At 40.0% G+C, this 269,019-nt stretch overlaps 3 protein-coding genes and 1 non-coding gene across 10 annotated transcripts; 1 reads left to right on the forward strand and 3 right to left on the reverse strand.

The window, feature by feature from the left end:
* Nucleotides 1–21,598: 21,598 nt before the first annotated feature.
* On the reverse strand, nucleotides 21,599–23,651 carry LOC134217219 (cytochrome P450 4d8-like). Its single transcript, XM_062695994.1, has 5 exons — nucleotides 23,454–23,651; nucleotides 22,841–23,224; nucleotides 22,397–22,782; nucleotides 22,092–22,335; nucleotides 21,599–22,030 (listed from the first exon to the last, which is right to left on the reverse strand). Exons 1-5 carry the CDS (start codon nucleotides 23,611–23,613, stop codon nucleotides 21,690–21,692), a joined length of 1,515 nt encoding a protein of 504 aa, XP_062551978.1. The 5' UTR covers nucleotides 23,614–23,651; the 3' UTR covers nucleotides 21,599–21,689.
* A 57,030-nt stretch (nucleotides 23,652–80,681) lies between these two features.
* Nucleotides 80,682–96,955, forward strand: LOC134213060 (neuroendocrine protein 7B2). The gene is made up of 3 exons (XM_062691586.1): nucleotides 80,682–80,833; nucleotides 81,721–82,428; nucleotides 94,442–96,955. Exons 2-3 carry the CDS (start codon nucleotides 81,760–81,762, stop codon nucleotides 94,511–94,513), a joined length of 741 nt encoding a protein of 246 aa, XP_062547570.1. The 5' UTR covers nucleotides 80,682–80,833; nucleotides 81,721–81,759; the 3' UTR covers nucleotides 94,514–96,955.
* Nucleotides 96,956–110,909: 13,954 nt separating this feature from the next.
* On the reverse strand, nucleotides 110,910–237,358 carry LOC134213061 (uncharacterized). 7 transcript variants are annotated; one of them, XM_062691587.1, is made up of 6 exons: nucleotides 237,213–237,358; nucleotides 235,754–236,002; nucleotides 192,447–192,520; nucleotides 134,179–134,702; nucleotides 126,771–129,441; nucleotides 110,910–112,702 (listed from the first exon to the last, which is right to left on the reverse strand). In XM_062691587.1, exons 2-6 carry the CDS (start codon nucleotides 235,788–235,790, stop codon nucleotides 112,133–112,135), a joined length of 3,876 nt encoding a protein of 1,291 aa, XP_062547571.1. In that variant the 5' UTR covers nucleotides 235,791–236,002; nucleotides 237,213–237,358; the 3' UTR covers nucleotides 110,910–112,132. The 7 variants fall into 7 exon arrangements, with proteins under 7 accessions (XP_062547571.1, XP_062547577.1, XP_062547572.1 ...); XM_062691593.1 differs by having other exon boundaries at nucleotides 235,754–235,962; nucleotides 237,213–237,354; XM_062691588.1 differs by having other exon boundaries at nucleotides 235,754–236,069; nucleotides 237,213–237,345.
* On the reverse strand, nucleotides 177,274–177,345 carry Trnaw-cca (transfer RNA tryptophan (anticodon CCA)). Its single transcript has one exon. It is a non-coding gene; the product is annotated as a tRNA-Trp (tRNA).
* Nucleotides 237,359–269,019: the final 31,661 nt, after the last annotated feature.

The following is a 269,019-nucleotide window of genomic DNA, read 5'->3' on the forward strand; positions in this document are numbered from 1 at the left end:
TTGATTCAATTTTGTTGGTACTAACTACTGAACATATCAGATAGTAGACCAGAGTTAAATCATTTTTTTAACGTGACAATAATTACTTGCCTTTGAGAGGACACATTCAATATCGAATAAGACAAACGTAAATGGATCGGCAAAAGAGGGCCAGACCCTCTTTAGCACAACTGGATAAGCTGCAACATTTTCTTTAATCATTGTGAATTGAAGTCGTCCTTTATGGATCTTCCCTCGTGGACTTCAGGGGTACAAAGCGATTTTCAGTGGTCATTACTCTACAATGATCTTGAATGCTTTCCATTAAAATCTTGTTCAAAGAACATTCTTTCCTATATGATGATGTTCCAGAGAAGATGCTGAGATTAAACTGTAAGTCAGTAAGTCTGGTAGAGATTCATTCAAATCAAAATTAATATTCAATTCATTGATGTGCAATAGCTGTGTGACCTATAGACGAAATATCAAATTTCATAGTGTATGCAATGCATTCTGCTTGCCACACTCGATACATATTCCTACAATAGCAAGCATAGAAAAACTTCCAATTAATAAATGCTAATAAATCTAATAAAATATAATTGAAATGCAGGTCAAGTTCCAGTTGGTATGTAGAACCATGTAAGAAGAAGAACTCATACTTTATGGTCGTAGTGAGCATTTTCCTGCCAAGTCAAATCATATTTCACCTTGACTGCAGGTAAGCTGTTCTTCGAACCGCAACGCCATTCCCAATCCGCCTACACATTGCTAGTTTGCGTGGATCATTTATCCGTGCTTCCGCCACGGTAATGATAACGCTATTGGGTGGGAGCATTAATTAATTGTCAGCCACAAGCGCAGATAGGATTCATTGTTCATCGACTGTGCCGGGAAAACTGGATTCAAACAGTTCGCACAGTTATCACCGGTGCATTATGTCCCTGCCTAGACAGAAGTCAAGGAAAACCCAATAGCGAGGTTTTACAACAAAAGCAGTTGCCCTATTTCCATCATAGGGGTAGTGCCATCAAAGGGGTAGGTGGTTGTGGACATAGATGGTGTTACGCCGATATAAATATACTAATGGAAAGCTAGACGAACAATCTCACTACTAGCGAAGAAATGAGCTTTGTTTTGATAAATTTTAACAACTATTGTTTTTAGAAATTATATTGAAAATTTAGTGAATTTGAAATTTTTGGATATTTAAATTTTGTGGTTTGGTTGTGGACACTCTTGAACACCCGGCTAAAATGGAAAAAAATAAAAGAAAATCGCCCACTTTTGATTTATTTTAACAGTTACCTAATATTTGAAATTTTGCGTAGTACGAAAAACACAGTGGCACCACAAGTGCCCTAACGCTGAGCCACGAGACTATCAACAAGACGATGCCCAGGTACCCCAAGTTGGCACTGTTGGCAGCTCACAACACAGGTAATTCTGTTGTTACCTTCCGTTCTGTAAAATTAGTGAAACCAGTTGGCTGCCAAGCCGGAGGTAACAGAGAACGATGCAAAGGTAGAAGAGAAACGATTCCATCGCAGAAAGAAAATGCAGTACAAAGAGAGTGTGATAGCCGAAGCAGAAGAAAATAGATCAAAACGATATGCGGAGGTTTTACGTTACTGTCAATGGTGCGTGGCACAAGATAGTTCCAGTTCTCGCCAAGTAATTGCAATGATCAGAAGGGAAATCATCTAGCATAGGACGCAATGATTTTTTTTCCCAAGTTATTTGCGTTAGACGAAAGTTGAACATTGAACATGTTGCAATTGAGAAGCCGATTAACTGACTTTTGAACACTGAACTCCAAAACAAACTTGAATCAACATCGGCCAATTGCAGAAGCCGATTAACTGACTTTTGAACACTGAACTCCAAAACAAACTTGAATCAACATCGGTATTCATTCTCAGAACATCGATATAGAAGTCAATAGATTGTATCGTTCAAATGTTATACTATATTGGTGCCTAGTGTTATGATACTGATCTCTTATGATTGCAGCAATAATCTAATATCTTATTCCGTCATATTAATCCAACAAACAGCCTCCTGTATAATAACACCATGACCTTCAACATATCGATGTACAACTTTCGAACGAATCGCCTAGAAAATGGTATTTATGTGAAATGTCGCATAGATGTCGTATTTAAATGAGATATACCCAAATTTTAGACTCATGTTAACTAGTAGTATTAGCCAATAAATACAAAGGCTGTTTTTTTATTATTATTTATTTATTCAGACTAAGGCCGAAGTGGCCTGTGCGGTATATAAGAGTCTTCTCCATTCGGCTCGGTCTCGCCAACCACGCAGTCTACGGAGGGTCCGCAAGTCATCTTTCACCTGATCGATCCGCCTTGCCCGCTGCGCACCTCGCCTTCTTGTGCCCGTCGGATCGTTTTCGAGAACCATTTTAACCGGGTTACTGTCCGACATTCTGGCTACGTGCCTGGCCCACCGCAGTCGTCCGATTTTCGTGATGTGAACGATGGATGGTTCTCCCAACAGCTGATGCAACTCGTGGTTCATTCGCCTCCTCCACGTACCGTCCGCCATCTGCACCCCACCATAGATTGAACGCAGCACTCCCCTTTCTAAAACTCTAAGTGCGCGTTGGTCCTCCACGAGCATCGTCCAGGTCTCGTGTCCGTAGAGGACTACCGGTCTAATGAGCGTTTTGTAGATTGTCAGTTTGGTACGGCGGTGAACTCTATTCGATCGGAACGTCTTGCGGAGTCCAAAGTATGTACGATTTCCAGCCACTATGCGTCTCCGAATTTCTCTGCTGGTAACATTTTCAGCAGTCACCAGTGAGCCCAAGTACACAAATTCTTCTACCACCTCGATTTCGTCACCACCGGTACAAACTTCGCGGTGGGTGGCTCACATTGTCTTCTCTTGAACCTCTTCCTATCATGTACTTCGTCTTCGACGATCTGCTTGGCTTCCCTCTTCAGTCTGATGTAGGCTTCCTTCTTAAAGTTACGTGCCATAATATCTATGTCGTCGGCGAAGCCAAATAGCTGGACGGACTTATTGAAAATTGTACCACTCGTGTTAATCCCTGCTCTTCGTATTACCCCTTCCAAAGCGATGTTGAATAGCAGACACGAAAGACCATCACCTTGCCGTAACCCTCTGCGGGTTTCGAAGGGACTCGAGGTGAGGTGATCCAAAGGCCCCTGAAACTCGAACTACGCACATCACCCGATCCATCGTCGCCTTGATCAACCGTATCAGTTTATCCGGAAATCCGTATTCGTGCATTAGCTGCCATAGCTAATTCCGATCGATTGTATCATATGCGGCTTTAAAGTCAATGAATAGATGATGTGTGGGCACGTTGTATTCGCGGCATTACTATAGTACTTGGCGAATGGCGAACACCTGGTCCGTGGTGGAGCGTTCGCCATAAAACCCGCCTGGTACTGTCCCTTGCAATTGGTGCTGGTCGACGGCATTAAATTTGGGAGAGTACCTTGTAGGCGGCGTTCAGCAATGTGATTGGGCGGTAGTTGCCACAATCCAGCTTATCGCCCTTGTAGATGGGACGCACGACACCTTCCATCCACTCCTGCGGCAAAACTTCCTCCTCCCAAATCTTGGTAATGACCCAGTGCAGCGCTCTAGCCAGTGCCTCACCACCGTGTTTAAATAGCTCTTCTGGTAGTTGGTCAACCCTAGGGGCTTTGTTGTTCTTCAGCCGGCCAATCTCCTCCTGGATTTCCTGGAGATCCGGAGCCGGTAGAATTATGTCCTGCGCGCGTTCCCCCAGATCCATCACCATACCGCCATCTTCGTCTGCCACATCGCCATTCAGGTGCTCTTCGTAGTGCTGCCGCCACCTTTGGATCATCTCACGCTCGTTCGTTAAAAGGTTCCCGTTTATGTCCTTACCCATATCAGGCTGTGGCACGAGGCCCTTACGTGAACGGTTCAACTTCTCATAGAACTTTCGTGTGTTATTAGCGCGGTACAGTTGCTCCGTCTCTTCACGGTCTCGATCTTTTTGCTGACGCTTTTTCCTCTGGAAAATCGAGTTTTGTCTGTTCCGCGCCTGTTTATATCGTGCCTCGTTCGCCCTCGTGCAGTGTTGCAGAAATCTCGCCCATGCTGCATTCTTCTCTTCTACTAACTGCTCACATTCGCCGTCATACCAGTCGTTTTTCTGATCCGGGGGCACCGTGCCAAGTGCAGCGGTTCGGCGGATCGAATAACTCTCCAGCCATCTTCAAGAGACGCTGCGCCTAGCTGATCTTCCGTTGGGAATACCACTTCCAGCTGCTGCGCGTATTCTTGGGATAGTCTACCATCTTGTAGCCGCCCAATGTTAAGCCGCGGCGTCCGACTTCGACGCGTGTTGTACACCGTCGAGAGTTTTGAGCGCAGGCATACTGCAACGAGGTAGTGATCGGACTCAATATTCGCACTGCGGTAAGTGCGGATGTTCGTGATGCTGGAGAAGAAATTACCGTCGATTAGAATGTGGTCGATTTAGTTTTCCGTTTCTTGGTTAGGTGATCTACATGTGGCCTTGTGGATATTTTTGCGGGGAAAGAAGGTGCTTCGGACTACCATTCCGCGGGAGGCTGCGAAGTTTATGCATCGTTCGCCGTTGGCATTCGATACGGTGTGCAGACTGTCCGGTCCCATGACCGGTCTATACATTTGCTCCCTTCCTACCGCTACGCGTTCATGTCACCGATGACGATTTTGACGTCCTGCAGTGGGCATCCATCATATGTCTGCTCCAGCTGTGCGTAGAACGCTTCTTTCTCGTCGTCGGGTCACCCTTCGTGTGGGCAGTGCACGTTGATGATGCTATAGTTGAAGAAACGGCATTTAATCCTCAGCTTGCACATCCTTGCGTTGAATGACTGCCACCCAATCACGCATTGGCGCATCTTACCCAGCACAATGAATACGGTTCCCAGCTCGTTGGTGGTGCCACAGCTTTGTTAAAAGGTAGCCGCTCGATGCCCGCTTTTCCACACTTTCTGTCCTGTCCAGCAAATCTCCTGCAGCGCCACGACGTTGAAGTTGCTGGGATGTAATTCATCGTAGATCATCCTGCCGCAAACTGCGAAGCCTAGCGACTTGCAGTTTCATGTTCCAAGCTTCCAATCGTGATCCTTTATTCGTCACCTAGGTCTTTGCCGATTATATCGAGTCGAATTATCTCTTATATTGTTCGTAATTATTGGTGTTCCAGGTAGCTTATTGGGCCTGGGCAAACAAGGCTGTTTAGCGTCCCACCTAACGCTGCGTACGAACAATAATGTAATAAACACTGAGGTTATGGGTTTAAATCAAGATAGGGCCATCGTTCTCACGAACAGTCCTTGGTCGAATATCTAAATCGTTCAAAAGGTATATTGAATTATAATTTGTTTGTCCTTAGATACATCAGTTCCATTATAAAGTAATTCCAAGTTGTTGGAAACATGGCCCAAATCTTTTCGAATTTGACCTATTGACCATATTGGGAGTGACCATGACGGTTCCTAAATAATAGTTTGCATTGTATTGTTTTCAAGACTATGACTTTTCAATTTTAATCAATTTTGTAATTTCGACCTTTTGTTCCTTCTACCTTTTGTTCCTTCTACCTTTTGTTCCTTCTACCTTTTGTTTTTTCGACCTTTTGTCCATTCGACCTTTTGTTTATTCGACATTTTGCCCTTCCACCTTTCGTCCTTTCGACTTTTTGTCCTTCGACATTTCTGTCATAGATTCTAATTAGGTATAATACATTGAGACCATGATGTCAGATGGATACAACAATAAATAAATAAATAAAATATTGGGGGCAGTCGAATTTCCAATTAATGACCGACCAAATCCTCATAGTGCACCGGGTCGGTTACCCGATCTTCCCTAATGCTGCTCGTACCCCGGCCGGCACCGCGGGGACGTAGGAAGGAGTTTTAGGTAAGACGCAAAGAACCGTGAAATGGGGTCTATTTTATTCCTTCTGGTACGCGAAGTTCCAACATTTACTACACCCATGGTAAAGCAGACATAATATCTTTGGTTTTTGAGAATGTTAAAACGCATAACAGTAGATATGTTTTCATTGCATTGTATATTGCTTTGCACAGGCTCTTGGGAAAGTTTTCCTTCTTCATATAGATAAGTTGAAATAACTTATGTAATGACCAATTCAAGCCACATTTGAGTTGTGCTACTGGGGAAAGGGCCATATTGTTTAATTTGAATCTACCACCAAAACATCATTTCAAAATTCAATTTGAAAATCCATATCGTTTTTTTTGCGAATTTTCTCTGAAAGTATATCCTTCTAATAAAAGACCACTCGCCTAGCGGGGCCGGGTTACACTCGAGGGGTGTTATAATCCGTACCCTGTGATGAGGAAAAATCACTCGTCCTTTATTCGGCTTCGGGTTACCTGTTGATGTTTCGCCGCGTTGATGATGGTGCTGCCGGCAGGCGTGTGGAGGAAATAAGAGTGACCATAAAAGTTGAAGCTGATCCTGCCCGGTAGGATTCATGGTAGAAAATATCCCTGTTTGTTTTCCAAACATCCCCTCCCAGTTGTTGCCGAGAATGGCTGCTATATTATATAGGCGGAAGCGACGATGCCGACGTGTATCCGGCAACTAGCTTCACGTATAATACTTGGGGCGTTTTTTTTCCTGTCTTCTCGGGGATCGGTTCATGGTCATGGGAAAAGTCTAACCGGATGCTAAAATTAGAAAACGTGGCTAAAAATAGAAACTCCGTCATATTTCTTTCGTGATCCTTGGCGTGGTTTAGTAGCATGTTGATGATGGACCGGTATAAATCGTACGGTTTGTTGATGTTTGGCGAATGAGCTACATAATGTTCAGTGCTGGATTATTCATTGGATTGGCACATGCAACAGAATCAGGCGTGCACAGAGAACACGAAAAGGAAATAATGATGGGTCGTTAAATCTGTTTCGTTTTTTTAAGAACATAGGTTGCAGAATTTATTTTCAAAAAATAATATGATACTGTCAGAGCCGTAGCGTAGACTCCCAGCGCCCTTGGCGAAACATTGGGCGCCCCTTACTTTTTTGCATATTTAAAACAAATATTTTCATAAAAGCAGAGACATTTAAAACCAACTTTATTTGCATAATGGACCTAGTGAATTTTTGCTCTATGAATCCCTTAAGCCTCTAAAACTGACATATATATCAATAGGGAGGAAGTACGGATTATTAAAAGGCCAGATCATTTCTAGCAATAAAACTCTCAAGTGTGCTGGTCGATGGTTGGATCGTTATCGGACCTAGACGCATAAAAAAGAACCCTACTTTGAAGTGAACTGAATGACCTTCTGAATCGCCATTAGACCTATTGATAAAGAAAAATCCATCTCTAGAATGGCTTAATCGGTGGTTCTAAAGAACTACTGTAGAAGTCAATATTAACTGAATATTCAACTTTGGAGTGTATTTTGTAGAAGTTAGGAATAGAGATTGGACCAAGTCGTATAAAAAAAGCCAACTCCGGACCGATTCGGATCAAGATATATAAGTTTCTGGAGTGGGACTGTCGGTAGTTTAGTGACACTGGTTGATTTGGTTAGACCAATAAATTTCAACATTGAAGTATTTCAGTTTTCATCATTACTAACATTCCTCGATGCAGATTATCGAATTCAGCATGCCGTTAGATGAGTGTCGTTATTTTTAATACTCATCTTGCTTAAAGATCTACTAGATTATACAGACCCAGGAGGAAAAAAGTTTCAAACTTTCACTGCTATCATTATTATACTCCTTTCTATTCTTTCACTTCCTTTTCCGTCCGGAAAATGATGAAAAAGGCAGTGAACGCGATGGCACAAATCTCCCAAACTAAGGAAAACATGCTCCCTGAGCCGACGTTCTGACACCTATATCAGTTATTGACGGAAATGTGCCCTCCGGAATCGTCTGATAAAGGTTTGATACTGAATCACTTTCAATTTGTCATCATTTCTTACAGCACAATATCGGGACTGATTTGCGATTTGGGCGTAACTTATTTCGTAAACAAACATTGGAAGGCAAATTCCTGCTTAAGCTAGCATTTCATGAGAAAACCATAGTATGCATCTGACAGATTAGGCTTTCCTCTACCAGATAAGGGAATAAGTTTTGGATAAAATCGCTTGCATTCTACGGAATTGATGACGGAATTGATCTCTCCGGGGGAGAGACGTGGCAAGAACTGACTATTAGGGGTTTTCTTCCCTGCTATTATTACTTATATGCAAGCAGTAAATTAGATCAACGGGACTAAATCTATGAATCCCACAGAATTCTGTGGTTCGAGATTTATCTTTTTGCCCGTCTCGTACGGATGTTAATTCAATTTGGTATATCTAGCTAAGTATACTTACATCAATCGACAACGGTTCTGACGTCATTCAATCAATCCATAGCTCCTCTGACGAACGGCGAAAGAAACTTTTTCTTCTCTATGAGCACTCTCGTTCTAGCCATCGTCATAGTCAGTGATCCTTGCAATTTAAAATTCAAATACTGAACACTGAAATAACGTCACTAGCTGTTTGCTTCTTGAGTAAGATGCATTAATATCTACCCATATGAATAGGTGACCGGCTTGATTTGAAATTCTATGAATGAACAAGTCTGTCACATGTTATACGGCGCGGATATAGCGGAAAAGCAAAATGTAGTGAGGTTGGAATTTTCCACTGACGATATCGCTCTCCTCATCATCCTCATCCTCTCATGATGAAATCATTTTGACACATTTCTGGTTGTGGACTGTTCCTCTGCACGAAACCTTAACAAACATCTGCTCTTTTGTATGGTGTTTTTAAAAAAAAATCGTGTCTTCTCGAGCCCTACTCTATTTTTATCAATTAATCATACCAGGGCAACATTTTGGTACTATGAGGAATACAATTTGAGAAAGAGCTAGAAGTTCGAAACCTTGATTTTTATTTAGATTTGTTTTAATCAAATCAAATGACAAATAACTAAATCTTTCCGTTTGTTTATTTCACTTTTTAATCATTACATAACTGCATTCAATAGAATCAACTATTTAGTATACAATATATTGCTATTGTATTGACTTGTGTAAAAAATTGTCAGGGAACAGGAAAATCATATTATAACTTGATTTACAGTTATGAAGGTTTTAACATGAATTGCCTAAGCAAACTTTCAGTATTATTGTGCAACGCACATTGCTTATAAAGTCTAGTGTTCTATGAACTTTGAAGAACAACGCAAATAAGGAAACAAGCTACAATCCAACATCGATTTTCCATTAAAGTCATCCTGCCGCTGAGATCTTCCAACTATCCTCAATGAGTGTAATATACCCACACCCAACACATATACCGCATGTGTCCCGCTTCTGTTTCCGTTTCCAAACGAAGTTTTTCATAACCAACCTGTGCCAAATAAATCTTTGCCGGAATAAGTTCCTACTGGCAAGGATCAATGCGAGCTCGAGGAAAACACCCTCGAGTGCATTTATCTGTTCCTATCCCGAAGCGGGAAAAACAAAATGAAGAAAAGTGCTTTTCCTTGCGAAAACTCAACAAACGCAATAAACTTGGTGGTAGTGTGCAACTCTTCCCAGCTCCCAAACAATAAAAATACGACCAGTTCAAAGTGCAACCATTCCGGCAAGAGCGGCAACCGAAAACTGTCGCAACGCAACACCCAAAAGGACAGCTGGGGGAGGGTGGTGATAAAAGCGAACTTTATTATCCCTGTCTTCAAGAAACAACCATCCAACCCAGTCGGTGCAGTGATGGTAGCGCCTAACCAAAACCACCGATTGTGGCGATTGCGAGGAGGTTGAACGCAGTAGAAAGTTATTTTTAAAACGACTAGTCCGACTGTCGCCAGTCAATTTTTCCACGTCGGTTGGTCGGGCATAGTTTGGCAGGCAGGCAGCTATCGCGGGGTCCCATCAGTTGGTAACTGCATAAAATTAGCCACCATGAGAGAGCTTTTTCTAGAATGTTTTGTATTTTTATACGAACATCGATGGTATCGCTCGTGCATGTGTAGGACGGACGAGGGTAGGAATTTGATGATTTTTTATATGTAAGTTTCTTGGTCCCGTTGTAGAATTCAAATAAATGGAATTATTCGCAAACGGGCAGCCCACACAGTTGGGAAATTTTCAACTATGGATTTTGAAACTACGGACTTCTTTGCCCTGCGGCTACGATCTTATGACTGTGATAGAACCACACACCGCAGAATTTTCCACTTCATATATAACGAACCTATGGAGACCTGTTAGAAGACCCAATAATGGAAAAACTAAGCACGTTCGCCACAAATTACTCGATTACACCTTTTCTATACTGCATTTTCCTTACTTTGAAAGTGCATCCGGAAGCACATTTTATCTTTTCATCAATCCTGACGGAATGCAAATTTAAATCTACTCGCGTTTTCAAGAGCACACCACTAAATATAGAAGTAACGCGCAACTATCATCTACAGCCCAACATTTGAAAAGGGCGTAGCAGCCAAAATTTATTCCTTCTGATTCCTCGTCTTCATATATAGCTATATATGTAGGTAAAGAATCAGAAGGAATATATTCCATCGAAATTTTTATTTTGAAAAGTTAGTATTGTTCACCTCCGAAAACGCCAAGCATTCATTGGGAAATTCGAATCTCCGAGTTTTGTTCAGACCAATGGCATTTTAAGGGTTTTTATGTAACATGCTTTTTTAGTAAAATCATTGTAAGTTATAAATGTATCAATTAGTATCCAACATTTTTATTTCAAGAGGACATTTCATAAATGTTTAGCCTTTGCATACAATTCATCATTGTTTCAAGCTTAATTTATCAACATGTCACCTGCATACTTTAAGGGGATACTAATTACGTAAGCATTTTTTCTGGGGTTTTCAACTCCCCTTCCCCCCATGCAAGATTTTTCCCGTACAACACATTTTTCATTAATATGGAGCGTACGAAATAGGCAGACCCCCCTCCCACCATAAGTGCTTACGTAATTAGTGTACGGCCCCTAAAACCGAGATTTTTTCATCCTGATTTTCATTCTCATAAAAATCACAAAATCTGATTGTTTTCCACTAAATTGAGTTCAAACCATCGTGATGCTTCGATTTAAGGTTCAAGTAAGTGGTTTAGGTTCTCAATATTACAACGTTTTCCATGTGAAAATGGCGCGATTCCTTATGGTGTCCATATTACCCCAGCTCCCCCAGCTTGGGGCCCTCCTTAGCCGTGCGGTAAGACGCGCGGCTACAAAGCAAGACCATGCTGAGGGTGGCTGGGTTCGATTCCCGTTGCCGGTCTAGGCAATTTTCAGATTGGAAATTGTCTCGACTTCCCTGGGCATTAAAGTATCATCGTGCTAGCCTCATGATATACGAATGCAAAAATGGTAACCTGGCTTAGAAACGTCGCAGTTAATAACAGTTAATAACAGTTACTGTGGAAGTGCTTAGTGAACACTAAGCTGCGAGGCGGCTCTGTCCCAGTGTGGGGATGTAATGCCAAAAAAGACGAAGAAGAAGATGGTGTTGGTCAAAATAGTTTTGAAGCTCTGCGGAACTCCGTTTCATTTTGTTTTGTTACAAGCATTACAACAAGATTTCAGTTGGCATTTTTTTGGAATTACTTTTAATTACTTTTAATTACTTAGCATTAACATGGATTACTATAAAGGAGCTTTACTGCCCATGATCGCATATGCTGGATGTCCTATTTATATGGGACTGATATTTTCGTGAACCCACGCTCAACTAGATCTAATTTTGAAGTGGGCCAACAGACGGTCGGAATCGATGGATTAGGGACAAGAAGGCGAAGAGACAAAAGATTGAAAGAGAAAGGTCAAAGACACAAATGGTTGGAAAGGACAAAACTTCGAAAGAAATAAAAGGTCGAAAAGGGTTGAAAAGCAACCATTACGAACGACGTAGAAGATAACACGACTCGATACAATCGGCAAGGACCTAGGCGACGGAAGCTTAGAGCATGGAGCCGAAAGTCGCTAGGTTTTCCAGGTTGCGATAATCTACGATGAATTACATCCCCGCAACTTCGACGTCATAGCTCTGCAAGAAATCTGCTGGACAGAACAGAAAATGTGGAAAAGCGGGCATCAAGCGACTACCTTCTACCAACGCTGTGGAAGGAAGGGTCTTTTGACCGGAACCCATCCGAGCAAACCATCAGGCCGAAACCCATCTAACCGGAAGTCATTTGACCGAACGGGTCATCCGGCCAAATAAGTAATTTTTGGCCGCCGAATAGAACATTTGGCCGAATAGGACATTTGGCCGAATTGGACATTTGGACGACCTTTTGGTCGAACAGGACATTTGGCCGAATATGACATTTGGCCGAATCGAGTATTTTGTGCTCAAAAATGGCAGACAAGTAAGTGCCCATTTGACATGAGGTAGAAAATATTTACATATCCTAATCAACGTAGGCCATGATTTATCGATAAGCATTGGCATCGGTATCTACAAACAAATCTCGCGCTTAGTTCCATAGGGGCGTAACTGTATTGATCGATTTCTCTTAATCGATTTTATATTTTGTTAATAACTCAATTGTTTCAAAAGCTACAACCGTGATTATTGATTCTGGTGCAAGATACAATCATCCTTTTTCACACCAAACCATTAAGCCATCAACAAACTAGCGTAATTCGGTACAATAATAAAAGGAAAACATCGACGAAGAAATCGATCTGTACAGTTACGCCTCTATGAAACTAAGTGCGAGAAATGTCAAATATTCTCCATTGTGTTCTTTAAGGGGGCTACAAAGCAGGGTTTGTAGATGACAAAGAAAAGAACAAACAGAAATAAATATGAGAAACCACTAGGCCAAAAATTTACGTCGTTAAATTCAATTATACGAATAAGCAATTTTTTATTCATCCTCGCTTTCAAGAGAAAAGTTGAAATGCTTTTAAATATTTTTTTCTCATTGCGTCTTAAAACCTTTGGAGTATTTTATGAATAAGAAAACAACTCTTGAATCGGGAGGGATTACTTTGGGGAAAATTATGGAATTCTAGGAGTCGGGATCGGTTGTTGGAAAATAGTGGATGCGGTTTTTGTTAGAAGGTGGAAACACTGCTAGCTGGGCGATATTGGGCTTAGGGTTCTTGGCAGACGCCTTCGTCGTCTGGCGCTAAAGCTGAGAATTTTGAGGACTCCTAACAAGAGCCACCTTACAACTGGCGCCCAACTTTAAAAAAGCCCGTCCCACCGAATTTTAAGAAATTTTTGGAATTTTTTTCACCCACTTAGAGTTATAAGAATATTGACTTTTTTTTTATTAAGTTAGTTTTATTGATTCGAGCACTTTACAAGATACGTTCATTATTTTGATTAGGTTAAGGTTTATTTTGAATTCATTCCATATTTGTTTAAACACAACATATTTTCTTTATAATTGTTTACCTGAATTTTATTATTTCATTTCTACTTTACTTCACACTTATTAATGGTTTTACGTAATTTCGATTCCCAATAGAGTACCAATTTCCTGGAAAAGATTAAGAATACCTAATATTAGAATGGCAACATCAGAAGGGTCGGTATTGCAAATAAATTCGTATGATTTGAGTGAAAGTGAATTGGATTATGAGTTGTGGATAAGAAGTAAGCTTTACGAAGAGCCAGAGAAGAAGAAAAGAGATCGTCTGAGACAGGTCTTTCTAGAGGAAGGCAATGATACTATCAAATTACACGAAGACATTTTGCAATCAGGTTGATGAATCTGCAATCAGGTTGATGAATCTTTGCGAAGTGGATGATGAAATTGGTGAAGCAGTAGGCTTGGGATTAGACCCAATAAAGAAGGAAACTCAAAAAGAAAAAGAACCCAAAACAGGGAAGTCTCGCGCATCCGAGTATAAAGGGAATTATCAGGGACAGTCCTTCGATCAGAATAATTTGTCCAAGGCTATAAATTCTACTATTGGAGACTATTTTAAGCAGTTCCCTGATATTGCTGGAATGAAAATTAGTATCGATCACGAAAATAAATCAAAAAAGAAAGTAGTTCAGGAAAAGGAAGTGAATAGACATCTGGGAGCAGTGCCAAAAAAATGAGTTAACATGAGCGCGATGGGAAAGCAAGATAGGAAACTAAAAGAGCAAAATAAGGAAATGAAAAATAAAAAGGATAAGAAAAAGAAATTACCTAAAACTTGGTCATCAGATGACGAAAGCTCGTCGCTAGACTCGCTGAGCAGTCTTCTTTCATCGGAATCTAGTTCTGACTCCGAATCTATAGCCCATTCAGAACGGTTCGAGGATCTCAGTTGGCGAGAGAATCGTATTCAGCATTACTTACTTACTTGATGGGCTACAGCTCTTCGATGAACCTACGCCGAATGGAGTATCCTTCTCCACTGGACTCGATCCTGGGCCAATCGCTTCCAGTCAACTGCAAAAAGCCATCGTGTACGCGGCCTTCCACGAAGCCTGCGGCCTCTTACGGGTTCTCTACTAAATATTATCTTCGCTTGTCGTGATAATACCTGGTACAATTCGTGATTCATGCGACGCCGCCAGATACCGTTCTCCTGTTTACCGCCGAGTATTGTCCGCAGCACCTTACGCTCAAACACTCCGAGAGCTCTCCGATCAGCCTCCTTTAACGTCCATGTCTCATGGCCGTATAAAGCCACCGGAAGAATCAGAGTAGTATACAGCGCGAGTTTTGTTTTCGTTTGCAGACTACGGGACTTAAGCTGGTTACGAAGTCCGTAATAAGCCCTATTTGCAGCTGCAATACGCCTTTTCACGTCGCGGGTAACATCATTATCAGCATTACCGGTTGGATAAATGGGGCATCCAATTCAGTGGCGAGGTACACGGTATGGATGTTTCCAACTTCGTTTTCCAAGTGAGCGAGCTGATGGATGCAGAACGCATTCCAAACGATAGGTTCTTGGATCAAGCCTACATCCTTTTCACAGGAGAGGCACGTAGATGGTACTTTACCTACAAAAAGAAATTTAGAACATGGGATAAATTTTCGAAACAATTGAGGATTCGTTTTGGTGATCCTAATAAGGATAGGAAAATCTTGCAAGAATTTGCAATAGGACAAAAAATTACTTTCTTTCGGATAAAGCAAAGGGATTTAATGCAAAGCTTGCACCAAAATACTCCGAAGCTGTAATTAAAAGAAGAGTAGGCGATTATTGTTACATTCTGGAGGATTTAAATGGTAAAAATCTGGGAATGTATCATGTATCTCAACTTAAAAAAAATTTAAATGATTAAAAGCTATGTCCAGAAACAAACAAACTAGGAAAAAAACACACTTAGCCAGTAAAAAAATACAATAAAAGGATAGTAGGTACAAATCAGTAAAGAAGCTATGTACAGAAACAGAACAAAAAAAAAACAGATAAAAATTTGAAATTGGTATAAGAATAATAAAATTCAGAAATAACAGACCATTAAAGTAGAGGAAATTATAAAATAACCACACACGTCGTCAAAACTGTAAGTACCGGAACCGAAAACACAACAACACACGCATAGTACCACGGAGTAGTTGGGAGCCGCTGATTGTATTAGTAGGGGAAAAATCAGAGTAGAGGTTAGGAGGACTCACCTAAGGAATACATAGAGGGGAGTGGCGTCACGCGCAGGGACTGAGTGACCATCTGCCAGTTCGGTATTGTAGGCTAGCTATTTGCTCCGGGAGAACAACCGATGATCGTTGAGTAGTCAGCTAGCTCTTGCGGGAAGCAAAGCAGAGTTTATAGATGACAAAGAAAAGAACAAACAGAAATAATAATGAGAAACCACTAGGGCAAAAATTTACGTCGTTAAATTCAATTATACGAATAAGCAAATGCTTTTAAATATTTTTTTCTCATTGCATCTTAAAACCTTTGGACTAGTTTATGAATAAGAAAACAACTCTTGAATCGGGAGGGATTATTTTGGGGAAAATTGTGGAATTCTAGGAGTCGGGATCGGTTGTTGGGAAATAGTGGAGGCGGTTTTTGTTAGAAGGTGGAAACACTGCTAGCTGGGCGATATTGAACTTGGGTTCTTGGCAGACGACTCCGTCGTCTGGCGCTAAAGCTGAGAATTTTTAGGACCCCTAACAAGAGCCACCTTACAGATTAGATAACCGATGAGTGCCAATGTTTTTCATTTATCCAAGTCTCCGATGAATAAGAAGTATAAATATTTCTACCTCTTCAATGTCAAAAAGGTGCACTTGGCCGCCATTATCGAGTGCAAAACATTGGACAAATGGCCGAATAGGACATGTCGCCGAATTGGACATTTACCCGAAAATAATATTTGGCCGAATAGGCAATTTGGTTGAATAGGCCTGGCACGTAGCCTAAAGGTCGGACAGTAATCCGGTGAAAATGGTTCTCGACAACGTTCCGACGGACGGGAGCCAGAAGACGAGGTACGAAGCAAGCAAGGTGGATCGATCAAACGGAAGACTATTTGCGGACCCTCCGCTGGCTGCTTGGTTGGTGAGATGCATTTTGAAGTCTCGGAAGTATGGAAGTAGTCTCGTATAGAAATGAACTTGGTCATTTCAAATTTCGTTTCGTTTCGCCAGGATAATGAATGATATCGCATAATCTTACCCTCGAGTCCTTTTGAAACACGTCAAAAGTTATGGCAAGGTGATGGTCTTTCGTGTTTGCTGTTTAACATCGCTTTGGAGGTGGTAACATTACGGGTGGGGGTTTCAGACCGCATCGTGCTTTCGTGCTGTGCGGTTCTTTCTCTTTGCGGAAGGAAGTTTTTAATACTACCCGAAGCTATTTTAATTTCAACGGTGCTTCTTAGCGCTATTTGTACCCACTGATCCCGTTACGATCCTTGTTTGGACCCGTGCCTTCGTTTTACGTTGGACCTGTTAGCGGAAGTAAAATTACGGCAAGCGGCCTGCAGGGACACCGTTCTGGGAAAAACGCCTTATAGAAGGTCACGTCTCCACGCTCAGCAATGAGCAATAATAAAAACAAGAGGAAGGGGGAGTCTCTGAATTCTCCACTTCCTTCAAAGAAACAAGGTTTCAAGACCGTCTTGCCCAAGCGCGGAAAAAATAGAAGGAAGCTGGAGAATTCAGATATTCCTTCTAACTCTAATATCGGAAATAATTCTTCTCCAATCGAACTGAGCAACCAGTTCGATTTGATTAATGATGAAATTGAGCAAATCGAATCTACCTCTAGCCCAGGTGATTCGATTCATGCGAAAAAGCAAAGGATTCCGCCAATTGTGGTATCTATTGCCGAGTTTTCTGGCTTCCGGAATGAGATTTTGAGTAACCTTCAGGGGATCAAGGTTTCATTTCAGATTGCTAGGAAGGGTGACTGCCGCGTTTTGCCGGGATCCTTTGACGATCGCAAACGTCTTCTTCACTATTTAACTGAGAAGCGCCATAAATTCTTCACATACGACGACAAAACTGAGCGATTGTTCAAAGTCGTCTTAAAGGTCTCCCAGTGATGCCAAATCACTGGATGAGATTAAATTGAAATTTCTCAATTACTTGGTTTTCACCAGTCCAAGTAATTAAGATGAAAAGAAATCCCATTCTGGTACTTCCCAGAGGGGCATTTCTCAAGAATTTTATTTAGTTCATTTTAACAAAAGTGAACTAAATAATATGAAAAGTTTGGAAAAGGCCTGTATTATGTCTCATGTCCGTGTTACATGGGAACATTTCCGCAGGCCTGGGGAGATTTCAAAACCCTACCCAGTGCCGTAAGTGCCAAAAGTGGGGTCATGGAACCAAACATTGTCACATGGATGCTAAATGCATGATTTGTGGTGTAAGCTCTCACGCCAAGGATGCATGTCCTGTGAGAGAAGATTCCAATAAATTTAAGTGCGCAAACTGTGGGGGCAATCATAAATCAAATTTCTGGGAATGCCCTTCATACAAAAAAGTTTTGCAAGTGCAAAATTGATGACAGGAAATTCCAATCGGATCCCAGATTCGACGGGTAGAAATTTTCAAACGCTCAAATTTCGAAACCGGTTACCGGTCGAGCAATTCATACCCACCACAATTCACAAACAAATTTTGCCGCTCGTCAACGGGTAGCAAGCACTTCAGTAAATTCCAATTTTTCCAATGTACCTACGTATGCAAACATCGCTGCTGGTAGACCAAATTTCTCTTCTCAAAATGAGGTTTATACCCATGTCCCAACGGAAAATAACGGTCATGTTGTTGATTCAGGTAGCATGACTGCTTCCGATTTTGATTTTTAACTGAACAATTGCAGCACATGAATGATGCAATGTTCAAAGCAAATACCATTCCTGAAGCTGTTCAGGTTGGTATAAAGTACACACAAAAATATTATCGGACTCCGTTTCAATGGATCCAAATAATTGTGTGAAAGTTCTAAATTGGAATGCTCGCTCTCTAAAGGGTAAGGAAGATGAATTATTCAACTTCCTTTCAGTTCATAATGTGCATATTGCCATTATAACTGAAACGTATTTCAAACCAGGACTCTCCATTAAAAGAGATCCAAACTATTTTATCTACAGAAATGATCGTCTTGACAGCGCCTGTGGTGGGGTCGCCATTGTCATTAATAGACGTATCAAACATAAATTATTTTCTTCGTTTGAAACCAAAGTTTTTGAAACCTTGGGAGTTTCTGTTGAAACAAATTTTGGTCAATTTTCCTTCATTGCAGCCTACTTGCCTTTTCAATGCAATGGGCAGCAAAAGAATTTGTTGAAAGCTGATCTTCAAATTCTGACACGCAACAAATCAAAATTCTTCGTAATTGGTGACTTCAATGCCAAACACCGTTCATGGAATAATGCTCAAAGCAATTCCAATGGTAAAATTTTATTTGAAGATTGTTCTGCGGGATATTATACTATTCAATATCCCAATGGACCAACTTGTTTTTCTTCCAGTCGAAATCCTTCTACAATTGATTTAGTTTTAACGGATTCAAGTCAGCTGTGTGGCCAATTGGTAACTCATGCTGACTTTGACTCTGATCACCTTCCTGTGACATTTGAAATCTCACAAGAAGCCATTTATAATCCAATCAGCTCTACTTTTAATTATCATAGAGCTGATTGGGATTTATATAAAACGTATATCGATAGGAATTTTGATGTTGATATTCCTCTCGATATCAAAAGTGATATTGATAATGCTCTCGTATCTTTGACAAATTTAATTGTCGAAGCCAGAGGCATTGCAATTCCGAAATGTGAAGTTAAATTCAACTCCATTATTATTGACGACGATCTTCAGCTACTGATCCGTCTTAAAAATGTGAGAAGAAGGCAATACCAAAGAACTCGCGATCCCGCGTTGAAAGTTATTTGGCGAGATTTGCAAATGAAATTAAAAACGTTTCGCTATTCTGAGAAATACCAACTTCGAGAATAATGTCTCGAAGCTGGATCCCAGTTCGAAACCCTTTTAGAAATTGAAGAAAATTCTTAAAAAACCTCAAACGTCAATTCCAGCGCTTAAAGTGGAAAATAAAATTTTATTAACAAATAGCAAAAGGCTCAAAAACTTGCTCAGCAGTCCAAGAGTGCCCATAATTTTAGTCTAGGTCTTACTAGTCCAACTGAGGATCAGATTACACGAAGCTTCGAAGACATTCTCAATCAAGAGAATGTTTTTGACCCTTCGTTGGGAACCAATTTGGATGAAGTGAGATCTATTACTAGAAAATTTAAAAATATGAAAGCCCCGGGTTATGATGGTATTTTCTACATACTTATCAAAAAACTTCCTGAGAGCTCTTTATCCTTTTTGGTTAATTTATTTAACAAATGTTTTCAATTGGCATACTTTCCAGATAAATGGAAAAACGCCAAAGTTGTTCCAATTTTGAAGCCGGACAAAAATCCAGCTGAGGCTTCTAGTTATCGCCCAATCAGTTTGCTTTCTTCAATAAGCAAACTGTTTGAAAAGATTATTTTAAATAGAATGATGGTTCATATTAATGACAATTCTATTTTTGCTGATGAGCAATTTGGTTTTCGCCATGGGCATTCAACCACTCATCAGTTATTAAGAGTTACGAACTTAATTCGGCTCAACAAATCTGAAGGATATTCGACTGGAGTTGCTCTTCTTGATATAGAGAAAGCATTTGACAGTGTGTGGCATGAAGGTTTGATTGTAAAATTGATGAATTTTAATTTTCCTCTGTACATTATTAAACTGATCCAAAATTATTTATCAGATCGCTCACTGCAGGTTAACTATCAGAATTCTAAATCTGATAGATTACCTGTAAGGGCTGGTGTCCCCCAAGGCAGCATACTGGGGCCCATTTTGTATAACATTTTTACTTCTGACTTACCTGATTTACCACCAGGGTGTCAAAAATCTTTGTTTGCAGATGACACAGGTCTCTCAGCCGAAGGGCGTAGCCTTCGTGTCATTTGTAGTAGATTGCAAAAAGTTTGAATATTTTCTCCACTTACTTGCAAAAATGGAAAATTTCCCCGAATACTTCTAAAACTCAGCTTATAATTTTCCCACATAAGCCGAGAGCTTCTTATCTGAAACATCCTGGTAGACATATTGTCACTATGAATGGGGTTCCAATTAATTGGTCTAGCGAAGCTAAATATTTAGGACTTTGTGGGCTTCGTGGTCGTGCGGTTAGCGACGTCAATCGTCTAGACGCATGTGCTGTGGAGTGTGGGTTCGATTCCCGCCCCGGTAAGGAGAAAGGTTTTCGTAAAGCGAAAAGTTCTCCACTGGTCCACTGGGTGTTGTGTAAATGTCCTGTCCGTTGTCTAATGCTAGATGTTAAGTGTTCAGTCTGTGCGACCTCTGGTCGAAGACGGTGACCCTGTCTTATAAAATTAACTTTTCAAAATCACATTGAAAGCCTTCAAGCCAAATGTAACAAATATCTCTTCTATTGCAACGATTAACTCCTTGTACCCTTAGTATAAAATAGGTTAAGTTTAGTTTAAGTTGAAAACATTGTAATTCCTACATGGTTCAATTCAACCAGAGGAAAAATTCTAACTGCCAGAGGCAATTGAAATGTATTAATAATAACTAAAAGCGTAACATAGCAAATAAGGATGATAGTGTTAAGAAAACACGGAACACCTAGTCTAAGAGATGAATGCATGTATTAGATAATTAGCAAATAAAATTAAAAAAAAAAAAACGGGTGGGGGTTGGCATGAGTGGTAAAAATTTTCACAAGGCACATCTAGTCATGATTGCATCAGTTGTTGGGGAAACCATCCATCGATGGTTCCTTAAAAATCGGACGAGAACAATCGAGGAGGATAACGAGTTCTTCTTCTTATTGGCATTACATATCCCTCTGTGCCGACTCGCAGCTTCAGCACTTTCACAGAAATTAAATGGGAGGTTTCTAAGCCATGTTACCATTTTCGATTTTGTATACCATGATGCTGATACGAAATACTTTTATGCCCAGGACAGTCGAAAAAAATTCGGGGAATCGACCCCAGATATATTCAGTATGGTCTTGATTAGTTGCTGCACATCCCAACGCTCCACTAAGGAAGGCTCCTGAGCACCCCAGTACTCAGGAGTAAACACAAAATGTTTTAATAAAAAAGCACACTCATCAATTTGAAGTATGATTTGTATTATACGTGACTAAGGACTAAGTCATCGGATGAGGAAGACCCAAAAATAGAATCACACTGCAATTAGGCTCAATTCCTCGCCACCAACTTGACCGGGATTCCTCTATCCGGTCGCAGCACCAAATCAGACTTAACTCTCAACTGCTTCATCGATTCGCCCGGTAGTATTCTAAAGTTCTTGATCAGCTTAATCAGGGTAACTTTCATCTCCATCATAGCGTACCGCTGGCCGATGCAGTTTCTCGATCCAGCACTGAAAGGAATATAATCGTACGGTCCCCGCTTTGATTCTGCCGTATCGGAGAACCGTTCTGGGTCAAAGCGTTCTGGATCTGGGTAAATTTTTGCATTTCGATGGATAACGTAGATTGGGACCAGAAATTCCTGACCAGCTTTTACGATAGTTCCGTCTGAAATAACATACAAAGCTAATGGTTAATTAAAACTTATGATAACCTATTCATTTTTTACTCATTTCCAAGTCTTCAACTGAAGTTCTTCCAATGAAGGGCACCGGTGGGAAAAGACGCATCGATTCCTTTATTATCGATTCCAGGTAACGGAAGTCCTGCAGAGTCTGGAAGGTAAGCTCCACATCAGAGTTGGTGTTCCCCAGAATCGACAGTATTTCGTCATACAGTTTGTCCTGAATGGGTTGATTCAGTGCCAGCTGATAGATGGTGAAGGAAATTCCACTCGTAGTGGTGTCATGTCCCTAAAGAGGATAAATATATAAGTTGTGATATGAATTCGTTTCATTTACAGAGGATTTCTACCTCGAACATAAAAGTATCAACTTCCTCACGTATGTCCGAATTTGAAAGTGGTTTCCCTTCAACTGTAACATTCAACAACAAATCCAAGAAGGTCATCTTCGGCTTTGAATACAATTCTTCCTGCGTATTAGAATCCATTTGTTTTAATTTTCCTGATTCTAGCTGTTGCCGTCTGGACTCGATAACAGAAATGGTAAACTCGTGTAACTCCTTTATAATTTTGCGCTGCTCATAAGCATTTGGATGCAAGATGTTATAAAGCAGAGGCATTCCAGCCAACATACTTATCGAATGGTACAATACTAGAATTGACATTCTTTTAACATTTTGAACGTATCGATTTGTTGGATTCTTTTGAGCATGTACACTTGTTCCCATGGATGTTTCTGTAAAAAATATATATATGTCCACAAAAACATATTAAAAACTATTGATAATCCTTACCACAAATGCTGTCCAAGGCCATAAGCGTTACATAGTCGTATATATCGAACTCGCTACCACCAACATGTTTCTGCAAATTCTCCACCATCATGTCCGTCTCCTTGTTGAACACCGTTACAAACTGTTCCAGAACTTTGAAGTGGAACGTTGGAGTGATGATCCTTCTTCGGTGGAACCATTTCTCGCCACTGGAAATGAGCAATCCTTGACCAAGCCACGGCTCTATAAAGGTGTAGATGAAAGACTTTTTGGTTTGCTTGGCCATTATTACCTTCTCAACGTTTTGGGCACTGGTTACGCTAATCATGTTCAGGTTAAGCACATTCCATGTAACGATGTCCTGTCCGTGCTTCCAGTGGAAGCCCACCATGGTTTCGAATATGCCTGCGGGGAATGATAGTTGACTCAGAGGAAGGTTTTATCAAAATGTAATAAGATTTCTCCAAAAGACATATGCCGATAAAAGCAGTAATATTTAACATAAGCTTAGAGCTAAACAGTTAATGAATAAGTGTGAATACTGAAAAGAATTACTCAGTAGGAACCTTTCTGTATATGTAAAACAAAGCTCTCGGAGTATTCTGAAGTGTGGCAATCTGTTAGTTCGACAAACCTGGTAGATCCTTATTAAAAAATTCCAACACATTTCCCAGCAAATAGTTCGGCTTTGGCCCATCGAAATGGGTTGCCATTTGGTTCAAATATTTTCTTGTGACATAGAAGTTAAACACCAAATAGAGCAACGCTCCCGCAATGATAGCCAACAGCAACATTTCACCGACTACGAACACCGCTTCAAACCTCAAAACTGATTCCGACGATATGGTTTTACGAAAAAGTTGCCCATTTCGACCGTTGTTTCGTTTTATTCTTTATCGGTGAACAGGTGAAATGGTCTTGGATTAGCCACATGGCCAGTATTTTGGAACCAAACGAGATAAGACTCAGATAGCTCCGCACGATTCGTGCAACTTATCGTCGTAGGTCCAGCGTCTTATCAGATGATCGTCACAGTCCACGGTGGCTGAAATCGCCATTCCAGTGCATTTATATATAAGCAACTTAGTTTTACTATTTTGCTTAAAAAATGTGATTCCTAGAAACTTTCCCAGCGGGTTCCACTTCATTCAACATATTCAGCGAAGGGATAAATACCATTTCCAAGGGGAAAATTCTTTAAAGATTTTACATACATTGAAGACGTCTTTTCAAGAGCTTAAAGAGAACATCGCTAAACACAGTTCTTAGCTATTAATTGCAAAAAAACTTATAATTTTTTATGAGACTTATACTATTAGCATAAATAAGTTGGCAATACAAAATAAAATGCATGAGAATTTTGACTTCAGCCACCGTGCAGTCCAAAAAAAAAGTGCAAGTCATGATTAGTTTCAACTTTTTTATTATGATGCTAGTACTATTTTGTATGCTCGGCGACCAGATGCGCAACTACGATGCTTCCTATTCAAAGGCGACTGGGTTCGAATCAAGTTGAATATTTGGTTAATTACCCTGAACATATATTATGTATTGCTAGCCTCATGCAACATAAATGCAAAAAAGGTAAATATGGCGTTAGAAACGACGCTGTAAAATAGCTGTAAAATGTATAAGTGCTATGCGATAAATTCGGTATGCAGTATCTCAAAAAAGTAGGTAGACGATTCTGAATTCCAATTCTTGAAAGTCATGATTATAATTGGAAAAATGGTTCCAAAGAACACTGCGTAAATCGCAATGCGGTAAACGCATATTCAATACAACAGATCAATACAAATTCCGGTAAAACTATATAAATGAGAATATTATAGGTACATTAGACCAAAACCAAGATTCCGATTTTTTCTCATAATTTTGATGGTATGTAATTCATAATTTTTGTTTTTATCTTTATGATACTTTATTGATTCTTTCAATACCGCGCATTGACTTCATTACGGCTGGGGGATTCATATTTCTAATGCGGGCATTTCCTCCTAGCAGATTATCTTTTTAGCAATATTACAGTTTCAGCATGCACGAAAAAATGTTTTTCAGATAGGCTCATCACCTATAAATTGACATTTGTACCACCAAAATCGCGAGGTGAGAGCTGAAACAGTCATTGTGGCTGACATTGTTGGACTCTTTCGTGACTCTTCACGTGATGAACTTATGTATATCCAATAAAATATCGCGATAATAAAGCAAAAAAAAAAAAAGAAAAATTGTTGGTTCTCATTTATGATGTGGACTTGGTATTGATAAAAGCTTGAACAAAATTTCGTCAATTTCAGTAGTACAAACTATGAGCTGCTCAATCGCATGACGGAGATTCTTGAGTAGATTCAGATAATCGATATAAAGTTGCTTATGGTTGTTGCTGCTCGGGCAGCAGGGACTATGTCCAAGGGCTTGACGATCCCTCCCCAGGCCATCTGCAAGTTGTGGGGCTTGCCTAGGATGTGGTGGGGTTTGACAGTGGGCCCTGTTAAATTCCTATAAAAAGCTGCATGTATCCGCAAGTAGGCCCCACCAAAGCGACCGTGTGCCGCTCAAAGCGCACAAGCCCAAGTCCTGGTGTTAGGTGGGACGCTAAACAGCCCTGACACGACGGCCCTCCGACGAGACAGGAGGTTTGCGCAGGCCCAATAAGCCGCCTGGAAAACCAATCATTACGAACAATATAAGAGTGCGATTATAATGCGACTCGATATAATCGGCAACGACCTAGGCGACGAATACAGGATCACGATTGGAAGCTTGATACATGGAACTGCAAGTCGCTAGGTTTCGCAGGTTGCGACAGGATGATCTACGATGAATTACATCCCCGCAACTTGGACGTCGTGGCGCTGCAGGAGATTTGCTAAACAGGACAGAAAGTGTGGAAAAGCGGGCATCGAGCGGCTACCTTCTACCAAAGCTGTGGCACCACCAACGAGCTGGGAACCGGCTTCATAGTGCTGGGTAAGATGTGCCATCGTGTGATTGGGTGGCAGCCAATCAACGCAAAGATGTGCAAGCTGAGGATTAAAGGCCGTTTCTTCAACTTCAACGTGCACTGCCCACACGAAGGGAGACCCGACGACGAGAAAGAAGCGTTCTACGCACAGCTGGAGCAGACATATGATGGATGCCCACTGCGGGACATCAAAATCGTCATCGGTGACATGAACGCACAGGTAGGAAGGAAGGAAATGTATAGACCGGTTATCGGACCGGATAGTCTGCATACCGTATCGAACGACAACGGCCAACGATGCATAAACTTTGCAGCCTCCCGCGGAATGGTAGTCCGAAGCACCTTCGTTCCCCGCAAAAATATCCACAAGGCCACATGGAGATCACCTAACCAAGAAACGGAAAACCAAATCGACCACGTTTTAATCGACGACATCACTGGTACGACATCTCCGACATCACGAACGTTGAATATTGAATCCGACCACTACCTCGTTGCAGTATGCCTGCGCTCAAAACTCTCGACGGTGTACAACACGCGTCGAAGTCGGACGCCGCGGCCTAACATTGGGCGGCTACAAGACGGTAGACTAGCCCAAGAATACGCGCAGCAGCTGGAAGTGGCACTCCCAACGGAAGAGCAGCTAGGCGCAGCGTATCTTGAAGATGGCTGGAGAGATATTCGATCCGCCATTGGTAGCACCGCATCCGCAGCACTAGGCACGGTGGCTCCGGATCAGAGAAACGACTGATATGACGGCGAATGTGAGCAGTTAGTTGTGGAGAAGAATGCAGCATGGGCGAGATTGCTGCAACACCGCACGAGGGCGAACGAGGCACGATACAAACGGGCGCGGAACAGACAAAACTCGATATTTCGGAGGAAAAAGCGCCAGCAGGAAGATCGAGACCGTGAAGAGACGGAGGAACTGTATCGCGCTTATAGCGCTGAAAGTTCTAAGTGAAGTCGAACCGTTCACGTAAGGGCCACGTGCTGCAGCCCGATATGTGTAAGGACATAAAAGGGAACCTTCTTACAAACGAGCGTGAGGTGATCCAAAGGTGGTGGCAGCACTACGATATGGCAGACAACGGTGGCGGTATGGTAATGAACCTAGAAGCACGCGCGCAGGACATGCGACTTCCAGCTCCGAATCTCCAGGAAATCCAGGAGGAGATCGGCTGGCTGAAAAACAACAAAGCCCCTGGAGTTGACCAACTACCAGGAGAGCTATTTAAACACGGTGGTGAGGCATTGGCTAGAGTGCTGCACTGGGTGACTACCAAGGTTTGGGAGGATGAGGTTCTGCCACAGGAGTGGATGGAAGGTGTCGTGTGTCCCATCTGCAAAAAGGGAGATAAGCTGGATTGTAGCAACTACCGCACAATCACATTGCTGAACGTTGCCTACAAGGTACTCTCCCAAATTTTATGCCGCCGACTAACACAAATTGCAAGAGTGTTCGTGGGGCAGTACCAGGCGGGATTTATGGGAGAACGCTCCACCACGGACCAGGTGTTCGCCATTTGCCAAGTACTGCAGAAATGCTGCGAATACAACGTGCCCACACATCATCTATTTATCGACTTCAAAGCCGCATATGATACAATCGATCGGGACCAGCTATGGAAGCTAATGCACGAACACGGATTTCCGGATAAACTGACACGGTTGATCAAAGCGACGATGGATCGGGTGATGTGCGTAGTTCGAGTTTCAGGGGCATTCTCGAGTCCCTTCGAAACGCGCAGAGGGTTACGGCAAGGTGATGGTCTTTCGTGTCTGCTATTCAACATCGCTTTGAAGGAAGTAATACGAAGGGCAGAGATTGACACGAATGGTACGATTTTCACGAAGTCCGTCCAGTTATTTGGTTTCGCCGACGACTTCAATATCATGGCACGTTACTTTGAGAGGATGGAGGAAGCCTACATCAGACTGAAAAGCGAAGCTAAACGGATTGGACTAGTCATCAACACATCGAAGACGAAGTACATGATAGGAAGAGGCTCAAGAGAGGTCAATTTGAGCCTACCACCACGAGTTTCTATCGGTGGTGACGAAATCGAGATGGTTAACGAATTCGTGTACTTGGACTCACAAATGACCGCCGAAAACTAGAGGTGTGCGCCGCCACGCCACGCCGTCGCCGCCGACAGTTGGAACCCCAGATAATTTTTCGTGAAAATATAAATGATTTCCTTGACAATTACCGTTGAAATTCCGGAAACCTCCCCGTAAAAACTTGTCTTTTGGCAGAAAGTAATTCGGCCGAAAGCCACACGACCGAAAGTTGTTTGGCCAAATATGTTATTTGGTCGACGACCCTTTCCTGTTTTAAAGGTTTTCCAATGGAACTTTTGAAGCATTTGTTATGGACAATACCTCCAAAGAACCTCCCGTAAAAATCCAAAATCCTTCCGGAAAAATTTTCGTTGAAATACTGAACATTTTTCGTGAAAATTCTAAAATTTCACTTATAAATTCTGAATTTTAGTGGAACAAGGTGTCTACTCAACTAGAAAAACAAAATTCCCTAATTTTTCCAGTTTTTTCAGGTACTCTACATTAATTTTGAGGTAAAAACAAACGTGCCATATACAGATTTTTGCAGCAAGATAATCAATTCAAACAAGTCAAACGAAACACGTTTTTCAAAAGAAGTTATTGGTGGCCTCACAACATTTTTTCTCGTCATCTTTTTCTTCTTATTGGCAGAGGTTGCATATACCACTAGCACATTGCCGCCAAGCAGTTTAGTGTTAATTAAGCAATTCCACTGTTGTTAAATGCGCGGTTTATCTAAGCCGGGTTACCATTTTTCATTCATATATCGTGAGGCCAACACGATCATACATTTATATGCCCAGGGAAGTAAAAAAAAATCCATCCCGAAAATTTTCTAGACCTGCAGCCGAATTCCAAAGGTTCAAGAAAAAATTAAAATTTCTTTATAAAATGAGATTCATAAATTCTCTTTCTCTTTCCAAAAATGTCTTCTCATCATACCGCATTCCGATAGACTGAAGAGAAAGAAAAAATTAAAATTTCGTGCGAAGAAAAATATTAGTTCTCATATTTTCTACTAGATGTCTTTTGGCAACTATTTGCATACTGATTGTTAGCTTTAGCTTAGCTTTAGCTTAGCTTTAGCTTAGCTTTAGCTTAGCTTTAGCTTAGCTTTAGCTTAGCTTTAGCTTAGCTTTAGCTTAGCTTTAGCTTAGCTTTAGCTTAGCTTTAGCTTAGCTTTAGCTTAGCTTTAGCTTAGCTTTAGCTTAGCTTTTAGCTTAGCTTAGCTTAGCTTTAGCTTAGCTTTAGCTTAGCTTTAGCTTAGCTTTTAGCTTAGCTTTTAGCTTAGAAGCCCACCCCACTGTTAGCCCCAGCTTAGCCCCAGCCCCAGCCCAGCCCCAGCCCACCCCACCAGCTCCCAGCCCAGCCCTGTTCCACCCCACCAGCCACCCTGTTCCCACCCCAGCCCCAGCCCCACCCCTGTTCCCACCCCACCAGCCCTGTTCCACCCCACCTGTTCCACCACCTGTTCAGCTCCCCAGCCCCACCCCACCCCTGTTCTGTTCCCCAGCTCCCAGCCCCTCCCACCCCACCTGTTCCACCCCTGTTCCAGCCCCAGCCCACCTGTCCTGTTCCCACCTGTTCCTGTTCCCAGCCCCTGTTCAGCCCCACCACCCCACCCCAGCTGTTCCCCCAGCCCACTCTGTTCAGCCCCACCTCCCACCCCTGTGCCTGTTCCCAGCCCCACCCCTGTTCAGCCCCCAGCTCCACCCCAGCCTCAGCCCCCTGTTCCACCCCAGCCCAGCCCCCACCTCACTCCTGTTCCCAGCCTGCTCCAGCCCACTCACCTGGCTCCAGCCTCCACCAGCCTCAGCTCCTGCTCAGCCTCAGCCTTAGCTTGCTAGCTTTAGCTTAGCTTTAGCTTAGCTTTTAGCTTAGCTTTAGCTTAGCTTTAGCTTAGCTTTAGCTTAGCTTTAGCTTCGCTTTAGCTTAGCTTTACCTTAGCTTTAGCTTAGCTTTAGCTTAGTTTTAGCTTAGTTTTTGAAAAGTACATACTTTTTATTATGATAGTTGATTGTTACATATGTATCATGATATATAAATAATTCGGATGTTTTGGAATGTTTGCCTTGAAAAAATGTAATCAAATAATAAATCAGACACGATTCCTCCTTTTTCTCAATGGCTCTACATGCCATATGGAACTTGGCCTGATTTTTAACATAGCGTTCTATTAGCATTTCCACAGTTATTTATTGAAAGCTTTTCTATGCTTGCAAGCTTTTCTATTGCATGAGTATGTATCTTGAGTGGCAATTAAATACAATGGATGCATGGCCAGGGAACCGAGACCACATTATTTTACACTCATTGTGGGAAGTGAAGACTCAATTATACCGTCAAAATTCATCCCAAAAAAATCTCTTATCGAATTTCTCCCACAAAAATTTGGAAGAAATTTAAATTCTCGTTTTCTTTTTCATCTGTCAAAAAATTTCTTCCTCACTTTCGTCGGAATTCCAAAATAAGAAAATTTTGAAAATCTCTTCGAGAATTTCTTTTCTTAAGAGATTTTTGACCGGAATTCGGCTGCTGATCGGGAATCGAACCCAGCCATCTTCTGCTTGGTTTTGCTTCATGGCCCTGACTCGTAAATTACTTCATCCAGAAATTGCTTCAATCATTCAATCAAAAATTCCTTCAGATATTCCTTCGAAAATTCCTCCAGGAAATGAAATTGGAAATTCCTTCAAAGGGGCATTCTAAGAATTGCTTCGAAAAAATTTCCCTCAGAAATTCCATCGGAACTTCCTCCAGAATTCCATAAAAAATCCTTTAGGTATCTTTCGTAAAATACTTTGGAGATTTTTGCAGATATTCTTTTAAATTTTCTTCGAAAATTCGATCGATTTTAATTGGTAATTTCATTAAAAACTTCTTCAAGAATTGTTTCGGAAATTTGTTTGGGACTTTCTTCGGGAATTCCTTCAGAACTTCGTACGGATATTCCTTCAGAAAACCATTTGATGATTCCTTTGTAAATTCTTTTACGAGTTCCTTTAGCACATTCCTCGGAAATTTTAATGTCTTTATTAATGAGATTTTCAGCCCACGGCTGGCTCATATCAGATTCCTCGGAAATGTTTTAAGGAATTCCTTTAGAAATTCATTCGCTGGATTACCGTAAAGCGATTTAGTTTGATCGAAACATTGTTTAGTTTTGAGCAATTAGTTCATGTAAATTCTTTGTGGGTCTGTTATGCGGGTACTTTCAATATGGGACTATGTCTTGATATTTTTTTCACTCATGGGCATACAAAATCGCAGTTTTTATTATGATTTATGGAAGTACATAAGAAATGAACCCTATTCATTGGGTTAACTCAAAAGTGACGAAAATTCAAATAGGACTGTTATGCGAGTGGGAGCAGTAGGCTCGATGCCCACGTAGCGTCATTTCAACGCAGAGTGCACGTGGCGTCAAAAAAACGCAGGTGTGCACCGGGAAAAAGCGGTAACGCAGCGTCACCACGCCGATGCACACCAGCGTTATTTTAACGCTGCGTGCACGTGGCGTTGAAAAACCGCTACGTGGGCATCGGCCCGTATTGTGCTCAAACATAGCAGCCAAAAAACCGGTAGTAAACCGGTAGTAAAAACCGGTTATAAGTGTCAAACCGATGTTGTTGATGCAACCAATCATACACTACAACATGATAGACAGCATATACCAAGTTAAGCTTATTGAAGCCACATAATTTTAAATGGGAAAATACATTTATTCATCCACTTAGAATTCATTTGTTGATCAAAATCATTATCATATCAGGGAGGAAGGGGAATTTAATTTCTTTTTGCTCATTTTTCGTTTCAGAGAGCGAGCAAAGGCGCTTAAACCTAGGCTATTAGCCAGGGCAAGGCTAATACCTTCGCCCCATCCGAGGAAAATCATCGGCTAATGGATAATGGAACATAAATTTCTTAGCAAAGTCACTCCCAACGTATTTCCACAAATTTTCTATCATTTGCTTATGATGATACTCCTAAACCACATACCCTACCCACCATCCATCCAATTCCTTGACATCTAAGAGGGCGTCGGTGAGTCGCTGGCCTCTTGTTAAGTAGATGTCATATCATCATTTCCTTCCCTTTCCTAGTAACGGAGAAGATGGGCGTGGCCGGTAATGATAGCTTTCATGTTTTATCATTTTGGATTTCAATTGATTTCCATTGAATCCCAAATGGAAATCCATAAGCAATTGGGGTAAGAAAGGTAAAGAATATACACGACAACTATCAGTATGCAATCTACGAAATACTCCGTTACAACGCAACGCAACGCAATTAATTTTAAATGGGAAAATAATTTTAATGGTTACAGCGCCACTAGCGTTTTAGTACTGCTGGAAATACATTCGGAAAATGCTTCGGATTTTTTTTAAAATCCTTGGGGATTTTTTAGGAATTCATTCGAAAATTAATTTACGAAAACTTTAGAAAACATCTGTTCTGGATATTCTTAGAAAAATTCCTTTGGGGGTTCCTTCGGAAATTTCTTTACGAATTTCATTGGAAATTTTAATAAATTCCTTCAGGAATTTCTTTGGAAAATATTTCTAGAATTCCTAGAGGAGATTATTTTTGGTATTTGTTTTGAGGAATTCCTCGAGTTTTTTCGGTCATTTCTAGAGATTTTCTCTTCTACAAATTCCTTTGAACTTTCGCAAATTCTCTTAAAATTTCCATAGAAATTGATTTTGAAATTCTTTCGGGAATCTATTCATAAATTCATTTTGGAATCCTTCTGAGGAACTATTTTTTTGAGAATAAGTTCGAGAATACCTTTAAAAATTCTTTTAAAAATTCTTCTGGGAATTCCTTGGAAAATCCATTTAATATTCCATCGAAAATTCCTTTAACAGAAATGTTTCACATTTTTTTTAGATTTGTTTTCTTGAAAATCTCTTCATGTTAAAGAATGCTTTCGGAAATTCCTCCTGAATTTCCTTAGAAATTCCTCCAGGAATTCATTCGGGGACTCATCTTGGAAATTCCCCCAGAAATAATTTAGAAAATTACGCTTATAATTCCTAGGACACGTGATTCCTTTGTAAAACCATCCGAAAATTCTTTTAAATTGATCCAGAAATTTCTTCGAAAGTTCTTTCAGGAACTGCCTTTTTAGGTATTGCTTCGGGAATTATTCAGAAATTCCTTTGAAGCTGGATAAACGTTTTTTTGTCCATAGGTCGGAACAACTATCCATACGTGTTCAATTCTTAAATTTGTATTTTTTTTTTTCATATTTGAAAATTCCCTGATTGTGTCAGAAATTCTCTGATAATTCCAGCATTTTTCCAGGTTTTCCAGGTAGTAGTCACCCTGTGGAAATTCTGTTAAATTCCGAAAACTTTCCATGGCAATTTAAAAAAAAATCTCGTGCCAATTAGAATAAATTTCCTTCCCGAGCAGGAGAAATTGGCTCAATAATACTTAATTTTGTTATTGATACCATACTCTGTTATGAACTAGCCCTGCATAAGAGGTGAAATACCAAAGGAATAATACCAAAAACTAATATCCACATTACTTAAGCCATAACAAACTCAGTTATAAACCGTCTAAGACGAAGTCATTAAATTAAATTTAAATACCAAATGCATAATCAATTATTATTCGTATGGTATTAAAATACCTAAGCTTGGTATGCCTCAAGTACTCTACACATAAGTTTTTGGTATTTTACCTCTTATGCAAGGCTAAATCGGGTTTGAAAACTCCTAACAATTTCCATTGAAATCGATTTTTTTTTCTAATTTTGAAAAATTTCCCGCGGAAAATTTCTGGTGAAAACTCCAGCGAGTTTCCCGTAAAAACTCCTTACACTGTAGCAAGTACGCAATGTTTATTTATTTATTTATTTCAATGTTTAGTTTATCTTTGTAAATATATTTATTTTGTTATTTATTTAAATTATAAAACTTTGCATGTATAGTTGCGTCTTTTGAAATAAATCTTTGTCTTGGATCACCGCAAGAATAGTCTAGAAGAAGTACGCCATTGAGTTACCTACGCTAAGAATTGAGTCTTATGAGTGCCCTGCAGTCAACTACCAAAGAAACACATGGGGTTTAGCCAGCATATAGCGCATCATGACGCCAAAAGTAGCGCGTGGCTTGCGGCCAACGACCCGCACGCCGGTCTTTTGAAGTTGCGTTGACCTTTGGCTTGTCCGGCATTCCACGCTTGCCACGATTCTTAGCGAGCAAGCTTACTGGCTAATTTGAATCGTCTGTGGGAATGAGATGCACGATTTTGGGGGATTTCGTGGATAAATTCTTTTGATGCTCGGGTTCGCAAATTTCAACTTCGTTGAATTTCGCGAACTCTGGAGACAATGTCTAAAAATTTCGCGGTATCTGAGGATTTTCCCAACCCGGAATCGTTCACTTTGTTCCGTTCCGTGGAAGAGGCAAAAGCGGTCAATTTTGTTCCGTGCCGTAGTGTGTTTCAAAAGGTAAAAGTGACATAGTTTCTAAATAGGTGTTAGCTAATTTATATTCTTTGTTTCCCTGTAGTCGAGCATAAGTAACAGACGCTCAATTAGTAAGATTCCGTGTGAATTGTGTGTGCGTAGATCCGAGTTCAAAAAGGTAATTAGTTAATTTGTGAATTTGCAAGATAGCATCTTTAACCTCGTGCGTATGTGCTTTTGGGAATTGTTTTAAAAGGTCCGTGGCACCAAAGGACACACTACACCAATCCGATAAGACCGTCTTTTGACCCCACGCATCGGCTACAAAAGTTCCCGGGGTACACTTGGCCGGAGAAGGTGGCGAACCGTCAACATCGCACCTTTGGCAGGCGAAGCCAAACCACCGAAACCACTCCAATCAATTTCAACGTTTTCCAACCTCATAGCAGCAGATCACCGTTGTCGTCGTCGTCATCGTCAAGCAAGTGCCGACGGCGCCTCAACACTTTGCTTTGCGCGCCAGGACGGACGCTTGTACCGCGCCCATGCGTAAGCCCGCGCACCGAAGGAGGGAGTGAGTGACCACCACATCGACGCAATACGCCGTCCATCAGCGTGAGTTTCTGGACCGGGAAAAGTGCAATGCAGCTCCGGCCCCATTCGTAGGTCCACTCCAAACTCGCCAAGCAAAACCGTGAGTAATATGCATGCATAATTGTTTGTGTCGTCCATGGCCATGTGACCCAGTAGAGGCACAACAATTTTTGTTTCGTGAGTCCGTAATTAGCCAATTCGATACGGCTCCCGTGTGAAGCTCACCGTATGTGAGAAGCGAGAGTGAGTTCGCAGGAGAAGTTTGTCGGAGTCAGCTGAAGGAGAAGAGTCCCGTAGCCGGTGAAGAGAACGGCAAAGCAGAAGTTGGAAGAGAGTGTACGCACGTAGAGATTAGGGAATTGCACGCACACATAGTTAGCGCAGAGGGAAACAGTGGGAAATGCTAGGCCTAGGCGAATGCAGGGAAGGAAGATAAATGCAATAAAACCCATGTAAACCTTGATTGGAGCCTCATGTATGGGAGGGATCAGAGCCGAAAGAAATATCTCGATCGTAAGCGTTAGACCGGTTCAAATCTGCTATTTGAATGTATTTAGTTGATGTCCTGTAAAGAATTTATGTTGCTTCGCGGTCGTTTGTAGTTTGATTGTGAATATTTTGTTTGTTTACTGGGTAGTCAGCCCGATTCTGACTTTTGGACCGCTTTCTAGTCTTGACAGGGTGGAACGGGTAACAGTTTTGGGTTGGTCCGATGAGGAAAACCCCCGCCTGAATGACTTATTTCCAGGCCGGATTTTGGAAGAGTTTATTTGAGAAATCTCTTGGGATCAGTTGTCCGCTCGGAAACGAGAAGTACGACGGACGTATTCGGATTAGCCAGTCAGCTTTCTTTCTAAGAAAAGTGACCCTTCCCCTAAGGAGGTCTCAAGCCGGGCAACGAAAACTTGTTGGGCGGTCTCCTTCCAGGAGTGGCGCATAAGCCGCCCAATTATTAACCGGAAACGCGACTGGCCGTCCCGTTATATAGAGCCTCCCGTGGATGTTCCGAAAAATGTTCAGTGTATATTTGCCAAAATATTTTGTTGGGTATTCTGAATTATATTTGTGATCAGTTGAACTCTGCTACAAACACCGCATACTATGAATATAGTTCGAAAAGCAGAGCGCGAGAAAAACCAAATTAAAAACAAACACCAAAAAGATTATTTGAACACTAAATTGAAATCAATTAATTTTCCATCAAAACTTTATTTGGATGGAAGAATAGGTAACAATTCAGAAGAAATATGTAATTTGTTTTCTGATTTTTTTTCAGGAAGTAAATACCACACACTCAGAAGCTGATCGAGATCGTGATTTTTTTTTAAATTTTTACCCTGAGTTCTCAAATGACGTTGGCGTCAATTACATAGATGTGCATGCCATTTGTAATGCCTTGAAACATTTGGATGCATCCAAGGGCTCCGGGCCCGATGTAATACCTCCAGTGTTCATTAAAACTCTAGAAATATAACTCACAGCCCCATTATTCTGGATTTTCAACTCTTCGCTGGAATCTGGATGTTTCCCTAAAACATGGAGAAATTCAATTCTAGTTCCAATATTTAAATCGGGTACACAATCCAACTTCCGTAGCTACCGCGGTACTGCCCTTATATTTTGCATACATTAACTGTTCGGAAGCAATTGCTAAAAAAAAGTTTCGTTTTACAAACAACAGCCACAAATCTAACAGAATTCGTTAATTATTCATTGGAAGCAATGGTTGGTGTTCAGTGTACACAGATTTCAGCAAAGCATTTGATCGCGTTGATATACCCAACCCATGCTTCTGTTCAAATTGCAGAAGATGGGAATTCAACCAAAACTTCTACCATGGGTTCACTCGCATTTAATCAAACGTGTTTAAATAGGTTTAAATAGTAACGTTACGTTCAAAGCAAAAATATCAGATTCTATTCAAGCCTCTGGTGTTCCGCAAGGTTCTCATTTAGGACCATTACTTTTCATTCTGTGTGAAGGATCTCCCCTTTGTTCTTAATAAATGGAAGTCCTGACATGAAGCTGTTTCTGAAAATTAAGGTCACTCCTGACAGAATCCAAGTTTCAAAGTGCTCGCGTTTTCGGGGGCACACCACTCGATACGGAAGCAACGCGCAACTGTCATTTTTATTTTTTCACGCATGCTGCGACGCAGCAAAGCTGAATCAACAACAATGACAGTTGTCCGCCGCCTCCGTATCGAGTGGTGTGCCCCCGAAAATGCGAGCACTTTGAAACTTGGATTCTGTCAGGAGTGACCTTAAAACTGCCGAGAACAGTCAAAGCCGAAATACTGGTATTCCATACATGGTGTAACAAAAGCCTTCTACAATCAAATATTAAAAAGTGCAATTTAGTAACATTTAGCACAAAACGAAATGTACGTACATATAGTTAATATTAGTTTTGACAATAAAAGTGTGTGAGTTAGAGACCTGGGAGTAATATTGGATTCAATAACATGTTAAGTTTCAATAAACGATTTTGTTACAATTTCCAGGACCCATACACCATAAAAACATTATATACTGCTTGCGTAAGGCCAATTTTAGAATATTGTCGCATAGTTTGGTCCCCTTCTCAATTACAAATGCAGATAGAATAGAGTCAGGTTAAAAACAATTTTTATTATATGCACTTCGCAAGTTAGGTTGGGTCGTATTTCCATTGCCACCATGTGTAGCTTATTAATATTCAAACACTGAAAGTGCGTCGTGACTTTGCCACTTTCATTAACAATATTGTCTCCCATAGTATTGGCTCCTCACAGCTATTATCAAAACTGAACTTTTAAGTATCGTCACGGCAATTGCGACATCGAAAAATATTCTTCGTAAACTATTATCGAACAAACTATGCCAAATATGGACCTCTAAATCAGATGATGTTGACCTTTGATAAATATTGTGATAATATTGTGTTATTAAAGTTAATAGCACTCTATTACAATATTTCTAACCAATAATTTTACAAATAACTATTGTTAACTTTTATCAGCTAAGGCTACTGATGTAACAACTAGGTCTACAAAATTGATTCACGGCACACAATAAATTCATTATTTAGGAGATGCTCAGGAAGGTCTCATGAGCGATTCCAAGCAACAGCATCAAAATTTAAGAAAATTTTTAATTCATGATTTTCTATTGAGTTGAAACTTTGCACAGTTTTTCAATTTCATCTAAATCGTCATTTTTCGATATCAAATCTTCATATTGAGTCACGACTAACTTTTCAAAAGGGTGTATGTGAAAATGGTTCAAAAATATTTAAAAAGCTGCACAGCAAAAACGGAATGTTCGATTGTTATGATTTTTCAGCAAAGTTAGACAACTAAATGGTGATTCTTAAGAAAATGTGCACAGTAAAAAAAATTTTTTGCCTTTAAAAATATCATTTTGTCACAAAAACTCAAATATCTCAAAACCCTATCTTTTTTCGAACGTAATTTTTTTAGGGAAAACCATTATATTAGCTATCTACCATTATATTAGCTATCTACCATAAAAATTTGGTGATGGTAAACTAATAAACAAAAAAGTTATGACATTTCAAACATTTCACAATTTTCACATATAGTAAACAAAAAAAAATTTCCGTGTTTTTTTTTTCAAGAATCGCAGTTTGATGCTGATTTTATTGTTAAGGGCCTTGCGTGAGTTAAACAAGTTGTTTGTATGATATTCCATATTTATGTATTCATCGATATTATGTATATTATATGTATAAATATTATATGTATAAATAAATAAAAATGAATTAATATTATCCTAAGTATTAAATTAAATGTGGCAGTTACACAATGTTGTTATAGAAACTCTAAGAGTTTTGGGTTTGAATTTTGGTATGGGTTATGATATCATGAAAACAGTTTATTTCCGTACATTGATTTAAATTGACATAGGCTCGAAAAATTCTTACGATTTTTGTACTGCGACGCTGCTCCATCAGACATGAAATATATCTTTTTGACTTCTTTATGCTTATCAACGCGTAAAAAGTTAATCATTTTTCAATGAACAAGTTTACGGATACTGAATCGTGTCTTAAATCTTCGGAAATTATAATAAAACTTAAGTGTTCAATTTGCGTACTTCCATTAAAATAAATAACGAATGGATGAATTGTAGCTTGTTGTACGTTCCAGTGATGGGACTGCACTTCATCTTGCAATACAAAGCTGTAATTTTCAGAAAAATCACAAATGACTAAAATTCACCATTTTGTAATGTATTTTTCGTATTTTTTAAAAGCTGGATTTTTCTGTTTTTATGAAATCGGGAGGGGGTAAACATTCTAATTTCAAGCAAAATATGACACAAACTCATCTACAGGTTTTACAATAGTTTCTATGTCACACCTATCCGTGGTCACCCATTGCTCAAATGATAACTGATCAATATATTTTTCTTCAAACTCAGCGAATAAAGTATTTTCCAATGATGAAGAATCTGGACAATCCGAACAAGATCGTAGATAGCAATTTGATGTTGTATTTTCACACAAAAGACTACCAGTTAACATTTTAATATCCTTTGTTAAATTGATTCTTTTCAAACTATGTAAAATAAGATTAATATTCTCATGGGTTGTGCACACACACATTATGTGTTCCTGAATTGGAAAGAAGCTTACATTGCCTTGGCCGAAGGCTTGCAAATGAGGAAAAACCTATTTTAATATTATCGTGAATTTCCTTGAAGCGTGTGTACGCTTCTTTCAAAGTCGTCATCATTAATCGTTTTTGGATTGCTTGACGCTTTCCATCTTTTTACTGATACATAATCTTTTGACCAGGCATAGCTCGACTTACTTCATCATCTTCAAAATATTGAACTACTATTTCTTTTGTCTCATCTGTTAATGCAGTACTAGACCTAGTATTTTTGGTTGAAAGACAGTTATTCTTCAATTGTTTTGCCTCTTTTACTGTATTTCTATTGGTTTTGAACTCATCAATGGCATCCTGAATAGACCACGAACTTGGCAGCATCGACAAAATCAATAATTTTTCTTTCCTTGTCGTGGCTGCATTCGAGAACCTTTCCTTCATATTTATAATTACCTCATCGTAGTCTGTATTTTCCACATCATCAGGTCCTAATTTGAAGAGGTTTCTTCGTACAGCTTCGTTTATTTCACGGTATTTTTTCTCCGGGTAATAAACGTAGTCCATCTTACTCCATTTAATCGGAGTCACTTTTATCCCAGCTATGCCCTCGTTAAAGCGTTCGATGTTGACCTTTTGGATACACTCATCTTCCGATTGATTTGTTGAAACAGATTTCGCTGATGGTACGGTGGCAAGGCTCTCAGCACTTAATACTTCTGGTAATTCCTCAGTTGTTGTCGATACATCTGGCAATTCCTCAGTTGCTGTCGTTTTCGAACTTCCTGCGCTCTGCTCAACCGATGATATACAGATTGCTCTTTTGTCAACGTTTAGACGGCAGGACGTGCAAATGCGTAAATTTGTATTCAATGTGGACATTGGAGCATAACCAGTCGCTTTTAGTTTATCTATGGTGCTTTCGGTGAGATTTCGTAACTCTTTTGAACACTTTTTTCCATCAAACGGCCTACAACAGTTGAGAAAGCGGCTACTCATGTTGTTCGTAATATTTCAATAAACAAAATCACTTTTAAGTTTTTACTGACTAGTTTGGTGTCATTTGCTTGACTGAAGAAAAAAATTACTATAAGATCTTTAACAACCTTAGTAGTAGTAATTTTTGCTTTTTCGTGAGCATTGTCATGGTATGTACCTATCATGCATTTGTTGTTGTTGAAGATACCCGTTTCCTCCCGATCATAAAGTCTATTCTCTAAGAGGTATATTTTTGCAGGTAAACTATAGACGTACACGTGTATATAAATCTTTGATTTTGCAGCTTTTGTCTTAAAAATAACATTTCTGATATGTTTCTATCAACGTTATTATCAACAGGTTTCAACACTATTAAAAGAATTTTTCGCCAGTCACGTGCAATGAAAATTATGACACTATCAATACTTTTGATCACAACACTGGATCGTGTCTAAGTTTCTTATAGATGCTATGAATAATTAAATCAAAATATCATGAAAACAACTTGTTTAAATCACGTCCCTTAACAATAAAATCTGCATCAAACTGCAATTCTCGAAATAACTTACACAGAAAAATTTTTTTTTACTAAATGTGAAAATTGTGAAATGTTTGAAATGTCATAACTTTTTGTTTATTAGTTTACCATCACCAAATTTTTATGGTAGATAGCTAATATAATGGACCGTTTTCCTAAAAAATTACGTTCGAAAAAAGATAGGGTTTTGAGATATTTGAGTTTTTGTGACAAAAATGATATTTTTAAAGGCAAAAAATTTTTTTTACTGTGCACATTTTCTTAAGAATCACCATTTAGTTGTCTAACTTTGCTGAAAAATCATAACAATCGAACATTCCGTTTTTGCTGTGCAGCTTTTTAAATATTTTTGAACCATTTTCACATACACCCTTTTGAAAAGTTAGTCGTGACTCAATATGAAGATTTGATATCGAAAAATGACGATTTAGATGAAATTGAAAAACTGTGCAGAGTTTCAAATATTTTCGAAATGGTCGCTCAGGATCGACTGACATGCCCCCGTGGAATGCCTCTCATCTCTCATGCAGCTCTAGTTTGCAGATAACAATTTACAACACTGATTCAGTGCACCAGCCGTTCAATAATTGCAATCTTTTAACATTATGTTTTAGCTGCCAAATTTATGCTTATCCCTATCTCGTTAATTGTACTTGATTACCACCCTCCTTATTTTAGTGTGACCTTTATAAAATCACTCTCCTCGCAGTACACTCGATGCGCGCATAAAGTTACCCACACACTTTGAATCATGTCGACGATCTCCCACGCTACTGTCGTTTGCAGTAGGTAATTAGTTTGACCTTTTCCGTATCATTCCGCTTTGTTGCATATCAGCAACACTGCGGCCCAAAACCATTAATTGACAACTGTTGAAGTGAATGACTATTTTATAGATTGGAATTGCTCATAGTCATGGTATTTATTCCTGTTGACAGATATATCCTCCAATCAGTTTCACTCTTGTGTGCCCTTATCCCCTTTTTCCCTGGCATCGCCTAGCAACTGGAACCTTTACACCTCACAGCTTATAATTTATTCAAGTACAGCCTCAGTTATTAGAAGCGGAACTTCTATGTCGAAGGAAATTTTCAATCCGGAAATTGTCAAGAATGGATCGGAAGTCAAACCCAGTTACCATCAGAATTGCTTTTTTACGTGGTTGCGCATTCTACCGCTGAGTTACGGAGGCCCCCTGTAAGCTTATGCTGCTTAACATCATATTGTGAAGGGCTCTCTTCTGGCTTTTTACCTGTTAATAAGCCGCTTTATCGTTGAAGTTGGTTTAAATGTCACGTTGTTAAATGTCATGATTCGGGTTCATCGTGTATCCAATTTTGAATTATAAAAATCAGCAGACGACGTTTGGGTTTTGGATGGGCGTTTAACTTCGATTCAATTTCCAAACACTTGAATCCATTGCGGAAAAATATTGATCATAAATAATGTTGTACATAATTCCCCGATATACACATCTCTAACTGATTCTTTACGATTCCCATATAAATTCATTTGTATTAATTGTGTCTCTTTTCAAATATTAAATTCGGAACATCATCTATACATGACTCCCATGTGGCAATCTGAAATGTAATTGAATTTCAACTTTGACCTTATCCACAATTGTTATCTTGGTTTTTCTCTATCTTTATTATCTGTTTATCCACCGCTGATTCGGAGAAATAAAAACGAATCAATCGTATCAACAGCATCGTTTTATTGCTTGCTCATTGGAGGTACCTGTGAGCCAAAAAGCAATTTCATGTCAAATTCTATGTAACCCAAACTCGTACAAAGGAATGAAATGTCAAATTTTCCAACTCAGTCGGTTTTGAATTAAATCATAACCAGCACATGGGCAGATGAACGATTTTGTGGCATTTGTATTATAACTGTATTATATAAGTTGCTGACTTGATGTTTTGAGTGGGTTTTATTATTGAAATTCGATCTGATTTTTGTTGCATTTGATTTTTTTTCGTGCAGACTTCTTAAGGCCACTAAAAATATTTAAATAAAATTTTATCCTAACATTGTTGGAAAGGTCAAGGGAGTGAATATTGTGGGGGGGGGGGGGGTGTTGTTGGGGAGTAGGTGCGGAATATTAAAAAAAAATTAAAATTAAAAGAAAAACCCAGATTAATCCACCTAGCGGTGATGGTGCCTTTCTCGACCTTCGTAAAATGTGTGTGCTTGAAAATAGATGAGCTAGTAGCTAGGAGTAAAAAAGAAAAAAAAAATCTTTGTCCGTTCTATGAAAATCGGATTTTTTCAAGCAAAGATGTTGTAGTTCCAGTTGAAAACCGAAAATCATATTTTGTCCCATTCCCGAATGTCGCAACTGCATCGCGAGTGGTGCACGATTATGGCACAGATGCGCACTACTCGCGATGCAGTTGCAACATCCGGAAATGCGAGAAAATGCGATTGTCGCGAGACCTCGGTTCGGTTTTCAACTTGATCTTCAATATGCTAATAAGAATTTCGACAATTTTTCCTTTTGTAATCTTTTTGTCGTACATACCCATGTTTTATTGTACCCAGTCATATATTTTGTGGTTATTACTTTTGGATGTTTGTTAAACTGAAGCTCCGATTACACAAAAAGAAAACGAAAATGTCATTCCCATCGAGCGGAGAGCAATATTTGTTATGATATAAATCTCATGACCGTCCTTCTGCCAAACTCCCGTATGAAGAGGGAAGGAAGCGTATCAGTGTGGAAGCATCCGATAGATCGTTTTCGGAGAGAAATTATAGCCTTTCGGTACAACTTTGTTGCACAAGAAAGGCAAAAATTATGGCCAATTTCTAAGGTAATAGTCCAATCTGGCCAATTTTCAATAGAAAATAATAGAACAGGATTCCGCGTCCAATGCAATTTGTTGGGAGTAAATCGATCAAGGGTAAGTGCATTAAAAGTGAGCTAGGCTTTTCTACGCGCCTTTTTTAAAACACAAAGTATTTTGGCCATAATTTCTGTGCCCATAGTCCAATCTTCCAAATTTTCAATATAAAACAATACGGCAGGATTCCGCGTCGAGTGGAACTTGTTGTAAGTGAATTGGTTGAGGATAAGTACCAAAAAGCGAGCTAAACTGCTCGCACTTTTGATGCGCACACACACACACACATACACACACAGAGACACCATCTCAGTTCGTCGAGCTGAGTCGATTGGTGTATAACACTATGGAACTCTAGGCCTTCTGTAAAAGTTTGGTTTTTGAGCGAACATATAACCTTTTCGTATACTTTGTAGGCAAAAGGCGAAAATGGTGTTTCGGCCATAACTTCCGACCCCATATTTCGAAGTGGCCAATGTTCAATAGGACACATTGGGACAGGATTATGCGTCAAATGTAACTTGTTGCGAGCAAATCAGCTAGAGATAAATGCCTAAAACTGAGTGACATTCTTTACGGGATTTTTTCGTAAAGTTTGCGTTTTAGCCATAACTTCCGATCCCATGGTCCGATCTGGCCAATTTTCAATAGGAAATTATGAGACAGGATTTTGCGTCGAATGCAACTAGTTGCGTGTAAATCGATCAAGGTTAGATGTCCGAAAAATAAGTGACTTTTGTAATTCTTCTAATAAAAAGGTATTTTGGCCATAACTTCCGATCCCATAGTCCGATCTGGCCAATTTTCAATAGGAAATAATGGGACAGCATTCTGCGTCGAATGCAATTTGTTGCGAGCAATTCGATTGAGGATAAGTGCCTGAAAAATAAGTGACATTTTTTACGCGATTTTTACGTATAAATATGTATTTTGGCCATTACTTCCGATCCCATAGTCCGACCTGGCCAATTTCCAATAAGAAACAATGGGACAGGATTCTGTGTCGAATGTAATTTGTTGCGAGCAAATCGGTTGAGGGTAAGTGCCTGTAAAACGAGTGACATTTTTACGCGATTTTTACGTATAAATTTGTATTTTGGTCATAACTTTTGATCCCATAGTCCGACCTGGCCAATTTTCAATAGGAAACAATGGGACAGGATTTTGCGGCGAATGCAATCTGTTGCAAGCAAATCGGTTGAGGATAAGTGCCTGAAAATGAGTGACATTTTTTACATGATTTTTACGTATAAATTTGTATTTTGGTCATAACTTCCGATCCCATAGTCCGATATGGCCAATTTTCAATAGGAAACAACGGGACAGTATTCTACGTCGAATGCAACTTGTTGTGAGCAAATCGGTTAAGGATAAGTGCTCGAAAAATGAGTGACATTTTTTACGTGATTTTTCGTATGAATTTGTATTTTAGCCATAACTTTCGATCCCATAGTCCGATCTGGCCAATTTCAAATAGGAAATAATGGGACAGGATTTTGCGTCGAATGCAACTTGTTGCGAGCAAATCGGTTGAGGATAAGTGCCCGAAAAATGAGTGACATTTTTTACGTGATTTTTTCGTATGAATTTGTATTTTGGCCATAACATTCGATCCCATAGTCCGATCTGGACGATTTCAAATAGGAAACAAAGGGACAGGATTTTGCGTCGAATGCAACTTGTTGCGAGCAAATCAGTTGAGGATAAGTGCCCGAAAAATGAGTGACATTTTTTACGCGATTTTTTCGTATGAATTTGTATTTTGGCCATAACTTTCGATCCCATAGTCCGATCTTGCCAATTTCAAATAGGAAACAGTGAGACATGATTTTGCGTCGAATGCAACTTGTTGCGAGCAAATCGATTGAGGATAAGTGCCCGAAAAATGAGTGACATTTTTTACATGATCTTTTCGTATGAATTTGTATTTTGGCCATAACATTCGATCCCATAGTCCGATCTGGACACTTCCAAATAGGAAACAATGGGACAGGATTTTGCGTCGAATGCAACTTGTTGCGAGCAAATCAGTTGAGGATAAGTGCCCGAAAAATGAGTGACATTTTTTACGCGATTTTTTCGTATGAATTTGTATTTTGGCCATAACTTTCGATCCCATAGTCCGATCTGGCCAATTTCAAATAGGAAACAATGGGACAGGATTCTGCGTCGAATGCAACTTGATGCGAGCAAATCGGTTAAGGATAAGTGCCCGAAAAGTGAGTGACATTTTTTGAGTAGTTTTGCGCACACACACACACACACACATACACACACATACACACACATACACACACAGACATCACCTCAATTCGTCGAACTGAGTCGATTGGTATATAACACTATGGGTTTCCGGGCGTCCTCTAAAAATATGTTTTGGAGCGTACATATAGGCTTAGCGTATACTTAGTATACGAGAAAGGCAAAAACTCTTCGGATTTATCAAAGAATGATAATATTTGTATCTCAACTGCATTCCAAGAAGTCGCTCAAAACAAACTTTTTGCAGAAGGACCGGAGACCTATAGTGCTATAGGGTTATTGATACTTAATTATTTGATGAAAAAAGTGATTGGTTGAAGAATATCCAATGATCAAAGAAGGCAGAGTTTACTTTTGAATGCATTATTTCCGCCAAATAAATTCTTGTTATATTCTAGGAAATGATATTACCGGGGAGAAGATGCATTCCTGGAAATGTTACTTTAGAGCAAATGTAATTTTCAGGGAGAAGTAATTTTCGGTTGAATGTCATTTTCAAGTAAATGTAGTTTGTGAAAGAAATATCATATTCAGGGAAATATCATATTCGGTGAAATATCTTATTCGGAGAAATGTCGTTTCCAAGGAAATGTCATATTCGGGAAAATTTAGTTTTTTTTGTATAAATGTTATTTTCGGAAATCTTCGAGGAAATGATACTTTTGGAGAAATGTTATTTTTTGGGGAATTTTTCAAGTCGGGGAATTGATTTATCGTAGTATCTTGAAGAATCTTATATGAGCTGTTTAAATCAGCACATGCGTTGAAAAGATATGAAAAGTGATTTGTTTTGTAAACATGTAAACAAACAATCGACCGTTTCCCTGTGACTCTTCCACTTAATCTATAATCGTCTTCTTAGGACAGCGAACATGTGTTCCAAATTCCTAACCGGTAAATGGATTCAGCAGTGGCATAGAATTATTCGTTAGCCAGTCAATACCCCTCGCCACCCTCTTTCCAATGATCCTCGATTATTGTCCCTGAACGCATTCTTACTACACCGGAAAAGCCGGAAAAAGGAACCCCCTCACTTAGAAAAACAAATACTAGAGTTCCCTCTCACTCCACGGCAGGATACTGACTGATACTTCTGCCAGCAGCTGCAGCTCTCTATAGAGAGCTCTCTATATATTGTATATATACAATCGTCTATAACAAACATTTCCTTAATCTATACCTAAGAGCAACTACAACTAACCGGCGCCTGCTTCTTGCACATGGTAATCCAACACTCCACCTTAGGGTGCACGCCTTGGAACTCACCTGGCTCCTTCTAACACCGAGCCTCCCATCCAGAGCTCCATTGCCCGTACAAATGGCCTTCACTCCGATGTTTATACGACAACCTCTCCAGCACATGCGCCTGCACAAGTGGCCCGACTCCGAAGTTTGCACAGCGCTTCTCGATGCTCTGCCGACCAGCTCTTGAATGTTCCGATCCAAAGCTTCTCTTGGACTCCTGCTGACCAGCCAGCATCCTACCGAACGTTCCAACCTCCTGATGAATTCCGTCCGGCGCTATCCAAGACCATCTTCGCTATCCAATTGGGCTGCGAAATGGTGAGTTGACATCCGGGAAGGGGCGCCTAACATAGCTCTGGTCCTCACAAGTTCCAATACTCACGCTTCCACGGGTCTTCCGATGACAATTGACCGCCAGCTAAGGGTTGCGTACTTAGCTGGTAGTGCAGCCTGGGCACTGTTGTCCTTCTGACATCAGCTAGAGTGAGAGGGTGCGTACTGTGGGGTCTGCCTAGGATGTGGTGGGGTTCGACAGTGGGCTCTGTTGAACTTCTATAAAAAGCTGCATGTGTCCCCAAGCAGGCCCTATCAAAGCGACCGTGTGCCGCTCAAAGCGCACTAGCCTAGTCCTGGTGTTGGGTGGGACTTTAAACAAATTTGACCCGACTGATCGAGCGTCTGTCCACCAAGGAGGTGCGGCTCCAACAGCGTCTGTTCTGGCATCCAGCGGCTGAGTATGAAATGCTATTCCCCGGAAGCTATACCTAAGATGGCAGCCCCATCCCGGTGGATAGGGAACCTTGGGCCAACAACCTACTGTTCCCGAAACATCAATTTGTTCGAGAATCCGATAATGAAAGAATACGGACTGATTTTACGGCGACGACTCTTAGCGCGAAACAACGGACACGAATAGGAACATGGAACGTTTTAACCCTAGCCCAGCAGGGTAAATTGGCACAACTTGCCAATGAGGCACGCCGCATGAAGCTTGAGATCCTGGGACTGGAGTGAAGTCCGTTGGCCAAACTTTGGAGAACACAGAACGCCGTCGGGACAAGTTCTGCTATACTCTGGTTTACGAGGTGAACACGCTCCCCGGCATCGCGGAGTTGGCTTCCTACTAAGCGCTCAGGCACACTCTGCGCTTATGAAGTGGGAACCTATAAGTGAAAGGATAATCGTTGCCAGATTTAGAACACGGGTCCGAAACCTTACTATAATCCAATGTTATGCGCCAACCGATGCTGCCGATCTGCAAGACAAAGAGAACTTCTACAGTCAACTCAATGCCGTCGTAGATAGAATTCCGAAGGGTGATATCAAGATCTGTTTGGGCGACTTCAATGCGAAGATCGGATCCGACAACTCGAACCATGAGCGCATTATGGGACGCCATGGTCTCGGAGAAATGAGCGAAAACGGAGAGCTGTTCGCAGAATTTTGTGGTAATAACGACATGGTGATCGGGGGATCGCTCTTCCCTCATCGACCGGTTCACAAGGTCACGTGGATTTCCGTGACGGCTTTACAGAAAATCAAATCGACCACATCTGCATCAGCCGAAAATGGAAACGGAGCCTTCTTGATGTACGGAATAAACGTAGTGCCGATATCGCGTCTGATCATCACCTCCTCATCGGCGAAATACGCCTGCGCATTGCGCGGATTCGTCGGCAGGAGGAAAGAGTTGGACGACGATTCAACACACGCCGACTGGAAGATGCCACGGTGAAACGGTCCTTCGTTGAAGAACTGGAGACGCGTGCTGCAGATATTCCGGAAGGTGGCAGCGTGGAAGACCAATGGACCGCCATCAAGAATGCCTTCATCGCCACCAGCGAGAACAATCTGGGCGAACTACGCACCCAGAGAAAACAATGGATCACCGATGAGACCTGGAGGAAGATAGAGGAGCGAAGAGAAGCCAAAGCCGCGATAGAGCGATCGAAAACCAGAGGAGCCAAAGTCTTAGCCCGTCAACGATACACGGCTCTTGAGAAGGAAGTAAAACGCTCATGTCGACGGGACAAGCGAGCGTGGGCAGACTCTCTGGCCGACGAAGGAGAGAGAGCCGCCGCAACCGGGGACATTCGCCTCCTCTACGATATCTCACGACGCTTAAGCGGGGCGAAGATGAATGCAACGATGCCTGTGAAAGACGCGAATGATCAGCTATTGACCGACCCAACTGACCAGCTGAAACGCTGGTTCGAGCACTTCGAACAACTTTTCAAGTGCCAACCAGGCCATCACCACCTCGGCATGATCTGCCTAGGATCCGACGTATAACACGTGTCAATACCGAAGCTCCATCACTGCTAGAGATTCAAACAGCCATCCAAAGCATGAAATCGAATAAAGCCCCAGGGGTCGATCGCATATCAGCCGAGATGCTCAAAGCTGACCCCATGACATCCGCTCAACTACTGCATCGTTTATTTCGTAATATCTGGGACACCGCAACTTTCCCGGTCGACTGGATGCAAGGTATCTTAGTGAAGGTGCCCAAAAGGGTGACCTGACTGTATGCGATAACTGGCGAGGCATTATGTTGCTGTGTACCGTTCTCAAAGTTCTGTGCAAAGTTATCCTAGCCCGGATTCAGGAGAAGATCGATGCGACTCTCCGGCGGCAGCAAGCCGGATTCCGTGCCGGAAGATCCTGTGTGGACCATATTGTCACGCTCCGCATCATTTTGGAGCAGGTTAACGAATTCCAAGAGTCCCTTTACTTGGTATTCATTGACTACGAAAAGCTTTCGACCGTCTCAATCACGAGAATATGTGGGGCGCCCTGAGACGCAAGGGGTTCCTGAGAAAATCATCGGCCTCATCGAAGCACAGTACGAGGCCTTTTCGTGTAGAGTGCTGCACAATGGGGTCTTGTCCGACCCTATCCGGGTCGTAGCTGGTGTGAGGCAAGGATGTATTCTATCACCGTTACTGTTCCTCATCGTAATCGATGAGATTCTGGTAGATGCGATTGACCGTGAACCAAACCGCGGGCTGTTATGGCAGCCTATAACCATGGAGCACCTAAACGACTTCGAATTGGCGGATGACGTTGCACTCCTCGCGCAACGGCGCTCTGATATGCAGAGTAAGCTCAACGACCTTGCCGATCGCTCCTCCTCGGCAGGTTTAGTCATCAACGTCAACAAAACCAAATCGTTGGATGTAAACACGGTGACTCCTTCCAGTTTCACAGTAGCCGGGCAACCAGTGGAGAATGTTGAAAGCTTCCAATATCTTGGTAGCCAAATGGCGTCAGACGGCGGTACCAAGATCGACATAGGCGCACGGATCAAGAAAGCAAGGGCTGCCTTTGCGAGTTTAAGAAATATCTGGAAAAACAGGCAGATAAGTGAACGCACCAAAATACGAATTTTCAACTCTAACGTGAAATCTGTGCTGTTATACGCTAGCGAAACATGGTGTGTATCAGTGGAGAACACTCAACGGCTGCAGGTGTTCATTAACAGATGCCTGCGGTATATAATTCGGGCCTGGTGGCCTCACAACTGGATCTCAAACAACGAGCTCCATCGTCGTTGTCACCAGAGGCCGATAACAACAGAAATTCGGGATCGGAAGTGGGGCTGGGTCGGCCACACTCTACGTAGGGCGGAAACGAAATCTGTAAGCAAGCATTAGACTGGAACCCAGCGGGACATCGCAGCAGAGGCAGACCCAGAGGCTCATGGCGGCGAAGCCTCAATAAAGAAATAAAAGAAGTCGACCGAAATCTAACCTGGCAACAGGTTAAAGCGATAGCCGGGCATCGCTCAGGATGGAGATCTTTCAAGTCGGCCCTTTGCACCACCGGAGGTGTACAGGATCCATAAGTAAGTAAGTAAGCTATCCAAGACCTACCTGACTGATCCATGATCCTACTGCGCCTCGCGACTTATGCGGTCGATCCATGATTCCACTGCGATAACGTCTACGACCATAACATCCCATTAAGATGGAGAACGGGATTCGTTCCTGGGCTCATAACCTGTTAGCTGGAGAAAGGAACCCCCTCACCAAGAAAAACAAATACTAGAGTTCCCTCTCACTCCACGGCAGGCTACTGACTGATACTCTGCCAGCAGCTGCAGCTCTCTTTTATTCAAACACAACGGGTATATACAATCATCTATAACAAACATTTCCTTAATATAGTCCTAAGAGCACCTACAACTAACCGGCCCCTGCTTCAGGCACATCTTCATCAAGATTGTACGACAATTTCCCGAAAACCAATTCCCCGAATGCAATTTCCCCGAATGAAATTTCCCCGAATAACAATTCCCCGAACGTAACATTTCCCCGAATGTAACAATTCCCCGAATGCAACATTTCCCCGAATTGTTTCCATAGTGCATATAAAACTAAAACTGAAAAAGAAATCTGCGTCGTTTTACATAAAGTCGCATAATTGGCTTTTGACGTAATTTTGAGCTGCAACAAAAGTGAGGTTCGCGGGACAATTTGCTTAAAAACTGTAAAAAAAAATTAAAGATTGTTGGTCATTGGGCCGAAGACCATTATGCCGAACCGTCATTAGGCCGAATGAGGAGTAAGAAGTGAGAAATGAATAGTGAGTAGTGAAAAGTGAGAAGTGAGAAGAACGTAATGAAAAGTGAGAAATGACAGATGAGTAATGAGAAGTGAGAAATAAGAAATGAAAGGTGAGATGTGAGAAGCGAGAAGTGAGTAGTGAGTTGGGAGTAGTGAGTAGTGGGAAGTGAGAAGTGAGACATGAGAAGTGAGAAGTGAAAAGTAATAAATGAGAAGGAAGTACATAGTAAAAAGTGAAAAGTGTGGAGAAATAAGTGAGAAGTGAAAAATATGATGCGAGAAGTGTGAGTGAGGAGCGAGAGAGGGCGAAATACGAAGTTAGATGTAGGAAGAGAGAATGGAAAAATGATGAAGGAGGATAGAGATAAAGGAAGAAAATTAATCCGTTTTCCGGTATAAGGCGAAGGAAAGGGATAATGCTTTTTTATTGATAATCGCTTCGCCCGGTTTTAGGGGAAGACGAGTTGTAATGCCTTCTTAAAATGAACACGTTTGCCCGATACATATAAGACAATGAGGGTAGATGGACCCTTCTTCAATTAAACACGTTTGCCAGGATTATTATTTTTTAAGGATTCATATCCACCCCAGCAGCACACATGTTCCACGTAGGTAACTGCAACTCACATGTAACCAGACTTGGTTACAATCAAGTTGCTGCAACCATTTTTGCCTGACTTGTGCTGCTCGGGCAGTAACTTCTTAAGAAGGGATGGACCTTACATATGACAGGAGTTTGATTTCACAAATTTTGACCATGATGTTTTCAATCGGAATTTCTGTTCGCGATTCTACTCCATCAAAGAAATTCAGCCTTTGTTCGACTATTTTAGAAAGAAAAGAATAGGAAAACACTTTATTCTAATATCTTTATATTTTTTTTTATAATTTAACAATAAGGAAGATCAAGGGTATACAATACTATCGAAAGATTTGATCATGTGTTACATTCGGTGAATTGTTATATCCGGGGAAATTGCATTCGGGGAATTGTTACATTCGGGGAAATTGCATTCAGGAATTGGTTTTCGGGGAATTGTCGTACAATCCTTGTAAACGCAATTTTCGCAATCGACTATATGCGTCCGAAAAAAAGCAGCGTTCAAAGATACGTTCAAGAGTGTCATATTGGAGATTATCAGCTGAATAGCCTTTAGTAGTATTTGATGTTCTGTTGAATTACAAAGATAATGTGTTGTTGAATTACAAAGATATCAGAGTACAGTGCAGTGTTTTCTAAGGTAGTTGTTTTTCCTAAAATAGTATCAAACTGCTATTCCGATTGAAAGCCTTTTGGTAAATATTTTCCATGTCTTCGGAATCAAACATCTGTCCTGTATATACCTTCTCCTAAGATATAAGGCAATGGTAGATGTGAATCCTTGTAAACAAAAATAGTGCGTTTGCCCGGAATGAGGCATTGGTGAATGTGATTCCTTCTTTAAAAAGCATGCATCTGCTCGGAATAATGCAATGCAATATGTCTCTTCTTCAGAGGGTGTTTCACCAGATAATGAATGTTATTATTCGTTCTTAAATAACATGTATCTGCCCTGAATATGATATTGGGGGATGTGATCGAATTTTTACGAAGTAAGGAAATGGTAGATGTGGTCCTTCAAAAATAGGAGCTCGATATAATGCAAAGATGAATGAATTGAGAATGAGAATAAGGACAGATCCTGATCTGATCTTTTATTTTTATGCAGGCGAATTTGGCCAGAATAAGGAAAAAATATATAAGATCTTTTATTACGAAATATGTATTGAATGTGTTATATTTCACTGAAAATAATTTTGTCGAATTCATTTTCTCAATTTGTAATATTCGCGGTATGACTTTTGATGGATTATACCTTTTTCAGAATGACCTTTGGAAGAATGCTGTTTTTCAGAATGTAATATTAAACAAATTGGCATTTTCTTAGATAAGTGTGATGTAGTATAGCAGCAGTTTTGAAACATTTAATTGCTTCATATCAATAATTTATTATACCTGGCAAGCGTGCTACTTGCTTAGTAAACAAATTATCTCCTCTTCTTGCTTGATTGCTGACAGAATTTCTGTCTCGAGAGGCCTTATACCGGATAGAGGAGTTATTTAAAAAAAGGCATTATCTCCTCCTTTCTCATTACACCGGACAGACGCGATCATTTAAAGAAGCCGTTGTCTCATTATTTCACTTTATTCCAGACAAACGAGTTCATTTAAAGAATGAGCTATCTATCCTTTTTGCATTATACCGGGCAAATGTGTTTAATTGAGGAAGACGTTATCACTTCATTTCCCCTAATACCGGGCGATGCTGTCATCTAAAGAAGACATTATCTCCTACCGTTGTCTTATACCGGACAGACGCGTTTATTTTAAGAAGACATTCCCTTGGCTTTAAACTGGGCAGATGCGTTCATCATACCGAGCAAACTTATTAATTTAAAGAAAGCATTATCTCCTCACTTCGTCTTATACAGACCAAATGCGTTCATTCAAAGAAAGCATCGCCTTCTTTCAGCGCATTGTCTTTATCTTCAATGGCTCTACATATCTGAAACTTGGGTTGTTTTTCAACTTAGTGCTCTATTATTATTTACGCAGTTATTGAAAGCTTTCCCGTACCTGCCAGTTGCATGAACTTCTTGTGTAGCAAGTACAATGGATACACTGTGCACAAGGAGCCGAAAATGCTTCCCACCCTGAAGCATCTTAGGCCGAACCGAGAATCGAACTCGCAACCTCCGGATCGGCAACCATACGCCTTTGCTCACATAGCTTACTTAATACCCATCGCCTTGTGCCGCAATCAAAGAGAAGGGAGATGCATTCGGGGAATTGTTATTCGGGGAATTGTCGTACAATCTTTGAAATGTAAACATTACATTTATGTTATTTTATCCAACATGAAAAAATGGCTATTCAGGGTCTTCTTCTTAGCTGACAAACATCGCACAATTGAAACATCGATGTACCGCATCTTAGAACTAGTTTTTCATCAACTTTTAAGCTGTGCCAAGAATGTTTTCGATCATTTAGTAGTTTGTGCTATTGACAAACTTCCATGAATTTAAAAATGTGTCCTATGTTTGAATTTCACTAATAGCGGTGTTATAACGCAAGTTGCAGTAATCTAAACTAAATGATTCAAATTTTGTTAACATTTAGTATAACTTACTAGCGAAAAATGTAAAAGATTGAAATTGCGATGTGAAGAACATGAAGTGATACAATTTTGCCAGTTTTAGTTTAACACAGAGTTGAATGGAAAAGTCATACTCCTGATGCTCTGTTTCGACACCGTGAATTTCACACCAATTAGTGAGCTTTCTACTACACACAGAGATACCCAAAAAAAAAACAAACAGTAGGGAAGCTTTTTTCGTTACAATATGGAATCCTTCGCCGGTTGGTTTCGACTACATATCCGTACTGATTATCCCTGCGGTCAGCTACTATTTGGCTTCGAAATGTTTCTCTATGAAAAAAAAAATATTGAAATGATTTTTATCGTTACAAAAAAATGTACCTTTATAATAAAAAGTCTTCCATTCCATGTAGATGTCTCCGTAATCTGCATAGAGATCTCATTTATCAAACGCAAAAGCTTTCGATCGATGAAGAGCTTTCATTCATAAAACCCCAGCTGGAAACAGTTGGAAGTGGTAGGAGGCGGGCTCCGATTTTGCGCATTAACAACGCTCTTTTTCGCTACCAGATTCGCTCGCGCGAATATTCCCAGCGGGAAGCGAACTGTAAGTATATTCATCATGGTTCTTTGTGGCGGTGTTCAACGAGCTTTGAAATTGATTTTGAACCGGATAATGGAAATGCTTTCATGCGTCTGTATTGGCATGATTTTTTGTGCTGGTTGACTCGACTGGAGCTTCGGGCTTTGTGGGTGGAAGTGAATTGCACTAAATGGTCGTAAAAGAGAGTAGACAAAATTCCTGGTCTGAGTTTGATGCGGAACGGATGACGCTTGATCTAGATCCAGTTGTTGGCGTTTGAATGAATACTATTACATGTGGCGTTATTTCCTTGCTCATTTTTGCACGCTTTTTATTGATCCTTTCAAGGAAAAGGGCTCGCCGCCCACGCATTTTTTGCAATCATAATAGAGAGTAGGCGTAAGTTGTAATGTTAAGAGTGCTTCTAGATAGCCGCTGATCGTTACTCACAGAAAATTGGCATGCTGTAATGGGTATCAGCGTTTTTTGCATGATGTCTCATTACACATGAAATAAAAATGATCGATTTGCTCGCCATTTCCATGATTGGATTAACTCTTACGTAGATAGAAATATTTTGTAATGCACAAACTTGGAGCAAGAAAAAAGAAACTGAAAGGTCATTCAAATCTGGTCTGGTAAATTGATTTTAGTTGCACTATTTTGTAAAACTGGAAATGAAGAGGGCTCTGATCACTATAAGTAGTCACTTGTGAAAAAAGACAATGTGCCGCATTTATGAAGTTCGCGATAATAAATAGATCGAATAGGGTAAAGGATGTATTTTGGATCACCCTTACCGGGACTCTTATTTTGGACCACCAAGAGGAATTTGCACTCAGTGGTCCAAAATATGGGCCGTCGAACTGGTGGTGGTCCAAAATACCTCCCTTACCCTACAAGGGGTTCAAAAATACTGTCCCGTGAATATAATTGGGCTACGTCTTCAGCATATTCAAGTCACTGCTGTTCATTCTTCATGTTGTACTCACGCTAGCAAGACCGCCTTATTGATGTAGTCGATCGATGTTCACATACAGGGGTTAGACAAAAAGGTTGAGATAGGCAAAATTTTGTCAAAGTTCAAATCACCATAACATTGCGTAGAAAAATCCGATTTCGATAAAATTAGGGCCATCGGACGCGGAAACTCTTCTAGTATATTGTTCCTATGCAAAACCTGAGATTGGTCCTCAGCCACCAAAGATGTACCAGGTTTTCCGAGGGTACGTTTAAGAGGCATTTTTTCCACTGCTTATCATTTTATGTGATGTTTATTTTCATCATGTTTTATGCTTTGTCCAAAAACTAAAACTAATATGCCGACCAATGGTGGCTGTAGATCGAGAATCCACCAAAACTACGCAGAGATATGGCCATTTCCGTAAAAAAGGTTCCGGGAACATAAAGAAATGATAACAGTTCGGAATAATGCAAATATGAGTATCTAACTTCATGGCTTTGCGAGACGATGATATCAGAAACATTTCCAAAATAATAGTCACTGCCACCCTTATAGCAGGTCCCAAAAGCCTTCCAGGAGGAGCCGGTTTTGGCATCATCTGGAACCATGCATAATGGGTGTCAAAATTCATGTTTTCCCAAGACGATGAATATAGGATCTTACTTACTAAAGCTATATTTCAAAGACTGTTAGACTCTCTGGCCAGTTTGTAACAGGTTCCGGATGTTCTGCGAAAGTGACATTTATTCAGGGTGTATGGCCATTGGCCAATCCAGTACCGTTTTCACGAAAATGGTCATATCTCTGCGTATACCTAGTGGATTTTATATCTGCAGCCAGCATTGGTCAGCATATTAGTTCTAGTTTCTGGGGAAAGCATAAAACATGATGTCAGTAAACGTCCAATAAAATGACAAGCAGAAGAAAAAACGCATTTTAACATACCCTCGGAAAACCCGGAACATCTCCGGTCATCTCCGGCCAAGGACCTATCTCCGATTTTGGGGATAGTATACTAGAAGAGTTTCTGCGTCCGATGGTCCTAATTTTATCCAAATCAGATTTTTATACGCAAAGCTATGCTGATTTGAACTTTGACAAAATTTTGCTTATCTCAACCTTTTTGTCTAACCCCTGTAGGTGTCTGGAATTGTAATTGCAGTTGTTTCCACCTTTGTTGCGTTGACAAAAATGTATAAAAACACCGCGCAAAATTGATATCATTGCTGTTATTTCTCTAAACTTGCTGTGCCAAAAAGAAAACGGGAAACGTGATTTGAAGCAGTCAATATTTCTACACTTCGTCTAGGTTGCCCAAAACCATACCAGGTCTACCAGGTAAATAATGCTTGGTACAAAATCGATGGCAAACCAATATGTTTATTCAGAGAGACCATGCGTATGATTTACTATTTGAATATGCCCAAATCGGATGTTAGCAGAAGCATTCTGAAGCTAAGACCAATTGATCTACCAAGTCAACTAAGCTCGTAAGTCCGTGTAGGCTTTTAGAGCCCATGCGTATGATTGTCACGTTATAGAAGTAGAAGGAAGATTAAGGGTATGCGATAAAACACTTTTTCCTGGCGAAACGAAACGAAACGAAATCAGTCTTCACGAAAACATGAACCACGTTCAAACAAGGGCAGTTTTCTCGTGTACAAGTTCGCACTCAAACATGCATACTAGATACAAACCGAGTTCATCATAAACCGAAACGAAATCGCATCCAGTTTGAACAAGGGTGTGCGCACAAGTTCAAACACACGGGTTTGAACATGGAAGTTTAAATATCAGTTTACACACAGCATGCTGTTCATCTGTTCAGTTTCTAGTGGTAACTCGTTTGGCGTTCACTCAGGGTACTAGTGTTTGAATCCTTGCCTTTGGATTTTTTTTAGAAATGGCACATGAATAGTTTCAGTTTTATAAATGGCACTTTTCAGCCCGTGTCGGGTGATGGAATAGCTGAATAAGATACTTAACCACCTACCCACAGTTTGGGCTTGGTCCGATATCTCACAATACCACAACAATTTTTTTATTCAACACTTTGCATAAAATCTTCAGATATTATTCTTAATGTGCATTTGCCTGGTAAGACAACCGGTAGCCTCCAATGTAATGATTATTTAGAGTATCCTTGCGTTTATGTTCAAAACGAGGTAAAATACATATGTCTCTGTTTATCTATCTAAAATGTAGCCCTTAATTATTTTATATCTGTTGCATATGCTAGCATGCATTTTGTTTTGTTAGATACGATGAAATTTGCATATCGTGAATAAAATATAGATGTTGATTCCAAAAAGTTCAAAGACACTTTTAGTGGGGGAGGGTGAAGAACTGGTTGTTAACCAAAAAATCTAATTGATAAAAATTTAAAAAGATAGTAGGTAGGGGGCCTGTTCATAATGTATTCTATATTGCGATGTATAAATAAAACGCCGATTCAATTCCAATTTGTTCAAAAACAGTTTTTTGTTGTTTTCTCGGAATTTTGAAAAATGTATACATGCGGTTTCTCAAACGTTCTGATAAACGTGTCAGAACGTGCCTTATAAACGTGTCAGGAAAATCTTATCCTAAATGTTTTTGAAATATGAGCTAATCAGATTTTTGGTGGTTGCAGAATCCCAAAATCTTAAGACGAATTGCTTTCAGAACCTTGAAAATGGAACACAAAGTTCCGCTCAGACGGATTCGAATCTAAGACGTCGTGAATGAAAGGCCTGAATCAAGACATCACCTCTATAAACGCTTCGTTATGCAAGTGCAAAAAATGTGCACAACATGTTTCAATTTTTCAATCATACTTCATTAAAGTTTGGTTAAATTCTTTTATTCGAGATATGAATAACAAGACTGGGAAACGTGAAAAATCAACAATAGTTTGTTTCCCTAGCAACCCGTACATTTACTCAGGCGTAGCATTCTCGTGTGCAAGCGCACATGTTTGAACCCAAGTTTAAACCCGATGTTTGAACATTGTACATTGCGCCTGGGTGTATCGGAGTTCGGGCTCGTGTTCAGATTGCTATGTGCAAGTTCGAACATAGCAAGCAATGTTTGATTGGGTGCAAAAACACACGTGAACATCCCACACATGTTGCACCTTGAAGACTGAACGAAATATAAAATGTCTATGTTGATTCGAAACGAAACGAAATATAAATTTATTTTCTACCTCGAAACGATTCGAAATCAAGGTCCATTAAATTCGAAATTTTTCGAAACAAAATGAAATTTTAATTTTTTTTGTCTTCGAAAATATTTGTAATGGCCTAACTGTTATTGTTGCATAGGGTTTTAAGCAGTAACAGAAGAAGAAGTTATATTTTTCGAATATAATCAGTTTTATATCAGTTTGCAATTCCTATCAAAGGGTCGATAGCGAATCCGATCATCGACCGATACACTTCAGAGGTGACTAACCATCTAAAACCTCTCTCGCTTAGGATCGTCGAGGCGTAACAGCGTTGATTGATTTCTCTTCGTCGATGCTTTCTTCTTAACAATGCCGCAAATGTAGACTACAAACACTCATTAAAAAAATACGGATTTGTGTAGTGGTTTGATGCCAATCTTTGTTCTCCCTAAGGTGCAAGAAACAGCTGCTATGGGTAGTATGGGCTTGAAGCTGAAGGCAATCATGAGTCTTTACTTTCAGCAACTCTACTGATCTTTCCATCCGTTCTGGACTTTGGCAAATTCCATACAAATATCTAGAAATACCTACAACTCTGCAATGTCACACACATATTGCAAATGGTCAGACAATATGACAAAAATAACCCAAAAATTTAATAAAGATTATTTTCGTTTTCTGTTGAACATTTCCAACAAAACACAGGAGAAGTTTTCTAGAAGAAAATTAAATACGTATTTGTCGACTCGGAATGGGGTTACGTAAATAGTAGGCGTCAATATAAAAACCCAGATTAATCCACCTAGCGGTGATGGTGCCTTTCTCGTTCGTTCAAAAGGTTTGGAAAAATCTAAAATAACTCCAATATGTGGATTGGTCTTATTTTTCATAATTGTTTATATGCATAAAAAGAATTCTCGCCAAGCACAATTTGTTGCAAACAAATCGGATTAGCATAAGAGCAAAAAATGGCATTTTATTTTGTAGTTTTAAAATTAGTATTTTCGCCATAACTTTTGACCCAATTGTACGATCCGTCCAAGTTTCTACAGGAAACAATGGGACAAGATTCTGCGTCGAATGCAATCTGTTGCGAGCGACCTGAGAAGCACACAGATTGCACATCAATCACAGTAACTTATATATGACCGGATTCAGTCACTATATGGTTACTGCAACCAGATTTGTTGAACTTGTGTTGCTTGGGGAATAGATGAAGTCTAAGTGCTAAAAAATGAGCTAGACTTTTTTGAACTCTTTTTCACAATAAATAGTAATTTGACCAGAACATCTAAGCCCATAGTCCGATCTGGACAATTTTCAATAAGAAAATATGAGACATTCTGCGTCGAATGAAATTTAATGCGAGCAAATCAGTTGAGGAAGAGTGCCTGAAAAATAAGTGAAATTTTTTTTTAGCGATTTTTCCAAAAAAAAATGGTATATTTTTCGATCCCATAGTCCGATATGGCCAATTTTCAATAGGAAACAACGGGACAGGATTCTACGTCGAATGCAACTTGTTGCGAGCAAATCGGTTGAGGATAAGTGCCCGAAAAATGAGTGACATTTTTACACGATTTTTTCGTATGATTTTGTATTTTGGCCATAACTTTTGATCCCATAGTCCGATCTGGCCAATTTCAAATAGGAAACCATGGGACAGGATTCTACGTCAAATGCAACTTGTTGTGAGGAAATCGGTTAAGGATAAGTGTTCGAAAAATGAGTGACATTTTTGAGTAGTTTGCACACACACACACATACACACACACACACACACACACACACACACACACACACACACACACACACACACACACACACACACACACACACACACACACACACACACACACACACACACACACACACACACACACACACACACACACACACACACACACACACACACACACACACACACACACACACACACACACACACACACACACACACACACAGACATCACCTCAATTCGTCGAACTGAGTCGATTGGTATATAACACTATGGGTCTCCGGGCCTTCTATAAAAGTTTGTTTTTGGAGCGATCATTTGGAGCGAAATTTATGTAAATTAACGAAATGAAACGAAATCAAATCAGATTTCGCCACAGTCAAATTTCGCGAAATTCCGCGGAATTTCGTTTCGAGCCACCTGAAACGAAATTTTTCGAAATAACGCATATGCTTAGAAGATAGGTAGGAAGCATGCGCCACAAATCGGCCATTTTGGAAACCACCTGCTTTTTCTAGTGATTTTTCAAGAGCACGAATTGAGAGAACTACAACGTTTGCTTACTTATGCTAAACAATTGACTTGAATTTCAACAATGTACGAAAATTAAAACGCTAGATTTGAACTTTTGATAATAGGAGTAGATAACCGTGTGGTGAATTTAAAATTCTCCACGTGGCTTGATTGTATAATCACCTTAAAATGGCAAACTTAACAATGTGTATCAAAAGTAAACATCTTTTCAAAAAAAAGTAAAAATCTGACTACAAGTCATCAATCAAGAAAAAGTCGTATTTTACGCAAATTTCGGATTTTACGCGGGTTTCAAAAAATATTCTAAGTCTTTTTCAATGGAAAAGTCAAGGGAAAGACTTGGAATATTTTTTGGAGAATAATGGTTTCAAAGATCATTTGTATATCTCGATGCAATAGTAGTGTCTATCAATCGTAATCGATGAATAGAATTCAAAAATCGATTTTTGACGCCATTTTGGAATCCAAGATGGCGAACCAAAATTCAAGTTTGAAACAGTTTCGTAGTGATCTTAAAAATGAAAGACAAGCAATAAGGGAGTCTATCAATCGGGATTTTGTTCGAATTTTGAACAATGAAACTATGTAATATGGGTATCTATCAATCAAGATCGATAAACTGAAATCATAAATCGATTTTTGACGTCATTTTAAAATTCAATATGGCGGACTAAAATAAAGGCTCAGCAATAAAATCAGTCGAGATCGATGATTGAGTTCAAAAATCAATATATGACGCCATTTTGGAATCCAAGATGGTCGACCAAAATTCATGTTTGAAGCAGTTTCGTGGTGATCTCAACAATTAAAACCATGCAATATGGGTGTCTACCAATCGAGATCGATGAACAGAATTCGAAAATCGATATTTGACGCCATTTTAAAATTCAAGATGGCGGATTAAAATTAAGGCTATTTTTTAACTTTTTTAAAGTATTTTATTTAGCCATTAGCCAGGGTTAATTTTGGTCCGAAAAATTCGGAACAAACGCATCGAAATTTGCACCCGGAATTCGCCGGAATTGACGTCGCACAGTACGCTGGTTGCTAGCAATTCTGTCCTCTTAATAGAGCAATAAAGAGGTTTTTCTTTTTTTAGACCTTTTATTGCATCAAGTACTTCTCCTTCAGGCCGCTCATTTCAACTATCTGCTATCTAGTCCTTTGTGCTGACGATTAGTCTCATCATATCTTCGTTAGCTATTTCCATCTATTCTTATCTTCATCTAATATCTTCATTTCGCGGTTCAAAATTTCTCGTTTTTTTATTTGCTCTTTCCCGCTCAGTCATAATAGCAATTAAGTCTCCATGAGAAACCACGATTGGTGGCACATCCGGTGATGCACTGTTCGCGATAGATGGGGGGTTGATAGACGATGCAATCTCTACGACTGGCTGTTGCTCGTACGTGGTAGAATCGAGCATTTGCTGCATATCCATTGGTTTACCAAACCAGAGAATACAACATTTTATTGCATTCTTGCATTTGTTTCGCATACAGTTTGCCATAATTTACGACATATGCACAGATTGCATTAAGTAAACGTAAGGCCCTTGCATTAGGTCCCCAGTCATGAGAAAATAAGAACTGGTTATGTGTTTGTGTCTACATTGAATCTAATTTTACACTCTTATCAAGGAATGTATACTTCGACAACCTCTGTCACCTTACAAAAAAATCGGAGAAAGACGGGCGTTGAACCTAGACCCTCCACACGTAGCGCATCTCGACGGACGCACTAACTATCTGGACTATAAGAAGGAGCGACCAAAGGCTATCATGATCCACGTTTCCTGCCATGTGGATGTGAGAATCATGATTTGAAACAGGTCGGAAGACCTTTGGTTACGCATGTAGATCTAAAGGCCTTACTCCAGGAATTTCTTGGATAACCAAGAAGTTGTGCTGTGTACACGTTCTATTCTCTGTACCACAAGGAGCATACACCATATTTGAAACAGGTCGATAGGTTGCGTGAAAACCGCGAAAAAACGATTTTCGATTACAAGTCGTTTTTTACACGGTTTTGATTTACGCGGAACGTATCCCCCGCGTGTATACCTTTTGTTTGTATTAAGAGCTGCAGCTGCTGGCGGAGTTTAGTCTGTTGGCTGCCGTGGAATAGAGAGGGAAGTCAATTGTTTGTTGTTCTTAGTAAGGGGGTTCCCTTATCTACAATAGATTAAGAAATATCTAAAAAGGATGTTTTTGAATTTTCTAAGTAATTTTAGAGTTAAAACCATTTGGTTGTTACTGATGGTAGAACAAATATTGTTAAATTGATTCCTGGTAAATCCAACGGTAAATTTATATTTATGCGCAAGGGCACCTGGTAGTGAAGATAAGATTGTTATTCTTTGGACGGGAAAGTGCTGTTGAACGCATCGGGAGCCAGTTGATGTTAAAATATGAAGCGAATTGGCTAAATCCTGCGGATCTTGACCTCGCCCATCATCGTTGTTGAATGCATTCTTCACATTAAGTGTCACTAACGCACAGTATCGAATACCTCGCCTTTTCTGGTGGATCGCTATTTTAGCGATCTTTACCACCGAGTTGATAGCGTCCAACGCTTACCCTTACGAAAACCAAACTGATTACTTGACAGGCCGTTTGAGCCTTCTGAGTACAGGGTCAGCCTAAATGATCCTCTCCAGCAGCTTGCCCGTTGTGTCAATTATAAAGATTGCTCTGTACGCTGAGGAGTCGCCCGGCGCACAGTGTTTCTTAGCTCAAGAGTTCGTGATCGAAAATATTTTGGCCTTGAAAAGTTGATTTCAGAGGCTAACTGACTTCGGAAAAGTGTTTCAGTATGTTGAGCTCCATATTTTGGGATTTTTTTTGGTTAATCCCCCAAAAGTGAGATGGAAATTCTCTTATCTACAATTGTGAAGGTATATCAATGGTGTCTTTGAAATAGTTGCTACGCAAAATTTTGCTATATAAACTTTTGCTATATCTGCTATAGAATTCGAGATATGGGTCGTTCTTTATGAACGATCACCAAAAATCATGTTTTTCACGATACTTTCGTCAATATATTTTTAAGATTTTTCAAATGTTCTACAAAGATGTCCGTCGTAATAAAAAAACATGAACCTTTCAATGGCAGTTCCTTTTTATTTTCAATATTGACAAAGTTATTGACGATTTTCGGTTTAAAAATGAGTATTTTGACATGGCATTCATTTAGGGGCAAAGTGGGGCAGAATTTTATTTAGGTAATGGAAAGAATAACTCATGCAGTAATGATTGCATTGCAACATATATGTGACATAGCTTGAAGTAAGTGCCGTATGAACATTCTTCTCTTCTTTTTGTTGTTATATATAAAAATGATTTAGAATGTAATCCGCTTAACTAAGAAACGGCTGGATAGATTTTCTTCATTCGTTCCGCAAATTTGTTCATCAACATGTCCGACAGATTTATAGAACATTTTATCATGTAAAAATTCCGACTAAAATTGAAAAAAATATGAAAATTTAAAATTAGAATTAGTATGGGAATTTAAAAAAATGTAGATCACAACACACATTATCGTCAACAAAAAAATCTAGGATATGGATACTAACATACTGAAACACATACTGAAACGTTGTCAGGGAATTAGTCACCAAGAGTAACTCATCATTCGTCAACGGAGTCATCATTTTGGCCGCACGCGGCCCGGCCCACCGCAAGCGTTCAATTTTCGCGGTGTGAACTATGGATGGTTGCAACAGCTGATGCAACTCGTGGTTCATTCGCCTCCTCCACATACTGTCCACCATCCGCATCCCACCATAGATGATACGCAGCACTATCCTTTCGAAAAACCAAGTCCGCGTTGATCCTCCACAAGCATCGTACAGGTCTCGTGCCCATGGAGGACTACCGTTCTGATGATCGTTTTGTAGATAGTCAGCTTGGTACGGCAGCGAACTCTATTCGATCGGAGCGTTTTGCGGAGTCCAAAGTATGTACGGTTTCCAGGCACGATGCGTCTCATTTTTTTTTCTGCTGGTATCATTTTCGGCAGTCACCAGTGACCCCAATTACACGAGTTCTTGCTTGCACAAATTAGGCGCTTTGGTGCCTTGTCGCATTCCTGCGCCTTGTGCCCTTCCTCACCACAGCGATGACACAGGTTCCTATGGTCCGGGTCCTTACAGTCACAGGATATATGACCGAACTCTAAGCACCGATAGCACCTTTCCACTGAAGATGGCTTAAATATGCTTATTGGGCATACTGACCAACCGATCTGCAACGTCCCTTCCATTTTGGCTTCCACGACCGGTAACCTGAAGTAGGGTACCTCTTTGCCTAAGGGTCCAGTTCTCAGGTGTACAGAGGTCTTCTCAACTTCTGTACCGCGTTTCGTTTTAACGGCAGAGACGATGTCGTCTGCATACGTGACCTCGTCCAGTTATTTACACTCAAGGATCACTTCTTCACCCAACGACCTCACTTCGAAACCGTCCTCCTGGGCCAGCTTCTTGTAAGCCGTACCGCTCACGTTAGTTCTACGTTTCAGCACCAAGATCAGTTCCCCGGCTTTGATGCGTCAAACGCTACACCCGCATCGACTTAAGGACTTCGGTGTACTTTTCCTTGTCGGCTTTAACCAATAATGCCTCGCCTCTGTTCTTAATTTTTAGTTGGTCAGGATGCTTTCGACCTCCGCTAACCCTACTAACCAGCTGCGAGGAATTTTTGGTCCCTTGTGCCCATAATGGCCACGTGGTTTCTGGCTGTCACCTTACAATTTCCAGTAGGAGGTTGAGGGTTCGAGTCCCTCCAAGACACGTGGATTCTTTTTCGCAAATTTCATATCAATTTGTCCATTTCGAAACATGTGCTGTGCATATGCACAGCCAAGATATTTAACAAAAAAATGGTTTTCGTACGGCCGAGTTGCCAAATAATATGCAATTAATTGTTACAATTTCCTGTTTTGCTGCCATTTGCATTGTCAATTAACAATGACCATGTACATTGGAAACTTTCCATGTTATTCGCATAGGTAAATTTATATTGTGAGCTCAAGAGTCGGTAAACCATCAGCGTTCATATATGCATTAGAGTGGGGCGCAGTTGTATGGGAAAACGCAAACTTTGTCCGATCAAGTGAGATCAAGTTTTTTTCTGAATCGTTTTGGGACCCCAATCAACTGTGCAAAATATGGGCTCGATTGGTTGCGACCTCGCATGCCGCATCGCGTTTTAAGTTTACATGGAGATTTTTATGGTAAAACGTTCTTTTTTACATTTTTTCTCTTAGCGGCTTCAATTTATCATCAATCACGTGACTCAATACGTTAGCATATAGCCTGGAAGATGCCGAAAGACTTTGCCGAAGAAGGTACGCAGCTGGAAGGTCTACAAAAAATGTTATTACGTTTCGAAAATTGATTGTTCAAACCATATGCAAGAAATCAATGTTTCTGCCAGCACTACCGGACAACCTGTAATTGTCAGAGGGCAGAACCCATTTTCTTTCTAGTCGGATTTTTTACTTTGTGAAATCATTCCGAATATCTCCCATTAGCTCCAAAGTCCTATAAAATCAATAATTTTGAAATAACACTCAGTTAAATTATTGCTCCACGTAGTTCGGCAGTGCTGGCAGAATAAATGATTTTTTGCATATGGTTTGAACACTCAATGTTCAAAGGGTTATAACTTTTTTCATGGACGTTCCAGCAACGTGCCTTCTTCAGCAAAGTTTTTCGGCATCCTTTGGGTTATACTTTAACGTAATATGCCACTTGGTTTACGATGAACTGAAACCTCTAGTAGTAGAAATGCAAAAATATACGTTCTCCCATACTAATTTCCATCCAAACTTCAAACGCGATGCGGAAAGCGAGGAATCTACCAATCGGTCCCAAATTCTGCACAGTTGTTCAGGACCCAGAATGGCTTCGAAAAAACATTGATTTGAAAAAATATATGCACGGGAAAGGAAAACCTAAAACGTTGTGAATGAATAACTCGTAAAAAAGTTATTGAAATGTTTCAAATTGAATACTTTTATTTTTCACTAAAACGTCACCTCAAAATGTAATTTATATGCAGGCAATGTTTGTTGGTTCAGCTAGTCTTTTATATATAATAGTATTTTATTTATAATAACAAAAGTATTCAATTTGAAACATTTCAATTAATTTTTCGAAGTTTCTGGCATACAAATGTGTCTGGGATCCCCTTCAACTCATTGGCTTCTCATCCATTTAATTTTATTAGCGAAAAGAAACAGAACACTGCTTAACTTTAAAGTTTAAAGTAACCGAATCTGTTTGCTTAACAATTCGAAGTTGCGTTTATTCTTAATGAATCTATAATGCTTCTAGATTGGAACCGAAGCAAAGTTCATCCTCAAATGGCTTGGCTTATACATAATTAATAAAACAGCAAACGAAAAGCAAATACGTCACCATAACTCATTTCCTCCCACACCGAGAAAGAGAAACAAACAAAAACGCAATTCAGCAAGCAGGTCACATCGTTTCGTAACATAATAATAATGATCAGGGTTTAGCAGCAATATTGGATTACCGAACATAAGAACAATATATACGTTTCAAAATATTAATTGATGGGTTTAGGCACTTAAACTCAAATAAAAATCTAGGCTAACAAAGAGATTGGGTGAATCTTTAAAATTGATTTTGTCGACAATAAACATAAGTACAACAGTATTGATAAACAGATTACACTTCATCATCGATTAAGCTTCAAAAATTGAATCATCCTGAATGGACGAAGCAGTTCTTAGCCCTATCTCTTCCCAGTCTGGTATTCCATTTTTTCAATGGAAGTATCATACACACCGGCTGGCCTTTCCGCTTTTGTTTTCCCTCGAGGCAACCAGCCAACGCCATTGGTAGGTGACCTTTCTCCACTTGACTCATTTGCATTCTTTTCGGAAACAAATGTCGCCCTCGCCTGCTGTCGACGAGTTTTTTCCCATTCATCAGAAAGACCACATTGGATGCCCTTCATTGAGCAGAGCAGAGCCGTAAGAATGAAAATCCTGATTTATCCACTTGACGGCGATATTGCGTTTCTCGTAAATAACCTTTGTGGATCGAGACGCCATGTTCGTCATAACGTTTGGACACAATAAATTATCAATAGTAATCTTATTTTCCCCGTTTATTGAAAAGGTGAAGATCAATTAGGTTCATCACAGCAGGATTGCTAAATGCCCATAAATACACACATAAACATCATTACAATTTGTCGAGCTGAACTGAATGGGTAATGAAACCTGACTCTTGATTTTAGCTTTAAAGAGTTTATTACAAGGGAGAAAGTATAGCCTTTCAGCTCTACTTTGCTGAACGAAAAAGGCAAGATTTTAAATGGCAAAAATTTCACTCGGGTAGATTTGGACAATAGGCACTCCTGGAGCAAAATCAGTTGAGCGTCATTTCGAACTAGTTGTAAAAAATGTATAGCATTGTCATCATTGAAAATAAATCTGAAATACCAAAAAGCAGGTATTTTCGTATGTTTCAAATAGGCGTTAAACCTTTGAGATGCATATTATCCCAGCTTCTCGATGCATAGTTCTGGTCCCGAAGAGTCGGAAATCGGGTGTGCAACAGACAACGCCCAGCTAGTGGCCCGCTTGGTGAACGAATTTCCTACACACCCACGCAACCAGTGGGGATGGCTTTTGGTAGTCATTTATCAAGTTGGATAACCGAGCTGCTGCAGCATTGCAGAGGAAAGTTCCATTCTGAAGAGACACACCCGATCGGCAAACATGCGATGAGCGGGGTACAATGTGGGCCAAGAAGCCAGCCGAATTGGATGTTACTTCTATAGTGGAATTCGGTGACACCCACGCTTCGGATGTGAGAAATGGAAGTTTCAACTTCATTGATAAATTCATTGATGAGGATCAGTGACTTTGAGAAATGAATGGAGCGAAACATTGATGACTGTTGAAGTATCCCATTAACCGAATTTCTAGATAACCAAATTTCACTTGGCTGTAATTCAGAAATCATTCACCTTATTATATTATTAAAAAGTCAAAACCTATTTTCGAAACACGATTGAGCCCAGATTGACAGGATAAGTTTTCTTTGATATGTCAACTGCATTTCCTGTCAATCAGGGCTCAATCGGGCATTTCAAACCTATTTCCGAGACGAGGAAGTAATGGAGTTTTTAACACCATTCCTCAAGAAAATATAGTCTGATGGAATCTTCTGCCAGTCAGCCGTAACCTTTAACTCATAATAAATTCAATAGAATATTAGTTCTAACTACATAGGCAAATTTAATAACCTTCAAAATGGTTCAGCGAACCATCTATGGGTAAGTCACTTCGATACCTTCGAGTGATGGATATATTGAGATGAGGGATAATAAGTCCCCAGGATAAAATAGTTTCACACAGGAACCAGGGTCATTCGGCATAATGCTGAACTGCGGCAAAGATATGGTCCTGTAATACTTGGTAGATCCCTTTGACGTATCTACCAAACAGAGCCGTCGAGCTAGGGCAATAATTATTCGTATTTAGTCATCGCTACCAACAGCAGTCTCATAAATAAAATATGTATAATCAATTCTACCCTGTAGAAGGTAGAAAGACTCGAATTTCGAACTCCGTTAAAAAACTTCGATGTCCATCCTAGGTTGAACCGAAAGCTGGAAAAAAATGAGTTTGGGGTTTAAATACGTACTAACTCTCCATGAACTGTTAACAGTCAGCGGTAGTGAGAGGAAAACACGGAAAATCTTGTTACTAAACAAATTCTTTAACTAGAAACGGTTTTGTGGATAGAGTTAAATCCCGGGTTTGTAGCTTTACTGGTGATATTATAGAAGCACGACAAGGATGTGGCTAGGGACCCGATGTATAGCCAAATAACAGTAGTACCATAGTTATCACTGTTATGTTTTCTAAAGAAAGGATTAATTTTCTGTAGATAAGGGCCGCGCCTTTAATGATATTGTTCTCTGTGAATGATCCTAATAGCGGGACCTTATAATAATGCTCTTGAGAAAACAAAACAAGAACTGTATCGAAACCGATACTGCATTGCTTTCCAGTTGTAATAGAATAATTCAACCTGCATTTATACACTAAGGACACGAGTAACGCTACAATAGATCTAATAAACCCGGAACATCTCAGGTGTTGGTAGTCCAATCTCAAATTTAGGACCAAACAATTATTATTAAACGTATTCGAGCGTCCGGTGGACCCATTTTCATTAAAATCGAACTAATGTAAGCAAAGTTATGCTATTTTCAATTTCTAATAACTTCTGATCTTATAGTCCAATCTGGCCAATTTTCAATAGCAAACAATGGGACAGGATTTACCATCGAATGAAACTTGCTAATGCTAAGTTCCAAAAAGTGTGTCTACAAAATTTTGTACACATACACACATACATACACACACATACATACATACATACACACAAACACTATGGGTCTACGAGCCTTCTATCAAAAGGTTGGTTTTGAAGTGATCATTTAGCCTTTACGTATACACAGAAAAAAATAATGAAAAGTAATCAGCGCGTAAATAATAAAGCCTTGGAAAATTACACTATTCTGGGCGTACATGGATCTTTTCCAACAATTTTGCCCTAAATGCATTGGCGTAACTAACGAAAAATTCTAGGGGGGGCTAACTTTTCAAAATTTTATTTTTTAACGGTCAAAACACAGAAAGTTGTCGTTTTCGCCCGACGCTGAACCCAACTAATGTATATTGTTCAAAAGTTGGTCTACCAGTTTGATATTTTAACTCATCTTCCGACGGCTTGGATATAACAAACGATATTTATCATTAGCTACAAAGCAAGACCATGCTGAGGGTGGCTGGGTTCGATTCCCGGTGCCGGTCTAGGCAATTTTCGGATTGGAAATTGTCTCGACTTCTCTGGGCATAAAAGTATCATCGTGTTAGCCTCATGATATACGAATGCGAAAATGGTAACTTGGCTTAGAAACCTCGCAGTTAATAACTGTGGAAGTGCTTAATGAACACTAAGCTGCGAGGCGGCTCTGTCCCAGTGTGGGGATGTAATGCCAATAAGAAGAAGAAGAAGAATTTATCATTAGCTTTGACCTCATAAGAAGTCATAGGAGTTGTGTGAATTCGTTGAAGTTTCATTTACTTCCCTTGAAATCTCAAAGTTTTGACGAATTTTACCAGACAAATACAAAGAAAGAGATAGATACGATATGGCCATACTGAACTCTGTATTTGGTAATGGATCGAATGGATTCTAATCATAATCCTTTCAGGAATGCGACGCATCTTTTGTTAGAAAGATATTATTTGGTAAGTCATATCATAAGTCATCATATCAATCATAAGTTGAATCGCATCCAACTCAGCTCTTAAAACATTGAATGAATCATTTGTTGAATCTTTTAAAACATCTTAGGTTTTGTGTTTTCAATTGTTAAAAACAGTGAATTGCATTTCGTCGCAAAGAACAAAGGATACTCGTGTGTAAGCAATAAATCGTACTTAAATTGATTTTTAATGCTTCTGGCAAATGAATGAAACGATGCGATTTAAACGAGCTCGGTGGTCTAGTGGCTACCGTTTCTGCCTTTTAAGCAGGAGGTCGTGGGTTCAATTCCAAGTTCGTTCCTTTAATACTTTGTATTTCCATCTTAGTTCTTATTGTGCTTCACGTTCTACTAAAACGATTCCTCCTTCCAAACTAACATATTCGTGATAACATATTCGGCAGAACGACCGAACGGCAAAATTAGTAGTTTGGCCAAGCGATCTTTCGCTCTCTTGTCCTTTTTAGATAAATAACACTTACGGCCAAATGGATTTTCTGCCAAACGAGCATTTTGGCCAAACGGCATGTTTGGCCAAAGGACCTATTCGGCCTGACGACTTTTTATTTGGTCTGTAGACCAAAAGACATGTTCGGCTGTATGTCTATTTCAGACAAATTACTTTTTAGCCAAATTACTTTCGGCCAGATGGGTTTTGGCCAAGCAACTTTCGGTTTTTTGGCATTTGGCCAAATGAAATACGGCCAAACGGTCCTTCCCCGTTCAAAAAATTTACATCAACGAGACTTTTTTTTTGGATTTCAAAGGAAATCTCTTAGAAATCTCCTTGAAAATTCTTTAGAATTCATAAGAAAAAATCTTAAGAGTTATCACAAGCTCCCCTTCTTGGAATCGATTTATGAACCGTCTTCTAAATAAATTATGCTTGCAAAAAAACAGAGAAATAATCAATTCAGGTGAAACGAATAGCTTGTCTGATTCTGATCTGCTAGTATTTCATGGAACGGTGCTGTGTAGCAATGGTAGAAGAGAAACGCATTGAGAAAAGGCTCTTCCTATGATACTTTAAGATTAGCTTAGATTGACTGTACATATAAATGGTTACTACCCAAGTAACCATGAAGCTATATATGTTTGCAAATAATACAGCCATTAAAGTTTACTTAAAGTGGAAAAAGGCCCTTTTACGACCGAAATAATGCCTAATTACTTTGACATGTTGAAATAAAGCATAAGTAATGTATCGCTGCATTCGTAATGCTGAAGTAGTGTATCGTTGCCTGACAGCTGATGAATAAATGCATCTTTACATCGGTAAAACTGAACTAATGCCATTAGCATTTAGTATGTTGATTTGTGATTGATTAGATGCATTAATTAATGCTTGGTGGTTACTTGGGTACTCCGTGATTGATCAGAACTGGTGCAAATTGCACTTGGGATATACCATCTATTCTCGAAATGCACTTTTCAGTAACTAGCAAATGTTGATCAATAACGGCGCCAGCCAAGTTCTTACAGTCAGTTGAGGAAGGGAGAATGTTAGTGTGTGGTTATTGTTGTTACTAGAGACCGAGAATACCTCTGCATCTCCACAATAACCACGGGAAGGAAGTTGACCACCCAAGGTTGCTTTCACAGCAGAAAGAAAGAGATATCATATAAAAAGTACCCCAGGTAAATTAATTTCTCTGTGAAAATTGCTTTTTTATAGCTTCGAAATGTAAACATGCTGCGTTTCTATCGAATATTAGTTACCCACAATACAAATTCAAACAATGATCACTTTACGGCGTGTGTTTTATTTTCCAACAGTGATGACTATTTCCAGTAATTAACCGCTTGGGACAGTGCCCAATGATGCTGATTTAGTTAAAAAATTGTTGATCCCACTGCTCTAAAATGTGACATTACGAGTTTCTCGAGCTTGTACTACTGTTGGGGAGAAATCAGTGCTACTTAAGGATGATTTTAAATAATTAAATTTTATTGTCTAAACATCATCATTATAATGATATGGAAATGCTAATATCATCTTCTAAACTTAGACGTACATGTTCATGATAGAATTGGAGGCGAAAGTATAGATTTGATAGTTCTGTTAGGATACGGTAGGCATGAAACTAACGGAACTATCAAATCTATACTTTTGCCTCTAATTCTATTATGAACATGTACCGCCATCGGGGGTGACAATGGGCATCAATGGGTCGGGGGGTTGAGAATGGGTCATCGCTCTCACCGGCAGCCTGGAGGTCGGATAGCAAAATGCTTCAAAAAGGTCTCTTATATTTTAGTCTTCTTGCCCTCAGATACATTCAATCTATTCTTCATGCATTCTAAGTACTTGAAACAGTGACCCATTCTCACCCCCATTTGACCCATTGTCATCCCCGACGACGGTACGTCTAAGTTTGGAAGATGATATTAGCATTTCCATATAGTTGGAAATCGGGGTCTTCAGTAGCCTTGCGAGCAAAGGCGTAGGATTGCCAATCCGGAGATGGCGAGTTCGATTCTCGGTCCGGTCTAGGATGTTTTCGGGTTGGAAACATTCTCGATTCCCTGGGCATAGTGTATCCATTGTACTTGCCATTCAAGATACATACTCATGCAATGGCGGGCATAGAAAAGCTTTCAATTAATAACTGAGGAAATGCTAATAGAATACGAAGTTGAAAAGCAGGCCAAGTTCCAATTGGAATGTAGAGCCATTGAAGAAGAAGAAGATCATTGTAAATCGTTTAACTCCACGTAGAAGTAATACACTCATATAATTAATAATCATTATAAATGCAAAACTTGTATGTTGACGTAGGACTTACGTCTCTCTTTACTATACCGGGTGTCATTCCAAAATATTCAAATCGATCGCGTTACGCTGTGTTGAAAGATTTGAAACGATAATAGCGTTCGTCTCAATGGACGAATTTCTGCGGTAAGCCTCTCAATCGACAGATTTCAAGTATGCCTTTCATGTCCATGCTTGATAAGACACGAAAAACTTGTTTCAATAGGCATGAAACTGTTTTCAATGAAAAACATTGAGATCAAGGGAACCTATAAATATGGGTACCGCATAATTCTTGCATCATTCCATTACCACGTTCTCATTGGTGCAGACACCAGCGAATGAGCAGCCGCTGGGTCTGCTGAGAAGCCATAAAATAGCGTAACGCGATTTTTTCCTTTCATTCTGACCGGGACAAGCGAAGCAACCGCATCATCGATTGAACAGTACTCACACCTTTTAGCAGGGAATGAAGTCTGCACCGACCGCTGTTTTGGCTCAACACCATCGAAGCCACCATCATCAGCCGAAACCTAGCCAGTACAGCAGCAGTCCACCCTCCAAACCCGATAAATCAGCAATGCTGAGCAGATACCGGCAGCAGCAGCAGAGTCGAGCCGAGACCGGCCGGCATCGGTGATGAGCCGAGACAGGCTGAAGAAAAGCCACATGATGCAGCATGTATGTCCAAAAAACAAACGGTTCTTCAGAGAGCCAATAATAGAGATCAATATCAATGCTTTCAATACCCTTCGGGATAGAGAAATTGTACTTGGGTGCCAAATCCAATATTCTAGTGATAAAATTTTATGCGTGATTTTCATAAATAGCGTCAAAACTAACAGTGGATAATTTTTCTGATTTAACCGCGAAGTGGACGAAGGACTTTGCTTGACCATGCCTAAAAAAAACATAAGATGTCCAAATCTCTCACATAATATTTGGATATTTGGATTAAAAAAACACCGATAACAGCTCAAACATTAATAAACTATCAATCGATTTTTCATCAAATGTTGGATTTTTTGGCATTGATCAAGAAATATCTAGATAAACATTATTTGATACTGACCGCACACAAAGCGAACGTGACTGAATGATCGTCCCATGTTACCAATTCTAAATCTTATCACCCGAAATCCCATGTCCGGGTGTTTCCTTCCATCTACTACTAACAATGTTGTCTCAGAAAAGAACACGTACTTCTCACCTGAACTGCAATTCTAAGCTCGCTTGCCCGGCTTATTGGTCTGTATCAAGCGAAAAGTCCCGTTAGGAAATAGACGCCAGCAGCGAACAACAAGCGTAAAAAAGAAGAAGCCCTTCTCGAACGCGTTGATGATGATGTCGCTTTGGCTGACAAAGAAGCGGGATACAAGACACTGGCTGATTGGCCCACCAATTGGGAAGCAGAGAAGATTCAAAATATGGTATAAAAGAAAAGTGCATTCGCTCGCAGAGCATTCAGTCTTTTTATACCATCACTAGAAATTCGCGGTTATTTGAAAAGATCGTTTTCTTACTTTTTGCACTTAGCCGAAGCAAACAGCCTTTTTCAAGGCTCTAAGAGTTAAAAATAATCTTCTCCTTCAGTCGCTATGGCACGGATTAGAAGGCTCTTCAGTGGAAGGGCTGAGATACAGTCTACATCCCCTGCTGAGCCAACTTGTGGTTTATTTCAGGCAGTCCTTCAGTGGGAAGGTTGCCACTGTCAAGGCTAATATTTCGTGACCGGACAGATACTTCCTGATTTTTTTGATGATTGTTGTTCGAGGTAGATTTGATTTCTGTGTCGGTTTGATGAGAAGATTTTGCCAAGGAATGGTATGCAACGCCGATTATGTATCCAATATAGTTGATGTGAGAAATTTGGACATATTATGTATCTTAAAGGCATGGTCAAGTCCTCAAGTCAAGTCCTACGTCCACTTAGCGGTTATGTCACAGACATTACCCACTGTTCGTTTTTTCAGCTAGTCATTATAGCCTGTTACGCTATACGCTTTGATCATACTGCTATTTTATACGTTATTTATTATTTAATATTATGTATTCCAGTAACCTTGCGCCCAAGGCGTAGGATTGTCAATGCGGGGTTGGCGTGTTCGTTTCTCGGTCCAGCCTAGAATGTTTTCGGGTTAGAAACATTCTCGATTACCTGGACATAGTATATCCATTGTAATTGCCATACAAGAAACATACTCATGCAATGGCGGGCATAGAAAAGTTTTCAATTAATAACTGAGGAAATGCTAAGGTATTCTACTACCTGGTTGGCTACAGCGTCGATACACCTATGTCTGGCGTATTGTAGAGCTCCACAATCGTCGGTCTTGGGCGATGTTCCTCAGGGTCCTCAGGTCCGATTCAACCGCGTGCAGCCAGCGTGTTCGTGGCCTTCCACGAAGTCGCCGGCCCCTATCTGGTTCTCTGTTGAATATTGTTTTCGCTATTCTTTCTTCCGACATTCGAACTAAGTGACCAGCCCACTGAAGTCTGCCGTATTTTATACGATTCACAATATTTTCTTCTTTGTATACTTGATATAGCTCGTGATACATGCGTCTGCACCAAACACCATTTTCTAGTTACCCCGTGAGTATTGTACGCAGCATTTTCGCTCTAAAACCCGAAAGCTCTCCGGTCGGCCTTTTTTAACGTCCATGCCTCATGTCCATAAAGGGCCACTGGTAGAATCAAAGTTTTGTATAGAGCAAATTTCGTTGCCGTCTGCATGCTGCGGGACCTAAGCTGGTTACGTAATCCGTAAAAGGCCCTATTCGCAGCAGCAATACGTCTTTCACTTTACGGGAAACGTCATTGTCACATGTCACAAGCGCTCCAAGGTAAACAAATTCTTCAACTACTTCAAACACATCACCATCAAGCACCAACACCACTAAGTCTTCCTCTATTTCTACCAGCCACCATGTAGTTGTAGTTGTCTTTGTCTTGTCAAAAGCCTCCACTACTGCTATGCGATCGATTCCAATAAGGTCGTTGTCGTCCGCGAAGCCCAGGAGCATATGCGACCGTGTGATGATAGTGCCATTCCTCTGCACGCCAGATCTCCTAATAGTGGCTTCGAGTGCAATGTTGAACAATAAATTCGAAAGTGCATCACCCTGCTTCAATCCGTCTAAGGTCACAAATTAGGTTGACACTTCGTCTGCAATCCGAATACTTGATTATGAGCCATCCAGCGTTGCACGTATCAGTCTAATCAGTTTCGTACGCTGCTTTGAAATCAATGAACAGATCCGCAGAACAGAACAGCACATCATCCGAATCAGAACAGATCCGCAGGCTAAACATCTGATCCGTCGTTGATCGGCCCTCACGAAAACCTGCCTGGTATTCGCCGACGGTATATGTAGAGCAGATAGGGAGACCTAATGTATAAAAGTGCAAAATGCAAAAATCGTTCATTGCAAACAACTTATTTGAATTTGAACTTGTTGTTTCCCTACGACCGTTGCACTGGATTTTAATCTCCAAGCATTATCGATATCCTGTTTTTACATTGCACTATCTAGTTCACGATAAGGTGTTTGACAGACCGATAAAATTGCACCAATAGCGAAAGAAAGTTTGTGGCAGCAAAAATAATTTCTGGGTGTCTGGGTGTCCTGTGTCCTACTTGCTAGAAAGATTCAAAACCCCTGACACTGAGGAAAATGTTAAATTCCCTGTTATAACTCTTCAACGGGAAAATCCTGGAATTATGGATACACTCCACATGAAAAAGTTTATAGAATGCTATCTTTGGGGGCCCCATACACACTCCGACATGTTGTACAACTTTGACTCCGACCCCAGTAAATTTGGGGTTTGCCCACAGACGGTCCGGCTCAGCAACAAAACCATTGAATATGAAAAGTAAGAAAAATAGCAATAATTGAGGAACCTGGAATTAGTAAAACAGATTGGTTTTCAGATGTCAGATTTCTTTCAATTCTGTATTTACCAAAATTTTTATAAATAGTGGGCATATACTTTAATGATTTTTATACAACTACTAGATGAATGTAACCGGCTTTGCTCGGTACTGCAATGTAAATTATACAATTAAAAACCCGGATTAATCCACCTAGCGGTGATGATGCCTTTCTCGTGCGGTAAAAAATAGTATGTTGGGCATTACTTCTGAGCCCATCGTCTAATAGGAAATAATGAGACAAGATTCTGCGTCGAATGCAACCTGTTGCGACAATCGGTTCAGGGTAAGTGCATTAAAGTGAGCTAGATTTTTTACGCGCTTTTTCTGAGAAAAAGTATTTTTGCCATAACTTCCAAGCCCATAGTCCTATCCGTCCAATTTCCAATAGAAAACAATGGGGCAGGATACTGCGTCGAATGCAGCCTGTTGTGAGGGACTCCGTTTAGGGTAAGTGCATACAAAGTGAGCTAGACTTTTTACGCGCTTTTTATGAGAAAAAGTATTTTGGCCATAACTTCCAAGCCCATAGTCCAATCCGGTCAATTTTCAAAAGGAAACAATGGGGCAGTATCATGGAATCAATATTCGAGCAACGCCTAATAATATACCCTTTGTCGTCAACAGAGTTTGTTACTGACAAACGCACCTAGCGACAAACCTTTATCAGTACCCGAACACAATATGACACGAATCATTTGCCTTGCATGCTCTGATATTTCCGAGAATACGATGCTAATATTGTAATCATTGTTAAATTCTTGAATATTTCCATAAAAGCAGAAACTATGATAGCATAATACCGAAATTTGCTATAGACATAATGCAAAATAACGGGATGAAAAGTAAGCAACAAGATTGTCTTCTTTTTTGTTGCTGACAAAATTTTTCGGATCTTTGTCATTATTATCTCCGACAAAAACAAAGCTTTGTCGTTGGTTCTCTTTTGTCGCTTGATTCGCAAGCGCATTTCAGAAAAATTGATTCCCTGGGCAGTATACTGCGTCGAATGCAACCCGTTACACTGAATTGCTCGATTTCCACAGACAACCCCTCTTCCCATACTTTCCCCCTTTTCCCGATGACCATCCCATTTCCTTTATTATCTTTTCCTTAGGATAGAGAAAGTGTACACCAAATTTGGTTGAAATCGGTCCAGGGGTTCAGAATTTACTCTGAATTTCCCGTTTTCTGAACAATACTCCTCCCTTCACATCCCTCCCCCTTTCCAAAATTACCCTCCCATATGATCGACTCTCTGCAACAACATACTTTTTTTTCTTGTCGCTAATTGCCAATAAGAGATTTTGCCTTGGAGGGAGAATACGACTAATATAGTAACTTTTTTATGCTTATATGCTCCAATAGTTAGCACCTTTCTTTCTGGATGGCTTATACCCTGAATGAAGGGAATTAACTTTGATTGTACTGAAATTGTCAAACTTTTTAAACGCAACGATTTGACCACGTTGTTCATTCAAAACCGTCCATGGTGCTACATTGCCTTCGAACACGCACATTACTATACCCCGAAAGCGCATGATCAGTGCCGGAAAAATCCTCGTTGCTTTATCGCTTTCCACCGTTCTCGCAGCACGTTATAAGCGAAGCTTGCCTATGTTTTCCCTCATGTGCAGTGGCAAACGAATTCCTATGTCCACATCAACCTACTCGAAAGCACACGATACGGAAGCAGTAACGTTATACTTTGGTATTATATTTTGCAATCGTGGAAGACAGTCTCTTTTCATTCCTCCAGTGAGTCACAGCAAAGTTTCGGCGGCCGTGTTAAAGGTTAGTTTTTATGTACTGTGACATCTTTTATGGTTCTGTATGTTATAGAAAAGTTCGTGTTTCTTGAGAAGATCCCACATTAGCTACCAGCAGATGATTGGATGGAAAATAACCTTTCAAATTTGCATTTTCCAATTGATGACGTGGATCTGAGGTTTGGCTTATCGAGTTGGAAAAGATAAAATTCCCCTCTATGGATGGATTGATTAATTAATGGCCATATGTAGGAGTGATAAATATATCAACTGTCAGCAGTACCGATTTATTTGCTGCCTTACTGACGTTGGATAATGAGTTATTTTGAGATGGAAAACCCCGTTGAGTCATAAATTATCAGATGGAAAAAATACAATCATCACAATCAGCGATAATATTAGTGCACCTGGAGAAGGTGATATTTTCCATGTCATTCGGATGCAATAGGGGTGATATATCGCGACAATGCTGACGTCATCACATCTTGTAGAATATTGATTTACTACCACCCCCCCACTTGGACCAACCATGAGTTTTCTGATAACGTGAAGTGACTTATTTCGGGATACTTTTCAACAGCAATATTTCCTTCGTCGCAATCAGGACAGCAGTTCTCGGTATTCTTCTTTAGCAACATGATACAAGTGTGTCGATAGTTTATGCGCATGAGAGTACCCCATTGAAGAGCCTCGCGGCTACTATATAGATAGCATTGGTATTTCATTCATGAAGCAATCGAGTGGAAAGCTGCAACGTCATCAATTCACTCAGCAATTTATCACTCTCCAGATGTTGGAATTTAATTTTTTTTTTTGAAAGCAAAATCAAATTAATCCTCAATTGTTATTTCTTTCATTTGTATATGTTACTCCTCTAATCGGTTTGATCCCGTCTTTTATCTGATCTTCCAGGACTAACCCCGGTGCTACTCCGTGTGTGAGCACCAACAGATGTACTTCTTTTTTGTTTTGGCCTCGCTGATGGTTGCCAGTGCACCCGTGGCTCTGGCATACCTATCAGCGGGCTTGAAGGATCAGCTACTGTCGGACGTGCTGTTGCGTGAGATAGTGGATCGTATGGGCAAGGACATAGCCGAGGCCGCGGATTCCTACATCGACCCGATGGACGAATTTCCCGGCCGGCTGGCAATGATGGCGCGGGCCACCAAGGATCTGGAATCTGAACAACTCGACTACGATGCACTGCTAGACGGTAACCCGAACCCTTCACCACGTGATCAGGAGTACCTTCAGCACAGTTCACTCTGGGGGCATCAGTACGTGTCCGGTGGAACCGGCGAAGGCCCCCATCACCCAAAACCGCAGGTGAAGACCGATGCCAGTCTACCGGCGTACTGCAATCCGCCGAACCCGTGCCCGGTGGGCTACACGGAAGATCAGGGATGCACGATGGATTTCGAAAATACGGCCGCCTTCAGTCGGGAGTACCAAGCGGCCCAGGATTGTATGTGCGATGGCGAACATATGTTCAATTGCCCGACCCAGCAGCAAAGTGATGCAGGAACGCAAATGGATTCGGATCTGGAGAGTTTCATTGCGCGGCAGTTTCACACTCAGGAGCACAAAAGTTTGGTGGCGAAGAAATTTCACGTGAAGAAGGTGAGTGCGTGCGGTAGTAAAATTACATCAGTGAAAATTTAAATGGACTTTTCGGGAAATCTGTTCTCGTAGATAGCTCCCCGAATAGTTTTGTATACTGATTTAAGATGCAGAACATCGGCGTTCTAGATTTTCTGTGTACCGTTTATGTTTCAAGGTTTGAATTCAATACAAAAATTCAGGAATTGCAAATGTTCTAGCAAAATATTCTCAAAATACCAAAACATATTTTTTTCCAAATTTTGTTTTTTTCGTCCTCAACTTCGTCCAACAATTTTTAGAAATAGGGTTTATCAAAAATATACTTCTTTGTCTTGAAACGCGTACCAGAAGTACACATGAAAAGGGTAATTGGGGTTTGAGTATGAGCATAAGCATTATATGACTGTGCAATTCTTAGTTGCTACATCGTGATTGACTAGAGCTTGCAAAATTGTACTGGAATCCAAATAATTGGATCACATTCAGTAAAATATGAGTTACTGCAACTAAATCGGTTGTCTAAACTTGCCGACTAGTCAATCACTTTTAATTTGAAGACTTGTTCTGGCGATTCCTAGAATCCAAAAGAAACCCGATTTTGGCGGTTGGATAGTTGATAGGAAACAGCTTTAGATACATCGCATGGTCCATATATTTTCATGAACGTCTTATTTTTCATGATTTTTCTTCTTTTGGTCGAAAAAATGACATCTGCTACGGGCTGATGAATATTTCAATGGATTCGGAGCTTTTGAGTTTTTTTGTGTTCATGTTGGAATCGCATTTTTGTGAACACTATCCGCAGGGAATGTTTTCTTCTTACTGAATATTGACACTTACGCCAAGAATGATTCCCACACGAAAACGGAACAAGAAATGAATTCGTCATCTAATCATACGCCTTTGATCATAAGGCTAACTGATCAAAAGCAATACTTTAAAGAAGGCATTAATATCTCCTCCTTCTCTTATACCGAAGATGTGTTACTTTATCCTTTTGTCTATGCTCTGGGGTCAATACACGTACAATATTTGAAACTGGACAGCTGGTCTGGCTGGTTACGCGTATGGACAAAAAGGCCTTAACTGTAGGGACTTTTGGGATGACTACGGATGACTGATATGCTACGAACTAACTGTAAAGAAAGTTGACTGCAAATAATCCTTTTGAAGGTTCCTACCGCAACACTCAAGTTTGCTAAAAATACTAAGCACAAAAGTACAACAAATTTTACAAACAACAAACAAACAACAATATCTGCTCAATAGTGCTGCCTCTGGAAGAAGTACTCATTATACTGAGCACACCGCCTTCTTAATTAATTTTCCGTTCCAAGACAGTTTTCGAGCTTTTTGCAAGTAGGCTTCCGGTACCTCTTAAAAGAAGGTTGAGCATCTTGAAAGGAGCTTCTGGACCTCTTGAAAGTAGGGTTCCTCACCTCTTGATAAAATACTTCTGAGCGTCCTGTAGAGAGGCTTTCAAGCATCTCGGACGGCGACTTTCGAGCCCCTTAAAAGGAGGCTTCTTTTGCATCTTGAAAGCACGCTTCTTAGCCTCTTGAAAGTAAACTTCTGAGCCTTTTGAAGGAAGAATTCCAAGCTTCTTGGAGGGAGGCCTCAAGGAGCCTACCGGGATTTTTGAAAGAAGGTTTCCGGACCTCTTAAAACGAGGCTTCCGGGTCTCTTGAAAAGAGGCTTCCGCGCCTCTTGAAAGCAGGCTTCCGAGCCCTTCATAAGGAGCTTTCCAAGCCTTTTGAAAAGAACCTTTCAAGCCTCTGGAAAGGAAGCTTCCGAGCCCTTTTAAAGAAGGCTTCCGAGCTTCCTTCCGAGTTTCTTGAAAGGAGGCATCCGAGCTTTTTGTGAGAAGGCTTCCGACTTTCTTGAAAGGAGCCTTCCGAGCGTTTTAAAATAAGGCTTCCGACCCTCTTAAAAGAGGCTTCCGAGCATCTTGGAAGGAGGCTTCCGAGGCTTTCGAAAGAAGGCTTCCGAGCTTCTTGATAAGAGGCTTTCAAGCCTCTTGAAAGGAGGCTTCCGAGCCTCTTGAAGGGAGCTTTCCGAGTATTTTGAAAAGAACCGACTTGAAAGAAGGCTCCGACTTTCTTGAAAGGAGTCTTCTCTGAAAAAAACCTTCATGCCTCTCAAACGAAGGCTTTAGATTCTAGATTTCAGTTCGAAAGCATATTCCCAACATATTATCCAACATTTTGTTTAGATCAGGTGGATTACATTGAAGATTTTTCAAATTTGCTCATTCGACGTTTTGTCCATTTGATCTTTTGTTCCGCAGTCCTTGAACAGGGCAGGATTTAATTGGCTTTGATTTACTGATCGCCATGCATGTTATGTACAAGACAAAGTTCAAAACTTTTATCAACACAATTATCAAAACTTTATCAATAAGTTACGATTGGAATTCAATTCGTCCGCCATCACGCATTTTTGTCCGAGGTAACCCCTAGGGTCAGCGAAGGTACCCCCAGGGGTACATGTACCCCAGGTTGAGAAACACTGTCATACATCGTAGCCCAAAATGATGATTTCATACATATCACCACCTAGCGGCCAAATTCATCAATACCTCATGTCAAAGCACACGCCTTCCTGTACAAAATTCTTGAAAAGGTGCAGTTAATATAGTCAGGATTTTCAGATATCATAAGCATGAAAAATAACTTTTTATCTACCCTGTTCCACGAAACCCCCTCCCTGCAAGAAATCAGCCCACTTATGACCAATCTCACGTAATGATTAAATTATCTTTCGAAACCTCCCGAAAAATCCTAAAGTGGTCAAATTAAAAAAAACCTGATTAAATAATCCACCTAGCGGTGATGATGCCTTTCTCGCTCATTATAAAATGTATCGAGAAAAGTTCTTTAGAGAGGTCAAAACATCACAAATATAAAGCATTTAAGGACACTCCTCATGGAATCAAAATTCGCATTTTCAAGGGCACACCACTCAATACACAGACATTGCACAACTGTCATTTTTATCATTTCACGCATGCGACCCAGCAAAGCTGAAATATTAAAAATGACTGTTATGCGTTGCTTTCGTATTGAGTGGTGTGCCCTTAAAAACGTGAGTTTTTGGACTTTCAAAATCATTAGTTGTTATCAGTATTATTTCTGAGTACAAAATTCTGCACAAAAAATGTGGCAAAATTGAATCGTGTATTGTATTGTATCATATCAAAATTTAGAGTAGAGTGGACGAAATCAAAGGCAGACAAAATTTGTTAAACATGTTGAAAATCGGGTCATCATTGTATCTTGTACATATTCATTTATGGAATGAAGGAATAAGGAGTATCTGGAAGTCACAGTTGTCGTTAATCATTATATCAAGTTATAAATCTCGTAATCTAAACTGACTATATGCATAATTATTACTTTCATCACCATTTAGAACACCAATGGGACAATGGGACAGGATTCCCCGTCGAACGCAATTGTTGCCGATTGGCAGAGTTAATGAATTAATGGAAACAGCTTGAACATTTTTCACGCCTTTTCTGTGTAAAAATGTATTTTGACCATAGCTTCTGATCCTATCAGCCCAGTTTTCAATTGACAGCAATAAGACATGAATCCCAGCCGAATGCAACTTGTTGCTAGCAAATCGGTTAAGGATAAGTGGCAAAAAAGTTATCTAGACTTTTCCACTGGTTTTTGTCTTGAGAAAATGTATTTTGGCCTAACGGAGCCCATATAGTCCGATCCAATCAATTTTCAATAAGAAGCAATACAACAGGATGCCCGAATGCAATTTGTTACGAGCAGATCGGTTAAGTGCCCACAAAGTGAGCTAGAGTTCAGTACATGCATTTTTATTAAAAAATATTTTGGACGTAACTTCCAAGTCCATAGTTCGATCTGGACAATTTTCAATAGGAAACAATGAGACAGGATTCTTCGTCGAATGCAACTTGTTACGAGTAAATCGGTTAAATATAAGTGCCTGATTAATGAGCTAGACTTTTTTTACTCGTTTTTGTCTAAAGAAAACATATTTTGACCAAAACATTTGAGCCCATAGTCTGATCCGACCAATAGGAAAACAATGAAACAGGATTTCCAGTCAAATGCAACCTGTTGCGTGTAAATTGGTTGAGAGTGGGTGTCAAAAAGTGAGCTAGACTTTTCACTTTTCTTGCGAATTTCTCCAAGAATTTATTGGGATTTTAATTCCGCCCTGAATCGCTCCGAAAATTCCGCGAATTCCCTCAAGAATTGCTCCATATAAAAACCTAGGAATTTCTCCAGGAAATACATCCCGTGATCTCTTCGCAAATTTCTCTAGGAATTTCTTCCGAAAGTCCTCTGGGAATTCCCTCCGAATTCCTCGGAAAAGGGGGGTTTTGAGAAGTGTGACAATCCATTCAAAATGTTGTGTCGTACTTTGTGGATCTCTCTCCCGGGATTCCTCCTCAAATTTCTTTAGAAAATGCTCTGGACGTCCATCGGAAATCCGCCTCGAATTCCTCAAGGAAATCCCTCCGGAGTTTTTCCTGAAATTCACCCTGAGATTCCTCCATGAATTTTTCAACGAATTCCATAGGAAATTTTACAACAAAGTCCTCCTGATAATTCCTAAGAATTCGTCCAGAAATTCCCTCGCAATCCGAAAATTCCCACTGAATTCCTTCGTAAACTTTCCCGCAGTTCCTCCAGAAATTTCCCTTGTTTTTTTTTAAATTCCACTCGAAAAACTTTCCTCCGAACTTTCCTCCGAACGTCCACGGAATTCCTCCGAACGTCCACCAGAAATTCCCTCCAGAATTGCTCCGGGAACTCGTTCCGGAGATTTCCCCAGGCATTTTTCAGGAAATTCCTCCAAAATATATCAAAATTTCCTCTCATATCTCCAAACACTCCTCCAGAAATTCCACCAAGAAACCACCTCAGGAAAATTTCCCTGAGAAATCCTCCGGAGATTCTACCAGAAAGACCGTCAAAAACCCCAGGAATTCTTCTGAAAATGCCGCAATTTTAGAAGGTTTTTCGGTCATTATTTCCGGAGAAATTCTGCGCGCAATTTCCAGAGGATGTCCTAGTGAAAGAAAGGAGTGGAATTTTCGGAAAGATACCGTGGGAAACTCATGCAGGAATTCCTAGGATAATTTCTGGAGGACTTTCGGGGGATCTCCGGAGGTATTCTGAGTGGTTTGTTTTGAAGATTTTCATGAGAAATTGGGCATGTATGCTGAGGAGTTTTCATGTTCGATTCTTAGACACTTTGCACGATCCGGTATCTTTGTGCTTTATGCGGTCGAGAAGTAAATCAATTGATGTGCGTTTGATCGTGTTCCTGCTCGGCGTGCAGCTGGTTAGTTCGTTTTGCTATGTGCGGCCGAATAATAGTTAGTTAATATCATCATCATCTTCTTCTTCTTTTTCTATATAAAAATGAGTTTGCATTTCCTTTGAGGCAATCTAACTCACGAACGGGAAGACCGATTTGCAAGATTTCATCACCAATCGAACAATAACGATGTTCATTTGGCTCAGATTTTGACAGTTCTCATTGCTCGATTGGCTCAAGATGGCCGCTTTCGCATATCTCTAAATGTAGGATCCCTAGGTTGGGTACGTTCAACTAGTTGATTATAAAAATTGGCACGGTCGCCTACGATGCCTACCGTCTAACTAATAATCCTTCCTGTGATTTTTGTGGAGCCGATTTCTTCCTAACTGGCTACAAAGACATGGCTGGCACCGTTATTGATCATTTGAACATTTGAGTCACTGAAATTTGCACACTAAGAATGAGAAAAAATATTTTAAGCTCTTTTTAGTGGAATGTATTCAACCGTCTAAGACGAGTTAAGTATTCTCCATTTAATTCCACCAATTATTTCGGTATCTTTGCAGATACGTATTTCGACCACAACTGTGTGGTCGTCTTCAGTGTCTTACTTGACTCGACTGTCGACTGTTGGTGGAATTAAATGGAGAATACTTAACTCATCTTAGACGGCACTAAGAATGCTTGAACAATCTCAGTCAATCATTCAGTTGATTCTTTCTGCTATTTCACTGATTCTGGTCGTGATTAACCAGAGTAGCAACTATATATATGTGTAGTCAGCTAAATCTAAGCTAAGCTAACAAATTCCGTGGGAAATTTCTAGAGAAATTCCGAGAATGCTCCGGAAAATCCGCGGAATCAGGAATTTCCCTTCGGAATTTCTGGATAAATCTGAATGCGGAAATTTTCAAAGGAATTTGTAGCGAAAATTTTGGAGGAAACTTGGGGTAAATTACCAGAAAAAATTGTGGGGGATTTTCCGGAGAAATTATTGGGGGATTTGTAGGGGAATTCTTGGGGGAATTTGAAGATTCAAAACGAGTTCATGACGAGTTCCGGACGAAATTGCAGGAGAAATTTCCAATGGAATTTTAGGGGGAATTCTGATCGGAATTATCGATGGAAATTCAGAGATGATATCTGGAGGAATTTCCGGAGGATATATGGGAGTAGATTTTTAAAGATCACGTGGAGCAATTTACAGGAGAACTAATAGAGGAAATTTCCTGAGAAATTCTTAGAGGAATTTATGGAGGATTTTTTAAAGGAATGGGTGAAAATTCAGTAGGTATTTTTGGGGGAACTTTAGAAGGAATTTGGGGTGGAATTTCTAAAGAAATTCCTGGGAAATTACCGATGCGAGTTTCCGGAGGAGTTCTGAAGAGAATTTCTGGTGGACGTTCGGGGGATTTACGGAGGTATTCCGAGTGGATTTTTTTGAAAAATTCCATGGAAAATTTCTGGAGGATCTGTGAGGAAGTTTTCGAGGGAGTTCCGTGGGAATTTTTGGATTCCGAGGATATTTCTGGAGGAGTAGAAGGACTTTTTGGGAAATTTACTGTAGAATTTTTAGAAAGATAAAAGGGTAAGTGACACAATACCCCATCCTGAGTATATCGTAAAGATGCAGAGATATACTCGGTCTCCAATAACAACTAGAGTTGAAATCATAATCCTTACTTTCCTTGATGACCAGAAGGACGTGGCCCGTTATCGACTTAGAAACTGCAATGAATATCTGATTTTTGTACTGAATCCCGGGCTCCATTCAATTTATTCCGTGTTATTCGCATACAATTTTGACTAGTATCTAGTCAATCACGAAGAAGCAACTACTAATTGTACGGTCATCCAGCCTATGCTAAACTTTCCTTTAGAATCCCAAGAAAAAAAAAATAACAGAGTAATGTCGGGACTAACTTCCCAGAAACTCCTGGAGGAATTCTTGGAACAGTTTGGGGGGAAATTTTCGTGGGAATTCTGGGCGGAATGTCCGAGGCAATACCATGGGACATATTTGGAGGAAATTCATGGAGAATTCGGGAATTTCCGAGGGATTTCCTGGGAAAATTTCCGAATGAAATTCGGGGTGAGTTTCCGAAAAAAAATTCTGAAGGAATTTCATGCGAATTTCTAATAGACGTCCGAAGCAACTTCTGGAAGACACTGAAGAGGAATCCCGGGAGGACCTTCTGAATGTATTCCGCAATTCAGAGAGGAATTCCGAGGGGGAATTTCGGATGAACTTTGGATGTAACTCTGAGCGAATCCCGGAAGAGGAGGAGGAATTCTGATTGGAACTATTGGTGGAATTTCATGTTTATTTCTTGGAGGTGTTCCATGTAGGATTTTGAGGAATTTTGGGATTCTGGGGGAATTAGCGTAGGATATCTCGTGGTTATATTTAAAAGTATTTTTTGGAGGATGTTGCAGGAGAATTTCGGGTTGGTATTTCCTGAGGGATTCTTGGGGGAGTTTCTGGAATGCCAGGGGATTTTACAGGAAAAAAGATCTTGAGGAATTTCGGTGTTTTTTATGCATTCAAGGGGTGGAGGGTTGCTTTCCGGTCGTATTTTTTGGAAAATTCCCAAAAAAAAATCTCTGGGGAATTTTCGGAGGAATGCCTTGGAGAATTTTCGGAGGAGTTCCAGGCGATTTTTGAGATGAATTTGCAGCCCAAACCTGGCAGAACTTTTGGAGGAATTCCTGGGAGAACTTATAGTGGAATTTGGGGTGAATTTCCGGAGGAAACCTCCGGGAGAATCTCTTGAGAAATTCCTTGATGATCTTGGGGAGAAATTCCGAGGCTAATTTCCAGAGATATGTCAGTGTTTTAATCCAGTGGATTTGCTGGGGACTTTGCGTCGGAATTCCGGGGAAATTTTTTAAAGTTGTTTCGGAGGAATTCCTTGGAGTATTTTCGAAGTAACTCCGCGCGGATCTGCCGAAGGAATCTCATGTCGAGTCTCCTGAGGAACTCCAAACAGAATTTTCATTGGGATTCCATGGAAAATGTCTAAAGCAGCGGTTCTCAACCTGGAGTACATGTACCCCTGGGGGTACCTTTGCTGGTCTCTGGGGGTACCTGATATTTTCTTAATATAGTAAAAAGTTGAAAATCCTTGCAGAGTTTTTAAAGTTCTATTACTTTTCATTGGCATTTTTTCTATTAACTGCAATGCTTCGAGATAGGCTCCTTCATCATGGTCTTGCATCAGTAGACTAAAAGTTTAGGAAACTGTTCTTACTAGCTTGAAACTAGCCTTAATTTTTCCAAAACACTGAACATCTTTATTTTTTACCCTTTCTGAGAAAGTATCCTAAATTTCCCTTTGTTTTCGCATCGTATCCGTGTTATAATTAAAGTTGAAGTTAACTCACTTTAATATAAAAAAATATTAATTTTAGCTAGATTAAAAATTGATAAGTCGATGTACGTAAATTCGTCAGAAGCGCAAAATTATGTTTTTGAAAATTAAAACAAATTGAAGATAAAAGCCCAAAATCGATGACCCACTTTTATATTTGAGCTCACCGATAAATATAAAAAACTAGGGGGTACCTCAAGCTGTACCAAGGTCTGAAGGGGTACCACTCAAGAAAAAAGTTGAGAACCGCTGTTCTAAAGGAATTCCTCAGGAAATTTCCCGAAGAATCCCGAAGCGATTTCCCGGAGGATTTTTGTGGAGAATTTCTGCTGGAAATCTGGGAAAATTTCGTTGTACTTTCGAGTGGATATTTTTGGAGGATTCCCTTGAGGGGAAATTTTGGAAGAACTCTGAACGAATTCTCGGTGGATTTCCTGAGAGAATCTTCCAACGATTTCCTAGAGAAATTCGTAGAAGAACTTCGGGGGAAATATTCGGAATTTTTCCGGGGGTTTCCGGATAAATTGCAATGGTAATTTTCTCTAAAAGAATTCCTGGGGGAATTTCCGGAGCAATTCTTCGGAGAGTTTGGGGAGAAATTCTTGAAAGAAATTTGGGGGAAAATTTCATAGAAATTCCGGTTGGAATTTTCGGAGTAATGTCATTGAGAATTTACAGAGGAATTCCATATGGATTTTCTGGTGGAATTCCTGAGAAAATTTCCGGATTGAGTTTCCAGGAATTTTTTTTTGAGTAATTCTGGAGGCAATTTACGGTGAACTTTAGAAGAGTTTCCGGAGGAATTTTCAGAGGGTTTTTCGGGGAATTTCCTGAGAAATTTCGATGCTATTCCGTTAGTTTTAAAAGAATTCCGGGGAGAAGTTCCAAACAAATTCCTGGGGAATTTCTGAGCAATATTGGCAGACGGAATTTCAAGAGTAATTCTGCTTGGATTTTTTTTGTGGAATTCCATGGTGAATTTCTGAGGAATTCCGGAGGGAATCCCCGGAGGAATTTCGAGTGGAATTTCCGGAGGAACTCCTGTGATAATCTCCGGAGGAATTCCAATATTTTGTCCCTTTCGATCTGTTGTCTCTTCCGATGTTTTGTCTTTTCGACCTTTTGTCCTCTCGTACATTTATCATTTCGACTGTTTAGTACAGTACAATTCCATTTAATTCCACCACCTCGTTTTATTTTTACATATACGTATTTCGACCTCAGCTATAAGGTCGTCTTCAGTGTCTCGTACTTGACTCGACTTTTAAAACCAGAATAGTTAGCCAGAACAGATGACATCGATACATTATTTTGTTAACAGCCCATTTTACTGGGCACAGCGATCCTACACACTTAATTTTTTTTACCGGGATCTCAGCAAAATGTTAAACTTTTACCGAGTTTCGCACAGCCGTGCCCCAGCAAACATGTTTTTTGCCGAGATTTCTGTCAAAATTGCTGAAAATTGGCAAATAATTTGCCGAAAATCAGCTAACAAACCTCATTTTTGCCGGAATATCAGTTTTTATTTTGCTGGGCAGACGGCTGTGCGGATTTTTGCCGAGCTGCAGAATCAAAAACTGAGTGTGTAGATAGGTGATATTATTTTATTTGAAAGCCTGTTTTGTTTTGGAGAATCCCTGAAAAATTGATCATATCCTTAACCATGGTTGATATATCCCTACAGACAGGAATAGTCTTGATGGTTCTTTTTTTATTAACTTTCATTTATTTGGTAATCTCATTTGCCGTTAAGCGTCACGGAGGCGAGATCAAATTTTATGTTAGTTTTGGGAAACAGAAAGACTCACGGTTTAGTCGAGATTAGGGAATACAATAATACAATAGGAAATGAAGGAAATTTATTTATTTATTTTCATTTTTAACAAAAAATTTGGAAGAGGTGAAGGAAATTTAGGGTGCGTAAGTAATAATGATGCTCATTTTTACATTTTTGACAGATGTAACGGAAAAAATAACATTTTCTTGAGAAACAACAATGCGAGGAAGACATACGAATGGGGTAGCGACAGATAATAAAATAGACAACAAGAGGAAGACATTCGTGATTGGGTTCGACAAATAAGATTATAGGGAAGCTCTCTTTTTGTCATCAAGGTTTTTTATGGTCATGAACGCACACAGCAACGCAAGAATAATACACTTTCAAATGCAAAATATATGGGGGGCGAAATGATACTTTGCCCACTTAGATAATTATTGAGGGGGGCAAAAGTACCTCGCCCCCAAGGAGCAAGGGGATGTGGGAATAAAAGTTACAGTCAGTAAGTAGCTTCCACAACTTAATGAACAATGGACATGTGTTCGAAATTCACAAAAACACTTCCCTGATAGGTTTTGGTAAAGAAAATTATTTTCAGCTTTTAGCGGAATGTCTTCACTTGTCATAAGAAGAGTTTGTACAATTCCATTTAATTCCACCACATGATTGTTCCTTTGACAGATACGTATTTCGACCTCAACAGTAATCAAATCATTAACTCGATGCATACATAACACTGCAGTTGTTTGACATGTGACTAGAAGGAAAAAAACAACGAAAGCCTCGTTTATACAATTCCATATTTAATTCCATCACTTGATTGTACATTTGACAGATACGTATTTCGACCTCAACAGTGAGGCCGTCTTCAGTGTCTTGTACTTGACTCGACGAGACACATAAACATAAACGAGGCTTTCGTTGTTGTTTTTTCCCTTCTAATCACATGTCAAACAACTGCAGTGTTATGTGTGCATCGAGCTAATGATTTGTTGAGGCATATTCCACCTCTCTGTCTAATGGCTGGTATGAAATTGCTTTCTCTGTCAACAGGCAAAGAAGACGTAGCAAAAATCATTTCAGTAATTCGTGGCATAGTAAATGTTATATATTTTCACACTACACTGCACCGGAACCAAAAGAATTTAAATCAAGCAAAAGTAAGGAAAATATTGAATACATTTTTAATGATATTCGTCTCTCGATTTTTCGTCTAAGGCAAAAAAGTGACCTGTTTAAAAACCTAAAATCCTTCTTCGAAATAGGAATGGAATTGAAAGACATGTGCTCGATAACAAAACACTGAAGATATTTACAAGTAGAAAACGAAATACGTATGTGTTGATACAAAATGATTATAGTGGAAGTAAATGGAATAGTGTCTTTTAACTTGGTAACATTTCCCCTAAGACGCTCAATAATAATTAATCATTAAAAAATATTTTAAGAATCCTGCTTACTTTTTTCCGAGAATTGTATCGAAGAAATGCCATCAACAATTACATCATCAACGCGAAATATCACATTTTCAATTAATTTATTTTGTTTGAATTTTCTTCCCGAACAGAGTTCCAATCCGTTCCTGGAAGGCGAGAAACTTCCCATAGCCGCAAAGAAGGGTTTTAACGTCAAGCTCTAAACTCATGAAACCACATTTTCGCGCAACGGGCGAATAGCAGTATTCGGATGTTGGCAATAATATGCCGATTACTATTGCCGCCCACGTACGTTTGACAGTGCGATAAAAAATGGGAATACGATGACGAACAACTGGCACACTCCATTCAACGGACCACGGCACAAGTACATCTAGACATACATCTAAGTACAACCAAGGACAAAAAATAATACTATTAGGAAACAAGCTGTCAATCAGTTATACCTGCAATTGAAAAAAAACAGTAGTAATTCGAGAGATGAATCATGAAATCGTATCTTTCCCCCAAAAAGCACAATCTGAATAACTTCAAGCTTTCTCTCTAATTCTTTTGAATCCTATGACTTTTCCCGTATCCTTGTACATACGCCCTCAGCAGCGTACTTGAGCAGTGCAGGAGCATTCTTCCGAATTGCAACACCGAGAAATAACTATTCTTGGATTCATTGAATAAGTGTTAGATAACGAGCAAAAGGCGATATTTTTACAATTTTCAGTGATATGTTTATTCAATATATAAACCTATAGTTACTGTACGTCGTAATCAAAAAATTCAGATGATAGAGATAATTGTGTATGATTAGTGAACACTGTCTTATAAAACTGGACGATCAGCCATACAAAAATGGAACTGAAGTATTTTGTTTCTGGTGTGGAAAATTGAACAAAGCGAATGAGTGTGTATTTAAAGATGCCCCAAATTCCGTAATCTATTTAAGTGACAGAAATGCTTGGATCGGAATAATTGGAGCCCATTGGCTTTAACCAAGATAATATGCTGGTAAAGTTGTGTGTTAGAGAACGTTATAGTAGTGAGTGAGAAATATGCGCGGTTAAAGCATATGGGCCTTAAGCTTCCGATTCAAGTAGAGCGTGTAACGGGCAAAAGCTCTATCAGTAGATGGCAACATCATAGCAGAGGAGCAACATGCAAAGAGCTTTCCGTTCGATATGAACTGTAAAGACATATCATGGATCAAAGCTTTGCGTAACGCTGGGTGGTGAATTAGTTGACAAGATAATGAATGTTCGACACCTTTTGGAAGCTGCTAAAATGTCTTGGCATTCGATATCCAGACGTGTTCACATGCTCAGAGATTGGGAAAATTGATGAAAATTGCAAACGACAACCTAATGCTTTTTCGATTAATTCAATGGAAACTGCAACAGGCGCAAAGTTGTAAAAAGCTTTGATAGACATGAGAAAACTAGATATATATACATATACAAAGTGAGGCATTTATTTTATTGGAAAAATTTGAATCTAAATGTAATATATATGATACAGATAAATATTGTTTTATAGTCATTATTACAATGAAGCAAGCAACTGCTCCATTCAGACACAGAAAACAACCAAAACATGTATTCGTTAAAAATAACATCCCAAATAACGAAAACAAACAGAAAATAACGACCACAACCAAGTCAGCCAAACCAGACTAGAAATTTGACTATAACTTCTTCGCGTGAGTATGTATGTTTGGGAAGCAACTTGTTTTTGGTTTGCATTCAACTGGCAAAAATATCTGACCATCATATGTTCAATTTGATGAACTAAGAATCGAACCAAAAACCAGTCGATAACGTACGAATTATTGAAAATGTGCAAAAAAAACATCAACCAAAATTGACGATTTCAAATATCGTCAAAAGCTATTCGAAAAGTGTTTCGAAAAATTAATGTATAAATACTATGAGGATCGAACGAATAGACAATATACAGTGCAGCCCAAATCATGCATCTAATGAACATCTATGCATCTGGAAACCATAAAACAATCAAATATAGTGCTGCAAATGAAATGCCAAAGCTAAACACGTCTCCTAAATAAACATAAAAAGCTTCTAAAAAGTGCAGTGTATCGATACAACATCCGAAATAGTAAGAAAACTATCAATACTAGACTAATGAGAGCAACAGCTACATTGATGCATAAAATTAATGTTGTAAAGCATTCTATCCTCCCACTAAAACCGTAAATCACATTTCATTTAAGAATTTCCATTCCAATTTTTATTTGCCCCCCAAAAATGGAAATTGTGTAATGAAAGGGTTGGTTCCTTGAAATCGCTGGAACCATCTGGAAAGACGTGTAACTGTTGAAAAGAAAAATAATCAAACCTGTATTATGTAAACTCACAAGTATTCTTATTGAACAATGCAAACAATCCCACACATGTGAACAATATGCTTAGCGAACGGCAACCATATAATGGAATGGCATGTAACAAAAATAATTACATACATATATATATATGATATATTTATTGAAAGTCCCCCTTTGTCATAATGCAAAGTTTTAACTATCAAACAGTAAATCAACTGCAAAGAGGAAAATCATCTCAAATCAAGTATATTGTATTCCACATAAATCTATGCGAAATAAAAACAAAATGAGTGTAGTATTTCTGCAAACTGAATAGAGCTGTTTGATTGATCCGAAAAATTGTTTAGATATATCATGAAATTAAATCGATAGGTAGGGAGAACAGTGTAAAACGCACTCATGGAGTAAAATGGTCCAACTCATTAAATCACCCATGAAATCTTTTGTAGTACATTTATCATCATTACAACTCTATATTAAATATCATTATTTAGATGAAGTGCGAGGATTGAAAAAAAAACCTTTGATTTTAACTTATAATCAATATTGATACTCAAAAACAAATAATCCAGCATTGTTACGATTTGGCACTTTCTTAGCCATATTGAAAGATGCGCGGCTACAAAGCAAGACTACTCTGCAGATGGCTCGGTTCGATTTCCGGTCTGGTCCAGTTGTTCATTTTCTCGACTTTCCTATCATCGTGTTAGCCTCAAGAAGTCATGCTACATTCGATTTGGTTTTAAAGCTTCTTTGATTGGATGTGGATTGAATTTGGATTGCATTTGGATTGGATTTGGATTTGGATTGGATTTGAATTGGATTTGTATTGGATTTGGATTGGATTTGGATTGGATTTGGATTGGATTGGATTTGGATTGGATTTGGATTGGATTTGGGTTGAATTTGGATTGGATTTGGATTGGATTTGGATTGGATTTGGATTGGATTTGGATTGGTTTGGTTGGTTTGAATTGGTTGGATTGGTTTGGATTGGTTTGGTTGGTTTGGATTGGATTGGTTTGGATTGGTTTGGATTGGTTTGGATTGGTTTGGTTTGGTTTGGATTGGATTGGTTTGGATTGGTTTGGATTGGATTAGGATTGGATGTGGATTGGTTTGGTTGGTTTGGATTGGTTTGGATTGGTTTGGTTGGTTTGGATTGGTTTGGATTGGTTTGGATTGGTTTGGTTGGTTTGGATTGGTTTGGATTGGTTTGGATTGGTTTGGATTGGTTTGGATTGGTTTGGATTGGTTTGGTTGGTTTGGATTGGTTTGGATTGGTTTGGATTGGTTTGGATTGGTTTGGATTGGTTTGGATTGGTTTGGATTGGTTTGGATTGGTTTGGTTGGTTTGGATTGGTTTGGATTGGTTTGGATTGGTTTGGATTGGTTTGGATTGGTTTGGATTGGTTGGTTTGGATTGGTTTGGTTGGTTTGGATTGGTTTGGATTGGTTGGATTGGTTTGGATTGGTTTGGATTGGTTTGGATTGGTTTGGATTGGTTTGGATTGGTTTGGATTGGTTTGGATTGGTTTGGTTGGTTTGGATTGGTTTGGATTGGTTTGGATTGGTTTGGTTGGTTTGGATTGGTTTGGATTGGTTTGGATTGGTTTGGATTGGTTTGGATTGGTTTGGATTGGTTTGGTTGGTTTGGATTGGTTTGGATTGGTTTGGATTGGTTTGGATTGGTTTGGATTGGTTGGTTTGGATTGGTTTGGATTGGTTTGGATTGGTTTGGATTAGATTTGGATTGGTTTGGATTGGTTTCAGTTGGTTTGGTTGGATTGGTTTGAATTGGTTTGGATTGGTTTGGATTGGTTTGGATTGGTTTGGATTGGTTTGGATTGGTTTGGTTTGGTTTGGTTTGGATTGGATTAGATTGGATGTGGATTGGTTTGGATTGGTTTAGATTGGTTTGGATTGGTTTGGATTGGTTTGGATTGGATTTGGATTGGTTTGGATTGGTTTGGATTGGTTTGGATTGGTTTGGATTGGTTTGGATTGGTTTGGATTGGTTTGGATTGGTTTGGATTGGTTTGGATTGGTTTGGTTGGTTTGGATTGGTTTGGATTGGTTTGGATTGGTTTGGATTGGTTTGGATTGGTTTGGTTGGTTTGGTTGGTTTGGTTGGTTTGGTTGGTTTGGTTGGTTTGGATTGGTTTGGATTGGTTTGGATTGGTTTGGATTGGTTTGGATTGGTTTGGATTGGTTTGGATTGGTTTGGTTGGTTTGGATTGGTTTGGATTGGTTTGGATTGGTTTGGATTGGTTTGGATTGGTTTGGATTGGTTTGGATTGGTTTGGATTGGTTTGGATTGGTTTGGATTGGTTTGGATTGGTTTGGATTGGTTTGGATTGGTTTGGATTGGTTTGGATTGGTTTGGTTGGTTTGGATTGGTTTGGATTGGTTTGGATTGGTTTGGATTGGATCTGGATTGGTTTGGATTGGTTTGGTTGGTTTGGATTGGTTTGGATTGGTTTGGATTGGTTTGGATTGGTTTGGTTGGTTTGGATTGGTTTGGATTGGTTTGGATTGGTTTGGATTGGTTTGGATTGGTTTGGATTGGTTTGGATTGGTTTGGTTGGTTTGGATTGGTTTGGATTGGTTTGGTTGGTTTGGATTGGTTTGGATTGGTTTGGATTGGTTTGGATTGGTTTGGATTGGTTTGGATTGGTTTGGATTGGTTTGGATTGGTTTGGATTGGTTTGGTTGGTTTGGATTGGTTTGGATTGGTTTGGATTGGTTTGGTTGGTTTGGATTGGTTTGGATTGGTTTGGATTGGTTTGGATTGGTTTGGATTGGTTTGGATTGGTTTGGATTGGTTTGGATTGGTTTGGATTGGTTTGGATTGGTTTGGATTGGTTTGGATTGGTTTGGATTGGTTTGGATTGGTTTGGTTGGTTTGGATTGGTTTGGATTGGTTTGGATTGGTTTGGTTGGTTTGGATTGGTTTGGATTGGTTTGGATTGGTTGGTTGGTTGGATTGGTTGGATTGGTTGGTTTGAATTGGTTTGGATTGGTTTGGATTGGTTTTGGATTGGTTTGGATTGGTTTGGATTGGTTGGTTGGATTGGTTGGTTTGGATTGGTTTGGATTGGTTTGGATTGGTTTGGATTGGTTTGGTTGGTTTGGATTGGATTTGGATTGGATTTGGATTGGATTTGGATTGGATTTGGATTGGATTTGGATTGGATTTGGATTGGATTTGGATTGGATTTGGATTGGATTTGGATTGGATTTGGATTGTGTTTGGATTTGATTTGGATTGGGTTTGGATTGGATTTGTATTGGATTGGATTTGAGTTTGATTTGGATTGGATTTGGAATGGATTTTGATTGGATTTGGATTGGATTGAATTTGAGTTTGGTTTGGATTGGATTTGGATTGTATTTGGATTGGATTTGGATTTGGATTGGATTGGATTTGAATTGGGTTGGATTTGAATTGGATTTGGATTGGATTTGGATTGGTTTTTGATTTGGTTTGAAATCAATTTGGATTGTATTTGGGTTGGAATTGCACGAACACGGATTTCCGGATAAACTGACACGGTTGATCAAAGCGACGATGGATCGGGTGATGTGCGTAGTTCGAGTTTCAGGGGCATTCTCGAGTCCCTTCGAAACCCGCAGAGGGTTACGGCAAGGTGATGGTCTTTCGTGTCTGTTATTCAACATCGCTTTGGAAGGGGTAATACGAAGAGCAGGGATTAACACGAGTGGTACAATTTTCAATAAGTCCGTCCAGCTATTTGGCTTCGCCGATGACATAGATATTATGGCACGTAACTTTGAGAAGATGGAGGAAGCCTACATCAGACTGAAGAGGGAAGCCAAGCGAATCGGACTAGTCATCAACACGTCGAAGACGAAGTACATGATAGGAAGAGGTTCAAGAGAAGATAATGTGAGCCACCCACCGCGAGTTGTCATCGGTGGTGACGAAATCGAGGTGGTAGAAGAATTTGTGTACTTGGGCTCACTGGTGACTGCCGAAAATGATACCAGCAGAGAAATTCGGAGACGTATAGTGGCTGGAAATCGTACATACTTTGGACTCCGCAAGACGCTCCGATCGAATAGAGTTCGCCGCCGTACCAAACTGGCAATCTACAAAACGCTTATTAGACCGGTAGTCCTCTACGGACACGAGACCTGGACGATGCTCGTGGAGGACCAACGTGCACTCGGAGTTTTCGAAAGGAAAGTGCTGCGTACCATCTATGGTGGGGTGCAGATGGCGGACGGTACGTGGAGGAGGCGAATGAACCACGAATTGCATCAGCTGTTGGGAGAACCATCCATCGTTCACACCGCGAAAATTGGACGACTGCGGTGGGCCGGGCACGTAGCCAGAATGTCGGACAATAACCCGGACAATAACACATCGTAGTTGCTAGTCGTGATTGACCGAGAAACAACAAATTTGCACAGCTCATCAATATTTATTTTTTTTTTCTTTCTGGAAGTGTGCCACGTTCGCGAACGGACACGAAAACCTCATGTTCCGATCCCGTCATTTTTGAGCAGTGAAAGCTAACTAAATCGATGGCGAAAGTAGCCGAAATGGTTAGATGGGTCCGTAAAGATGGGAAGGACCTGCCGACTATACTGAAGTTTCTACCATACTATACGCCTCAGAGGCGTGAACGGAATGGATATGCTGTCTATTTGGTACCTCCAGGCGAAAAGTTATTACTGCAGCAGCCTTTACGATGTACCAATCTATGCCGACATTCCTGGCAACCTGTACCTGAAAATGCTTGCGGGAATTGATATCGTATTAAAAATAAAACACAATTTATCTCTGGATTACAACCTGGTGGGAGTTCGAGAGTTCATCACCAAATGTCTTCTCCTGACGATGAACTACCATGCAAGAACTACCATGGACTGAAGATGTATTCGGTGAGATGCTTCTGTTGGTGATCATCGGTAACAGCATGGAATGTTGCGCGAATCATTACAAGAAGCAAGGGATGCAGAAATGAAGATTTTGTCCAAATATTCGTAAAGAAGTTTGGGCGGATCATACCCGTGGATGTTCCTGGATCTGAACTTTTTTCAAGCACCAACCAACATCGTAATTGGACTGTGCCGTGTGTCATTTATTAAGTATTACCTTATTGATTTATATTATTCATTTTCTGAGCGTTTTTATTTTCTATTGATTTTACGTTACGTGTTATTATTTCAGTAATATTTCTCTCTGCTTTCTCCTAAACCTTTTCAAATAAGAGCATATCCTTAACTAATGTAGCTCCTTCATAGTAAACGATTACTTCTTAAAAGTAGGGTATCTGTTCCATTATTAATAACATGCTCCTATGTCAATAACATTCGCAAAACAGTCAATTTAGGCTCAATTTGTGTTGTGTTTCGGTGTTTTCCGGCGTGCTGACTGCTGAAAAAATCACAAAAATGAGAAATAAAACAGTTTGCTCATCAATCCTTTGTTTGCGGATGGTATTGATTTGGGTACATGGTATGAATTCAAGGAGCAGTTCCCCTAATAAATACAATAATCAAAATCATTCTCATGACAAATTTATACATCTTACACAGGATACAATTAAGCTATTACGACACAAAATAGGGATTAGTATTTTTTTCCTCCAAATTCTAAGCGAATTTTGCTTTTTTAAATGTGTATGACCTAAATCGAATTATGTGGGAAATATTGTTTAATTCAATATGAGATGAATCATTAATTTCTTAGGAGACTAACTCAGGAAAACAATTTTATGCATGTTTTACAATTGTGCGTTTTGATTTTTACACAATATACTAATTTAGGCTTTCCGGGTAAGCAAATGGAGGAAGAGGATTTTTTTTCGTGAAAAGGTATTAGTTCATCTTAAAAAGTATTGTTCACTTGATTATCATAACATTCTTAAAGGCTATCAATAACGAACGTGATAGCGTAACGATGAATTCAAAAATTATAAAATGTCATGGTATATTTTTAAAATCATAGAATCCAAAAACTGTAATTTTCAGTGAAATCTAAATAACAAATGTTTACTTTTCTAGTTTTAAAAGTTGAATAGATTCGTTCACTTATTAAAGTTTTTATTTTTTTATCAAATTACTTTTCATCATTCCAATAATTCTTAAATTCAAGTTTATAATTGAATTAATAAAACGAAAATTTATCCCAAACGATTCGTGATTTTCCGGATCATTGAAGCACGTATCGATGTAGTTAATAAAACAATATCCTCTATACTGATGCGATATTCGAACAAAACCCATAGGAATTCAATCAACATGTCTTGCAAATAAACCGAAAACAAACACAACAGTTCTCAAACAAATGGTTCAAAGATAAAACGTATGAATTGCGTAGATTAGCTATATTAACATCAGACAATGTTAAAATTATTCCAAAATGAAGTAAGATTGTGTTGGGAGGTAATATGAAACAGGTAAAACCAAGGTAAAACACAATTTATTCAGGTCGTATTATCTAGAATTTTGTTAGTTCTGACCATGTTTATACATCATTTGACTTCTAAGAAATAACAATATTGGTGATAGAAGAAATCAGAGTACCTTGTGTTTAAAAAAAACTCATGTTGTTATGTTTGATACTGCCTTCCTTCTTTTATATCATCTTTTTAGGGCTCAAGAATTCAATTTTTCAATTTTTGGACACTTCCTAATTTATGGGCAATCAAAATATTGACTGCTGAGAACCCACTGGAATTTCTGCTGAGCTGAACCAGTTCAACTTCAGCAGCCATGACATGGACAAATTGGTGAGAACGTTCCAATTCATTACTTTTCTTTCATTTATTGTTTTACCAATATACAAATGCATAGAATTTACCACTAAATACGCACAGGGCATCGTTTGCTACTATTGCCGCGGATATTGTGGGCAGTGTTGGGAAATGTACAGTACAACACTCTGATTATGCGAATATTTACATTTTTTTCAGTCAAATTTCAACAAGCCCAAACAGTTTGCCAAAAAAATGTATGCGACATCGTGACATTTTTTTTTGCCGATGAAGCAAACTGTTGCCGGCGCGCAGTCAGCATTTGCGTGAGATTTTTTGTTTCGGCTCGTGCGCAGCGCAAAAAGCACATAATCTAGTTGGCGCTAAGCCTAGAAGGAGTGCTATCCGTTGGTACTGATTTATTCGTTCTTATCTCTAAATCAAGCAAGGAGTAATGAAACGAACATTTCCCACCAAAAATGGTTGTACGTTGTCAAATTGTTGTACAAAAACATTTATTGTGGGAGAGAAAATAGTAAATGCATGTACTGACTGTCGTCTGCTTGGTTGTGGTTGCTGCTGCGGCTGCCGTTGTTTTGTTTTTATTTTCTTGCATGGAAGAATGGATGGTAAAAAGAAATGTCAACCATTCCGTCCCTGATTGTGGGAGTCCCAGGTTCAAGCTTTAGTTAGCTACGGTGGCTCTTCTCGACCTTCTACTCCCTGAGTAGTTAGTACGAATAAGGGCGTCCTTGTGATGTTTTGCTGTACCTGTTATGAATAACTAGTACATCCCATTCCCCACACTCCCTGAAGAAACATTTCTTGCCTCAGAAGGGAATCCTTTTTATGGTACTATAGTATTCGTAACAAAAAGGGCACCATTACGGAACATGAGATTTGATCAAATTATTCTTAGTACTACTTGACCAACACCCCCAGCTGGGTGAGGGATAGAGGATGACGCACACACACACTCATCAATTTTTTTTCTTTCCTTTTATGGCACTCGAACGCTATTCTCACTGTAAATGCTTCTGAGTTTTTCTTTTCAATTGCAAGACCAATAGCGATGCCGGTCACGTTTTTTTTATTCCTTTCTTTATTTGGTAGGCACTCTGTGTTACTTAACCGCTACTGTGCCGTGATCTACTGTGGCATTCTGCTGCCAGAATCCACACAGAATCTATTTTTAGATTTTCCATTATCATTATTGTTGTCGTTGCTTGTCCATCTCATCGTGAATCCATTGTGTCCGTTTGTCCATGTCGTCTATCCAATGATCGTTGCATTGTTCGGTTGCCATTTATCCGGGTAACGTTGGAGGAATGCTTCCGAGAAGAACAAGTTGTCAGTCGTCATCAGGCAGCCGTGACAGTAAAGCGTGCACCCCAGAACGCCACCGTATGGGCTGCGGATCCGGCGACTGACGAGGGTTTGGTGGAGGGGCTGGGAATCGAACCCACGACCATTCGCTTGTAAGGCGAACGTGTAGCCAACTACGCTACGGGACTCCCCCTTATGTCGGTTACGTTCTCACAGTCATTTAGGATAAGGGGAGGAAAATTAGTTCGACACCCATTGCTACAAGAGGCCGAGAAACCCTCCACATCTCCATGAGCGCACTGGAAAGAAATATTATGTTAGTTGGGAAGGAAATCTATTGGAAATCGCCTCGGTAAGCGACTAATTATTTCTTTTAAACGACGCCATATTCATGATGTTACAAAAATGAAAACGCACTGTGCATCTGACGTATTGCACCGAAGACTGATTCGGTATCTTAACCACTTCGCGACTACTAAAACACGCACTGCACTGACTTGCCCGATGGCTACTGCAAACTATGGAGTGGATCGCACTTGTATCGACCGGAGCAAAGGTTCAATACAAGGGCATGGGCCACTTAACACCAAATAGATATTTTTTAATTTTTGAGCGACTTACAATCGTACTGCACTTACTTGCTGTCAAATTTGTTCAGCCGAAAAAGTCGAAAATGCCGATTGGCCGAACGACCGTACGACCGAAATTGTCGTTTGGCAAAAAAGTACGATATTCTTCTTCCGGATCATCCAAACTTCTGGATTATCCAATCCAGCGCGTATTTAGTTTATGGAATGAAATTAGAATGCAAACAAATTGAAACGATCTCACCAAGTCTGTAGCATCAGCAACTAGTTGAAAATCGGCTTTATTGCGCTGGAGGAGTACGCCAAGGCAGGCCTTTTTTCGTTGTCAAAATTTCGATGTCATCTCTCGTTTTCGTTTTTGAGGTGTAGCAACACCGTTTAGTGCAAAATTTTGCACGGAAAAAACGAACGTTTTAAGGTCACTCCTGACGGAATCCAAGTTCCAAAGTGCTCGCGTTTTCGGGGGCACACCACTCGATTCAGAGGCGGCGCACAACTGTCATTTTTGTTGATTTAGCTTTGCTGCGTCGCAGCATGCGTGAAATAATAAAAATGACAGTTGTGCGTTGCTTCCGTATCGAGTGGTGTGCCCTCGAAAACGCGAGCACTTTCAAACTTGGATTCCGTCAGGAGTGACCTTAAGTGCAGTTGGGTTTGTTTGTTATGGATACCTGTTGGATACCATAAAAAGAAAACAATAACAACGGGAGAAACTTGACAACAAACTACACTACACGGCACACTCTGATTTTTTCTGGTGCTTCACTGCTTGTTTCAGTGCAAGAAAAATGCTACACTGGTGTAGCACGAAAATCAAAAACGAACATTTCCGGTGCAAAAGTGTAGCACGAGGGTAGCTACACCGCAAAAACGAAAACGACGCTTCAATCTTGCATGCACTTTTCGCGCACAGTTTGCTCTGCGTTCCTCAGTCATTAATGTTTAAACCGACCCGTCCGTGGTGAATTCACTGTCTTCTCTTTGGCATTCAGGGCAGCAGGGACTATGTCCAGGGGCTTGACGATCCCTCCCCAGGCCATCTGCGAGTTGTGGCGCCTGCCTAGGATGTGGTGGGGTTTGACAGTGGGCCCTGTTAAACCTCTGTAAAAAGCTGCATGAATCCGCAAGTAGGCTCCGCCAAAGCGACCGTGTGCCGCTCAAAGCGCATAAGCCCAAGTCCTGGTGTTAGGTGGGACGCTAAACAGCCCTGACACGAAGATAATACGACTCGATACAATCGGCAACGACCTAGGCGACGAATAAAGGATTACGATTGGAAGCTTGGAACATGGAACTGCAAGTCGCTAGGCTTCGCAGGTTGCGACAGGATAATCTACGATGAATTACATCCCCGCAACTTCGATGTCGTAGCGCTGCAGGAAATCTGCTGGACAGGACAGAAAGTGTGGAAAAGCGGGCATCGAGCGGCTACCTTCTACCAAAGCTGTGGCACCACCAACGAGCTGGGAACCGGCTTCATAGTGCTGGGAAAGATGCGCCAACGCGTGATTGGGTGGCAGCCAATCAACGCAAGGATGTGCAAGCTGAGGATAAAAGGCCGTTTCTTCAACTATAGCATCATCAACGTGCACTGCCCACACGAAGGGAGACCCAACGACGAGAAAGAAGCGCTTCATGCACATCTGGAGCAGACATACGATGGATGCCCACTGCGGGACGTCAAAATCGTCTTCGGTTACATGCACGCACAGGTAGAAAGAAGGAAATGTATAGACCGGTCATCGGACCGGATAGTCTGCATACCGTAGCGAACGACAACGGCCAACGATGCATAAACTTTGCAGCCTCCCGCGGAATGGTAGTCCGAAGCACTTTCTTCCCCCGCAAGAATATCCACAAGGCCACATGGAAATCACCTAATCAAGTAACGGAAAACCAAATCGACCACGTTCTAATCGACGGCAAATTCTTCTCCGACATCACGAACGTACGCACTTACCGCAGTGCGAATATTGAATCCGACCACTACCTAGTTGTACTATGTCTGCGCTCAAAACTCTCGACGGTGATCAACACGCGTCGGAGTCGTCCGCAGCGGCTAAACATTGGACGGCTACAAGACGGTAGACTAGCCCAAGACTACGCGCAGCAGCTGGAAGTGGCACTCCCAACCGAAGAGCAGCTAGGCGCAGCATCTCTTGAAGATGGCTGGAGAGATATTCGATCCGCCATTGGAAGCACCGCAACCGCTGCACTAGGCACGGTGGCTCCGGATCAGAGAAACGACTGATATAACGGCGAATGTGAGCAGTTATTTGAGGAGAAGAATGCAGCATGGGCGAGATTGCTGCAACACCGCACGAGGGCGAACGAGGCACGATACAAACGGGCGCGGAACAGACAAAACTCGATTTTCCGGAGGAAAAAGCGCCAGCAGGAAGATCGAGACCGTGAAGAGACGGAGGAACTGTACCGCGTTAATAACGCACGAAAGTTCTATGAGAAGTTGAACCGTTCACGTAAGGGCCACGTGTCACAGCCCGATATGTGTAAGGACATAAACGGGAACCTTCTTACAAACGAGCGTGAGGTGATCCAAAGGTGGCGGCAGCACTACGAAGAACACTTGAATGGCGATATGGCAGACAACGGTGGCGGTATGGTAATGAACCTAGGAGCACGCGTGCAGGACATGCGACTTCCGGCTCCGAATCTCCAGGAAATCCAGGAGGAGATCGGCCGGCTGAAAAACAACAAAGCCCCTGGAGTTGACCAACTACCAGGAGAGCTATTTAAACACGGTGGTGAGGCACTAGCTAGAGCGCTGCACTGGGTGATTACCAAGGTTTGGGAGGATAAGGTTCTGCCGCAGGAGTGGATGGAAGGTGACGTGTGTCCCATCTACAAAAAAGGCGATAAGCTGGATTGTAGCAACTACCGCGCAATCACATTGCTGAACGCCGCCTACAAGGTACTGTACCAAATTTTATGCCGCCGACTAACACCAATTGCAAGAGAGTTCGTGGGGCAGTACCAGGCGGGATTTATGGGTGAACGCTCTACCACAGACCAGGTGTTCGCCATACGTCAGGTATTGCAGAAATGCCGCGAATACGACGTGCCCACACATCATCTATTTATCGACTTCAAAGCCGCATATGATACAATCGATCGGGACCAGCTATGGCAGCTAATGCACGAAAACGGATTTCCGGATAAACTGATACGGTTGATCAAGGCGACGATGGATCGGGTGATGTGCGTAGTTCGAGTTTCAGGGGCATTCTCGAGTCCATTCTCGAGGCACGGCACGGTTACGGCAAGGTGATGGTCTTTCGTGTCTGCTATTCAACATCGCTTTGGAGGGAGTAATACGAAGGGCAGGGATTGACACGAGTGGTGCGATTTTCACGAAGTCCGTCCAGATATTTGGTTTCGCCGACGACATTGATATCATGGCACGTAACTTTGAGAGGATGGAGGAAGCCTACATCAGACTGAAAAGCGAAGCTAAACGGATTGGACTAGTTATCAACACGTCGAAGACGAAGTACATGATAGGAAGAGGCTCAAGAGAGGTCAATGTAAGCCACCCACCACGAGTTTCTATTGATGGTGACGAAATCGGGGTGGTTGAAGAATTCGTGTACTTGGGCTCACTGGTGACCGCCGATAACGATACCAGCAGAGAAATTCGAAGGCGCATAGTGGCTGGAAATCGTACGTACTTTGGACTCCGTAAGGCGCTCCGATCGAATAGAGTTCGCCGCCGTACCAAACTGACTATCTACAAAACGCTTATAAGACCGGTAGTTCTCTACGGACACGAGACCTGGACGATGCTCGTGGAGGACCAACGCGCACTGGGAGTTTTTGAAAGGAAAGTGTTGCGTACCATCTATGGTGGGGTGCAGATGGCGGACGGTACGTGGAGGAGGCGAATGAACCACGAGTTGCATCAGCTGTTGGGACCATCCATCGTTCACACCGCGAAAATCGGAAGACTGCGGTGGGCCGGGCACGTAGCCAGAATGTCGTACAGTAATCCGATGAAAATGGTTCTCGACAACGATCCGACGGGCACAAGAAGGCGCAGCGAACAAGGTGGATTGATCAGGTGGAAGACGATTTGTGGACCCTCCGCAGACTGCGTGGTTGGCGAAGTGCAGCCATGGACCGAGCTGAATGGAGAAGACTTTTATGTGCAGCACAGGCCACTCCGGTCTTAGTCTGATAATAAATGAATACAAGTTGTTGTCCCGGCCTTGATAATTTCGATGAGTGAATAACTGATGAAATCTAAAAATGAACGTTAATGAAGAAAAAAAATACAAATTAACCCAGCAGACGTTGTCCTGCATTGGAGGAAGTTTTTACTCATGATTTTATAATAAGAAACATTTTTATTTATACGAAGAAGAGAAGAAGAAGATACAATAAAAGTGGGACCAATCCAGTAGCAACAAAGATATCACAAACATTTTGAGAACTATCTTCCTCTCAGTATTTCATTAGGAACCTAATTCTTGATTACGATTGACCAAAACTTTTAACGAATCCATTTTTTTTCGAAACTTATCATTTTTTCATTTTGTAGTGGGAAGTGGATGTGTGGGTGTGAAAGAGCCTTTACATTCTGGTATACATCGGGCTTTACATCCGCTACTCACGACTGTCTGCTCGGCACTCACCACGAGTGTCATCGCAGTAGGCTCACACAGGCAGCAAGCCAATCTGTCACTTTCGACTGCACACCGGCGGACAGGTAAGACGCGTGGCATCTAGGTAGGTGGTTCCTTTCTGGATTATTTCAGATTCTCACAGCTCCCACGAAATTATTGAGACTAATCTACATGTCACAAGTGTTCGTAATATGAGTCTGTTTGGGATTAGAGTCAAAACGGTACTTCTCAATTTCTAGATTTTTTTTTCATATTTCTCACACTCAATATTGTACGGCAAAACGAAATAACAAACGAGAAATGATCAATAAGAATTGAGAAATGAGACACTTTGTTTCTTTTAAATTCTTACTGTAAAATGTGGAGTGGGAAGTGAGAAGATGGTGGGAATACTTCTCCCTTCTTATTTCTTACTTCTCACTTTTCAATTATCATTAATCACTACACGCTTATTACATTCACTATTGTTTGAGCGAGCGACAATTTGGCCACAAGACCCATCGAGCAAACAACATATACGGTTTCAGAGGGGAACAATGTAGTGGATTAGATGTGGGCCATAAACAGAATATTTTTTGAGTATAAAAATATGATTGGTAAGCATTGTTGCGACGGATGGTTGAGTTTTGCAAACTTCTCCCGAAAGAAAACAAAATTTAAATTCTTTACAAAGTTCAAAAATGCCCAGGTAAATTGTAAAACTTGTGAGTACTACTCAAAGTTAGAGTAACCCGAATAGTTTCTTTAATTTTTAAAGTGAACTTTGGGGGAAAACTTTTCAAAATCCAATCATGATCGCCATACTGGACGATAGTGGAACGACGGAGAGAGACGGATAGTGGAACGCATTTTCGATGGTAATTTTGCAGTAAAGTTTATATTTGCAAATTATTTTTTGTAGTCTATTTTTCGCTTGTGTTATATAAAAAGTTTAGTGAAGAAAATTCGCATGGACATTGTAGGATTGTCATCTAAAGAAAAATATTATTCTTCTATTTACAGATTTTCGTTTATTTCATATTATCTACAACTAAATATGTTTTTCATTTATCGCTAGCTTTTCTTTACCACATAGTTATTGTGAAGATGTTTGCTAGCGTGTTACATATAATATTGTAATCAACACAAATTCTAATTTACAGACTTTTTAGCAGCAACAATTTAGTCCTCTGCTTTGATGAATCATATGATTCAGTTCAGTATTCTCCTATCCGCCCATGTACTTCTATTTTCCCTAAAGGTACACATGTGAATTCATTCCACTTTTCTTTTTATAATAAATACATATTCACTAGACAACATTGCCTAACAAAAATATGAAGCATATTATAACTAATTCTTCGGAATTCATTCCTAGCTTCTCCCCAACTAGTAGACTCTTCTGTGTAGAAGTTGTTTTTTATTCAATACCTATTTGATCACTTCACAAACAGACATCAGCTAACTGGTAATAATTTATCATAATAGTGAGGGGAGTAAAAATTCTAACGTACATACATGTTGAAAATTTAGGACTACATGGGAATCTATCCGCCGCATATGACAAGTAAAATGATAACGTAGGTCTCTTCACACGTATCCGCACAACTAACTGATCTATTCGCATTTGCGCAAACATCTGAAACTTAACTAGGTTCGTTGTTTCCAATATCTGGTACGATGGTTAAATTTCCAATGATGTCAAACTTTTAGGAGGAGATGGGTACGGTAAATGTCTTTTCACTCTCAAGGCGTCGCACGGTTGGAAAAAGTACAACAAGAGCTGAAAAGCACGCTTACGGTACACAGCATGAGTGAGAATATGTGGATAAGGGCCCGGTCAAAAGTTAGAGTGGATTTGTGACTTTCGTTTTGATAAATATCATTCGACATTCATTGGAATCCATCGAAATATTGAAGTTCTCTGTCTCTATTGAGCCATTTAAAGTGGAAATTTAATTTTTACTTCGATATGTCTATCTTATCAAAATCATATTTTGTAGCAATCTAGACTAAACTCATTGAGACCGAACCGGTTAAGTTTTCAGTTTCATTCATTTGAACTTTCGCATTCATCCAAGAAAAAAATGAAATCGCATTCATCATCACCTCAATCACGGAAAAATCATCTTACCGACACGATAATTGAATACCAACTCAACCGCAGCAACTTTTTGCTGACACCCACTCTTCACATTCGACTTGAATAATCACTCGCAACTACGTCTCACGCGCTCACTTTTTTCACCTGGGGAAAAAATGCCTCAATGGGCAGAATGGGATCCTCTGTGGCTAGAGTAAAATATCCTGGCACTCGCCTTGACAGCAATCCCTTGTTGACCGATTTGAAGCCCTTGTCCTTGCTGGCCGACAGGGTCAGTTCGACGACCCGTTTAGAATAATCGGACGATGCACTATTCAGATCCCAGTCTCCGTCGTTGTTGCTGTTGTAACCATTGCCGGAGGAGTCCTTGGGTGAGATTTTCATGATGGCCGTCTCGGGATGGCGATAGCCTTCCGTCGTAGTGGTGCTGGTGCTGGTCGACGTTGATGGCACTGAGTCCTCGAAGCGATTCTGCGTATCGGTGCCCAGAATCGACAGATCGTCGAATGGTTTCACCTCATCGGATGTGTTCAGGAGACTGTTGTTCTCTGCCTCCGGGTTACTGAGCGGACCCTCGGATTCCTTTTTTCGGTTGAAGTTTTGGATTCGCTGTCGGAGGCTGATTTTGGGTGGACGGCGGTTCGCCAGGGTGCTAGTGTTGAGCGACGATGGGATGGCGGTTCGATTCGGCGTCTGAATGAAAGTAAATGAGAAGTTTGAATGAGTTAAATAAATCAAATAAATAGATATAGATACTGAAGACGAATGTTTGTGCATGAAATCGCAGCCATTGGTGAAAATTTAAAAAAATGAAGCAGGATACAATGAACCGAATTTGATGACAACACATTGTGACATAAGGTAATTAAAAGAGTGAAGTATTTCTCGCTAAAAATCAAATCTTTGAAGTTCAAGACCATTGTGTAGCAGATAGAATCGTTGGTTAACCTTTTCAGGACGACTTTTTTTTACATTGATTTATCGTACTGATGTGGGGGTTTCCGCTCGAAAGCACTAAAACGGTGTGGAAATATTTTTTTCAGACGTCCTAGGCCGACCAAACTGTTTTGCAGTACATATCTTCGTATGCATCAGAAAATATCTCTAGAAACAAAATTTCCAAAGCTGAGAATATGTCAAAAAAAAAAGAGGTCGAAAGACATGAATGTTTTGAATTAACGTAACCTATTTCAGGGTACCCAAAACGGCCTGGAGTTCAGAACATACGATCTACCCCACCAACCAAGTCCTGAACGATGTATTCGTGCAGCGCTAAACATCCCAGCAGGTCCGCTTAGCCAATAAGATTTCACTCATTAGTTTTACAAACTACTACAGGTCTTTTTGATTCTCCAAAACGTCCTGGAGTTCAGAATATGGGATTTACCTGATCAACCAAGCCTTGAACGATGTATCCGTACATCGCTAAATATCCCAGCAGGTCCATTGAGCCAATAAACTTTCACTTATTATGTTTACTAGCTACTACAGACCTTTAAGGTTCTCCAAAACGCCCGAGGTCCATTGAACCGATAGGATTTCACTCAATACTTTTACAAGCTACTACGGGTCTTTATAGTTCTTCAAACTGGCCTGGGGCACAAAACGTGCGATTTACCCGATCAACCAAGCCCTGAATAATGTTTCCGTTTAGCGTTAAACATCACATGGCTGAATGCCAGAACGTTTTGGAATACCTTGTGCACCCCGTATTCAACAAAATTTGATATGCATGATACGTAGAGTAGAGTGGGGCAAGAGTACGCACTTAGTTTTCAATCGATTATGTGGCCCTTATGAAGCAAGCTTCTGCATATCAAATCAGTGTCGATGATTTATATACTCTTCCTTTATGTTACCCAGTGGAAAAAAATATTGAAATTATAAAGATTCGTTTTAGTAGAACCCTTATTGCAAGACAAGTGAAAAACGCACTCTTACCCCACCGGTGGGGTAAAAGTGCGCATCGGGTGGGGTAAGAGTACGCATTTATCCAATCATGTGCTTCAAGAATATATTAACACAAATAAGAGTTAATAACATTTAATTGATGTTTAATGAGCATATATTAGGGAATGTTTAAAGATTATGTAACTCTTAAAGGGGGAGGGGGTCCTAAAAATGTGCACTTTCATTCGAAAAACCATTGTTTTTTATATATACAAAAACCCAGATTAATCCACCTAGCAGTGATGATGCCTTTCTCGTGCATTATAAAATATATTGAAAAAATCACTTTAAAAAGGTCAAAAAAGCTCTTTGGGTGAATAGATCACATTTTTTCGATTATTTTTAATATTTTTGCCTTGCTACCATTCAAAAACAATTATTTTTTGATTTTTTTTCCAAGGGGGACCTGTGGGAAAAAACAATGATTTTTCAATAATTCCGAAAAGCAATGATCGGGCCCATTTTCAATAGCAAACAATTCCCTGTCGAATGCAACTTGTTGCGAGTAAATCGGATAATTCTAAGTTCTAAAACGTGTGTCTACAAAATTTGTACACATACACATTAGGGTGGCTCAAAAAGCACTTTTTCAAATTTTTTTATGGGCCGCCCTCTTATTCGTTTCTATTTGATGCCCTGATGCTCTGGACAAAATTTCAGCCAAATCGGTCAACGTTTGGGCAGTGCTAAACTCGTTGGAAGTTTATATGGAAAAATGTATGCAGAAAAATCCAAAAACAGTGATTTGCAGTTGGAAGGCACAATTTACGATCAAGAACCATGATACTCATTCAGTTCTTGTAAAATAAAATACAAAATGTTATGCTGAAAACCGCGAGAAGATTAGAGTTTCTTACGCAAAGATATTAGCATTTTACTGGAGTGTTGTAGGGGTGAATTTATTTCTTTTCAAAGGTAAAAGAAACGAAAATTTGCTCCAACCCCACTGCAGAGAAATGCTAATAACTAAGCCGGGCAAACTCGAATCTTCTCGCGGTTTTCTGCATAACATTCTGTATTAAATTCTCCAAGATCTGGATAAGTATCATAGTTCTTCATCGTAAGTTGTGTAGTTTAGCTACAATTTACTGTTTTTGGATGTTTCTGCATACATTTTTCCATATAAACTTCCAATGAATTTAGCACCGCCCAAACGTTGACCGATTTGGCTGAAATTTTGTCCAGAGCATCAGGGCATCAAATAGAACAGAATAAGACGGCGGCCCATCAAAAAAATTGAACAAAGTTTTTCCCATACTAATTTGAGCCACCCTAATACACATACATACACAAAAAAAAAACAGACGTCACCTCAGTTTATCGAGCTGAGTAGATAGGTATATAACACTATGGGTCTCCGGGCCTTCTATCAAAAGTTCTTTTGGAGCAATCATATAGCCTTTCGGTACAACTTTGTTGTACGAGAAAGGAAAAAATGCATATGTTACAAATATGCGATCGTGGGTAAATAGTACAATAATTAGCGCAGCGGCACGTTTTAAAAAATACATTATAAAATACAATATGGATTAACTGTCCAGACAGCGCGTCTACAATTGTTTTAGGGCCGATTCCCACGTAGTGTTTTTTCACCAATGTAATATTAAAGTTCAATAAAACTAGTTGTATGTCATACATTGATTTTGCATGCCTTTGTGTAATAATTGTACAAGTACATTTGTGAAAATTAACAACACAATTCACATAAATATCAATGGAAAAAAGCCGCATAATATGGAAATAATGAGGTGTATGAAAACGAACGTTATGTTCAAATCACCCAAATGCCCAAACTACACCATCATTCCACCCAAACCACCCAACCCAATAAGCAGTTAGCCTCAATGACACGCCTCTTCTTTCCTTCCAAAGCAGGAAAAAAATGGCAGCAAACGTAACGAGCGCACGAGAAAGCATGTACGAATGCGATTCTATTTCCAACGATGAAATTTTTACAACTGTGTTGATGCGAGCGGATAAAGTCATCGGCTTCGGTCTCTATAGCGCGTGTGTTAGTTTTCGTGTTCCACATTTGAAGCTTTGGAAAGCTTTGCTTGAGAGGTTAGCATCATCAATAAAGCACGAAAGAAGCAACACAAACTTTAATGCTGTCAGTATACACGGTGCGAAATTTATTCATTGAATGTGGAAATGCTACACACTTAATTTGTTTTACTCAATATTGTGCGGTTACTTGCTGAGTTTTTTTTACTTTATTAAACTGTTTTTTTTAATCTACAGATTATATTCAACACCATACTTGCTAAATGGACACGGTCGGTTAAAGTGGCTGGTCCTTATTTAAAGTGTTCGTGAAAGTAGTCGTTAGATTATTCGCTGTTGGTTTGAGCGAGACAGAGTATATGACAAAAAAATCAACCAGCAACTTGCGGTTTTTGGTTCGAAATGAACGTTTGTCAGCAATGGAATAATCCATCTAGATTTTCTACTAGATGGCTTTTTGCTGTACTATAAATCTCGCATAACTTTTCAAAAGGGGCTAAGTAACATTTTTTAATGAATTAATTTGAGTACTGCAATCAACAGAACAACATGAGAACTATTGATTGCAGTATTCAAATTAATTCATGAAAAAAATGTTACTTAGGTGCTTTTGAAAAGTTAAGCGAGAATTCATGAAAAAATGTTACTTAGGTCCTTTTGAAAAGTTATGCGAGAAATGTAATAGAAATGCATGAAGCCAAATAGGACTTTTTGGGGACTTGCAAGTGTTCTTATTGTTAAGTTGACTTTTTGTAAATTTATTGGTCAATATTTAAGAAGTGCAGTTAAAAGAAAAGTGCATACAGTATCCCCCCGCTTATCCGGACCTCGCTAGTCCGACGACTCGTTAGTCCGGATCTCGCTAATTCGGAATTTTCCGGATTAAAAAGTATCAACACCCATTTAAACACATTATGCTGTCAGTTTTCAAATTTATGCTGTGAGTTTGTTTTGGTTCAGTTGTACGGATTTGACAGTCGGATTAACGAGAGAAACCCCGATAGTCCGGCCATACATTTGTCGGATCAGCGGGGGTATACTGTACTTAGGTTTTCCAAATCTGATGCAGACTATCTTTTGAAAAGGGTCAAACTTGTTTTTACTGATTTTTTTCAAATGGATATAATCGATAAACGACGCTTCCTACAAAAAAGTGTTGTATGGGTGACTGTCGCAAAATCATTCAAACTTTCTAATAAAACTTTTTGAAAAACTCTAAATAGAACCCTACACTAAAAAAATCAATTTAAAAAAATAAAAGTCAATTTGCAAAAAAACGCTCTTTTTGATTTGGAAGAAATTTTGTCTCAAGATAGGTGATTATATTCCCTACCAACCGTCCATACATCGCAAGCCGGGCACTTTTAAGGGAAAAAAGTTTTTCTAACAAAAACTTTTTCTTGACGGAATTGATTTTTTCAGTGTCTTTAAGGGGTGGATTTAACATATGTATACATATATACTCATATTAAGTATTCCTGTACAGTCAGGCAGAGTACAATGTTTTGGTCGTAACTGGTCGCAACTAAAGAAGCTAATAATGGAATATAATATTTTTTTGAAGATATAAACCCCTTTTTAATATTACTCTTAATTTAAAAACAAACTATATTTAGTGACTAAATTAGACAATGTATCATAAAAATAGATTTGCTTGGGGTTCTATAACGATGGCTTTCATTGGTTTAGTTTCAGATGAAAATACACTGAAAATAATTCCGACAAGAAAAAGTTTTTGTTAGAAAAACTTTTTTTCCTTAAGAGTGCCCAGCTTGCGATGTATGGACGGTTGGTAGGAGGCATAATCATCTATCTTGAGACAAAATTTCATTTAAATAAAAGAGCATTTTTTCGCAAATCGACTTTAAAATTTTTAAACTGATTTTTTCAGTGTAGGGCTCAATTTGGATTGTTTCCGATATTTTCACTAGAAATTTTGACTGATTTTGCGATGGTCACCCATACAACACTTTTTGTGGGATGCGTCGTTTTTCTATTATATCCATTTGAAAATATTAGCAAAAAAATGTCAGCTCTTTTCAAAGGATAGTGTAGATTAAATTTGGAAAAACATTTTTGTTTTCATTTCGGATCATCTGGTGATTTTCATTTCTCATTTTCATTTCTTACTTCTTACTTTTCACTCCTCACTTCGCACTTCTCACGTCTCACTTTTCACTTCTCACTGCTCACATCGGCCCATAGGGAAAAAATGGCAGAAATGACGCTTAACTTTTAAAAAGAACATATGTCACCTTTTTCATGAATTAATTTGTGTACCGCAATCAAAAGCTATCATATTGGTCTGTTGATCGCAATATTAAAATTCATTCATGAAAATATGTTTCTTAGGTCATTTTGAAAAATAAACTAGAATTTTCAGTGTATACATGAAATCTTAAAATAGGTACTTTTTAACTCATTAATGGGTTTCTATGTTTCTTTGTGAAGTTTTTTTTTCTTCCGTGTAAGCTGTGTATTCTATGCTGTCAGTGTGCCGGTTTCGAATAAATTGTGTCTTGGGAGAACATAACCTAGAAAATCGATAGCTTATTTGTTACGAAATAATGATGTCTCATAACTCTTTGAATATTTACTATTTTTTGAGCCGTGCCATCATTATGAAATTCAATAGCGAACAAGAAGAAAACATTCCCCATCGAATGCAACTTGTTGTAGCAAAATCGATTCAGGTTTAGTACTAGAAAAATTGTCTAATGTTTCAATGTGCACACACATACGCACACACACACACACACACACGGACACACACACGGACAGACAGACATTTGCTCAGTTTGTCGAGCTGAATCGAATGGTATATAATACTATGGGTCTACAAGCGCTCTATAAAAAGTACGTTTTGGGAGTGAAATGAAAGCCTTTCAGGTACAACTTTGTTGTACGAGAAAGGCAAAACAACAGAGGTAAAAATATATATCAGGTTTCACGTGGCGTAAACAAAGGAATTTTCCTTAAAGAAAGTCCATCAATCACGTAACGTAAAATTCGGCTATTTCATCACCCCTCCCCCTATCTTTCACTTTTTGTATGAATCCTCTAAAAATTATATGGATTGTCAAACATCTCGCAACCCCTCCCAGCAAAGCGTTGCGTAATTTATGGATGTTTCTTCTGATTAAATGAAATTATCATTTAGATGAAATTGTATTTTCGTACTATGTTTAGGTGTACAACAAGTCCTAAAACAATTTCATTATTTCGCTTCAGTGATTTGTTCGCTAAGTCCTTTCTAACAGCAAATTACTTCAACTTATACTAAAAACTTGTTATAATTTCAAATTCTATCCCTTTTTTCTTAGTTGTGGATCTTTACGCTTTGAAAGAAGTTATATTTCGGTCAGAGATGCGGGTTTGACATCATAACTTGAAGATTCATATGCGTACTCTTGCCCCACCCGTTCCTGCGTACTTTTACCCCACAGTCCCAAAAATTATTCAAGTTATAGTTTTGACTTCTTGGAAAACCAACCGGATTGGTGTTCTGTACCATAAAGTACTCTATACAATAGGTTATCGAAATGGTATATTGTTCACCTGATTGAACGTATATATGGTAATGAAATACTAGTTGCGGAAATTCAATTATTTTTAGCGAAATGATCAAACAGTTATTGAACTCGATATCTCCCTTGTTGTTTATTCAAATCGTTTACAATTACACATGATAATAGTTGGCCAGAATACCTGTCAAACTGATGCAGTGATGCTATTTTAATTTTTTTTATTACTTCAAAAAATCGAAAACGTACTCTTACCCCACGCGCACTCTTGCCCCACTCTACTCTATGCTTATTGAACCGGATTGCGTGTACACCGTCGACGAGGGCATTGTATGAACCTCGTGGGCTGAACTCAAGGAACGTTTTGGAGTAGTACTTTGAGCATCTCGTTTTCAAGAAAATTTGATTTGTATGATGTATATAAGCTTATTGAACCAGATTGGGTGTAAACCGACGATGAAGACATTGCAAAAGCCTTGATTTATCTGATAGATACCGTGGACTGAACTCCAGAACGTTTTGGAGTAACTTGAGCACCCCGTATTCAACCAAATTTTATATGCATGATACGTACATGCTTATTGAACCGGATTGGGTGTAAACCATCGATGAGGGCATTGCATATACCTTCGTAGGTCCGGCAGATACTGTGGGCTGAGCTCCAGAAGGTTTTGGAGCACCTTGACCATCCAGTTTTCAAGATAATTAGATTTGCATGCTGCATATAAGCTTATTCAACCAGATGGGGTGTAAACCGACGATGAGGACATTGCAAAAGCCTTGACCTGGATTTAGATTTGATTAGGTTTAGATTCCCAAAAACTATTTAAGTCAAATAAGCTAGTTTTGCAACTGAAGAAGACTATTTTTGGCTATAAAAGCTTGTCTTAAATGTTTGTTGGGTTGGATTTGAATTAGATTGAATTTGGATTTGATTGGATTTAGATTAGATAGGATTTGGATTGAATTTGGAGTGGATTTGTACTGGATTTGGATTTTTTAAATTGGATTAGATTTGGTTTGGGTTCTAATTGAAAATGGATTTGGATTTGAATTTTGTTTTGGATTCGGATTGGACTAGATTGGATTTGGATTAAATTTAGATTGGATCTCGATTGGGTTTAGATTGGATTATAATTGGATTTGAGTTGATTTTGGATTGGGTTTGAATTGGATTTGGATTACATTTGGACTGAAATTGGATTGGTTTGGTCTAAGGTTGCATGTTGATTGGATTTGAATTACATCGAATTTGGAAAACTTGAATTTCGATTAGATCGAATTGAGATGATATTGGATTTGGACTAGATTAGATTAGATTTTGATTGAATTTATATTGGATTTGAATTGGGTTTGAAATGGATTTGAATCCAGTTTGAATTGAAATTTGATTTAAATCGATTTGGATTTGGATAAGAGTGGATTAGATTGGATTTGGATTGGATTTGGGTAGGATTGGATTTGGATTAGATTGGGATTGGATTAGATTGGGTTTGGATTAGACTGGACTTAGATTAGATTGGATTTTGATTAGATTGGCCTGTACTAGCTTGGAGTTGAATTGGACTTGGATTCGATTGCATTTGAATTAGAAGTGCATTTGGTTTAAATTGGACTTGGATTTTGATTGGATTGAATTTGGATTATATTCGATTCAGATCAGTTTGATTTTGGATCAGATTTAATTTGGATTATATTGGGTTCAGATAAGATTGCACTTCGATTAGATTGGATTAGATTAAGTTTGACTTGTTTTAGACTTGGTTTTCATTGGACTTGGATGAGATTGGATTTGAATTGGGGTTTCCTGTAAGCCTTGCAAGCAAAGGCGTAGGATTGCCAATCCGGAGATGACGAGTTCGATTCGCGGTCTAGGATGTTTTCGGGTGGATTTGGATTATATTGGATTTGTATCAAAACGGAATTGGATTAGGTTGTATTTAGGTTTGATTGGATTTGGATTAGATCTGACTTTAATTAGATTGGCTTTAGTTTAGATAGGATTATGTTTAGTTTGATTTTGGATTAGATTGAATTTGTATTAAATTGGTTATGGATTAGATTTTTTTCCTTATGGATCCTGTACACCTCCGGCCTCCGGTGGTGCAAAGGGCTGACTTGAAAGATCTCCATCCTGAGCGTTGCCCGGCTATCGCTTTAACCTGTTGCCAGGTTAGATTTCGGTCGACTTCTTTTATTTCTTTATTGAGGCTTCGCTGCCATGAGCCTCTGGGTCTGCCTCTGCTGCGATGTCCCGCTGGGTTCCAGTCTAATGCTTGTTTACAGATTTCGTTTCCGCCCCTACGTAGAGTGTGGCCGACCCAGCCCCACTTCCGATCCCGAATTTCTGTTGCTATCGGCCTCTGGTGACAACGACAATGGAGCTCGTTGTTTGAGATCCAGTTGTGAGGCCACCAGGCCCGAATTATATACCGCAGGCATCTATTAATGAACACCTGCAGCCGTTGAGTGTTCTCCACTGATACACACAGCGTATAGCAGCACAGATTTCACGTTAGAGTTGAAAATTCGTATTTTGGTGCGTTCACTTATCTGCCTGTTTTTCCAGATATTTCTTAAACTCGCAAAGGCAGCCCTTGCTTTCTTGATCCGTGCGCCTATGTCGATCTTGGTACCGCCGTCTGACGCCATTTGGCTACCAAGATATTGGAAGCTTTCAACATTCTCCACTGGTTGCCCGGCTACTGTGAAACTGGAAGGAGTCACCGTGTTTACATCCAACGATTGGGTTTGGTTACCGTTGATGACTAAACCTGCCGAAGAGGAGCGCTCGGCAAGGTCGTTGAGCTTACTCTGCTTATCAGAGCGCCGTTGCGCGAGGAGTGCAACATCATCCGCCAATTTGAAGCCATTTAGGTGCTCCATGGTTATAGGCTGCCATAACAGTCCGCGGTTTGGTTCACGGTCAATCGCATCTACCAGAATCTCGTCGATTACGATGAGGAACAGTAACGGTGATAGAATACATCCTTGCCTCACACCAGCTACGACCCGGATAGGGTCGGACAAGACCCCATTGTGCAGCACTCTACACGAGAAGGCCTCGTACTGTGCCTCGATGAGGCCGATGATTTTCTCAGGAACTCCCTTGCGTCTCAGGGCGCCCCACATATTCTCGTGATTGAGACGGTCGAAAGCTTTTTCGTAGTCAATGAATACCAAGTAAAGGGACTCTTGGAATTCGTTTACCTGCTCCAGAATGATGCGGAGCGTGACAATATGGTCCACACAGGATCTTCCGGCACGGAATCCGGCTTGCTGCCGCCGGAGAGTCGCATCGATCTTCTCCTGAATCCGGGCTAGGATAATTTTGCACAGAACTTTGAGAACGGTAACATAATGCCTCGCCAGTTATCGCATACAGTCAGGTCACCCTTTTTGGGCACCTTCACTAAGATACCTTGCATCCAGTCGACCGGGAAAGGTGCGGTGTCCCAGATATTACGAAATAAACGATGCAGTAGTTGAGCGGATGTCATGAAGTCAGCTTTGAGCATCTCGGCTGATATGCGGTCGACCCCTGGGGCTTTATTCGATTTCATGCTTTGGATGGCTGTTTGAATCTCTAGCTGTGATGGAGCTTCGGTATTGACGCGTGTTATACGTCGGATCCTAGGCAGATCATGCCGAGGTGGTGATAGCCTGGCTGGCACTTGAAAATGTTGTTCGAAGTGCTCGAACCAGCGTTTCAGCTGGTTAGTTGGGTCGGTTAATAACTGACCATTCGAGTCTTTCAAAGGCATCGTTGCATTCATTTTCGCCCGCTTAAGCGTCGTGAGATATCGTAGAGGAGGCGAATGTCCCCGGTTGCGGCGGCTCTCTCTCCTTCGTCGGCCAGAGAGTCTGCCCACGCTCGCTTGTCCCGTCGACATGAGCGTTTTACTTCCTTCTCAAGAGCCGCGTATCGTTGACGGGCTCCTCTGGTTTTCGATCGCTCTATCGCGGCTTTGGCTTCTCTTCGCTCCTCTATCTTTCTCCAGGTCTCATCGGTGATCCATTGTTTTCTCTGGGTGCGTAGTTCGCCCAGATTATTCTCGCTGGTGGTGATGAAGGCATTCTTGATGGCGGTCCATTGGTCTTCCACGCTGCCACCTTCCGGAATATCTGCAGCACGCGTCTCCAGTTCTTCAACGAAGGACCGTTTTACCGTGGCATCTTCCAGTCGGCGTGTGTTGAATCGTCGTCCAACTCTTTCCTCCTGCCGACGAATCCGCGCAATGCGCAGGCGTATTTCGCCGATGAGGAGGTGATGATCAGACGCAATATCGGCACTACGTTTATTCCGTACATCAAGAAGGCTCCGTTTCCATTTTCGGCTGATGCAGATGTGGTCGATTTGATTTTCTGTAAAGCCGTCACGAGAGACCCACGTGACCTTGTGAACCGGTCGATGAGGGAAGAGCGATCCCCCGATCACCATGTCGTTATTACCACAAAATTCTGTGCACAGCTCTCCGTTTTCGCTCATTTCTCCGAGACCATGGCGTCCCATAATGCGCTCATGGTTCGAGTTGTCGGATCCGATCTTCGCATTGAAGTCGCCCAAACAGATCTTGATATCACCCTTCGGAATTCTATCTACGACGGCATTGAGTTGACTGTAGAAGTTCTCTTTGTCTTGCAGATCGGCAGCATCGGTTGGCGCATAACATTGGATTATAGTAAGGTTTCGGACCCGTGTTCTAAATCTGGCAACGATTATCCTTTCACTTATAGGTTCCCACTTCATAAGCACAGAGTGTGCCTGAGCGCTTAGTAGGAAGCCAACTCCGCGATGCCGGGGAGCGTGTTCACCTCGTAAACCAGAGTATAGCAGAACTTGTCCCGACAGCGTTCTGTGTTCTCCAAAGTTCCAAACGTTCCATGTTCCTATTCGTGTCCGTTGTTTCGCGCTAAGAGTCGTCGCTGTAAAATCAGTCCGTATTCTTTCATTATCGGATTCTCGAACAAATTGATGTTTCGGGAACAGTAGGTTGTTGGCCCAAGGTTCCCTATCCACCGGGATGAGGCTGCCATCTTAGGTATAGCTCCCGGGGAATAGCATTTCATACTCAGCCGCTGGATGCCAGAACAGACGCTGTTGGAGCCGCACCTCCTTGGTGAACAGACGCTCGGTCAGTCGGGTCAAATTTGTTTAAAGTCCCACCCAACACCAGGACTAGGCTAGTGCGCTTTGAGCGGCACACGGTCGCTTTGATAGGGCCTGCTTGGGGACACATGCAGCTTTTTATAGGAGTTCAACAGAGCCCACTGTCGAACCCCACCACATCCTAGGCAGACCCCACAAGACGCGCCCTCTCACTCTAGCTGATGTCAGAAGGACAACAGTGCCCAGGCTGCACTACCAGCTAAGTACGCAACCCTTAGCTGGCGGTCAATTGTTAGAAGTGATCAATATCATGTGCCATTAGTTTATTCTTATCCACAGCATATCTTGATATTTAAATGCAAAATTTTGATATTGTTGCCTGTTATTTTATCTCTTATATCAATCAAGTCCATATAATGTTTTGTTATTCGATTGATGGCTTCTGCCCGGGTTTGGCTTAGATGGGACTTAAATTTTGATCATATTTAATTTGGTATAGGTTTAGGGTGACCATATGGTATCCTAATAGAGGACATGTCCTCCTTTTTCATTAAAAACCAGATGTCCTCCTTTTTGGAAATTTTGGAAAAACAGTTGCATGAAGAAATTCTAAACATACAATAATACAACAGAAGTCCTTTCTGTAACAAAACATTGGATACGTTTGCGTTTCTGGTTTTAATTCTGAAATATTTTCCTTTGAGTTTTAGAATAAAATTAATGTAAAGAAAGTGAAATCCGTGAGTTACAGTTATACAGATGTCAAAAATATCAGAAGCATCGGACTATTGAGAGAAATGGATTAGGAAACAAAAATTCCAAAGTAAACTCAAAATTTTCTTCGAGTAAACACCCATCAAATTGGCTTTTAAACGCTTCGCACGGTATGCTTCTTGAATATGTGAGGCAATGAGCATCTGCCTTACCATGCCTAGAATGGAATAGGAATAGCTAAAACTGATCTGAAAAGTTTTCAGTTTCTTTAGTCTAAATCTAAAAAGTTTAGAATTCGTTCAATTGAATACTTAGTGGTTCTAATGGTTTCAATTGTGATTCTCAATGGCATTCTAGAAAAAAAATCACTGGACAATTAAGCATCTTGTATTCGGTCCTTATAGAACCTAATGTTTGGCCAGTTATTTATTTTTGCAATAAAGTATTCACAATTGTAAACAATGATTCTTGTTAGAATTCTATGGAATACCGCTGAAAATGGCAGCATAATAATATTCAACATTTGTTCACTACTGAGTACTGATTTTAAAATTAGTTGAAGTTAAAATCTTCCCATTAAAAAGATGTTGCTGGTAGTTTATATTTAGAAAGCGCTTTATGTAGACTATAATGAGAGTCTGAAAGGTCCATCTGGAGTTAATAAAGTAAACTGTTATCAGAGAAAATATATGATCTCTTTTAGTGGAATGTCCTCAACTGTCTAATACGAGTTTAGTAATTTCCATTTTATACCACTACGTAGTTAATCTGTTATGTTTAGAAAAAGGTGTTGTATTTGCTTCTTGCAGTAGAGTTTAATGTGCAAAAATTTAACAAATATAAGATTCTTAATCATATTAAAAAATAAAAATCGATGAATGTTTTTGGCGTCCTCCTTTTTCAACCAAATGTCCTCCTTTTTCGCTAAATTTGGGTGAATTGTCCTCCTTCGGAAAAATTTCATATGGTCACCCTATATAGGTTGGACTTAGGTTAGATTGGAATTCGATTAGATTGGACTTGGATAAGATTGAGTATGGATTATATTGTATTCGGATTAGTTTGATTTTGGATCGCATTGAATTTGGATGATATTGGGTTGAGATTGGGTATGTATTAGATTGTACTTGGATTAGATTGGATTAGATGTAATTTGGAATGGATTGGATTTTTGTTTGATTGGACTTTGTTTTGATTGGGCTTGGATTCGATTGGATTTGGATGAAATTGAACTTTGATTTGGATTAGATTTGATTTGTTTTTGATTGGATTTGGATTCGATTGGGTTTGTATCAAAACGGAATTTGATTTCGTTGCATTTGGGTTTAATTGGATTGGATTAGATTTGACTTGGATTAGTGCGGATTCGAACTAATTGAAAAATTGAAATTGGATTACATCGGACTTGGATTAAATTAGATTTGGGTTGAATTAGGGCTGTTTCAAAAACATAACTCACCGCTTGTGTGGATGTATCCTGCAGCCGAATTCGGCCTCGATTGATGACTCGGGCCGGCGCTGTTGATGACTGCGGGGGTTGCTCCGTGGTGACCTTTTTCACCGTGAACCGATTGAACTGATTTCGGGTTCCTGATGGCCGGAACGATGTCCTCGTGGTGGTGCTAGTGGTAGTTTCGTTGGTTACCACCGGTTTGTCTGTTGTGCTGCTGCTACTGTTAATGATGGTACCGGAAAGCACCTCATTCGATTCAGTAGTTTTGTTTACTCGGGTATTTAGTACGAAACGGTTTCGCGTAGGGAAGCGAAGTTTTGTCGAGGCTTGGGTAGTTATGTCAAGGTCAACCAATCCAAGAGATGCCGCGGTAGTACTACTGGTGGAAGTCGTAGTTGTCGACGTCGTCCGGTTGAGCTTGTTCCGGTACTCTTTGATGCTGAAGCGAGGTCGGTTCAGTTCCGGTTTGGTTCGGTTCACTTCACCGCTGGTTTCGTCCGAAGTATAACTTGCAAACGTGGAGGACGTGCTTGGCCCAAATGATGGTGAAGAAGAAGGCAGTCGTAGACTCGTTTTACTGTTTTGCAGTTTGAAGTTGACACGAGTGTTCTCGCTGTCTCGTGTGACCTCAGATGATTTGAACGGATCTTCAAAGTCGTCACTAAATTTGGATTTCGTTCGAGCTGGCTTGACGTCGAATCCGCTGGTTGGTCGGAATCGTGACCGCAGTCCATTGTTATCGTTGCTGAAATTGAACAGAGACGTAGGGGTATTGAAAACAGAGGGGGTCGTTACCGATGGGAATTGTGTAACTGGAATGTCCTGTTGCTCTTGGTCTTGATCATCGCGACCTGCCGAAAACCGATTCCGATTCACGTTGGATGGTATTTTTTTACGATGTTTTCTAAGAGAGCTGTCTTCCGTGAAATATGGAGTCGTTGACGGAGTATTGGTTGTAGTTTTGAATTCAACTTCACCATCGATAGTCGGTCGCGGCCGGAAGCGGAATCGGTTACGATTGGGACGATCTACTGGATTTTCAGTTGAATCGGATTCAATTGACTGCTCGGTGGAGGGCTTTGGTCGACGCCGGCGGCCCTTTGACTTGAACATTGGGTATGGAGTGGTGGTACCAAGTTCTTGGGAATCTAAGAAAGCCGGCCCAATGGTGACTATTTCCGGTTGGGGATCATCCAATCGATTGCTTTCGGCTTCAGTAGTGTACTTGTACTTGTTACGACTGCTGGGTGGGATGAGTGTGGGGTCAGAAATCGCATCCTCGATCGTGAAGAAGCTGTGCGTGATGAGAGGTTCCTCCGTGGAGGCATCCAACACCGACAAAGGTGTTGTAGACGAGGGTCTTTTATTGGGTGGAAGACCTGTGTAGCTAGGGTGCATGATCTTGTGCTGTTTGTATTCGCTTTCTTGCTGTCGATAGAGATGTTTGAATACGTTGGGCTTTTCGGTAGTGATGAATTTATCACGTCCAATCCAGTCGTCGTTAACCGGGGTAACCATCACAGGGGTGCTGAAACCATTATGATCGCCACCAAAGATGATTGAATGACTATAGAATGGTTGACGTGGTGTTGTGCTAGGTGGGGATTGGGAAGAGGTAGAAGATGGATAGCTAGTGGAGCCTGGGGTTGATGCAGGAGTGTGTGATGAAGGACTTGGTCTAGCGAACGATTCATAGCTGAATCGATTGGCATCTTGGAGCGGAGAATGGGAGTTGATGTTATATTTGTTAAGGATTTCGGCCGGGTCTTTGTTGAATTCCGCATGGTTGGTTATTGTAGGAAGCAAAGCTTGCTGGGTGCTGGGAGGTGGCGGAACTAAATTTTGGCTGTATTCGTCGTGAATTTCATTAAATACATGCTTGTTTTCTTTGAATTTAACTGATTCATGGGGTTTATGATTGATTGGGAGTTGTTGGTGGCTTTGATAGGATGTAAAACCAAATGATTCAGTGCCATGATGTTGGAGCGGGGTAGGATGAATTTGATGGGAATCGTACTGCAGATTAGATTGGTGTTTGTAGGGTTTCTCTTTGAAGAATTGTGTCGGAGCTGGAGATGCTGCTGGCGGAGGTGGATGCTGGGTCTTCAGGCTGAACCCGAACTTGCTCTGTTGTTGCTGTTGAACCTGTTGGAAGAATGGAGTCAGGACGCTAGGAGGGATGTGTGGGAAAAGCGGTGTCGATGGGGTGACAGGGGTCTTGGTGGACTCCTTCTCTCCGGATGAATGCAGTTTCTTCGGGAGATCGATGTCGGTTGGAGCAATGTGATTATAGAAGGGCTGCAGCTTGCTTTGCTGTTGGAGATAGTTCATCTTCTGCATGTTCTTGATATGGGCGAACGTTTGCTGGTAGCCATTACCAACGCCAGCATGCAGTAAACCTTTGAGCTGTGCATCAAAGCTAGGATGGCTGGCAAGTTGGCTGATAAATTTGGTCTTCGCTGCTTGCAGTGGGCTTGATCCCTGTCCAAATTGGATGTAGGTGCCGTATAAGTGATTAGGAGAAATGTAATGCTCCAAGCGGTTAGAATTGGCGGCCACAGGTTGCTTCGGGCGATAGCCGAGTCCCATGTGGGATGGTATTTTATTCATCACTGGATGGGGGGCATTCATGGTAGATTTCTGTAGATTCGCAGGCTGTGCGTTGTGGACAGGTTCCCTGGAAATAGTTTTGCAGAAAAATTGTAGAATGGCGATAGAAAATATTTTAATGATTAGTTCTGTACAGTGACAATTGGGTGATAATTTTTGTATTTTCACATCATAATCTGAATTTTTCTTCACCTACGATTGATTAATTGCGAAAATGGACTGTTTCGGTAGCATCGGCGTTTGGCGTGGTAGCTTGGCTTCTGTTAGTGATTCCATCCATTCAAATTTATTGCATCATCACTCTTCGACGCGCAATAGCGATTCTGCTACCGAAGGCAACTTTTAGACGTTGCCAAATGATTAAGTTTTGCGCTTTGAAGAAAGTTCGTCTCGGATCAACTTTCTTTTGTATAAAATTGTGGACCGGAATAAATCGATTTCATTTACAATGCCTAATAGAAACAATACCAAAGGATCTTGCCAGAAAGTTCACTTTCCGCCGACGACTGCCAAATCGATAAAGACGCCACCTTAGTGAAAATTATTTACAGCATCCACCCATAGGCGACCGTCGCTCGGATCAACAGATGCCAAGCGATAATGTTCTGTATTTGAAGAAACTTCGTCTTGGATCAAATTTCTGTTGTTACTCCTTTCAATAATACACATTTTGAATAAGGGTCTGTTCAAATATTAAGTAACACGAAAAGCGTTGATTTTACGAAATTCCCACCCCCTCGTAACAATCTGTAACAAATTTGAGAACTACCTCCCGTCCTATGCGTAACGCGTAACGAATAAAGTTTTCTAAAAAAAATCTTGTTTCTGGTGGAGTTTGCAACACGACAGAATAAATTATTAGGTATTGTATGTTTTGTGCTATTTGAAGGAAAACAAATATTTTTTTAAATTAAAAAAAATCTATTCAATTAATTTGTTACGCATAATAATATCTCAAAAGACACGCACCCTTTGCAGTCTTACGTAATATTCGAACATACCCTAACTAACAGCTCATAACCAAATTCAGAATTGGTCCGCTCTCCGCGGAATCCCGATCAGAACGGCTCTCGCGCGCCTGGAAGCAGCTTTCATGTATCTAATGAATTGATCCCGGTAGGCCCGCCCCTTCCTTATTCGTTATGAGTGCACATAATATTTACACGCATATCAGAGCACAAAGGGGCGGGGCTGAAGGGCTTAATTTATTGAATACAAGAAAGCTGCTTTCCGGCTCGCCCGTCATTTTGATCGGGATTCCACAAAGAGCGAAAAATCATCGAGTGGGTGTCGGACAATTCAAACGCAAGGATCCGACAAGCGTTTGGATGCAGTTAGTTATTGGAAAGGCGCATTGAGAAAAGAAAAGTGGTTCTTCTCAGGACCAGCATTAGAGTGATTCAAATTTTGACTTTTTTGCCCCCTGATGTTTAAACGATTCCATTTGCCATTTTAATAATCCTCCAAAATTTTGAGCTAATTTGGATCTAATTTGAGTGAGCATGCGCAGTTTGAAGTTTATATGAAAATTACTATGAAAACAGTAACTTGGATTTGGATTTGAATCGGATTTGGATTTGATTTGTATTTTATCTGGATTGGATTTGGATTGGATTTGGATTTGGATTTGGATTGGATTTGGATTGGATTTGGATTGGATTTGGATTGGATTTGGATTGGATTTGGATTGGATTTGGATTGGATTTGGATTGGATTTGGATTGGTTTGGATTGGTTTGATTGGTTTGGATTGGTTTGGATTGGTTTGGATTGGTTTGGATTGGTTTGGATTGGTTTGGATTGGTTTGGTTGGTTTGGATTGGTTTGGATTGGTTTGGATTGGTTTGGATTGGTTTGGATTGGTTTGGTTGGTTTGGATTGGTTTGGATTGGTTTGGTTGGTTTGGATTGGTTTGGATTGGTTTGGATTGGTTTGGATTGGTTTGGATTGGTTTGGATTGGTTTGGATTGGTTTGGATTGGTTTGATTGGTTTGGATTGGTTTGGATTGGTTTGGTTGGTTTGGATTGGTTTGATTGGATTTGATTGGTTTGATTGGTTTGGATTGGTTTGGATTGGTTTGGAATGGTTTGGATTGGTTTGGATTGGTTTGGATTGGTTTGGATTGGATTGGTTTGGATTGGTTTGGATTGGTTTGGATTGGTTTGGATTGGTTTGGATTGGTTTGGATTGGTTTGGATTGGTTGGATTGGATTGGTTTGGATTGGTTTGGATTGGTTTGGATTGGTTTGGTTGGATTTGGTTGGTTGGATTGGTTTGGTTGGTTTGGATTGGTTTGGATTGGTTTGGATTGGATTTGGTTGGATTGGTTTGGATTGGTTGGATTGGTTTGGTTGGTTTGGATTGGTTTGTGGATTGGATTTTGATTGGTTTGGATTGGTTTGATTGGTTTGGATTGGTTTGGATTGGTTTGGATTGGTTTGGATTGGTTTGGATTGGTTTGGATTGGTTTGGATTGGTTTGGATTGAATTTGGATTGGTTTGGATTGAATTTGATTGGTTTGATATGGATTGGTTTGGATTGGTTTGGATTGGTTTGGATTGGTTTGGATTGGTTTGGATTGGTTTGGATTGAATTTGGGTTGGTTTGATTGGATTTGGATTGGTTTGGATTGAATTTTAATTGGTTTGGATTGGTTTTGATATGGATTCGATTTGGATTGGTTTGGATTGGTTTAGATTGGTTTGGATTGGTTTGGATTGATTTTGGATTGGTTTGGATTGGTTGGATTGGTTTGGATTGGTTTGGATTGGTTTGGTTGGTTTGGATTGGTTTGGATTGGTTTGGGTTGGATTTTGATTGGATTTTGATTGGTTTGGTTGGTTTGGATTGGTTTGGATTGGTTTGGATTGGTTTGGATTGGTTTGGATTGGTTTGGATTGGTTTGGATTGGTTTGGATTGGTTTGGATTGGTTTGGATTGGTTTGGTTGGATTGGTTTGGATTGGTTTGGATTGGTTTGGATTGGTTTGGATTGGTTTGGTTGGTTTGGATTGGTTTGGATTGGTTTGGATTGGTTTGGATTGGTTTGGATTGGTTTGGTTGGTTTGGATTGGTTTGGATTGGTTTGGATTGGTTTGGATTGGTTTGGTTGGTTTGGATTGGTTTGGATTGGTTTGGATTGGTTTGGATTGGTTTGGATTGGTTTGGATTGGTTGGATTGGATTTGGATTGGTTTGGATTGGATTGGTTTGGATTGGATTTGGTTGGTTTGGATTGGTTTGGTTGGATTTGTATTGGTTTGCGTTGGTTTGGATTGGTTTGGATTGGTTTGGATTGGTTTGGATTGGTTTGGATTGGTTTGGACTGGTTTGGATTGGTTTGATGTGGATTCGATTTGGATTGGATTTGGATTGGTTTGGATTGGTTTGGATTGGTTTGGATTGGTTTGGATTGGTTTGGATTGGTTTAGATTGGTTCCATTGGTTTGGATTGGATTTGGATTGGATTTGGATTGGATTTGGATTGGATTCGGATTGGATTTTGATTGGGTTTGGATTGGATTTGGATTGGATTTTGATTTGGATTCGATTTGGATTGGTTTTGGATTGAATTTGGATTTGAATCAGATTTGGATTGGATTTGGATAGGTTTTGGATTGGATTAGAATTAAATTTGGATTTGATTTGGGTTGGATTCGAATGTGATTTAGATTTGATTAGAACTGGATTGAATTTGAATTAAGTTTTTTTTTTTATTTGGATAAGGTTTGGATTATACAACGGTTGGATTGGAGTTGGATTTGAAATTGAATTAAAATTGAAATTGCAGTGGATTTGGATTAATTATTCTTTTTGTGAATTTGGATTAGATTTGGATGAAGTTTGGATTGGATTAAGATTTGTATTAGATTCGAATTAGATTTTGGACGGGATTTGGATTAAGTTTGGATTGGATTAGGTTTGGATTGTATTATACTGTATTTGGATTGGATTGCAGCAGGAGTCCCGAAACATGCCCAAAACTGGCCATCATGGGCTCGAATTAGTTTAGATGCATTGCGAATAAGTTTCTTCCTCGAAAAAAAAAAGAAAAGACGAAGTTGGTACGAATAGCAAACAAAAATGTTCCAAATGTAATAATTTGAAAGCTAAATGAGATTAAGCAAAAACATCATCAATGTTCTGAGATGCAAAGCAGCTTGGGCACGGGAAAGTTTAAAGGCCATCTGGAGACCCTAAAATTTCTGTTTAACAAGATCGTTTCTTCGATATTTAATTTCTTTTCCTAAATTACCGGGTGTTTCAATGGTTTTTTTTAGACTACTGAATATAGCTCTTCTCTCCTCTCCTTAAATTATATGCATTTCTTTAAAAATTGCAAACCACACGGCTTGGTCAATTATCGTTGTTGTCGTCTAACATCTCTTTGCAAATAAGTCACACATAGCAGCGTATTATTTGGAAATGAATACCCTATTCATGATGTTTACTGTTTTATCAGACCAACGCAACGCTGGTATACCCAATAACATCCAGTTTTCTCGTCATGATCTAAAAATCTAATTTTCTACCTTAATCAGCCTGGTAATCTAATTTTGTGACAATGGTTTGAAACGAGCCCCCTTTCTCCGACCAATAAGTCAACTAGATGACCACAAAGAAACTGAGAAACGCGGCAACAAATGAGCCTCTAATAGAGAGGTACCAACAGACATTCAAAACAAGATGACTACATTATTCACAATGAGAGCATTCCCCATACACGCGATCCGGCGGAGTGTCATCGCCTTTTTTCTTATGCCGACCAAGTATCTTGCCTTGGTCAAGCGGATCCTCTATTTTACCTAAATTGGCCATTGAATTTGGCCGCCTTGACGCCGACCGGAGTCAGATGGCCAGCCAATGGAGTCACGAGCTTCGGTGTGGACGAGTGCACCAAATTGAGCGTGGTGACTTGATCCGATTTAGGCCCGAAGGGCTTGTTGGCGTGGCGAGCCGTGGTTTGCATGGCGATCGCGGCCGCTGCCGCCCCGGCGGGGCTCACATTGGTCAGCAGGAGTGGCGTGGTCATGTACTTCGGTCCCGGTGTGTGTCCCCCGTAGGGAGGTGGCTTCATATGTGACTGCAGAGACTGTTGCGGCGCCTGATGAGGCGATGACTGTTGTGTCGGTAGCATTGGTCCACCCACCGGTTGCAACTGTTGCGTATTTTGATTCTGATACTGGGTGATGGGTTGGTTGAACTGCTTCAGGATGTGCGCATTGTGCTGCGCGATATGGACTAGTTCGTCCTTGCTGGTGGTGTCGAAACTCGCCACACTGATCAGCTGCTGCTGAGGCACGTGGTACGGAAGGGGTCTCCATGGAACCTGGGGAAAGGAAACCAAAGCATCGAAAGAAAAAGTTAATGATACATTTAGGCAGTCGGCATCTGTATTGGCAGTCATCAATAACGAGTTCCAAATAAGGTTGAACTTGAACCCAATTTTATTGTACCGTTAACATCAGGGTTGTTATTAATGAGTTTCTCAATGCGCATGGAAAATATGAGGGTATATCGAAATCCACGCGTACTCAAACCTTTGGTGCACCGCTCATTTATGAATTCACCATCGCGTTAAATGTGTATCATTGTCTGTAAAAGCATCAACCATTAACCTCCAGGGAAATTGCGCATGATACATGGTCTTTGGCTTGCTTATTTCAAAGCATAGAACGTTGCATCTTAAATCTGTTGACACCTTGGAAGACACACATTGTTTCTTTTAAAACCACAAACAAAACCATTGTATCGTTTTAGGTTTTTGTTGTGGATAAAAAACAATGGATTCCTCGACTGTTGAATTTTCGGATCAAGGTTGAAACAACACTGTTTTAGCTGCCGGACGGCTTTGATTCCTCAGATGAAGTTGGCAACCTTCGTTGGGCATTTAAGGGGCCTTTCACAAGTTACGTAACACTGCAGGGGGAGGGAAGGGGTCAGGCCAAGTAATACGATTCATACAACAAAAAAATTAAACTTTCCATACAAAAAGTGTTACGGGGAGGGAGAGGTTCCGAAATCATCAAATTTAGCGTTACGTAATTTGTGAAAGAACCCTTAAAACATCAATGCTCCAACCTTATAGTTATAGTCTATATAAAGGAGGCCAACTCGAACAAATGTTGGCAGCACCCTCTTAAATTTCAATGAAACTTTCTGGACATGTAGACTTTGTCACAAAAAGCCACTTTGTATACTTGGTTTTTCCAAAAGTAATCTAGCCTATCTTTGGAAAAGAACTAATGTTTTTTCTACCGATTTTTTTTTTCAAATATCGTTTTTTTTTCAATAATCGAAAAACGACGCATCCTACAGAAAAGTGTTGTTTGGGAGACTATCAAAAAATCAATCAAATTTTTAAATAAAAATATTGGAAAAATCTCAAATTGAGTTCAAAACTTAAATAGTAGTTTATGCAACAAGTTGCAAAAAGATGATTTTTTCAGCACGAGTTGTACGTATAAATAAATACTACGAATGCTGAAAAAATCGAGTTTTGCAACGAGTTGCACACGCTATTTTTTGCAATGACGAAAAGTAGCTTAAATATGATAAATCTGTACCAAAATGATACACTTTTATCTACTTCACATGATCAATCTTGTCAAAAAACATGTTACTGCTGAAAACAAACAGATTCCATATTATCGTGCCCCACTTCGTGCACGACAGACCGTAAAGCAATAGATAAACCTGCTTATGGAGAATCTGATGTCATGCCCATAAAATTATTTCATTCATTGCGTGACACAGAGAATAAAGGGATTTCTCAAGAAATTCCAAATGGTATTTCCAAACTATTTCCCAAAGGAATTCATAAAAAATTGAAAGCATTCACCGAAGGATTTTTCGCTGATATTACCGAAGAACATTCTAAAGGAATTTACCCAGGAATTAAAAAAAATACTCAAGTCGAGTCAAGTACGAGACACTGAAGACGGCCTTACTGTTGAGGTCGAAATACGTATCTGTCAAGATACAATTAAGTGGTGGAATTTCAATGGGATTGTACAAACTCGTCTTATGACAAGTGAAGACATTCCACTAAAAAGCTCAAAATAATATTCATTGCTAAGAATTTTTTAAAGAAATTCTGGATATTCTGAAGAATTCTTTGAGCGGGCTTGGTAGTCATATGGCTACTGCTTCTGCCTCATACGCAGGAGGTCGTGGGTTCAATCCAGGTCCGTTCCATTATCCTACTTTGTATCTTTCTCTATATTTCTCATGTTCTAGCAATCGCTAGAACTGGAAATGGACTTCCATACCGTTTCCATTACTATTCCTATAATTTCAACAGAAGGTGAAATGAACTATAGAGCTCGTTTCCTACATCCAATAAGAAATTCCATAAATTGCCTTCTCCTATCTATCACATTGGCAACTCGTTAACCAAGACGGACCTCTGCCTCTCGAACCTAATCCAAAAATTCCAACAAATTCCGCATGAACTCGTGGCAAGTGCAGAGGTATATTCGGCATGCAGTGGGCGAGTGATTGCATCATCATTTCCTCCCCCTTCCCTACATTGACTTGCATTCTGACGTGGCAGGCGCCAGCATGACCTAACAAATGAGATCACCAGTACTTGTACATTGAAGATGTGTGCTAGTCCCAAGCAAACATCTGTTGGTTCCCTGTGCAAGAACAGCTGATCTGGTCATAATGGAGTAGCAACTACGAGCAGTCAATCAAGCTCAAGCTCAAGCTCAAGAAAATTCCAGAGGAATTTTCAAAGAAATTGCTGAGAGAGTTGCTGAAAAAACTGAGGAATATCCTAAATAATTTCCCACTGAAAGTTCTGAAAGGTTTGCTGGAGAAAGTTCTAAAAGAATTTCTGGAGGACTTTTTACAAAAACCTGATTTTTTTTTGTTTAATAATATGTTAATACGTTTTCTTTTTTATTGCGAAATTCAGTTCAACGCTAACAGGAACGACATTTCTGAAGAAATTTCTTAAGGTATTTGTGAAAGAATCTTCATAGGGATTTCTAGTGAAATTCCTGAAGGAACTCTTAAATGAATTTCTAGAAAAATAAAAAAAATCTGAAGCAACTTCCGAAGAAATTCCAAGGCGAATTTTCAAAACCCTAATAATTTTCCGAAGGAATTTGTAAAGAAATTCTATTTGGAGTTCCTTCCTAAATTCATTTAGGAAATTCTTAAAAATGCATTCAGGAAACTTCTTCGGAAATTCTTTTAGGAATTCCTTCAAAAATTCCTTTGGAAATTCTTTAAAATATTCCATCAGAAATTACTTTACGAATTCGTTTCAAAAATTTCTTTACCGTGCTCGGGGTGACAATGGGTAAAATGGGGGTGAAATGGGTCCCTGTTTCTACTACTTCATATGTTTGAAGAATAGATTGAATGTAACTGATGGCAAGAAAACTAAAATATAAGAGACGTTTTTGAACGATTTTGCCAGACTGCCGGTGAGAGCGATGACCCATTCTCACCCCCCAGATCCAATATCACCCTAGATGACGGTAGTTTTTTAATTCATTTATTAATTCATTCAGATTTTCTTTAATAATTGATTCGAGAATGCTGGAATTCCTTCACAAAATTCGCCAGAAGTTAATTTGAGAGCTCCTCCCGCAATTTTTCTCTAAAAATCATGATTAAATCAATGAATTAAATCGTGAATAGTGGAAGTAAATGGAAGAATAATAGTCTTTTAACCTTCTAAAAATCAGTAAAACAGTAATTAATGCCTCTAGCTGAGAAAATTGGACTCCATACAATAATGTTATCCCTACATGAATGATCATAATAATTTAGTAAATTATTTTGTTATAACTAAACAAATAAAAAATATGTTTCAAAGTGTACGTTATAACGGGGAAAAATGTACGCTATATCGAGTGACGTTATATCGAGTGTACGTTATATCAAAGATTACCTGTATTATGATCAGGAATTGCAAAAAAAAACTATTATTTTAAAAATGAAAACTTTTTTTGATTTGGTCGAATTGTTGTGTCAATATAGGTAATTCTGTTCCCTACCAACCGTCCATACATATCCGAATTGAATTTTTACAGTGTTTTGAAAAATCAATTAAACACATAAAACTTAATTAGTAATGAGATTTTGCCTTAATTAGCAACCGAACATGGCAAATGGCGTCGGACGGCGGTACCAAGATCGACATAGGCGCACGGATCAAGAAAGCAAGGGCTGCCTTTGCGAGTTTAAGAAATATCTGGAAAAACAGGCAGATAAGTGAACGCACCAAAATACGAATTTTCAACTCTAACGTGAAATCTGTGCTGTTATACGCTAGCGAAACATGGTGTGTATCAGTGGAGAACACTCAACGGCTGCAGGTGTTCATTAACAGATGCCTGCGGTATATAATTCAGGCCTGGTGGCCTCACAACTGGATCTCAAACAACGAGCTCCATCGTCGTTGTCACCAGAGGCCGATAGCAACAGAAATTCGGGATCGGAAGTGGGGCTGGGTCGGCCACACTCTACGTAGGGGCGGAAACGAAATCTGTAAACAAGCATTAGACTGGAACCCAGCGGGACATCGCAGCAGAGGCAGACCCAGAGGCTCATGGCGGCGAAGCCTCAATAAAGAAATAAAAGAAGTCGACCGAAATCTAACCTGGCAACAGGTTAAAGCGATAGCCGGGCAACGCTCAGGATGGAGATCTTTCAAATCGGCCCTTTGCACCACCGGAGGTGTACAGGATCCGTAAGTAAGTAAGTAAGAACATAGTTTTTTTAAATCGAGAAATCAGGAAATTATTAATTTATTATTAAAAACTCTGCTCAAGGAAATCATTGGAATAATTCTCAAGCAACAATATATCCAATCAAAATTTACTATATGCAAAACAATAAATTTGCAAATGATAGCTTTATTATCACATCAGAAGTAATGACTCACGATACAGTTGCAGTTCAGTTGATCATCTAAAAAACGATAGATTTAAACGAATATGAAAATAAACATAATATAAAAATAAGAAAAACTTTGCTGGTTTCTGTAGATTCCAGTCAAACCATGGATTATGAGCAGAATGGCATTTTTTTTCAAACTTCCCATGGAAAAGGTCCCTGTCATGCTATTGGTGGCCCTGTGAAGACGAAAAAAGCAAGTCTTGCTTGCGATTATGGAAATACCATAATAACACCACGAGAACTATATAGCTGGGCAGTTAAACAAAAAGATAACAATATCACGAAGCTAATCTTCTGCTACATATCCATTGAGCAGTACATCCAATATTGGAAGAACTCGAAGAGCTTCATAATAACACCAAAGAAATATCTGGCACACAGAAATTCCACAGTTTTGTGCTTATTCCTGGTGCTAACGTTGAGGCAAAATGTATCCTAATTCAGAAAATGCACCAAATATTTTCAACTCGATCGGAAAAACATAGATATATGAAAATAGCTTTAAGACAAACATTATATTCGTGTGATTTTAAAATAAATAAATAAATAATAACTGAAATTTAATACATATTGAGACCATACATTTTATTTCCCTCCATGATTTTGCCAAACAACTAACAAAATAATGGAAGAATATTATATTTGTTTGAAGATATGAACCCTTTTCAAATGGGATTCTCGACTTATAAAAGTACATTTGGTTGTTAAACCGAACTAAATACTTATAGATAGAGCTGTTTACTGTTTTAGTATGAAAAAAACCAACTTAATTCACCGAGTAGTGATACTGCCTTTCTCGCGTTTAGCTAAGACACCAACCTTATACGAGTTTATATGGTTTGTTGTACCATTTTCTTTATAGCTTTCGAACGCAACGGCAGATTGGTAACAAATTCAATAGTGATCAACTAGGCTTTGTCCCCTGTCGAATGAAACTTGTTGGTTAAGGTTTAAAATCGGTTAAGGATCGAGGGGATGCATGGCCAGGGGGGTGAAATAATAAGCTAGGCCTTTAACGGAGCCTGTGGGGTACCTGGGCACCCTCCACAGTAATTGTCCCTTACCGCGTCATGCTGGGCTCTGGCGTGGTGGACCTCTTTTCCCGAGCAACTCGTGGGACCAAAATGGAAAACCAAGTCAATTCTTCAATTAGTGGTAGTAGTGTAGGCGACAACCCCTTCGCAAGAGGTGGGTTGTTCAGGTTTCCGCCTAGGAGGCCAGAGGCAATAGTCGGCAGCTCAGTGCGCAGCGCCAGCGTGGGTCACTTAACCTTCCTCTCGGCTAAAAAAACGCCGGTAGAGGTTATTGACGGCCCATGGCTTGTGGAGGCGATGAACCGCTAACGCGATGGGCTTTCGGCCTTCGAGGTGGCGACGGAACAGCTGGACGCCATCATCGACTTTGCGTCATCGAAGCATAATATCAGTAAGGACCTCAAGAGGAGCTTGCAGAAACTTCGAAAGTCGATGCTGGACGCCAAGCTGGAGAGGGCGGTCGGGACGGCCAAGTGTAAACCCATGAAATCCGTAGAGTCGAGGTCTACCCAGATTGAGGCTCAAGCATTCGCGGACTCGGGCAACGGAGCAGACACAAAAACGGGGGAGACAGTCTCCAGGGGATGAGCTCCCTGGGGGCCGCTCCAAAACGCGGAGGGTTACTACCCCGAACAAGGGTACTGGGGCTGGAAAGCTGAACCCCGGCCAGGTACCTCCAAAATCGGGGGAGGAAGGACCTGGAAAGGTCCGTCCACCCAGGAAAGACGGTGATAAGGGGTTACGGCAGGCTAAGAGCTCTCAGTCGCACCAGACCAGGGAAATAGAGGGGGTTGACGCCTCCTGGACCCTGGTCAAGAACAAGAGGAAACCGAAGACGTCAAGGGCCGAAAAGAAGGCCCAGGCGAATGAGGGTAGCAAGAAGTCTAGGGTAGGCGCCAATCGCTCCAGGGGTGATGCCCTAGTCATTACGGCGGACGAGGCTAAGTACTCGGACGTCTTGAAGGCGATGAGGAGTGACGTCAAGCTCGGTGAACTCGGCGCCGACGTACGTCGAATAAGACGTACCCGGATGGGCGAGATGATCCTCGAGCTGAAGCGGGCGTCCCGCAAAAGGGCGCCGCCTACAAGAAGTTGGCGGAGGAAGTCCTAGGCGAGACGGTCAAGGTGAGGGCACTCACGACGGAGGTGAATCTAAGGGTTAAAAACCTGGACGAGATCACTGAAGTCGAAGAGCTCGTCACGGCACTGCGGCGACAGTGTGAAATGGAGACGCCCTCCGCAGCCGTTTGGCTACGGAAAGGTCCGGCAGGGACTTCTTCTTCTTCTTATTGGCATTACATCCCTAAACTGGGACAGAGCCGCCTCGCAGCTTAGTGTTCATTAAGCACTTCCACATTTATTAACTGCGAGGTTTCTTAGCCAAGTTACCATTTTGCATTCGTATATCATGAGGCTAACACGATAATACCTAATGCCCAGGGAAGTCGAGGCAATTTCCAATCCAAAAATTGCCTAGACCGGCACCGGGAATCGAACCCAGCCACCCTCAGCATGGTCTTGCTTTGTAGACGCGCGTCTTTCCGCACGGCTAAGGAGGGTCCGGCAGGGACGCAAGTAGCATTGGTTCGGCTATCTGCAGCGGACGCCTCCAAGGTAGTCAAGTTAGGGAGCGTCAAGGTGGAATGGTCGGTATGCCCTGTGGGCATATACGAGCAACCCGAAGTTTGCTTCAAGTGCCTGGAACCGGGGCACAAGCAATGGGACTGCAAAGGCCCTGACAGAAGCAATCTCTGCCGACGCTGCGGATTGGAGGGACATAAGGCACAATGCTGCACGAACCCTCCCAATTGTTTGATTTGTGAACAGCAAGCACCCTATGGGGGGTTCGATGTGTCCGGCGTTTAAGCGTGCTGTAAAATCACAGTGCAGGTAACGCAGCTGGCTTGCTCGGCCTCGCCCGAGTGTTTGGTGTCCGCAGGTTTAGAGGAAACGGCGGAACACGTGTTGTCCGTGTGCTCACGTTTTCGCGCAATGCGTGACCACATGCTTGCCACATGTGGTCTGGACACTACCCCGGACAACCTAGTTCGGAGGATGTGTAAAAATGAAGTTGGCTGGAACGCCGTTTTATCGGCTATCGCCCAAATCGTCTCGGAGCTACACAGAAGGTGGCGCGTGGATTCAAGGATGGCTAGTTCAGGCGCAAATAAGAGGTGGTCCAAGGGATCGGAGTCGGCTTCATGGGTCATACCGGTGGTCATGCTCTGTGGTCGAACTCGATCCTTTTATCGAACAAGTGGCCGCGCGAAGAACAACATGGTATCGTCGCTTTCGCGGCGTTGGTCAACCGGGCGGGTTCCGAGCCCGAGGACGGAAAGGGGTCCTCGTCAAGGCTGAGGCAGGCGTAGGCACCGCGTCGGCAAGTCCCTCTGTGTGCTGGCGAATAGGCCCTATCGCAGAAAGGTCAATTTGGGGTGCACGCGACATCATCATTCTTGATACCAGTCGTACAGAGGGAAGCAGGCGCGAAGTCGACCCTTCCCACCTCCGAGGACATAGGGCGTGGTAAGGCCACCTGGAAAGCCGGCAACGCGCTGGCACTTTTCCATGGTGTTCTTCTAAAAAAGCGAATTACGATGTTCGGTGCTGCAAGGACACGCAGCTAACCTCGAGGGTGCGTTGTGCACTGGCCCCCCTTTGAAGCATTACTTTCTGGTTGTGTCGAAGGGACTATGGGCTTGGCGGCAATGGAAACGGTTTAGCGGGTCGGGGATGTAGTCCTGCCTCCCTCGTTTGCTGTTGGAGGTGATCCCTAACCCCGCACTTCCTGGACAACCCAGGATGTCTGTTGAGCAGATTCCCCCTCCATTGCTTAGGAAGAAAAAAACAGTCGATTGGTATATAACACTATGGGTCTCCGAGGTTTCTATAAAAAGTTCGTCTTCGGAGTGAAATGATAACCTTTCGGTACAACTTTGTTGTACGAGAAAGGTAAAAAGAAAGACATAAAGAATAAATAAAGAAAGAATAAAAATCAATGTTACAAAAACTTTTTTTCCTCAAAAGTGCCCAGATGTATGGACGGTTGGTAGGGAACATAATTACTGTAGTTGGTGGAATATATAAATAAGCGAAGATAATTCCTCTGTCTCCAAACGAACAGTGAAACGTGTAACAGTGAAACAGCCAAACGAGCATGATGTCACTCTTTCAATGGAAATATTAAGAGATGAAATGCCATATGCGCCTAGTACATGGTTAAAAACACGAGCCCAACCTTGCTTTTGCTCATCTATAGATTCTACTACCTATAATAATTACTAGAGGCCTTGATAAGAGAAACGCGGATAAAAAATGGAACTCTGTCAACACTGCAGTCAGTCTTCTTCATCAAAGAACAACAGATGGAAAGGAAGAAATTGTTTATCCAGGTAATATTTTACATGGGTTAGGGACGAATGGTCGAAAGACATAAGATCGATAGGACAAAAAGTCGAAAGACAAAACGTGGAAAGACAAAAGGCCGAAGGGACAAATGGTCGAAAAGGACAAAAGGTCGAAAGACAAAAGGTCGAACGGGACAAAAGGTCAAACGGGACAAAAGGTCGATAGGGACAAAAGTTCGAAAGGGAAAAAGGTCGAAAAAAACAAAAGATCAATAAGATCAAAATTACACAATTTTTAACAATGAATTAAAATTCATTCAGTGAGTACAACTAATAGATGGATATTTGGGTTTTATAAATATCACATCGATCTGTCAAACGCCGCACATCAAATACATCAATGCGAGCGCCTGCGGCATGCCCTATTTTGACAGATGGAAGTGACATTTAGAAAACCTTGATATCCATCTCTTATTTGCACTCATTGAATGCATTTCATTAAATTGTTAAAAATAGTGAAAAATAAAAGGGATTTTTTTTTTGCCAACTGTATAGGACAACTCTGTCTCGCGCAATACAAGTTTTATTCATTTCCGAAATCAACAATCTGCTTTATCCTAACAAAACTATGAGTGCCAACTTGTTATCAACTTGTTCTTGATCGAAATTTCGTCCTTTTTGACGTTTTGTCCTTTTCGACCTTTTGTCCCTGTCGACCTTTTGTCCCTTTCGACCTTTTGTCAGTTTCGACCTTTTGTACCTTTCGACCTTTTGTCCTTTCGACCTTTTGTCCTTTTCGACGTTTTGACTTTTCGACCTTTTGTCCTTTAGACCTTTTGTCTTTCGACCTTTTGTTCTTTCGATCTTATATCTATCGACCTTTTGTCATAGATTCATTTTACATAACGCTATTTGATGTTTTTTATCCACGTAGCATCAGAACCGAGGTCACATCAGAGGATGAAACATCAGGATATAAAATATCTTTTCATCATGAAGTTGATCAAAGATGGAAGAATTCAGGTGAAACACATTCCTATTGCACATCAGCCAGCTGATGCATTCACAAAAGAATTACCTGAAGATTTGCATAAAAAATTATTCAAATTGTTGAATGTGCAAATTGTGGGGAAGTGTTCATAAACCTGCGACCGTCACAGTAAACGGAAGTTGCACTGAACAATAGAATAGTTTAGAATTGATTTGAAAAATTATTACTTTATTATTGAAGTTTGAAGACAAACAAAGTGCTTGACGACAAACAATGTACTGTCTTTTGAACAACATTTGACAAATAATCAAATCAGTTTCACAATCAATTTCAAACATAATATTTGACAAATAGGTTATATTTAAATATTTGTTAATCGTGTACTGGCACATGTCAAATAATCAGCAAACGTAAAAATTTGTTAAAACGGGCTATGACAAATGTTGGTCGATTAGACAAACAGTGTACTGAATGCTTATGACCTTGTCGCTTCACAGCTTGGTGATCATCGAGTACTGACAAAGTTTATTATTCATTGCGAAGTTTCTAAAATAAGCTACCTTTTTTGCATTCGCATATATTGAGGCTAACTAAATGATACTCCACGGAAGTCGAGAAAACTTCCTGCAAATTTGGGAATCGAAACCAACTGAAAGTGGTTGGTTCCAATTTCCAAATTGGCATAGTGTTGCGCAGCTTACCGCTGAACCTGAACAAAGACTGTATCGCATAAACCTTGAAAATGATAATGAACACCCATACTGGGACAGAGCCGCCTCGCAGCTTAGTGTTCAGTCAGCACTGCTATAGTTATTAACTGCGAGGCTTCTAAGCCAAGTTACCATTTTTGCATTCGTATATTATGAGGCTAACACGATGATACTTTTATGCCCAGGAAAGTCGAGACAATTTCCAATCCGAAAACCGCACCGGGAATCGAACCCAGCCACCCTCAGTATGGTCTTGCTTTGTAGCCGCGCGTCTAATTATAAACCACCCAGCGTGTTTCTATGGATCAGAATGGGGCTATTTCGCTAGAATTCCCAGGTGGGAAGTCCATCGTTATGCTGGTTGATCAGTAGGTCTATTCTTCAAAAAGTTCTTGGATCTTCTAAACTGCCTATAAGGCTGATCAGGCTTCTAACGACACACACACTCATTCAGATATGGGAATCTTATACTTGAAATGATACAGCAGATTATATGAGTGATTTTATGAGTGAGGCCATTTTGCCCCGGGGGTGTGTTAGGCACTGTCTTCCCGTACTAATGCCATTGTGGATGACCCGTGCTAATGTTAAAAGTGGGTGATAATCCGATTGGAGCAAAAACAAAAACAATCGCGCACATTTTTATTCATTTGGAGGACTCAATAGAACACTGACTTGAAAATCAAGCCAAATACCAATTGGAATTTAGAGCCTCTTTGAAAAGGTAACGCTTCCTAGAAGAATTCAAGACAAAATTTTCAAAACGACTTATCTGCTTTTGTAAACAAAGATTCAAACGACGATTTGACGAATCTGATAGCTCTCCCACGCAAACCAACACCACCAATAGGAAGGTGAAGGTTTCCGCTACCTGTTGATGGTGTTGGTTTGCATGGGAGAGCTATCAGATTCGTCAAATCGTCGTTTGAATCTTTGTTTACAAAAGCAGATAAGTCGTTTTGAAAATTTTGTCTTGAATTCACGGCTTTTTATGTCTTTTTATGTGCATTTCTGGGGTATGGGGAGATCATCCACTGCAAGAGGGACTTATTATTTCCGGGTAATCAAAATACCAATCGACGAATTGCGTATATTTTTCTACATATGTGCATTAGTGTAATATAAGCTCCGCTTGACATTGAACTATTTTTGTGTATTTGCATGTATTTGCAAACGCACAATGGGGAAATTAACGGGGAATTTTATATAATTTAATACTTTAGTAATTGCTATGATAAAAATGTGGGAAGCAGAAGCATGCACAAGGATCCATGCATGAAGGATGATCTTTCCCCATCAACCATTGGACCATTCTGGATACCACAATTTTAGAGATTATCAAAATAGTTCAAAAGACTTTTGTCAAGGAGCTCAAATGGCCCTGCAATTCCTGTGGAAATTTTGCATTGTTTGGTAGGAAGCATGCCAAAACGATTGATGGCAGTCACAGTAGTCTTACTAAGTATTGACCATTTTTTGAAAAAAAAAATTAATAAATAAAAATTGAATCCTGCGTGCAACATCACTGTACCGGAAGAATTGATTTTTTAAAGGAATATACATATTCAAATAATTGAAAACCATTCACCATCTTATGTCAAAAATGGTCTTAAATTGAATAACTTTATATAAAATGAAAAAAAAAACAGTTTCATAAAATTGTTTTGTTTTCATTTTTTTAGGTAGGGTCGGTGTACCAATTGTCGCCATACATAAGAACAACGTTTTTAAAAAAAATAAGTAAAAGGCATGTGGGTGGACTTTATATATCAAGCGAAAGGTTTTACTTCCTGCTCCTTAGAACAGCTGTGAAAACCACAATAAAATGTCTTATTAACCTCAAAATTGATTAATCCATAATAGAAACGCATGCACCAGTTGTGGCACTATTCTTAATTTTGGTTCCTTATTTGCATGGGCGTAGCCAGGATTTCGATTAGGGGGGGGGGCAATTTTTTTTAGGTCTTCTGAATCGTAGTTTTATAGTAGTTTTATAAAAACACATGAATATTAGTGCTTGGTACTTTTTCCTTCTAAGCTCCAAACACTTTGAAACCAAATCCACAACCAACAGTGAAGGCTGAATCTCAACTGCGCGTTGCGCGTCAGCGTTGAGTCAGCGTTTTGTACTAAAACGTAATGCCAATAAACGTGACGCATTCACGCCCGGATTCTTCAGGTAATTCTTCGGGAATTCTTCCAGGAGTTCAACCGGCAGATCCTCCAAGAATTCCTCCAGGATTTCCTCCGAGAATTATTCCGGTAGTTCTATCGGCAGTTCTTATAGGGGCTCTCTGAAAATTCTTCCGGGAATTTCTCCAGAATTTCCTCCGGGAATTATACAGAAATTCCTCCAGAAGCTCCTCCGAGAATTTCTCTGGGAGCTCTTCAAGGAATTCTCCGGGAGGTCCTCTGACCAGTCCAGCAGTTTTTATGAGCATTTCTCGGGGAGTTTCACCAGCAGTTCCTTTGAGAAGGAACTCCCGGAGTAATTTCCGGAGGAACTCTCAGAGGAATTTCTGTAGGAATTCCCGGAGAAAGTATCAGAGGAATTTTCGGAAGAACTGCCAGAGGAACTTCTAGATGAATTTATTGAAGAACTACAGGAAGAATTTCCGGAGGAAATCCTGGAGGAACTCTCGTAAGAACTTCTGGATGAATTCCAGGACAAACTCCTGGAAGAATTCTTAAAGGACCTCCCGGAGGAGCTCCCAGAGAAATTTTCCGAGAAACTTCTGAAGGAATTTGTAGATAAATTCCCAAAGAAAGCCTTAATGAACTCCTGAAAGAAAGTCTGAATGAATTTCCGGAGGAACTACTAGTGGAACTCCCGGAGAAATTTTCAGAGGAACAGCCGATGGAATACCCGGAGTTGAATTTCTAGAGGATCTTTCGAAATCCCATTTCCCTTGAAATTCCTGCCAAATATCCTCAAAAAATCCCCTGTGAAGTTCCTGGACAGATTACTAGAGGAACTTTTGGAAAAACTCCTGGGGGAGCTCCCGGAGGAGCTCCCACAAGCACTTCCAGAGGAATCCTCACAATGTAGTACTGAAATAATTATTGGAGAAGTTTATGAAGGAATTTCTGGAGAAATATCAGAAGGAATTCCCGAAAAAATACCAGGAGGAATTAATGCAGAAATTACCAGATGAAATCCAGAAAATATCCCCAGATGAATTGCTGTTCTTTGTTTGTTCTGAAGAAATTCCTGGAGGAACTCTTGGAAGATATCCTGGAGGAACTCTAACATTAATTTCCGAATGAAATTCTGGAGTAAATTTCGAGTGAAGTCCAGTAAGAATTCTAGGACAATTTCGCGGAAAAAATCCCGGAGAAATTCCTGAAAGAAGAGAAGAATTTCCGGGGAAATACTTAGACGAATTCTTGGAGAAATTCCTAAAGAAACTTCTAGAGGAATTCTTAAAGGATATTCTGAAATAATTGCGGAAAGAATTCCAAAATGTAATTCTAGAGGATTTCGCTATTGAATTTATAGAGGTATTCCCGGAAAAAGTCCTGGAAGTTATCCGAGAGGAATTTAAGGAAGAGTTCCTGGAGGAATGCCCGGAGCAGTTTCTTATAGATTAGCAGATGAAATTATGAAGCGAAATCGGAGGATTTCCGTCATAAATTTCTGAAGAAACTTCTAGTGGAATTTTGGCAGGAAATTCCGTATGTATTCTTGAAGGAACTTTAGAATGCATTCCTGAAGGAAATGTCGCAGATTTTCCTGGAAGAACAGCCGAAGAAATGTCTAGAAGTAAAACTTGAAGGGAAGAAAAGAAATCTTCAAGAAACTTCCACATGAATTTCCTAAAAAAAAAATAGTTGGGGGTTTCTAGATAAGGAGAAATTACAATTACAGGAGAAGGATTTTCAAACGATTTTCAGAGGAATTTGTGGATAACTTTCCGGAGGAATTTAGAAGCTCCAAGGGGAGCTTCTAGAAGGATTTCTAGGAGAATTCTTGAGCCCGAAATGTTTCGAGTTGTTTTGAAATTTCATATAGTATGAATCCTGGATACCCTTATAAGTTTTTTGGGAATCTTTTGAATTTCAAAAACCTATTTCTGAATATGATTGGATCGTGAAGTGCACATGTTTAAGCGAATTCATTTCAGTACCCGGTCAATCTTTCCACCATTTAGGGGGGCGACGGCCCCGGCCCTCTCTTGCTATGCGACAACTGGTGCAAAGGACGTTAAAATTAAGCAAAATCATTTTTACAATTATGCTTTGCTTGTTTTTGAGGAAATCAAAGGTGTTATCGTGCCATATGAATATTCTTTATGGATATGAACTTGGTTTGCGGTGATTTGATTGGCATTTGGCATATAAAGCACTAGTGCAACAACTAGTACTATAGCCACAACTGGTACACCTAGCCTAATCTTCTGGTAGGTGGATTATTTTTTTTGCTTTTCTAATGTTTCGTTATAACTACGACAAAATTGAGCAGAAAATTTAAACAAGTCATTAAAATATGACGCGCTATGTAACGGCAAAGCACAAATATAATAACAGAAAATAACAGAAGTATTCAACACGTCGCTCAACCTAAACTGAGATTCACTTGATCGCCTCCGCAAGCATAATGAACTGCGACTAACTGATTTCAGCGTGATGCAAAAAGTTTTCTTCTGCTCTGCCCCAATGCTATTGTATGTGGTCTACCAGCGGCGGCCGATGCGATTGACCGCTGATTGGGGTGGATTATGCTCTGCTTACCCACCGCTGACTCTGCGCCACCATGCTAAACAGCATGATGAATGCAATTTTCTCAAATTGTTCATTATATGATTTTCTGTTTTGCTGCTGTGGTCTCAGCCACGACGATATGCAGCAGACCATTTTGAAGCTTTTGGGTAGCGAAGAGACCTTAGCTGGAGAGCTCCGCTCATGTCCAGTGCAGTGGTGGAAAGTGAATGCTAGAAGAAAATTATGACGGAAAACGAACGAAAAAGGAAATCATTTCACTTTCAAAGCAGATGTTTAGAAGAGTGTACATGAAGTGCGGAAAAATAAAAGAGACAAAATGGTATCTTTTGTACTGGCTGCTGACTGAGTTTGGTTAATCATGCGAAAATAAAATAACAAAAACATAATCAGTCATATCGCGTGACGGGGTGCGCAGGTCAGTTTATGAAAAGGCTTGATATTTATGACAAACTACGATTTTAATGGATTCGTTTCAGACAGCTAAAGCATCAAGATTCAAAATGGGTTTCTGACGAAAACATATTGCAAACGACAGTTCATGGATTTTACAACGCCATTTTGCAATGATATTTTAATACGGAAGTAGTTATTCAACACTGTATCTTTTTTGCCTTTCTCGTGCTGAAAGGTTATACAATCTTTGCAGATACGAACTTTTGATAGAAAGCCCGGAATCGCATAATGTTATATACCTCGACGAACTAAGATAATGTCTGTATGTGTGTTGTGTATGCATATGTGTGTGGGAGTGCAGGAAGCCTGCAGCTATGACTGGTTCTATCCACTAAACCCTTCTTGGGCTCCAATCTCACAATTCCACTAGGGACTGCCCTTCAGTATTACTTCTGGAGGAAAGAAAATTGGTAACAAACCACTACATAAATCAACTTTTTTTTTTTGAATTAGTGTATGAATTAGGTCGGTGTTGCACATTATTGTGTTGCATATTATTTAGAAAGCTCTTTCCTTGGTCAAATTTTTCTTGAACCTTAACTAAATATTTCACTGTGTTGCAACTATGTATTCGGAAAGAAACAATCTTGCCATCAAATATAACTTTCTTGCAATCTGAAAAACGCATCATCATCCTTCGATTGCAGTAAAATTGCAGTAATGTTGCAAAATACGGCAGCGAAACAAAATAAAATAAAAAAATAAAACTGGATTCGATTTATGGTTCTTGTGATTGATAGTCCTTCACTCTACCACAGCACCATTCAACACTTTGAAGGGACTCATCATAAAAACCATACGATTCTGAAATTTCGCACTCGGGTTTCCCGTAACTTGATTGCACCATCACCGGAATAAATTGTGAATTGTCAAAACGTTGAACAATGCTGAATCAAACATGAAGATACACTCAACTTATTTGTAACTTAATTTAAACAAATAATTCAATTTTGAAAGACGCATTGGAGTTACACGGTAAAAAATATGCAACTTGATGATTTTGTTTCGTGCATGCAATTGCAACATGCAGTGCAGTATTCTTTGGTTGTTTGTTTCCAAATGTCAAACGCGTACTGCATTGCAATGTTAATGAAACATTGATTACATTTCGAACGTTTTTGACATCTTGATGCAACTTTTTCGTGCTTTGATGTTTTTCCAATGCCTTTAATGAAACGGAATAGAAACAAAGTTTTAGGTGCCTCTTTTTGATGTTTTTATTAACTTTTGAGCCCTTTGGTTTCACATTTCATACACTTTAGAGCAATAAGGCTCCCTTATTCATGTCAATATGCACACCAAAGCCTTTAGCCCTCTCAATGTGCTCGCACTCAACTCAAATAGTCCCCGACGGTAGAAGCTCCCCCCGTTACCGACGACCTGCATCCGTGGAAAGCTATTACGTTACCAACACTGCTCGTTCTCCTGGTCAGCATATTCATTGATCAAGTCCCAAGCACTGGATTTCTAAAAAACATGGAAACTTTCCCCCTAAAGTGCATTTTAACTTTTAGGACCTTGGGACCTCTAGAGCACCTCAAATCTATAACTTCCGAGAAATGCCGTCCATCGATCTGCACCTGACATATCAGTGAGCAAGCGTAATCACTCAGGTGTTGCCAGGTGTGTTTGTGGATATTCTAACGTGGGAAACAAGTACTGCTGATTCCCAACCCTTTAGCAGCAGCAAATGTCACAAGTCACAGACCATTATCGTTAGCAGAGGAATGAAGGCTTTCCGTATCAATAACCGGACGAAAAAAGTTTTATCTCCTACCGATCTACGTGTTAGCATCCTCGATGACCATCTTTACATCGTGTGTAGGGCGTTTACATCGTTATGAAGGCTCTCTCAGAACGCATTCTGTCACATCATCAGGCTTATCATTCGTTGGTGCATAACTGCTGATCAGATTGTATTTGAAGAATTTGCCCCTGAAAACAATACTGAGCACTAAAACACTTTCCTGTTGCACATAGTTTTCTCTATTGGACTAAAGCAGTGGTCCCCAGCATGCTTACTATCAAGGGCCGCACAGCAGTTTTGAGCTGTTGAAGCGGGCCGCCGTATATATACAACATTGGTTTTTCGGTTCATATCGCATATAACAGAATATTTTATATTTAAACAAAATATTTTCTTCCTGTGAATCTTTTTCACATGTACTTTTATAAGGACATTTTATTCTACAGATTTTATCGCCGTAATTGACTTTTAGTCAATAGTACCGTTTTTCGACATAGCATATTTTCGGCAATGTTGGCAGAAAATATTCTAAGCGGTTTCACTCAAATTATCATACGATTCTGAACAAAATTCGTTCGAGATTCTAAACAGAATCCGTCTGGAATTCGGAAAATAATTCGTTTGGAATTCAAGATTCTGAAATGAATCGGGCGAAATTTCAAACAGAATCCGTTTGTGATTCTGAACAGAACTCCGGTTGTTATATGCAACAGAATCTTTTCGGAATTCGTTTGAAATTTCGAATAGAGTCCGTTTAGAAATCTGTTTGAGATTCTGGACAGAATCCGTTTGAAGGTTCTGAACAGATACTGTCTGTGTTTCTGAAAAAAATTCGAATGATATTCTGAACAAAACATATTGTTGGTCAACGTATTTTCTGGAGGTTGTAATCCAGGTGTAGTTTCTTTGTCGAGCTGAGTTGATTGGTATATATGACTTGGGTTTCCGAGCCTCTGATACAAATTCGATTTTTTAAGTGAACTAAATACACTTTAGGGTGTAAGAAGGGTAAAAAGAGATATTTATGAAAATTTCGAATTTTAAATAAATATACTATCACAAAGGATGTTGATTTGACTTGCTGCCATCAGTGACTTGATCATTTATAAATTACTATGATATGATGAAATAATTTGTAAGGAGATATGATGGAATAATTTGTTGTAGTATAACACTCTAGTATTTCATAGATATGTCCGAAACCCAATGTCCGATAGCAGAAAAAATGTTGAATTAAATGGAAATACTATAGCGTTCATTTAGGACTAAAAGAGTTCAAAAAAGTTTACAAACGGGTGATTTCAAGTGATCTTAATATTCTCCTTAGAGTGTAAGAAGGGAAAATTATCCGACATGTAACAACAGCCTAGCTCAAAACGATCTCTAATAAAATATTTAACCCAGATTGTTTGCAACGCACGTAGAACAAGGACCTTTCCTCGAGCTAGCGGTAAGACACGTGGCTACAATGCAAGACCATGATGAAGGCAATTGGTTCGGTTCAGCAATCCGGGCTAAGAAATGTTTGCATCCTTGGACATAAAACTGTCATCTTATTACCCTCATGAATGCCATATGAATGCAAAAAAGGCAACTTGGCTTAGACAACACGCAGTTAAACACTGTGGATGTGCTTAATGCTATATGCAGTAATATTCCCCTGAGAATACACGAACTACATGAACCAATTCGATCCATTAGCCGACGCTTCAACGAATTCTTCGATATTTTTCACTTTAATTTATCAGTTGACGTGTTTCGTCATTGGTTACTAGACTTTTTCCGTACCGCTGACCGTAACCAATTCTTCTTCTTATTGGCATTACATCCCCACACTGGGACAGAGCCGCCTCGCAGCTTAGTGTTCATTTAGCACTTCCACAGTTATTAATTGCGAGATTTCTAAGCCAGGTTACCATTTTTGCATTCGTATATCATGAGGCTAGCACGATGATACTTCTATGCCCAGGGAAGTCGAAACAATTTCCAATCCGAAAATTGCCTAGACCGGCACCGGGAATCGAACCCAGTCACCCTCAGCATGGTCTTGCTTTGTAGCCGTGCGTCTTACCGCACGGCTAAGGAGGCCCCCGTAACCAATTAGTTTAACTAATATTCATTAAGACATTCATTGTCAGTTGAATTATTTTAATAAATAAACAAATGCCAAAAAAGAGGGACGAGATCAAATAACTAACAATTACAATTGGTGCAACAATATTGTGGATTCTTTATATGGTTGTTAGAGTTGCCCAAGTAACATTTTTTTTCTCCAGTTGTTACATTCAAATACTGGATAACTTCATTCCATCAGACATTTGAGACTAAACCGCTCCTCACTATTAGTTTTCCAATGAAAAGAAATAGTTAAACAAATTAACGAACAACACTACGCCGTATGAAAATGTGTAAGCAAACCATTAAAATCTAATCGCAATTTTTCTTTCAGAAGATGATTTCTATCTAAACATGTGCATTTTTGCTAACAAAAATAGATTGCAGCCACTGACTGACAGTATTGCATGCATGCCTGGAATGAAAAGTAAAACCATTTGATTCATGCTCCGTTGAACTGGTAAACGATGAAATCTATCGCGTTTGGCGCTTGTTTAACATAAACAAATGGTATTTAAGAGAAATTTTGTTCGGGCATTGGGTGGTTCAGCTATTCCAACGGGGTGTTTCATCGGGATGTAAACACGCCATCGTATCGCGGATTATGTTAGGCGCCCTCCCTATTAGCTTCTCACGTGCCCAAATTGGTCGGCTGCGTTCGGATAGGCATCAGACAACACGCAAAAACCGAACTTTGTTGGATCGTTTGTGCAAGTGCTGATCGACAAAGCAAACCACTTAATCCAATGTAACCGTTTAGATGAGATCGAGTGACACCGATAAGCAGTTTGCCTCAAAGTTTTAAATTACGTAACAAATTTCTTTTTTTATCATATTGATTAAATTTTTACAATTGTATGATCTTCTGTTATCTATTTTGTTTATCGTCATTTTAAATTTCAAACTTTGTCTTTGGAGTAAATCATTTTTATTTGAAAATGCTAACAACTTATCTGCCGTTCTACGCATGCTTGTACCTAATTTAAAAAAAAAGACAATTGAGAAAATGGCATTTGAAATTAAATCCTAATTTTCATTGCTGACGTCTCACCGATACAAAATTTAAGAATATTAAACCACAGCATCATTCAACAAACTCAGTTTCATTTTGATCATTCTTATTTTCACCCACAAATAGAATTTTTTGTTTTTATGACTTTCTATTACATTTAAAAATGTTTTAAAAGTTCGCCTGGGGCAAAACGCCCGAATGGTGGTGTAAAATGGCCCAATTGCATGTAAAATAATGGTGAACGCATGGTTGTTTGTTTTTTCTTATTGGATTGAACTACAGTGAATATGAAGAGATTTTGCTCACTGCAGCTGGGATTATGTCCTAGGGCTTTACGATCCCTCCCCAGGCCATCTGCGAGTTGTGGTCCCTGTCTATAGGATGTGGTGGGGTTTGACAGTGGGCTCTGTTAAACATCTATAAAACGCTGCAGGTATCCGCAAGTAGGCTCCGCCAAAGCGACCGTGTACCGCTCAAAGCGCACAAGCCGAAATCCTGGTGTTGCTAAACAGACCTGACACGACGGCCCTCCGACGAGACAGAAGGTTTGCGCAGGCGCAATAAGCCGCCTTTAAAAACAACGATTACGAACGACATAGAATACGACTCGATATAATCGGCAACGACCTAGGCGACAAATAAAGGATCACGATTGGAAGCTTGGAATATGAAACTGCAAGTCGCTATGCTTCGGAAGTTGCGACAGGATAATCTACGATGATTTTACATCCCCGCAACTTCGACGTCGTAGCGCTGCAGGAAATCTGCTGGACAGGACAGAAAGTGTGGCATCGAGCGGATACCTTCTACCAAAGCTGTGGCACCACCAATGAGCTGGGAACCGGCTTCATAGTGCTGGACAAGATGCGCCATATTAGGTGGCAGCCAATCAACGCAAGGAAGTGCAAGCTGAGGATAAAAGGCCGTTTCTTCAACTATAGTATCATCAACGTGCATCCAACATCGAGAAAGAAGCGTTCTTTGCACAGCTGGAGCAGACATACGATGGATGCCCATTGTGGAACGTTAAAATCGTCATCGGTGACATAAGCGCTCAGGTAGTAAGGGAGGAAATGTATTGACCGTTCATCGGACCGGATAGTCTGCAAACCAAATCGAACGACAATGGCCAACGATGCATAAACTTTGGAGCCTCCCGCGGAACTGTAGTCCAAAGCACTTTCTTCCCCCACAAGAATATCCACAAGGCCACGTGAAAATCACCTAATCAAGTAACGGAAACCTAAATCGACCACGTTTTAATCGACGGTAAATTCTTCTCCGACATCACGAACGTCCGCACTTACCGCAGTGCGAATATTGAATCCGACCACTACCTCATTGCAGTAAGTATGTCTGCGCTCAAAACTCTTGACGGTGTACAACACGCGTCGTAGTCGTTCGTCGCGGCAAAACATTGGGCAGCTACAAGACGGTAGACTAGCCCAAGGCTACGCGCAACAGCTGGAAGTGGCACTCCCAACGGAAGAGCTGCTGGGCGCAGCAGCGTCTCTTGAAGGTGGCTGGAGAGATATTCGATCCGCCATTGGAAGCACCGCAGTCGCTGCACTAGGCACGGTGCATCCGCATCAGAGAAACGACTGATGACGACAAATGTTAGGAGTTAGTTGAGGAGAAGAATGCAGCATGGGCGAGATTGCTGCAACACCGCACGAGGGCAAACGAGGCACGATGCCAACGGCGCGGAACAGACAAAACTCGATTTTTCGGAGAAAAAAACGCCAGCAGGAAGATCGAGACCGTGAAGAGACGGAGGGACTGTACTGCGCTTATAACGCACGAAAGTTCTATGAGAAGTTGAACCGTTCACACAAGGGCCACGTGCCACAGCCCGATATGTGTAAGAACATAAACGGGAACCTTCTTACGAACGAGCGTGAGGTGATCCAAAGGAGGCGGCAGCACTACGAAGAGCACCTGAATGGCGATATGGCAGACAACGGTGTCGGTATGATAATGAACCTAGGAGCAGGCACGCAGGACATACGACTTCCAACTCCGGATCTCCAAGAAAGCCAGGAGATCGGCCGGCTGAAAAACAACAAAGCCCCTGGAGTTGACCAACTACCACGAGAGGTGTTTAAACATGGTGGTGAGGCACTGGCTAGACCGCTGCACTGGGTCATTACCAAGATTTGGGAGGAGGAACTTTTGCCGCAGGTGTGGATGGAAGGTGTCGTGTGTCCCATAAACAAAAAGGGCGATAAGCTGGATTGTAGCAACTACCACGCAATCACATTGCTGAACGCCGCATACAAGGTACTCTCCCAAATTTTATGCCAAAACACCAATTGCAACAGATATAAGCAACCTTAGGAAAGATCGGATAACCAACCCCGGTGGGAACTATGGTCGTATGCTGACAGGGAAGGGGGGGTTTGCTCCTCTCCGGAGGTGCAAATCTTACTGACCGTCTGTTCTCCATGTCAGGATCGGCTCACAACAGCGTCTGTTCTCCATGTTAGGGGCAGCTGATCATCGTCCGAGTGCCAGCGAGGGACTCTAAGCGAAATTTAGGAGGTTTGGTGTCAGGCCCTGCAAGCCAGCCTTAAAAAAAACATAAGTAACGAACAATCAACAAGAGAGTACGGACCGGAAACATCGGCGAAGACTACTGCGACGAAAAGAGACTAGCGATTGGAAACTCGGTTCGTGGAACTGCAAATCTCTAAATTTCATCGGGAGCACACGCATATTCGCCGATGTGCTCAAGGACCGTGGATTCGGCATCGTAGCGCTGCAGGAGGTTTGTTGGAAGGGACAATGGTGCGAACGTTTAGAGGTAATCATACCATCTACCAGAGCTGCGGCAACACACACGAGCTCTGCCGTAATCTGAAAAAGTGACGTATACGTCATTTTCCAAAAATGGTGTTAACGAGTACTACTCATTGAGATCTTTAACAGAAAAATGGAAAACATGCATGTTGTAAAATGGCTGTTACGTCACTTTTCCAGATTACGGCAGAGCTGGGAACAGCTTCCATAGTGATGGGCGATATGCAAAGGCGCGTGATCGGCCGATCGGTGGCCGTGCAATGAAAGAATGTCCAAGTTGAGGATCAAAGGCCGGTTCTTCAACTTCAGCATAATCAACGTCCATAGCCCACACAGAAAAAAATAATTAAAAATAAACAGCGCGTAAAACCTATGATGCAGAAATTTCCGCCATTCTACGCTGAAATAGTCCTGATGATGATAAGGATGCATTCTACGCGCAGCTGGATAGTGAGTACGACAGCTGCCCAAGCCACGACGTCAAAATCATCATAGGAGATTTGAACGCTTAGGTTGGCCAAGAGGAGGAGTTTAGACCGACCATTGGAAAGTTCAGCGCTCACCGACTGACGAACGAAAACGGCCTACGACTAACTGATTTTGCCGCCTCAAAAAATATGGCCATTCGCAGCACCTACTTCCAACACAGCCTCCCGTATCGGTAAAGATCACCACTGCAGACAGAATCACAAATCGATCACGTTCTGATTGATGGATGGCACTTCTCCGACATTATCGACGTCAGGACATATCAAGGCGCTAACATCGACTCTGACCACTATCTGGCGATGGTGAAAATGCGCCCAAAACTATTCGTCATCAACAATGTTCGGTACCGACGACCGCCGCGGTACGACCTAGAGCGACTGAAGCAATCTGATGTCGTCACTGCATACGCGCAGTATCTCGTGGCAGCATTGCCGGAAGAGGGTGAGCTCGATGGGGCCCCTCTTGAGGACTGCTGGAATACAGTCAAAGCAGCCATTAACGACGCAGCGGGGAACAACGTCGGATATATGGGACGAAGTCGACGGAATGGTTGGTTCGACGAAGAGTGCAGACAGATTCTGGAGGAGAAGGACGAAGCGCGGGCGGTCGCGCTGCAGCAAAGTACCCGGCAGAAGGTGGAACGTTATAGACGGAAGCGGAGACAGCAGATCCGACTTTTTCAGGAGAAGAAACGTCGCTTGGAAGAAGCGGAGTGCAAGGAGATGGAACAGCTGTGCCGTTCTCAAGAAACACGCAAGTTCTATCAGAAGCTCAACGCATCCCACAAAGGCTTCGTGCCGCGAGCCGATATGTGTCGGGATAAGGATGGGAGCATCTTGACGGACGAACGTGTGGTGATCGAAAGGTGCCCAGCAAACACAAGATCGTATATCGTAGCGAATAAGTGTACAAAGTGAAGGCCATATACGTACACTTTGCATGCAGTCAAATGAAGGAATGCGCCTATATCGCCTCCACCTTGTACATTTAGCATATGCGACTTTGTGTTGGCTGGGTGGAAGCAGTACTACGAGGAACATTTGAATGGCGCTGAGACTACAGGCAGTGGCCGCGCGACAACGGACCAGATCTTTACTGTACGGCAAATTCTTCAAAAATGCCCTGAATACCAGGTCCCAACGCATCATCTGTTCGTTGATTTCAAGGCGGCATACGACAGTCAAAGGTGGTCAGTATTGTCAAAGGTGGCAGAACTGTACACCCGCCTGAAACGTGAAGCAACAAAATTTGGACTGGTGGTGAATGCGTCAAAGATAAAGTACATGCTTGTGGGCGGAACCGAGCGCGATAGGGCCCGCCTGGGAAGCAGTGTTACGATCACGGTGTGTTTGTCCGAAGAGGCTTATTTTCAAAAAAAAATCAGTATCTCTAAAACACTCACTACACGAAAGTATAGGTTTTCCTCTAGGTATAGGAGAGCATCTACTTTCACATGGTGAATGTTTCAGAGATACTAATTTTTGAAAAATAATGTTTCCCCATAGACACACCGTGACGATAGACGGGGATACTTTCGAGGTGGTCGAGGAATTCGTCTACCTCGGGTCCTTGCTAACAGCTGATAACAATGTTAGTCGTGAAATACGAAGGCGCATCATCTGTGGAAGTTGGGCCTACTACGGGCTCCAGAAGAAGCTTCAGTCAAAAAAGATTCGCCACCGCACGAAATGTGTCATGTACAAGACGCTAATAAAACCGATTGTCCTCTACGGACATGAAACATGGATAATGTTCGAGGAGGATTTACAAGCACTCGCAGTATTTGAAAGACGGGTGCTTAGGGCCAGTTTTTGCGGTGCACAAGAGGACGTGAGGCGGCGAAGGATGAACCACGAGCTTGTCCAACTCTACGGCGAACCCAGTATCCAGCAGGTAGCTAAAGCCGGAAGGGTACGATGGGCAGGGCATGTTGCACGAATGGCGGACAGCAACTCTGCAAAGATGGTGTTTGCTTCCGATCCGGCAGGTACGAGACGTCGTGGAGCGCAGCGAGCGAGATGGGCAGACCAGGTGCAAAACGACTTGGCGAGCGTGGGGGTCTTCGAAGATAGAGAAATGCGGCCTGTGGCGTCAAATTGTTGATTCAGTGTTATCTGTTTAGATGTAGACTAAATAAATGAATGAAGAGGGTTACGGCAAGGTGATGGACTTTCGTGTCTGCTATTCAACATCGCTCTGGAAGGAAGTAATACGAAGGGCAGGGATTGACACGATATTGATATTATGGCACGTAACTTTGAGAGGATGGTGGAAGCCTACATCAGACTGAAAAGCGAAGTTAAATGGATTGGACTAGTCAGAATGTCGAACAGTAATCCGGTGAAAGTGGTTCTCGTCAATGATCAGGTGGGAACAAGAAGCTGAATGGAGAAGACTTTTATGTGTAGCACAGGCCACTCCGGCCTTAGTCTGGTAATAAATAAATACGGTGTAATGCGCCCCCCCCCCCACCTGGCCAAACACCGCCTTTGGTTTCTTGAAAACCATAACTAACTAAGGGTAAAAAGCAGTTAATAACTTGAAATATTTGTATTTGTATTTCTATGTGAATGTAGAAGTATTTTTGTATTACATAATGAAAATAATAGCAAAATACTAAAATACAAAAAGTTACAGTTTTGATGCAACTTTCGATGTATGTTTGCTCAACATTCTGCATCGACGCTAGCAAAAATTGTACTGGTACACTCAGTTGGGCAACAAAATAACTTTTCTCAGTGGTCAATATGATTTAAAATTGCTTGCATCTCCAAAAATGTAACGTTTTTCGAAACTATGTTTCACTGGTCAAAATGCCCCAGTGTAGGCGATATGCCCTTACCAAGTGGACACAAGCGCAGCGAGCCTGCAGCAGTTGCTTCCATATGATATGGAAACTATTGAAATGTAATTCAAACCTACTTAAATGGACTTATGTTAGTTTTTTTTAACATCAAGCACATAAGGATTAGTAACCTTTTTGTTACGTGTTCTCTGTAATATTTTTATTGGACTCCTAATGATGTTAACAATCGATATCATCTTATTATCAACAGTTAGTAAGGTAAAGGGACAAAGACTCAAGTTGGATTGCGTAATTTGGTGATGGAAGGTCCCATTTTGTTAAAATAATCATATTGTTATCATATTGAATTTTAAAAATAACATTCGTAGAAAAAAATACTCTGGATGATCGAGTCTTAAGTTCCGGATAATCGAATCCCGTGATGATCTTAGAGAGAAGAAACAAACCTGATTACCATGCATCACGCTCAAATTTTCCATATCAAAAGAAATTTATTCATGATAGGACCACTCTTTTAACAATGCATCACAAAATATTAGATAAATCGAACGAAAAGATCCGGTAAGGTGCCGTGTCGACATCAATTTTCATTCTCATTTGGGCACCGCATTGTGAATTCATGCACATGACGGCGGTTTTGTGGCTTTACCACACAGGCCATAAATAATCGTAATGAGGAAGTTCATCGCGGTTTCAATTTGTTTGGCAGCGTTTTTCTTCTTTATCTTTTCCCTGGTACAATTATTTCAATGGTGACGACACGGTTCACCTGAATAGGAGTATGACAAAAGTAGCAAAGCGTTTCGTGTGTCATAAGCGAACAAATGAAACAATTACAAAAGGAGATTACATAACCAATCAGGTTCGCAAAAATTGCGCAATGAACAATCTGAGAAACATAGACCTACGATAAATGACAGCGAACAAAGTGCATGGCGGCACTTTCAAGCATAATCGATTTAAACGGCCTGGAAAGTGTAACGTCAATCAACAAGTTACACTACCGCTTTGAATTCTTTTAGAAATTCAATAAAAAATATCGTCACGGAGAACGGGTAATTGGTAATTCATGTGCAATTTACTCAAGGACGAGTGGAAAGGATACCAAAAAAATATCTACCTATCTCGTTCTTGATTGCATAAATCTCAATCATGGACTTTAGATCATAGTTCCTATGTTCATTCCATGAAAAACAAAGCAATGAAAAGGAATTTGAATTGTTTCCTAGTTTTGTGATTTTTTTCAGCAATGGAATGTCAGCAAAAAAAGCGGCGAAATTGGTGCTGTATTTCTTTGTTTGCGATGAGATGGATGCCGTACATACGTACCGAAATCCGTACACCTTAGCACTTAAAGTAAATGAAAAAGTCTCTAAAAAATACAAATCGGATTCAGACGGATACGACAGATAGCAAAGCCTCTTTTTCTATTTCAGGCGACCAAATGAAAGATTCGTGGGAGTATTTGTAGTATGGAAGTATTTTTGTCTCAGGTACTCCCCGGGGGTCTCCAATAGTCTTGCGAGCAAAGGCGTAGGATTGCCAATCCGGAGATGGCGAGTTCGATTCTCGGTCCGGTCTAGGATGTTTTCGGGTTGGAAACATTCTAGACTCCCATTGTACTTGTGGCATAATATACCACTGACTTAGGGAGTTAGATTATAAACGTTAGAATTTATGGCCGAAAACCTCATTAATAAAGACAATAAAAAAAAAAAAAAACGTTAGAATTTAGTGAATACACAGTAAACATCTATTAGGGAAGCTTGTGTCCGCAAACCAGTATCAGTCGAGAATGTATTTTAAATGTGAGAAGAAAAAAAACTTTGCATAATTAAGAAAGCACAATGTCCGATGATTAATCACATATGACAGTTGCCAACATACTCTTCTTGTTCCATTCGTACCAAATTAATCTCGCTTGGAGATCATATATGTTCTCCATCTCTGATCGTTAAGTTCGAATTGCAAGCCACTACTATTCTCTGTTCGAAAGTGAACGCAGAAATGGTTTCCAGCTTGTTGTACTCGATTCGTTGGGATGTCGCAATTTCGAACCGTGGGAATGTTGTAAATTCGCACTCTTTTTACTTCACTACTTTCTTATCCTGCACTGCCTGCATATAAAAAAATAATTCTATAACACGGTATATGGCGTGTAACATGGTATTTTCTACCTTTTCAATATCTGCAGTGTGATGAATGTACAAAAACTCAAGCGATTTGATTCGATTGTGGCTTACTAATGCAATTCGAGACCAAGCAGAAGGGTGTGCCCAAATTGATCTTATTAACTCTCCAAAGTCATCCTAAATTTTCGCACAAGGCCAATAATCAATTTCTCCGCTACTCGGAAACGGTTGATGTCGTGCTTATGTCCGATGATTCGGCCACACCTGATCAGGGTGGGAACGAACGAGCGGAAGCGAGAAATTCAATTAAGTGATACGAAACCGATGATTTCAGGTCCCAATGTTTTCATTTCATCGCGAAACGACATGCGCGACCCCCCTTTATGGCGTCTGCCGTTAGAGCTCTGCTTCCATGCTTCGGTATTGGGGTCCACGCTTTAAAGATCTTCGCGAACGAACGACAATACATTCACCAGGAAGGTGATCGAGTATTTTGCACATTCGGTTCGTCGCTCTATATTTCCCACAGATGCTATGCTCAAGACGATTTGATGTTGTGCGGAAGATGGAAGCTTATTTGTCAAGGTTTTCTCGATTTTTTGATTACCTGTTCCTTATCTCATCGCATAATTTGCCAGCCCAATATTCATCGCAATTAAGGCGGACATCCTCGTGAATGTAAGCGCCCATATAATATTTTTTTCCTCATGACTGGAAGTACTGAACAATTTATTCCGTTCAAAATGCTTTGGTACATAACGAATAAACTTGTAGTACGTGAGTTATTCTGATAATGTTAAATCTTTATTATGAACTCAAGGAGACAAAATTTTCCAAATATACTTAGGTAAATCAAAAAAAAATGATACGAATTTTGTCGAAAGCTTTGCTTAAAATAAACGGATTTTGATAAACTGGGAACAACGCCGGACGCATATTCTTTTCTATTATTCTATCCCAATAACCTGAAGCACAGTTCACGGGCACCGAAGATGTTTCGGGTTTTCCGAAGGTATGCAATTTTCAATTTGCTTGCCTTATTTGTGACGCATATATTCATCATGTCTTATGCTTTTCCCAAAAACTATAATTAATTTCCGTAAGGAGTTTGCAGTGATATGACTATTTCTGCGTTGCCTCTTTAATAAAGAAATTAAAAAAAAAACATTTCTGCGAAAATAATTCTAGCATACACAACCATTGAAATAAAGTCTTACGCTTCTGTATTAAATTAATACGGTAGCTGTATCAAAGCATACATTTTTTTTGTAATAAAATATTGCAAAATTTGTACATTATTTCATAAGATTCTATGCAAAATTATAGGATTTGTTTTTTTTTTTGCGTACACAAATACTGTTTTGGTGAATAAATAAAAGTTGGGGGTTCATGAACGTGCAGTTAGCGGTGTCAAACGTTTAAAAGTATTTACGTACTGTGAGATGCGTGCTCGATTCCCACCCTTGTTGGAAGAAAATTATTCATACAACAAGGCAAATTCTTCACTCTAGTAGATATTGTTTCATCTATTTGTGCTTTATTCAATGTGAGGTGTCTGTATGACCTTAAGTTAATTCTATGCAAGGTGAGTACTGCTTAAGTTTTTGATATCGTTTCCAATGTTAATCTGGTTATCAACAAACAGCTGTAACTTTATTGTCCTAAAACTCAAACATCAGGCTATCACTTTTGCTTTTATGCCTCACCTGTTCATCGACATTTTTTTGTGTATCTTTATTAAGGAGACTTTCAGCCCTAGGCTGGTTCGTCTCCGGTATCATCGATATTAAGGCAGGCTTGGCATTTACTCGCACAATGAGCTCAATGAGCAAAAAAAGTTCATCAAAAATGAGCAACAAAACATCACGGATATGATCAAAACATAAAAAAAAGATGCTCTTCGTTGTGGGAAAAATGAGGAGCGGCGCTCATTGAGAGAAACCGTTTGTCTCAATGTGCCTCTTTGAGGAGCATCATTTTTGTTGTTCTTTCCAACTGAACGTACAGAGAAATGTAAGCACACTTCTGTCATACCATCGCTACCCGCACAACAGTCTCACACATTCGCATCTTTATGAGACCAGCATGAGAATAGGGACCGTGTATAGCATCCATGAACGGGTAGAAATAAACACCATTCTATCTTTACATTAATTATTTACTGCTTCTAAGCAACAGGCAGCTTGATGTAGGTAATTCTGCATTTATCTGGTTAGCACATAAAATTTGAATTACAAAGAGATTATTGACGAAATTATCTTATACTAGGCAAACCTGTCCGATCTCACTCGGGTTTAATTTTTGATCTGTCAATCATTTAGTTGATTGATGCGTCGCACTCTAGATTGATTTCAGTTAGAGCTTGATGGCTTTCTTCTGAACGCATGAAACCGTTACATTTAGACAACTTCTCAACTTTCCCTAGCAAATTGTTCTATTTTTTCATATCCAGTATTTTGCGCTTGGTAATAACGGCCAAGTGAGTTCTAATGAGTGTCTTTTTGACATTCAAGAAGTAGAAAATATTTACATATTTTGATCGCAGAAATTTATTGAATCTATTTAGTCACTCATAACTTTTCACAAAATAAACAGACTAATATCAAATACCTTATCTTATTTCCAGTATTTGCTGTATTACTTATGAATAATAATTATATAAATATTTTTAATATATTTTCTAGGAAGTGAAAACGGCGAAGCAGTTATTAAGTGGAATAAACTGGATTTATGTACCAAGATCTCTGTGTCTATGCACAGCAACAGCCTCATTTAAAACCAAGAATATGGGGATCAAAAACTGGGGCAAATTACTCAACATGTGAAACTAGGTACCATTACAAAAACCCAAATACTTTAAAATAACCGTATAGGCGAATATGCATAGAGTCAAGAAACTACTTTAAAGGTCATTGTGATTGTTGTTCAGTATTGACGGAGTAATGAATCAACCGAAATAGGTACATATTTTCCCTCGTGATTTATATCTATTTCTATGATTTAAATTCATAATTCACAAGTATCTTGAAGGATATCGTCTCCGACATGGGCTGAAACAGTAGAGGTTAGTTTTTAGCGAAAGGGGAACCTTATGTCGTATCCGACGGCCGAACTTCCATCCGCTGATTCCGCCATTATTTTGCTCGCTGTGACGATTTTCGTGGCGATCGGTCTACATTGATTCTGCGAGCGAAATAATGGCGGAATCAGCGGATGGAAGTTCGACCATCGGATACGACACCTTATTGATAACATTTCCGTGAACATACAACTGCAAGCATTAGTAATTAAATTAAATAGGGACGAGAAAGATGTATCGCTTTTGTACTTGAACTTATATAATCAGCTGCATATGCGTCGTGTCCGTAGAAACGTCATGTTAATAGAAAACAGCTTCTTTGTGGTTTGAAACATGATTGTAATCCAAAATAATCGTATCAAATAAACACTAAAAATGAAATTGGAATTAGATAATAAACTTTGAATAAATTGAACAAAACTTTACGTTCTATCAGAAAATGACATTTGAATATGTATACTTTTAATTTTATTTTCAATCATGGCATGCCGCGATGAGTTCCAATGTTTTCTACCTCTTGAATGTCAAATGAGAGGAACTCACGCCGCCATTATCGAACGCAAAATACTGGATACATAAACAAACACAGAAGAGCCCAAAACGATTCGATTGGTGAGTAAATTGCGACTGCTTAAATTTTTAATGAAAATTATTAAGCTCATTCAGGGGAATGTCTTCAACGTAAAAATTAAATGCAACAGTCCTAAACACGCATTATGATAGTGATTGAATTATTTCCTAAACAAAGCGATAAATACAATAACCTACTGGCTACCGTTAGATTAGCCAATTAATTATAATTTTTTTTCGCCACCACCAATTCCGTCCTTATAAAGAGACTCAAAGATACTCAATGAGCAACTTTTTCCTCTCCTCATTGAGTCAAACTATTTAGTTATCATTGAGAAATGAATATATTTCGGAGCTACCCGAAAAAGAGTGAAACGCAAAAGTACAAAAGAGAAGAGCAAAGATTCGTGTGTCGAGAGCAGTGAGCATTTTTTTTCTTCTCCTGATTCGCTCTGAGCATTCCATCCCTGTATTAAGGTCACTCCTGACAGAATCCAAGTTTCAAAGTGCTCGCGTTTTCGCAACGCACAACTGCAAAGCTGCATCAACAAAAATGACAGTTGTCTGCCTCCTCCGTATCGAGTGGTGTGCCCCCGAAAACGCGAGCACTTTGAAACTTGGATTCTGTCAGGAGTGAACTTAAACAACGACTATAAATCGAATAAAAAATTGGCGTTCGCATCTTATAGCAGAAAATTTGATCGTTTTGGTGGATGTCCCCACGCATCATCGTTGGTTTTCCTATGGTTGACTCTACCAGGTTTAAGACTGGATTGAGTCCCCAACGCAATTTCCCCGAATAGGAATTCCCCGAATATTCCTCGCCTGTCTCTCCATAGACAAAAATTTGGAAATGACCGATATATTGAACGTAAAATATTGATACAAAAATATCGGATATCGAAACAAAAATAGTGATATTCCGTTATTTCGGAAGTATTGGAACGTTCTTAGTTTAATTGAAGATTCCTACGGAAATTCTGACAAGAATTTCTTCGAAAACTGCTTCAAGAACTCCTTTGGAATTCCTCCAGTCATTGTTGTCCTACCCTTTGTGCAAAAAAATCTGCTCTTTAGTTTTACACCATATTAAAATTTTGTAATATTTTAAAGATGTAACCGTTGGTCCCAATATGTGGCTTGTTGGCTCTTCCACAAACATTCTTCTCGCACTAAACCTCGCCGTCAGTGAGCACCTCATACCTATACCTAATCCTAGAGAAAAAAATATATATTCAAAGCTACAGCCTTACTGGCGGCGTACATCCAGACTGTAGCGTACAATGCTAGAGCCAAACGTCTTCTTCCATACTAGTCGGGACAGAAACCCAATGACTAACTGATCGGGAACAGTGCCTCAAGTTTTTGTTTTGGAATTTTTCCGTGTAGGGGAAAGGTTTGCCACTTCATCTCATAGCTCCTATTTCCATTCCATCAAAAACAAAGCAATGGAAAGGAATTTGGTTTGTTTATTATTTTTGTGATTTTTTTCAGCAGTGAGCACGCATGTTGACAAAAAGAAGCGACGAATTTGGTGCCGTATTTCTTTGTTTAGCGATGAGATGGATATATGTACAGTGAGATGGAGATCGGAACAGTTCCCCTAGTTCCTTTGAAAATTCCTCCAGGAATTCTGTCGGAAATTGCTCCAGTCTTCGGACCCATGGAACACCAGACAAGGAAAATATTAGAAACGTACTCGATAACCTTGACTTGGACTACATGGTTAGTGTACACAAGTTTCTGAAACGAATTAATGTCTTCGTCTAACACCTCTGTTGGCTATTCGGAAATGTGTAGGGTAAAAGTTCTCTTAGTCGTGGGTGTTCCTATAGTTGCGGTAGTATGGTATACTCAAAATTTACAAATCAAACGCAGCAACCCACATTGTCAATCAACTAGTTAATCAGTCAGTACCCGAACCGAACCAAAACATCTTGGTTAGCTCTTTTAAATTGGTAAATATCCTCAAACGTATGCGTAGCAGCATGCATGAAAAAATAAAAATGACAGTTGTGCGTTGCGAAAACGCGAGCACTTTGAAACTTGGATTCTGTCAGGAGTGACCTTAAAGCTATGCCCATTTAGAATCCGGAATAATAAAATCATCTGTATCTCGGTAACGGATTGACGTACAAATAAGGTTAATACATCAACACAAAGGTAATTTACTGTACTTTAAGGAAACAGTTATGATACAAATCATTTCTTTTTGTTTCTAGTGAAAATTTGCACCTTCTTCTTTATTCCTCTCATCAAAAGTTGCAAACCTCCGAAGTCAACTTCCTTGGCACATCTGTTCCACATTTTGGTCATCTGAGTCGCGTCCCGAGCTGTTTTTCCACTTTTCTTAAGCTTCCGTTCCATTACTGCCTAAAATGTCTCGATGGGCCGGAGCTGTGGGCAGTTGCGTGGATATATTTTATCGATGAAATCTTCGTTATTATCGCCGTACCACTGGATGGCTTCCCGGCTGTAGTGGCAACTCGCCAAATCTGGCCAAAACTTCACGGGATCTTTATGGGCTTTATGGAAGGTAGACCGCGGTTTTTAAGACATTCCTCCTTGTACAGCTTCGAGTCCATCGTCTTATTCTTCACAAACACTTAGGTCTTTGCCCCACAGCTGCATATCCCTTGCCAAAATCATCTGTTTTTTGCAAGTTTGTCCAAAAAGCAAACCTAAACTTCGCAGGAACTACTCCTCTTGCTGTCGCCATGTAGAATTTTTGGCTAGGAAGCTCCGAAATCCATTTTGACGTAGGTTCCATCGTCGATGAGCTGGATTATCAACGTGGGTGTGTTTCCATCTGGAATTATTTTTTACTCGTTGCACGAAACATCGTGAAATTTATACCACAGCAAGGTAGACAAACCGCTGTAAAAGAATTCTTGCAGCGGTCACTTTCCGTGCCGCTGCAGTACAATAATTGATTCCGGATTCTAAATGGACATAGCTTTAATATCGATGATACCGGAGACGAACCAGCCTAGGGCTGAAAGTCTCCTTAATAAAGATACACAAAAAAATGTCGATGAACAGGTGAGGCATCCATATCTAAAAATAATGGGATTCGCAACTATAGGAACAAAGACAAAAAATATCGCAACTATAGGAACACTGTACCAATAATTGGAGTTTTGATTTTAGGTTAAAATTACGATTTCTTTTCAAATGGAAGCATTTTTTTATTGAAATAGAAGCGAAGAGCCTTCGGATACATATCAAAGGTAAGTGGAATTAGATTTGTTATTTTTCTGGGGAAATTAATAGTGTTGGAACACGCTTAGTTCCTCCACTATTGGATCATTTACCCTACTTTGCGATAACACTAAAACAATGCTGTTTGAAAACAACACTTTCTGTACCCTATCCTATCCATTTTTTCTTGTTGAAGTTCATGAAAATGTTAAACTATTCTTCTTCTTCTTCTTCTTCTTCTTCAATGGCTCTACATTCCAACTGGAACTTGGCCTAGCTTTTCAACTTAGTATTCTATTAGCATTTCCTCAGTTATTAATTGAAAGCTTTTCTATGCCCGCCATTGCATGAGTATGTATCTTGTGTGGCAAGTACAATGGATACACTATGCCCAGGGTGTCGAGAATGTTTCCAACCCGAAAACATTCTAGACCGGACCGAGAATCGAACTCGCCATCTCCGGATTGGCAATCCCACGCCTAGGCCACGCTAGGCTACTAAAAATATATGTGATTATGAAACAAAGTATTTCCATTAATGCCATGGGAAATTCTTCCAAAAATTTATTCGAAAAAATGAAAGCGATTCTTGGAATTTCTTTGAAACTTCCACAGCAATTCCCGTACGAATTTCCAAAAAAGCTTATAGATTATTTTCCAATGAAGTTCGTAGAAAAATTCCCGAAGAAATCGTTGTAGAAAATTCTGAAGAAATTCCAATTTCTGAAGAAACCGAAAGAAATTCCTGGAATATTTTTTAAAGAAAATTAAAAAAAAGTAATAAAGGAATTTACGGAAATTACCTTAGAAATGCCTTCAAAAATTCTTAAAAAGATTCTTCCAAAAATTCCTTTAGAAAATATTTCAGAAATTACTCCGAGAATTCCTCTGATTTTTTAACAAACTGATTTTTTTTACAAACTGCTTCAGGGATTCTTTCAGAAATCCCTTAAATAATTATTTTGCAGTAATTCCGCCAGTAGCTCATTTGAAAATTTTATTATGAATTATTTTAGTACGTCCTTCAGTAAACTTCTAAGTTTTCCAATAAATTGCAAAAAGATTTTTTTTCAAAGGAATTCGTTGGGGAATTTTAGAACGAATTCCTAAAAGGATTACTTGGGGAATCTCCTTATTCCTTAGGCTATTAGGCTATTAGGCTATTATTAAGGTATTCGTAAATGGTATCCACACACCCGGAGTGGTGCGCAATGCGATTCGGAAGTACGAAGAGAAGTTTTTATTTTAGGGCATGACAAAATTTGAACGTAGGGGAACTGTTCCATGAACTCATAACATGTACTCAAATCAATACCATTCGAAAACAAAGAATTCGTGCGCAAATTCTTTTATTTCTCATTCTAATGATTTTTTTCAGCAGTGAGCATGCCTGTTTTGTGAATGTTATTGATATAGGAGCATGTTATTAATAATGAAACAGATACCCTAAATATACTCGATCGAAAAATCTTTCAATCTTTTCCCGTAAAAATGGTCCTGTCAAGATTTGGACTGGGAACATCGAAGAATAAAATCGACCGAAATAAACAAAAAATTGATTAAGGGCTTTCAGGAAGCCGAAAAAGAAAAAAGAAGTGAATAACATGCCGCATATGTCAGAACATGGGCCCATAAGTTATGCGATAAAGTTTTGTGTGGAAGATCGTTATGCAAGGTGATGATGATGAAGAACCTTGAGTGAAATTCGATTATAAGATGCTTCCACGGGGCCAGTTCAACATGATCCATGCTGGTAAAGTATTTCCGGTTTTGTAAGCAATTTGTAAGTGTGGAATTCTCCCAAAAAATTGTTTTAATAGCCAGTAAAGACTGAAAGCCAAAACAAATGTATTAGTAAGATTCAAACAGTCGAGAGCCTATTAAGTAGCCTAAATCATTGACAAACGGTTGCTGAAGCTAATTGGAACCATGTGATCACAACCCCACTCCTTGGCGTACGATCAAAAGGATCGCAGATAAGTGATTCTGGGGAGCGTCCACAAATTACGTGACGCTTAGAGGGAGGAGGGGGGTTGAGCGAAGTGTGACGGTTCATACAAAATTTTCAGCTGTTTCATACAAAAAGTGTGACATGGGGGGAGGTGGGGTGGAAAATGCTTAATTTTTGCGTTTCGTTATTAATGGATCTTCCCCTGAGGTGTAGTAAGGCATAGTAAAGGACATAAAAGCGAAATAATAATAAATTATTTCCAGAAAACTAAGTCATAATGTTATTTTTAAATCGTGCTTATACTTTCTGGGACACCCTATAGGAGCCACCAACCTAGAGGCGCCTCCGGCTTGGTAGACAAGTGGTGCTACTCGGATGCAGAAACGGGGTGATCACCATAGTAAATGAGGGTGGGGTGCCTCCTGTAGGGTACCTGCAGGACTCTTGCTGTCATTTGAGCGACATAGGCGGGTGCGTATTGGGGCACATTGTGTGCTGGTATGTCTTGTGCACATGTGGTACGAATCGAGAGATTCTATTCGAGATGCACAATGCCACCCCAGGTTTTAAGAGCATTGGACGATGCAAGGCGCTCAACGGATGAGATTCTATACAAACCGCTATAGTGAAGCAGAGGATATGATAAACCCACGACCGCTAATATATTTGACGCAAGAATCGGAGAAGTGGAAGCGCTCACCCCGAATCATTTCCTTCGAGAACCACTATCACAGTACAAGGCGATTACACCACCATATCCAGTAGAGTCTTTACGGGATAACTTCAATCTACTTCAAACGTTCTCGACAACTGGCGAACATGTTGTACCAACGGTGGGTTAAAGAATATGTCACATCTTTAAATCAACGGACTAAATGGTTCGGTGAAACAAGGCCGTTGAAAGCTGGCGATTTAGTCTACATCGTGGAGGGTAATAACCGCAAGTGCTGGGTTTGTGCTATCGTGGAGGAACCTATTGTATCCAGTGATGGTCGCCAAGGGTAGGTTCGTACTAAGACTAAGAGATACAACAGGGCTGTAGCTAGTTTGGCTGTACTAGAGGTGGACGTAAGTAACGCTGAGCCGGATGTTTCCCCCGATCATGGTTACGGACCGAGGAATGTTGAGAACCACAGGGATGGCATCACGGCCGTGAATCAGGAACAGAACTTCTGCAAGGGATGATTATTATACTGTCAGAATGAAGTAGGACGCTTAAAACAATAGAAAGAATGTGTAAACACATTTGGATAAAGTGATTCACGAGGTTTGCTAGAGAGCTAGAGCTAGAAAACTGATAGATTAGATCGTTTTATTTAAAAAATGAGCATTAGTTCTGTATATTTAGCTTAGTCGATTTAATAATTTAAAGAACGTCATATATGGAAGTGACGTACAAGTGAGTAAGTGAATGATTGATACTAGGATGAAAACAACGAGACTAAATACTACACTACAAACTACATACTAGATACGAGGTTCAGAGATAAGTCGACTAACTAGGCACGGACAGCTAGCCCAAAAGGCTGAACAGAAAAGAGTCTGTTTAATTAGGTATGAATTAAAATAATGAACTCAATTTATTTCTAGCTTTGATCGGCAAGCAAAAAACATCGTTTCAAGGAGGTTTCTTCCATTCATAAAACGATGATTGTGATTGTAGGTGTCCCAAAAAATCGATGTTCGAAAAGTCATGGTACTCACCCCTGGAATGATCCTGTCAGGATATTTTTTGTAGAACAAGCCGAATTTTTAAAAAATCGAACATGTGGCGATTAAATATGCGTCACTCTTAAAGTGTCATTTTTCCGTTTTTACTTTTTTGTTTATTCAGTTTTTACTTTTCCAATATCTCAAGTGAACTCATGGAAAAGCTGTCGAACTGATACGACGAAAAAAATTGTTTGACTGTCATATGACATAAAAAGCATCACGGTATACAGACAACAAGGTAGGCTCGTAAGAAAAGTGACACGTCAAGAGTGATGCATATTTTAACGCCACATGTTAGAGTACAAAAGTAAGCATGCTGAGACCGTAGAGCATCGTCTCAGTTCAGCTTGTGCGAAGATAGTAGTGACGACACATGTTTACATTCAAACTGAACGTTTACATACATGCTGAGCCTGCCTTGTTTTTTGTATACCGTGAAAAGCATCCTATGATTGAATCAAAACTAATAAAGAGATCATAGTAAACCTGATTATTTGTATATTACTACATATTAACTGTTGGGTGTGATATCATTTTATAACTGGCTCCATCCATATACTCCGACCAAATCCTGTAATTCAGGTAACCAACTCCATCGGAAAAAAAGCTATGTTACCTAGAAAATATTCCCATTTATTTGCTTTTGAATTGTTTTTAATTTAAAATAAAATATTGGCGCAATCTTGATGAAATTATAACATGTAAAGAAAAAGTACCGAACTTGTACACTTTTTGACTATTTACTAAAACTGCAATATCTCAGCCCCAGAACAACATTTTTTGGATCTTTTTTTATGAAAATACTCCTTATAAATAGCTCTTTCTGGTATGTATTTTTTTCTGAACGAAAAAAAAATTGTTTTTTTGTGTGAGGATGAAATAACTTAAAAAAATAGTCAAAAAAATGTGTTTTTTCGATATTTTAAAAAAAATCTGCAGACTGTAAAAACGCATAATACCAAAAACTGACTCATGGAGAATATAGGCAAAGATCCGCAGAAAAATAAGAAAATATAAAGAGAATGGGTGTCCCCCAAAAAAATGTGAAAGGACCCAATATTTGATTTTTTACCTTAAAAATGCTCATTTTTCAAAAATCGATTTTTTAGACAGTCGATTTGTCTTAAAAAAAATATTCAGACAGGTATATCTTTTATTTCAGGGTTGAGCACCATGACTTTTCGAAAATCGATTTTTTTGGGACACCCTAATGTACAGGTATTATAATTGAAATGTTGGTATTATAACATCTCACTTTTCAACAATCTAATGAAAATAATGGTCATTATAACACTCGGTGATATAAGAGCATGTTGTCACACGAACGCGATCTGTAAAACCAGTAACTTCAAAAACAACTAAACAACAAATTTTGAACCGTCTAAGACGGGTTTAGTATTCTGCATTTAATTCCACTAATTATTTTGTTATCCTTGCAGATACGTATTTCGACCAAAACTGTGTGGTCGAAATACGTATCTGCAAAGATAGCAGAATAATTAGTGGAATTAAATGGAGAGTACTAAACTCGTCTTAGACGGTTGAATACACTCCACTAAAAAGAGCTCAAAATATTTTTTCTGAACAAATTTTGATTGTGTTTAACAAAAAAGTGAAGATAAGAAACTGAGTTTCTTCAGTGATAAACTTATAATCCTAATAAAAAATCACTACAATTAATTTTCTATATTTTTTTACTATTTCCTTTTTGATTGAAGGAATTGCATAGATTTGATTTTAATTTATCGCATTTGATATTTGGCGAAACAGTTTAAATGTCATCAAGAAAACTACCCAAATTTCTTTTAACTGATGAGCTCAAGATACATCAGCTGAAGCACACGGGTTGTTTCAGTCAATCCGATAAACATCATGATAATATTTATAATCACATGGCCCATACGTACGAATCCAGTGCTATCCATCCATACCATCCATTCGCACGGCCGTAAAGTATGTTACCGCGCTCAGCACACCGGGGTATGCTTTCCGGTAGCACCGAACACCTAAGTGCAAAATAAAATCACCATAACTGACGACCGCACCCTAAATGTGGGCCGCTAGGTACCCGGGAGAAGATTAGATAGCGAAATACTTGGCTAAGGGTATGTGCATTGTTTTTAGAATAGTTCCGATTGGAATTCCAGCTTTTTATTTTCAAATCAAAGCTTAAATTTCATAGAATGGACTAGTATGTTTGTTGTGAAAAGCGGATTTCTGCTGAATACAAATAATTTGTAAGATTGTATTTAGCACGGTTTGGCGTAATAAGTGGTAAAATAAAAAATTATCGTAATATCTCTTAGATTACAGTTGTATGGTTCTCAATATCTTCTTCAATAATAAGAAGAAAGGTTCTCAATATCTCTAATATCTATTAATACTTCTTGAGAAAAGCCCATAATCATGCAAATCGGTTCTTACATTACTGATAACGAATTGCGCTAACTCTCGTGCAGGTACTTTAGTGTAAGCAATATTGAAAAAAATGCTCATAATAAATTTAAATGCCTTTTAAAATCAACGAATTATTTGTTTTGTTATTAATAGAATATTTAATTCAAGCAAGAAACAATTATCAAAAAAACAACTGTTTTAATATGAAAAAATCAGATCGTTTTATAAATTTAGTTTGAACTAAGAAACATATTTTATAACTAGAATTTGAAAAACAAGAACGTATATCGTATACCTTTACACCCCGCAGTCAACCATTTAACGATAGACGTTTCCGTGGCTGTTTCTCTCAATGGACGCAAAATCGCGGCGCCGCTTCAGACCATTAATTGAATCTTACCAGCACCAACGACCCAAGCAGGTCATGATCTAAGCATCGACCTGAGCAAAGAGGAAATTAAGCCCCCTTAAAATAATAATTATTTCTTCACAAGCGGGCCGGTGCGGTGCCGACTGACGTGCTAGCCAGAGAGGTAAATAAATTGAATGGTGGTTCACAACACTGAACGAAGACGATAGAGAGCAACACTTACGTGCGAAAATTATTTATGAAGATGTTAAGTAGCCTTTTGGGAGGCATTAATAAAAGTGAATTTGTTCTCGATATTCGCTAATCGGTTTATGTGCGTGGAAGTAATAAAAAGACATTCTATACTGACCCCGACGTGATTTGAACACGCAACCTTCTGATCTGGAGTCAGACGCGCTACCGTTGCGCCACGGAGTCACTTGAGAAACGGTAGACGCAACAACAGCTGATAAAATTATTTCAAGCGAATGTGTGTCGAGAGAGACGTATAGGAAAGACGTGTTTGAAGTTTGCCTATATGGGGACTATAAATAGGAACAGTAGTGATTGCAATTGGACACTAAGTCTTGCCTGTACTTAGGAGGTAGCGAACGAGCGACCTTTCGAAGCATGTAGCAGGCAGTTATACTTCTACGCGATAGACAGATACCTACTATTGGAATGGTTTATTCTTGGTGACGTCTAATTGAGCTTGACGAATTATGTCCGGTCAATATCAATTTAGAAAAGATCAGTTACAAAATCGAAAAGAATAATAATTACGTTTTCTTGGCCTTTATATATTGATTGGCATTTTCAAATTCGCTTGAGTTTTTAGCAATTAGGCAAAAAATGTATCTCATCTCTAATATATATATATAATTCCAATCATCGATATTAATACATAATATTCACCTCATCTCTTAACCGAAGAATAAAGTACCAATTTCGCCGAATCGGTTTTGCTTTTCATTATAGTGTAATTGAAAGTAATATTATGTATTGTATCGCTCATAAAAAAATCAACACCTCCGCTTTTTTTTAGTCGCAACGAAAAATAAGCGACAATTAGTCGCCTAGGCAGAACATACCTTCAGAAAAAAAAGCTACTTTAATATTTCTGAAAGTTTGGCCGCCACGTGGTGGATTCTGGCGGTGAATGCTTTGATAGCACGTGCTGTTTGTACTGCGGGTAAATTTAACACATCTATGAGAGCCTTGGAAAATGATCACGAAAGTTGTCATTTTGTTCCAAGGCATAATACAAACAGAAGGAAATATTAACATGAGGAATGATCCTTTAATTATCTAACGAAAAAACGACTATTTCAACGACAACGACAAAATAATCTTATCTAATAATGTTGACTTTAATTGATATTCGATAATATTTTATATCGAACTATAACGCAGAGTTCTAAAACTATCTGGGTTATATTGACTGGCACACTGTAAATGCAAAGTTTTATAGTTTTTGATTCATTTGAAAGACATTTGAGCATTTAATTATATTTTCGACGATTTTATTATAAATTTTGATGCAAAATTTTACGATACATGAAAGTGTACTTTTGCGTGACGTCCTTTGTGGATCTTCCCTAAAGTGATGTGGCGTCTATACCTTACAATCGATATATATGCCGCAAAAATCAAGGTGATATGCCGCACCTACCTACTATCAGCATTTTAATCAGATATTATTTTTAGTGGGAAAATCATGTGAAATACGAAGACCAATATATTGCAAGGGATTTGGAGGAGAATTCTGCCCAGAAAATTCAGACGTCCTACGATATTTGTTCCTTTCTTAATAGCATGCTCCAAAATTAATGATATTTGCACAAGGAACAATCTGTGTTATTTTTTATTGTTATCATGCGCGCTAAATGTTGAAAACATCACAATATTGAGAAAACAATAGAGCAGATACACTGCGAAAGAAAATCAGGTATGGAAGAACATTGCTTCGAAGAATATAAGGCCTCCTTAAAATGTTAGATAAAAACGTCGTAGATATAGAAAAGGCAATATGTGAAAATTTTGACGATTTTTGTAATTAATAGTGGAAGAAAATGAATCAAATAGAAGCCGGTTAATGACGAATATCTTTGATTGTATATTGTTCTATTCCCGGCCTAACATGCATACGACTGCATTGTTTTATTGATATTTATGGCAGGAAGCTGAGTTTCCTGAATTTTGAGGGGCGGGAAATACTGCAATGAGGTTTACTTCTGCTTAAAAATAGCTATTCTTGCTAAACATCGTTTGAAAAAGCTTTTATTTATTCAGTCATAGCGATTGCATTTCCGGCACACTTCAATCCAGTTCCCGGCCTAAGCAAAATTTCACTCAATCTCTCAACATCTTACTTTCATTCTCACTCGGGACGGTAGAAAATACGACGTAAACAAAAAAATGCACGTTCTACGGCAACATGCCAGATGGTATTATGGTAAGGTATAAAAGTTAGATTTTGTAAAAACGTTTGATCAATTCCCTATGCAACTAAAAAGTGGTGAATGGTAGGTAGGATTTGTAGGTAAAAATGTTGCAAATCCCACCGAAAGAACCAAACTATCATTAATTTTGAAGATATGTCACATTTAATTTTGGACCACCTGTTTTCATTTTGGACCACCTATTGAACATATTTTGGACCACTCGAATAATTGTGTATTGCTTGCAAAGTTATGTTACTATTAGATTGAATTAGTGGTCTCCAGCATTTTCGGCGTTTTTATATTGAATCTTTTTCAAGGAATAGAGGCTCACGTTTTGGTAAGACATGCATATGTTCCGGGACCATCGTCCCTAACCCCTAATCCCAAGGCGTCAAGCGACCCGTGCCGAGGGGATGCATGGCCAGGGGGGTGAAATAATAAGCTAGGCCTTTAACGGAGCCTGTGGGGTACCTGGGCACCCCCCACAGTAATTGTCCCTTACCGCGTCATGCTGGGCTCTGGCGTGGTGGACCTCTTTTCCCGAGCAACTCGTGGGATCAAAATGGAAAACCAAGACAATTCTTCAACTAGTGGTAGTAGTGTAGGCGACAACCCCTTCGCAAGAGGTGGGTTGTTCAGGTCTCCGCCTAGGAGGCCAGAGGCAATAGTCGGCAGCTCAGTGCGCAGCGCCAGCGTGGGTCACTTAACCTTCCTCTCGGTAGAGGTTATTGACGGCCCATGGCTTGCGGAGGCGATGAACCGCAAACGCGACGGGCTTTCGGCCTTCGAGGTGGCGACGGAACAGCTGGACGCCATCATCGACTTTGCGTCATCGAAGCATAATATCAGTAAGGACCTCAAGAGGAGCTTGCTGAAACTTCGAAAGTCGATGTTGGACGCCAAGCTGGAAACGGCGGTCGGGACGGCCAAGTGCGAACCCGTGAAATCCATGGAGTCGAGGTCTGCAGACTGAGGCCCAAGAATTCGCGGATTTGGGCAAGGTCGAATCGACCGAGGGCGTGCCAGCGAAGACTGTGGTGCCAAAGTCTACCCAGACTGAGGCTCAAGTATTCGCAGGCACGTCGGGGTGGCTGCTCCAACGGAGCAGACACAAAACGGGGAGACAGTCTCCAGGGGATGAGCTCCCTGGGGCCGCCCCGAAACGCGGAGGGTTACTACCCCGAACAAGGGTAGTGGGGCTGGGAAGCTGAACCCCGGCCAGGTACCTCCAAAACCGGGGAGGAAGGACCTGGAAAGGACGTACGTCGAATAAGACGTACCCGGATGGGCGAGATGATCCTCGAGCTAAAGCGGGGCGTCTCGCATAAGGGCGCCGCCTACAAGAAGTTGGCGGAGGAAGTCCTAGGCGAGACGGTCAAGGTGAGGGCACTCACGACGAAGGTGAATCTAAGGGTTAAAGACCTGGACGAGATCACCGAAGTCGAAGAGCTCGTCACGGCACTGCGGCGACAGTGCGAAGTGGAGGCGTCCACCACAGCCGTTCGGCTACGGAAAGGTCCGGCAGGGACACAGGTAGCATTGGTTCGGCTACCTGCAGCGGACGCCTCCAAGGTAGTCAAGTTAGGGAGCGTCAAGGTGGGATGGTCAGTGTGCCCTGTGGGCATATATGAGCAACCGAAGTTTGCTTCAAGTGCCTGGAACCGGGGCACAAGCAATGGAACTGTAAAGGCCCTGATAGAAGCAAGCTCTGTCGACGCTGCGGATTGGAGAGACATAAGGCACAATGCTGAACGAACCCTCCCAACTGATTGATTTGTTCCAGCAAAGCTGCGAACAGCAAGCACCCCATGGGGGGTTCGAAGTACCCGGCGTTTAAGCGTGCTGCAAAATCACAGTGCAGGTAACGCAGCTAAACCTGAACCACTGTGATGCAGCCCAGCAACTACTGTGTCAGACAGTTGCTGAATGGGGGACGGACATCGCCATCATAGCAGATCCTTACCGGGTACCCGCCAGGAACGGTAATTGGGTCACCGATGGGTCTAAAATGGCGGCGATATGGACAACGGGGAAATACCCAGTCCAAGAGTTGGTGTCTTCGACACACGAGGGCTTCGTCATTGCCAAAATCAACGGGGTCTTCTTCTGCAGCTGCTATGCGCCTCCTCGATGGTCGATCGAGCAGTTCGGTCGAATGCTAGATGGTTTGACGGCTAACTTGATGGGGCGTAGGCCGGTGGTGATAGCGGGGGACTTCAACGCTTAGGCCGTGGAATGGGGAAGCCGATCCACGAATCAACGGGGGCAGATCCTGCTGGAATCACTGGCCATGTTGGATGTGGACTTGGCTAATGTCGGTACCAAAAGTACCTACCGTTCCAGTGCCGAGTCGATTATCGACGTTACGTTCTGGAGCCCTGGCCAAACGAGTAGTTCGAACTGGAGGGTAGATGATGGCTACACTCACAGCGACCACCTGGCTGTTCGCTACAGTATCGACTATACGACCAGCATTCAGCGGACGGAAGAAGGGGCGAGGCCTAGTCCTCGTATGTGGAAGACATCATACGTCGACGACGAGGTGTTTAAGGAAGCGCTCCGCCGCGAGCACAATACTCTCGGTCTGAGCGGCGAGCAGCTGGTAACAGTACTCTCGCGTGCATGCGATGCCACCATGCCTAGGAAAGTCCACCCTAGGAATGGGAGACCACCGGCTTACTGGTGGACTCAAGCAATTGCGAACCTGCGCCGCGCCTGCCTACGGGCAAGGAGGTGGATGCAGCGAGCACGCACAGAAGAGGAGCGTGTTGAACGACGGGTGGCGTTCGTGGCTGCTAGAGCCGCTCTGAAGACTGAGATTAGATCAAGCAAAAAAACCTGCTTCGAGGGCCTGTGTCAAAATGACAACGCGAATCCATTGGGTGACGCCTATATAGGGTCGTTATGGCCAAGACACGTGGGGCGATGGCTTCTACAGAGCGGTCTCCAGAGATGCTGGAGAGGATCATCAGGGCTCTTCCCACGTCACGACCCAAGTCCCTGGCCTCCTTTTGTGGAGCGGCCACGAACCATGGGGGCCGACGAGGGAAGAGTAACGGTGGCGGAACTTGCGGGGATTGCACAGTCCCTTAGTGTAGGTAAGGCGCCAGGACCGGATGGTATTCCGAACCTGGCCATCAAAGCGGCCATTTCCGAGGCTCCTGAGATGTTCAGATCTGTTATGCAGAGATGCCTGGACGAGGAGTCTTCCCTGAAGCATAGAAAAGGCAGAGCTTGGTGCTATTGCCAAAAGCGGAAAACCACCGGGGATCCGTCGGCATATAGACCAATATGCCTGCTTGATACGGCGGGGAAGGTGCTCGAGAAGATCATCCTCAACAGGTTGTTGATACGCACGGAGGGTGCGGATGGTCTATCGAGCAACCAGTTTGGCTTCCGAAAGGGTAAGTCGACCGTAGACGCTATCTTGTCGGTTACCAAATCCGCGGAGATAGCTATCCAGCGTAAGAGGAGGGGAGTTCGCTATTGTGTAGTAGTGACTCTCGACGTGAGGAATGCTTTCAATAGTGCCAGTTGGGCAGCTATTGCAGATGCGCTCCTGCGTCTTGGAATTCCCGAGTACCTGTACAAGATTCTCGGAAGCTACTTCCAGAATCGATTACTGGTATACGACACGGAGGCGGGTCGGAAGTGCGTCGACATAACCTCAGGGGTTCCGCAAGGTTCCATACTGGGTCCGGTGTTATGGAACGTCATGTACGACGGTGTCTTGAGGTTGAAGTTCCCGGTGGGCGTGGCAATCGTCGGCTTCGCTGACGATATTACGCTGGAGGTCTACGGCGAATCGATCGAAGAGGTGGAGTTGACTGCAGCCCACTCGATCGCAATTGTGGAGGAGTGGATGAGTTCCAGGAAGTTAGAACTGGCTCACCACAAGGCTGAGGTGGTTGTTGTTAACAACCGAAAGTCGGAGCAACAAGCGGTGATAAGGGCAGGCAACTGCACGGTCACCTCTGAACGCTCCATCAAACTCTTGGGGGTAATGATCGACGATAAGCTCACCTTTGGTAGCCACGTCAATTACGCCTGCAAGCGTGCCTCCACAGCTATAGCGGCATTGTCCCGGATGATGTCCAATAGCTCTGCGGTTTATGCCAGCAAGCGCAAGCTTCTGGCTAGCGTTGCTCTGTCCATACTGAGGTATGGGGGGCCAGCTTGGGGCACGGCCCTGCGTATTAACTGCTACAGAACGAAGTTAGAAAGTACACCCAACCAACGGATGGCAGATTTTAATACAGTTCTGCATAAAAACCTTACAGAAACTGTATAATAATTGGGCATATACAATTTCGGAAGATTTTAATACAATTGTTTTATTGAAATAAGACAGATTTGTATTATTTTAATACAATATTTGTATAAAAAGCTTACAAAATTGTATATGCCCAGATTTTATACAATAATTGTCAGATTTGTTTTTTGGGTGTACGTATAGGCTCATGTGCCTAAGAGTTGCGAGCGCGTACCGTACCGTGTCGCACGATGCACTTTGCGTCATCACCGGTATGATGCCTATTGACATCGTTATCGGTGAAGACATAGAGTGCTTTGAAATGCGCGGCACGAGAGGCATCCGTAGGACTGTCAGGTTGGCCTCAATGGTCAAATGGAAGCGTGCGTGGGACAGTTCCACTAAGGGTAGATGGACACATAGGTTGATACCGGAGATAGGTACGTGGGTCAAGAGGCGCCATGGGGAAATCATTTTCCACCTGACCCAGGTCCTTACAGGCCATGGTTGCTTCAGACAGTACCTACACCGGTTCGGACACTCGGCCTCGCCCGAGTGTCCGGTGTGCGTAGGTTTAGAGGAAACGGCGGAACACGTGTTGTTCGTGTGCCCGCGTTTTCGCACAATGCGCGACCACATGCTTGCCACATGTGGTCTGGACACTACCCCGGACAACCTAGTCCGGAGGATGTGTAAAGATGAAGTTGGCTGGAACGCCGTTTTATCGGCTATCGTCCAAATCGTCTCGGAGCTACACAGAAGGTGGCGCGTGGACTCGAGGAATGGCTAGTTCAGGCGCAAATAAGAGGTGGTCCAAGGGTTCGGAGTCGGCTTCATGGGTCATACCGGTGCCCTGTGGTCGAACTCGATCCTTTTATCGAACAAGTGGCCGCGTGAAGAACAACATGGTATCGTCGCTTTCGCGGCGTCGGTCAACCGGGCGGGTTCCGAGCCCGAGGACGGAAAAAGGTCCTCGTCAAGGCTGGGGCAGGCGTAGGCACCGCGTCGGCAAGTCCCTCTGTGTGCTGGCGAATAGGCCCTATCGCAGAAAGGTCAATTTGGGGTGCACGCGGCATCATCATTCTTGATACCAGTCGTGCAGAGGGAAGCAGGCGCGAAGTCGACCCTGCCCACCTTCCGAGGACATAGGGCGTGGTAAGGCCACCTGGAAAGCCGGCAATGCGCTGGCATGATACCATGGTGTTCTTCTAAAAAAGCGAGTCACGATGTTCGATGCTGCAAGGACACGCAGCTAACCTCGAGGGTGCGTTATGCACTGGCCCCCCTTTGAAGCATTACTTTCTGGTTGTACCGAAGGGACGATGGGCTTGGCGGCAATGGAAACGGTTTAGCTGGTCGGGGATGCAGTCCTGCCTCCCTCATTGGAGGTGGCCCCTAACCCAGCACTTCCTGGTCAACCCAGGATGTCTGTTGAGCAGATTCCCCCTCCATTGTTTAGGAAGAAAAAAAAATGCATATGTTCCATATACGTTCGCCATTTTGTTTAATCAGGCGAACGTATATGGAACATGTTCATGTCTTAACAAAACAGCGAGCCTCTCTTCTTTTGAAAAGGTTTAATATAAAACCGAAACCGTCGGATGTAAAGGCAAACTCGTTTATGCTCTTTTTACAGACTGGCAAGCTGAAAGAAATTCCTAAAGCTATTTTCGTATGGAAATAATGAAAACAGTTACATGTTGGTTTAATAGATATTTTTCTAGGGCTTACATCAATGAACGGTAGTTTATAAATGCGGTATGAACAGGTAGTGAAATGGTGCTGGATGGTGAAAAATTTGAAGTGGTAGGGTAACTGTACCAGTTTTGGCCATGTTCCTAATTTGGCTAGTTTCTCGCATAACTCAAAAAGTAAAGCAATTTTTGAGGGTTTTATTAGCTCTAACAGGAGATATATCCCTTATCTTTCTTTGCTGTTGAAACTGATCGATACTTTTTGGAAAATATGCCGAATATATGGCCAAAACCGGTACATTTCCCCTAGAACAATTTGTGTATCTTGGAACATTAGTGACGTGCGATGATGATGTTACCCGCAAGGTGAAAAGGCGTATTGATTAAGTGCCGTAGTCTTCAAACGAAGACAAAATTCGAGCTGTATACTACTCTGATTCTTCCGGTGGCATTATAGGCCATGAAACATGGACGTTAAGAGAGGCTAATCGGAGAGCATTCGGAGTGTTTGAGCGTAAGGTGCTGCGGACAATACTCTGCGGTAAAAAGGAGAACGGTATCTGGCGGCGTCGCATGAATCACGAATTGTACCTGGGTACATGTAGGGCTGGATATTGTTAAGCTTATACAACACGGCAGACTACGGTGGGCTGGACACGTTGTTCATATGCCGGAAGAGCGTCAAGCGATAATAATATTCAGCAGGGGACCCGAAAGGTGAGGGCTTCGTGGAAGGCCGCGTACACGATGGTTTTTTGCAGTTGAAGAGGACCTGGGGGCGCTCAACGTTCAGGGCGACTGGAAGCGATTGGCCCAGGATCGAATAATACCAAAAATGAATATACACAATACTTTAGGCATAGCATACTTTGTTATTATAATACCAAACGCATCACTAATCATTATTCGTTTGGTATTGATATGCCTAAAGTATGTTGCATATTAATTTTTGGTATTTTATTTGTGGAAATGGAAAGTGCAAAAATATTCAATGACCAATATTCAACCGAATATTGACAGTCCAGAGCCGACTATGAATGTGGCTATGGCTTCACCAAATAGTTTCGATTATTTTACACTCTGATTCGATTATTTTACACTACATACCGTGCTTGAGTGAAAAACTCGTAAAAATACTCAACAAAAATAACATAATTCTAGCTAATTCTAACCACGAAACAAAATCAAGGACACTGTATTCACCAGGCTGAGGAGTCCTTTCCTCAAAGGAAAAACCGAAAACGTCGTGTATGGCATTCCGTGCGGTACAGACGATGGGAAAATCTACGTGGAACAAGTGGGCATGTTGGAGGGAAACAAGACAAACACCAGAACAACATAAAGAAAAAGGAGGCAAAACGGGTCTTACACAAGATCATCTGGAGGAAGGTCATAATTTAAATTTCAACGAAACCGAAATTCTGGAGAAGATTGAAAAGCAACAGAGCAGACTTATATGGTAAAGTGCCCAATAGTGAACATCCAACCAATAGTGGACCCTCCAGCCATGTTTGCATTAATACAGCACAGTGTGAACATTTTGCTATGAAATTCCATCGGGAGAACCTACCTTATAGTCCTAAGATTTGATTGCATACATTGGATATGCTATGGAAAGCGAATGTACTATTAATTTCAACGAATAACGTCATGCTTTTCGGTGTTTTATGTATGTATCGTGAAGAGGAGATGCAGAACTTGGTATTAGATATCAAGCAACGTCAAGTATAGTAGTAAGTTATATCTATAAACATGTATGCTACGGTTGAAGTTTCTGGTATATTAACCTGCACAACAAGCATTCTTATTTATACACAAGAATCATAATCATTTAAGAAGTACTAGAATATGGAAAAACTTCAAAATTACTGCCAATGAACTCTACAGAATTCTTCAGGGATCACTCAAAAATTCTATCAGATTCTCCTTCGAAGTTCCTTTCAAACATGCCCATTCCAAGAATTGCTAATTATGTGCAACTAGCTCAGTACATTATTCTAGAGATTATAACAGGAATAGTGAAAAACATTCGTTCATGCAAAAAATATGCCATATACTTCTAGGACTCTGAAATATCTGAAGAAATTTATTCGATAGCCCTTTCGTGAATTACTTCAGAAGTTCTGTAACCAAATTTTGAAACTCCGTACCACCCAAGTTTGTCATTAACAATGTTAGTTGAATTCCAAATTTTGGCAGATTGTGGGATTTTGGCAGATAATCTGATAAAGATAGTAAATGATCGCTTAAGACTCTCTAACCCTCACCTTCTGCCGAATATGACGATGCTAGCTTTCCAAATTCAGTTCAATAGCAATTAGGGAATGGGCATGACAGCGGTCAGTATGCTATTACAACGCATATGAGCCAGCGATGTGAGCCAGCGGTTGCTACTGCGGGCAAAATGTCTGCTACTTTGTACGAACAATTTTAAACTGTAATATATAACGGTTTAGCAATTTAATGATTACGTCTTCTGTCTTGTGAAATTTTGTATTCAATAACACAATGACAGGCTCACCCTAAACAAAGATGATATTTTTTTTTTCGCACTTCGATCAAATTTTGGCCTGTAACAGTATAAGGACTGGGATGTATTTTGCCAACTTGTTAGAATTTTACTGATGAGTAAGTTTTGTACCATTTAATCTATAGAAAAAAATGTGCAACTTTGTCGTCGCGACGCGATTGTGCTCAATTTCCTTGCATGCGTATAGCGCACAAATATTCGTCCGAGCAGCAGGCGGTGGCGGAACAACATTGCTGGTAATGTTAACATAATGCTACTGGCAACAGTACATCAGGGAAGTCGCTACCCTTTGCAATTAGTTGGCAGGGAAATAAATACACCCGGTTTTCAAGCTTTGCATAACTAGCATGAAATTCTCTACCGTAGACAACTGTCTCATGTCAGTATCAGCTAGTTCAGAAGTATGAGTTTTGTATACTAACGATGCATCAGGTAATCTTTTGTAGCACTTCGCAATAAATTCGGTAAACATCATTAATAAGCTGAAGGCGGGGAACCTCAAGCCTCTAAAGCTTTTCCCAATCAATCGTATATTGAAAGAGGACTCCTCTTCTTGGATCACATAAAAAAGAGTGCCGTCATCATAAAGTCAGAAAAAGAAATTCTAATCAAAATTTTTGTCAAGTGAGAACAGTACTGTCCATAGCAAAGTGTTCTAAATTGTAACCCATAGCAGCAGTTGCCTTACATATGAGTCTGTAACTGGTGCAACTGTACCAATAGTGGCGAGTCTCAGTCTCAAGAAACCAATGGATAGCACCACTATGGGAACCAACATTATTTTTTACCGCCGCTAAAGGAACAGTGTACTATAGTGGTGCAAGCAATTGTTAGCAAGTTTATTAGTTTATCCATTGGCTAAGGGGCCCCATACACGCTCCGACGTGTTATACAACTTTGACTCCACCCCCAGGAAATTTGGTTCGGTCGGAGTAAAGTCGGACCGTCTGTGGGCAAGTTGTACTGTCAAACAGTCGTACAACTTGCCCACAGACGGTCCGACTTTACTCCGACCAAACCAAATTTCCTGGGGGTGGAGTCAAAGTTGTACAACACGTCGGAGCGTGTATGGGGCCCCTAAGATATTAAAGCTGTAAATTTCCCATAATAATATCAATTAAAAAACCCAGATTAATCCACCTAGCGGTGATAGTGCCTTTCTCGTTTCTTGTGAGAGAGTAATTTCTTCGCACTTTTGGTATAAAAAAAAAGTATTTTTGCCATAACTTCTGAGCCCATAGACTGATCCGGCCAATTTTTAATAGGAAACAATGGGACATGATTCTGCGTCGAATGTTGCGAGTAAATCGGCCGAGAGTAAGTGCCTAAATAGAGAAAAAGATTTTTTCTTGTAAAAACTGGCCATAACTCCGAAGCCCATAGTCCGACTGGGCCGGTTTTCGATACGAAACAATGGGACAAGATTCCGCGTCAAATGCAACTTGTTGCGAGCAAATCGGTTGAGGATAAATGCCTAAGAAATGAAATGGTTAAGGATAAGTGCCTGAAAAATCAGTAAGATTATTTTGCGCACACATATACACACACAGACATCACTTTATTTCGTCGAGCTGAGTCGATCGGTATATAACACTATGAGTCTACGGGCCTCCTATAAAAAGCTCGTTTTTGGAGCGACCATATAGCCTTTAAGTATACTTTGTATACAAGAAAGGCAAAAAGAATTTTGGTCATAACTTCTAAGCCCATAGTCCGATCGGGTCAATTTTCAAGAGGAAACAATGGGACAGGATTCTGCGTCGAATGCAACTTGTTGCGAGTACATCGGTTGAGAATAAGTGCCCAAAATGTGAGCTAGACTTTTTAATGTGCTTTTATATGGAAAAAAGTATTTTGGCCATAACTTCTAAGCCCATAGTCCGATCGGGTCAGTTTTAAATAGGAAACAATGGGACAGAATTCTGCGTCGATTGCATCTTGTTGCGAGCAAATCGGTTGAGAATAAGTTTCCAAAAAGTGAGATAGACTTTTTAATGTGCTTTTACAGTCAAACCTCTATGAGTCGATGTTCTATGACTCGATATCGACTCATGGAGGCAAATTATTTCATATTAAAATATTTTCTTGGTTACTATGATGGTCCCTTCAAAAAGCTTGCAAAGGATTTATGTTCCACATCTCGATATTTCTATGAGTCGATGGTCCCTTCAATATTGACTCATGGAGGTTTGACTGTATATGAAAAATAGTATTTTGGCCATAACTTCTAAGCCCATAGTCCGATCGGGTCAGTTTTAAATAGGAAACAATGGGACAGGATTCTGCGTCGAATGCAACTTGTTGCGAGTACATCGGTTGAGAATAAGTGCCCAAAATGTGAGCTAGACTTTTTAATGTACTTTTATATGGAAAAAAGTATTTTGGCCATAACTTCTAAGCCCATAGTCCGATCGGGTCAGTTTTAAATAGGAAACAATGGGACAGGATTCTGCGTCGAATGCAATTTGTTGCGAGTACATCGGTTGGGAATAAGTGCCCAAAAAGTGAGCTAGACTTTTTAATGTGCTTTTAAATGAAAAAAAGTATTTTGGCCATAACTTCTAAGCCCATAGTCCGATCGGGTCAGTTTTCAATAGGAAACAATGAGACAGAATTCTGCGTCGATTGCATCTTGTTGCGAGCAAATCGGTTGAGAATAAGTTCCCAAAAAGTGAGCTAGACTTTTTAATGTGCTTTTATATGGAAAAAAGTATTTTGGCCATAACTTCTAAGCCCATAGTCCGATCGGGTCAGTTTTAAATAGGAAACAATGGGACAGGATTCTGCGTCGAATGCAATTTGTTGCGAGCAAACCGGTTGAGAATAAGTGCCCAAAAAGTGAGATAGACTTTTTAATGTGATTTTTTATGAAAAAAAGTATTTTGGCCATAACTTCTAAGCCCATAGTCCGATCGGGTCAATTTCCAATAGGAAACAATGGGACAGGATTCTGCGTCGAATGCAACTTGTTGCGAGCAAATCGGTTGAGGATAAGCGCCCAAAAAGTGAGCTAGACTTTTTGCGCACACACACACATACACACACATACACACACACAGACATCACTCCAATTCGTCGAGCTGAGTCGATCGGTATTTAACACTATGGGTCTCCGGGCCTCCTATAAAAAGTTCGTTTTTGGAGCGAACATATAGCCTTTACGTATACTTTGTATACGAGAAAGGCAAAAATCTTTTGTGGATCTACTAATACTTCCACTATTGGTATCGTTACTCTACAAAGAATATGTTCTGTCTCAACTAAAAGTCAATTGTTTTTGCCAAGCAATCTGACTTCTGTATGTTATTCTTTTACGTGTTAAAATGAATTTCCAACGTTAATCTGAATCCGATATTTTTATTCAAAAGGCAGCAACCATACGATTGAATTGTCTCTGTGATGAGCACTGACCTCACCTCACCTGAACTTGCTGACCATCTGAACTTGTTTCCGGGTAAAACCAAAATTATCCAATAGTTACCTACCCTTTAGCATTTTGATGACTGATTAGCATCCTCATCGTCAACGTGCAATTGCTGCTATGAGCATGAATGAGTGTGCTTCAGTTATAAGTATTCCTGCCCAGCTAGGCACTCACTCTCTTTGAACGACTATACAGCCGAGTAAATGTTGATGGTAAAGAAACCTAAACAGAAAGTGAAATTTTCATAATAACCATTAATCTTGTCGCAAGGGGCGGTCAAAAGCATCGCGAAAAAACGGAAAAAGCAAGCAATGATATACCATCGTAAACCTGCTACAGTTCATTACGATCGTCAACATCTTGATCGCCAAACCACCACCATCGTTCAAGATTGTTCAGCGAACTGCAACACACCAACGGAAATATAATTGCAATCTTGAACTTGGGGGGCAGGTGTTAGGCCAGACCTGCTTTCTGTTTGGTTAACTGCATTAATTACCGGGTTGCGTGCGAACAAAGTCGGTAGGTGAGTATAAATGGAACTGATTACTTCCGAATTTTGGCAAAAGGGTGTCTGATTTTACAAATAAGTAAGTCACAAACGAGTGTCCGATGTGTCGACTTCTGTCTTATACATACAAGTGACATGAAGCTCACCAGCTTCAAATTCTCTACAGATCACTTCTATTCTATTCCGCGAACAGAACATATTGTTGCCTTATTCCAGAAACGATTGGATACTACGTTAGCCGTTATAAAATAGATAATTGGCAACAAAACACTGGACAAACTTTCGCAGATTTCTGATTTCATAGAATCTGTGAAATTTCAAACATATGCAAGTATGGTTACGGATGGTATTCCAGGCAGAGTCCACTTCCCGACACAGGCTCAAAAACTGAAGATGGAAACATTATTTTGTCAGTGCACCTCCGTTCTCGTGTGTGCTCACTCGAGTATTTACGATGTAGCTAGATTGAATTGAACTTAAAGATGGAATTGTGATTCTAGAGCCGAAGCGCAAAAGCCTGCCGGGAATACCTGCCGATACCTTTAAATTTATTTCGATGTAAAAATCTGGGATGCCGACGAAAAAAAAAAGTTGCGATTGAAACCCCAGGAACAACCCTGATGTAATTAGTGTTAAAGCTTAAAGTTAGTTAACACCGTGATCGCCGCTGAGGTGAATACTTACTGATAAATCTAATGCTCTGGGTTCAGCATTGTCACACTGGCTGGTTTCGACACTAAGTAACACTAGCCATATTCCTGAAACAATAGCAGAAGAAAAAAGAGAAAGACATCATTAGTGGAGGGTTTAAATAGTTGTCTGTCACTTTGTAATTGTTAGCAAGATGCAAAAGCACTTTCATAAAAGATAGAAATTAGGTCTTGCGTAGGATGAAAATGACCTTGCCGTCAAGTGTTGCTTTACTGTTAGAAAATTTCTCACGGTCATCATCTTCATCTCACTGCGCTGCATATATTCAACCGGCCACATCAACCAGCAAAACACAGTTGAAAAAAGTTGGTCATTTTCATGTAATTCAATTAAGCTTGCGTTTGTTACAAATCGAAACCGATTTGAATAACACCATCTTGTAAAACTCTAGCTTATTAAATTGAGTCTTAAATGTTAATGTATTTGTATTAATGCTTTATAGTAGAAATAATTTCTTTTGCTGTGTAGCTAACCACTTCTACCTTCTACGCTGCTCCGACTGTCGAAAGCAGATCGAAATGCTCCTACCATAGTGGAGCGGTGAAAATTGAATAAAATAAAATCATTCACAAGTCGCACACTCCAAGTCGGTACAAAGTGTGCCATCTGTTTGCATATTAGTGAAAACGTAGAGACCCCCTCCATCGTGAGAATTTTGCACCGTGGGGGGCCCTCGAGTGCCAAAAGTTGTCGAGGAAGTTTTATTCGGTTCCTTTCCGGCGTATTCATTATTATTATCGATCCATAACAATCGACATAAATAACTGATTGGTTATAAATTCGCTTAGAGCTGGGATACAGTTTTGCTAGTGGTTCTTAGCCTGCGGAAGCATAATGGGATTTGATTCACATAAATCACTTTGAATCACGTTCATAGTGTTTCTTTAAAGGAATTATTGGTCTGAACATAAAAACTGTCATGAAAGCTTTTTAGCTCATTTGATGTTTAGAAAAAGGGAAAGCGGAGACACGTGGACTGATATTTCTGAAAAAGGTTTGACACACAGCTCAATAATTTTCCTCATCCTACTAGCATTATTCCTTTCCGTAATAGAGAAGTTCTCCTAAAAATCAGGACTTATTTTCAAGATTTCAATTTTAATTTTTTGATTTTCTTGAATGTTTGCATATAAATTCTTTATGATCAGTGTGGCTGTGTGTGTCATCCTTTACTCCTCACCCAGCTGGGAGCGTTGGTCAAATAGTAGTACGAATAATTTGATCAAATCTCATGCTCTGTAATGGCGCCCTATTTGTTATGAAGACTAGTACTGCAAAAAGGATTCACTTCTGAAGCAAGAAAGGTGTCTTCAGAACGTGCAAGCGTTTGGGATGTACTAGCTGTTCATAACAGGTACAGCAAAACATCACAAGAACGCACTTATTTGCACTGACTACTTAGGGAAGAGAAGGTCAAGAAGAGTCACCGTTGCAAACTAAAGCGTGAACCGGATATCTGGGACTCCTACAATATCCGCGGCAATAGCAAGGGACGTATTTAATTTTTGATAATGTATGAAGCATGAAGCAGAATTTCCATATTTTGAGCTAAAACCTCGACGGTTAAATAAGTAGAATATTGTACAGGCCGGACTCGACTATTTGTAAATCAGAATAATAAGTTTTTCCCAGATAACCGAATTTTCCGAAAATTCCAACCAATTTTACATCCGTTTCTGATCACCATCCCCATCAAATAGATATAGATTTGAATATCTGGAATAATTGCAATATAAGCGATGTTTTTCTAGATTCTTCTTTGATGTGTTTCGTGTGGTAATAATTCCAAAAATTAGTTCATAAATTAGTTTGTGTACTTATCATAGGGAACCTTCTCAAATAAAAACAGCTAGGCAGAATCTGGATGGAATTATGGATAATCGAAACTTAGGACTTAGGTGTTCAAATAAATGAAAACGAGTTGTCATTTTCTTCGTCACGATTTAACTAACGGAAGAATTATGTGATTTGCAAGAATGTATTCAATTAATCTTAGGCTTCATAGAGAATATAAATATATATATTTTTAAAAATAACTCGCAACTATGAGGATATAGAGATGCTCGGAGAGCATATCAAACGATTTTATTGATACAATAAAATTAAATAGAATAAGAGCTCGTCGTTTTGATTCACAGAATCCAAGTTTCAAAGTGCTCGCGTTTTCGGGCGCACACCACTCGATACGGAAGCAACGCACAATTGTCATTTTTATTATTTCACGCATGCTGCGACGCAGCAAAGCTAGATCATCAAACAATTAATTGCATATTATTCGGCAACTCGGCCGTACGAAAACCATTTTTTTGTTAAATATCTTGGCTGTGCATATGCACAGCATATGTTTCGAAATGGACAAATTGATATGAAGTTTGCGAAAAAGAATCCACGTGTCTTGGAGGGACTCGAACCCTCAACCTCCTACTCTCTAGATAGGCGTGATAACCCCTACACAACAAGACCATCAAAATTGACAGTTGTACGCCGCCTCCGTATCGAGTGGTGTGCCCCAGAAAACGCGAGCACTTTGAAACTAGGATTCTGTGAGGAGTGTCCTTAAATATTTGTTTCATAATAAGATGAACTATTCGAATAAAGTTGAAATGGATTTTTTTTACCAGAGGTTTGGTTTGCCAAATATCTGCACCAATCTGAAGTTTTTGGTAAAAATCTGTAATCTGTACCAAAAATTGTCAAAAAACCTGTACCTTTCCAGATAAATCTGTACCTGTGGCAACATTGCTCCCTATCTTGATATCTCGATGTGTTCTGATCATATTTTGTTCAGGATTCGCTCTCCTTATGTCGATATGTTCAAATTTTAGGTCTACTAGACCATCATTGGACAATAACAAACACATCAGCAATAAAGAATGACATTCGTTTTGTTATCGTTTTTCATAACAACATACAGCTAGTATATAAATGAGTATAGGGTAAAACGGTATAATGCGCCCCACCTGGCCCAAGATTTCTAGAAAACTGTAACTAACTAAGGGTAAAAATCAGTTGGTACCTTTAAATATTTGTAAAACCATCATACTATGTGAATGTGGAAGTATTTTTGTATTACATGATGAAAATAATAGCAAAATACAAAAAGTGACAGTTTTGATGTAACTTTTCATGTTTGCTCAATATTCTGGAGCGATGCTAGCATATTGTTCGCAAAACTTGCACTGGAACACTCAGTTGGGCAACAAAATAACTTTTCCCATTTATTTTTTTACCCGCCGCTCTCACCCACACCAAGAAGCTCTGGTACGAGCCCCTGGAAATGGTCGCAACTAACTCAGCTCAACTGGCAACAAACAAGCAAGAACAAAATAAAACTTAATGAATAAGAGCTGAGTGTCAAAAACGCAAATCGAATAACAAGAAACTTCGATTATATGGACCCTCGATTATATGGACTTTTTACCTCGATTATATGGACATTTTTTGTTCAGCTCAATTTTTTTCGTGTTTTGGGAGTTTGAAAAGCTGTTGAATATTCCACGTCATATTTTACATTGATTCTATATTTATTAAGGTACACTGGGGCAAATTAGGGCCAGTATGGCATGTTTTCGAAGCTATATATGAAAGCGCATACTAAATCATATGGTCCGCTGCTAAGATTGATTCACCATTTTTACATTGCAACTTTCATTGTAATTGTGTATTTCATTCATCAACAAAAGCCACGGCCACGTCCTTACCAATCTGTAGGGAAAGATAACACGTATTTTAGGTGATCTCTGATAAAAGAAAACGTGAACCGGCTTGTCAGTCTGACAGTATGGAAAGCAAGTGATGAAATGAGATTGCCGTATTTAGCTTTTAAACCTTTACTTCCAACCTTTTTCTGCATTGGTGCGTTGAATTGAGTGTAGAAAAACGGATGACGCATTAGGGTAAAGGATGTATTTTGGACCACCCTTATGAGGGCTCTTATTTTGGACCACCAAGAGGAATTTGCACTCAGTGGTCCAAAATATGAGCCGTCGAACTGGTGGTCCAAAATACCTCCCTTACCCTACCATCCAGTAAATCTGAACCACTGAGACTGATTTTTTTAGCAGTATGCCCAGGAAACTGAAAGAGTTTTTTTAATGACTGCTACCAGCGATCGTAATGCTCACTCACGAGAAATTATTTTGCGGGAAAGAAAAAAGGCCTGGTGAGAGATTACTATTTTCCCCCACTGTCAGTGCCGCGAAAATCTACAAGAAGACTTTCAAAAAAGTTATTCAATATTCCGGTATTTATGTTCGTTCAGCACAAAGCTTGCGGATTATACTGATGCTTAAAGGCAGGCAGAGAAATTGAATATCGGGAACGAAGTTAGCAGTTCTTAAATGAATTGCTGTTTAAAGAAAATTACCAATGGTGCAGGCAGCAAGAATTATTTGAATTTAATGATAAATTTACATTGATAGGAAGGATTCAATTGCGACAATATAATCAAGAATATGCTCAGCTAGATTTTCCAATCATTATAACCGTGACTTCTGGTAACGGTGTCCAGCTCTTCATTCCGTTGCTCAGTTAGAAATTGACTGCCAATAACAAAAGCACCCAGGTCAGTTGCGTAGCCCGAAAATTGGTCTGGGAGGGGCTTTCTGAACATTTTTTATCCGAAAAAAATATTTCTTCTAAAAATTTTGTCCTCGGGGGGGGGGGGGTTAACCCCAAAACCACCCCCGTGGCTACGCCACTGACCCAGGTACATAGTCCAAAATATAAACCTTGATATCCACTTTGAAGGTGTGAATGCAATTGACACTGGTAAAAAATGTCACTGATAGGGGATGGAGAATCCATATTTACATGCATTTAAAATAATTGTAAGAATCCCCATCAACCGCAACTTGTTGCAAGCGGATCGGTTTAAAAGTGTTAGACAAGTGTGATTGTTTATAGGTGTTTTTGCATAAGTATTTAGGTCATAACATCAGAGACCATAGTTCGATCCGGCCAATTTCCAATAGGAGACAATGGGAAAAAATCTCCGTCGAATTCAATTTGCTGCGATCAAAACGAATATGTGCTTCCATATAAAGTTTGTTTTTGAAGCGAACATATAGCTCTCCGTACACTGTATTTAGAATTTTTAAACAAGTGTAATTTTGTGTCCACATTAAGGTGATTATACAATAAAGCCAGAAATCGGCCATTTTGTAAACCACGTGCTTTACCAATATTTTTTTCAAGAGCACGAGATGAAAGAACCATAACGCGTATGGGGCTGAAATAATGGTAGATAGATCGTTTGCTTAGTTATGGTGAACAATCATAATTTGAATTTCGGCGCTGTACGAAAAGTATTACGCAAATTGTCACACACGACTGAGCCTACCAAATCAATGAACTGGTTAAAAAAAAGTCTTATTACTATCTTAATCTTAGAACTTGCAAACTAGCAACTTAAAACGGTTACGATCTCATAAAAAAATCAAAATTTTCTGAATCATCATAAAATGGGCCTAAACATGCGGATTACACTGTAAGGCAATAAATAGATATTTTCTTTTATTGTATTAAAACTATTTTCATAGTTTAAAAAACATTTTGAGATTTTTTTTCGCTTCGATTATATGGAAAACTCGATGCCATCGGGGTTGACAATGGGTCTGGGGGGTGAGAATGGGTCATCGCTCTCACCGCAGCTTGGAGGTCGTAAAGCAAAATCGTTCAAAAAGGTGTCTTATATTTTAGTCTTCTTGCCCTCAGATACATTCAATCCACTCTACAAGCATTCTAAGTAGTTGAAACAGTGACCCATTCTCACCCCCATTTGACCCATTGTCACCCCCGACGACGGTATATGGACTTTTTTGCATCGAAAAAGTCCATATAATCGAGGTATGCCTGTATATGGAAAATATTGAAATGTAATTACCACCTGCTTAAATGGACTTATGTTGGATTTTTAATGTCAAGCTCATAAGGATTTGTAACCTTTTTATTTTGGGATAGAAAAAATAATATTGAAGGGCAATGAAACATCTCTGGCTAAGGTCATATTGCCCAGGCACTTTTTGAAATCCATTTTTTTACGACTTTTCAAAAAAGCTTTATTACGTGTTCTCAGTAATATTTTTATATGACTACTCACAGGCAATGCATTTGCGACTTTTTGGACTACCAAATAACACAAAGTTTGCCTAAAATGTTATATAAAAAGTTATCATAGGTGTGCCATTTCAATTTTCCTTCCATTCCTCGATCTTTTCCTATCTCGATAGTCCTTTCAATCAAGGATGTTATCGATCATTTAGTAATCTGCCTTCGATCATTTAGTAGTTTTTCAATAACTCATTCCAGAGGCTAAATTTCAACATGTGTTGTATGGTGGACTTTTTGTGCAAAGGTTTTACTACAACTCTCCTTAACAGGTCTGTGTTCGAATTCCACTGCTAAAGGAGTTACGGTGTTAGTTGTTATACTTATACTAAATGATTACAAAATATGCAATCATTTAGTCTAAGTTACTGCTACTAGCGTTATAGCCCCGTTATTAATGAAATTCAAACAACGAACTGTTAGCAGAGTTGTAGATAAACCTTCGCACATGAAGTCCACCATACAACACATTTTGAAATTTAGCCTCTGGAATGAGTTATTGAAAAACTACTAAATGATCGAAGGCAGATTACTAAATGATCGATACCATCATTGCTTTCAATATCGAGATGTGGAGAGGCGACTTTATTTTCTAAAGTTATAAATAGTTTACAGTAGTTTAGTTCATAGAGTAATATAATAGAATTTGTCGATTTGCAGTCTGTTTGGCGAAGATGCGGGTTGTATATTCAAATACGGCAGCAAAATAAAATTTCCATGAAGAATTAGAAATTTTCCATAAAAAATAGGAAATTGTCAATAAAGAAATCAGGGTATGAACAATAAATAAAAATAAAATTTCTTCAAATGAAGCATAACTTCCATAAACAATCAAGAATTTTCCACAAAACCAATAAAAAATTAGCACTTTTAAAAGCATTGCAATTATAAAAGAAAAATTTTCCATAAATAAATCAAAATTTTTATTTATTAAGGGGGAGTATACTAGTATACTAGAATATCTTTTTATTTTCAGTCGTACTTCAACGGAAAATAGTTTGGAATTTTGAAAGAAAGCTTTTTGGGATACCCAAGAATCTGTCTTCTGGGTTTTTGTCTAAATTTTCACGGAAGTTTACTCGGATTTTTTACGGGAAGAAGGAAATTCTTGCGATTCCTAGGGGTGATTATTCAACGGAAAATTGCATAGAATTTTCACGAAAAGCATCGGAATCTTTACGCAGAGCATTTTGGAGTATTAACGGGGAGTTTTAAAGGTTATCAGTCGTGAAATTCTACAAAATGTCTACCAAAACTCTTCGGAACTTAGACTTGATATTTATCGATTTTCAAAAAAAAAATTACCGGTGTGGAGAACTATAGGTCAGCTGCGTGACATATTAAGCAGTGGCGCGCCGATGTAAAAGCGTCGGTGGCGCACATGTCTAGCAGGAATAGAATGCAATGGAAATTCAATTAATCGGCTTTGAGATTTGGTTCAGCTGTGGATAGAGGATTAAATTTGTTTTCGTTTTAAATTGAATTTTGTTTTAATGATTTTTTTTTTCGTTTGATTTTGTTATGTTAGACATTTGAATTTTATTGTAAAGTTTACATGCTAGAATGGAATAAAATAATAAGTGATTCACTTAGAACGTTGATGATTTCTCCAATGACATGATATTTTGTAATAATTTTGAAAAGTCTACTTAGGCTTCTAGGAGCGGGGTAGGGAAGTTGTTCGGAAAAGTCTACGAAAATCTACTAGAGGGGAGGTGTTTGAAAATGTGAAAATTTGGTCTACGTAGTTAGCTCTCTAGGCTAGTTGCTAGGAAACATAAACAATGAATGGAAATTCGCCAAATTTTCATCTGGATTTTCATTCCATGAAAGAGCATCAAAGTATTGTAATCAAGCGAACTCTGCTCCAATATGGTTATTATTATTACTTCTATTACGGAACTCAGGAACAATATAATAGGAGTATTCACTAAACGGCGTAGGTTGCTGCGTATCTGCTTAAAGAAATGTTTCATACGCGATTTGAAATATGTCCCTTGTGATTGTGCGTGAAACATTTGTATAATCAGATACGCAGCACCAGTTGTGGCACTATTCTTAATTTTGGCTCCTTATTTGGCAAATCCCATTGTTTTCTCATGGAACAGGCCATATTGGGACCACTAATGCGACAACTGGTGCAAAGGACGTCAAAAATTAAGCAAAATCAATTTTTACAATTACTTTATCGATATGAACTTGGTTTGTGGTGATTTGATTGGCCATCTGGCATAAAAAGCACTAGTGCGACAACTGATGCTATAGCCACAACTGGTACATCTAGCCTACATGATAAATAAAGAATTCATTTGAATGCTAATCGATGAATTGACTGCGCTAAGAATTCATAACATAATAAGTATTTATGTGGTTTCACATAGCTAGAGTTTGCATATCGTGAACTATTTTGCATTTGTTAACTCTGCGCGAATCTTCTTCTACTTTGGATTGAAGTTTGGACCACCATCGGCCAGGCCATCGCAGTTTAGGCAGAACAAAAGGCCTCATAGCGGCGTGGCCTCCTAAAAAAAGAAATCGACCATAATCCAACTGGCGAGAGGGGCAATAGCGAGCAATCGACCAGGATGGAGATATTCCAAGTCACTTGTGGACCCCTCATAAGAAAGTAAAGCTTGTTTCCTCCTACTGAATCGAAAGTTGTATTCATTTAATCTACTTATTTTATTCAAAATCACCCACAACAAGAACATTTGATTTCCGAAAAGAATCCCAAAATCTGTAATAGACCTACAAATAAAACAAGCATCGAAGAGTTTGCATTATCCGAGATTTTCGATCACAATATACTTTGAATTGAATTGTGTTAAATCTCAAATAATTGAAAAGAAAGGGAACTACTGCTCTTCCGTACTCATTTCAATTGTCAGGCTTAATTTATTAGTTTCAGCGATTCTATTTTTAAAACTGCGCCAAAAGAGCTTAGACGGGCAGCAGCGGGTGCTCGCTTTGATCGGAAACGACCAACCTCTGCATTGTGGGGTCCATTTGTTTGCAACGGATACAAATTGTGATGGCATATAGCTTTGAGCAAAATATAACACCGATGCCACACCGCTGCGTGCCAATTATCGCCAACAGATTAGCGAATGTGTTTTTAAATGGTATACGAGAATCAGTTTTGCCTGCTATTTCCTCTTTTCTGAAGCTTGATCAGTGAGCTAGTAATTTGTTAACATTTACTTCCAAAGGCGGAAAAGGAGGTGAAAGTTTTACACGATGAGGAGCGCATGAGGAAAAGTCTGAATCATTTTTGACGGCCACACACTTTTGGTTCATATAGCTGTGAAAACACCATTGCGAAGATAATATCATCAATTCATTACTAAAATTGGTGAATTGAAATGTCATAAAACGATTCAATACTGTTTCATTTAATTCCACTACTTGATAAAACCTATGCAGAATTTCAGATACGTATTTTGCGTTTTGCGTCATTTGAGCGAAGTATGAGACTATGAAGACAGTAAGTTAAATCGAAATACGTAACTGTGAATTTACGATAAAGCAATATCATATATTGCATGAGATAATACTAACTCGTCTTATGACGTCAAGACATTTCAAAGCTTCATATAAACAAAATATAGAAATAAATTTCCTGGTTTGGAATTTATAGAGCTTGAAGATTTTGTCTAACGGGCAGCATCAGATTTTTATTTCACCGAGTAGCTCTGCCCTGTCTTCAAGTTGGTAGATTATAGAGAAGGCATAATTTAACCTAGGGTTATGCGCTAATTCGTCCATGGCGCTAGCATTCGTCATATCAAATTCTAAATCACTAAATACTCGCGAATCGTAAACTAAAATAATGAACCAACCATCTGGCGAGATAGAAAAAAGTGTACACTACGATCTGCATTCATTTAAATTACATTCCGGTGTTACTTACTTGAAATACAGATAAATTTAACTTTTCGGCAGTGACTTTTTCACAATTTCCTACGTTATCCGTGCGACGAAGGAAAATCCAGTTCGTTCACTGCTGTAGAAGACGCGCAACACCGTCACCAAAATCAACGTAATTCACTGATTTTCACCGCACTTTTTCACATAAATTTCTCACTGCGCACTAAATAAAAGCAATGTTTATTGCTCAAGTGAAAAATAATTGAAAAATAACTACCAGAAGGCGTTCAAATAATCTGTTTTGTCAAACTTTACAGCGTTTGAAATATATTTTCTTCGTCGCCTTGTTTATAGTCGAGAAACGCGTTGTCAAACTGGCGGTTTGAACTGAAAATAATCTTATGTTACACATCTGATAATGCATTACACGGATAAAAATGAAAAATGTTTTTAGCTTAATTTTTAATCCTTTTCATGCTTTCATAAATTTTATTCTTCTAAGAGCTTACGAAATAAGCGTTGCTTTCTTTATTTTATTCATCGTAATGCTTTTCGTGTATTTAATATCGGGTTAAATATTATCTTTGATTTTTTTTTCGTTACTACTGGGACTTGTCCTTTTTCTCACCATTTAGTTTAAACCGTGCAGTCAAGTCATTTATGTAGAAAGAATATTCCCCAGGAGCCTGCAGGAAGAAAAATAAAATGAGCAATGATGGCTTACGAAGGGTAAGTGTTTTCCTAAACTGAATACGATGAGGAGTATTAATTGAAAACATATTTTTATTTCCACAGCAATAAGTCCAAATGGCGGATCGAACGGCGTACTGCATATGGTGATGATGGTAGTCGAGCCGAAACGGAACAGATGGATTTGGTTCGCGAGAATTATGCGATCGCACCAGGAATCGTATGGCGGAAGAGCTTGATTAAAGACGGAAACAGCCAAGGAAACAGCACCTTTGTATGGGCCAAATCTGGTCGTCCGATAGTGCTTTGTTTCAGAATATAAAACCCCCTAATTAAAAGTGAGCGCAGCGGAGTGCTTCGACAGAAAATCCATGGAATAATTATCAGAAACGCTGCGCCCATCATTTGTAGCACGGAACGGAAACGGCAGAATTTGACAGTCGTTGTTCCGTAGTTTGGGATGAAGTGTCTGGTTTGTTTAAAATTCCGAAAATCGGGTCACGACGGATATCCTTTTTTCAGATTGCGTCTGTTTTTCTTTCACTGTCACCCCACAATGTGGAATTTAACACTGTTTGTATATTTATTGCTCATATATTCAATAAATAAATAAAATTTCGAAAACATGTTGTTATCTTTTTTTTCTGAAACGTCAGAATCAATATTTTCTTATGAATAAATGATTATTAATCTTTATTGGATATTTTTGATATATTCATTCCAATGATTAAACTTGGGTTAAGCAAGTAAATATTATTGTCTATTTAAGCTTTTCAATGAGTGGATAGACCGAATATGGTTTTAGATTAAAATATATTCTATTTAGCTTTTTTATTTTTATCCGTGCATGCAGTCAATAAAAGTGGGTTTTTCAATTATTTTCCGCTAGTGTAATAAAAGAAAAGTCTTCCAAATAAATATTTTTCATACACACTCGTCATTCACACTAAAATTTTCCACTATTCCAAAAGTTTGAAACAGGAGAAATAATTTCATAACAGAAATCAGTTGGCAGCACTACCCACGTACATGTTAAGCATGTGTGTTAGTTGTTTGACAGACTGAGGCATTTAACTGAATGGCAGCACAATCGAAACCATTTTTATGCGGTCGAAATGGGATTCCAATAGGAAATTTTTGTTAACTGGAACCGAAAGTAAACTTTTAAGTTTGACTTTCAAAATTGGCCGAAATGATAGTTATTCTGCATAAAGTCACAGATAAGTCGTTCAGTTATCCAAGAAATGGCTTGAGCTCAGGAACAAAGATTTGCAGTCCTGTTTCAAGTATGGTACATGCTCCTTGTGGCACAAAGAAAGAATACGTAGATGATCAATTTTCCGGTTTCAAATATGGTACATGCTCTCTGTAGTACAAAGAACAGAATGCGTTCACTGCATATGTTCTTGGTCATACAAGAAATCCCTGGAGTAAGGCCTTTCGATCTACACGCGTAACTGAAGTTCAATTTTCCGGTTTCAAATATGGTACATGCTCTCTGTAGTACAAAGAACAGAATGCGTTCACTGCATATGTTCTTGGTCATCCAAGAAATCCCTGGAGTAAGGCCTTCCGATCTACACGTGTAACTGAAGATCAATTTTCCGGTTTCAAATATGGTACATGCTCTCTGTAGTACAAAGAACATCGTTCACTGTATATGTTCTTGGTCATCCAAGAAATCCCTGGAGAAAGGCCTTCCGATCTACACGCGTAACTGAAGATCAATTTTCCGGTTTCAAATATGGTACATGCTCTCTGTAGTACAAAGAACAGAATGCGTTCACTGCATATGTTCTTGGTCATCCAAGAAATCCCTGGAGCAAGGCCTTTCGATCTACACGTGTAACTGAAGATCAATTTTCCAGTTTCAAATATGGTACATGCTCTCTGTAGTACAAAGAACAGAATGCGTACACTGCATATGTTCTTGGTCATCCAAGAAATCCCTGGAGCAAGGCCTTTCGATCTACACGTGTAACTGAAGATCAATTTTCCAGTTTCAAATATGGTACATGCTCTCTGTAGTACAAAGAACATAAGGCGTTCACTGCATATGTTCTTGGTCATCCAAGAAATCCCTGGAGTAAGGCCTTTCGATCTACACGCGTAACTGAAGATCAATTTTCCGGTTTCAAATATGGTACATGCTCTCTGTAGTACAAAGAACAGAATGCGTTCACTGCATATGTTCTTGGTCATCCAAGAAATCCATGGAGTAAGGCCTTTAGATCTACACGCGTAACTGAAGATCAATTTTCCGGTTTCAAATATGGTACATGCTCTCTGTAGTACAAAGAACAGAATGCGTTCACTGCATATGTTCTTGGTCATCCAAGAAATCCCTGGAGTAAGGCCTTTCGATCTACACGTGTAACTGGAGATCACTTTTCCGGTTTCAAATATGGTACATGCTCTCTGTAGTACAAAGAACAGAATGCGTTCACTGCATATGTTCTTGGTCATCCAAGAAATCCCTGGAGCAAGGCCTTTCGATCTACACGTGTAACTGAAGATCAATTTTCCGGTTTCAAATATGGTACATGCTCTCTGTAGTACAAAGAACAGAATGCGTTCACTGCATATGTTCTTGGTCATCCAAGAAATCCCTGGAGTAAGGCCTTTCGATCTACACGCGTAACTGAAGATCAATTTTCCGGTTTCAAATATGGTACATGCTCTCTGTAGTACAAATAACAGAATGCGTTCACTGCATATGTTCTTGGTCATCCAAGAAATCCCTGGAGTAAGGCCTTTCGATCTACACGCGTAACTGAAGATCAATTTTCCGGTTTCAAATATGGTACATGCTCTCTGTAGTACAAATAACAGAATGCGTTCACTGCATATGTTCTTGGTCATCCAAGAAATCCCTGGAGTAAGGCCTTTCGATCTACACGTGTAACTGAAGATCAATTTTCCGGTTTCAAATATGGTACATGCTCTCTGTAGTACAAACAACATAATGCGTTCACTGCATATGTTCTTGGTCATCCAAGAAATCCCTGGAGTAAGGCCTTTCGATCTACACGCGTAACTGAAGATCAATTTTCCGGTTTCAAATATGGTACATGCTCTCTGTAGTACAAAGAACAGAATGCGTTCACTGCATATGTTCTTGGTCATCCAAGAAATCCCTGGAGTAAGGCCTTTCGATCTACACGTGTAACTAAAGATCAATTTTCCGGTTTCAAATATGGTACATGCTCTCTGTAGTACAAAGAACAGAAGGCGTTCACTGCATATGTTCTTGGTCATCCAAGAAATCCCTGGAGTAAGGCCTTTCGATCTACACGCGTAACTGAAGATCAATTTTCCGGTTTCAAATATGGTACATGCTCTCTGTAGTACAAAGAACAGAATGCGTTCACTGCATATGTTCTTGGTCATCCAAGAAATCCCTGGAGTAAGGCCTTTCGATCTACACGCGTAACTGAAGATCAATTTTCCGATTTCAAATATGGTACATGCTCTCTGTAGTACAAAGAACAGAATGCGTTCACTGCATATGTTCTTGGTCATCCAAGAAATCCCTGGAGTAAGGCCTTTCGATCTACACGTGTAACTGAAGATCAATTTTCCTGGTTTCAAATGTGGTACATGCTCTCTGTAGTACAAAGAACAGAATGCGTTCACTGCATATGTTCTTGGTCATCCAAGAAATCCCTGGAGTAAGGCCTTTCGATCTACACGCGTAACTGAAGATCAATTTTCCGGTTTCAAATATGGTACATGCTCTCTGTAATACAAAGAACAGAATGCGTTCACTGCATATGTTCTTGGTCATCCAAGAAATCCCTGGAGTAAGGCCTTTCGATCTACACGCGTAACTGAAGATCAATTTTCCGATTTCAAATATGGTACATGCTCTCTGTAGTACAAAGAACAGAATGCGTTCACTGCATATGTTCTTGGTCATCCAAGAAATCCCTGGAGTAGGCCTTTCGATCTACACGTGTAACTGAAGATCAATTTTCCGGTTTCAAATATGGTACATGCTCTCTGTAGTACAAAGAACAGAATGCGTTCACTGCATATGTTCTTGGTCATCCAAGAAATCCCTGGAGTAAGGCCTTTCGATCTACACGCGTAACTGAAGATCAATTTTCCGGTTTCAAATATGGTACATGCTCTCTGTAGTACAAAGAACAGAATGCGTTCACTGCATATGTTCTTGGTCATCCAAGAAATCCCTGGAGTAAGGCCTTTCGATCTACACGTGTAACTGAAGATCAATTTTCCGGTTTCAAATATAGTACATGCTCTCTGTAGTACGAATAACAGAATGCCCTCACAGCATATGTTCTTGGTCATTCAAGAAATCCCTGGAGTAAAGCAATTTGATCTTCACGCGTAGATGAAGATCAATGTTCCGATTTTAAATATGGTTCATGCTCTCTTCATATTGAATACATTTGTGTTGAACTTGATTTTAAACTTAAAAACACACAAATAAAGGGATGAATTAAATATGACGTCCACTATTTTTTGAGATTTCTAGACCCCCTCCCTCGTCTGTCACGCTTTTTTGTATACCTTGTATATGCAGTGTCACAAAATCTTACAAACCCCTCCTCTCCTAAAACCTGTGACATCATTGTTGAACGACCTCAAAGGAAAAAACCCCAACTTAGTTCACCGAATAGTGATACTGCCTTTCTCGCATTTAGTCAAGACACTACCCAAGTAGCAAAATTGATTTTATGATGCACCTGAAGCACTCTTCTAGACTTGTGTATTAAAACCACATTTAAAACCAATTGTCCTACAAGCTTGCTCCAAGACAGCCATAAAACCACTATAAGACGAAAGAGGCCCACTCTTGAGAAGGTGTTCAAGACCATTTTTCAAGGTTCGCTTAAAACTTGTTAGTTTTATCAAAGTGAACTTATGATGGCATGAAAGATCAGCATAAAACCCTGTTAGGATTACTAAGGAATTTGACAGCATGTGTTTTCGTTATCTAGATCCGCTGATGTTAATACTTGTTTATATTTATAATGACTCATGCATGTAAAATGAAAACAAATAGTTTTCAGCAAGGTTTTCAGCGTTCATATAGAAATGGCTTCCATCAAGAAATTTGACGCAGACGATAATCCGCCATGATTTCAATAGTTTTATCGAAAACCATCATAAGATTGGATTAAATCCACTTTATCTCATACAAAACCTGTTAGGTTTATGCAGGAGCATGATAAACTGAACTAGATTTATCGCAATCTTGACGAAGCTTAGTTTGTCTTGAATAAAACTAACTAGTACTGGTCAAAACTAAGAAGTTTTATTGAAGAGCGTTATAAGTTTGGTGCTTTCATTATAACATGTTGTTTACATATCCATTGAAAACAAGTCGTTCATTTGGGAAGAGTTCACCGTTAAATATTTACTAAACTGTGTATGTCTGTCTGTCTAAACTTATCTGCACAAAATGTTGAATTAAATTAAACCTCAATAGGGTTACTGCTCCTCGGGTTCATAATATCTATCTATCTATATCAATAACAATCGAGAACAAAGAATTGGAGCGCAAAATGTTTTGATTTCCATGTTTGTGATGGTTTTCAGTAGTGGGCACGCATGATTGCAATAAAAAAACGACACATATTGAGCCGAAATCATCCATTTTGCGAATATTGTCATATAATAACATGCAATTCAACTGAAAAAGAAATTCATATAACTTATTTGTTTACCTGTTAGTTAAACATCTATAGGGTTATTTTTAGTCAAAAAGTAAATAGTTAATACTTCTTTATTAAAAATAAACCAGCTTCGAAATACGAGTAGAGTTGATAGTTCGATAATGATTTTTGGTCGCGATTTTGCAACAATATGTTAAAGATTTCAAAAATCTATCTTATAAATACTTAACTTGCCAGTATTTGTTGCGTAGCTCAACCGTCCGTTGAAAACTGGAGAAATTCGCCTGTGTATTGTACCCAGTTGGTTATGATTACGAATGCTCAAAAAATCGAGAAAATATGTATTTTGAGGAAAATTGATCGATCATATGATAAATGGGAGGATATGAAATCTGTCTGGTATTGGAAGATCAAGACAGCTGGTGGTAAATTTGATCCGATAGAAAGAAAACTGCAGCTGATGATCTGATAGAAAGAAAACTCCGATAGAAAAAAAAACAGATGCTTGCGCAAATGGAGTTTCCACATATGGGATAAATTTACATTATTTTTGCCTTTGATCCACTTGTTTTTAATTTATACACTTGTTTGCGTGCAATTTGACATTATGTTTTGTTTGTTTTGATATATTCTTCAACAAGAGCACTTTCTCCCAATCAAAACCACATAGTTTTAAAAGGGCATTTTCAAGATCGTCGTTTCTTAATGAAGAGTACCATAAAACTTTCTCAAAACTTTTTGGTTTCAATTGGGATAGAGTGCTCTTGCTGCATAATTTATCAAAATAAACAGCTTAAGATGGACCTGGAGCATATCATAAAACTATTATAAGAGAATTTAGCTTTGAGGTAACTTGGACTATATGAAAACTATGATAAAACTCTACATTTTATGCGAATCCTTGATAAAACTGCAATAAAACTTGAATAAATCCAAATAAAATTAAAAATGTTACTTGGGTAACCTTATATGTCGCTTATATGGCTCAGTTTAATGTACCATTTTCGTAATAACTTTCAAACGCGATCAACTAGGCTTTGCCTTCTATCGAATAAAACTTGTTGCGAGAAAATCGGCTAAGGATTGCTATAAGAAAAGTTGTCTAATGTTTTTCTTAGCTTTTGTGCACACATACACACACATACACAAACACATACACACACATACACACATGCATACAGTTCGTTGAGTCGAGTAGATTGGTACATATACAGTCAAACCTCCATGAGTCGATGTTCTATGACTCGATATCGACTCATGGAAGCAAATTATCCCATATTCAAAAATATTTTCTGGGTTACTGTGATGGTCCCTTCAAACAGAATTCCAAAGATTTCCTATTCCCCATCTCGATATTTCCATGAGTCGATGGTCCCTTCAATATCGATTCATGGAGGTTTGACTGTATAACACTATGGGTCTCCGGGCCTTCTATAAAAAGTTCGTTCTTGGAGTGAAATGATAGCCTTTCGGTACAACTTTGTTGTACGAGAAAGGCAAGAATAATGGGTACATTATATATTCAAAACAAACCTTATAAGCCAAAAGTATATATAAGCCAAAACAAGCGTGTTGATCTGAAATGATCCACTTCAGGTATTTCTTGGATATCCGCGAACGGCTTTCATACGCAGATTCTGTTACTGTGAAACCTCCATGAGTCGATATTAAAGGGACCTTACATTTACAAAACCATCTTGTAGATCATTGGTTATGCATGTAGATCTGAAGGCCTCCACTTCAGGTATTTCTTGGATAACCGCGAACGTCTTCCATACGCAGATTCTGTTATATGTACTACAATGGGTACATAACATTTAAAAAACAAGCCTGTAGATCATTGGTTACGCGTGTAGACCTGAAGGCCTTCACTTCAGGTATTTTGTGGATAACCGTGAAGATCTTCCATACGCAGATTTTATTATATGTACCACAATGGGTATATTGCATTTACAAAACAGGCCTGTAGATCATTGGTTACGCGTGTAGATCTGAAGGCCTCCACTTCAGGTTTTTCTTGATAACCGTGAAGATCTTCCATACGCAGATTCTATCATAGGTACCACTATGGGTATATTGCATTTACAAAACAGGCCTGTAGATCATTGGTTACGCGTGTAGATCTGAAGGCCTTCACTTCCGGTATTTCTTGGATAACCGCGAACGTCTTCCATACGCAGATTTTGTTATATGTACTACAATAGGTACATTACATTTACAAAGCAGGCCTGTAGATCATTGGTTACGCGTGTAGATCTGAAGACCTCCACTTCAGGTATTTCTTGGATAACCGCGAACGTCTTCGATACGCAGATTATATCATATGTACCACAATGGATATATTACATTTACAAAACAGGCCTGTAGATCATTGGTTACGCGTGTAGACCTGAAGGCCTTCACTTCAGGGATTTCTTGGATAACCGTGAAGATCTTCCATACGCAGATTCTGTTATATGTACCACAATGGGTAAACTACATTTACAAAACATGCCTGTAGATCATCAGTTACGCGTGTAGACCTGAAGGCCTTCACTTCAGGGATTTCTTGGATAACCGTGAATATCTTCCATACGCAGATTCTGTTATATGTACCGCAATGGGTATATTACATTTACAAAACAGGCCTGTAGATCATTGGATACGCGTGTAGATCTGAAGACCTCCACTTCAGGTATTTCTTGGATAACCGCGAACGTCTTCGATACGCAGATTCTGTTATATGTACCACAATGGGTACATTACATTAACAAAATAGGCCTGTAGATCATTGGTTACGCGTGTAGATCTGAAGGCCTTCACTGCCGGTATTTTTTGGTTAACCGCGAACGTCTTCCATACGCAGATGCTGTTATATGTACTACAATGGGTACATTACATTTACAAAACAGGCCTGTAGATCATTGGTTATGCGTGTAGACCTGAAGGCCTTCACTTCAGGAATTTCTTGGATAACCGTGAAGATCGTCCATACGCAGATTCTGTTATATGTACCACAATGGGTATATTACATTTACAAAACAGGCCTGTATATCATTGGATACGCGTGTAGATCTGAAGACCTCCACTTCAGGTATTTCTTGGATAGCCGCGAACATCCTCCGTACACATATTCTATTCAATGTTTCACAATGTACACATATCATATTCAGAACAGGCCAATATTAATTGAATTTATGTTATTTTTATTTAACACGGTATGATACCGCATAAAAAACTAATTTGGTGTACTTGTAGAAATCGCACACCAATACCAACAGATTTATTTGACAGCAATCCATCGAGTTTTAGACTGGACGAATGAAAATTCTCATGGACGTAAACAGATTTTCATAAGACAAATTTGAAAAATTTGAAGGGTATTTTTGATTGCCGATTCTCAATAAACTATGATTTGTTCAATGCGCTAATAGTACACAATGAAAACTAGGAACTCTAAAATACGTGTTGCATACAACTTAGTTAGAGTAAGTAGTTGGGCTGGCGTATAAATTAGATTTGAAAACCAAGCACTACCTACTACGACGGGAATTAGCTCACTACCCTATATAATGATTGCTAATAGAACAGCTACTGGTTTCCGGTGGCGAGACAGCACCTGAACCAAAAGTCACCCAAATAGAGTTATAAAAAAACTACTAATAGCTCTGACAGCTCTCGTTTTAATTATACGCAGCAGATCTTGGGTGCAATCTTTCCTAATTTGTTTATTTTTGTGTACTTCTCGGGTTCTATTCAGTAATTGCTATAGGTGGAAATGATAGATCCACTCCAATGTGGCTATTTCTGCAGTTCTATTGGAAATATGATTTTTATGCTCTGGATCGGTATAGAATATTATTAGCTTTCTTCTTTAGTTCGAACATAATTGGACCACGAGCTTGTCAGTCACTATAGAGAGAGCAATGCAGTAAACGCTCAGAAACGAATTATATAAGAAACAGGAAATGTATAATAAACTTGGCATACCGTAAAACGGCAAATAAACCAATATAAATGTTATGTGTATTAAATCCTGATTTTATATCAGTTATTATGTAAAGATTTGAAAGCAAATCGGTTAAGGGTAGGCATCGAACTTGTATAAACGTAAAATGTGAAATTATTAATATATTAAATTTGACGAGTTCTACGGAATCGGTAGTGAGGGAATATGATCTTCCAGCTGGCGAAGAACTTCCAGACTTGTTCCGAATAAGAATGTTTTCGACTCGGGTTTGCTGATGCACGATTGACCGACCTCGGCGGAAACCAAACTGTTCCTTGGGCAAAATATTGTTTTGATCGAAAGATTAGTGGAGACGGCGTTAATTCGGATTTAAAAAACTTTGATTACACTGACAGTAGGCTAAGGGGTTGATAGCTTTTTGATGAGGTTGGGTCGTTTCTAGGTTTCCGGATAAGGATCACTTTGGTTGACTTCGTGTGCTTAAGCTCCAAGTTGCAGATATTGTCGAATCCTGGGCAGGCATTGAAAAAAAATCAGATCATGAGTAAAAATCGGCTAAATTCATACCAACTTGATGCTCTACTGCGGCCTAATCGCTGATGCTTTCTAGACCGTTGAAATTTGGCGTTCGTTGATTCAATGTTTAAAGATCTTCATTGCTCACCAATGGGAGACAACTGAGTGAGGCAAATCACTTGGTAACCTAACAATGAGTGTTGTTACCACTGTTAGAAAAATCTTTTCAGACATTAGGAAAATTAAGTCCGCTACAAGAATGGAACTCTGATACACTGCAAAGGAGGCTTTGATACTTTCTCTCCTCCATTCCAGCTACTTGAAAGCAGAGTGAATAAAGCAGAACACCTGATGTGTTTTGGTTTTACTCTAGTAGAGCGAGCCTAACACAAATGCTCCAATCGTAGCTTCCCTGGATACCATACCAAGTATGGTTTGGCGAACTCTGTTGCTCGTTGTTTACGCAGCAACGATCGCTCATAATCATTGTTTGGTATCCATCTGAGCAAGGCTGTTCACTCAATAGCATAGGATGCTATGATTCAATTAGATCAATGTTCGTCCACTTCACTCACGCTTTCAATGCCTGATCCTGGAGCATTCATATTTTTGAAGGTTTTTACATAGGTCGACAGTTCGGATACAGTGTGTGGAACAAAAATTTCCAAATTCAAAACCGTCACGAAATTAGGCGAGATTTCATACGCGTATAACTCCTTCATCTTTTGGTGGATTTTCAAGATTTTCTTATCAATCGACTCGGAAACTGTCCATCATTTTCTCAAGTCCATTGATTATCAACGAAAAAACCATTGAAAATTCAAATTCTTTACAAACCCAGTAAAACTTTCAGAGTCTCGTTACGAACGCTGTCTGGTGCGGTTGATCCTTGCGCTCTACTTTTGTGCGGTGATTCGCACAAAAAGGAGAACAATAGGGTCGGGTGGTCTGTCATTTTCTTACGCACCATATAGGATGTAAAATAAAAAAATTCTAAGGGCCGTCATGAAATCATGTGTGAAATCATCTGCGCCTTTATTTTTTAAAAGAATTTTTGAGATTTATATATCGCGAAACGGAATCGGAAACTAGCGCCAATTTGCCATTTTTTTAAAAACTTTTTATTATCAACAGTAAACAAGGTTATCGGACCATTTGAGCAGCACCCCTTGAATTTGCATGAAACACTTTAAAGCATTTAATCGCCATTTAATGGGCAATTCACCTTGAGTTGCATTAACCACTCTAAGTCGAATTAAGCAGTCAGAGAAAGGCATTGTCACCAATGGGCAATACAGTTGGGGTTTTAAAGTGAAAATTTTAAATTGTCGTGCCAAACAATTTCTATATTTTGAGCTACGCCAGTTTTGTTCGAAATCAGTTACATATGTAGGTAATCAAAGAACTGGCACGCGATCGAACATTATTTGGATGTGCAGAACGGTCTCGAGACTCACATAATTTTGTTTTGCTGTGAGCGGTCGAGAAGTTAAGTAATTGGTGCGCGATCGAAAAGATTTGAATGTGCAGAACGGTCTCCAGACTCGCGTTAGTTTGTTCTACCCATTCCACAATTGACCAGCATTCAGACACAGAGGGGCTGGGAATCGAACCCATGGCCACCCGCTTGTAAGGCGATCGTGTAGCCATCTACGCTACGGGACCCTCTCAATCGTATAATCTGTTTTACGCAGTTTACGTCGAGCGATCGTGTCTAGCACATAACCATTCGGATCAGCGATGGAAATAAGACATTGGGACAGAAGGCCAAAAGACAAAAAGTCGAAGGACAAAAGGTCGACGGACAAAATGTCGAAAAGACAAAAGGTCGAAGGGGCAAAAGGTCGAAGAGACAAAAGGTCGAAGGAACAAAAGGTCAAATGAACAAAATATTAAGTTCTATAAACATGGACGAAACATAAATAACGACAACAAGATTGAAAATATGCTTCTAATGCAAAATCTAGCTTATAACATTTCCAGAGATTTCGCCTTCTTCATTTCATGGGCAGCACTTTAACAAATTAGGCAATTTTCAGATTGGAAATTGTCTCGACTTCCCTGGGCATAAAAGTATCATCGTGTTAGCCTCTTGATATACGAATGCAAAAATGGTAACTTGGCTAAGAAACCTCGCAGTTAATAACTGTGGAAGTGCGTAATAAACACTAAGCTGCGAGGCGGCTCTGTCCCAGTGTGGGGATATAATGCCAATAAGAAGAAGAAGAAGACTTTAACAAATTTACAGTGAGCATGCAGCAGTAACCCGGCGAAAATTGTATAATTTATAAGCTAATTTATAAGTACTTGATAGATAGTGCACTTGTAGCACACGTTGCTTCTGTCAAAATAAATACAATCTACCATAATGTGCAGGAACCACCGGGCGAGAATTATGTAGAATGTGCGATAAAATATGCAATCGCGTATGAGTGCATTGCTCATTAAAGAGGAAGTAAAATTAGCAATCAACAACTACGTGTTTTAAGATCACTTCTGACGGAATCCAAGTTTCAAAGTGCTCGCTTTTTCGGGGACACACCACTCGATACGGAGGCAACGCACAACTGTCATTTTTATTGACTTAGCTTTGCTGCGTCGCAGCATGCGTGAAATAATAACTGACCTTAACTGAGTTTTGTGCTGCCGCACTACCACAGTAATCATTTAGCGGAAGGCAAAAAGAGACAAACAATACACCACCAATGATGAATCGGTCGGAAAGATTTTTCCTTCGTCAAATTTTTCTTGCACCTCTAGGGCGCACGATATAGAATTTTTAAATCCACATTGGATCCGTTTTGGAGTGAAACACGGTGTTAGTTTTGGTGTTCTTGAACTAATGTAGTACAACGGAAGTTCTTATTACTGAACAAATTCTCTTGCTTGAAATGGTCTTGTAGACAGAGCTAAATCCCGGGTTTTAAGAGTTTCACTGGTGATATTCTAGAAGCAAGACAAGGATGTGGCTAGGGCTCCGATGCATGGCCAAAAATAGTATTACTGTTCTGTTTTCTCAAGAAAGGATTGATTTCCTATTGATAAGGGACGCACCTTCAATGGGATTGCTCTCTATGAAGGGTCTAAATAGCGGGACCTTGACATGGTGGTTTTGAGAAAACAACTGTATCGAAACCGATACTGCATTGCTTCTCAATAGCACTGGAGTAATTCGACATGCACTTAAACACTAAGGATACGGGTAACGCTACAATAGATCTAATAATTGGTCGCAGTGGCACACCCGAACAGGAAAAAAAAGTAGTACAATGAAATATTTCGCGCTAACCAAGGCGACGTCCTATACATTACTAAAAAAAATATTTTTGAATGTTGATCAGAAGATTGTCAGTCTCTTGAAGTAATGAGTGTCAAAATTATTTTTCTCTTCTTAACCTGTATTAGATTTGGACGTACACTAAAGTGAGCGCAGTTATATGGAAAATCGTAAACATCATCCAATCAAGGTTTTTTTTAATCGTTTTGGGACCCCAATCAACTGTGCAAAAGATGGGCTCGATTGATTGCGTCCCTGCTATCCGCATCGCGTTTGAAATTTGTATGGAAATTTATCGTCAATCACGTGCCTCATTACGTTCGCATATAGTCTGAAAGATGCCGAAACACTTTGCTGAAGATGGTACTTTGCTGGAACGTTTACGTCTAATGTTATAACGCTTCGAAGATTGATTGTTCGAATCATATGGAAGAAATCAATGTTCCTGCCAACACTACCGGGCAACCTATCTATAGTTGTGTGTGGGCAAAAACCTTCTTCTTTCTTGTCCTGATTTTTACGTTGAAAAATGATTCCGAATAACTCCAATCAGCATCCCAGCCGTATGAGATCAATAATTTTGAAATAACATTAAATTCTAACAAAGCGGAAAGCGAGGAAGCAACCAATCGGGCCCAAACTCTGCACAGTTGTTTGGGACCCCTAATGGAATCGAAAAACCATTGATTTGAAAAAAAATACCATGATGCCCCACCAGTGTTGTAAAATGTCATTTGCATTCGTTTGTATAATTTTCCCAGAACTTTTTTCAGAAGGTAGCTATCAAATCATGATGTATGACGAACTTATAGCGCTTAGATGTGCCAACAACTTTTTCTAACAATACATTGCTGTAAATTTGTAATCTGGGGCGTGGGAGGCAAAATGTCATTCAAATGACATTATGTCAAATGACACGTGACATTTTGGAGAGTTTTCACTCTCCAGCCTCAGATGTTATATTTAGAGCAATGCACCCTTGGACAAAAATATAGCCCTACTCAAGCGTTATGAGTACATCTAAAATTATGGAATAAATTTGGCTTCTAGAGAAAGTTATGAACAAATTAGTCAAATGACATGCAGATGACATTTTACAAGCCTGTGCCCCACTCTAACGTACACGCTTGAAGTGATTAACACAATTTTGTGTTCCATTCACACAAAACTGGAACAACTCATATTTTGAGTAACTGGCATGTTACTCATATTAGTGTAACTGACGGCTAATGTTTTTTGATGAGTTCATTTCACACAGTGAGAGAGCAGTCGAAAATCGGACCTAACCTCAATTGTATGTTTTCAAGTCTATGTTAAAGTAAGCCAACTTTCCAATGCTTCTTGGGAGGCTTCTCCAATTGTTTCGATGAATTTTTATTGTTTCGCATTCGAAACAAGAGGAAAATCCTCCGAAAAAGTAAGTATTGTTGCGGCTCATGCTGGAAACGTTCGCGATCATGGCTATTCGAAGGGACTCTGACAGTTCGAGGCGAAATCACTCACACATATCACATATATCATTAAACGTGTGATGTAGAACGCAAAAGTATTCGCTTTGACGCAACAGCGCTGTTCCCATCTAGTGGTGGCGGACGTGTGCGTGAAATCACGGTGAGGTATAATAAGTATATTTTAAAATGCGTTTAAAATATTATTAACAGTGATATGTTGAAAACTTTTTAATATGTTTAGTTAGAATTTTGTAAAACTACATGTTAGGCTCCTTATCTACACATGTTTTTTGAATCAAAATAACTCAAATTTTGTGTTACCAATATAAAAGTAAATTAAATTTCTAACCCAAAAAACGCTTAATAAGCATTTTTAAACTGACTCCCTATATCCCTTGCCGGGTGAAATAAAAAAACATCACCCGGCTCCCATATTGTTTTCTCGCTTTCGTCAGGGCCAATTGCATACTGACGATGATGCTTATCGATCTCAAATATGGTGTGCACGTGCTCATTAGTCACCAGAAGCGAATTTTTGACATCGATCGACATTGAGTATCGATTATAGTACTCAATGGGTAAAATCATTTTTAATCATTTTACGCACATATGGCCCACCGTGTTAAAGAAAATGTGACTGTGGATTTAAAATTTTATTATTTTAAGTATATTATTTCAGTATATTGAGATCAACCTTGAAACAACACGGTTAAAAAAAAAGTACCTAATATTAGGTACTTTTCACTCAAATCGGGGGTTCTGTACGGGAACCTAATATTAAGTAACTTTTTCTCGAAATTAAGTAAAATTCACTTAATATTAAATAAAATTTACTTAATTTTAAATAGAAACTAGCCAAAACTTAGGTAAATTTCACTCAACTTTTGTAAACATGAGATTACTCAACGTTGGGTTCCCACACTTTAATGCCCTTGTTGAGTGGTTTTGCTCTTCATTTTATGACAACAAAGGGAAGAGAGAAGGAGATGCAAGAGAAAAAAAGTACCTAAAATTAGGTACTTTTTTCTAACCGTGAATCAAGTGATTATTATGAGAATGAGTTTATTCGGGCGTTAATGGGTTAAGGACATAGTTGGAAGAGTACCACGATGGTAGTCAAGATGGCACCGGACCTTCCACGGGTCAACTCCACACCTCCCGCACCCCTCTCCCACCAGCATTCGAATGCTTCGAACAGCATCGAACAAAAGTTTAATATTCAAATTAGGAGAACGGTTCGCAACTTCATCTCATAGCTCCTATTTCCATCCCATCAAAAACAAAGAAATGGAAAGGAATTTGGTTTGTTTATTATTTTTGTGATTTTTTTCAGCAGTGAGCACGCATGTTGACAAAAAGAAGCGACGAATTCGGTGCTGTATTTCTTTGTTTAGCGATGAGATGGATATATGTACAGTGAGATTGAGATCGGAACATTTCCACTACTAGCCTGTTCACAGCATATTTATTCACTTCTCGTGATAATGAATATGTTTATCCAAAGAGTCCTATGTATTTCAGCTCGAATAATATCATGAATCAGCTGTTTCGTGCCAATTTATTAACTGTTCGCGATTTGGTGGGTTTATCACTGCACTTAATTCTTCTCAAAGGCACTGAAAATATCAAGTTTTTACTCACTTCTCCGCACATAAACACCCCGAAATGTTGATGTAATGCAAATTAAACATAAATTTTCGAAATCAGTCACTTGTTTAAACCGAAAACTTAATATAAACTGCTATTTTTGCCCGAAAAAAACAAATAAAAATTGATCGCGGAGCGAATGTAAACAACGGCACCGGCAGCAGCAAACTAATAAACAGGATGGTTTAAAAAATAATTTTGCTCCGCCACGCTCAGTCGATTATGATTTATAATTTGGGTGTTATCCGATGGATTGGGCTAGTTTGTATGACAGTTAATATGACGAGGTTGAATTTAACATTATTCTGATTCTGGCACTCCGTCATTGGGCGATGGCGAGGGGGGAGACCATATGACTGGATGAAATATTCAAGAGCTTCAACTCCATAGACAATCCATATAGAATGGTCGTTCCAATAGTTGGGAGTCGATTTTAAGCGAGATTGCGAATCTTTAGCATGATCATTAGGCTTCTCAGAAGACATCAGTGAAACGTGCAATTCAACAAAATACCCAGAATTTGTCTGTGATATCTATCGCACCAGGGGCAAATACTTCTAGTCTAGTCTAGTCTACACAATCGCGCAAGGGGCAAATGCTTCGTACAAGAAGTGTGACGTGGGGGTGAGTGGGTTATAAAATGCTATTTTTGCGTTACGTAATCAATGGATCTTTCCTGCGGTGCGATTTTCAGTGAAATCTCAGGAATGTTGCTTTTTGTTTTTACCGAAATCTCAACAGCAGAACTGTTCGGTAATTTATTTTACAGATTTTTTGGAATTTTTTCCATTGCTCAAATGTCAAAATCACCGAAAATCAGTTAAATTATTTACCGAACAGTTCTGCTGTTGAGATTTCGGTAAAATTTTACCGAATTCGGCGATTTATTTTAATTGTGCAGCGTTTGGAGGGGAGGCGCTGTAGCCAATGTAATAAAAGGTTCAGTTTCCCATACTAGATTTCATACGAACTTGAACCGGTTTGCGCTCAACCAGTTTTTGTTCAAATCGGTTTTTGGAGGACACTCGGAGCATGGGACGGAATCGAGTGAGCGTGGTGGTGCTGGGTCGTGTTTTGAACCACCCTACTAATATTCTTTGTTTTTTTTTTCTAAATACGACACCAATACTACTACAGTATATGACAGTTTTTATTGTACCAATACTTTCAAAGCTTTGTTTTGGTACTCAACCCACCTTCACCTTAACGGGTTAGAAAAGGTGCTCAACAAGGAAGGCAAGGTGTATTGATCAAATGTACATTCGACTTTTCGTCATAGATTCAAGGGGAATAATTTTGTCGATTTTACCCGAAACGATATTTTTTTCAAAATTTCAATGTGTATACTTTTAATTATATAATTTTAATTGCTGATAATTAGACATATGCATTCCTTATATCCAACGACATAATTTGCAATGTTTTGGATAATGAATAGGGCTTTGATAGAAAAAAAGGATTGGAAAACAAAATTTCTGTTTTTTCAACATCATAGTAGGAGAACTGTTCCGTTTTTCATCTCACTGAATGTATATTCATCTCATCGCAAAACAAAGAAATACAGCACCAATCTCGCCGCTTTTTTTTTGCTAACACGCGTGCTCACTGGTGAAAAAATCACAAAAATGAGAAACAAACTAAATTCCTTTTCATATTTTTGTTTTTCATGAGATGGAAATAGGAGCTTTGTGATGAAGTGCCAAACCGTTCCCCTATAACATTAAGTCAATTTCTCAAAACTAATGAAGTGATTTTGCATCAAATAGATAAATAATAGACCGAAAATTATTCTCACAGTACTCTTTTATGGCACAAAACACGCAATATAATCACAGACAAACAGACGTAACACTTCTCATTTCAACATCGTTCACGTGTTCAACGGTTGATTTGAAAAACATCTGTGCTACGCGATTGTGCCAAGAGAGGCGCTAGTGTTCAATCGCTTTGACATTTGATTAGTGTATATGCTGCTGAATGTTTTATGTGTTGATGACGATGATGATGATGATTGATATAGATGTATGCGTTAGGAGCCAACGTCAAATGGAAAATAATCATGGCCGGCTGTGTTTCTCGCGATTCTGATAACAGATGGCAGTATTGTCTGAAAAACGAATGACGATAATTTTTCGAACTGTTTGTATGAAGAGTTACGTCTGTTTGTCTGTGATATAATCATTGTCAATGGGAATGAATGGAAAACAAACAAGGACAGATGTATACAAAATAATTCAGTTTGTGCATATGTATATTGTGCTTGCCAAATAAGATGCGTATTCATGCAACGGCAAGCATAGGCTGCCTTTAACTAATAACTGTGTAAATGCTAATCAAACACTTTGATAAGAACGTCTCATGAACGTAGGGCCATTAAAGAATAAGACGAAATAATCCGTTAATCTGACCGTCAAGCTCATTAGTGTACAACTCATCATCCAAAATTCAAATAAACCAGAAAATTATTCCAACGAATTAAATTCGTCAAGCATCATAAAAGTAATGGGTCCACGCGCTTCCCTCCTCCCAGATCCATGCTCACAAGAGCAAATCACTGGCATCCCATTGAAAAATTCTCCCACAATGATCACAACAGTTAGTTCTCATTAATGGAATCCAATGCTCCACAATACGGCAAATTGTTATAGTTTGTTATGTGGTCAGATGAGATGTGATCGTTTCCTCTGGGACCTTTTCTTCTCACGAGAGGAAGGCAGCCGCCCGCCCCTCAGATACATTTGCACTGCATTCGGGGTTCTTCTTCGCGTCTCTGAACCACCACGGCGACGATAACATGACGATGGCGGTGGCGATGACTCGCCAATCGGTAACCAGTTCTCGAGACTGGGCCAAACGATAGCGAGTCGCGTCTGATATGAGTGAAGTATTTATATATACGAATCATCCAGCATCGAATTCAACTCTTGGGATGAAAGCATTCTTGTTGAGGGTACACCATATAGACTTTACGTTCATTAAAGAATGGATTCAGGAACAAAATATTATATTCTATTCGCCCATCCAATTTATGGTCAGTGAAGGCATTCCACTAAACAAGCATTGAAAATAAAAAAAAATATCCTAAATATAAATCCTTTCGATCTCAAGTTTTTATATTTAGAGGAAATCGCCAAATATTTAACAGCTAAAGATTTCACCTATTGTTGAATGCTCGTGCATTCTTCATGTGGATCAAATAGTTACTCATATTTACAATAAGAATATTTAGTATGAACTTAATGCTTAGCAATTCATATTCTCAACAGTGTCAATTCATATTCTCAACACTCATAAGTGTCCGTGCTGCATACCCTTAATTTAGATACCGTTCGGTGTGGATAGTGCTCTGCGTAAAGTAAGGCAACGAGATACTGATGCTTCGCTGTGACGCGAAGAAAAGCGAGGAAAACGACGTATGTAAGCCACCACACACGTGAGAAAAGCCATCGCACAGCAACAGCAGATACCTAACTGTAGTTCAAGTTTTCGAAGATGTGTGCATATTATCATACAATTGAAATCTCAGATGATGATACCCGTGTCGTTGGCCGGCCCCGTCCGCCTAGAAAAGCGAAAGAAAGCGAAGGAAAACCTAGCGAGACACGTGACCTTGACCAACATTCCGGTCCGGTTTGTTTCCATATTTGACGCTTGTACTTGGGAACCGCATGCTTCCGAGACGGAAGGGTGATGATTAACTTAAGTTGAGTGTGAAATGGGAAAATGTATTCGGAAAGCCATGGGCTAGAAAAACTGCTAATGGAATGAATCAGTTATGAACAAATCTTTTGCAGTTATTTACCAAAGAAGTTGAAATGCATTATGCACATGCTGACAGGTGACGTGACCCAGCAGAAACGGTTCTTGATGGATTGTTTGTTCCAGTGACAGGAACAACCCATAAAGATCATGGATAGCTGTAGCTTGAACAAAAAATTAACAGACCTCAGAGCAATTGACATGGCTACGTCGCCGAGCATAACCAGGGTAGTACTAACGGTATAAATGTAGACATTATGATCAATTAAACCCGAACAAACTTCCAAAGAATGTTCATCAATGATGAAGAATTAAACTTGACGGTAGTTCCCATGATCAGATTACTTATAACGGTTGCAAATTGATGAAATAGAGCTTGTGAAGACAAATGAATGGAGAACATTGGCGTAAATAAGGGGTCAAGGGAGAGGGGGGGTCTTAACACTCCCTTGAAAAAAAATTAGTCCCTTATAGGATTTGATTAGTTAGTTAGTACTGATATAAATTTTCAAAATATAGCATGATGAATTACTGAAAAAGATTGAAGACAAAAGAGTTATCTCCCATCCCAAGTAACATTTCAAGTTTTATTCCGCTCTAGGAACAGTTCTCTAGATCAAATTTTAAGATCTAACAATAAAACCCACTATCACACGACAACCTTCTAATGACCACTATAAGAGTAAGATATGTCCCAGGATATGGCCAAGTGGCCCTCTCTGAATAACCACTATAAACCTATTATAAGAGTATTTAGACACCCGCAAAAAGGGAATTTGGCTGCGGCGGCTGTCAAAAAATGTCGCAATGAAAAAAGAGAAACAAAACAGAAGTAAAATAATAACAAAATAAACTGTTGATGAAAATCATGTTGAGGTTGACTGCAAAATAATATTTTTTTCAGGATTGTTTTTTTTTCATTTTACTTCCATCGAAATGAGGTGCGCGATCGATTTCATGGTGAAAGTTAGTGAAAAAATAACATTGAACAGCACGCGCCCTCAAAATAACGTAGTTTTGGACAATAAATTTTAAATAATTATTACGGAATTCTCGTAAATCTTCTCTGATTATATAGATATTCCATACCAATATTTGTTATGTAAATAAATTGCCAAACAAGTATTTTGCTTGGTAAAAACATCGTCTAATCATAATTTTCAGTGATAAATTTCATTGATATGAAAAAGCTTTTTCGTTTCCAATATGGGCCATCATAAATTTTGGATCATAAAAATCTTGCTCTTATCAAAACACCGTTATAAACTTTTGCAATGCAAATATTCTTTATTGGAATTATACATTTGACCATATTACGACCAGAAAATGTGGATTTGTACGATGTGAGTTTGCAAATGGGATTTATTACGGTCTTCATCACAACTGCAAAAGCAGCTCATAAGGTCAATAGGCGTTTGACATTTAAAGCTTTTTTCTTCAGTATGTTTATGCAAGGTTTATTGATAGCAATAAGAGCGATAATAAAACCGAGCAACTAGCTATGGTGATTGCTATTATAAATCTGCTATAAGAATTAAATAAATCCAAGAAGCATGGAAATTGTTACTTGGGTTATTCACCCTGTATGTCATAATGCAATGAGTGGAAGACAAATGAGCTTGTTTTTCTTTTCTGAAAGGTTCATGTGTGGCAGTGAAATTGCATTTGTTGTTAATTATGAAAAGGCAATATCTAATTCATTTGAAAGCATCAAAGTAAGCTTGATATTAACATCAACGGAGAGCAGTCAAAGACATTTGGTCAACCATCACGGACTGGAGTTACAGTTTTCCAGCATATTTCCGCTTACATAGCAGCATGATAATCTCCACGATTCCCATCAGCATACGAGAAGGATTCTCATCAGCATCCGAGAGGAAGTCCCATCGGAATCCAAGAAGAAGAAACCTCATTGGAATTTCTAAGGAATTCCTTTCAGAATCAACGAATTATTCCAACCGGAATTCAGAAGAATCCACACTGGATTCCTTTCGGCATCGTTGAAGGCTACCCTCGGGAATCTGTGGGGGATTCCCTTCATAATCAATGGAGGATTTGCTTCATAATCTGTCGTTATTTCCTTCGGAATTCCTCCGGAGTAATTCGAAGATTTGTTTCGGAATTGTTGGGAGATTTGCTTCGGATTTCTTTGAATATTTAATTCAGAGTCTTTCGACGATTTGCCTCGGAATCATTCAATGATTTGCTTCGGAAACCCTCGACGATCAGAATCCCTCTGACGAGTTGCTTTGAAATTCCTCGACGACTTGCTTGGGAATGATTCGACGATTCGCTTTGAAATACATCGACGGTTTGATTAGGAATTCCTCGAAGATTTAGTTCGGAGTCCCTCGAAAATTTACTTCTGAATCCCTCGAACATAACCTCCCTTCAACCCTGGAACATAACCTACGAAATACCTGAACATTCGATATCCTGGAAGGATTTGGAATCCCTGAAACATTCCTTCCGGACTCACTGGAACATTCCTGTCGGAAGCCCTGATCGATTGCCTTCAGAATCCCTGGAGGCTCACAGTGTGCGGGACCAAGCCGAGCGCTACTACACTTAGGCGCAATAGCCAATAGGCATCAATTTGACTCGTTGTAGCAGTCATCAGCTGGTAAACAAACACACTTCGACACTGTGGACTACAACACAAAGAAAGTGCTTGAGAAAAGATAATATGGATGAGCAATTGCCTTAGTTATTATTATAATCTTTATTAAAGAGGTTTTTAGCCCAAGGCATGTTGGCGAGTGCCTGTTTAGGAGCGTTTTCGGTTACGACAGCTAGTTCACCTCCGATACCATTGCCTTAGTTGGTTGGACCGTATTTATCACATTACCACTAAGATAGCTTATTGAGGTGCTAAAATGTTTGAGAATTTTAGAAAAGAAGCTCAAAATAGAGAAAATGGATGAAGGGGCTATAGCCCCCCACACGCCCCCCTAGGTATCGGGGCTAGTTACGCCAATGCTGGAAATAAAGCATGAAATATAGAAAGGGTAAGACGGTATAATATGCCCCCCCTCTTAATGCAATACTCAAATAACTTATTGCTTTTCAACGCAATTTATGCAAACTTTGTGTTATTTGGTAGTCTAAAAAATCGTAAACGAATTGCATGTGAGTATTTATATGAAAATATTACGGAGAACACGTAACAAAGCTTTTTCGAAAAGTCACGGAAAAAAGGAATTCAACAAGCGTCTGGGCAAAACGCCTCACCTTAACCAAAGACGATTTGTACCCTTTCATTAGCATTCTATCTACCACATAATAAAAAGGTTACAAGCCACTATGCGCTTGTCATTAAAAAAAAACAGTCTAAATCCATTTAAGCAGGTTAGAATTGTATTGCAATAATTTCCATCCCATTCGGAAGACACTGCTGCTGGGTTCGCCGCGCTTGTGTCCAGTTGGTAAGGGCACATCGTCCTGCCTATACTGGGGCGATTTGGCCAGTGAAACATATTTTCGAAAAACGCAACATTTTTGAAGAGGGAAGCCATTTTATATCATATTAACAATTGAGGAAAGTTATTTTGTTGCCAAACATCGAAAGTAAGATCGAAACTTTAACTTTTTGAATTTTGCTATTTTTCCATCTCTTTATATATAAAAATGAAATGGTCTGTGTTCGTATCCGCATAACTCAAAAACGGCTGGATGGATTTTCTTCATTTCTCCAGCAAATATGTTCGTAATCCTTTCCGACGGGTTTATATATTATTTCCTCATGATAAAATCACGGGTAAAGTTGACTAAACAATGAAAAACTAAAATTAAGTATCGTATGGAAATTTTGCATGGGCACTTCACAGCACGCATTTTCGCCTACTATGCAGGACAACTGCCGGGTCGACTAGTTAAGTAATATAAAAATACTTCTACATTCGCATAGTATGATGGTTTTACGAATATTTAAAGGTACCAACGGATTTTTAATCTTAGCTTGTTGTAGTTTCCTAGAAATCACAAAAGGGTGGTTTGGCCAGGAGTGGCAGTTTATACCGTCTTTCCCTACATAGTTATGAGAAATTCTCAAACTTACATTTCGAGTTGGATTTAAGGATGGCACACAAAAACCTTTTTTTGGATGGGCGGGCGGCCAGCTTATTCATTCTATTTGGTGCTGCGCTGATGCTCTGGACATAATTTTATCCAAATCGGACAATGTTTGTGTGGAGCTAAACTCAGCATATTCACTCGCACCAATTTTATTATCCACGATAAATCTCTGGGATGTTGGATATATGAGGTAGGAAGTGTGGCAGGGTTCGTTTTGGTAAACGGAATGCCGTGTATAGCGTGTAGTTTGATTGATTTTAAACAAGCACATTCGAATGATCACTAATTATTTTAAACCGATTTAACTGGGATTGTTTTTCGTCGTATTTCAACATAAATGTTGGACATGCTGCTTTTAAAACCGGATGCAAACCATAAAAAAGTAGAAATATGGGGAAAATATTTTTTGAGGTCTTCTAGGTTTCCAATTTTATTTCGTCCTAAACTCTAGCGATAAAAACAATAACAATGCTTTTAAACTGAAGAACTGAAATCATTTGTTTGCTCTTTGTAACGGAACACCCATCACACTTGACAATCTTTTTTTTTTTTCCCTGAATAAGACATCGAACCCGATGCCGAAACGTTGGACAAAATTTAAAAATATGTTCTAATAAATCAGACGGCAACATAGCCGAAAAATCTACAGTAGAATTCAACAACTAGAAATAATGAAAAAAAATAACAACGCTCATTTGGCTGAGATTCTGACAGTTATCAATGCTCAATTGGCTCAACATCTCTGAATGTAGGATCCCTAGTTCAGCAATTTCAACTTACATATCGTGTTCGTATATCGTTATAATTCTAGTAAAACTTCACTTGAAATATGAGCAAGTTCGATGAGTTTTGGGTAGCTCGGGGTTTTTTGTTTCAAGCTTATAGACAAAAATATAATAAATCGTCTGTCAGTTTACGGGGAAAAATAAAAACCGAATTGTATCTCACATGAAAATGAAATTTTGAAATAAGGCTCGAAGCGTAGCCGATTTTATATAAAAAACCTGAGTAAGATGCAGAATATTAAGTAAATTTGAGCGTTAGCTAAAAATTTGTAATTGCATAAATCGAATAATACGATCATTATGGAATGTTAGCAAATGAATCATGTAACCAGTATAAATAAGTTTCACCTTCAGGAATTGGAACCGTTGTAAAAAATTGGACAGATTAATTCACAATAGAGGTGGGATTATGTGATTGATCCAGGCCAAGTGAGTCCCAGGGGTTTATCAAATTTTAAAGTTTTGACTTAAGCACGTTTTTTGAATATAAACAAGGATTTTAAAAAAAATATCCCGCGCTGGCACAAAATATATCTGGTCACTTTAGATCTTGATGATCTACATTAACAACAAAGAGTTTTACGGAGCATCAATCCTAATTTGAAGTTGGCAATGCTACTTGAGACATAATCAAACTATTTTTATCAAATCGCAGCGTTACTAGAACATCAACGGTACTCCAAACTATTTTTGACTTCAGATATTGGAGGTCAACAAGATCAACAGAGTTATTCATAGGTTCCCGAGCATGTATGTTAGTTGGAAAAACCCCATGGAACATAATTACACCAGTATATACAAATCACAACATTCCCAGGTCTATAAGACCAACAGATGAATTCATTGGAGAAGTCCCATGGAACATCATTACACATCTGTACACATTATACCACAGTATTCCCAGACCAATTACAGAACTCCAGAATACTATAACAGAGTGATGCATAGGTTCCAAAACTTACTTGTTAGTTGGAACTGATCTAATGGACATCATTAAACAGTACGTTGTAGCCGGCACGGAGCGATCCGTTCATAAAAGCGCGTGGCTTAAGCGCCACTCCACAAGGGAGACCACGGCCCAATTTAATTTGCCCGGATGAGACTTTCTCATTCACTCCATTTAAATTTTTCCTGATAAGGATTTATGGATCGGTCCAGCCAGCAACAACGAAACGTGCCAAATTGGGTCCACCCTATCTTCCCTCTATACCATACAGCCACACCATACACTCGAAGAGTCGATGAGAGCCCACCAGAACCTAATACACTCTAAGGGGGAGGCGCCTCTCATCATCGGCAGACTTCTCTTCTCACCAACAACCATCAATGAGCTGGAAGAAACATAAATAAACCCACAGTCAAACTCAACATTTGGAGGACGGGACTCAAAAACTAATAAACAATATCGCGCTGTGACGTTAAACACAATTAGTCAATCAAATGGCTAGGGGGACTACAGAGAAACATTTTATTTATGATTAACGAATGGCACATTTATTGTCTTAATTCTAACAGGATGGCATGTGCAACAGAGTTGTCTCCGGCTTTTCGGTTTTTGTGTTTGTGTTCGTTCATGATTTCTGTCTCCTAACTTGTGTGGTTTCTCTTCCCTAGCTCTCTCTTTCGTTTATGCTCTGTGCTGTAGGTCTTAATGTGACGTCACTCTTTCTCGCAGCGCAGCTGCTGACTAGTCTGCGCTCCTACTACTCGACGGGATTTTGGTGGTGGCGGAAACGGCTCACGCACGCATGTTTCACGGGTCCGTGATGGCGGACCCAAGCGGTCGTCGGTGGATTGCGACTCGCGAAAATTGGTTCGGCTTTAGCAGCACATTTGGGTCATCAGTCTACGACTGGCACAAAAAACTTCCTCCGCGGCGCCCTCCCTCGGACGCCGCACTCCAATCAAAAAAGGGTTTGATGACTCACCGGTTTGTTTGGGCTTACGTAACTTGACCCAGTCGATGACCTGCCGGTGGGGTCGACGCTCCCGGCTTGTTGACGCCGGCGATGACGCTTCTTAATGAAGCTGACGAGACGTGATCGCGATGGTGGTTGCTAGTCGGCGGTTGGATCTCGTCCACGTGGAGGTTCCCTGGCCTTCCCTCGGACCGATATGGCGACGGATCGGTCCGCTTCTGGCAGGTGACGATCGCCAGGAATATTCCGTCCGTTAGAGGGGGGCGGGGTGGTTTGGCGTCGCGCTTGGGTGCGATAGTTTGCTGCGGGTGGGAAATATCAAGCCAATCTGGCCGAACAAACACTTGAGCACGAGCACATTATCACATTTAGAGCGAAACTTTACCTTTGCTATAGGTTCCCTCTGGCTACTGTCGCACACAAAATCTAAATGCACACTTTCTGCCTACTTGCTATTTAGAACGAACAATAATTAATTAAATAATTACATTTAAAGCCACAGTAGCACACACTTTAAAACAATCGCAATAATAACTGACAAACGCGGACACTTCCAACTTATTGGATGATCACGGACGAAATGATTGAGCCCGTGAGTCCTCAGATCAAGGAAGGTGGGCTCGGACACAACCGGAAACACGTAATTTCCCGACTCCCTTCGTGTACGATCGTGACCTCATTGGCACGATGGATAATTGACACGAAAGTTGTGCTGCTTTCCCTCTCCACCTTATCCGAAAAACAAATGGCCTCGACCTTGAAGAGCTTGGCTAATTGGTTAAATGCCCGCTTGCCTATGTTAAGGGATATGCTATTCTAAATTAATGGCGATCTGTAGTTTATGCCACCGATCAATTCACATCTATTTCCAATATTTACAGAATTTAGTATGTTTAATATTACTAAATTACTTGCAAATTTCCTGGCCGCTACAACGTACGCACGAAAAAAAAAAGTTATTATGATTGATGAGGATTGCGTACTTTGAACTAAATCAAGCTCTGAGCACATTCAATAGACAGTTTAATTGGTTCCTGTATTGAAAAAGGTAATTGTTTTGCATGGCGTATTTTATGGATCTACCCCCGATGTCCTTCGCCATACAAATTATTTGACGGTAAAGTCATGCTAGACTCTCGTAGATCTTCTTTCTGATCGATTTGAATACAAAGAAATGAACTCAAGGACAGTTTGGATTGTCGCACAAGTTCAACGAATTCTGTAATGTATCTATAATGGTGTTATGAAGTCCCGTGGAGCTATTCCAACTCATAAAAATAGTTGGGACATCGAAGATCTTCATGTTGATCGATTTAAATACTAAAATCTGAACTCATGAACGGTTTGAAATGTCGTCGATGTTCAACGAATTCTGTAATGTGTCTACAATGATGTAATGAGGTTCCGTGGAGCTATTGCAACTCATAAAAGTTGCTGGGGTATTGTATATCATCTTGTTGATCGTTTTGAATATTAACATCTGTACTCATGGACAGTTTGGAGTGTCGTAGATATTCAACGAATTCTGTAATGTGTTTATAATGATGCAAAGAAGTCCCGTGTAGCTATTCCAACTTATAAAAATAGTGAAGACATCGAAGTTCTTCTTGTTGATCGATTTGAATATAGGGATCTGAGCTCAAGGACAGTTTGGAGTGTCGTAGAAGTTCAGCAAATTCTGTAATGTATCTGGAATAGTTTGACGAAGTACCGTGGAGCTATTCCAACTCATAAAAATGGTTGAGACATCGAAGATCTTCATGTTGATCGTTTTAAATAGAAAAATATGCGCTCAAAGGCAGTTTGGAGTGTCGTAGATGTTGAACGAATTCTGTGATGTATCTATAATGGTGTAACGAATCCCCGTGGAGCTCTTCTAACTCATAAAAATAAAGGGGACATCAAGGATCGTCTTGTTTTGAATTTGAATATTAGGATCTGAACTCAAAGACAGTTTGAAGTGTCGTAGAAGTTCAACGAATTCTGTGATGTGTCTATAATTGTGTAACGAAGTCCCGTGGAGCTATTCCAACTAATAAAAATAGTGGGGATATCGTAGATCTTTTTGTCGATCGATTTGAATATTAAGATCTGAGCTCAAGAATAGTTTGAAGTGTCGTAGATGTCGAACGAATTCTGTGGTGTGTCTATAATGGTATAACGAAGTCCCGAGGACCCTTTCAGGAGAGAATAACAAATTTATATCATATTGTGCTACTAAGTTCAACAGTTTTTCTAGCATAGGCTGTTATAATTTTGGTTCAGGATGTTGTTAAAATAACTAAATTTTCTAACAGAACAATGAAGCATAACTAATTCTGTTATAATTTTGTTAAGAAAAAATGTGATAATGATGTATCATAACTCGATTATATCAATAGTTGTTATAAATAACGAATGTTGTTACAATCATGTTATAATCTTGTTTTGCCTTCCTAGTCGGGGAGCTATTCTAAATCATAAAAATAGTGGGGACATCGTATATATTCTTGTTGATCGATTTGAGTTTTAAGACCTGAATTTAAGGACTGTTTTGAGGATCGTAGATATTGAAAGAGAATTGTTATACCGCTAGGGTTTTATTTTTACGTAATTTAATTTCAATTATTTAATCAGAATATGGTAAAGAATAGTGTCCTCAGAACATCAAAATTTCAACTCAAGGATAGTTTGTATGCTCTAGATCTTCCTAGTGTCCATAACCTGACCTGTTCAATATTTTCCTGGATGGAACAGGTAATGTTGAACATTTTTGCTGAAAAAAGTAAGACTCTATCTCTTAAAGCTGATTTTTGACAGCTGATTTTCGTCTTGGGTCATCCACCTAGAAGCAGTACTGCAATTTTTCAATTTTAATGAAAGATGACCTGCGCTGTTTACATTTTTGCCCCTCCCAATCTTTTTAAAAACGCGCAGGAGGAAAGGCATGTTACAAAAATCTCAACAATTTTTATTCCGTGACAGGGCGTGAAATTGCGCAATATTTGTTTTATTTTTATGTTCATTACCACTTTCAATTCGATGTATTCAAGGAATGTGATTAACTCTAGACCAACATTTGAAAAGGGCGTAACAGCCAAAATTTATTCCTTCTGATTCTTCGTCCATATATATAGCTATATTAGAGTGGGGCGCAGTTGTATGGAAAAACTCAAACCTCGTCCGATCAAGTGAGATCAAGGTTTTTCTGAATCGATTTGTGACCCCAATCCATTATGCAAAATATGGGCTCGATTGGTTGTGACCTCGCATGCCGCATCGCGTTTTAAATTTACATGGAGATTAGTATGGAAAAACGTACTTTTTACATTTTTGCTCTTAGCGGCTTCAATTTATCATTAATCACGTGACTCAATGCGTTAGCATATAGTCTGCAAGATGCCGAATGACTTTGCCGAAAAAGGTACGTAGCTGGGAGGTCTACAAAAAATGTTATTACGTTTCGAAAATTGATTGTTCAAACCATATGCAAGAAATCAATGTTTCTGCCAGCACTACCTGACAACCTATGGTTATCGAAGGGCAAAACCCATTTTCCTTCTTGTCGTATTTTTTTTCTTTGTGAAATGATTCCGGATAGCTCCCATTAGCTCTAAAGCCCTAAAATATCAATTATTTTGAAATAACACTCAGTTAAATAATTAAACTACGTTAGTTCGGCAGTGCTGGCAGAATAAACGATTTTTTGCATATGGTTTAAACACTCCATTTTCGAAGCTTCATAACTTTTTTCGTGGACGTTCCAGCAACGTGCCCTCTTCAGCAAAGTTTTTCGGTATCCTTTGGGTTATACTTTAACGCAATGTGCCACTTGGTTTACGATGAACTGAAACCTCTAGTAGGCTTCGAAAAACCCTTGATTTGAAAAAATGACCATGACGCCCCACTCTACTATATATGTAGACAAATAAATTTTGGCTGTTACGCCCTTCAAATGTTGGTTTAGAACTTATCGAATACTGTCAAACGGGGTGACTTGCAACACTTTTCAGGTTTCTCTCTCAATAATTCTGAGTCAGAAGGCTTTGTTCATTCTTTTGATTTTTGATTTTTCTTCGGGAACATGTTTTAAAACTTGTTGTCGTATATTTTGTAAAGAATTATGGATTTTTAATTTTGGGCTTTCCACCTTTTGTCCATTCGACCTTTTGTCCCGTCGACCTTTTGTCCCGTCGACCTTTTGGCCCTTCGACCTTTTGTCCCGTCGACCTTTTGGCCCTTCGACATTTTGTCCCTTCGATCTTTTATAACACAAGCTTCAATCAACGGAATCGAAATTTTTGTGGATGGTCTAGAAGCATCCAGAAAAATGTCGTCAATTTGATTGGAGGAAAGGTGATGAGGAGGACGATTACTTCCTAATCTAACTTAAATTACACAATCTCAAACAAATCAATCCATACAATGATGGAACTTCGAGAATTGCAATCGGTACAGTAACGATAACAAAAACGGTAAACGAAAATTAGTTCCTCACGTATCACTTACAGATGCCAGAAAACAGGAAAAACACCATACATGGTGACAGAACTTAAAATTACTTATCTTTTTTTTTTATTCGTATATTTTATTTGGTAGGCACTCTGTGTTCTTAACCGCTACTGTGCCGTGATCTACTATGGGGTATTTCCCTGCTGTACAGAATCCACACAGAATCTATTTTTAGATATCCATTATTCGTTATTGTTGTCGTTGCCAGTTCATCTTCCTCGTGAGTCCATTGTGTCCGTTTGTCCGTCTCTGTGTATCCAATGATCGTTGCATTGTTTGGTTGCCATTTAATCCAGGTAACGTTGGAGGAAAGCCTCCGAGAAAAACAAGTTGTCAGTCGTCATCAGGCAGCTGTGACGATAATGCCCGTTCCTCAATACGCTACCGCATGGGCTGCGCATCCGGCGACTGACGAGGGCTTGGTGTAGGGGCTGGGGATCGAACCCATGACCATTCGCTTATAAGGCGAACGTGTAGCCAACTACGCTACAAGACCCCCCTTAAATTACTTATCTTATATCTAGGTAAGTGTAGAATCTTGTCCTCAACACCTTAGTTACAAGGTTTTCGTCGAGGAGCCATATTACAATAAAATTATTTTACAAACATTCAAAAATAAACAATTATCACACATTCAACAAATTAAATGACTGACCTGACGACCTCTCTGTGCCCCGAGAGAAGCATCCAAGGTGTTTGCCCATTGCGAGATATGACGAGGTCTCCTTATAAGATTTTGGCCCATCAGTCAAAGTTGTAATAGTAGGAATATTTTTATTAGATTTTGCAACACAAAAAGAACTAAGATAGAGATACAAAGAAGGAAAGGTGCGAACCTGGGATTGAACCAACGATCACTTGCTCATAAGGCGCGCGGTAGCCACCTGAGGCATATAGGATAATACAAAATAAGTTGAATGGATAAGTCTCGCTCTCATGGTAGTTAAGTAACATAGACAATTTGTATTAATGCAAATCTCGTAATACTGTTTAACTGTTGAGACTAGCATACCTAAAAATCTTTATAGTGGACACAGTGAATTTGAAACAACGTCATATTTTAAACTTATATCCTAATGAAGACCTCATGAAAAATACTCACGGATAATAAGACCTAAGTCGACGAGGCGCCTCATCATGTCGATTAATTATTCATTTACAGCCACACAGGTCCTAAACAGCAAACTAAACGGCACGGATTCCGCAGTGAATGCTCCAGATATCACTTCTAATTACGCTTTCTTGTCTCTTCTTCTGCGTTTAACATGCAGCACTGTTTTTTTTACTTCGGACAGTCACACCTTCTGATTCCTTGATGCCCAATTAATCAAACACACACTACAATGGCTCGCTAGATCATAAATACTTTGTGAAGTTTACCAACACCTGGTTTGTTTTATCAGTTACAAGATCATGAACTGGAGATGTAAGAGGTTTCACTGTTATTATCAAATCACTATCGTATTATACCTCTTAGTAGAAAACACATCCATAAAGAATCACGCTTTATACCAGATTTTTTTTCGTTCCGTACTAAGTAAATGACTTGGTTCGGAAGAAAAAAAGTGTAATGCGATATCACACACCACACTTTATCAACACTGTTGATCATGCACTCGATTTGGAGTGCCATATGTTTGGCCTGTTCTCGATTCAAAAAAGTACGACCAAAGTCTATTTTCCTTTAAATCCGTTTTTTCTCACATTCGTCTTTCTCTATCAAACCGTCGAAAGGCCAAACAGTGTGGTCATTTTCCGGACAGATAAGTACCGCTTTTCGTGTCCAGGTCTCTTCTCATCCTCCACTCGTCATGGCAATTTAAACACGCATTTATCACATATCAAGCAGTTGTACCAAAAAGCATCGCACCACACACTCACAGTCGTCTTTCCGGAGAAATAAAATGCAACGGAACTTCTCACATTAATTTAAAATTCATCAGCTCCAGAAATTGGGCGTCAAAGCACAACACAGAAAACGTCTCAATAAACACGAAAATTGAACATTCCAAGGCCCCGTCTCAAGGCGTCTTTGAACGATCTGTTTGAACTAATTTAATCACTGACTGGAGCAGCGCGAGCCGAGAAATCAAGTTTGATCGGAAAACAAGAAAGCTGAAAGAAAGATTTCCAAGGGGCACACTGACATAAACACACACTTTCCGATGAAGAAACGCGTCGTCGCTTCTGCGGGGAAAATCGCGCACTTTTCGAACTACCGACTTAATAGAAAAAACGTAAACACGTATAGCAAAACTTGTTGCATTGATCGTACCGGGAACAAGTTGTACCTGCTTTCTTCGAGACCGCTTAATAATTTATAAAAACTGAATCGAAACTCGAGAGCATGCAGAGTAGGTACCATGTGAGTAGGCAAAAACTATGCTAAGCCATTTGTTCCACCTCCTTTCGGAGTGAACTATGAGCATATGTATGGAACGGTGGAGTTGTACACACTCCGATCAAACGTCCATTCCACCGATTGCCCATATCACGACGACGAGCACCGCTCAGGAGTGGGTAAGTACAAACGACGACGCCCCAATCGAACCGTGACTTACGCGACTGACTCGAAAGAAAGCCCACGGCCCACCACCACTGGCAAGTGGGACTGCAGCGAAAAGATCTTCACGGTTTCGTACTGATCGGTTCCCTACAGCAACCGTACGGCTTCGAAGTTCAAGTTTAACTGGCGACCACGGAACGGTTGGTGCTGGCTGATGGACCCCCAATGCCGCCGCGCTGTTAGTGGAGTGGCTTTCGTTGGGGAGCGCGCGTGCGGATTTCGATATCTGCGAGATGAGAGAAGTATGTTGCACGTCGCGCCGCACCGGCCAATAGTGCATTGCATTTTACCGCCAGGAGAAATGAGCTCTCAGTAATGACTCCGAACAAGTGCATTCCGCAATTGGGTTGGATTGGGTAACACCAGAATGCAATGCGAAGCCGGTAGATTGATGGCTGCGTTTTGGGTTTTTTTTGCGGGCTTTAGAATCACTCCACAAATTAAATTTGCATAGAATTAAAATATGTTTGCTGTTATTTTGGCACAGTGAGAAGGATAGTAAACATATTAGGACTTTGTCAGCCAGATATAAAAAGTGGCACTCAGTGGTTACTCAGAGCAAGATTGCCTTTGATAAACATCGAATAATTTTTGGTGAATGTGTTATAATTATATGTTTTATTAAAAAGCATCAACAATTCCTATGAGAGAGTCTTTTTTAATTTTAGTTCTGCCACTTTAGCATTAGTTTAGGTTTAAATCTGGAAATCAGACGCTAAACACTTTAAATATGTAATCACTAGACCTTCAGTGAACCCGATCAATGAAGTTGCTTTTTTATCGCTTCTGTATTGAAAGCAGTATCTTAAAGTTCTTTGCAGGTATCATACGATGAACTTCAATGTTTGGTTGTGTTGATTTATTAGATTTATCTGGAATCTGTCCATGTAGCTCAGTGGATAGCAAATTTCTTTACGCACACACAACATGGTGTACAGCATGCTTCCCAAAAGCTTTCGATATGATTCTTACGTCGTTTGTGCTTTGCACAGATTGCTATTTCCCATACTGAATCACTTTATGAATTATGCTCTTAATTTTTGTGAATTCCGATATGGTATCAGCAGTCCTGGAAGCAGGATTCTTGGTCGCTTTTTACGGGTCAGTGTAAGTCAAAGATTCTTTTTTAAAGCTCAAGTCATTAAAGTCACTATTTTCAACTATGTTGATCAAAATCCTTCAGGTTTCGTGAGGTCAACGCCGTAGCGTGTGGTTGGCAGGGTTGCCCCCGCGAGGGGCGCCAGCCTTCAGGGGGTGCTGAAATCGAGAGTAGCGCTATGAGAAATAGAACAATTTTATTAAAAGGCCAATAAATAACAAATCGACTTCAAAGTGCAAACGTGTATAGCATAGATATTTTGAGTAATCTAGAGTACACAATACAAAAAAAAATATTTTAAACCGGTGTTTTGTAACTGGCTACACAAATCTCGAGAAAACCCGTCTAATGCCAAAACTAAGACAAATCCATATTTCGACCTTAACTGTGACGCCGTCTTCAGTGCCTCATACTCGACTCGACTTAAGTTGAGATCAAAATACGTATCAGTAAGTCCGACCTGACTATTTTTCAATAGGAAACAATGGTACAGAATTCTGCCCCGAATGCAACATGTTGCAAGCAAATCGGTTGGGGGTAAGTGCCTGAATAATGGGCGAGACTTTTTTTTACGCGTTTTTGTCGAAAAAAATGTATTTTGGCCATAACTTCTGATCCCATTGATCGATCCGGTTGATTTTCAATAGGAAACAATTGGACAGTATTCTGCGCCAAATGCAACTTGTTGCGAGTAAATTGGTTGAAGGTAAGTGCCTGAAAAGTGGGCGAGACTTTTTTACTTTTTATTTTGTCTACAATTCCTGTTCCCATAGTCCGACCTGGCAATTTTTCAATAGGAAACAATGAGACAGGATTCTGCGTCGAAGGCAACTTGTTGCGAGCACATCGATTGGTGGAGAGTGCCTAAAAAATGAGCGGGACTTTTTGCTCACACATATACATACACACATACACACAGACATCATCTCAATTCGTCGAACTGAGTTAATTGGTATATAACACTAGGGTCTTCGGTCCTATTATAAATAGTTTGGTTTTGGAGCGAACATATAGCCTTTACGTATACTTTGTACACACTTAAAATTCGAAATTTACGATTGACGAGAATCCAACAGCCGGGATATCGGCAATAATTTCGACGAATCTCGGTAAAATTTTTACCGAGTTTACGGTAAAAAGCCAACTTTGCCGAATTTCGGTAAAATTATAACGAAATCGGTAAAAGAATTGCCGAATTTCGGTAAAAAAATTACCGAGATCTCGGCTGTTGGAATCTCGTCAAAAATTTTGCTGAGATCGGCAAACTAATTTAAGTGTGATATAAGAAAGGCAAAAATCATCCGCAACCAGTCCAACGTTACACAAATCAGCCGTATCAGTTTCGCCGGTAAACCATGTTCTAGCATAATTTGCCATACTTAGTTCATTCCGTTCCACTGAATCGTACGCCGTCTAGTAATCAATAATCAAAATAAATTTAAACGATGGTTGCTAATAAAACTCATTTCAAATATTATTATTCAAATATTAATATTCAAAATTATTTGCTGTGTAGTACTCCTCGGTGTCAGGCCATTAGGCCGAAGGCCATTTAGCCGAAGGTCATTAGTTAGGAAAGCTTTGATCACCGCGTGACTATATCGAAATTAATTTATTGGCTTTTTCAGTGATAATTATACTACTCAAAGTGAAAGGGAGTGAATGAAAGTAATGAAAATACAGATTCGTCTTGGTACAGTTATTCTGCCTAACGTCCACCCAGGAACGACTTGGATAATGATGTGGTGCACTATCCAAGTCATTCCTGGGTGGACGTTAGGCAGAATAACAGCGATTTCAACAATGCTTGTTCTCTCATATGGCCCTCTGTTATTCTTCAGTTTCTATTCATTTCACACTTGCCGCTCGCTGCGGTGTCAATCGAGTCTGTATCTTCATTACTTTCATCTACTCCCTTTCGCTTTGAGTAGTATATGATCACCGCAAAAAGCAAATTCATTTAATTTCATTTCTTTAAATTCATTTCGACGAAGGTCATTAGGCCGAATGGTCATTAGATCGAACGGTCATTGGGCCGAAAGGCCATTAGGCCGAATTAGCAAAAATAAGCAAAAGTGAAAATGAGAAGTTCTTTTTTCACCTTACCCCTTCTTCATTCTCCTTTCTTCTATCTGTCTTCATTTTCCTTCTTCATCTTTTTTCTTCTTTTTCGCTCTTCCTTCTTTCTTCTTTGTTACTTATTTCTTCTCCCTTCTTCCTTCTTCTTTCTGCATTCTTCTTCCTCTTCCTAATTTCTTTCCTTCTTCCTTCTTACCTCATCCTTTTATCTCTTCTTTCTTTCTTTTTCTTCTTTTCCCCACCCTCTTCTTCCTACTTTCTTTTCCTTTCTTCCTTCTTCCTTCTTCTTTTATCCTTCTTTCTTTTGCTTTCTTTCTGTTGCTTTTTTTCCTTTTTCTTGTTTCTTCCTTTTTTCTTCTTCCTTCTCAATTATTCCTTCTTTCTCCTTCCTTCTTCTTTCTTCCTTCTTCCTTCTTTTTTCTTCTTCCATCCCTTAGCTTTCTTTTTTCCACCTTCTTTCTTCTTCCTTTTTCCTTTTTTATTTCTTCCTCCTTAATTTTTCCTTCTTCCTTCTTCTTTCTTCTTTCTTGCTCCTTCCCTCAGCCTTGTTCCTTCTTTCTTCCCTCTTCTTGTTCCCTCTTCTTTCTTCCTTCTTCATTCTTCCATTTTCCTTCTTCGCTTACTTCATCTTCCTTTTTGGCACTTCGCATAGAATTGATAGTTCCGTTAGGATACGGCAGGCATGAAGAATATTTTTATAGAAGTCGATTTGAAAGCGAGCGGAGGGCAATATTTGTGATGGTATATATCAGTGTCTGGGGGCTGGCTTTCTAAATAAAAAATTTTCTTCTAAAAATGTTGTTTTTTATGTTTTTTTTCCTTGTCGGGTATTTTTATCACTGCGTCCATTTTTTATCTATTGTAGTAAAGCTATGTCCATTTAGAATCCGGAATAATAAAACATCTGCATCTAGCATCTAGGTAACGGATTGACATACAAATAAGGTTAATACATCAAAACAAAGGTAATTTACTGTACTTTAAGGAAAAAATATAAATGCAATTTTAGTTTTATAGTGACAATTCGCACTTTCTTCTTTATCCCTCTCATCAAACGCTGCACACCTCCGGAGACAACTTCCTTGGCACATTTGTTCCACATTTTGGTCATCTGAGTCGCGTCCCGAGCTGTTTATAAACTTTTATTACACTTCCGCTTCATTGTAGCCCAAAATGTCTTGATGGGCCGGTACTGCGGGCAGTTGGGTGGATTATGTTTTTATTGTTGAAATCTACGTTATTATCGCGGTACAACTGGATGACTTCCCGGCTGTAGTGGCAACTCGCCAAATCTGGCCAAAACTTCACGGAACTTTCATGGGTTTTCATGAAACTTAGTACGCGGTTTTTGAGACAATCTTCCTTGAACAGCTTAGAGTCCATCGTCTTATTCGTCACGAACACTTCGGTCTTTGCTCTGCAGCTGCATATCTCTCGCCAAATCATCAGTTTTTTTGGCAAATTTGTCCATAAAAGCAAACTTAATCTCGCAGGAACAGCTTCTCGTGCCGTCGACATGCAGAATTTTTGGCCAGAAAGCTGTGCTAAATTCATTTTGACGTAGGTTCCACCGTCGATGAGTAGGATTATCAACGGGGGTGTGCAAAATTTTTTCTCTCCTCTCGGCTGGAATCTGCAATAATTTTTGACTCGCTGCACGAAACACCATGAAATTTATACCACAGAAACTGGGCGCCTAGATAGTCATACCGCTGTAAAATAATTCTTACAGCGGTCACTTTCCGAGCCGCTGCAATACAATAGATGATTCCGGATTCTATTCTAACTTTTTTCTAGCTATGTCATTATGGCGTATCGCTATTGGAAGTGATCGCCATTGTTTGACTAACAGCTGCTCGCCAACACGGCTCAGCTTTTCGAATGAAATGCACCAACAGTGGTTCTATAAGAATTTTCGTCTAGTTCGAAAAATTGCCGAACAACGGCATAACAGATTCTCCGAATCTCCTTTTTCTATGTCACAGAAGCGACACAGATCATTTTGAAGTTTCCCTAGAAGCTTCAAATGATATCGACTCGGACAATGACCTATGATGAGACCCGTATAAGTGCTTAGGTCTCTTTTAGATAATTCTAAAATGTTGCGACTCATGGAAACATTTGAAGTTATGAAGCGTTTCACGCCTGGCATTGGTTGTGTTCCTAAAATTGGTTTCTATTTTCATAGATTCCCATACCTTCAGCACCATATGAAGAAGTTGGCAAGCTGCAAAAAAGATCCGGTCCTGTAAACCGATTTGATGATCCGATTTTGTTTTGAAGTGCATGTTGCCGACTTTAGAGCATTCAAAGCTGACATTGTGCATATATTTGAGTATCTACGCAAACATATTATAGAACACTCTAGAATTGCGTGAACTTTCGCTTGGCATACGGATAGCCAACTTTCCAAGGGAATCGATACACACTTAGAATATTTTACAGTATACGGTAATTTTTTACCGAACTTTCAACAGCTGAACGTACGGTAATCAGTTCGGTAAACGAAAAAATTACAGAACGTTCGGTAGTTTTATTTTGTGATGATCTGTCAAAGACAACCGTACTGTTCGGTAATTCGAAAATTAATATTACCGAACGTTTCGGTACTTTTTTCCATTTTGAATGAAAATATTTGTGTAACAAAATAAAATATGAATACACTTATAGTTTTTAAACATGACATATATGTCTACCCCAGGGCCAGTAACTCCTGCTCCTACTTGGTTGTTTTTTGAACCGTCAGTATAAAACGTAATTGATCCTGAGCGAAGTTTCTCCATTTAACCATGTATTGCGCCCAGTATCGTATCGTCTTTAGCTATCTGAACAGTCGATTGAAATTGTACTTTTTCTCCATCCAGTCTTCATTGTTTAGTACTAGTACAGTCTTTAGTTTAGTACTACTTCATTGTTTAGTCATCTGCGAACAGAGACAGAATGCCGCCTTCTGGAGGTTCTGGGATGTCGGAAGTGATCAGATTGAAAAGCAGGGGCCCGAGCCTGGGGGACGCCTGCGACGATGTTGTGCGCATTGGAACTCGCTCCGCTGATTGAGTCCCGGAATGTCCTTGCAGAAAGGTAATTGTTGATGATTTTCACCAGGTAGCTGGGAAGTTGGTAGCGTTGTAGTTTGTACACCAGGCAATCATGCCATACATTGTCAAATGCCTTCTCGACAGTAAGGCATCCGCCATAATGTTTTTGAGACAAACTTGTTCCGTCTGAGGACGTTGGTAACTCGAGTCAGTTGGTGTACAGTTGACCGATCGCGTCGGAAACCAAACTGTTCCTCGAGAAAGATGTTGAGATTTTCGGCAGAATCAAGTAACCGGTGATGAATAGGTTTTTCGAATAGCTTGGATAACCCTGAGAGAAGGCTGATGGGTCGATAACTTTTGGGGGAGGAAGGATCCTTAAAATATTTTTTTTTTACGTTTTATCCTTTTTATTTGTCTAGGGGAAAAATGTCACCCGTACTTGTTGCCAAACTGATGGAATATAGCTTAACGAAAAACTTGCTTGCAACAGCTTTGTAAGGATAGGGGAGAACGGTCCAAAATGCACCCCTTAAGCTTTTTCGATGTTTTCGCCTATATAAACAAAAATACCCAACCATTTCATCGTATAGGTGCAAAATTTACAAACACAGCTACATTACACAATGATCTCCTATTCAAAACAATAAGGTTTTCATGTCTTTCTAACGCATTTGAAATTGTTTCAAAAATAGGCCTGGGACAAAACGCCCGAATGGTGATGTAAAATGACTCAATTGCATGTAAAATGATGATAAACGCATGGTTGTTTCTTTTCTCTCAATGGATTGAGCTACAATCTTACGGATGTGGTGGAAGAATAACAAATTGTTAAATTTGAGTGAATATGAAGGGATTTGCTAAATTTTTCCAATGGCGCTCAATGATGGATAACTAATTATGAATTGTAATGGTAATATTCGTTCATAAATGTACTACAACAGATTATATGGGTGATTTTATGATTGAGGCCATTTTGCCCCAGGGGTGAATTTTGGACCGTTCCACGCCACTTTTATGCATGGATAGGAAGCAATAATCCTCGTGATGTTTACTCCGTTTGCTGCATTCAGTAGGCTATTTCCATACGGCATAATATCACGAACTTCCACAATTCGATTCGTTAGGAGAGCTTTACACTTGTACATAGGTGAATGTTGGTTCAAGCGACACTCGACTAATGACTGAATGATCTGTGCCATTGCCACCCTAGGTTGTCTTCCCCAAATAAAGTTTCCAATATGCTTTGTAAGTTTTGCTACATCTTGATTTCTAATTGAACGAACTGAGGCCACAAACCAAAGTTTAGATGTTATGAATTCATTCCAAAGATTTACTTTTTGGTGTAATGTAGTACTTCGTGGCTTGAACAGCCACATTAGTTGTGTCATTTTCCGAATGGTTTGTTTCCAATTAAAATCGATCATGGTACCGTAATCATTTATTTATTTATCATCAGACTAAGGCCGGAGTGGCCTGTGCTGCACATAAAAGACTTCTCCATTCAGCTCGGTTCATGGCTGCACTTCGCCAACCACGCAGTCTGCGGAGGGTCCGCAAGTCGTCCTCCACCTGATCGATCCACCTTGCCCGCTGTGCACCTCGCCTTCTTGTTCCCGTCGGATCGTTGTCGAGAACCATTTTCACCGGATTACTGTCCGACATTCTGACTACGTGCCCGGCCCACCGCAGTCTTCCGATTTTCGCGGTGTGAACGATGGATGGTTCTCCCAACAGCTGATGCAACTCGTGGTTCATTCGCCTCCTCCACGTACCGTCCGCCATCTGCAACCCACCATAGATGGTACGCAACACTTTCCTTTCGAAAACTCCCAGTGCGCGTTGGTCCTCCACGAGCATCGTCCAGGTCTCGTGTCCGTAGAGAACTACCGGTCTTATAAGCGTTTTGTAGATAGTCAGTTTGGTACGGCGGCGAACTCTATTCGATCGGAGCGTCTTGCGGAGTCCAAAGTACGTACGATTTCCAGCCACTATGCGTCTCCGAATTTCTCTGCTGGTATCGTTATCGGCGGTCACCAGTGAGCCCAAGTACACGAATTCCTTGATTTCGTCACCACCAAAACAAACTCGTGGTGGGTGGCTCACATTGACCTCTCTTGAGCCTCTTCCTATCATGTACTTCGTCTTCGACGTGTTGATGACTAGTCCAATCCGTTTAGCTTCGCTTTTCAGTCTGATGTAGGCTTCCTCCATCCTCTCAAAGTTACGTGCCATGATATCAATGTCGTCGGCGAAACCAAATAACTGGACGGACTTCGTGAAAATCGTACCACTCGTGTCAATCCCTGCCCTTCGTATTACTCCCTCCAAAGCGATGTTGAATAGCAGACACGAAAGACCATCACCTTGCCGTAACCCTCTACGGGTTTCGAAGGGACTCGAGAATGCCCCTGAAACTCGAACTACGCACATCACCCGATCCATCGTCGCCTTGATCAACCGTATCAGTTTATCCGGAAATCCGTTTTCGTGCATTAGCTGCCATAGCTGGTCCTGATCGATTGTATCATATGCGGCTTTGAAGTCGATAAATAGATGATGTGTGGGCACGTTGTATTCGCGGCATTTCTGCAATACCTGACGTATGGCGAACACCTGGTCTGTGGTAGAGCGTTCACCCATAAATCCCGCCTGGTACTGCCCCACGATCTCTCTTGCAATTGGTGTTAGTCGACGGCATAAAATTTGGGAGAGTATCTTGTAGGCGGCGTTCAGCAATGTGATTGCGCGGTAGTTGCTACAATCCAGCTTATCGCCCTTTTGTAGATGGGACACACGACACCTTCCATCCACTCCTGCGGCAGAACCTCATCCTCCCAAACCTTGGTAATCACCCAGTGCAGCGCTCTAGCCAGTGCTTCACCACCGTGTTTAAACAGCTCTCCTGGTAGTTGGTCAACTCCAGGGGCTTTGTTGTTTTTCAGCCGGCCGATCTCCTCCTGGATTTCCTGGAGATTCGGAGCCGGAAGTCGCATGTCCTGCGCGCGTGCTCCTAGGTTCATTACCATACCGCCACCGTTGTCTACCATATCGCCATTCAGGTGCTCTTCGTAGTGCTGCCGCCACCTTTGGATCACCTCACGCTCGTTCGTAAGAAGGTTCCCGTTTATGTCCTTACACATATCGGGCTGTGGCACGTGGCCCTTACGTGAACGGTTCAACTTCTCATACCGTGATCATTGAAAATCGTTATTCCCAGAATTCTAATATGGTCATTGACTGATGGCCAGTTGATAGCTGGCTGTCGCTGGGATAAATCTCCAATATTTATTGCACTCGATTTCGTGAGGCTAAGAATAGCTCCAGACTGTTGCCCATATTCGTCGAAAGTTCGTTTGATCTCTCCCAACTTCGTATCTTCTAACACAACCACTGTAACATCGTCAGCGTAGGCCACCACCAGCTCAAGCGAATCGTTGCATATTGTGTGCAATTTCTCAATTAATGGGTGCAAATATATTACAAATAAGAACATGCTCAACGGGTCGCCCTGTCTCACTGAACGACCAATTTGAAACTCAGGAGACAAATGGCCGTTCAGTAGAATACGAGAGTGTGAGTTCTGCATAATTTTTCGTAGAATTAGTATTAGATCGCTGTTGAAACCCATGTCACTCATTACTCGAAATAAATAACGATGCTCAACCCTGTCAAAAGCATGATCTGATCAAGGTCCAGTGAGACAACTCTTGCCACCTTCTACTTGCTTCGTATTTCTGCAATGCGGTCCTTTATTGCGTGTAGAGCTAAAAAAATTGATCTCTTCGAGTTAGAGCATTTCTGCGATGGTGTTAGTAAACTATACCTATTCATCTATAACTCCAGCTATTCTCAATTTCAAAATCCTACTGAACAGTTTGTAGTCGTAGTTTAGCATTGTGAGTGGCCGATATCCTTCAATACTATTGTTGTCTCCTTTCTTCTTAGCCAGCACTACAACTCGTTCCACAAATTTACGAGGTATGTCTCCTCGTAAGGCTTTATTAAGTATTAAATTCAATTGACTATGAATCTCGTTGAACGCCGCTATGAAAAATTCCTTGGGTATCTCGTCTATCCCCGGTATTTGCTATTCATTGACTACGGAAACGTTCACTGTTGTTTAAATCACGGGAGTCTTCATGGCAAACTGTAATACAATGAACTTCCAGATAGGGTCGTCATGGGGTCCTGCATAGCGGAACTAGTCGCTGATGTGAGGTAAGAATGCATTTTATCTCCATTGACGCTTCTCAGCGTAATCGATAAGATCATGGTGGATGCCATTGGCCATGGACTAAGCCATGGGGTGCTATGAATGTTTATTGCTGTGGAGCATGTAGATAACTCCTATTTGGTTTATGAGGATGGTGATGATGCGCTATATTAGTATGTACAGCGGGTCTTACCATCAACGTCAGAAGGTTCAGGTCGTAGAATGTCAACGAGAACAGCCTCTTAAACCCATCGCAAGCTGGAGGATCGTTGAGGTCACACACGTTTGCTCGGTTACGCCAAACACAAATTTCTAGATTGGCCTTTTCTAACTACTTGTGTTTAAAAGTATTAAAATTTTCATACGTATTTTTATTAGATCTGGTACAATAAATAATTCAGCGCTTTGCTGATTGCAAATCGGCATGAGCAGGTTTCATGTTTCAATGAGACATTAGCAAAATCATCAACAATAGTGAAATAATAAATGACCCAGACGTGCAATTATCGCTTTGAACGGACCATTTCGTTTCATTGACTCTGATGGTATTTCATTTTTGAAGCGCGATAAATGACACCCAACCGACCTGCTCGATGCGTATTGGATAAGAAAAGCACCATTATTACAAGCCGTAACCGATTCCTCCGAAGGTCAATAAATTTTCATAATTATCCATGCTGCCGATAATGGGTAGCAATTGAAAATAAGAGTTCATTTCGGCACGGTCCATTTGCGTTCGGTTCGGCGTAAATATGATACTTACTCGCAGCAAATCCCACCTGCGCTACAGATTCTGTAAATTCACTTTCTAACGTGTTGTTGAATTTTCAGCAGGTTTTTCGCAGCACGGCGTGCTTCACTGCAACTTGCTGCGGACCATTTACTATCACATCAAAACCGACCGATCACATGAATGGGATGAGAGGCGGTCAGCACAGCATGTGTAAGGCATCGTCCGGTGAGGAATTTTCTCCAATTCTGCTGCCAATAAAACCAGATTTTGTAGGAACCAAACAAAAAGCGAGTGTATGGTTGTAAATAGTCGTAACCATGTATGGACCATTCGAGTCGCAACATAACTAGGTGCTGTAAAATATATTAACTACAAGTCGAGCCTCATTGGTGGCTTTATGCTTGCGTCTGGCCGATGCGTGAAGTCGATGCGTGCAGAGACAACGTAAACAATTCTCGTCGCTTATGCTCCATGCTCTGGGTGGTATGTAAAGAAAGTGAACCCGACTAGAAGAGCATAACTAAAACTTAAAACAATTTTAACATATTGTGATCTTTATAACTTATTTTGATACAATTTTGTTCTTAGTAGCCATTATCTTTCAAATGTTGTAACAGGATTCTAGCATAATAGGATTTAAAAAATGCTTAATACCGAATTGCCCAACAGTAGGCAATTAAAATAGATGTAACAAATTCTCCTGCCATAGATATCACAAACGCTGATATAATTTGAAAAAGTTGTCTAATTTGTAATGTTCTTAGTCTCATGTTCTTGAAAAATATTATTGTTCATAAAAAAACTAATACTTCTGAATCTCGATCACAATCTGGAGACCTATCACGACCTGTAACTGCACAGTAAACAATATATTTTGTATCTGATTCTGTTTTAATTTTCTAACAAAATATGTTATTTTTATGATAAAGTTGTAACAAAATTTGATAGTTTTTTGTTTCGAGTAGTGTAATTCTTGATAGAAATTTAGATGTTTTAACAACATCCTGCACCATATTCCTAACAAATTTTGTTATAAAATTTTTGTATAACATAATAACATATGATGATATAATTTTAATATGACCTTCTAGTCGGGAACAGCTCGTCCGACGTAAGGTTTGCGGGTTTCGTACAGATTAATAGCAGGTGGGTAGTTGGTGTGCTCGCTGACCGTGGTCATGCAAAGCACATACCGAGGTGCAACGCACGAGAAGTGATGAGGCTGTGAAGGTAACATGCAAGTTCAATTGACTTTCTCATTATCTTACTTTTGATTGAGGTGGTCGATATTACATGCATTTAGATGGTGCTGAATTAATTAACGACACTGTTACCAGCAACCTTCGTTTGTGTCATTGATGTCCAGTTATACGTCGAGGTTCTTTGGCATGGCTATCTAGTTTCTACATCTTCTTCTTCTTATTGCCGCCACGCTGCTTAGTGTTCATTCCGCACTTCCACAATTACTAACTACGAGGTTTCTAAGCCAAGTTACCATTTACATATGCATTCGTATATCATGAGGCTAACACGATGATGCTTCTAAGCCCAGGGAAGTCGAGAAAATTTGCAACCCGATAATTTCCTAGACCGAACGGGAGTCGAACCCGCTCACCTTCAGCATGGTCTTGCTTTGTAGCCGCGCATCTTACCGCACGGCTAAGGAAGGCCCCCTAATTTCTACATACTGTGCTTATACAAAATTTAAATGTGTTGATATTAAAGATAAAGTTTTTTAAGAAATTAAGAAATTTGTTTTTATCGTATAATGCATCAGACAGCATAACTACAAATAAAACCTTCCAACACCTTTCCTACAAGTACTTTTAAACTAAAATGAGTACACCAGATCTCTGCGAGCTTATCCCTTACCCAACAACCCATCTTCGATCATTTTATCATAGCATTTGTCACCGGCCGGCGGACTGAGAAACAATCGAATGAAATCGAGAGTAGTTTCGCGTTCATTGTCGTCTCGTCGCTCGTCATAAGACCTCCACGGAGTCCGAAGCAGTAACGTAGGTATTGTGCAATGTGTATTCAATTCGGTAGCAGGCAGTTTTCAATACGCCGGTGATGATGATGTAGTGTGATGGTATCCAAATTGCGACTACTTCGTGTGACTGAACGAAAACAAAATGGGATAAGTGGGGTGGGTTCCCCTCGGCCCGTGCGCGTTGTGCATAATAATTGGTGTTTCGGGCGGCTTTGGTGTTGACTGGTCTGGGCGGTTGCTCATAATGATCGATCGTCAGTCGACTGTGGAGAAATTGAAATTTCACATAACGTTTGATCGTGTATGAATGAGAGCGACCACTTCGATCATAGCCCATCCGGGTGACTTGTAACATAAGCAATTTAGACTAAGCAATATGCAGTTAGTAATTATCAATAAGTAATGAATAATAACCAAGAAGTAAAGAATTCATCTCGGAACAAAAAAAACGGGATTTACATTTTTTCTGGACTTTTCACAATCCCGGCTCAAGAACAAGATTTGAGAAACCAAACAGTTTTTTTAAGTTCGATTGAAAAGAAGTTATTGCTTATTGTTCCAAGAAAATATAAGTCGAGATAAGGCCACGGGAGGTAATAATAGCATAGGATGAAATATTGGGGCTCATCACGCAAATAAATCATAAACACAGAGATTATATGAAAAGCATTATTACCACTGCTTCAGAAAAGTGTTTGATCAAATTAAAGACGAACTTTTTGGAATCCAATGTTGTTCCACCTCGCGTTTCACTTTCAATATTGAAGCGACGAGCAGTTGTTATGTTTTTATTCTTTTCTTATTTTCATATATGTTTTAATTAGGCTCATTTGCTTAAAGAAAAACTCTACAGAGCCGATAGGCGTGATAAATTTGATAATCTTGCAATTCATTAATCCTAATTAATAATTGGTTTTACGAAAACACTTCTTCTTTGGGCGTGAACCTGAAAGTAGTGCATCATCGAAGATGCTCGAGTGAAGGCAGTAAATTCGTTTCTACCAAGGATTACCAAAGATCCAAAAACCCGGAAAGGAGATGCGAGAGATAGTTTCATCAGTTGACTCACCTACACAAAACCTGGGCAAATGGTCAGTGAAGGAGTTCCAAAGTATGCTGGAACCATTCCTTAGCACGTCAGTTATCAACAACCAGGAGTTCGCCCAAATGCTGTTGGAGTCAGGACACATCGCAGAAGATGGACATATCATTCGGTGTAGCGGCATTGCTTCCAAGCGTTCCAGTCAAAGGCGCTCTGAATCTTCTGGAGGATTGGCTGCTTACACAAAGGACGGAAACAGCATGGCGAGGAAAAGTGAAGACGTACCTAAAGCTGGCAAGGCTATGCATGACGGAGAGTTACTTCACATTCCGTGGAAGCTTCTATAAACAGGCGAAGTGTGCACCGATAGGAAATCCGCTATCACCGTTTTTGTGCGAACTATTCATGGCGAGAGAAATTGTGGACGACGTATCTCGACGACATTTTCGGCATCATCAACCGGAGGGATCTACCCATGATTTTGGGAACCTGCCTAAGGTCATCAAATTCACCAAGAAGGAAGAAAAGGAAGGTAAATTACCTTTCATGGATTTACTGGTCATCAAAGGAACAAATGCAACATTAGACTTCAAGATCTACAGAAAGCCCAATTCGAATCATTCGTATAAACATAAAATGACAGCATTTCATCATGTCATCCAAAAGATGCAGACGATGCCCCTAAGCAAAGAAGGAAAAACGAAGGCGTTACAACACATTTTGGAAACAGCGAAGATCAACTGATATAAGGAGAGGGCAATAGGGACACGGCAGGTATTTCCGTCCATCGTCATAGGGGCTAAAACCAACGAAAGCAACGTACATTTGCTAGAACTCCACTATAGCAGAACGTTTATCCTGAGCTTACGATTTGGTACGTATGAGTTTTACAATAAAGCGTCTCTTTTATTGGTTTTCGAGACTATGACGAACAGACGAAAATACCAGCCGTGTCCCTATAAGCAATCATCAACAAGAAGAAAAGGAACCTACGGATAAACAAACTAGCAAAACTAACACCGATCGATGGACCGCTCAACACATCACTAACCAACTACGCCATCGACTAAGGAAATTTGGCAGCGATTTAGTTTTCTACAGCAACAGCAACTACTTAAGACTTTGTTGAATAAGGCAGGGGTTCCCGAAATTAATTGTTCATAGTGTGATAAAGTATAAGTAGGTCAAACAAAAAGATATTTAGATAGAAGGTTCAAATAACCTATTGCAGAAGTAAGTAAGGCTAAGAGGGAAACTGATAAGGGGTTAAATTATGAATTTAGATCTTAGATAGCTGAGCATTAGCCTGGATCCCAGTGGGACATTGCAGCTGAGGCAGACCCAGAGGCTCATGGCGGCGAAGCCTCAATAAGGCAGTAAAAGAAGTCGACCGAAATCTAACCTGGCAACAGGCTAAAGTGATAGCTGAACATCGCTCAGGATGGAGATCTTTCAAGTCGGCCCTTTGTAGAACCGGTATTCAGTATTTTGCGCTCGGTTGAAACCTGCCAGCCGAACGAGTTTCCCGCTTTTAGTTGAAATGCCAGTGGAGGGTAATATTTTTCCCAAAGAGATCCCTAGTATCATTTTGGTTCTATGATGGTTTTATAACACTCTTGTAGAGTAAATTATGCTCTTCAAGAGCGTAATAAAACTTAAAATGTTAAATGTTAAATATCGTGAGACAAGTGGGCTCTTTAGGGAAAGCTACGAGGGGAACCGGCCCAGGGCCGAAAACCTTATTAATAAAGATAATAATAATAATAATAATAATAATAATAGCCTCTTGTCGGCCGGCAACAAGGTGAAGGCGATAAACACGTTTGCTGTGCCCTTGTTGACATACAGTTTCGGGGTAGTGAAGTGGACCAAGACTGACTTGGAGGCGTTAGAACGAGCAGTACGAGTGGCGTTCACTAAGCATCGCATGCGTCATCCAAAATCGTCCATTGAGAGAGTCACCCTGCCACGTACAGTAGGAGGAAGAGGCGTCACCGATATACAAACACTATGTGTTTCCCAGATCCAGCAGTTGCGAAGATACTTCGTGGAAAGCCAGAACCGCCACGAAATCTATCGCGCTGTGTGTGAAGCTGACCACGGATTCAGTGCCCTGCATCTGGCGCAGGAGGACTATCAGCTGAATTGCGACATCAAATCTGTCGACGAGATGATCGCATCGTGGAAGCAGAAGGAGTTACATGGGACGCACCCCATCTACTGGAGCTGGAATATATCGACAAAGCGGCGTCGAATACGTGGCTGGTGCGGGGTGAACTCTTCTCAGAAACAGAATGATTCATGGTAGCCATCCAGGACCGGGTAATTGCGACGAAGAACTATCGGCACTATATATTGCACGAAAACCTGGAGGACCCCTGCAGGAAATGCAATACAGTAGGAGAGACGATCGAACATATCGTGTCCGGGTGTTCAGCCTTAGCTGATTCAGCCTATCTCGGTCGTCATAACGAAGTAGCCAAGATTGTGCACCAACAGCTTGCTTTAAAGCACAACTTGGTTAACCAGTTTGTCGCCTACTACAAATATGTGCCTGTCCCGGTTCTGGAAAATAGTTTCGTGAAGCTGTACTGGGATCGCGAGATCATAACGGATGTCCTCATTCGTGCCAATCGGCCCGATATTGTGGTCTACGACAAAATGATGAAGCGGGTAACCCTCATCGACATTGCTGTACCGCTAGACCATAATGTCCAAACAACATTCTCCAACAAGATAACGAAGTACCACGACTTGGCGGAGGAGTTGAAGCAGATGTGGCACCTGGAGGACGTGCGTATAATTCCGGTTGTTATCTCAGCAACCGGAATCGTCCTGAAATCTCTTCTGAGATCCTTAGGAGAGCTGAAACTATCTCTATAACCTCCATAGCATCCAAAAGACAGTGGTTCTTGGAACTTGCAGCATCGTAAGAAGATTCCTGAACCACCATAACTAATACATCCGGTGCAAACGTTTATTATAGGATTTTAAGTCAACCGGCGAATGAGATCCACAGAGCCTAATCCCCTTTGGCATTCAGATTGCCCGGGTAGGTGAAAATTCCCAGCACGCTTGCTGAGGAAGTGCCAAAACTCTATAATAATAATAAATCTTTAGGGGAAAATTGAATGCGTTTAGACCATGAGGTTTAGCAAATAGAGAGATTGGTGTGACAGAGACGATTTCCACCGGCGATGAAGCAATATTCGCGTTTGTTTTCATCGTCGGAAGACTAAAAAACACCAAAACGTGAAAGTACTCCTACTTCACCTCTTCAAATTTTACCCATTATTCAAAAATAATCGAGCTACAGTGTACTGAAAATCCATTTATTTATATTCAATTCATTTGCTCTATTTCTCTACTTTATCGACATAATTTCAATACTGCTTACAACTAGGCCTAGCTATTTAACTCGTTTCCCTCTATTCTGACTGACTCCTCGACTTGAATTGGCGGTGCAACTTAAACTGGTGCGGTGTTCACTCTATGGTGCGGTCTTCACTCTTTCTCAACTATAAAAAAGCCAACTACCTCGCTGGTGCGTACGGAAGGGACGGTAGAACTATCGGCTTCGCCATGCTAGCGGATTGGCTAAGGCAAGGGGCTCTCATTCGCCATGCGCATGGGGAAGATAATGGAACATGCATGTTACTCACTTGTCTGTGAACTACCAACTTCGAGACCTTGGCGGTTCTCTGCTGCTACTGGTTTGCTCGCCACGCGTGGTCTCTCCCACGGTCACCGAAAAGGATTATTCACCGACACGCGTTGATCATCGGTGTTGCCGTTGCCAATGTGGACGGGGTACAGCCGTCGGTGGCGTCGAGCTATAGTGTGCGCCTCCCGATTCAAAGTTCGTCCGTTCGAATCTGGTCGGTTCGAATACGCGACCGTGCACGCTTTGCACGCCGTCACTCACGAGAACGATGTTGAAATCTTGATTACCGGTTCCTAACCGGTCCGGCTGTTGCCGCTCTGCCAAGGGCGCGGAAAAAAACGTGCGCTACCCTGTCTGGCCCACGTGTACCGTCGGGACGTCCTTTGTAGCAGGTAAGCGGGGTCAAAAGCAGTCACTAACTGTGGGGTTGGTGTGTCGGGCCTTGAAACGTGCATTAATCGCTTTATCCGTGAGTCCGAAATGCTCTTGTGTCTTCCGTAGACCAGACCAAAGTGAACGAGTCCTTGGATCCTCAGATTAAAGCGCAAGCTAAAGTTCCCTCCTGGTGTTAAGATTGTCTGCTTCGCCGATGACATAACCTTTGAGGTCTATTGGTAGTCAATTCCCGAGGTTGAACGGACCGCAGCACACGCGACCAGCACGGTGGAGGATTGTATGAGCGCTAGAGGCCTGGAGCTCAACATAAAACGGAGGTGGTTATCGTCAACAACCGCAAGTCGGTTCAACATGTAGTGATTCATGTGGGTGAAGTTGCGATCACTTCATAGCGGAGTTTAAAGCTCTTTGGGGTCGTAATAAACGACAAGTTGACCTTCGCCAACCATTTCGACTATGCGTACAAGAGGGCTTCGACTACTGTTGCGGCATTATCGAGGATGATGTCCAACATTTCTCATGCATGATTCCAGTCGGGCTAGTCATCCGGGAAGACGAGGAGTGTTTCGAGCTACGTGGCGCCAGAGGAACCCGCGTACGCATCAGGGTGACTTCGGTTGCCAGATGGCAGTGTGAGTGGGATAGCTCTTCTGGGATAGCCACTGGCTGATCCCTAACAAATCGAGCTGGGTGGAGAGACCCCATGGGGAAGTTCACTTCCATCTGACACAATTCCTGTCAGGCCATTGCTGCTTCCGGCAGTACCTCCACAGGTTTGGGCACGCGGAGGGCCCCGTCTGCCCTGACTGACCAGGTGCTGACAAAACTGCAGAGCACATAAGTACTATTCGTATGTCCTCATTTCGATGTCGAAAGAAGAGCTATGCTAGACGTTTGCGGTCGGAACACAACCCCAGCCGGATACCCTTATCCAGAGGATGTGGCAAGCAGTTTCGACTGCAACCACTCAGATTGCCTGCAGCTTGCAGAGAATCTGGCGCGCCGAGAAACAGTCGACAATCAGGACTAACTTGTGATTGGTTAGTTAGAGCGAAAACTGGCTGAGAGCGGGGAAGTGAATGAGAGGTTTTCGCATGTTGAGGTAAGAGTGTCGAAGCAGGTGATAACCGCAATCGTCACCTCGAGGTATGACAGAAGAATGGGTGCATAGGTGTGAGTATGGGCTGCACATGTCAAGGTAGGAGAGTCGTAGCGTAGAACTGTTGGTACCTATCGAGGCATGACAGAGGAGAGTAGAATGAGCATCCAAGTCAGCCTCACAAGGTATGTTAGAGGCGCCCACCCAAGTCAGCCTCTCATAGCATGTCAGAAGTGAGAATTTAAGTGAGTGCCACATGGTGTGTCAGGAGGAGAGGCAGGATGTGCTAGAGTGAGCAGTGCCAAATATGCCTCAAATTGGTGTGCTAGAGCATGAATCAGGTGGCAGGGTGAGCATCCAAATTAGTCTCAGATGGTGCGTAAAGGGTGAGCACCCAAGTGAGACTCACATGGTATGTTAGTGTGCAATAAAGAAAGCCTGATATAGTGCGTCAGAGAGAGTGTCAGGGTGTGTTAGAGGGAGTGTTAGATAGAGCACCTAAGTAAGCCTCATACGGGATGAGTGCCTGTGTGAGCAAGTACATTAAGATGTAATGCTGGGAGCCAGTCTCCGGTGTTGAACTTAATCTAGATTTTAAAAAACACCTAAATAAAGATTAAACAAAAAATGGGAGGCAGTTCCTAAAGGAATCAGGATATTAGCAAAGAGGGTAACCAAGGATAGGTAAAATCAAATTTTCAAAAAAACGAGGGAGATCAAAACTCATTAGCGATCTTACTTTTAAATTATTAAGTGATAAAAAATCGCCAGCGATTAAGAATCGTTTGAATATCGTATCTTGATTTGAAGCATTTACCGTCACCTTTTGAACTCTTTTTCCTTACTACCATGAAACCATAACGCCAAATAGAAGATATAACGGGACTGTACACAATTAGCTGATACTAGTAAATATTATTGTTTGAATTAAAATTCTGTGTTTATTATCGTTTGAGTACAAAATTTGAGAAGTTGTCGCCGGCCTACTGGTTTCACATGAAAATTGCAATCATTATCGTATGATAATAATTCAACACAACACTGAGGGTAACTCAAGTAACCTTCCGCTACTTGGGTGCGCTTCGATTTGACGATTGACGTAGCACTCCCAGGCAAACCAAACCAACACTATCAATGCTTAGGTGAAGGCTAAAGAGGCTGCACTCATAACAAAGAGACGCAGTGTTAAAATTGGAACGGCGCGCTTGCTGTCAAATCAATTATTCCAATCGAGCACAAGGTTCTGAAAGGTAGGAATATTGCGCCACTTGTATAATGCAGGCACTTTATTGAAGGCTTCTGCTACCTGTTGATTAATGTGACCAGACGTCCCGCGTTTCGCGGGACAGTCCCGCATTTTCATTATTTGTCCCGCGCTGAAAAGCGTCCCGCGAAACGTCCGCGTTCAACTTATTTCTAGGTTATGTCCCGCGAAATACAGAAAAATAGAATACATTATTAGATTAGATTTTGAAAATTTATAATTTTGACTAAGACAAATGTTTTGCAAGGCAATCATTCCTAGTAGCACACATGCTACATAGATTACCGCAAATCATGTGTGACTGAATTTAGTCACAATCAAGTTGCTGCAACCAATTTTGTCTGACTTGTGCTGCTCGGGATATGGATTATAGAAATCAAGATTAAAATGTGCTCCTGTGACTCAGACTAAATTATCTCTATAGTTTGTTTCACCCAAGCCTTTATACCCTGGGAATCTTATAAGCAGATTTTGCTTCCATGTATTTCCTGCTGCGTACCTAAATTGGAACGTAATTGGACGACACGAAACGTCCAAAATTCCACTCCATTTAAATTCGATGCGGACCAAAATCTTGCGGAAAATTTAGCCCAGTTGGAAGACGACCTTTACAGTGTTGATATTGGATATCGATAGTAATAGATCCAACAGTTACGTTGAATAACTTGGTGCTAAAAAGTGATCTAAAAATGTGAATATTGTGTTTACATTCCTGGAAAATTTTAGGCCGGATTCTCCAGCTATCTGAAATTTGACGGGATATTTTATTTTCTGAGCAACCATATTCCTGAAGGCGGAAACTTCGACCAGAACTTTTGAAAAATATGTTCTAATTTATTCATAATCACAGTATCTACTTTTGTTAGGTATTTTAGAAAGAGTTTTTAAGGTTATTCTGAAAATAATTTTCGAGATTCGATATCATTGCTTCTATCGCTACAAAAAATAATATTTTAACAAAATTCTATACACTAGACGTTCAACAGTTGAAAGTAATTTAACTGCAATGCTTTTTAACTGTAAGAACTGTTGCAACTATGGTTTTTCAGTTATCGGACAGGGAATCGATAAACTTCAAAATTATACGAAACTCCATGACAGCTACTTGAAGCTGCATATTTAACGTTTGAAGGAAGCTTTGACTTTTAAAATGAGTTGACGTTTATCGAACAGTTAGCAAACTAAACCTTGGTAAAAATTAAAAATTGAAAAATTTGATTAAGCGAATTACTAAAACATATTAAACTATGAACTTTTTTTGTCCCGCGTTCACACAAAATTTATCTGGTCACATTACTGTTGATGGTATTGGTTTGCGTGGGAGTGCAATCAGATTCGTCAAATCGACGTTTGAATCTTTGTTTACAAAAGCAGATAAGTCGTTTTGAAAATTTGGTATTAATTGCCTGATTTGGCAAAATATATGGCTTATTGATTACTTGGGAAGTTCCATTTTGGTTGATGCTTATATGAATAAATAGGTGCCAGTTGTGGTTTGCATGAAATGCAATGAAGTTTGTCTTGATTTGTTTTGACCGCCACGTGCTCGCTCACCCTACTCTAGCAGCACACATATTGCACATAGGTTACTGCAACTCATTTGTGGCCAGATTTAGTCACGAATTTTACATTCAATTATGAATAAAATCGTGGCCAAATTTTATATTATTTTACTAAGTAAGGATAAGATAAGGATCGCAATTTTATTAACTAGGAATGTTTTGGTAAAAATTGGATTTCATTTTTCGAAAGTCAGATGATATAATCGCCATAAAAAACGATTTCTAATTAGATTAAAGTTAAAAGACAGTTTAAAGCTGTTCAATTTGTCGTCTTTATAAACAGGTTAGTCCTTATACAAACATAAGCATTTCTCTAGTACTCTTGCAGACCTATCTGAATGACAACTGCGTAGAAGCAAAATAAAACTATAAACTTTCAAGAATACCGTCATAAGACTTAATAAAACAATCACAACTCGAGTTTGAAACGGAATTGACAAGATTGAGACAAAAGTAATGACGAAATCAAAGAACATTTTCGTACTGATGGCGATGATCAGTTATGATGCATAGACTGAAATGATGCATGGATTTTCTGCATTGGTCATTTAGTATAATAATAAATAATTGGATGAATAAAAGTGAACTAATTGTCATTGCAATCAGAAATATAAAATAAAATCAGCAGACACAGTCAGAAAAGACGTCATTAAAAGGCTCACTAAAAAGGCACAGTCACCTCATGAATCCCTTCAGTTAAACTATTTATGACGTCAATCGCGTCGATCATACCACCAAGTGCCACTACTTGTGCAAAGATATGTGCAAAACGCGATTGTTTTAAATTGCGCCTTGGCAACTTTGAAAGAAAGTTTCCATTGAAAAACGTTTTAAATGCCATCACGTGATGGAGCGCATTGTGCGGCTCAGGTGGGCGTAGGTATGAGCAGCAAAAATAACCGAAGCAATCAGTCAGCCAGCCAGTCAGTCAGTCAATAGAAAAAGATGATCTCCACCGCGGAGAAAGATGGCTCGTATTGCCTAAATTGGCATCTGCTTGGAGTGCGACCATTATCATAGTTTTTGGTTCACGATGAATACGAGAGAAGCGGGAACGGCAAGTAACCTTCAAAAAGGTGCAATAATTATTTTTGAATGGTGCTTTTTCGCGCTACTCGGGGGGTTAGGGTAATAAGGCTATGGAAACAATACTTGCGAAGTTTCGAAATCAGGTCGATTGCGATTTGGTGGTCTTAGAGCACTGTGCATTAGTTGAAAAAGTAGTTAAATATGTTGAGCAGTTTTACTGTCTGATTATATTTCATCACTAGCATTAGGATGTAGTGCGTTTGAGATTGATCGAAAATTGCAGGAAACTGCAATCGATTTGGCGATATTCTGCAATCAGTTTTACGTAACTTTCCTAATTGCACCAAAATCGATATCGATTTGTTTACCCGGAGCACTCATTTCCGGCATCGCAACAGTTTCTACAAGCTACTCACAATGTATTTTGTCATCAAACAACTCGCATAATTGAAAAGTAAAAGTGATACCGAACTCATCTATCGAATATTGATTTGTGGCCTTTACGGTTGTTTTCCGTGCCCGCCATCGTTAGCCGCGTATCATTTGCGGTTTACCGATGCGTCTTCGTCGTCCAGGCACTTCTAGTGCATACAAATAATAAGATATAAAAAGACGGAAAGGAAAAGTGATAATGTGCAGTGAATTTCGATGAGGTGTGAAACATTTCACGCTCATTCGGCTCACACACTGGAGAGGAGGCTCAGCAAAACAAGCACCTCAATGTTCCACCTAATGGCGATTTTCTATTTCCATTTGGTACGGTTCGATTGCCTCATCGGGGCTTAGACTTTGGGAGGACGGGCAAGTGCCTGTCCAAAGGCCCAAAAGCAAATTTTGCATGTTAACGATACGGATTTAGTGCTATTCATTTCGGGTTAAGTGAGCTGTGTAGGAATGTATCGTTGATGGCATAGCTTGTGAAATCATTTCGTTGTGCAGGTGATTAATTGGTCTTTGAACGCATCCTATTAGGAATATCAGAGTGCATGTTAAATGTGATGCAATTATATCATGTCACGCACAAACGGATTTAATGTATAGTTCAGTAAAAAAATAATCCTAATGTGCATCGTACACGATACCGACGTATTCTTTGTGGTACAGATCATGTTCCAAAATTCCCCATGTTAATTTGTTTTTTCCAAATAAATTCACATTTATTGGTTTTCACATAACAATAGTTCTAAAAAAGGGGTGCAAATCGTATGTATAAAAGTTTGAAAAATTACTTATTCCTGTTTAAATATCACATTTAATATTAACTAGCTGTGTACTGGCCTTGTCCGGAATTGGCAGGTTGACTCCATAGTTGCTCTTAAGGATAAGATCAAAACTATAGGTTGGAGATCACCCAGAAGGACCTTTTTTTTCTAGCATTAGCATTAGCATTGAGCATTTCGCACAAATTCGTAGGTGGTACAAGCCAAGACTATTGTATGAGAGTAGCAACACTTTCATCCTTTACCACAGATATTGATTAGGGACTAATCGCTATCTCTTAGATGGTAGCAATGCACTCTCCAATAGTCGAGATCTGTCCTGGCTACGTCCTTGCGAATGCTGAGGAAGGGAAAGGATGGTTAGTTGGACACCTACTTAAGAAAGATGCAGAGAACTCTACGACCTCTCATAGCTGCCACGAGAGGTTTTTGGATTGTTAGTATTGAAGGTTATAACAGTAGGAATCGTTCTGGTAGAACGTGAAACACAGAAATAACTAAGATAGGAATACAAAGTAGGAAAGGGACGAGCCTGGAATTGAACCCACGGCCTCCTGCTTATAAGGCAGAAGTGGTAGCCAGTAGACCACCGAGCTTGTCAGAAGGACCTTTTTTTCTAGCAAGGAAAATAACGGGCTGTTCCTGTTCTCCCGAATATTTAGAACAAACTGGTCCGGTAAAATGTTGGTTTTCATCGTCGTTTTATTAGATAGCTTTAAATAAATCACTTAATATTACCTCCTTTTATTCTGGAAAATGGGTCATTTGTTGTTTCAATGTGATGAACATATTGATTTTTTTTTACAGAAAAACTACAGTTGCCTATTTTTGAAATGTTTTCCAACAAATCAGAGAAATATCACTTGTCATAAGACGAGTTTGTACCACCCCATTTAATTCCACCACTTGATTGTATCTCGATAGATACGTATTTCGACCTCAACAGTAAGGTCGTCTTCAGCGTCTCGTACTAGACTCGACTTGATAAAAGTATAAAAACCAATTGTCATCTGCTTTCGCTGATTCTGGACAATGATTCAGAGTATGTAAAATTTTATTATCACTTTTAGATAAACTCGATGAATGCATGAATACTTGAAATTTTGGCTTTTCTTGGATGTCGTGAGTTATCCGCCACTCTGGTATCAGTCCTGTTCGCTTATCAATTTGCATGGGGAATATTAAGGAAATGAAGATGCATGCATTTGCCCACTAAAAGTCAATGAAATGCCTGCACCTTTAAAAAAATGCTTAAAGTATTTCCGTATTTTGTAATTGGAAGTCTGTACTCGTTTCTCTCTTGAATTTTGAGTAAGGAAGAATTATGTATTTATTATATGTTCTATTCAGCCAAAATGTGTTTGCCTTTCTTGGTACACCAAGGTGTAATGAAAAGGCTATAAAGTGAACTATCTTTAACTATATGTTCTGTAACTCGATACTTTCTCTTACTCGACGAAATTCAAAGTCCCTTGAATCTAGCATACTGCGTTCCCTCCGTAAGTAGATATCTCCCTTTAAACGATATTCTTTAAGGTTACTCGGGGAGGCACTAAACACCGTGTTATTTTTCCTATCTTTCGTCTCTTTCTAGCATTATCACCTCGCAACTTTAGAGCGGCGTATTTCGGTTTTCAGTTGTTTGATGTAACTGTAAATGTATCAGCATATAGATTGCGAGTAAGCACGCGCCGGTGATACTTTTTTTTAAATAATATTTGTTATAGAAAAAAAGTTGTGCATTCAATGATGAAAATGATGACGATTTGATGATTGTTAGTGCTTCCCGAGTCACCTTAAGTTGAAGTAATTTTCCAATGCATTTTCACCTTACTAACTCGAATCAAAAACAGTGACATGCACGATATAGTTAAAAGTTAGAAGTGAGAAATGAGAAGTGAGAAGTGAGAAATAACAAGTTAGAAGTTGGAAAAAATTGAGGTGTGAGAAATAACAAGTTAGAAGTGAGAAATGAGAAGTGAGAAGTGAAAAGTTTGAAGTGAGAAATGGGAAATTTGAAGTGAGATGTGAGAAGTGAGAAGTGATAAGTGAGAAGTGAGAAGTAAGAAGTGCGAAGTAATAAGTAGTGGGAAGTGAGAAATGGAAAGTGAGAAGTTAGAAGTGAGAAATTCGAAGTACGGAGTGAGTAGTGAAAAGTAAAAAGTAAGAAGTGAGCAGTAAAAAGTAAGAAGATACAAGTGATAAGTGAGAAATGGGAAGTCAGAAATGAGATATAAGATGTTATAAGTGAGAAGTGAAAGGTTAAAAATAATAAGTGAGGAGAGAGAAATACGAAGTGAGGAGTGAGAAATGAATAGTGAGAAGTAAAAAGTAAGGAATTCAAAGTGAGAAGTGAATAGTGAGAAGTGAAAAATAAGAAGCAAGATACGCGAAGAAAGAAGAAAGAAGTGGGCAATGAGGAGTGAGATGTGAGTTGTGAGAAGGGAGTAGTAAGAAGTGAGAAGTAAGAATTGGAGAACGAGAAGAAATGAGATTCTTTCTCTTCTCCTCTTTCTTGTTTCTTCTTCTGTCTTCTTTCTTCCTTCTACTTCCTTCTTCTTCCTCTCTTATATTTCTCCACTCACTTCTCACTACTCAACATCTCACTTCGCTCTTCCCAATTATCATCTCTCTCTTCTCACTCATTGCTTCTGTTTGTCTCACTACTAACATCCTGCTTCGCACTTTTTCAACTATCACATCTCACTTCTCACAACTCACTTCTCACTTATGTTATAATTTCTCACTTTCCACTACTCACATGTTACTGCACACATTTCACTACTCATTTTCGTTTCCCAGTCTTCTCACTATACAAAAAATAGTTTGATCGATATGACTTCTAAACTACCCATATGTAGGTTTAGTTATCCATTCATAGTTTTCCGAGCTGTGTAATGTTTTCTGTACCAGCTTGATTTTTGGCAAGAACGATCATGGGAAGTAAATACAACTAGATCAGGAAACGTTATTTTCCAGATTTTTTGTAGAACAATTTTGTTTATACAGCATACACTAAGCTTTTATTTGCAAGTTGAACCTCCAACATTCCAGACTTCGTCCAATTTTGGGGCACCCTACTATATATTCACTCCAATGACGATTTTGTAATAGAAGGCCCGGAGACCCATAGTGTTATATACCAATCGACTTAGCTCGACGAATTGAGATGATGTCTGTCTGTGTGTGTATGTATTGCTCATTGCTTGAAAGCTCTGTACTGCTCTCTCGTACGTCCAATTTTGGAAAATTAGTTTGTTTGGATGCCTTATCAGGTAACATGGAGTTTGAGAATGGAGAGAGTGCAACGTAAGTTCATCATGATAGCATTGCGAAATTTACCCCGGCGTGATCCATACAACCTTCCACCATAGACCTGTGCAGCGGTTCATCGGGTCGTCTTCTCGAACAAAAGTTCATTTTGCGTTCATTATGCGACCCGCTCAAACGTTGGCAAAGGTGGGCGCACAGAAAGGTGAGGTTTATGGTAGACGATTCTCGAGCAACGAGTTTTTCCCATTAGTCCGTCAGAGTGTGGGGCGAGCGTGGTTCAGAGGTGAGGACTTAAGTCGAAGCTTCATTCGCGTGATGTCGAGACTTATGTCCAATCACTATTCACTAAACGCACATCTGTACAGAAAAAACCTTTTCGATAGCAACTTATGTAGTTCACGGTTATGATGACATCGATCACGTACACGGTTAGAAAAAAGTACCTAATTTTAGGTACTTTTTTCTCATGCATCTCCCTCCCTCTTCCCTTTGTTGTCATAAAATGAAGAGCAAAACCACTCAACAAGGGCATTAAAGTGTGGGAACCCAACGTTGAGTAATCTCATGTTTACAAAAGTTGAGTGAAATTTACCTAACTTTGGTTAGTTTCTATTTAAAATTAAGTATACTTTGCGTAATAATAAGTGAATTTTACTTAATTCCAAGAAAAAAATATTTAATTTTGGGTTCCCACACTGAACCTCGATTTGAGGGAAAAGTACCTAATATTAGATACTTTTTTCAAGCCGTGTAGTTTGGTTCTGCTCGGAAATCGACGTCTCCAGAGACCAATTATTGGATACCCTTGTGGCCCAAGGTAAACAACCCTTCCAGGAGATAAGAGGTGTTTTGGGGGATCGTGATGTGGTCTATATGCAATCCATTTATAGTTTTCTTTGTTCCTCTGACATAAAAGTCTAATACTTTTGTTTTTTTTTTGTCTCTGCCTTTCTGTCCCTTAGAGCGCCGTAGCTCTGGCCGTCCGGAAGATGCTCCCATGCGAACCATTCTTCGAGCACACACCACATCGTCCCCGACGCCAAATGACCGGATGAGCTGCTGAAATTCCTTGATTATGATGATTCCCTGTTTTCCGAATCCTAATCCCTATCTATCCTTAAACATTGTAAACCTAACCTCGAGTCACCACGAGTAGGTTGGCTTATTTCCCTCTTTTACTAATTTAATAATAAGATTATGTCGCTTGTACATATCACAAAGAAACGTGGCTCCGTAAAGTGTTATGCACGCCTGAGCCTACCAAATAAACGAACTTGAAAAAAAATTGAATTGCTGATCATGAAGAAATACCCAGAGCCAGTACTGAGATTTTCATTTTATTTGAGAGAGGTCATGCGATATTTACATTTTATTCTCTCCCGCTTCATAGAAAACATAAACCATGAAAGGAATTCTGACAAATTTTCACGGATTTTTATTACATGAAAGCGCATTAAACTATTGTAAACAAGCTGTTTCTTCTTCATTATGCAGCTTGCTATCATTTTCATAATATTCGTAATGGACATAATATTCGTCTATGAAGTTGTGCTTCAATACCAACTGTCGGTGCACGATATCAATAATTTTATTGGAGCAGCAGCAGCAAACTAGATAAGTTGAATTAGCTAAAGCATACATCAGGACACAATATACTCGATAGCCTTTCTTACTGAGTTATACTTCCTGCAACAACCCTCTAAGTTCTCACGCAATGTAAAGTATCGTTAGTTATTCGTCCCATTTTTTTTATGATGTTTGATAATAATAATGATAATAACATATTCATTTGTTTCTAGCAATGTTATTATACTTATGAGGAAATCCAATACTAATCAAAATTTTAGTTTCCAGCCTTTGAATTCATTCCGGAAAGGGAGAAAACAGAGCAACGTAGGATAATCGATTATCGTATATATTGCATTAATCATAAAAAATAGTTTGTTTTCATTACAATTATATTTTATATTATACTAGTTTATTTGTGGACGCAGTAGCGCCCATAATAACTGTTTTTTTTTCAATCAAAATGTTCAACGTCTGTGATTTTTTTCATCAAATGCTGTGTCTGGTTGTCTAAGCTTGTCACTGGTTTTGTTTTCTGCATCTGATAGTAAAAAAGAATTGAAGCGTCAAATATTTTATTTTTTGTGAGAATTTCCCCACGTGCTGCGTCTGGTTGGCTAGTCACCGGACAGACAAACAGGGCTATTATATTTATGATTTTTTATTATCCCATATTTTACACTTTATTATTGTACATCACTCATTTTCATACATAAAAATTATATAATATAAACTGGTTGGGAGGGAGCATCAGGGCATCATTGTAGTTGAAACTGAAAGTCAATGGAATTAGTGTGCCTATCGGAGTCGAAGTGAAACTTGTAATAAATATCCATCTATACTTCTCCCCACAGTTGTTATAGATTTGACGGGCCCGTCAAGTATTTTAAAGCTAATTGTTAGTCTGTTGGTTTACACTGTTGGAAGGAGATTCTTTCGCTAAGTGTCTCTGCTTACGGGTCCGCCAGCCCCATTTTTGGCCCTTCATTCAGCAGTGCAAAAAACTGCTAGATATATTTACGGTTCAATCTCCAAAATATTTGTTTCACCTAATCTCCAAGGTATTCGCCAGATGAAAATTGGAAACAATATTTCATCATATTAACTGTATACATTGTGGCAAGGTATTGGAGCACCGTAGCTTAGAGTAGAGTGGGGTAAGAGTGCGCGTGGGGTAAGAGTACGTTTTGGATTTTTTGAAGTAATGAAAAAAGATAAACTAGCAGCACTGCATCAGTTTGACAGGTATTCTGGCCAACTATTATCATGTGTAATTGTAAACGATTTGAATAAACAACAAGGGAGATATGAAGTTAGATAACTTTTTGGTCATTTTGCTAAAAATAATTGGATTTCCGCAACTAGTATTTCATTACCATATATACGTTCAATCAGGTGAACATTATACCATTTCGATAACCTATTGTATAGAGTACTTTATGGTACAGAACACCAATCCGATTGGTTTTCCAAGAAGTCAAATCCATTACTTGAATAATTTTTGGGACTGTGGGGTAAAAGTACGCAGGAACCTGTGGGGCAAGAGTACGCATATGAATCTTCAAGTTATGATGTCAAACCCGTATCTCCGGCCGAAATAAGACTTCTTCCAAAGCGCAAAGATCCACAACTAAGAAAAAAGGGACAGAATTTGAAATTATCACAAGTTTTTAGGATAAGTTGAAGTAATTCTCGGTGTTAGAAAGGACTTAGCGAACGAAGCACTGAAGCGAAATTATGAAATTGTATTAGGACTTGTTGTACACCTAAACATAGTACGAAAACACAATTTCATGTGAATGATAATTTCATTTAATCAAAAGAAACATTCATAAATTACGCAACGTTTAGCTGGGAGGGGTTGTGAGATGTGTAACGATCCATATAATTTTTAGAGGATTCATACAAATAGTGTAAGATAGGGGGGGAGGGGCGATGAAATAGCCAAATTTTACGTTACGTGATTGGTGGACTTTCTTTAAGGAAAATGCCTTTGTATACGCCACGCGAAACCTGATGTTTATTTTTACCTCTGTAGTTTTTTGTATATATAAAAAACAATGGTTTTTCGTATGAAAGTGCACATTTTTAGGACCCCCTCCCTCTTTAAGAGTTACGTAATCTTTAAACATTCCCTAATATATGCTCATTAAACATCAATTAAATGTTAATAACTCTTATTTGTGTTAATATATACTTAAAGCACATGATTGGATAAATGCGTACTCTTACCCCACCCGATGCGCACTTTTACCCCACCGGTGGGGTAAGAGTGCGTTTTTCACTTGTCTCGCAATAAGGGTTCTACTAAAACGAATCTCAATAATTTCAATATTTTTTCCACTGGGTAACATAAAGGAAGAGTATACGAATCATCGACACTGATTTGATATGCAGAAGCTTGCTTCATAAGGGCCACATGATCGATTGAAAACTAAGTGCGTACTCTTGCCCCACTCTACTCTATAGGTTTCTCTACCAGATCAATATTTCATTTATCCTCTTCACATCCCTAAATTTGCCTTA

The sequence above is a fragment of the Armigeres subalbatus genome, chromosome 2 (assembly GCF_024139115.2).
Source record: "Armigeres subalbatus isolate Guangzhou_Male chromosome 2, GZ_Asu_2, whole genome shotgun sequence".
Taxonomy (NCBI): Eukaryota; Metazoa; Arthropoda; class Insecta; order Diptera; family Culicidae; genus Armigeres; species Armigeres subalbatus.

Coding starts and splice junctions, on each gene's coding strand:
- LOC134217219 (XM_062695994.1), bottom strand. CDS start 23,613: ATGTTGCTGTTGGCTATCATTGCGGGAGCGTTGCTCTATTTGGTGTTT. Junction 22,336..22,396: donor TTGATACTTTTATGTTCGAG/GTAGAAATCCTC, acceptor TATCCTCTTTAG/GGACATGACACCACTACGAG. Junction 22,031..22,091: donor AGTTGAAGACTTGGAAATGA/GTAAAAAATGAA, acceptor ATGTTATTTCAG/ACGGAACTATCGTAAAAGCT.
- LOC134213060 (XM_062691586.1), top strand. CDS start 81,760: ATGTACTTCTTTTTTGTTTTGGCCTCGCTGATGGTTGCCAGTGCACCC. Junction 82,429..94,441: donor AGAAATTTCACGTGAAGAAG/GTGAGTGCGTGC, acceptor CTTCCCGAACAG/AGTTCCAATCCGTTCCTGGA.
- LOC134213061 (XM_062691587.1), bottom strand. CDS start 235,790: ATGATGAGGCGCCTCGTCGACTTAGGTCTTATTATCC. Junction 134,703..192,446: donor CCAGAGCATTAGATTTATCA/GTAAGTATTCAC, acceptor TCCTTTCCCCAG/GTTCCATGGAGACCCCTTCC. Junction 112,703..126,770: donor AGGATACATCCACACAAGCG/GTGAGTTATGTT, acceptor ACTTTCATTCAG/ACGCCGAATCGAACCGCCAT.